The sequence below is a fragment of the Topomyia yanbarensis genome, chromosome 3 (genome assembly GCF_030247195.1).
Source record: "Topomyia yanbarensis strain Yona2022 chromosome 3, ASM3024719v1, whole genome shotgun sequence".
NCBI classification, from domain to species: Eukaryota; Metazoa; Arthropoda; class Insecta; order Diptera; family Culicidae; genus Topomyia; species Topomyia yanbarensis.
In genome coordinates, this window is record NC_080672.1 from 335,667,664 (window position 1) to 335,956,021 (window position 288,358).

The window sequence follows — 288,358 nt, forward strand, 5'->3', positions numbered from 1 at the left end:
CCTTATGTTTACATTTGGGAGTATCGCCCTTTTCACAAAAAAGCGTTGAAATGAAATCGCAGCTCCTGATATCACGCTATCTCTGAAGTGCATGCGTGCATAGTTCCAAATTTTACTTCGACATCGACTTTTTCTAAAGGTGACTTGCCAGTAGTATCCTTGATTTGAATTATTATCGCTAATCCTAATGCCAAAGAACAAATAAAAACCTCTCGAAAACGAACCGTTTGGGAAAATCATCATCATTACTGAAATTTTCATTTTCACGAAACTTTTCGATAACCTTCCGTCACTTGCGTTAATGCACTGGGTGCACAGTGCTCTGAAAATCTAGCAAAATCGTCTTAGGGCACCAGCGGCGAGTTAAATCTGTAAAGAACACTAAAAATTAATTTCTATTCCATAATTTTCAGTTCAGCAATTCGAGAGATCGTGCTCACCGCAAGCCATGAAAAATAGACTACGTTGTTAAGCGATGGTCACTATTTATTAAAAAATCACGGTTAAATAAAAAATTAAACTATTAAAATATTTCAGATAGTTTATAATTTTCACAAACTTAGGCCATTACAAATCTTTTTTAAAAATTATGTCCAAGTACAAATTTTTTTCTGAAGGGGGGGGGCAAACAAAAAATAAATATTTATTTTAATAAACACAATTTTTTTTCTTTTTACATTTTCTTTCGATTGTTCTCGTGGACGTTTCCGCAGGGTGATTTCGAGGTTGAGCTATTTGTTTTACTAGAAAAATTCAAGCAAACATTACTGAATCAATCAAAAGTTCACATAGGAAAGGGATGCTAAAGTTTTCGTTTTAAATAATTTTCCGAACAGTGCAATTTCTAAAATCCCAATAAAAGCTTGAAAGTTCTCTAAGAACTTAATGTAAACATTTAAGAGTACATTAAGGTATTAACTTTTGGTTGCTTGAATAGGTTTCGTTCCGTTGTGGCGGCACATGGACCGACTGTACACACAAGGTATGAAAATCGGTCAAAGGTGAACATGCTCGATAACAATGTACAGAAACAGGATTGCAACATTTCACTTTTGGAAAACATTCTGGAATGAATCCAAAGGTAAAGTGTGCGTCAATGTAATTATTCATCTCAGATATGGTTTTCTCTGATATTTTTTTCTATTGCGTATTTCGTATACAGTAGCCTGGCGAACGTACATCCTGTGCATACTATACTTTTTCGAACTCTAGTGGAAACATCAGCTTTGGTTTATCGCTTGTGCTTGAAGACTTGTAGATTTGTTTGCTTGGTACATGATAGTAATTCGGCTCGGTTCCGTGTACATCTTCGAAATCTTTGCATGTTTCTCCATCTTGTTGCGCAGTAGGTAGCCACATCAGAGAAACTCATTTGATAGTCGTACGGATTTATGAAATGTATAGCAATCATCAGTTCATTTTTTGCCTTTTTCATATAAGGAAGACTGTGCAATCACTCTGAAACTCGACTTTTTAAGCTACACCCGTCATATACCACTAGATTCAGTTCGTCGATATCTGAAAACGTCTGTATGTTTTATAATATGCTTAAATAGCTTCAAATCTGCATTGGCCCTAGGTGGGACTCACTTTTGTGCCTAACCACTACTAACAGTCCTCACTTTTATTCCTTCCTTTTGTTCCACGAGACTGCATCGAAGCGTTATATCGTAGGGAGGCTGATTCAGTCTTAAGACAAAATGATACATTAGAGCGGTTTAGCTCCGAACACATATCCAGCTAATCGCAGTGAACTTCCGTTAGCCATTTGGCTCCCGTTTCTGTGAACCATTTAGTTCCTGTTTTCGCGAGCCATCTCAATTCCTCGTCGGAAGTTCTCCCGATACCGATGCCTGTTGCGCGAGTCATTTAGCTCCCAGTTTTGTCGCAATCTACTCGCATAGTCCATAAATCCTACTCAAAGGGCCAACCAGTACTTGGCGAGGACAATTCGGCGATACCGGATGGAGCGTAGCTTCTGGTTCACTGCTTCCGGTTCGTTGAAAACTCGACGACCCACCGCTGGTGCTTCACTCGACCTACTCGATCTTGTTCCTGACGGTGAAACTAGTCTGCCCACATGCTTCGGTCCAGCGATTTCCGCTGGTTCGTGGTGCCCAGTACACTGGCGCCTCAAGCAAAGCTGTGGTTGCTCTCACAGCCTTCCCCTTACATAATCATCGTAACTTTAAAAGTTCAAATCGATGATATATTTTCCGACCGCGCTGTCTTTCGGCTGCTAGTCATCACCAACTCTGTTTTATGATGGGCAATCGTCTCCGTGTCGAGTGTCTCCTCTTCTAGCGATTGTCCGATTACTTGGAACACCACATCATCCGTGAAGCCGAAAATCGTTATGTCTCTGGGAAGGTTCAGCTTCAATACTCCATCGTACACTGCGTTCCACAGCGTCGAGTCGAGAAACGTCAGTTGTAGTTGTGATTCCCCCTTGTCTGTCTCGTAGATCAGTGTTCGGTACTGAAAGTAGCACTATAATATCCTGCAGAGTTACTCATGCTGTACAGCGAATGGGCGATTGCTTCCCAGCTAGTACTATTGAAGCATTCTTCACGCCTAAGGGAACCACCACGCCAAAACGATATCCTTATCTCTGCTGTCTCCACAGTCCCCACAACCGTTTGGATGGATTTCACTGTAGACCTGCCTATAAGGAAGCCGAATTACATGAGATGCCGTTCTCACGGTCCGCGTACTTCGTTAGCTTGTTCAGGATTACTTAATCTCTCTAACATTACCAGGGATATATTAACTACGCTGAAAGATTTCCATGTTGTCCCGGCATCGGAAGCAACATCAGCTTTAGTCGCTTCCAATTATCGGATCGTTTTGAACATATCCGGGCTCTCATGTATCGCTCCACTTTTATGGCTTTCGCCATCTCGATAAGCTGTTTGTTGGTAAATCGATCTTCATCTTTGTGATCATCCTCCTCACTGTACGGCGAAAATAGATTCATGTTGTGGGGAAAACCTTTCGACCTCCATCTTCTCCGGGCACCTTTCAGGTTGTCCTGAGCCTTTTATCTTTGTCATGCCAACTTTGTAGGTGTCTCCTAAGGAAATTTGCGTTGGCTTTGTGGCAAGGCTTTCTTGTTCAGCTTGACTGCTTTGTTGAGAGCGGTTCTTGCAGCTCGCTCCCCTCGAGCTTTCTGACTTCTTTTTAATTTTAAATATATTTGACACGGCTCAATGCGTTAGCACAACTGAGCCGTGGAGCGCACCTTGGGGGTCATTTGGTCCGTCTTCTCTTGCGTTTTCGTTTACGTCCATGTCATCATCGGTACTGCATTCATCTTGCTCATCGTCGGATGTTCTTATTTGTTGTTTGTGCTTACGGGTCGCTATTGTAAATCCTTCTTCATCGGTATTAGATTCCTTATTGGTGGTGTTGGTTGTTGGTTTAGAAACATTTACTGTAATCGTTGTTACTTCGATGTTGGTAATGGCAGTTAGTTTAGTGGTACTGGGACCGATCGTTGTTGAGCTGGTGGTTGTGAATGCCCGGTCTGCAGTCGTTGGTTTACCAACTGGTTGTGGTTTAACATACGATGATTGTATACCGGCTTTGGTCGTATCAGGTGGAATTTCTTTAGCAGTCTCTGCGCAAGGTTTCCCGTGGTGTAGCGGATGATCGCAACATTGACAGGTCCTGGGTGCGTGACTAGTGTTCGTTGAGAATATTCAACACCATGAGGTGATTTGCATGTGAAAGTCAAGTAAGAGGGAATAGGTTTTGTCGGACGCATTCTCACCACACGAACTCCGTTGCGGCGTCTTGGGAAGAAGTTCCTGCAACTATCTTCCTTAACACGTGGTGCCAGGTCATGTCAACATTTATATACGTTGGGATACTGTATAAAATGTCATTACATTCGATGACGTGTTTCTTGTTGTTCTGGGAAGCGAATGATTCTGCTTGACTAATATTTTTTAACATATTCAGTATGACGTAAATGGTGGAATTGCACCGCATAAAGTACCGCAAGCTACGTTGAACTTCAAGTTCACCTTCAACATTTGCTCCCCTTCATGAATTGATGGTATTACCGGATATTTCGTGTAGTCAACAGCAACACAGTTTGCCCGCATCGTAATATACTTTTGCTTGGCATTGTCACTCATTGTTTGTTCACGTATCCCACACTAGGCAGAAGGAATCAATTTTTTGCCAAGCGTCGCGCGGGTAAATGCGATTACTTGCCCTGCTATTGCAGCGGAGCGATTTCTAGCTTCTGAACTGAGCAAGATGAGAAACCGAAGTGATCTCCGACTTCTTCTCCAAGCTCGGAGGCAACTTATACGTAGATCGATAATCGTCGTATTGCACCCGGCGACCGTTTCTCAGTTTCCCATCCCTTGATATGGTCGCATTACACGCCTTTGTTAGTAGTGCCGTGAACTTGTTCGCATTTAGGTTGAAGAGGATACCCTCAAATTCAAGTTCTTCGACGGACACGTTCCTGTGAAAAATCGCTGTTTTCTATCTTCACTCGTTTATATATCTCCTACATATTCATATTCATGTGTAGTTCATAGTCCTGTTATCAATGCTGTACCAAATCGCTTGGTGGTCGCTGTGGATATATCCTCGCACACTTTTCAGTCCATCTTTCCGGTTACTCCAAGGCTACAAAAATTGACATCGATAATGGATTCCCGGTTCTTCCTGCGGTAAGTGTCGATGATACCATTATTTGTAAGATCTATATTTAGCTTTGCTAGAGCATTCTTGATCGCTGATGGCCAGACAAAGTTCTTTTGATTCCAGCGTCTATCTCGAAAATTTCGCATGTTTCTGGTTCTTGGAATATTTTAGAATTAATGTCTCTTCGGCTTCTTGGAAAACGGCTTAATCAATTTTCACAAGCTTAGCCTTAAATGGAAGGTTTGGTAGCAGATTTTGATCTGATCAAATTCATAAGAATCGCACATATGGCTGCGGAAATACGGTATGAATACTACGATCCCATGTGAAATCTTTAAATGCCAAAAACCTTTCGGTAAAGCTCATGTATATTGAATATTGAATCATATATAAATCTCCAGGAGTCTGATTTGAATTCAGATTGTTTCCTTATCGAAATTATTTTCGAATGCAACGATCGATTATGTCTCTCTCGACTGTTGCGTTTAAAATGGAATCGATTCAGAAGTCGGTCTGTATTAGCCTTTCCATGACATGTTTGTTTGATAATACACAGATGGGTCCTTCCTTCCGCGACCAGCAAACGTTTCATTTGATGATGGGATGGTAATTTCTAAAACTACCATAATAGTTTTCAGTTACGAAAAGCAAAACTCTATGGAAGTTATTGTTGTTATATAAAACGTGAAAATTTTTTGAATTTTGAATATTTTAAAAAAAATTATTTGCCCCCTGATTTTTTTCAGCGATTTTGAAGGGGGGGGGGGTGACATAATTTTTAAAAAATATTTGTAATGGCCTTATTAGGAAAAATTGTTTAATAAGCTTTCGTAATATTGTGTAGGAAAAAAGCTGAAAACTTCAGTATTTTTCTATCTGCAACATATAAACCCTTAAGTATACCAATTAATTGGTATACGAATTGGAATAGGTTCGCCAAATTTTGGAAGAAGTCTATAAAATAACCCCTTGACAGCTACCTAAAAATTGTTGTAGTTCGATGCAATAAAAAAATCATATTTGGCAATTCATATTTGGCTGATAAAATTGGGGTGTCAATGTATTATAATAGATATTCAGCATTCGAAGAAGTTTCTTTCGAGTGTAGAACGACTTTGTTTCTACTTACTTGAAGTCAGCGGCGTAGCCAGAAATTCGGTTTGGTGGGGGTTTGGTGAAAATCGATCTTACTGTCCAAACGGCATAATTCCGAAACCATAAATTTTAAAGTTTTAAAATTATGCAGAATTATTTTCCAGAAAATAGTAACAAGGTTCGTGTCTTTAGCGAATTTGTTGAGACTTTATTGTAGTCATGAATATTAACCTGAGAAAATTCACCATAAATACTTCTTGGACGATATACCGTCAAAATTATTTTATCAAATGATGCGCTGTTTAAAGTTTATAAAACTCATTGAAGATACTAAACCTCCGAAATTGGCGGTTTCAAAATGATGCTATCTTGACCTTAAATTACTGTTTATAAACATTTGACCTATGCATATAATTGGTCATACAACAAAAATCAAATGCTCATCAAAATTGATCAGAACCTGCTAGAGTCGAATGGAAATCGTCATTTTTCATAAATTTCTCTCTACATTCGGAAAGTGTTATCCTCGTTATTAATCATATTACGTTTTCGTCTCAACTCGACGCATTCCCAAAATATAAACATGTTTTAATCCACCTAGTGGTGCAATTGTGCTTTTCTCATTTGTCCAGACTACGATTCCATGGCTGGTTATCTTCATTACAATGGTGGAAATGAATATTACATGTTCAGTACGATTTGCACATACATACAATCGATCGACAGCCACGATCTTGAGATACTATGTGATATTGAAACATCGCTTGAAACCAGCGGCGGATCATGGAGAAAGATCCGGGAGGTCCAGGTCTTGCTGAAAATTTTCAACTTGTTAAGAAATTTGAAACTAGTTTTAATTTTAAAGTAGCAACCCCTCACTGCATACCCCCCCTCGGGCCGGTATAATTGAAGATTTTTAGAGTGATTGCATAACCTTTCTATATGAAAAAGGCAAAAATGTACCAAAGGCTTAAAAAGTCAATTTTTGTCAAACATCTCAATGTTTCATGCATTTTAAATTCATTTGGCATCAAAAATACAAATTTGATTTTGATATTTTTTCATTTCAGTTTATATGGGAATTTGCTGCGTGATTGCACTCTTCAACTCGTAACCCCGGAACCGGAAGTCCAATCAATAAAAAAAATTCAATTGCAGCCGATGGGAAGGTTGTACCTTTCATTTGAGACTAACTTTGTGCAAATCGGTCCAGCCATCTCTGAGAAACAGAGGTCACATTTTTTTCCACATACACACATAGACACACATACATACACACACACACAGACATTTTCCGATCTCGACGAACTTTAGAGTGAATGAGAAAGGCAAAAACATTTTTAGCAAATGTTGAAAGTTATGCATTTTTTTTGGTGAGCAGTTCTATGTTTCATTAAATCAATTTTAACTTCGCTTCCTATTAAATAAAGATCCATTACATCTCTACAAAAACGAGCTCAATTTGAAAATAAATCTGAGGATTATGATTGATTACAGAACTCTGGAATTTTCTATTGGAATGTTTTCAGGCAGGAATTTGATATTGATGCAATTGGACAACTGTGAAATCAAAACCAATAGATCAGTTACATATCAGGACCCCATTCCGACAATTTATCAAACGTCCTCATGATGTCTACAACAACAGGTTATCAATCTACGGATCAGGTAATTGTTATTGTAATATTGAATTAAATCAGTCAGAATCAATAGATTTTCAACTTCAATCCAATTTTTTTTGTTGGGTGTGGTGGAGGGGGGGGGGGGTGTTGTATGGTGGTAAACCCCAAAACCTTCTCGTGGCTACGCCGTTGCTTGTAGTTATTTATTTCGCTTTTCATTTTCCGATATTTTTCAGATCGATCCGATGGTTATAACTTAGAAAAATTGCAGTCAGAAGGTTCGTACAAATGAACATTTTTGCACTGATAAGTTATCAAGTTCCTTCCAGACAACTTGGAAGTGTTCGGTGATTATTTCTAGCGGTTGTAGATAGAAAAATGAAATACAAAATTCGTTTTATTGAAATAATGTTTGGCTTATTTCAATGGATTATTACAATATTGAACAATAAATAGGCGACAAAGAGTAATCCACAAACAACAAGCCATAACTTTTAAAGTATTCAAAATAGAAATTTGAAGTATTCAGTAAAGTTATTCGTAAAAGTAAGAGCTACACATTTGCTGAAGGCATCATTTCGATATACTCACTCCCAAGAAAATTTGTGAAAATATCTCACTCATAGGGGGATTAATCAGCAAAAGCACAATACCAAAAGAAAGGGCATATTGCCTCCATTAAATTCTCCGAAGATACTATTGACCTAAAATAAGCCGTTTTGGCGTTAAAAATAGATTACATGTTTTTTGTCATATTTCTGGCAATGGGAAATGATAAAAATCTTTCGTCCGCATTTAATGTTAAATATCTCTATTGATAATAGTCCGATTTCAACAATCTATAGCTTGTTCGAAAGGTATTCGTTAAAGCTGTCTAAAAATATATAAATTGTTAATCTATATTGTCAATTTCGGCAGATAATTCAAAAAAACTGCAAAAAACGCCATTTTAACACATTCAAACATTCATATCTTGGAAACTAAACATCAGAATCAAAAACAAATTAATAGCGTTCATACTGTTTTTTAGTTCTTTCATTTAAAATTGGTTTGGATAAGATCGGTTCAGCCATTGCTGAGAAACACGAATGAGAATTTATCCGTTATACACACACACACAGACACACACACACACAGACATTGTCCCAAATCGTCGAGTTGAGTCGATTGGTATATAAGACTCGGCCCTCCGGGCCTCGGAAAAAATCTTGAAAGTTTGAGCGAATTCTATACATTTCTTTTATAAGAAATGTAAAAATGTGGATCTGCGTAATGTCGAAACGTATGCTGAAAGCACTTTTCACGCTTTATCGAAAAATATTCGTTATTCGTGGAATAGGTAAAAATTCACCTTAAACAACACTAACCAACTAAGTTAAAACAAATTTCGGTTTCGCTGTGTCGGCTTAACAGAACTTCTGGTCTAACGGAACATCACGTTTAACCAGGCGTTTGATAGGAAACATAAGTAGTGTGTTGCCGTTTTGGGATTTAGCGTCAAGCCGGCCCTAATCTATTCCGGCAATAAGTTAGTGTCGGTTGCTGATGAGACGAAGTTGAAGCGCACCCATGGCATCATACCTTTTTGAGAGAAAAAATTAGGGAAAGTTTGATTTTGTTTAAAAGTATGTAGCAATGAATTTCTTACAACAAAGTTAGTTTTTTGATAGTACATTTTTCAGTGAAAAGGTTTGGAAAAAAATTGCAAATTGTTGGTTTTGCGTATTTTTTCCCGAAACACTTTTTTATTTAAGAGGCTTGCGGTGATCACGATAGATGTCCATCAGATCATCTAAAATACTAAAACTTCATAAATTTCATTAGTATAGGAGTATTCCTCGTACCTTAACGATTATAACGATTATTATAATTAGTTGAATAAATAATTTTTTTCTGCATACGGGAACCTTTTCCCAAAATATAAAAGTTTTGAGCACTAAAAGTAGTTACCTCATTTTTACCTCAAAATTAAAATGTATACATAAAAATGGAATCGTTAAGGTACGAGACAAATTTATTACGAGCAATTGAAAAAAATTAAGATGATCGATTTAGTAATTTTTCGGCAATCGTGATCACGGAAAAAACATTTTTTGGTCATTTCGAGATAATCGAGTCTAAAGTTTCAAGTCACCGCTGCTCTTGGTAGAAGAGGTGCACTTCGAAGCACTGTAATTTTATATCTATTGCTCGAATCTCTATGAAAATTTGAGAAAATATTCTCAAAGACTGCTTTAAAATAAAACTAAACAAATTTCGATTTTTGAAAAATACAAAGGTATGTAACCCTTTAAGTTGGGATTTGTGCCCTTCACGTAGAGTGGTTTCACGCCTTTGGGAGAAAGATGGGTGTTTACCAAATTTGTGCTCCTTATAATATAGAAATATAGCATAATAATAATATGTTTAAGTATAGTACCGACTGGAAATTAATTTTTTGTAAATATTTACGGCTTTGTCAGTCAATTTCACTACATTTGAAACCGCCAGGCAGTTTTATAAACAATTAATTTACTCAGGCCAAATTGACTGATATAGCCGTAAATATATACAAAAATATAATAAGTTTCATTTCTTTCCCCGAAAGTTTCAAAACAATCAGTTAAACGAGTAAAGTTTGATGAGCCTTTTCTTGTGGTGCAATTGAATGCCGTACACCCTTTTATGATATAATGTTGATTCGACCTCACGATCTGTTTTCACGTACACTAGATGACGATATTATCAAATTTATATCTCAACGTGGAAAAGTTTTCTTCGTCAAAAAGGAAAGGAAAACTTTTTCTCAGGCATTTGCGTATTCTCATACCACGATGTGCACTTATGACAAACAGTCTGTCATGTGTTAAAAGGTTCCAAGTTTGATGGAGCCGTAGATTCTCTTAATCCACAGTGAAGAAACAAAAAGCGGGTTGTTATTTGATTTCACATACACATTTTACAGTGCGTGCAACTATACGTCTTCTCAGAGTCACTTTTTCAGCATTATCTTAAGGGGGGTAAAGGTTAAATCACTTATTTTGCGAATTTTTTTAGAGCTTTGGGTAAAGTGAATTGACCAAAACTTTTGTGTATTATAAGGTATCATTTCAATAACATTCTGTAATTTTTTCATGCAAAAATATCCACAAGCGACTCGATGATGAAGCTTTTTGTAGAACATCTCTAGAAAAAATACAAGATGCGGTGTTACCTAAGGAATCCACGAAGCTCCGTCCTAAAATAAATAAAATCCTGACCGACCATCTTGGATTCCTATGAAACTTTACACATTTCATCGGCATGGAAGATTAAACATTTTCCACAATCAGCAAGATTATTTTGACACAAGAGCAATTTTTCATAAGGGCGTAAACATTTCTACGTGCATTAATTTCAATTTTTGCTTTTCTCATATAGAAAGGTTATGCAATCACTCTGAAAAACGTCAACCTAATCCCGGCCCGGAGGGCCGAGTGTCATATCCCATTCGACTCAGTTCGTCGAGATCGGAAAAAGTCTGTATGTGTGTGTGTCTGTGCGTGTGTATGTGCGTATGTGTCAAATAATGCCACTCATTTTTCTCAGAGATGGCTGGACCGATTTGCCCAAACTTAGTCTCAAATGAAAGGTGCAACCTTCCCATCGGCTGCTATTGAATTTTGGATCGATCGGAATTCTCGTTCCGGAATTACGGGTTTAAGAGTGCGGCCACACAGAAATTTCTCATATAAACTATAGGAAAAATTAAAAATAGAATTTTTATTTTTGATGCTAAATGTCTTCAAGGTGCATGAAACGTCGAGATTTGATGAAAACTCGCAAAAAAATTTGACGACGATTCATTTTTTTGGATTTTGGCACATTTTTGCCTTTCTCATACAGAAAGGTTACGCAATCACTCTGAAAAACGTCAACCTAATCCCGGCCAATTTTTTTTTGACTCGCATAAGGTTTCTGGATTTTAACAGGGGCGTAGTTGATGGTTTACGGAGAGGTGTTACATCCCCCCCCCTCTACTGTTCACTCCCCTCCCTTAAAAACCTCCTTAAATCACCCCTCAGGCCACCACCCCATCCAACCCTCATACCCCTCCCTATCAACCCCATCATCTTTAAACCACCACTATATCACAAAGCATACCAATTTAAGCTGGGGAGTCGTTCGTTCATGGGACTTTCGCCCTCCTCACACACCTACCCCCGCATGACAAAATGAGTTGGCAAGCAGATAACATTGATCTAATGCTGATTAGGCTAATGAAGTATGATATTTTTTTGTTTCAAGTGTTTCACCGTCGACACGTAGCTCATCAAGTTCGTGGCTGGCAAGCCATTGTGTATAAGTGCAAAGTGTACTAAGAATGTAATGGACATTTCCAAAATTATGTTGAACATAAACAGCCTCCGTGCCATAGTTTAGAGAAATGAGACAGGCACAATTGCACCGTTAGGTGGATTAAAACAGGTTTTTTGTTGTTCGATTACTGAATTTGATACAGCAAAACTTTTTGAGGGCGAGTTTGAGAGAATGAATATTTATGTGCGAAAAAAATATACACTGAAAAAAAATTTGTGTCATTTTTCACAAAAACAAAAATTTGTGTTAAAAATTTAAATTGCAAAGAAAACATTTTTTCTAATTTTTTTATATTTTTTCAAAAAAACCTCAAAAGAAAAGAAACATTTTGAATGTGATTGTATGATGGAGAACTTATCTGTAAAAAAGTTTTTCTAACAATGGACTTCTACATGTTTTTAAATTTCATGCTAATTGACATACAAAACTGTAATTTTATTACAGAATATAATTCTAACTATTATTTTAAATCAAAATGTATTTAAAAAAATTTTCCAAAATGCGATAGTTTTCGAGATATTTGGAATTTTGTTCCAACAAAAACAGTTAATTCTTGTAATTATGCCCTTTTTAAAAGTTCGTCGCGTTACCCAATTATAAAATGTCAAAAATCTAATGTTTATCGTTTTAAAGACGTAAAAGAAACTTTTTCATTGTATTTGGATCATGGAGAAGCTTTCAATAAAAAAAATTCCTAGCAACAACTTTTGACATATTTTTTATAATTCTTACTATTTGCAGTCAAAAATACAATTTTCTTTTTGAAAATGATTCTAAGCACTATTTTAAATTAAAATGCTAATGACAAAAATTTTCTGAAATGTTCTCGAGATATTTCAAATTTTGATTTAACAACATAATTCTTTTGTTTTATTACGACCTTTTCAGAAGTTATTCGCGTTTCTCCGTCAACAATAATAAATTTTTCAAAAGGCCCATAACATTTCCTGTAACTTTCTCTTTGACATCAAGGTGATATGGTAAACCATTTGAAAGCTATACAAAAACAATCAAAATACTATTCAACCATAGGGTCTTATGATTAAACTAAATAGTTCGATCATAAAAATATGTCAAAACTTGCTGTTATTAGGGAAACTTTTTTATTGAAAGCTTCTCCATGATCCAAATACACTGAAAAAGTGTCTTTTACGTCTTTAAAACGATACACATTAGATTTTTGACATTTTATGATGGGGTAACGCGAATAACTTTTAAAAAGGGCATAATCACACGAAATTTTTGGAACAAAATTCCAAATATCTCGAAAACTATTGCATTTTGGAAGATTTTTGTTAAATACATTTTGATTTAAAATAAGACTAAGAATTATATTCTGTAATAAAATTACAGTTTTGTATGTCAATTAGTATGAAATTTAAAAACATGTATAAAGTTATTGTTAGAAAAACATTTTTACAGATAAGTTCTCCATCATACAATCACATTCAAAATATTTCTCTTTAGTTTTTTGTTTCTAAAATATAAAAAATTAGAAAAAATGGGTTCTTTGCAATTTGAATTTTTAGCACAAATTTTTGTTTTTGTGTGACGGCGCCGGTGGTTGAGTGGTAAGCGTGACCGGCACTCATTCCAGTTGGCCTGGGTTCAATTTCAGCCGAGGTCGTTGAGATTTTTCTAAGGTGAAATAATCTGTGGTCACGTCTTCCTTCGGAAGGGAAGTAAAGCCGTTGGTCCCCGGTCCATGAAATTGGTGGATTGATATCTAGTCCAGGTAGTGGAATCACCTCTCTGGCGTCGGTAAAGAAGAAGTATATCCAACTTCTATACTCTACTAACAAAAATATCCTCCTCCCGTGATACTTGTGGAGTGCGCAGTAGTATATACGGCCTCTAGCAAAAGCATGTATCGGACTAACAATTCCTTCCCTTTCCTTCCGCGATCTACGTTCGGGCCTGGCCGGCGCCGGTATTGATCAGAAACGGTTTAGGATTACCAGGAGTTGCACATTGAAAGATGTTTCGCTAATCCCAAGCATAATTATCTACTGATTCCCTGTGCAACTTCAGCTAGTTCCGATCGATAACGGAGTAGCAGCCAGGGGTGGTCGCACAAGCTCAAGCAATTTTTGTTTTTGTGAAAAATGACACATTTTTTCAGTGTATATTTTTTTCGCACATAAATATTCATGTCCTGAAACTCGTTCTCAGAAAGTGTTGCTGTATAAAATATCTTGTATCAAAATATTTCAATTTTCAGAGAAAATATTGGAGATTCATAAACCAAACACAACTTCAAAGTTTCGTTCGAATCAACGATGGTCATATTTTGTGGTTGGTCGGTTTCTCATGGAATCCCTTACCTGCCATTTAAAAACTACTTAATCATTTTATTTCAAATTTTGTATACACATTCTATGTGAAAAACACCTAACCCCTACGTTGAGATTTTGAAATTGGGCCATAATCCATAAAGCCATAATCGAAAAATTATCTGAAAAACTTAACGTAGCGGTTAGGAATTTTTCACATAGAAGATGTATGCAAAATTTGAAATAAATCGGTTAAGTAGTTTTTGAATGGCAGCACCGCGAATCGGTAACACCGCAAATCGTGTTTTTTCCAGAGACGTTCTAAAAATAACTTTATCACCGAGTCGCTTGTAGATATGAAATGATACATTATAACACACAAAAGTTTTAGTCAATTCGCTTTACTCAAAGTTGTAAAAAAATCGCAAAAAAGTGATTTTTGTACCATCTAGAGTTGGTCAGTTTACTTTCTTTGTTGGTCAGTTTACTTTCTTCGAAGTTTTCATGAATGTTTTGGTTTTACGGTCATTCAATTTGGATGGTCATCATCTGTTGAACATTTGATGCTGTTTTCACAGTTGTTCCTGGTTGTTCAATACACAACGACAAGCTGACGATTAGGGCATTGATTATGTTGTCAGCTTTTAGAGTTATTTTCAAAAAACTACGAACTACGTTATTCGATTGCAATAAAAACTCGCGTCGTCAAAATGCTAACTATCCTATTCCATACGGGATTTCATTTCATTTCGCATCGTCTTTCCATGCTCAGAATGTCAAAAAAGTTACCTTGATGCTATTGCTAAATGATCAAAATAACTACAGTAAGTTCTCGCGACATTCGACCACTGGCAACCAAACCCCTCAAATCAGCTTCTTATCAGAGTGGTTGGTTGGATAATCTGAAAACAATTATCATTCGATATGAATGTTAAGGCACGGGTAGCTATGATTTCAGTTCCTTTGCAGTTACGAATCGGGCCAGTTGATATCGCTACGCAAACTGTTTTATATCCGAGGAAGTGTTAGATTTGCGTCTTCCGGTGTTAATAAAGATTACGATCTTCGTCAGTTATGCGTGAAGGTTAGCCGTCGTTAAATTTTGGCGTTGATTTAAAAAAGGACTTTTCACTAATTTCTCTTTAATTCACACTACTCGGTATCATCAGATACAGTACGTTCTTACGGGCCTCTTCAGCGTCTTATAAATAGTTATAACAGATTGTATGTAAATACCGTGAAGTGAAAATAATCGTGGGATTAAAAGAAAAGTCATCGTTCGGGATTACTAACATATCTATCATTCAGCGAATAGCGCAAAACATAAAACACGTGTTGCGTTGAATGTTTTTGTTTCAAATAGTGATTATTTGCAATTACAGATCTGGATTTGCCGGATCTTCCGGATCCCACTGTACTCATCAAGCTTCATGGGACGTTCATGGTTATTGCGTGGATTTTGTGTTCTTCGGTTGGAGGAGCGGTCGCAAGGTATATGAATTCTTTTAACAATCAAGCTATTGCCGGCTCTACTTAAATCAGTGCAATGACGATAAGCGAATCGATAAGTCGGCGGTGGGCGGTTGTGGCTACCATTGATTCACACATTGCATAAATTTAGCTATAGCCTAATATTATTTTTGGAAGGAACTAGTGACGTGCGCAATTAACTTGATGGCGTGATATCTTTGTCAAAATCTAAACGAATGAGCCCACGTTTGTTTACGGTATATCGTTGTTTGCAGGTATTTCAAGAAGACGTGGGTAACGCAGCAATATTTTGGTGGAGATGCCTGGTTTCTGGTGAGTGTTTGAGCTGTTTAGGTGAGATTTTTCCTTTTGTTTTCGAAATCAAAATTTGTGTCCATTCGCAGTATTCGGGATTAGTCTTTTTTGCATCTGATGCGGTTTGGAGTTTTTGTCGTTGTGATGATACACTACTCTATAACGAGTGATACGCAAATTACGTAGCTTTTATTTAGCGGGTTTTTAACACACTCTCGAAACATTTCGCCTTTTTCTTGCTTCCTCCCATCCTCTCTTCTTTCTGCAATTCCATTCCGATATTTTTTTAATATTATCTGTACGCTTCTCCTTTCATCAACATTTACTTTAGGGCTGCTAAAATATGTAGAAAAAATTGTCCTTTTCAGGCGAAAACAACGCGTTGAAAGAATTAGTTTTAAATTGTGTATTCAACAAGATTAGAAGAGATTGTCTACAGTCGCTGTAGTATTACTCCCTGCGATTCTTAAAAGCGTGCGTTCGTGAAAAATTGCCCCGTTTTATCCAGAGCAGAACATTTGAAAAATTGTAAATTGTTTTTGTGCAGTTTTTTTCTGTGCGGTAGAGCAAATTACTAAACCAAATCAGTTATCACTTGTTTATGTACAGTAGAGTCTAGTTATCCAAGCAATAGGAATAAATTTAAAATAGCATGATCAAAATCCATACAAGTTTCAAAACTCTGAAAAATTAATGTATGTGTGTGACTAACAAATGTACGCTTCATAAAATGTGTTCTTAATTGCTAGGATTTATAGCTTCAGGTCACTGATGCCCAATCAAACCCACATTGACCACTTTGGATACCTTCGGCGGAACAGGATGCTTCGGGAAAGTAGCTAAGTTGCTGAATTGAATTGACATCAGCTTCTCTCAGAAATGTCTGACTTGATTTTCTCAAATTTAGTCTAAAAAAAACCCATAGGAACTTAATTCTGATCCGACATCCGGTTCCGGAGTTACTGGTTGAGAAGTGTGGATATACACTAAATCCCCATACAAACTGGCCCCACCACGATATCTAAATGATGCAAAACTTATTAAAATGGGTGTTAAATTATTTAGCTTTGCAGCCCCTAGTCGCTTTGATCACATTGGCCACCTAGGACGGTATTGATGCCCCGGAGAACTTGCCAATGTTCAGTATTAATTTTACACTTATTCCTCAGAAAATTCTTGACCGATTAATTTGAAATGAATGATACATTGCTTCAATTGGCTGCTATTGAATTTCATCCCGATCTGACTTTCTGTTCCAGAGTTACAGGTTAGTTAGTGCGGTCACATAGAAATTTCTGTTATATCTGTACCATCATAATACTTAAAAAAATCAAAAACCACAAAATGTGATTATTGCAACCACGGCAAATAAATTTCACCGAAATTCTGGCAACATTGCCCACACCGACTGTTAACTGAACTTGTTGTTGTTTTGGTTTCGAGTTATTGGTGGATACGCGAAAGTAACTTGATATAGTAGGTCCATTGTGCTGGTATGATACGGAGCTGAATCCTTATGTATCTACAGGGCCGTCGAAAGCCGCTCTGGGCCACGGGACCTAAAATACTGACGAGCCCTACTAGAGATAACATCTTATTTGAATATCGATTTGAGTAATTGTACGGTTGCAACCTTTCAAATCAATCCATTGTTTATACAAATCGATTATTTGATACAGCTCAATGCGTTAGTGAAACTGAACCATGGATATTTTATAAATTTAAATGTTGGTAAAAATAAAGAATAAAGGGTGTGTAGATAATTATTGCGAAGGCTTGAAACTTGCGTAACTTCCTCATACTTGACAGAAATTAAACTAAATTTGCCCAGTTTCTCTTTAGAGTGTAATGGATAAATTTCGCCGCAATTTAAATCCTGAATTGTCACATCGCGTCTTAGGAAAACTGATGGATTTATATCATCCGGCCGTCTCAAAGGTCCCCCCTAGATTCCTGGAGCGGATGACAGTGGATGACAAGTCAGAAGTGTGACGATAACCAGGAAAAGCGCGTAAAAAATCGACACAAATTTAACCTGTACTGCATCTTAGTAACGAAGCAAAGATGATGATGCCTATTAAAACGCAATCCAGTCACTCTAAGTCGAGTTATCAACGAAATAGTGTGACATCCTGACTAATGAGATGAATAAGGGTTCGTCTACCCCAGTTGTTTTGGCATCATGCCACTAATCCAAAATCGTACAGGAGTGGTATATGAATAATTCGGTGGATTTTGTACCACGAACCTCCAAAACTGTTCTGAACTCCGCCCGATCGAAACCTATTGGCCGAGATGAAGCGCGAACTTCGAAAGACCAAAGGAATGGTGAAAGACGAAAAGGAAATGATGAAGTAGTGGAAAAAAACTGAGAAAAACGTACCGGAAACAACTGTACTCTGTTCAACCCCTTAAGTGTTAAGTTGTCTCGAACGCTCAACGTAGGGGTTAGGTATTTTTTGCAAAGAATGTGTATGCAAAGTTTGAAATAAATCGATTAAGCAGGTTTAAAATGGCAGGTCGTACTGCAAATCGTGTTTTTCCAGAGACATTCTACAAAAAGTTTTGTCACAGTCGCTTGTGGATACTTTTGCAATGTATCATTTCAATAACATTCTGATTTTTTTCTAAATCAGAATGTTATTGAAATGATACATTAAAATGTTTCTTTTTAAAAATATGTCCAAAAGTTTCTTTTAAAAAATATTCTCAAAAAAAAGTGCGATTTCACCAAAAAAAGTTTTTAACCACGGTTTTCTCGAAATCACATTTTTTAAGCTGGCCGGAAACGTAATTCGAATAAATGATTTTTGATTATTTATAAATTTTTACAGTAAATTCTAAATTGATTTTTTTTAATCAACAATTTTGTGTCGATTTTTATGACATTTTCAGCATTTTTTTATTAAAAAGAGCGCCATTTTGCGAAAAATCAAAAATATTTTTTGTGGTTCACAACTGGTAATTCCATTTGACAAGATCTCGATTCACCTCTATATTGTGACTATAGAAAATCCTGAAATATTCCTATTTTTTTTGTGTTCTACAGTGGTGTTACTCCAACAACAATGAACTATAACCAAAAGATGCATGAATAAAGAAGGGACTCTTGATTTTGTTACCAATTTTACGACAATAATCAAGCTATTTATGAAATATGGTTAACATACCAATAAAGTGCATGTACTACTCAAAAGTATATGAAGGCACTGAATAGAATGTGTTAATCTAATGAACATGATTTAATGAGTATGTGTGTGTTTTGTGTATGTGGTAAAAATGTCACTAATTTTTCTAAAGGATGGCTGGACCGATTTGCAAAAACTTAGTCTCAAATGAAAGGTCCAATTTTCCCATCGGCTGCTTTTTGTGCAGTTCGGAATTTCGGTTCCTGAGTTACGCATGCCCAAATTCCTTAGCAAGAAGACACCATTGAACCAATGCTGATTAAGCTTATTAAGTATGGTATATTTTTGGTTTCAAGTGTTTCAAATTCAGCGTTGTCACATAGCTCAACAAGTTCGTGGATGGCGAGCCATTGTATATAGGGGCAAGGTGTTCTAAGAAAGTAATAGACATTTTCACAATTATATTGACCATAACCAACCATGGAATCATATTGTAGAGAAATGAGAAAGGCACAACGGTACCACTAGGTGGATTAAAATTTATTGTTTAAGATTATATTGCCGAAAGATGTCACATTTTTACACATACAAACATGGTAGAATATGTAAAATCTCCCATATGGACAGTTTTGACTACTCAAATGCTGTTTTAAACCACTGCGCACTTTGGATTGAATTCAAATTATGGCACCCAGGAGCAAAAAATCGTTTAACACAGTTGGACAGATAATTATTACCTATAAATACTCAGTATGTAAATAGTTACTCGAATATATCAGTGGCGTAGCCAGGGGGGCTTTGGGGGTCAACCCCCCCCCCCTCCCAAACCAAAATTAATTGAATTAAAAAAAAAGATTGATGATGACCAATTTTACATAAAAAAAATATTTAAAGTAACAACGTTCACCTGCTAGAATACTTTTCTAAATTTCTCTGTTGGTGTCATTATTGGCGGTCATTAGTGAGCCCAAATACATGAGCTCAACCAGTAAACGAAATCGCGACTAGCCGGGTTAAAACATGCCGATGAATGGTAGGCTATTGAAACATTGTTCTAGGCTACCCGCTGTAACTCGCCAACAATCTGCCCTAATTGTGTGGGTATCAACCAACTCGATATCATCGTCATCGCCTCAACCGAGTCGGATGTACGTTTGCACCATCGTCTCAAGATTGTGTGGCACAATATTGACGTTACCGGCGAAGCTAAAAAGCTGAGCAGACTTTCGGAAAACCGTGTCAATCTTAGCTCTTATTATCACACCTTACCGCAGCCCTTTCCTAGTTTCAAAAGGACTCAAAAGTATTTCTAATACTCATCACATATCACTCGATCTATTTTCGCTGGTCCGGAAATCCGTATTTGGGCGTTATATGTTAGTTTTCTCAACGATCTCGCTTGCTAAAGGTGATTCAGCAATATGATTGCTCGATAACTATTTGCAGCAAACCCGCTTAACACCCTTTTTAAAGATGGGACATACTACTTCCTCCATCCAATCTTCCAGTAAAATCTGTTTCTCCCAGATCTTTAAAACCACCCAGTGGAGTTGCTCTACACAACGCCTCTCTTCCGTGGTTTAGCAGCTCACATGCCAGCGGCTTTATCAGTTCTCAACCCGCCGATCACCTCATGAATCTTCGGTAGATCTTGCACTGGAAATCTGTCGTCAGCTGTGCATGTCCCCAGACTGATTCTTGCGATACTCTCGTCGTCCACTGCTATTTCGATGTTCGTCATAATACACTTATCGATCAGCTCGCACTCGGTCGTGAGAGGTCTCCATTAGTATCTTTTCATATGTCAGTCTGTGGCACATAGCCTTCGCTTGAGCGATTTACCTACTCGTAGAATTTTCATAACTCTATACAGATGCTCCATCGCCTATCTTCCTGTAGGCGATTTCGAATCTATATTCGCACTGTAGAAGGTGCGCATTTGGTTCTAAATTTGTTAATCAGGTGATCTCAGGGGTGAGGTTCATGTCGCTGATGAGAAGCTTCACATTCTGCCGCGGGCTCCAAATGCGCGTAAAAAGTATCCTTCTCGTTCTCGGGTTACGCTTCGTGAGGGCAGTGCACATTACCGATGCTGTAGTTGTATAAAAGGCCTTTGATCCACACACCTCCTTTCTCTGATCGTCTGGTACTTGATTACGTGTTGGTGCATCTTGCCCAGCACTACAAAGCTGATTCCCAACTTGTTTGTTGTGCCGTCGCTCTAGTAGAATGTAACCGCGCGATGCCCGCTTTTCCACACGTTCTGTCCTGCCAAGCAAAGTTCCTACAATGCTACGTCTTTGAGGTTGCGAATTTTCAGCTCATTGTGTAGGATTCGTTCGAGCCCAGGTAAGCAAAAAGACTTACAGTTCGATGTGCCAAGTTTCCAATCGTAGTCCTTTTTTCGTTCGTGGGCTTGGATCGATTATTCCGATCCGCCATGTCCTCCTGATTCTTCGTAACGTGGTGTTTTCCGGGCGGCTTGTTGGGTTTGACACAACCTCCTGTCTCCTCGGACAGCCGCGCGGGGTTTTTTGTCACCTCAAGTATTCAGTTCTGTCTACGGTAGAGTTATAGCGCACATGGCCACTCGATGCCGGGATACAGATTAAATGTCATCAATAGACGCACAGGAAAGCATGAGATAGGAGCTTGTGAACACTGGGAAGTATTCACCATTTGATGACCAACCTTCGAAGTTGATGGTTTCGAAATTTTGTGATGTTGACCGTAAGATATAGTCCATTTTAAAACTCTATGAAGATATTGAAGGTACTCTTTATTTTTTTTATTTATAGAATGGAATGGTAACCGTTGAACTGTTTTTGTTTGTGAACTTTCAATATTTTATCAAATTTACATTATATTGAAGCATTTTCAAAAAATCTACGATTTTCGTCGAACCGCCCCCCTCCCCCCCCCCCCAACCAAATTTCTGGCTACGCCACTGGAATATGTTATTGACTCTTCTTTGCACTACATACCTAACTATAGTAACGCAGGTCAGAACGAGAGGAACTAGTCTTGAGTGGATTAATAAAATAGATTCCAATTAATACGTTTAGATTAACTCTTATGGGATGAAGTGTATCGTTCTGATGATTGATTTGTTCAACATTTTAAATCGATGTAGACTGTAGACGACACACATACCGTCAGCGTTTCAATCGATTTTATGATTATCAGGAGTGTCCAAGGGTTGAATTGGCAAAATTTTATATCTGTTAGATCGGTTCATGTTACAGCTGGAGTTCAAATTTTCAATTTGCATCGTTCATTAAAATACCCATACTATCACTCTAATGTACAACGTTAAATCATTATGATAATCGACGTGGCTCCCCTCGGACACCAGTTACCAGTTGAGCATAAAATGAATTTTATTGCCTGTTTTTATTTCTCCCAGTACCACCGGATGTATATGTTCTTCACTTGGCTGCTAACATGTTCCGGCTTTATCATCATCTTTATCGACATGGATGGATGGCAGGATAATGCCCATGCCGTGTTGGGTGTTACTACGTTCGTCCTGTGCTTTTTGCAGCCCATTTTGGGCGCCGCCAGTCCTCCGGGGCACACAAGACAAATCGCCCGCATTCTGCATATAGTATCCGGTAATGTGTCATACTATCTGGCAGGTAAGTGTTCCCATAGGAATGAAAATTGAATGGTAAACGTTATCCTACTCCACTTTTTATGCACCGTGAACAGTTGCCAACATGTTCCTGGCAGTCGGGCTCAAATCGGCCAACCTTCCGGAAGCGCTGTACGGTTGGCTTGCGGGAGGTCTAGCGCTACATCTGATAGCGCATGCAGCATTCAATGTGAGTCGTTTGTGTAACTATGCGAAGACCTACGGGAAACCTAATTTATTTTCCATCGTATAGGTACTGGATTATATGTCAAGGAAAAGAGCCGCCAGTCAACCTATCTTAGATCCAACGAAGGATGCTTCGGTATGAGGATCAGTTTGATTGTAAAAGTTGTGCCTTCTGATTGATTCGTTTTCGCAAACAGTATTCCAGGTGGCGAAAGGTTACCTTGATGGCGCAGATGATTGGACTACTTGCTTTCACAATTGTAATAGTTGTGCTGATATGGCGAACTTAAGTTCTAGACGAGCGGTGATGCACCGGGGGTTGTATGCACAAGGGTGGATGCTAAACTGTGATTATATGTACACCTACAATGTTCTCATTTTGGAAGTGACGTTTAGTAATATAAAGTCAGGTGCCACTTGAAACCAGATGTCTGAATAAATATGTGAAATAACGGAAAGTGGTTTTTGATTCTTTTTGTTTTAAAAAGATATGCAGTAGGGCATTGCAAAAAAAACTTTTTTTTTTAATTCTCAAAGGCCCCCCCTCCCATATTGTGACAAATGTCAAATTAAGCTTAGATGCCAAATTTCAGATCATTTGGACAATTCTAGACCCCAGCCCACTTCGCTTGAAATTTTTGAAATTGGTACTATGGGAAAATATGGAGGAAAAATATATTAAATGCTATAACTTTTGAAGTAGCTATCAGAAAATTAATATTGATACCTCTTTTTAAAGTAAATAACCTTAGTATTTGAAGGAAGACATTCCTGTTTCTAGACAAATAGGGGAAAGTGGGGTACTGGATCATTTTGGCCTCAAAATTCCCTATTTTTAATAATTTTTCTGCTCCGTGATGCAAACCATACATATGTTTTTCTAATGTAAAAAAATCTCAGAAATCGAACGGAACCTCTTTAACCTTTGTCCGAATATGGGAAGTTGGGGTTATAGGGCCTTTTGCCATTAATATTAAATTTTATCATTTTCTCGTGCATATATCTCTATTATTCTTCAATCAATTCTCATAAAATGTACCTTGTTAAACGTGAAAAATCCTTAGGAACACAATAAAAATAGATTCATTATCGGTAAAATTCAGAAACATCAAATTATCTTATATATAGTCTCGATTTCACATTTTTATCATAAAATTGCACATATCAACTCCATTTAACAACAAAATTCTTATTAAATTTACTACTTTTAGTGTAAAATACGGTTGAGGATCGCATGAGAAAAGTTTCCATCCTGGAAAAATAGGGGAAGTTGAGGTATTAGGACATCTAACGAAAAAAATGTGATTTGTAGAGTTAATGTCCAAAAATTTGATGTTTCTGAATTTTACCGCTAGCGAATTTATTTTTGTTGTATTCATAAGAATTTTCCGCGTTCAATAAGCTACATTTCATGAAAATTGATTGAAGAATAATAGAGATATATGCACGAGAAAATTATAAAATTTAATATTAATGACAAAAGGTCCTATAACCCCAACTTCCCGTATTCGGATAAGGGTCAAAAAGGTTTCGTTCGATTTCTGAGATTTGTTCACATTAGAAAAACTCCAAAAAATGTATGATTTGCATCACAAAGTAAAAAAATTATGAAAAATAGGGGATTTTGGAGCCAAAATGACCCAGTACTCCACTTTCCCCTATTTTTCTAGAAAGGGGAATATCTCCCTTCAAAGACTTATGGCGTTTCCTTTAAAAAGAGGTATAAATTGTAATTTTCGGATAGCTACTTCAAAAATTATAGCATTTAGTATATTTTTCCTCTATATTTTCCCATAGTACCAATTTCAAAAATTTCAAGCGAAGTGGGCGGGGGTCTAGAATTGTCCAAATGATCTGAAATTTGGCCTCTAAGCTTACTTTGACATTTGTCACAATATGAGAGGGGGGCCTTTGAGAATTAAAAAAAAAGTTTTTTTTTGCAATGCCCTAATATGCAGTCGTTTTTTCTTTAATAACAATTCAAGTGAAGAGGGGACGTCGTTCTCTTCATCAATTTTCTCAATTGTTCGTAATAAATGTACTCGATGCTATTTATGCATGCATTTTTATTTTGAGGATGAAATTTTGATGGCAGGTAAAATTTTCAGAGTTAAAAAATTATTTGTCTTAGAACATGTCGAGGTGGGCAGAAAGGAACTCAATATTTTTTTCAATAATCGTTCAAGTTCAAGATGTCGCTACACCAATATTTTTTGGTTCAAAAATTTAAGTTGACCCGTTGGACATCCACAATGATCAATGCAAGCTGAAGCAAAAGAGAATTGTTTTTTATTTCACAGAAAAGATGTATTGCTATTATAACGTTTATGTAATAAAATTATTACTGCTACTCCAAACTTTCGTCAGTTTTATGGCCAAAAGATAAAGGTACATTTTAATGAAGTAGTTATAAATTTTCAACTTCTCTCACAGGCTTGCCGGCCGAATATGTTTTAGCAGGTCCCTGTAGTGAAACATCATCTGAATGGCTGGCGTTCAAAAAAGGCTAACCCACATTTTGCATTTTTACAGGAAATGGAAATAACTTCCGCATTCCCAAATTAACAATGTTAATACAAGATTTTATTAGTAGTTCATTGACCCATGGGGGTAACCCACAATTCACACGTTCATTCATTATCATTCGTTTTAGAGTTACGGTGTCTTTGGCAAAGTTGATGCATGACATCTAGCGTTTTATTTGATCATTTCGTATTAGTTCGGAATTCAGTCGCTGACTTCTAATAGCAAAAAAATCTAAAAATCATTTTCGAATTTCTCAAATGACAGTCTACGTCGATTACTGCAAAAATGTCAATTTGGAAAGCCAGTCATTCAACTGTATTCTACACTAAAATAGATGCAATGTAGTGGAAATATAAAAATGCAATTCATTATACACAGCTTAAAAAAACCACACAAACAAAAGGCAACATCTAGCCAAAATATCCTCAATCAGTGGCCTTCCGCAATTATTGCATACAGGGGACATAATCATATCATAATTGTTATGAAAATCATGCATTAACATTTTCAATACTCCAACCCTCCTCTCTTCTTAATTGCTTGTTTAATTTGCTGTGGCAGCACTTTTCATGAATGATTTGGCATGCATGTCATTATGATGATTATATTATTGAAACCGATCAGAGTTCAACTGAGTGGGAGTGGAAAAGGTGGCAGGAAGCATGGTGTTAATCGAGTTGGATGCCAGTGTTGAGACCATATTTCAACGCTAAAGTGATGGCTTTGATTCCGTTCAAATATTGTAGGGATTGCAGATTAGTGCATGTTCCACCACTGCAGAGCACGAAACAAATTTGCGAAAAGCGTTCTAAACGCAATGAAGAGATGAATCGAGATACTTTAGAATGGGATTTATAATACTAAAAGTGATGATGTCAAAATAATAATTTATATGAAATTAATAAAATTATTGACTAAAAAGAGATAGTCAGAATATTAAATTGAAGAAACTGATAAAATGTATGAATTGCATAAAATGAAAGCAGTCAAAATGTAAGTCATTCATTTATGAATAATGAATAATATCTATGAAATGAATAAACTGAATAAAAACGACTAGAGTAAGGGGGTGGGGGCAAATCCAACCGTGTGGGTAAAGAGTACACACGAACCTTGGTCAAAGACGCATTTCTTTCAGCGGACCTAACCAGCTTTCTACTGATTTACAACAAATAACATGTCCTACTCGTTTCCAAGCAAAATTGAAACTAATTTTTAACCTTCTTTAGGTGTTAACTTTTTGTAACGAATAAGGTGTTAGCGAGTCATACTGACCCCGATTTTTAACTCAGTTTTAAGACACATTTTTAATCAAATCTTTATGAATTGATACCTAAACTGTTTGTTAGAGTGTAAATTTCCAGTTTCTAATAAATGTTAACATTTTTCACTTGTTTGTTCAATGAGAATCGGTGCCGAATGGGGCCATGTTTAGCCGATTCCGGCGGTATGCTATTGTACCCCCGGAGTCGGCATCGGACTCATAATCCGGGACAGCCAAGATCGGTCGTATTATGTACAAATTTAATATATGCATTCTCATTTTTGTTTTGTTTGTGTTTATTATTAATATTCTGCCAATAAACCTGTGATTTTTTGATGACAGTTCTGCATACATCTATGGATGACAAACATGACCCCATTCAACACCGATTCAAGTGAAAAACGATAATATCTACCAGAAACTGAAAATTGAAACTCTAACAAACAATTTAAGTACCAGTTCATATAGATGTGGTTGAAAATGGGTCTTAAAACGGAATTCGAAATCGGGGTCAATATGAACCGCTAATACCTTGTTCGTATTTTTTTTTGTGCAGCCCTTCAGGAATGAGCGAAAATTTTGAACTCTATTGAAAATCGTTGCTCTCCATGAAAGAGGAAAAGTCAAGAAAGGTTTAGGTGCAAAACTTAAAAAGTTATCGCATTTTGAAAATTCATTTGAGGCCATATTACCCCAATACCTAAAGAAGGTTAAAAATTGGTTTAAATTTTTCTTAATAAAAGAATTGATAAATGCATTAAATTATTATAAATTTCCTGCAAAGCTACGATGGGACCCTTAAAAGGAATTTTTTCCGCTGGGTACTCGCCGTAGTTACTTCTTGTAAAATTATGTGTTTTGTCGGTCTCGCATTGTTTTTTTTGTTCTCAGCGTTTCCGCGATTCGTAACTTTGTTTTGTTGTGCTGACCTTTTTTGCACACTGAGAAATGATGTGTCCACTACCAGGGGGCTCCGTTTGTGTGTTTTGGGTTGGGATAAGAGGCAGGCTTTTAATAAAAAAACAAAACCCGACCTCCCCCTGTTATCGAAAATCGGAAGCACTATGTAAACTAACATCAGTCTTGTCGTATAGAGAATTGAAAATAATCATAATGGTGGCATGACAGTATTCTATTTTTCTACATTTAGATGCTCAAACGACAAGTGTGTTTTTACAATTTTGGATTTAATTTTTGTGCATAATTGTCTACAGGATATTTCTTTTTGTCAAAGTGATTTTAATACATTTTTGTTATGAAATTGTTTATTTATCAAATTAAATTGCCAAACAGACGTTCAGCTCGAACCAAGCGCCAGCAAGCTATTTGAGCAGCGAACCAGATGACTATAATTAATTCTTTCACTACCACACTACCACCAATACGTTTGTGAAAAGTCTTACTCGGCAATAGTTTCAACATCAATGTACTCAAGTCTGTAGAGAGTAATTACGGATCCAGCATAAGGGCCCTCACCACCATTATTCAAAAAATATTATGTATAGGGCATAGGAACTTTTGTGGCAGAACTATAGTAGAATGCACTGAGTGCTGTAAATTCAAATATTTTTTTCATTTCAAAAAAGTCACGGTGAATTATTTTCCTTTTATTATCCGTGGGCCTCTGTCCGCACAGACGCTAGAGAAGCGATTCCTCAACTAGATATCGGTTCATCAACACATGGACCGGAACCAATGGCCTCACTTTTCTTCCGAAGCAAGTGGTAACAAAGAGTTTTCACCTCAGAAATTTTCAACGACCTCGACTGGGTCCCAGACTCACTGGGTTCAATCCCAGCCATGCTTACCACTCAACCATCAGCGCAGTCTATGATCAAAATTTGGTTACACTAGAATGCATGTAAATTGACTAATTTTTTTTATTAAAAAAGCATGTTTTCATAAGAATAAAATACAGGAAAAAAGTCAACTAAGCATTCGGTTGAGCGTCTTTTAACAACTGCGCCATCAAATTCTATATAATAACCTCTTTCTCTTTGCCACAGCCAGTTTACTTAAACAGTTTTGGGTTTTCTTCAGATTCCGCTTAACGATGGACTAATATTCCTTGATTGAGCCGTGCTGTAATGTGTATGGAGGGTTCCTGTCCTTGGACGCCACCTGAACGTTCTTGGCGACATACTACAACATGTCCTTTGTCCGTAATGGCAGAATTGCTTCATGAAAGGTAGCTGACATTTTTTCATGCATTGTTTCGCTTAAATTTCCTGGTTGAAGATCTCGTTTGCAAAGAAAATGCCACTTTTCAAACCACAGGTACAGAAAGCCTACCTAATCAGATATTTCTGGGTGCACTTCGACAGCTTCATATGCTTGAAAATATCGGCCGTTTTTCCCTTCCGGTAGTCATTATGCTGGTGACAGTTGATTTTGGCCATTTTTAAAGATTTCGCTAACTCGGCATGCAAGTAGTTCGGATTCAGGTGATACACGAGCTGAATTTCGCTGTGTTGCGCTGTTGCTGTTGCCGCGTTGGAAGAGGTAGAACAAAATCCATAGTGAATATTTTTTGTGGCGTGTGTCCTGTCGCCTCGTGTGCGTACAGCTTTACTCCAGTGAGCAAAGATTTCGAATCATAATCGCACTAGACGGGACAAAATAATGTGTTCCTTCAAACTACTATCGGGTGACCTTTGGCGGGAATTCTTTGCGTTTAATAACATCTTCTTAGACAAGTATCGTCTGCCTGTTCGGCTGTTTGTAACATTTCATTGTAACATTAGTGCTCCGTGTGACAATAGCGCAGGGAATCATGAGAATGACCCTTGCAATACGAATGCTGAAAAGTGTGCCCATTGTGGTGAGAGTCCACATGATCACTTACCGTGGGCTCGAAGAATCTGAAGCATTTCCTTAAAGACACTCTAAGCACTCTTTTGTGGAAACACTAAAAAATGATACACCACTCATCACGACAAGTAATTATACTCTCTTGGCTCAGGAAGAGTGTGACTTTGCCGATTCCCATGCGGGGACATCTATTACAGCTATAGGCAGATTAGATTCCTCTGACACAAAGCCGATACAAACAGCTCCTGGTCTTAGAAATTTAATATCAAACAAGAAGCTTCCATTCCTTCCAGGAACACATGTGACGTTTCAACCAGAGATTCAACATAGTGCAAGACTGGTTGAAGCAAGATTGGGCAACGGAAACTTTGTGGTATTGCAGAACCCTCGGCACCAAGAAGACTTAAATTCGCATTGTATCGTATGAGGTTGCCTTCTTGATGATCAATTGATCAAACTTATTCTTCGGTCTTTGCACCAGCTTTAAGGTGCTGAGCTACTTAACTGCCCTTACCACATGTCTGTTCCACATGTATTTCTATGAAGCTGTGAAAATAAGCCGCAAAACTTGCAATAATTTTCGCTAATATTTAATTTGAAGTGTTCGCAGATGAAATTTTGATCTCTTGCAATTTAAACAGGTCCGTAGCGCGGTTTTCTGGCTCCTTTAGAGGAGTTTCAGTTTCGTGCCGCTTTGGTATTTATATTGGCTTTCATTTTTGGATCAACTTTCGAACAATAACTTAGTGTGTACCAGAAAATTTCAGACTTATCCTGACTTATTTTATGATTTATCCTCACTTATTTTATATAGCAGATCAAGATTTCAGCAGCCCTTGGCGGGTACTAATCCGGCCAACCACAAGCTACGGGTATGGTCACATAACAAATATCCTGGACTAACCCTTCAAGATTAAACAGTTTCCTAATCTAAAATCCAAAATCTAGAAACGGAAGGAAGACTCAAACTCAAATGAAATCAGACGCCAACGATAAATTATGCGTTGAATTTTAAGCAGCTCGAAGCGAAACTTAAACAAAAATGACAAAAACTTAAATTGCCGACAAAATTAAAAAGCGTCATTTCCATCATTCACACAGCGTGTAATCTGAAGACTATTCTAGAAGGTTGCGAAATGCGAAAAAATCAAAATATCCGACAAATATCTCGTTTGGAAAGCAATTTGAAGTTGTAGATTAGAAACAAATCAGTTTTTGTTACTTATAAATTCATAAATCAATTTCTATCAAAACTAATTAAAAAGTAAATGTATTTGTCAAGTCTGATCTACACTGATAAGTCGTCAATAAAAGAACCAAAACATTCATACACATACAGAAGATGACTATGATCCTAAAACTAGATTCCAGACCAACGTTTTCAGTATTAAGATTGAGTGAAGAATACTGGTCGATTGTGAAGTACAATAACAGTAGACACCGAAAATAATTTTAAATGGGTATTAAATTAGGCTGCTAAAAATGTTGTAAGCAACTCCACACGAAGGATCATGGGCTGCGTACACGTGGAATTTTTAGTCACAGCCATCTGTTTATAAAAAAAAGTAATCCCAATATAAGGGGAACTTCTAGTCGAAACATAAATGTATTACTATCCAATTAATTTAACCTCCAGTAAGCTACAAGTTAGGATTCATATTCATATCAGTATATCCGAAGGAAACATACGGACAATAAGAACCTTCCTACACTGTGCTATTATCCCTTTCGAATGCAGAGTCGAGTAAGATGGTACTCACAAAGCAGTTTACGTTAGTTTCATACAGATACGGGTAGATTCCCATCATACCTCAGTTTTATGTATCGATGGTCATCACCATCCACTCACGTACTACAAAAAGCAGTAAACTATTTACATACAAAACATTAATTAAATGACTTCCGTTGGGTCTGCACTAACCATGATCATACCGTAAGAGCCAGCATTATCTCTGTAGTGTTGTGGGAAGAATCCTTTGGAGAAGTAATCGAATTGGATAATTCAAAATTCATTTCACACATAGCTTAGGATTTTCCATGATTATACTAAGTTTACTGCGAAATAACTTGTAGTAAAATAGCACACAAGTCCACCGAATTCACTCCCAAAATCAAAGCATTCCTGCACATGATACTTCCAAAAATCTCCCACTCATACTACAAAACTTCCTCTAATTGAAGCAAACGACAAACTGTTGATACCGATGAAACCCAGAAACGTTAACGGTAATTTCACTCTAGCAATGTTTTGCCTTGGCTATTATGCTCATCAGATCCGAAACCCAAACATATACTTCCGTTTTAGTGTATGATGCCCAGCCGGAAAATCACATCCCATCTTCAATAGATGCTGCGTCGCCAGGTTGATTTTATTATACCGTTCATTCTGGGCAGCCACCCAGTCGAGGGCCGAGTACTGCAATGGTCTTTCTCTCCGCCTCCCGGCTTATTCCGGTTGATTCCAAGATGGCAAAACTGGTGCAGAGCGGGAGGAATTAATGAACCATATTCTCATTGCACCTTTTATTGCCAAACCTTATGCGAAGGGGAAACAGAGCGTACCGGGAAATTGTTTCCTGTATGGTTTGGTGCATCTTATTCTCATTTACCTGAATTATCCCCCGAAGCGAACCACACCGCTCTTAATTCTCGTTTGTGCTGGTGTGTTGTACGATACAGGGGAGAGGTATTGTAGTCAAAGCTTTGCAGTCTAAAGAAATTAAATGGTTGAGGTTTCAGTATTATGTTTGTTGTTTCTACAAACATCTAACTTGATTGCAGTCAAAATTAATTGAACCTAATCTGCATATACTTTTGAAATTGCGTATTAGAAGGAATGAAAAGCTAAAAATAACCGTTGTGGTGCATTCGGTCCAGATTCAAAGCGAATATTTAAAATGCATCAATTGCACTTCACGTGATTCAATCTAGGTATGCACTTCAGCCTTTTTGTGAAAAATCTCCCACCGTATCCTACGTATAAGGCTTGCTCCAAATTACAGGCTTTAAAATGCCGTCTGCCAAACACGTATACAACTCCAACGTGATCTGAAACGATTTTCCTACGGGATAATACCCTCGCATACTGCGAGTTGAATTTTAATGCATTCAGGGATTTCCCCTTCGTCAAACCAGTCAAACCGGCTACATAACAGTAAAGAAGGTCTTTCGCCGTCTGCTTCCACATCAGTTATGGGAGGTAGGGTTTAGTCTATTTATGTATGTACCTTGGTTCCACTTGGTGGATTAGATGAACATTTAATTTACAGCTGCCTTGTAGTGCTCTTGAAAAACAATAATAATATTAGTTTTCTAAGACGACGAGTGACGCCTATTAATTTTGAAGCAACACCTAAGATCTGGTGCGAGGGAAGTCTACTAAGTCACCTGTTAAAATATGTTCAAACCAGAAAATATGACAATGCATCTGAGCGTTTCTCTCCATAGCTCATTTTTACTAATTTATGTTCATGTTTTTCGTCGAGCAATGCCACAAAATAACTTTGAATTGACAGTTCAATGTTAGGAGATTGCGGATCAAGAAAGTTGGCTTGACTGAGCCGCTGGGAGACTTTTGCTGCGTCGCCTGTTTCTGACTGTTTTTTTGTCGATCTATGTTTAATGGGTAGCGATCATCGATCCATCGTTAGTTTAGCTTTTTCATTGTCAGTATTCGCTGTTGGTTTTGAGGTACTGGGAGCGATTGTGATCGTTGGATGAGTCAGAATCTGTGGCTTAGCTAAAGATGTCTTTTCTTGGTAGTTTTAGCGAGGGTTTTCCGGTGTGTGTCAGCTTATGCAAAACTGTCACATTTTGATCTGACCCGGGTACGTGCGTAGCGTTTTTTGATTATGGATAATGCCATCAAGTATACCTGGGATATTCAAATAGAAAGCAATAGGCTTTTTTCCGGCCTCATTTTCTCAACACGAGCTCTGTTGAGAATACCTGGCAATAAATTTCCTAAATTATTATTTCAAATGGATACCACCTTTCCGGTTTTCGGTATGGAGGAGGTTATCGGAAGTTCATCGCGAGATTTGATTTTCAATAGGCTGATAATATATGCAACATTTTACAACTTAAGCGGTATAAATATCGCGTGAAGAAACCTATTAAAACTGTATTTGTTTGAAGAATTTTTTTTTATATTATTTTCTATTTGATTATATTATTTTGTTTGCATTACATTTCTAATTTAGTATATTGGGTGTTCAGCCACAAGTGGTGACTTTTCAACCCTATTGTGTACATGAATCAGTTAATTGAAGATTGCAACGATTTTTGTCCGAAGTTGCTTATAATACTGTTCGTCATAATTTCTAATGTTTCTATGTTTGCGTGCTAAAGCAGGGAGGACTCATTTGTGCTAAAGCAGGGAGGACGCTTCAAAATCATTTTCAGAATTTTATTCTGAATCCTTTGAAACGTTTTCTTCCTAGTAGCCCAACAACTTGCCCAGATTGGTACTGCATATAGCATTGCCGATCTGAATATTTGTTTATAAATTAATAGTTTTTGTTCTTAATGTAGAGCCTGAAATTCCTATTTATAAGAGGGTATAAACATTTTATATATTTGTTGCATTTTCTTTGGATTCCTTCAATGTGATCCTTAGAAGTGAGTTTTTTTTATCGTAAATCAAACCCAAGTATTTAGCTCGATCCGACCACGTTAAATTCAAACCATTAAATTTAATAATATGGTTATTATTTGGCTTAAGAGAAGAAGCTCTTGGCTTATGCGGAAACACAATCAATTGTGTTTTAACCGCATTAGTGGAAATTTTCCATTTTTTCAGGTAATCATTCAAGCTTCGTTGCAGTCGACTGCAGATAATACGAAGACTCCTACCAGTGGCTGAGATGCTAGTATCATCACAGAAAAGTGACTTTTTACAGCCTGTAGGTAGATTTGTAAGATCGGAGGTAAAAATATTTTATAGTATTGGTGCGACGCTTGATCCTTGAGGGACGCCTGCTTTAACGGGTAGCTTATTAGATTTACAATTCTGATAAGAAACCTGTAGGGTACGGTTAGTAAGATAATTTTTAATTATCTTTATTATGTAAATTGGAAAATTGCAATCCCACATTTTGGCAATTAATCCTTTGTGCCAAACACTGTCGAAAGCTTTTTCGATGTCTAGAAGAGCAACTCCAGTAGAATAGCCTTCTGAGATATTTGCCTTTATCATGTTAGTTACTCTCACAAGTTGATGAGTAGTTGAATGTCCAATACGAAATCCAAATTGCTCAGGATGAAAAATAGAATTCTCATTGATATATGACATCATTCTAGTGAGGATGATTTTTTCAAATAATTTACTAATAGAAGAGAGTAAACTAATTGGTCGATAGCTAGATGCTTCTGCTGGGTTTTTATCTGGCTTCAAAATAGGAATAACCTTGGCATTTTTCCATCTTTCAGGGAAGTATGCTAATTCAAAACATTTGTTGAATATTTTGACCAAGTATCTCATGGTGATTTCGGGAAGGTTTTTAAGAAGAATGTTGAGAATTCCATCAAAACCTGGAGCCTTCATATTTTTTTAACTATTTCATGATGCATTTGATCTCATATGCTTAATTTCTTTTTGTAGATCCTGATAGATACATTTCATAGCAGGATCACGAGAACGTTGATATTGACGCCTTCAAACATTCTTTAGGCGAATCAGAAGTTGAAGATCGTCGTCAATAATAGGAGTATTAAATTTTTTCTGTGTTGTTGGTACTGATAAATTTCTATAGAATCACTTAAATTTTGTTTTGCCGTATCAATGTCAGCTTTGTTTTGTAAATCAAGGTCATGATTAAAATTATTCTCAATATAAGTTTTTGTACCTTTCCCAATTCGCTTTGTGATAATTGAACACTGAGCTAATGGGATTGGAAACAGTTTCTTGAGAAAGTGAAAAAGTTACTGGAAGATGATCAGAATCAAAGTCAACATGTGTAATCGATTCGCTACAAATGTGACTTTGATCTGTCAAAACCAAATCAATTGTTGATGGATTCCTTACAGACGAATAGCACGTAGGACCATTCGGGAACAAAATTGAATAATAACCAGAAGAGCAATCATTAAAAAGTAGTTTGCCGTTGGAATTGCTTTGGGCATTATTCCAGGCTCGGTGTTTGGCATTAAAATCACCGATTATGAAGAATTTCGACCGATTTCTTGTGAGTTTTTGTAAGTCTTCTTTCAAGAAATTAATTTGCTCGCCAGTGCACTGAAAAGGCAAATAGGCTGCAGCAATAAAAATGATACTAAGATCAGCTTCAACTTCGATACCCAAACTCTCGATCACCTTGGTGTCAAGAGACGGCGTAACGGAATGTTTGATCCTGCGATTAACCGCTATTGCGATTCCTCAGCCGAATCCAACAATTCGATCAAATCGATGAATAACAAAATTAGAGTTACTCTTCAATTTAATATTTGGTTTTAAAAAGTTTCGGTCACAATGGCTATATGCACATTATGGATCCTCAAGAAGTTGAAAAATTCGTCTTCGCACGTTTTTAATAAATGAGCATTCCAATTTAATAAATTTAAATGATTATTTAAAGCCATTGTTAAACTTTAATTTCATTACAATTTTGTTGGCAAATTCCCACCCCGCTTGAAAAGCTTCAAACATGGAGGTAGAATTTAACATGGCAATCATCATAGGTAACATATGGTCTTGCAAGTATTCTAATTTTTCTTCCGTTACGCTACCTAGATCCATTGGAATAAAGGAAGCGTTAGGTGCAAACGAATTTGTAGGCGTGGTAACTGTAGCCGTTATTTTGGCCATGTTACCTGCCACTGAAGCATAAGATGACACACCATTGTAGGATGGTGTGACGGAGGTAGAAGAAGTTGTTAATCTATTTTGAATCGGATTAACATGTTTGGACGTGTTTTCTTGAAGTATACCTGAAGAAGTAGATACATTTTTACATTTCTTATAAAAGAAATGTATAGAATTCGCTCAAACTTTCAAGATTTTTTCCGAGGCCCGGAGGGCCGAGTCTTATATACCAATCGACTCAGCTCGACGATTTGGTACAATGTCTGTGTGTGTGTGTGTCTGTGTGTGTGTGTGTGTGTATGTAACGGACAAATTCTCATTCGTGTTTCTCAGCAATGGCTGAACCGATCTTATCCAAACCAATTTTAAATGAAAGAACTAAAAAACAGTATGAACGCTATTAATTTGTTTTTGATTCCGATGTTTAGTTTCCAAGATATGAATGTTTGAATGCGTAAAAATGGCGTTTTTTGCAGTTTTTTTGAATTATCTGCCGAAACTGACATGACAGAATAACAATTTATATGTTTTTAGACAGCTTCAACGAATACCTTTCGAACAAGCTATAGATTGTTGAAATCGGACTATTATCAAAAGAGATATTAAACATTAAATACGGACGAAAGATTTTTATCATTTCCCATTGCCAGAAATATGACCAAAAACATGTAATCTATTATTAACGCCAAAACGGTTTATTTTAAGTCAATAGTATCTTCGGAGAATTTAATGGAGGTAATATGCCCTTTCTTTTGGTATTGTGCTGTTGCTGATTAATCCCCCTATGAGTGAGATATTTTCACAAATTTTCTTGGAACTGATTATATCTAAATGATGCCTTCAGCAAATTTGTAGCTCTTACTTTTGTAGCATTTTTCTATCTACAACCGCTAGAAATAATCACCGAACACTTCCAAGTTGTCTGGAAGGAACTTGACAACTTATCAGTGTAAAAATGTTCATTTGTGCGAACCTTCTGACTGCAATTTTTCTAACTTATAACCATTGGATCGATCTGAAACATATCGAAAAAAGAAAACCGAAATAAATAACCCCAAGCAACGGCATAGCCAAGAGAAGGTTTTGGAGTTTAACACCATACAACCCCCCCCCCCCCCCCCACCACACCCAAAAAAAAAATGGATTGAAGTTGAAAATTTATTGATGCAGACTGATTTAATTCAATAATACAATAACAATTATCTGATCCGTAGATTGATAACCTGTTGTTGTAAACATCATGAGGACTTTTGATAAATTGTCGGAATGGGGTCCTGATATGTAACTGATCTATTGGTCTTGATTTCACAGTTGTCTAATAGCATCAATATCAAATTCCTGCCTGAAAACATTCCAATAGAAAATTCCAGAGTTCTGTAATCAATAATAATCCTCAGATTTCTTTTCAAATTGAGCTCGCTTTTGTAGAGATGTACTGTAATAAGGGTCTTTATTTAATAGAAAGCGAAGTTAAAATTTATTTAGTGTCTATGAAACATAGAACTGCTCACCAAAACATTGCATAACTTTCAACATTTGCTAAAAATGTTCTTGCCTTTCTCATTCACTCTAAAATTCGTCAATCTAATCCCGACCCGGAGGGCCGAGTGTCATATGCCAATCGACTCAGTTCGTCGAGATCGGAAAATGTCTGTGTGTATGTATATGTCTGTATGCGTGTATGTGTATACGTGGAAAAAAAAACTTGACCACTGTTTCTCAGAGATGGCTAGACCGATTTACACAAAGTTAGTCTCAAATGAAAGGTACAACCTTCCCATCGGCTGCTATTGAATTTTCTATTGATTGGACTTCCGGTTCCGGAGTTACGAGTTGAAGAGTGCAATCACAAAGCAAATTCCCATATAAATTGAAATGAAAATTTTTCAAAATCAAATTTGTATTTTGGATGCCAAATGACTTTAAAATGCATGAAACACTAAAATGCATGACAAAAATTGACTTTTTTGGACTTTGGTACATTTTTGCCTTTCTCATATAGAAAGGTTATGCAATCACTCTAAAAATCGTCAATGATACCGGCCCGGAGAGAATATGCAGTGAGGGGTTGCTACTTTAAAATTAAAACTAGTTTAAAATTTGTTAACAAGTTGAAAATTTTCGGCAGGGCCCGGATCTCCCGGATCTTTCTGCATAATCCGCCGCTGGTTTCAAGCGATGTTTCAATATCACATAGTATCCCAAGATCGTGGCTGTCGATCCGTTGTATGTATGTGCAAATCGTACTGAACATGTAATATTCATTTGCACCATTGTATTGAACATAACCAGCCATGGAATCGTAGTCTGGACAAATTAGACAAGCACAATTGCACCACTAGGTGGATTAAAACAGGTTTTTATTTTGGGAATGCGTCGAGTTGAGACGAAAACGTAATATGATTAATAACGAGGATAACACTTTCCGAATGTAGAGAGAAATTTATGAAAAATGACGATTTCCATTCGACTCTAGCAGGTCCTGATCGATTTTGATGGGCATTTGATTTTTGGTGTATGACCAATTATATGTATAGGTCAAATGTTCAAAAACAGTAATTTAAGGTCAAGATATCATCATTTTGAAACCGCCAATTTCGGAGGTTTAGTATCTTCAATGGGTTTTACAAATGTTAAACAGCGCATCATTTGATAAAATAATTTTGACGATATATCGTCCAAGAAGTATTTATGGTGAATTTTCTCGGGTTAATATTCATGACAAGTCTCAACAAATTCGCTAAAGACACGAACTCTGTTACTATTTTCTGAAAAATTAATTCTGCATAATTTTATAACTTCAAAAATTACGGTTTCGGAATTATGCCGTTTGGACAGTAAGATCGATTTTCACCAAACCCCCACCAAACCGAATTTCTGGCTACACCGCTGACTTCCAGTAAGTAAAAACAAAGTCGTTCTACACTCGTTCACAAGAAACGTCTTCGAATGCTGAATATCTATTAAAATACATTAAAACCCCGATTTTATCAGCCAAATATGAACATATGTTTGATGGGCTCTAGCAGACGAACAAGACAAAATTCGAGTAAATCCTTTCTTGAGCACGTTTTCCTTATCATGGAGATGGAAATATGTAAAGTAAAAAGTTCATCATAATCAGAAATAGTTATCAGACTACATCAAGGGACGGGAAGAATATTTTAACAGCTTCAGTTTATTATAAAGAAAAAAATTGCCCGATTTAGTCAATGTACCCATTTTGTCAGCCTAAAATACACCATGAGACTGATAAAAATGGGTCTTTATTGCATGTATTATTCACTGTGTTTCACATTAATAGGTATATTTCACTTTTGGGGGTTTTTTTTATTGCATCGAACTACAACAATTTTTAGGTAGTTTTCAAGGGGTTCTTCCAAAATTTGGCGAACCTATTCCAATTCGTATACCAATTAATCGGTATACTTAAGGGTTTATATGTTGCAGATAGAGAAAATACTGAAATTTTTTTTCCTACACAATATTACGAAAGCAATTTTTCTTAACCCTCAAAAAGGCAACCGGGTCTAAGAGGCCCGGCACGTTACAATTTTTTAGTTACAAAAAAATGTGTATGCAGTATAAGCTTGGGCATGGAAATTTTGATAAGTAGCTTTGAAATCTATAACAAAAATAAAGAATTGTGAAATTTTCATCTATGGAGTTTTGCGCAGCTATGTTTGAATTTTTTACATGCACAAAAAGGCAAGCCGGGTCTGGCAGGCCCGGTGTGCATGCAATACTAGGCTACTACTACTACTAGGAATACCACGGGTTTTATACATTTATATTTATCTGAAAAAAACATTTGGATGAGTTCATCGTCATATTAGCAGGAATTTTTTCATGTTTTGATTGATTTTATCTTTTTACCTTTTCTTTTAAGAAAAAAATCTTGAAAGTTTGAGCGAATTCTATACATTTCTTTTATAAGAAATGTAGAAATAGCATACGATAATGACGTGTGTCATATTTTTTTGGGTAAATACTTTTATTTCACTCACTGTGGTCTACTTGACAATTATTTGGATACAATATAACCTAACTCTGTCGTTATTGTCTATTTGTTGTCTATTCTTTCTGTTATAGTTTTCGTAATAATTCAAATTGTAGGATCTAAAAACAACAAAAAATTGAAATGGCTATAAGACGATATGCCCATGTTTTCAATCGTCTCAAAGAATCTGAAGTAATGGAAGAAATTTGAGCAAATTCAACAGCAGACGATTCCGAAACTGATTTGCAAAGCGAGGAAGAAGATGTGAATGATATTGCTTCCGATGATGAATTTGATGTAGAAAAATATGAATATGTACTCCGGTTATGCATCAGAAGAAATTGATAGCAACCCAGAAACATTTATTGGTCGTGTTCAAACGAAATGGAGCTTAGAACCAATCGACAGTCGACGTGATCTTCCGAGTACTACCCTTTTGGAAAAAAATTGAGCTTTTTACATTCATCGCCTTATACGCTGAAATCGGGATTTACTGCGTGTTCGTACTCATCATCCTGTAATTCCGGAACCGGAAGTCGGATCAATTAGAAATTCAACAGCAGCCAATGGGAATGCTGTACCTTTCATTTGAAACCAAGTTTGTAAAAATCGGAAAAGAATTCGCTGAGAGATAGGTATGACATTATCTTAGGAACTTGGTAAGTTCCCCCGGGGCATCAAGAACCGCCATAGCTGGCCAATGTGGTCGAAGTACCCTCGGTGGGTCATTAATGATCTAGACATGCAAAGCCAAGTAATGTTGCACATATTTTAATATATATTGCATCATTTGGACATCATGGTGGTATCAGTTTCTATGGAAATTTGCTGTGTGATTGTACTCTTCAACACCTAACTCCAGAACCAAAAGTCGGATCAATAAAAAAAATCAATAGCGACCGATGGGAAGGCTGCACCTTTCATTTGAGACTAAATTTGTACAAATCGGTCCAGCTACCTCAGAGAAAAATCGGTGAGATTGTTTGCCACATGCATACATCCATACATACATACACACACATACAGACATTTTACGATTTCGATGAACTGAGTCGAATGGTACAAGAGATTTGGCCCTGCGGGTCTCGGTTAAAAAGTCGAAATTTCGACCGATTGCATAACCTTTCTATATGAGAACGGCAAAAAAGGAGCTTGAATTTAGACGGGCCTTAGAGGCCCGGCTTGCCCTTTAATGTTAGGATTTTAGCTTGCCTTCACAAGGGTTAATAAGTTTGTGAAAATTATAAACTATTTGAAATTTTTTAATAGTTTTATTTTTTATTTAACCGTGATTTTTTAATAAATAGTGACCATCGCTTCACAACGTAGTCTATTTCTCATGGCTTACGGTGAGCACGATCTCTCGAATTGCTGAACTGAAAATTATGGAATAGAAATTAATTTTTAGTATTCTTTACAGATTTAACTCGCCGCGCAGATAGCTCTGAATTAGACCCGCTGGTGCCCTAAGACGATTTCGCTAGATTTTCAGAGCACTGTGCACCCAGTGCATTAACGCAAGTGACGGAAGGTTATCGAAAAGTTTCGCGAAAATGAAAATTTCAGTAATGATGATGATTTTCCCAAACGGTTCGTTTTCGAGAGGTTTTTATTTGTTCTTTGGCATTAGGATTAGCGATAATAATTCAAATCAAGGATACTACTGGGAAGTCACCTTTAGAAAAAGTCGATGTCGAAGTAAAATTTGGAACTATGCACGCATGCACTTCAGAGATAGCGTGATATCAGGAGCTGCGATTTCATTAAATTTTCTTAGTTCTCAGTCGCGTTGGAAATTTGAGTAAAGTATAAACTTCAAATCGATTCAAAAAAAAAATCGATTTTTTTGGCTCAGTACAATATATAAATTCAGTTTTCCCACCACAATTTAGATATTTAGATATTTTATGGGCCATTTTTTCGCTTTCCCATTGATTTGGTTTGAGATTTCTAGCACTGATGTTGTCCTATGCTGATTTGAGCGATTCTCTGAGTCCTGCCACTATCCCATGTAATATGTGTTATCAAAAACATCGCGAAGCATCACGTTCTAAATGTTCTCAAACGATATAATATCCGAAGAGAGTGATAAGAGTTTTAAGAAATGTCTCATCACACTGTTAGGTGGATTAAAAGCGTTTTTATTTGTTGTTTTTGTTGTCTAGAACGAGAATTTATAATTTTTTCTCGAACAGGACAACCCCAGAAATTCGATTTATGATTTTCGCTACAATTAGCGCATTTGAAACTTTTTGTGGCTTTTTTCACCGGACAAGTATTTTTCGTGTGCGATTTATCACCACAGATCATGCATTTGGAATCCAAATGACAATGTTTTGTGCCGTGCCCAAAGCCTTGGCATCTACGACACTAGGTCAGATTTTAAATTCAGTCCCCATGTCGTCTATAATGTTCCCACTTTACTCGCACGTGTAACATAAAACGTGCTTTTTCAAATACTCTCAAATTATTAACCTCATTACGGTTAAAATGAATTAAATAAAGCTCCTGGATAATTCCAAAGCGTACTGACGTGTTATCGCCGCTAGCCTTTCGCTTCATAAGAAAAACTTGTGAAGAAGAAAAGCCAAGTAAATTTTTCAATTCGTTGGATATTTCATGCAAACTTTGACCTTGTGGTAGCCCTTTCAAGACAGCCTTGAATGGTCTATCTGTCTTGAAATCATATGAATAAAATTCATATAACTTCTCCGTAAGATACTGGAGTAGTCGTTTGTGGCCAATCAATTCCTCCGATGTAATTCGACATACTCCTCTTTGGCCAATCTGAAAAGAAACTTTCACGTCCGGAAGGAACATCGAAAGCTCAGTTCAAAAGGCTTTGAAGTCGGAGATCATCTAAGGTATCAGATGTAAACATACAGTGTAAATCTTTCTAAACAAGAGAGTAATTTGTCAGCAGTTGACGTTTCTTTTCAAGCGGAAAGGAGATAGTTCGGTCGATTAATGTGTCGGAAAGAGTAGTGTTCCATAAAAAAAGACTTGGGAAAGTGTTAAACTGTCCTACATATCTACGCGGAATAAATACAAGTGTCGTTTCAATACGACTTAACAGAACTCGATCAAAAAAGAAGAAAAATGCTTAAAAATAATCCAGCAAGGTTAATGAGCTCAATGGCACGGAAAATCGAGTGTTCGGACTGCTCATTCTGAAAAGTAATGGCTCAAAACCTTGTAGGTCGAATGCGCTACGCACAGGCCAATTCATAAATGCTAATACGACGGTTCGAGAAAGCTAAAAAATCATGAATCAATGGAAGCATCCTCTTCATAAGAACTCTTTAATCATTTTCTCTGACGAAAAAACACTTTTACCAGGATCAAAAGGTGACTTGAAGGCTTCACAAGTTGCTTGCACCAGACCGAATTGGAACACTACTTCAGGATCCAGTTCCTTATGTCACATTACTTCATGTGAATATCCGATAGATTACAATACAACTATAATGCAAATAGAAATTACGAATGTTGTGATTAATTTCCTAAAATCATGAACAAGTCACATTAGTCAGAGTGAGAAATTCGAGGATAAGATCAAGTATAAAGTCTTACGATAACACACAAACGTATTACTAAAATCATAATTCTGCTTTTGAGATCGTGAACATGAATCATGTTACTTCGCGTGAAAATTCGGTTGTAATCTTAAGTATACAAGATCACGATTACGCACAAAGGAATTACCAAAATTCATGACTAAATCATGACTGAAATCCTTCAATTCTTCCCTCTTCTAGTAAGTAAATTATTCCTGTTTTCTTCTATGGTTCCTTCATTTTCACTACACAGTGGGAGTAACGATACTACAATAAAGCAATAGATCGAATTACTTTACTGGTAGCTATGGCGGAGCGATTTTTTGATTCTACTCTTGACGAGATGAAATGGAAAACTGCAACTAGAATTGTTTCATTTTTATTATGTTAAACGAAATATGTTCACATATCATCGGAAAACCGTTAAAATCAAAAGTTTTACAATAATGCAGAAAAAATGTAATAAAGAGGTAAAGTTTCAGCAAGACACCACTTCGAAATTAACGACCTGATAACGTAATTATTCAAACAAGTGTCTTTCGAAAAAAAATATTATTCTCAACGCAATCTGGATGGCAACGTTTATTTTTACTATCTTCATCGTGTACACAGTTTCCTCCGACTGATGGAATAGTATATACGGACATACAACTTGTTCTTTGATTAATCAGTAAGGTAGTCTGGCTGGGTTTCACTGACATACAAAAATATTTTAAAACATATAAATTGATACAAAAAATATCTATATCAAAAGGGGTCAGTAATGTCTCACCTTGCTTGTGAATAAATAAGTTCCAGGCTTTCCAGGAGCAACGAAATACATCAGCTTGTACAAGATGACACACTGTTATTCATACTCTAAACTTTGCTTAACATAAACTTTCATACTATACAATAGGGATTATGCGACACATTAAACGTTGTTTTTAACTCGCAACATGTGTTAATCTGTCGCTGGAATGGTTCTGACATTCGATACAATATAACTCATCTATACACACCTATCTACACGAGAATGCTGAATAAGAATTAGTAAGAATGTACAAGCGGAGCTTTCCGGAACAAGCGTAAAGCTTGTCTACTAAATACAATGTAACAATATCCGGGTTGAAACAAAATCGAATCCAGTGACAATCTGTGGTACTAAACCTAGCACGTTTGCAATAATACTCCTCAGTTCATAATCTGTTTCTTAATACTCTCGACGGCGTCCTCAATCGGGGCCAGCACGGCAATGACCACCAGTGCGATCACGAACGCCGCTATGATGAGAATATAGAAGAATAGCATCACCTTGCGGAAGCCGGAGAACTAAAAAAATGGAAAAATGAACAGCAAATTAAACCTCAAATAATCCTTTATTCTCAAATGATGGTGCACTTACGGCCGCGTCCTGTTTGCGATCTCCCGAGCTCATCGATGTTCGGGATGGAGTCATATCTGCCATCGGGAAGGAGGTCACACGCTGGGCGTTACGTCGTTCGCTGACGCATCCACCGATCTGCATCCAAGAGAGAACCTAATTAGGGCGGTTGGAAATTATCTGCTCTAATCCTAGGAACTACGGCAGGGTTAGTATGGAAGAGGAAGTTTGTGAACTGTCGGTTAGGTGTTGATTTATTTGTACATGGTAGAGTGTCATCCACTGCCCGGTGCGCCGAATATACACAAAACGACGAGACATAAGCTCCAGATCGGGTTAATTATACGGTATTGGTACGGGAGGTTTTCACGAAACCGAATGTTCATGGCCAGGATATGCAAGTATTTTTATCGCAACCAAGAAATGAATAGGTCAATGTGTTTTGATATAGCCAACTAATTTTGACCAAATACGTTCCTAACAAATAATTAATTTTTGGAAGAGTATATGTAATATTTAATTGAATGTAATGTGATAGATATAATCCTAATAGTTTCGTGAAAACCCTTACCGAATTCTTCGTTTGATATAATTAGTAGGAGAGGCACACAGGTCAATATTATTCAAAGATATTTCTACTACTATAATAACATAATAGTTTCAACTGAGATTGAAGTCAGATTCGTTTAGAATTTTACTGCGTCTTTTGAATTTCTCTAGCGCTTATAGTTGTCGTAACCTTTTAATTCAGAAGCATTGTTTTGGTTAAAACTTCACCAAGATTCACAAATATATTCTAAATATATCGAACATAAAGTGCGAGGACGTTGAAATCTTAAAGGTTTTAAAATTTCCAAACAAGTTTCTGTGTTTTATAACGGATTTTTACTTTACTAAATGGAAAGGGGACAATTCCAACAATTTCAATTTTTTTCCAGATGAATTCGCGCGCAAGTCGACGATTTGTTGAGGCATTTGTAGATGTGAAAGGAAAACAGAGGTTTCCATCACAGGTGCGATTAGGAATGAATATGTTTATAAGGAGCTCCGTTTGCTATTGAAAAGTACGAGTCATTTCTCAGCGGTATAAAACATTCCTTGTAGTTTGATTGTATTAAACTCCCATTTGCTGACCTAACAAAGACCTTTCTGTTCGCAGCGCAGGTACTATTTACATAAGAAATTATATCTCCACTTCCTGTCTGCGCAAAATTTATAATACATTCCTTGCATTGGCAGTATATCCAGGTCCACATATACCAGAACTGCCCAAACCACTCTACTTACGGAGAAGATCAAATGCATAAACACGTGGAACGCCACGAACGCAACCAGAATGAAATCCAGCCACTCTGGCAGCTCTGCCTTCTGCAGCTTAACCGCAAAGAATATGGCAACAATTCCGACAATGTGAGCCACATTGCCTCCCAGCCAGTGGAGCCAGTTGAACAGCGGTCTCCGCTTGGTACCGGGATGGGGTCGGAAGTAAGCACCGATTGGCTGCAGGAAGCACAGAACTGTGGTAACTGTGCCAAGAATAGCGTGAGGATTTTGCGCCTGCGACCAACCTCCGATTTCAACGAAGATTATGACGAAACCAGCCATTGTCAGCACCCAGGTGAGAACCATCAAGAATCTGTGCCACTAGAACGAAAAAAATTATTCATCAATCAAATTCTGAATCTGACATCAATTCACTTACTGCAAACCACTGATCCTTTCCGCAAAGTTGACTGCCTACCCAGGTCTGGCGGAAATATCTAGCCAATAAAATTCCAAGCGAGGCTGTTCCGATCCAAGCAGTCAACATGAACGCTCCGTGTAATCGCAGCAGAAGTTTCGAAGTTCCCTTTACTGGACCAACTTCAGCCAGAGCTAGTGGAACACCCGACACATGGCGACCAATGTCGTGATAGGACACATGAGTTGCTGCAAAATGTTGAATTGTTAGCCACGTTTCTTTTATGAAATGTGAATGTGAATATTACAGTCAGCAGAGCTTCCAGTTGCCAGCAACAGGTGGTATTTTCCGTTGATCAAATCAAACCTCTGTCCTTTCACAGTGGTCATGGCATCACGCTCAACCTGGCAGTAGATCACACCATCCTCAAAGGACGAACGTTTAAGTTGAATGAAGTTTTGAGCAATTCCCTGCCGAGAAACGCCATACGGGCCAGCAAATGTCCACGAGGCGTAAGCCTTAACTGTGCCTTGTTCTGGAACGCACTCAATGACCGAATCGTCACCCATCCTGGCATCATTCGATAGGCCGACAGCAATGTACGCTGGTCGATCTGTAAAGGATTTGAAATTTTGGTTTCATTAAGAATAGAATCATTTAGATGATAGCAACTCTTACTATAGCCAGATTTCATTTCAAAAATGTAGCGTTCACCCAGAACTATAGTAGCAACCACGGCACGGCAATTACGGGTTTCAATGCATCCATCGGGGAATCCGAAGCATCCTTTGTTAGTTCCACATCCTTCGTAAATGGGATCCACAGTTTCGACCTGGAATAAAATTCTTCGTTAAGGTTTTTTTTAACAGCTAAGTGCGAAACCCTTACCCTAGCACTAGTGGGCGCAAGGTACGACGGTGCCATGGTAGTCGACGGTGGCCTTCTTGTGGTAGATATTCCTACCACTGACGTTGGACTCTGTCCGCTTTCAACTACTTTAACCGGCGTGGACTCCAGGCCAACCCAGAACTTATCGTAGTCTTGCGCGATCGTTCCATTGAACACAATTTCTCCCTTGAAGTCGGTAGGAGCGATCCACTCCAACGTGAGGTCCTTCTTTGGTTGAGTATTGGTGTGGGTAGCAGTTGTACTCTCTCCGCCACAGTTGATCAACTTAATGGCACTCTCATCAGTCAGCTCGAAATGACCGACGACCTGATTCGGTGGGAATCGGTTGCGGGCTTGCAGCATGAAACCCTTGAACACAACATTTCCTGGGAATGATTCGATGTCGATATTTAGCACCTGGCCGCCACCGACAACCGATGTCACCGGTGTTATCCGGAAGGGCGAAGTGGTCGTCAGTGGAGGGATGCCACCACCGTGAAACGGAAGCATCGTATTGCATACACTCTCCGGGGCACCATTTGGCAGTGTGATGGAAGGACTAATCAGTAGGCTGAGCACTAGGACTAGGCTCAGCAGAGACCACATGTTGAGCCTGAAAGAAGAAGGGAAAACAAAGGGGAAGTTAGAAAACGTAACAGTAATACTTTATGTAAACATCAATCGGGATAAATTCGGCAATCAACTGATTCAGGACCAGAAAATGAAATATTTCCTAGTCTGTGGGGCATTATTGCTAAGCAAACTATCTTGGCTTTGTCACTAGTAAAACAGTATTGTATTATATCGCTTAATTTAGTAGTTGGTAGAATTCATGACTACTAAAATATAGAGTAGGGAAACATGAGGAAACTTGACCAGGTTTTCAGTTTAACCTACGAAAATCTCTAAAAAAGTTTTCAATCCTTCAAAAGTCAAAAAAATACAATGTGCAAAGATAAAGGGTGTCCCGCATCAAACTGCCTCACGGAAACAAAAGCTGTAGAAAATTACCTGGTAGACCGATCCTTTTCGAACTTTCAGACAATCAAATATAACCCATTACAGGTATACCTCGATTTAACATACTCACGATTTAACATACCCTCGATTTAACATATTTCGATTTAACGTAATTTTTGCCTCGATTTAACATACATGCAAATTTTTTTAATTTTTTTTTCATTATCAATGTTACTAAAACGAAATGTTAAGAATCAATTTCAATTTTTATACTATGATCCGCTTCCAATGCTTAAAGAAACATAATTTATTTTCGTTTTTTCGCTAGATTATGTTTAAGATTCTGAGATACAAAAACATTCTTATTTTGATACCGCACAACAAAATGAATACACGAATTTGTGGTTCAAGTTATTTCCTGATAATAGTTTTATGGGTTTTTATGTGTAAGATAGATAACTGGAAAGATAGTTGATGGAATGAAAAGGCGGTGATGAGATATTGGCGGACGGTGAGTCCCACTAATAGGTATTGGGGCTGTAGCGGTTATTACGAAACTGTTGGAAATTTGCAATGAAATCATTACAGTTCCTCGATGGTGGAGTGGTTAACGCACCCAACTAGAGCTTGAAAGGACATAAGCTCGATTCCTGCTTAAGATAATATCTTTTCTCAGGCTGTATTGAACAGGTGAATTTCTCAGTGCATGTGGACATTTTTCAAAAAAAACTTCGTTATGGATCGACTCCTCTTGTAAAAAAAATGCAAAAGACTATAATGAGGAAGATTCAATGTAGGACTCCTGGTAAGCTCACGGTGTTTATTTATCAATACCGGTGCTGGTCATTACTTAATGTAAACAGAGGAAGCCCACAAAAGCAATGTTATTCCGACACTGATTGTGATTATATTCTTTTTATATTACTGCGTATTCTGTATATCTGTATATATCACTCTCAACAACTGCAACGGGTAGAGAATGGTCGTTAGTAAAGATTGGGATTCGAATAAACTGTACTGGCATTTGCGTACGATTCAAGATGATCGAAGACTCTGGATACATGGTCCCCAGGAGTACCATAATAAAGGTTCACGTTCAAATAGAAATCTAGGAGATGGATCCAATAAATGAAAAAGGAGATAGATCTAATAAAATGAAAAGAAGATTTCCGTCTTTTTCGCCTTTTACAACGTGGGAGCAGGAAACAAGTGGATCAATTCTTGGCTTTAGCCATTACATGCTACGCGGCTACTTTGGAGATCGATAATAGTGACATCAACATTCTAGCGAATTTCACCTCCATATACATAAGGGCTAAACAAAATTTTTTAAATATTTTTTGTATTGTAATTAAAATGTATCTGTCGTGTACAAAATGATTTAATCAAACTTTTTCTTTAAGGAGAACTAGAGCGCTACAATGGCTTGTTTTGGTTGTTTTTTCAGCAAGTAGAACTCCTGTGCTTACAAAACTTCATGACTATTCGTTTGCTCGTGAACTCAAGTAGTGTACTCTTTTTGCATTCTGCGATTATCTGACGCACAGGTTAGTCTAACAAGATAAAGATGAGACAAAATAGAAACACAAATTTTCTTACTTACTAAAGTTAGGCATTGTGCTCTTCATGCACACAATGGTTAATCACTTTGTTGATGTTAAAAAGAATCTAATGAAAAAAATTTAACTAATACTGTACTGCTAATAACACTATTCTTATAAGTTATCCTGAATTCTGAGAAAATTTTGCGACGAACTTTATGATATGAATATCTGTTAGAATTGGCGAATACTTGGCAAGGTTAAGATAAATATGTTGTTTATGTTCAGAAGAGCAATCTAATTGTTTAATTGTGAATGTGACTTCTATATCACTGTTAGGTGGATAAAATCAGTAATATCCTCGTAAATATTTCGTACGGTGAACAAAAAAAATTCTATTCGAAAACTAATATTTCTTTTGTGTTTCGATTTAACATAAAATTCGATTTAACGTACATGATTGAATCGGAAAATGTATGTTAAATCGAGGTATACCTGTAGTAAGCTTTTAGCACATTAATTTCATTCAACTTTAATACCGTAAACGTACGCTTGCTAATTTCCATTTTTCCATTTCGAAAAACTGAAAGCGATAAAATACAGTGTAAACAATACAATCTAAACTACTTATACCCTAATTTTAAAGGGAAAATACCCATTGGATTATTTTCTACAGCGTTTCTTCGCGATGAAATTTTATGTGAGACACCCTATATTGTCCATATTCATGATTTTTTGCACAATTTTTAATTAAATTTTTCAAAAGGTATAACAGGTTTTCTGTAATCGCTTTTTTTGGTTATGTCTCCCCACTGCGGGGAGACTTGACCAAGGTGTGAGGAGACTTGACCAAAGGAATTTTGAAAAATCAGAACAAAAAATTAAACATTAAACATGCTGGACTCGTTTTTTTTTTCAATAAGGTCTTTGAGTACCAGTAGAAAATACAAAAGTTGCGCTTCAAAAATTTTGTTTTTTTATGCATTCTTTTTTAAGGATTAACTGCACTGCTTAAATTGCATGTTTGTTTACTAGTATTATAGTAATATGGTGTATCAGGTGGTGACGTGATTAAATTAAACAGCAGGTGCCACAGAATAGTAAATATTAGGAATTTTGTACCTTTCTTCAGTTTCTTGCCACTTGGTTTAGTGTCCCCATAAAATCATGGCCAAAACACCCCAACATTAGCTCTTGTGTTCAATGTCATGTATAACATGATATATGTACCATCCGTACGGTGAAGCGATCAGTCAATCTTTCCAGTCCGTGCGGTGTATAGCGACAAGCTTATTTTGTGCAACTGGACTGGTATACGCGGATATAGTGCTGGGTGTTGACATTTTGCTTTGTAAATATGTTCTCGCATGTCACTCGCTCTCGCCACAGAGACATGGTGTATGGTGTCGCGCGTCGGTGCTCGTTGATTGCCAAAAAAGACCGAACTTTCTCCATAAAATAACCGGAACATGGTGGGGTGCCCATGCAAGAGACCTGATAAGGCTGTAGCAAACAACGATATTGTCGGTGATGCAATACGGAGATTTGTGTCTCCGCTCCACTAGGAACATACATTTCGTCAAACTGGTTGTTTGCATATTACTTTGAGTTGCATGCAATCGACTCATATGATGAGTCTAGAAGTTCTGGCGTGTTTTCGCTGACAAATCGATTTTAGGACCTCTCATATAGATTGCTCATCCGATGCGATATCTTGAACCCGTTATTAATTGCAAATTTCGAGAGGATTGTCGAGCTCAACTCCCGTACTCGATTTAAGTCCTTGTATTTCGATTTCATGGCACAAAACATCAATTCTTGTTCGTATTATCAATCTCTCCCATGCTTCTGATTCAACTGTATTATTCAACACATCCATGCAAGAAGAGATTCGTGGAATCCCGGATCACATACGTCCGCAAGTAATCCCAAGCATCTTTCATAGTAAATTTTGAGAAGTCGACTGCAACAAGATGTTTTACACCGATGGATCAAGCTTCAACGGTTCCACTGGCTTCGGTATATTCAATGAAAACCTCACCACCTCCTGCTGATCCTGCTTCACTTTACGTCGCAGAACTTGCTGCTATTCAGTATCCTCTTGTAACTATTGATACTTTTCCCACCGATCATTACCTTATTGTTTCGGACAGCCTCAGCTCAATAGAAGCTCTCCGTTTGATGAATTCTAGAAAGCACATTCCATATTTTATGGGGAAATATGGGAGCTCCTGCGTGCTTTGTCTGTAAAATCGTATTGGATTACCTTAGTTTGGGTTTCCTCGCATTGCTCCATCCCAGGTAATAATGAAGCGAACTCTTTAGCTAAGACGACATCTATGAAAGACCAATCTGCTTCAATAAATTTTCCAATACCTCGTCATAGGATGCTAGAAAGCAATTAAGAGTTAGGATGGCGGCTGCATTCTATTATTCCGAAGGTATAATAAACCTTGGTTCAGTGGAATGGATGCGGGTCGAAATTTCACTCGAGTGATGTCTCGGGTCATGTTCAATCACTACACTTTAAACCTCCGACGTATTGGGCTCGCGAATAGCGGTATGTGCGTTTGTGGTGACGGTTACCACAATATCGAACATATTGTCTGGGCATGCGTCCATTACTGTTGTGTCAGAGCTCAACTATTGGACTCCCTTCGGGCCCGAGGAAGATCACTCTATATCCCGGTTCGAGATATACTGCCAAGCCGCAATCTCCTCTATATGCCCCTCATATACACCTTCTTAAAATTCGTCAATATACGGATTTAATTGCCCCCATTATTTTTCGTATCATTCTCAGAAGTACCTTTGTCCGCCTGTACCGTACACCAACGATGGTTAGATACAACTTCAAGCTGACACAAACATCTCTGAGCCAACAATCACGGAACCTACAGCAACAAACATCGCACGCGCAACGCGTTGTGTTGTCGATCGGCATCTGCCGTACTACGAAATCGTCTAGAGGATCTTCTACCGGCTCGAGGAGGCACGGTGTCTTTGTCGAACAACTTTATTCAAAAAAAATCGGCATCCATAAAACTTCGGGATATGAAAGAATGGACTTTTCCCTTTCATTTGAAAATAAAATTAAAATATTCTATCGGGGGGTCTAGAACATTTTTTTATTTTAAAGTTTTTTGATTGAAAACTTAAGTTTTTTTAATGAAATTATTTTCGCATTTGCTACTAATTGGTACTATATACATTCAAAAAATAGAAAAATTGAGAATCTGATGAACAATCCTACTGTCTACAACTTCGTATGCTATAAATCGATATAAAATCACCCGAGAAAGCTATTAAAATTTTATCAGTTTTTAGGTGTGCGCGGGGCCTATGGATTAAGAAGTCGATCAATAAGGACTTACAAAAAAATGTTGGGTTTAAATGAACAGTAAATTCAGATAAATTTCAATGTATTCAAAGTTCCATTCTAAGCAGAAAAAATATATTTTAAGATTTCTCCGGGTCTTGGGCGCAAATGACACTTTATGAACAAGGAGGTGTTGAAATGTGTTGACCAAATTTATTCGATAATCTTATACCTTTTCAAGATGTTGATTAATGTAGTAACGGATTTTATCATGCCTTTTTCATTTCTTTTCTCGCTCTAGAGGATAGCTAATGTAAACTAGAATGACCCTTCTTCCTGATCCTATCCTGCCTGGTAAAATACAATTGGCTTAAATTCAAAGCTTTATATTTGAATGAACTAAAGTAGACAGTTCGAGTCATTGTAATAAACGACATATTTTATTGCAATTTTGGGTTGAGAATCCTGTTTGTCTTTATCAATATTAAAATAAAGATGATTGAAAAAGAAAAAAAAGCTCTTCGAGTTTTGGATCCATGTTCGCTTTCTTTTGGGGTAGATTCATTTCATCAGAATTTAAAGATGCAGATTTTTGCTTGTCCTCAAATTTTATTTTCAAATCTAACACACTTCACATAATCTTAGAAAAAAGAACAAAACCAAGTTTCATAATTTCCTTTAAGAAGAAATTCCGGAGTCGTCACTCGTTGTACACGGATCACAACAGAAAACGCACAAGAAAATATCAGGCTGGACCATACATTCAGTAAATTCTCAAAGTAATACAAGTCTGTTTATTAAAGATCTCCCTCATAATATGGGATAAGAGCAAAGACAACATATCAAGAAGACAGAGTTGCCAGTTCAGTTCTGAATCTGGAGACATTAACAGCAATACGTCTTTCGGGTAAAGGTGATACTTTCTATATCTACTTTTATATTGAGATCGCTATCTTCGTACAATAGACAAAACCTTTATTTCTCATTTACTATTGCGATTTCTGTTCAATGTACAGCGACTCCCAAAAGTTAACAAACTTGAACATAAATCTCATCGAATTATTTTTCTATCCTTCATGAAACTGTCAATCAGGATTCTCAATTGAAATAAAATGAAATGACTGAACACCTAATCGAGTTTGATCAAATATAAAGTTAAAATTTAGGCCAAATATATCCAACAAGATGCTAAGAGCAAAAAGGTTGATTCAAGATTACATCAAGCATACTCCAGAATGAGTGAAGAAAAAAAGAATAAACAAATATATCTGTGACAGAAAAAAAATGTTTCATTTTGCTGCATTACCCAGCATCTTTCAAAAGAGTCTTAATTTTGTTCAAATTTTATCTACTCTTCTCTATATCTCCATGCTCCTAAAATATCATTGGTGCGCAAAAAACGGTGGAATATGGAATTATGTTTTTTACGCTTAAAGGTGGGACTTTGCTAGTATTCAGGTTCCTCTGAGTACACTGTTAAAATAAGTCAATCCATTTTTACAAATAAAAACGGCTTTGGAATAAAGCTTTTTAACCAATAGGCCCTGTGCGAATCTAGAAACTTTGATAAAAATTAAATAGTTTTCTCTGGCGATTTTAGATCGTAATGTAGTTTTCTACAAAGTTGTACACAATGAAATTGTCCATCAGATTCTCACTTTTGGTAATATTTGAATGTCTAAAGTACTACCTAGGGGCAAAAATGTGAACCAGTTCCATTGAAAAACCTAAATTTTCAAACAAAAAAACTTTAAAATAAAAAGTTGTTCTGGAGCCCCCGACAGAATATTTTAATTTTACTTTCAAATGAAAGGGAAAAGCCCATTCTATCACATGCTGAAGTTTTAGCGATGCCGATTTTTTTCGAATAAAATTGTTCTACCAACCACACCGTGGAGGACCACCCGGCGACCGAATACGTGGTGCTTCCTGATGAAGACCATCCGAGTCTGTAATACTTGTCGTTGATTTCCAAAAAGTTACTATCTTTCTCGTCCTGTCTGTCCCCTGTTGTCCACCCTATCTCCCCTGGCTCTGATACCCAGATGTAGGAATTAACCCCCCCCCCCCACCTAATATCTTTCCCCCTGTCTTTTCTAATTCTAGTTGTTAAATATTAAGCAATGGCCAACAATACTAATACTTATAAAAGTAACCCTATTTAACACCCCCTCATCTTAATAAAATTGAATCATTCCCTCAAGTTATTCCTAGTTTTTAAAATGGTTGTAAAATGTACTGCTTAGTTAATAATTAATTTCTCCAATAATCTCCCTGCTAAAATTCCTAAAGTGTATTACTGCGTGAAAACACTAAATGATCCTCAATCACGAATCTCACGAATATTATATGAAGCCCTCTTGTATATGTACAAGACAGATGTAAAATTTCTATAGTTTCACTATAAAAACAATAATAATAATAATCAAATGTGTAATCCCCTAGTTTTAAGAGTTTCAAAATGTTTGTTTTACAAAAATAGCACCTTTAAGCTAACTCAAACGTACCTTATAAAATAAACTAATTGAATAAAAAACATAACTAGCAGTGGCTTCCCACTGGAATTTTTCGGGTGCCAGCACGGTGTCACAGGATAATTTGCAAAGTCGGGGTGGTTTTGGATTGAGCTCAATACTGCAGGGTGCGACATGTGTGTGCTGCTTGAGAGTTTGCGTTTAAAAAAAAAAAATATTTTTTGCTTGTGTGTGCGTTACATCAATCCATGTTTTCGGCAGTTTGTAGATACGTAGGGTAATGAGCTTATTAGCACGCATGTTTCATATTTCGGATATATATGATACGGTTTTTATCACTAAGGCATCGGACAACATGCTTCCGCAGTTATTTCTAAAGCACGGGCGGACTCAACTCGATTTACGAACAGTTTCACTTTTGATTTGTTTTCAAAAGGTTACGAGATAACCTATAGTTATTCTTGGTACAACCCAAAAGTACTGCCATCTGACTAAGAGAATGCTCTGATTGGTTTTCATCCCAGGTTTGCACCATTATTTTATATAGATCGAATTCCTTAGGGCAGCGTAGTATTATATTGGTAGTTTCAAAGTGGATTTTACATAGAAACAATAACATTCCCAGCAGATCTTTTTGATTAATTCGACCAGTTTTGTATCGAACTATATAACTGATATAAGCTGTCGTTCTCTATGTTGCTTCATTTGAAATACATTTGGAACAGTTTTGAAAATATAAAGGGTATTCAACACATACACTCAGGTTCGAGGCAATTAACGACCTAAGGACACGTTTGGGAGCGGTTCAGTTCTAAAAACTGTTTTTTTTTTTAACTAGAACTTAATCTCTCAGTAGCAATTTGAGCAGTTGGAACACCCTTTAAGTTTTCTTTATTTTCTGGATAGACCAGCCTATTTTTGCTAGATGGGTTAGCTAAATAATGCCAATCAGCGAATGAGATAACTGATTGACTGAAATAAGTTGAAAAGTATAACAGAGAACATGGTATTGTACTTGGTTTTAGAATTTTGTTAAAGTTCATTGACTCTAATAAAATAGGTTTTAATGGGGTTGGTGTATAGAAAATTGTAACATATGGAAGCAGAAGAGTAAACTAGTATATGAGTAAATAGTTGTGATAGATTAAAATTCATTTGCGAATTATATTGCACGCTCTTGAAAAAAGATACATTTTTATGCCACCGTGGTCATGTCCTGTTCACAACCCTTCAATTTTTTTTCAAAGATCAGCAAAATATTCTATTTGCCTATATTACTTTTCGAATAATCCCTGCGCAGTGCGTTGTTATGCACAAAAATTTCCTCGGCTGCGACCAAAAATGTACACATAACACTGTTAATCACAATTTTTCTGGAACTTTGAAAGCATATCCATCAGTTCATACAAGTTCCACAGATTGATGACATATCAAAATTGTATAACAATCACATATTTAAACCACCCAACCTTCTCGCGATTCACGAAACTCTGTTGCTCACAAATCACTAACACTGGGTATCCGGCAGAATAAATCAACAAAACGATTCTTTACTTACTGTAGCTCTACAACAAAATTCAACACAACCCACTGATTGGCAGCTTAAATCAAATGAAAAACCACAATAAAAGCATCAAGTATTTAGGCACAAATGCCTCTGCAACCACAAGCTGCACTATAACTGAACTAGCGGTATAATATTTTTGGTGAACTGGCCATCTTGATGTTAAGCTACGACTAGAAAGGTGTTCCAAAAAGGAATCGGTCAAGTGGATTAATGCAACATTATTCTTCTCCATATCAACACAGCAAATTGCCACCATTCGCGACCGACGCCTTGAAGCCATTCGGTTCCCATTCACTCACTGTCTCGCGCTTTGTCGAGAACGGATATCACGTGCTGACCAGAGTAATGGTAGAGGAAGAGTGCCACCAGCACCGTAAATATCCGACTAAATTATATCTGGAGCACTGACCACCAACCGGAAAAAATCGGGCCAAGGATTTTGGAATAGTTTAGTGAATTCTTGATGTAAATAAGTGGAACGTTGCTGTTACCTGAAGGTTGAGTGAAGGCGGACGTAGTGACGAGTTGAATTCTGACTATTGAGTCATTTTATTAATACAAAACGACCTTAGCTACAATTTAGATAATTTTTGCAAATATCATATTGAGAGAGTAATAAAATACCGTGTTACATTCACCATTCGACTCAAGTCGATGAATTGTATGATTTCCTACGTTAAATGCTTTGTTTTAATATTTTCTGCGCATATCGACTATCACGGCCATAACACGATAATTCCCTAGTCGTAGAACCGTAATTGCATAATTTTTCTTATAATGACTCATTCAAGTAATGATTACAACACCGTAATCGCTTAACTATTTGTTACAGGCTTGAAAATCAACAAGTTTAACTATAATGGAATTTTTGGCACAGAAACCTCGTTCAGCTATGTTTACAGAATTAGTGTTCCATGTCAATTTAAACAAGCTCGTAAAATATACCTACCACATTAAGACAGTTTAGAAGGAGCGAACAAAAAGTAAAATCTGGATAGTGTGCAACGAAAGTAGAGTACAAAATAACGCATTTTACCAGTATGCTGCCCATGATCGCATATCAGTCCCATAAAGATAGGAAATCCTATAGAAAACGGGACAACTATGCGATCATGGGTAGTATGGATCCAGCAAAGTAAAAGTTCACCTTCCCTACAGGTGCTTAGTTTTGAGCAACTCACTCGCAGTTCCAGAAGCGCATCCGTCCGGGAAGCAAAATTAATGATACTACTACACACATACTTTCGAGCATCAGCGGTATCGACGTGAATACAGGAAGACAACTGTGCTTCAGCGAACATGAAGTTCAGTCGTAGATCTATTATCTAGAATTTTATACCATACACAGTGTACGTAAAATAATGTGGAATAATAAATCTTGCATGAAGCGAACATAACAATCAACCTACAGACACATGCACGCCCTACCCGAAGGTTCAAAATTGGAGCAACGAACCTTTCCAACAGCGCCGGTCGAGGCGCACCGCCTCGTCACAGGTACCTATAATGTGGTTCGCTCGTGAAATAATGGTTCATAAGTGCACCGACCCCGCTAAAACTGACCCTTTTATGCTTCTTCCTTTTCAGCTAAACTACTCCATCGGGCTCCATCAGCGTCGTCTATTGTGTGTTCCCTTCCAACCGCTAGCGCTCTATTATCTTGCAATAATTTGATTGACTACCTGGCGGAAAATAGCTCTCCGAGAAGCTCACGTGACTGAGCATACCTGGTGCGGTGCGGTAGGTCTGACAGCGAACTGCAATGCTGTCATCATTTCATGACTTGTTTGCCTTCAATTTATTTGCTCCACAAACACATCACGGGGTGCACTGATGGTCACCTGTCGAACGTTGTAATATTACTGAATCAATGTGATTAGTGGGATTTCTTGATGACTGAAAGACAACGTTATTTCTGGTATCACCTATTGGGCTAATTTTCAATACTAAGAATTAAAGAAAATGCAGAATGATTATACACAATAAGTTTCACGAAACATTATTATTAAGCATATTTTCTTGGAATTTTAACAGGCTACTATACAGCTGGTATAAGAATTTTTACACATCATTATATCATCCTCATTATTTTATTAATATAGTCGTTATATGATAGGATTTATTGAAACTTTTTCAAACTCAAACACTTTCAGTTTTGTAATTTTTACATTCTCGTCACATGTATGTGAACGTTACAATCATAATCGAGACACATGAAAACGGTAATGGTATTAGTCATGAGATATTTATCTTTTACATTTCACACCGTGGATGGAAAAGCCTTTTGAGAGATTCTATGAGAAGCCGGCCGACCGCAAAATATGACCCTCGCCGATTCGAATGAAACTTTGCAGTTGCTGTTGTTCAATTGGTGTAGAAACATTTATTCCATTTCTCTTTTAAACATGACCTGTTCGTTCGAGCTAACGTAGGTTTCACATTTATAAGCCAAACGCCACAGTAAATAGGAACGTTTGCCCAAAATGGTCTTTTGAACGAAAACCATTGAGTAAAATGCAGTTGGATGAAAAAATCACTGAATACTGTCCGGTTAAATGTCAGATAACCGAATGCTTTTTAGCCTAATGCCATTTGGCCGAATGGCTATAGTAAGATGTGGGTTCGCAAAACAACCAAATTCGTGATAAAAGATTTTTAGATTTTAGATTTTTATATCTAAATTTCTACTCCTTTGTAACAAGCTACACTTTTCATAGTGCTTGATTATAGAAGTTTTAAACTCAGGATCATTCGCTTCTTTTTCGTTTTAAATTAATCTCTGGCTTTATAAGCGGGTATGGGAATCGAACCCAGATGAACTACGTACTAGGCAATCGATTTACCAATTATGCCATGCTCCCAGCACCATGGTTTTACATTAAATGAACTAGTTAATATATGGTAACTGAATCCTGGGGGCCTTTCATGTATCTCCCGTTGTCGTAATCATTCTGAACAAAGTCGAAAATCAAAATTACAACAAGTAAAATGCATATTGCGATCTCAACATCAAATAAAAATCTTATTCTGATCTCAGATATAATTGTCAAATCAATATTATTTCTTCAAAAGGGCTAAAGATTTTTGAAAACCAACTTGTTTCGCTCCCTATTCCACGGTAGAGTGGAAAATCACGAAAAATACATGTTAATTCACATATTCACCCGGTAAACCAGGTTCACTTCGAACATCGGGGTGACTTTGATAACTCAAAACATTTTTCGTAGATGGCTTATTTAGCCTGAATATCCTAGCGAATTATTTATATTTCAAATAATTTTTTCTCTAAACTGTTAAGATACTGATTTGTTATTATATTCGTGTACAAAAACTTCGAAAAGCGAAATTTTACTATACCTTATTTTTCTGAAGGTTCCTAAAATATTTATTTATTTATTTATTTGGGCGTTTATTTTCGTCAAGCATATGTAGACAACATAGAATGGTATCACAATATTTGCTTATATACTATACATTATTTCTAGGATTAAGTTCAAATTTAATTTGTTTTCTGGACATGGAAAGGTCGATTATTACACAATTTGCATTATAATGACGCATCATTCTATTGATGGGGCTATTTTTAGCACAGTTTGTCCTAAAAGATTGTTCTTGGAATAAAGTACGAGTTCTTAGTTGACGGCTAGGTACATAAAATTTTATTTGCGAAAGTAATGAGGCGGATTGTACACGTTGAGAAATAATGTCGTTGATAAAGCAAAGTATGGCAAATTCGCAGCGTTCTTTGAGTGTTTCTATGTTGATGAGCATGCAACGTGCTTTATACGATGGAAGAGCAAATGTCGTCCAGTTTAGTTTACGAAGTGCGTACAAAATAAATTGTTTTTGGACTGATTCGATGCGTTCTTCGTACAGGACAGTGTATGGCTTCCATACTATGCTGCAATATTCCAAAATTGGCCTGACATATGTATTGTATGATTTTATTGTGTAAGGGTGTTCAAAATTATAGCTGAAACGTTTAATAAAGCCCAGAATACTATTTGCTTTATTTATTATTGTATCATAATGTTCCACAAATGTGAGCTTGGAGTCTAAGATTACGCCCAAATCTCGTACAATTTTGCATTTTTCTACTAGTTGGTTGCCAAAGTGTATGTCTATGGGAACATTTAAAATTTTTCTGCTGAAGGTTATTGTGTTACATTTCTTTACGTTAAGTTGGAGTAGACTTTTGCTACACCACGTGTGGAATAGATTGATTTCGTTTTGGAATATTCCAGTGTATTTGACATTTCTTATTTCCATGAAAAGTTTCATGTCATCTGCATATATAAGCACTTTTAGATATTTGAGTATAAAGATAATGTCATTTACGCACAAAATTAAAAGAAGAGGGCCTAAGTACGAACCCTTTGGTACGCCAGAGGTGACACGAATTGGTTCAGAGAGTATATTCTCAAAGCGAACTGTTTGTTCGCGTTGCGTTAAATATGATTCGAACCGTTTCAAGAGTTTATTTTCCATACCATATTTTTGCAGTTTGAAGAGTAATAAAAATATGTCAATACGGTCAAAGACTTTACTAAAGTCTGTGTAGAGAGTTTCCACATGCTTGCCATTGTCCATTGCATTTACAGTTAATGTTACGAATTCTAAAAGGTTTGATGTTGTTGAGCGGACTTTATAAAAGCCATGCTGTTTGCTTGTTATTTGATTTTTGATTTGCTGGAATATTTTGTCATTTACTAGTTTTTCGAATAATTTTGGAATGCATGAGATAATGGCAATCCCTCGATGGTTTCGAATGTCCGATTTAGTGCCTGATTTAAAAATTGGCACTAAAAAGGATGATTTCCATATTTCTGCAAATGTTCCATTTTTCAGTGACATGTTGAAAATATGTAGTAATGGTAGAGTAAGTTCTTCTGCTAGATTTTTTTAAAATATTGGACAATTCCGTCAGGTCGAAGTCCTTTTGATGCGTCTAGGTTTTTTTTAGTGCAGTGGTAATTTCGTGTTCAGATAGTTCGTGGACGGAAATGTCATTTGAAAATACAGGTATAAATGAAAAGTAGTCGCGGTCTGTTTTGGAATATGAAGTATACACTTCTTGAAAGAATTTTCCAAATAAATTGCAAATTTCAATACTTAGATTTGAATTAACAGTCAAGTACCATCACGACATTCCGGTTATATCGCGGACACTACTCACCCATTTGCAACGCGAGTAAAACAAAGATGCTTTTATGGTTAAGGTTTCTACACATACTTCGAAGGACGTCTGTTGCATTCAGTCATACATCAAGTGAAGATAGCTGATCACATTTTCGCCTTATTATCGACGAACTTATCTTTCAATTTATTATGTTTTCCGTAAATTCTGTCTCTTCCTCCGTATTCTTAAAAAAATCACTTTACGCCGGGTTCCAGGCTCGCACATAAATATACTCTTCTGAAAAACCTAACTGATGGTCGTCCTCAAAGACTCCAACATCCTCTTTTTAAACATACACATTTAACTCGGTCGGAGCAAGCAAATTGTGTTACTAATGACATGCCTTTTATGAAGTACTACCGCGTCTACATACCTGCTCATAAAGTTGAGATCAACGGAGTAATCACTGATTCGAGTTTGCAGTGCGTGGATCTACTGAAGCACAGAACGGGACAAAATGGTGTGTCGCTTCACAAATGCGATAGAGAACGTGCCTACTGTGGGGAGAGTTCATCATGCCCAGCGTACAAACACCACCCGGGATTCAGTGGACTTACAACCACCAAAGACACTGGTCACGAAACTCTGTTGCTGTCTGATCCAGCGCAAAACGAACCACAATACAGTACTTCTTTTCTTGTGTACATTGTCTTAAGAACAAAGGAAACCGTTCGATCTACTTTTTTCCTCTGCCAAGTTATAGCAACAAAGAGCAAAGTGAACGACAGTTAGTGTATCTAGAACAAAGGAAACATTGCATCATGAGCGAATTTGATGAAAAAGCGCTACTTCAACCCAACACAGCGGTTGTTGACTTAAGATTTTGTTCTACGCGACCGAGTCTTCGTAAGTTGGAACATTTTCTGAAGGTGAACATGAAGCTTAGGCTTAAGGATGTCATATATCTTCAGTATCACCACTTGCGCAGTGCGGTATTGATATCATTCAACACGCTAGACCAAGCAAAACGATTCACTTTACAGCACAACCTAAAATACGTGTTTGAAAGTGACAGTGTGAAGATACCAGTATATATAGAAAACAATTATATAGATGTAAGGCTACATGATTTGTCACCGCGTACGCCCCATGAATCAATTACAAAATACATGTCGCAATCCGGAGAAGTGGAATCAGTCACACCTGATACTTGGAGAAACTTTTTCCAAAGTATTCCCAACGGTATTCTTGTGGTGAGGATGCGGGTCGTAAGACCTATTCCCTCCCACTTGACTATAGAATTCAAATATAAAGAAACTAACATCAAACAAACCACGCTATGCACCCACGAAGGGCAGACTCCTACGTGCAAGTACTGCAACCAGACGGTACATCATGGAACACCTTGTGTGGAAAATGTTGAGGAGAATGCTTCACAACAAATTGCCCACACATCTTCGGCAAACCAATCCGAAACACAGTCTTCAATAACATCACCAAAACCACAAACGGTTGCCAATTTTGTGGCAGCTGTTCAAGCCATAATAACAACTGTAAAATCAGCATACAATACTTCAGAATCAACTGCTAGCACCATCGGCGAGGAAGCAAATAACAACGACATCGGCTTTACGCTCGTGACCCGTAAGGGCCGTGGGAAAGGAGGAACATCTGATCGTGAACATCAAGGCGATGATGACATTGACGGCAACGATGAAAACTCAATCGACCCACACCCCTTTCCCGCCGCGAAAGAAAGTCTCCCCCCGCAATATAAAGTAGCGTGGATGAGATCCAAAGGACGCTCAATAATTTTTGTTTTTATACATTTTTATATTATAATTATTTAAGAGACCCACGGCTCCGTTAAGCTACCGCAATGAGCCGTGTCGAATAAACAAATTTGAAAGAAAAAAAACACCACTCGGGGAATCTGATGCGTACTCTTAAATGACACTTTTTGCAGAAATACTAAAAAAGCTGCGCCATTCACCACCAGCCGAAACTATGAATATTATACGTATAAGTTTGGTCACTCGAATTATAAAGTATAATGAATTTGACCCCAGAATATCTTTTTATTTCGATTATAGAGGTTTTAACCTTAAAGTCACTCGCCTCTTCAGGTTAGAAAAATCTCTTATGACAAATTTCTGACCCTATGTGCAGGGTCGGGACTCGAACCCAGGTGCGCTGCGTACAAGGCAATCGATTTACCAACTACGCTACGCCCACCCCGACCCCAGTATAACAAAGAGTATCTTTTCAGAATAGGTTTAAACAAACAATTGAATGGAAAACGTTGATATCAAGAACTTAAAATGTTCACTTAAAGGTATCCAGGTTATCAAAATCATCCCGGAATTCTGAGAAAACAATCCAACCTTGTGCTTCGTACATCGATTCACGATTTAAAAATATTAAACTTGGGGAAAATGTGTTGCATCTAAAAACAAAGTAATCAAAGTCACTCCGTTTACGGTAGCAGTTGCAAAAGTTTTCTCTGGTGGAATTATAGCTAAGTGAGAGAAATCAACAAAACAAAAGTTTGTTTACAAACTATTTTCAACAGTTAGCATGGAAATAGTAAATTTTCATATCATTTTCCTGTTTCTGTATTTCATAGATTTTTTGGAAATAGCAAAATATCACGACCGACCAAAACGAGAACAGTATGAGCTATCATTATCTGCAATATCACAACATCAAGTTTGGTTTTCTATTTCCTATCAAACTTTAATCGGGATCTGTGCCGTCAGCGCGGTTACTGCCTTTATGTTCGCGGTCATTGCTTCTTGCCCTTACGGGTCACTAACATGAACCATCCATTATTGACAGTAGTTTCCTCACTGATGGTGTTGGCTGTTGACTTTAAGGTACTTGACGCAAGTTTTACAGTCGCTATTATGGTCTGAACAGCAGCCACCATATATGTTTCAGGCAGGGATAGTAAGGGACCATTCATAAATTACGTAACGCGTTTAGGGGCGACAATTTGTGACATATTGTGACAAATGGGGGAGGGGAAGTAAGCTAGAACGTTACGTAACATGTTTTCACACTAGAAAAAAATTTTCAAAGGATTTGTTACGTAATAGGGGAGGGGGTAAATAAGTTTGTGACAATTTGTTACATGGGGAGAGGGGGAGTCAATTTTGGGCAACTTTTGCGTTACGTAATTTATGAATGGTCCCAGTAGAGGCTGCGTGTTGAAATTTTTCCGTAAATGAGCTTTCCTCAGCGGTTTCGGAGCTGAATTGTTCATAACGTACCGTCTGTTTGCAGAGCTGGAACGTATTTCATTGTTCTTAATATGTACAAAGACTCCTCTGTATAATGATACTACCTTATTGTAAGTTGTACTAGAGGGTCCGGTAAGATGGAATGGGTCGGTCCACTCGCACTCTCCCCACAATAACACACGGAAAGCAAGAAATCAGCTCTAGTGCTAAATCCAATTTCTGTTTTCGATTTAGTTGAATTTAACAGCAAAACCGCAAAAACAACTAACTGTCTAGTTAAAATTCAGCTTATATTTTTCTAAAAAAGTTTGTTGTTTTCAAGAGAAGGTTTTAGCTGAATAAAATCCTGGACACAATCCTGCAAAATAAAAACTAAAAATAAAATTGTCAATTTCAACTTCGTTTGCAGTTGAATTCAGGAATTAGAACAATTATTTTATATCTGAGCTGTTTAGATTTGCTGTCGGAATTCAGCATGATGAATAACAAGAGCCTTTATTGAATTTATCAACTAGAAACATTTTTAAAATTGAGACAAGCTTTCGCTTATGTCAAGTTCAGTTGAAAATGAGTAGTTGTCGTGGAAGATTTACTCACGAAGTGTTCATGAAAAAAAATTGGTTGCGGTGCTAAAAACATATTAAAAATAACTGATAGAACATTGCTTTTTTAAGGAAAAGTATATCTTATGTTTTCCTTTATATTGAAAATCATGGTAAGTTTTGATTTCTCTTTTGATGGGGGAAAACAATAATGAATGTAAAACATATCAAAACAGCAACAAGCTATAGGCACTTTGTGAAAAATTTATTGTTCACTTAAGGTTGCAAAGCCAATATGTGTGCAGAATCAATGGGTCGTGAATTGGCCATCGTTGACTCGTGGTTTGAAGTGGCAAAAATTCTTGAACATAAAAAATCGATTCGTTTCTAGTATATTCAGCGACGCCTAACAATTCTTGGGGACCAGATATATCATCAATATTGAGATTCTCAGCCGATCTATAAAAATCCGCCACATGTAGTCAGCATTGTTCGTATGAATCCGGTTAACATTTTGAAAGTAGGTTGTGTCTGAATTTTGATCTCTTATTGATATACCTAGTCTGATTGTTTGCCCTCCGCGCCTGGCAATAAACTATTGTACGCGTCCGAAATATGTTCATAGCGACAAAGACAATCACGGCTGGCAAATTGGTTATATCGTGTAATAGACACTTTCGTGATCTTTATATACCACCGTTATTCGCATAATTGTCCCATGTTCTATGGGATTCCCTGTATACGTTGGACAATTATTCGTAGAACGGCAGTATAGCAATAAACCAAGTACTTGCAGCAGTTAAGATCTGTTGCAATTGAATTCTGCTAGTAAGTAGTAAAATTAAGCCACCACCCTTGTTTGACGTGGCGTGTGACTTGAGACAAATCATTTCACATTACTGCACAAAACGTGCTCCATACCGTTTTAATCAATTTCACGAAGCGCACATCAAGTCTTCATTTGATGCAGTTTCGTTCTGTAGATGCAAAATAAGCTCCCATTCATAAATCACGTAGAATCAAAGTGAGACGGGAGGTCTACGTTTGTCTGCGAAGGGAATGAGGGGGCGGGGGGTTCTATCCCAAAAGCCTACGTAGTTCTTGGTCTTGGGGGGGGGGGGTCGATTATTGTCCAGCTTACAACGGAATCGTCTTACTTCGTCTCGATACCAGCAAATGTTCTAAGAAGGCGCATTGGATATAGATGACATTACAGCTGGAGTGAAATGCTTTGCCATTTGATTTTATTATACTGTTTGGCGATTGTGTTGAAGGCCGAAAGCCCTTATCTTCCTATATCCAGATCATAGCAAAAGTCTTTATCAAGGGATAATGACCCATATCCTGGTTTCATTTTTCTGTGTAAGAAACATTAACCAGTCTTTTTGCAGCCCTTTTCTACAAAAATGTGTTTTACTTGGTGCGTTTTCACTGGGATGAGCAGTTTGTAATCCACCACATCTATGCTCTTAAGCAACTACACTGTAGTAAAGCTAAAGATTGCTGCGACCATTCTTCATTTCAGATACTCCTGGAAGTGACACTTGCTTTACGCCAAGAGTTTGTTTCAATTTGTCGAAGAACGTATCCAACTGCATAAGCATATTCGAAATGTTCTCCAATAATCATTTTATTCCGACTGGCTAGCTGGTAAGTCGAGGCACTTAAAGAGGATGCAATCAGAACAGCCGATGCACTACCCGTGAAGAATTAACGATTACTATCCAGATAAATTTGTCAGACAATGTATAATTTGGGTATTATATGTTACTTACGGTAGGTCGCCTACTTCTCTGTATCGACTTGGACTTCCATTCGGATAATTTTTTACAAATGACGAATCTTTATTTCGCCTTAGTTTACTGGGGAGCAACGTCCGACAAAATCGTCGATTCAATCAAATATTAATCGAACCACATAAACGAAAGATGTTCGTCAGACAGGTTGTATATCCGCATGAGCAGAGCAAAACAAACTTGTTAGCATATCCAGGTCTAACCTATCTACAATCGTCTTGTGAATAATGTGAATTATTACTAAATTAGTTAGGCACCTAACCAGGGTTGCCACATTTTTCAAAGAATATCTAGCAGATCAACTAAAAATATCTGGAACAATCTGTCGCTTGACAGCGACCTCAAAGTCATCGAAACTCATCAATCGATTTTTGTTAAATTTGGGAAAATATTCCCCAAATTTCAAAAATGTGTGTGCAAACACTTCTATAATTTAAAAATTTGTCAGAATGAGAGATTTGTCTTTTTGTCTGGAAGCTGCAAAAAACTCCAGTTGTGCCAGATAAATCTGGCATAATGGCATCCCTGTATCTAACAGTTAATATTACAAAAATAAATAAAACCTCCCAAGTCCACTTTTCTTCCGTTCCACAAAGAGATGCCAGGTACGTAGCAAAAATCTGAAAAGATTGTAAATAGTAAGCAAATATCTTCATGCTAGGTATTTGAAACAAAAAAAAACGTTGTTGCTGGGAGAATGCCATGAAATAAATGCACGGTATAAGAACCTGCTTGCATTTCACAATTATTTGCCATAAAAATTGTTTATATAGAATACTATTGATGCTAAATATCCGAATAGCTGTAAAATATGCAATTACCACATATCTGCAGATTTGGCACTACTTTTTGGCAGGGAATGAAGCCTCTAGAGGATAGAGAAGACCTTGAAGTTGAAGACGAACAATAGGTTTGTTCCAGTACACGGAAGTTACTCCCTGTTGCTCCGGAGCAAAAAATTCTTGCTCCTTTTCACTCCGGTTTGCTACCAAAAGAAGAAAAAGGGAAGAAGATAATACAGGAACGTTTTTCTCCCTGTTTGCTCCGGAGTACTTCCAGTTTCTCCTGGTACTGGAACAAACCTAATATTATAAAAAATCAGCTGGGTGTACATTTAAAAGACATTTATTGTGCCTTGCAGAATAATCACTCGATATGCGATTATATGAAAGCTCAATTGAGATAGGCGCGTGACAGCCGCCTATATAAATTTATAGGCAGCTTTTTCCTTGAAGCTTTCGAAAAGCACACAGCTGGCAGAAAAATAAAGCTCCACTGAATCTGCTTGCGGAGCAACTGCGGCTATATTTGATGCGCCTTTCAGACGCCCGCAATGTGAGATTTTATTATAAGCGCGACAATATTGATGGAAGTTTTAACGTAAGCGCAGGGATGCCATTATGACATTTATCTGGCACAGCAAGAGTTATTGCAGCTTCCAGACAAAAAGACAAACCTCTCATTCTGCCTGATTTTTAAATTGAAGAAGTGTTTGCACTCACATTTTGGAAATTTGGGGCATATTTTCCAAAATTTATAAAAAATCGATTGATAAATATTGATGACTTTGAGGTCGCTTTTAAGTGACAGATTTTGCCAGACATTTTTAGTTGATCTACCAGATATTCTTTGAAAAATAGTAGCAACCCTGCGTTGGCATTGAGTTCTTGTCGGTCGGTTTCACCAACACTAATACAGTTTCTTGGTTGAAAACAATCCCATTTGCCTTTGCCGTTCATTATTTGCCACCTGTTAGTGATGTAGTATTAGTGTCATGTGACGTGTACGTACGTAAGCCGTAGAAAAGTCTATTTAGTGGAGCACTCTAGGTAGAGTGTGGCCATGAAGCCATGACGTACCCAAACGAACATGAAATTTCATGTATTCACAATAGGAATACGTCAGATTTCTGCTCGTTTGGATACGTCTTGGCTATACTCTAACTAGAATGTTCTACTATTTAGAGGCAAAATAAGTGTGCTACAGTGATTTTGTTTTTTTTTCAAGTAACCTAGTATAAGTTGTAGATCTCATCAAATGCAACACAAAATAATATATGATAAATATTGTATACCTCTAAAATATAGATTTATAGCAAAATCCAATTTTTTGGGACTTTCGGCACTAAATAATTTGCTACGTAGTCATTTTTTAACCGATTTTGCATTCATAAAATGAATTTTCCATTTGCTATTTTTGTCCATTTGTTTAATAAATAGTCGGTTTTGTGCCAATAATATGAAAACAATTTTTTTATGATTTTTTCATAAAAGTTATGAAATTTGCTCGACAGTTTTGCAAAAAAGCGTCTTTGTTTTATTGAAAATTTAGAGACTATTTAGTTCCGAATCTATCGGCCTGAATATTACCAAATTGGTTGAGAAATGACAGTTATTTTTTCATACCCCACTCATGTAAAATTCATCTTACGAATACCAAAGTATCATGCCCCACCTGTACATAATGCATTGTTCTGTTATGTTGTGTATTAGGAGCTTAATAATTCCTTTTCCGCTTTGTTCCATTCGTGAAAATTTTGTTGACGAATTGACAGTTTGCTGAAGTAATCAAAACTAAAGACGCTGAATCCCTCTGGATAAAGACTCGACACGTCAATCGTTTGTTTGCCAGATTGCTTTCAACTTATGGTACGTAGGTTTTATGATCTCTTATCCGTCGTCACTTAAGTGAAAGTGATTATCAATGTTTTCATTAGTTAAAGTAATAAAGCAAAATACGCTGTGTTACGTAGCGTTATTTTCAAGCATCAGTTCGGCCGAAATGACATTTATTTTTCGAAGATTCTCTAAACAGTTGATCAGCAGCAATAAACAAAGAGCGCACAAACGTCATTCCGGTCAAACTGCGGCTCGAAATGTAACGCTATGTAACGCAGTGTATTTTGCTTCGTTGTAACCAATCTGATGTGAAAGTGCAAATCAATTCTTATGAATTGAGTGAAAAGAGATTATAACTACTAGAGGAAGCAAAGCGCTACTGTCTCCATGTATTCACGAGCTGAAACATGGGGTCTCGCTCTAGCATATTGTATCCCATTACTTTGACATGTTTGTAGCGACCTCTAGTAGTTATAATCTCTTTTATTGAGTGGAGCGAAAATTCAAATTGCTTCGCTTATTTAAATATGTGAACGGAAGTTATTTCGGGACCGTCTCACCTGCAGCACTGGATTTCTCTGTATAGTATATGGTAAGTGGCAAATTGGGTCATGAAAAAATTGCATACCAGTGTTGCCACATTCACAAATATTTCTAAAATATTGCATATTTATAAATTTTTAGATTTTTTTAAAGCTTCACAAATTTTATTCTAGTTGAAGCATCAAATATAACAAATGATTTTTTTGGACTGGAACACAAGTAGCAGTATGGTACAACTGGTACAAATGATAATCCTCAGTATTTCTACAAGTTTCTCGGTGGTAAAATGTTCAATTTATTTTATATTATTTATTTCAATAATGTGTATTACAGTTATATATAAGCCGCAATGTCCAAGAGAGTTTTGGTGTTGTCAGATAAGTATTTGAACATATATGTGAAAAAATGTTCCCTTTGTTGTATCTATTCTTTTTCTAGCATTGATGACTATGCAGAGTATAGCCACCTAGCCACCTACACTTTGGACATGTGAAGAGCAGTTGTTATATGAGTTCGAGACTTTGGAATACAACATTTCTTGAGTGTAAAGTGAAGTGCTTGCAAAGAAGAACTAACGCCCATTGATTGAAATGGATTAAGTGTTGTCATTCCGACCAATTGGAATCTCGGATTGAGTAATAACAATATGCCTATTCATGTGTATTTTTGAACTCTTTCAAACGAACAAATAGCCAATAGAATAGACGGCTAGGTAGTATGAAGGCTAAAGTTGTGTATAGACGTTGAGGATAGCATCTCGTTCACTCATTAGGTATTATAATAAGTACCCCGTTGTTTTTTGTTTTTGTTCAATTGAGCTATTTTATTTTCGATCGTCGACTCCAAAAAGATTATATTTTGTAAGAAGTTCTAACTCTGCTATTATCCTGTGCGTTGCAAATCGATTGCAACCGATACTATATGACAAGTTTTATCAAATAACTATTAGATATGTGAAAAATAAAGAGAAATAAATTGATTTGCATAGATAGCAATAAAGTCGAAATGGTATTATTAAACGAAATGCCGTGTCCAAAAAATGGTGGATTTTACCAAAAAAAATGCTAAATTCAGAAAAATGTTTTTTTGAAATCAACAAAAAAAATATTGAATCTAATAAAGATTTGGTACAAACAACTAAACACATTAGTTCAAAACAGGAAAGACTTTTGTTGAATTGTCTAAAAAATACTGAAATCAGAAATTAATATTGGGTAAAATCAACAAAAACTAGAACTGAATTCAATAAGCATTGTTGTTGAATTTAGCAATGTATGTTAGTTGCAATCAACAATAATTATTGCTGAACTCTCTGAAAAAGTGGTTGAATATAAAAGGAGTGTGTCTGTGCTAAAAGTGACAGCACATTTTTTCCTCCAATTCAAGAAGAAAAACAGCAATCCCAACTAACATTTTAGATATATTTAGAGGGTTCAAAGACAACTAATTCAAATTAGCAAAATCAAATTTCTCTTAGTTGTCTCAAATTATAACTAATAAAAAACAGAAATTTAACTACGATTTTAGCTGCTGAGCCTAATTTTCGTTCTCCGTGCACATTTAAAATACCTGTCAAGTAGTTCCTTCGTGTATCCTCTGCTATAGATTCCATTTCTCCGAATTGCGACATGAATCTATCAATGGCTACTTTGCAAGTAAGTGGTGCCGAACCCTGTAGACTAACTTGAATTTTTCCGTTATATTATGATCGTGATTTAAGCGTTGTCATACAAAACCACATGTTTTAAGTTGTTATGCAAAGTCTTTCTGCCTGGGCAAATTTGTTGTTGTTGTCAAATCATCAACACACAATGCCTTGCGTGGTTGAACAGGATAAAGGCGACTTTCAAAAGTTTATGTTTCATCTTCACCTTCAGCAAATGTTCCTTGTCACAAACGCTCGATCTAATACGAAAAGACCAGAAGTCAATGGTCACCGTATTTTGCCTAAGCACCACGTTTTGCTGCTGAGACTCACTAATCTCGATAGATGAACACGACAAAAATAAAAGCGGTGCATTCCTGTGTTCTTTATATAATTCATAATCATTAAGCATCGTTACCGTTGTCTTTGGTGGATAAAAAAAAACTAATTTACGCTTGTGAAGATATACCGAACAAATTTATGGAACTCTGCAACACAATGAGAGCGTTCAAAAGATTCTAACGTGTCAGGTTGGATACTCCTATTTAACAAGTAATGGGTGTACTAAGTTTTACTAGCCATTGTACAACCGTTGCAAAAATGGAGTCCAAAGAACATCAGCGATGTTAACAAGTTTTACACACGTACCTAGTATTTTCCAGGATCTCCTTCGCAGTACCACTAGAAAGAAGCTGGTAAAGGACGTAAAAAAATGGATATCCGTATAGTGCGAAGGATCACAAGCGGATAGCAGTAGCTTTCAAGAGAAATCCAAATAGTTGAGTGAGAGAACGTGGTGACATAAACTCCATTTAAGCAAAACGTTCGTGCAAGATACATGAAACTTGAAAAAACTCCACATGTATAAATCGCGAAAACGACAGAATGCAGTGGGGATATTATGTGCGCTGAAACTCCACACTCAACTCTTGACGAAACCGCATTGTCTTTCATGGATGACTAGACGTATGCGAAATCTGATTTACGTCAGCTTATTGGGCTCCTTTTCATCACTGTTCGTCATAAACTCTACGTCCCTGAGGAAGTTAGAAAGCAGAAGATGTCTACATGCCCAAAATACATGGTTTGACAGGCAATTTGCTCGTGTGGAAAACGTAACACTCCTTTCGTGGCAATTGGAACGATAAAAGGCCGTAGTTTACATATTAAACTCATTTGTCTATTTTTGGTTGAATTTACCGAAACCAACATTCAGTTTCAATGCCTCGCTCATTCATTCACTTCCCAACTTACTGAAATTTCATGCAGTATCGAATGTTTGAGTACAGAGGCAATATAAGTTCATTCGTCAACCAAAACATTCATTTGTTATTATGTGGACAGTTTGAAGGCAAAAGATGGCATATTTTACGTCTTTTATGCCAAAAGATCATAATCCTCCGAACGCACCGGATACGCGGCAAATCGAGAAATACTGGGCCACATCGAATCAGGCACTTCGGAAACATCCTAAAAAAGTGAAATTGGATGCAGAAATACGGAAAAATGGAATTCCACGCAGAACAAGTTGGCCCAAGCGTTGTATAAGACTGTATGAGCAGTGTTAAGAGAAAGGTACATGCATATAAAAATAGGACTATGAAATTGAAAAGTTTAATAATATGTGTTATTTTATTCCCTGATAGTTTGAAAACGATCGGTTGAATAGTTGACTTTTGACGAACTTTCCTTGTGATGCCATTTGATTACAAACGTCTTTTATTTTTTCTCTGATTAACAGATTAAGAAAATAGCCAGGAATAAAAAAAATATTCAGAAATGTTTACCTCAACATGCCCCAGTTCCCCCAAATGCATAGGAACGATTAATCTTATACTTCCTACATTCTCCCGGCGGCCATGAAATCGCGAGATCAACAATACATATTTCGCATCATTAGCATTCAATCAGAATGGGACTCGAGACGCATGCAGTACATTTAGCAGAAGTTACCAGACCATACCGGCAGGAAATCCACTATAGAATCGTTCATCGTTTGCTGACACCTACCAATCAAACACCTATCCTTCAACACAAACAACCGCTTCGCCACTTCCGCCAATCTATTTCTCGCCTCATCGACTCAAAATACCGCGCCGAACGACGACGACGACGGCGACGGCAACGACAACAACGCTTGAAGTGTATCGTATGTACACGCTTCCCTTCACTTGCACACTCTCCAACGCAAAGCCGGCCGGCATGCTGCATCGATCCAGGGGCATTTCCCAGAGCAATCAAAGCTACATACTCACAACATCTGAAATCACTTTCAAGTTCTGTGAGGTTTCATTGTTCCTCCATGCTCGCAAGTACCGCTTAAATTCTAGTGTAGCAAATTTAGCTTTCAAGAAAATGGTTGTGTACGTCTATCGGATAGCTTTCCATTCTTCTTACAGGCACCAATCACGGCCATCGCACCGACGCCACCTTGAACTTATTTTGAAATCTTAGCGTCTTTAAAAGCCCCGATTGGTTTGATAACAGTTAACCGCGTAGAAACAAAAGCATCCGCATTATTAGGCTTACTCATTTCTCAAGCTGTTTTCAGACGAAGGATCGTTCAAAGCACGGAACAATATTGAGTGGCTCTTTAGCTTTATAGTTAAGCGAACCATTCCGATTTTGTTTTGCTACATTTATAATGGTTCGCTTTTCCGACAAAAAAAACCATTACCACCCCAATGAGAAAATTGAAATATTCAAACGGTTCGGGTCACTAGTGGAGTAGCGGTTCTTTGGCTGAAGCGCCACATTCCAGTCCACGTCGCGGATATCATGGTCGGCAGCGTTTAAATTTGGATGGTTCGATTATGATATTGTTCTGAGATATGACTTGTTATTCAGCTGCTACTAAAATAGGCAAACAAAGGCATACTAGACGAAGAACGAGGCATTTGCAATGAAGTGAAAATTAAATTTGCCTACCTGCCCCGAATCGTTCCAGTAGAGGAAACCATTGAAATTCTTTCCGTTCCTTCTGAAGCACACTCGCTCACTCACTGGAATCTCCGATATAGCTAAAAGTTGCGTTTAAAAATTTGGTCACGTTTGCTAAGCCGCGATAATTTCGAATGGCGTAAGGCGTAAATTAATTTCACGCTTAGACGCAACGTTGTTAAATTAGTAGGTATGTATATAGCGGTCGGATTTTCTTCTGCTGGACTGGATGAGATTGGTTTTGTTCAATAACAGACACTACACTAATTTGGGTGAATTAGCATTCTGAAGTGAGTTTTCAAGGAGCAGCACATGGCAATATGAAATAAGTTTTAGGCAGAATCTTCAAATCAAGATGATGTATATAGCATCGGATTTAAAACCGAACAGCGATTCACTGCACCATTGTAAAATAAGGTTTAATCAATTTTTTTGTAAGTTAGGTGATGGGCGATATGAAAATACTTGATATTGCCTTCAAATATATCGCCAGTTATTTAAAACGATAAGAATCATTTCAATAAATAGGTTTGTATAATCTCAGCAGCTAGTTCCATAGTTTCTAGTAGAGACAGCGTTTAAAAGTGAAAGGAAATCTAGATTACGCACGCTCAGCGGTAACAGAGCATCAGCACAATAAAGACTCGTGGTGCTCGCAGAACGGGATAAGCACAACAAAATTAACACGTTCCTTCCAATTCGGTTTTTGAAATTGATGAACGTAGCCTAGAAAAAAGATTTAAGTATATGCTATGATTTACGACTGTGTATTGTTTGAGAAACTTAAACATTGGTGAATTATTTCTTATCTATTTTTATCTCAAACTCATCAAAATTTCTGCTTCTAACTAGATTTTTCAAAACCACAATAAGAATACTTCTCCAAGGAAAGTATTCACAGTACCACCTATATGAAACCTTATAATTCTCTACCAGATTAGGTCAAGGACAATGATACATCATTCATTCGTACCGTGACTCTTAGACAGTTCGGGTGTTTTGTAATCTCGGTGCGGCGTGCGATTAGGCGCTTTGTCTCGGTTTCGGTTTGTATTTTTCAAGACCACATTCCTAAACCTTTTGTTTGTGCAGAAAGGATTACACAATAGCTATCTGTTTAAGCTGGATCGGTGCATCATGGGAAACCAATTTAAAGATAATGTCGGACGTTATGACGCACAATCGATTTCGGATCTTATATCAGTCGATATCCTTGACACTATGACGCACTTGTAGGTTCGGATATTGTGACGCATAAGAACCGCTTCATAATGTCGCAGGTCATATCGTCCCAAAATAATGTACGTCGTAACGTCCGGGACATTAGGACATAAGGTCCAGAAATAACCAGAAATTCACTCAACCCAGGTCTAGATTAATTTGAATATCTGGTTGAGATGTGGAACTCCTTTTTGGTCTACCTGATGGCACTGGGAACTCCTCGTTTGATCTCAACTTACTAAGATCAGAGGCTGTATACTTAGCGCTTCCTTGAGCTGTTGCATTTGGTGGTCTCATAAAAGAAAATTTTTAGCCTTTCCAAGGGTTTGCGTTTTTGGTGCAGTAAAAGACGCACGAGGATGTCAGAGTCGCACTTTTCCAGCGCCAAGAGAGCATAATATTTTGTCGCGGCGAATGATGTAGCTTTCTTCAGTTTTTCTGCAAAAGTGTGCTTAAAGCGTCTTTCAAGGGAACGCTTCAAATCCTCCGGCCACTGTTTGTATGCAGGGCATCGAAACAATAGGTATGCTTTTCAGCATCCCTAATGTAAGAATCATCATAAAGATTCTCTGCGCACATACTACATTGAGCCTCTGCCATTGAAAAACTTTGCTTAGTTGAGTAAGGGGTTCTAAAAACAGCTAACTCCCTGCTTGAATAGATCTACGCCAGACAAACTCGAACCGATGAGCACGCCGTCGATCTCAACTTTCTAAGCGGTCATGTGGACGCAGAAGCCCTTTGCAACATACTTGACGCCAGTAATGTTATTTGCTTGCTTTAGATAGGATATCACAATGCTGAGCTTAGCAGAGTGAGCTTTCGAGATATCTTCCACAGCAGAATATTTCTGCATTCGAAATGTTTAGAATATTTAGCGGATTATCTTTGATCCGAAAGAAGGTCAGATAAGGTTCGACAGAGTTCAATGTGTATAATTTTCAACAGGAATTCTTCAATGACGAATCTTGTTCGACATCCACTTTACAATCAGCTGAATAACAGGAGAATCCATTTAGCCACGGGCCTAGAGCTTAAAGCACTATTTACACCTATTCGATCCGATTAAATGACGGTTCAGTAACGTGTATGGACACCAATATTCATGTACAGAAAATGCGAGCCTTCACACTTCGGTGTAAATTTAGCTTAAGAGTGCGACGAAATTGAAACAGAAATCAGATGATGGTAAAGGAAGAATGTGGTCGCCTTATGAAGTATACCTGGATGCTATCGATTGCAAACGGCAAATAGAATGTAAAAGAACCTTTTACAACTGAATGGTTGGCGTCCAACCCACATTTTTTTCCAAAATTGACAACCCCAGTATTAGCTGACGTCCCACATTGTGTTTTATGGGAATTTGAGTTTTATCGTTCGTTTTCCGAGGTTTCAAGAAAAGTGGTCGATCGATTCGCCATTAGTAAGTGTTATGTTATAGCTCACATATCGGTGAACTCAATATAATACTGTTTTTAATTGGATTGCATTGAACGTTGACGTTTCGGCCGTTCCTGAAGGTGAGTGTCGTTCACATACTTGCAAAGTATGGTTTTTTTCTATCTAATATATATTTCTTGCACGATTACAATTTTAAATTAGACCGAGCTTAAAGGGATCAAGAGAAAAATGGTATATTGTGGTCGAAAAATTAAAAAAAAAAGCGGAATCAGTTATTATCTTTCGTTATGGAGTTATGGTGTCTTCGGAAAAGTTGCTGTATGGCACCTAGCGTTTGATTTGGTTGAAGCGTACCATCCAAGTAACTGATAAGCATTACAACGTAGCCTAATATTAGCTTTACATCTACATATATGGCAGTCTTAAAGAGCCGTGAAGCCCTACATACTGATATAATGCTGGTATTATGCCAGAAAAGGCGAAATATAGTGCTGTTACTGTGCAAAGATTGACAGGTCGTTTTTGCAGTACTAATGCTATTATATAGCACCAACATACAAATGTCAAATTTGAAAGCCTAATATTGGCACTACTAATGCCATTAGAAAGCTTTAGCTGGCTATCATTGTCCGCCATAGTTTTATAACCATTTCTTATGTTTCCATTTGGTATGATGAGCAAAAAGGAAAAATTTTAAGATAAAATGTTCTGTTTAAAACCGTAATTGACTCTCTTCTACTGTATTGTAATGAATATCCTTAATGGATTTTCGTTCTTACATGATATGAATGTTTTACGAAAATTACCTTTAGTAAGTCTCGAACTGAAGTACCTTGCCTCGAGCTTCACGGTAAGTACGCTGCGTTTGAAATGCAATATGCCGAATATAATCTTCAAGAAGGGTCGCAAAACGAATAAACCCACAGCATTACAATAGAATTATATCGGTTTTCTACTTGCTCTATAATGGCACTAAATGCACATATAAAGCTTACATGCTTAGATCCTTGAAGCATTCACGCGTTATATCAGCTTTATATACGCATATAGAGCAAGCGATAATGCTATATTTCGGCTGTGCATTTATGCATTATTTATGCTTATATAGAGCTTTATTTCATTGTTTATGCTGTAATGGAGTTTCAATGGAACATTAGTGCAAATGTATAGCCGCAAGTGCAATGGTTTAATGCTTATGGTTACTTGGATGGTTCGGAGTTCAGTCGCTAGGGCGACGCTGTTATCAACTTTTTAGTAAAGCTAGATAGAGATGTGGTGTCTACGAGAAAGTTGTAGGTTTTATCATTTTTTATAAATATATCTTCTGAAGATGCAAACTTTGTAGGTCCTGTACGTTTCGAGTTTTTTTTATTGGTTAAAAATTTCACTTACAGATTATGTTTCCAAAAATGCGCCATATTTCAAAACTTGTAGGACCTACAAAGTTAGTATTTTCAGAAGATATACTTATAATTACCTGACATACAACTTTGTCGTAGAGATCATCTTTCTATCTCGTTCCATTAAAAAAATTGATAACAGCACCTCTCTAGCAACTGAATTCCGAACTAATATGAAATTATCAAATAAAGCGCTCGATGTCATGAAACAACTCTGCTTGTTTTTTCTGTTTTTTTCCATTTCCAACTTGTACGCAGCGCACCTAGGTTAGAGTCCCGACTCCGTACATAGGGTTAGCAATTTTTCATAAGAGATTTTTCTAACCCGAAGAGGCGAATGACCTTAAGGTCAAAACCTCTATAATCGAAATAAAAAATAATAAAATGTGGGTTAGCCTCTCTTGGACGCCAGCCATTCAACTACAGATCATAAAAGCATTTTTTACCAACTTGTGCAAAACGATTGTCGCGATGACATTTGGACCGATAATTCAAATCTAATTACGTGCACCATAATCAACAACCCATCAACCAGATCAACCTAGCGTCAACTGCTTTTTTGAAACTACAGCCACAGATTTGCGGCTGGAATGTACATGAAATGTGTGATAGTCAAAGTGTCTTTAAGAAATCAGAATTTTTGGTGTTTTTGCAAGTTTCCAACCATCAGAAATAAATAAAACGTTCACAGAGGGAACAAATATTCAAATAAATTTTTGCGAATTTTCCTATGTCAAATGTTTACTGTCAAATAAATCAATTCGAAAAAATCATCAATGTTCAATGGCCCTTTGAAGAACTTTGAAAGGCAGTCTCAAGAAATTTTCGAATCGTTTATTTAACACGAGGTTAGATGTAAGTTTTGCGAAGCCGAAGATCTTTTACATTAATAGTGAATAAAGGAAGGAAAACTTAATCTGGATTATTAAATTTAGCGTGCACAGTTTTACAGTACGCACGGAGATTCCTCCTTTCGGCGTTGAATCATTGTCCAATAGCAGTCCAAAAGAGTTCGTCAGTTTACTTTCATCAATGCATTAGTTTGGTAAGTAGTTTTTTCTTGTTGTTTGCAATTTCGGGACATGTAGATTTATAAATTCTGGGTCATCGATTGTTGAACATATGATGCTGCTAATAGGTTTGGTAGCTCAATAAACTGTGATTAACTGAAGTGTGGAAATCTGAATATTGATTTTAATTGCAATTAAAATTAGATTCAAGTTTAGATTAGAAATTCTTGAGGGGATGAAGAATGGCGATACTTTTCCTAATTTGTTGCTCAACATAGCACTCGAAGGTGTGATACGAAATTTTTTTGTAAACCTAAAATTTAACTACAATTTCAATAAAAATAATCTTAGTTTAGACTAAAGCTAATTAAAATGTGATTGACTGCTTTTTGTAAACAAATTTGATAAACTTCAAAAGGATCCGCTCCACAATGTGATGATTTTCGATTGTTTCGTTATATTTGCGTATCTTTCTTTATTTAAATAAATCGGTATACTAACACATTCCAATGTGACTAAAACCATCTAATTCTATTTTTTAATAACATTGCTAAGTTTATATAATCATATTCATATTCATCGTCATATTATCATATTTTTATTAGCCAAACAAGATGAAAGCTTTTATTTACGTTTGCAGTCTGAAAAAATAAAAACTTGCAAAATCATCACAAACAAAGACAATAAACGTAAAACTTTACAAGATGGATTTGCTCTCAAAGTAAATATGAGCATTTATACGATCGCCCTATGCCCCATCATCATGTACTGTACAGATCTTACAAGCTATTATTGCAATGTTCATGGTCGCTAGCATACACAAATAGACGTAACAAGTCGTTTCTTTAGTTCATATTTAGACACTGTTTCAACACCTTCTGATTTTGTTGCTGCTTAATGATACGATCGGACTTGATTACGTACACTATTCGACTTAAAAGTTTTGTTAATTATTCTATAATTATTTCTATAATTATTTCTATTAACCGTTGTGTGTCCGACGCGGTACCCGGGTACTTTTTTAAGTTTCAATTAATTAAATTCCTATGTTTTATCTTTAGCTGGAAATTTAAACTTTGTGACATCTTAGAATATCACTATGTCAAGCTTTTGGGCTAATAATATTGTTGATATAGTAAGGGTGGGAGTAAGGAGGGGCTCCTGAATTTTTTTACTACGTAACAGGCCGACGTGGGTACCCGGGTACCCACAAAACTAAAATGCCCATAACTAAGGTAACATCCAACCGATTTCGATACTTTTGACCGTTTGAATTCAGGAACTTATCCACTTTTGGACTTGTTTAAAAATAAATCGGGTTACTTCATTCGGTTCCCGGGAATCCGGGTTTCTGGAAGCAGGTTCCAGTGCTGGGGTACTATTTGCGAACTTCAATGGAATACTAGCAATATGGGTATCAAAATTCTTGGAATTGCATCAGTAGGCTGTATCTCGTGGTTTTGGAACCATTTGTTGATTTGACCCCGGAACGGACATTCCGGAGCAGGTTCCCGTGGGGCCGTGAGTGGCCATTCCATTCCAATTTCATTTTTCAAATTGCCATAGGGTCCCGTAACAATAAATAACAGACTTCCGAGACAATTTGATGAGTTTTGATGCTCATATTGCTAGGACACTTTTAAAATTTAGAAATCATATCCTAGTACTGGAACATTACTCCGGAAAATCCGGATTACCAAAAACCGGATCCATTGTTCCGGTTCTATTGTACAGAATCAAAAAGTGGACGAGTTCCTGAATCCAAAACATCTAAAAGTATCCAAATCGGTTAACGGAAGCCATAGTTATGAGCATTTCAATTTGTGGGTACCCGGGTACCCTCGTTGGCCTGTTAAAGGTGTTTTTGTAATTGGACACATAACTGTTAAATGAGTTTTGTTAGATCGATTTTAGGCTTCAATATTTCCATGATTGTATCCTAGTTAAACTTTGTTAAATACATTCCCAAATTCTTATTTGGATCCTCAAAGCATAATTACATGGACCTACTTTAAAAAATAGCTAGACAAAAAAACCTCACGAGTCCGGACAATCCGGATTGGGTTTCTGTTTTTGCAATGCAACGGGAAAGGCATTTTCACTCGGAATTAGAAATACTTTGATACTAGACTCCCTCACGAGTGCTATGTCAAATTTTACAGTTTCTTGCCACATCGGGTGAAAAAATCTGAAATATTCCAACGATATTTCATAATAATAAACATCACACTCAACGATGTTGATGAAGGAGGGATGGTTAGATCGAAACATTCCCCCATCAGGACATAATCATGTTTCCGAGATAACATCAGGCACACGCATTCAGCAACCTACAAATCCGCTTCGCTGTTTTATGTGCACTACGTGAACTTATCTGCAGCAGTCGTCGTCCTCTGTCACTCTGTCCGATGCCACCGGCTGCGGCATCGTTTCAACGCACAACCTTAGACAACTGTGCCAAGATACCGTCCCGCCAGCTTTGATGGAAAGATGGCACAGTTTGCAAGAGAGCTTACATCGACCGGCATCCTACCATTAACACAGCGGTGCAAGCATACTTATGCCATGCAAAGACAAAACTCTAAAAACATACTCCCTAGGTAAGGCACACCGACGCGGCGACAACTTGCGGAGCGAAAGGTTGCTGAAATTAGCGGCTGTCCGGCGGCTTCATCAACAGCACCGGCAGGACACGATCATAATCTTTGCAGGTACGGGCGATTTTTACGCTTGAGCAACACCGCATAGCTAATAGTCTATACACCCAGCGATCGGCCAACCGTAAAAGCGAATCAGTTACTGCCAGGAAGCAAAACTAGCCCCAATCGATGTGCGACAGCGATTATTGCAGTATTATTGATGATAACTATTCACAGCACAGCAACTACTGGGAGCTTTGGTCTATGAACTTTTGGAGGTCGAAAGATTGGTATGCATTACCTTGTCGTGGTCAGATGCTATTTTTTTCGTAGATCCAAATGCCGGAATCAAACTCAGAGGCTACACAGCACACAATTAGGGACGGTACAAACCTGTAATCAAACGAGAAACAAAATGTATTATTGGTATGTACTGGATCAGAAGCTAGCGTAAACACTAATCACTGCAGATAATTGATATCGTTTCATCATGTTCGCTTTGATAAGCATTTTTAAGGTACATAAATAATTGACCCGATGGGAAATGAACTGAACTGGAGTCGTAGTTGCAAATGGAGCAGGGGGGGGGAGGGGGTCCCGTTATCATGTTTCCATCAAACGGTGCTCTATATTTGCAAATCTGTATTTAATTATGTTTCAATCATTGATGTTTGATTATTGATTTGTATAGTTCGGTAGCTGGAGTTAATTGAAAATTGGCCTACATGCGTCATTTAAACTAATTGGGTCAATGTGTAAAACTGTTAAAACTGTTTTTATTAACGGTCCATTCCTAAATGTAAACGTATGCGCTTTGTAGCGAAAACAAGAGGTATTAATTATAGCATGAATATGTAGAATGGCAAGATCATTGACTTGCACGTTTCGCACCTAGCCGCAAAATGTAGACCACGCATTTGAGACTACCCGTATCACGAGATGTTTCGAGGTGCTAAAGGAAGTAACGACAACGCTACCAATCAATGGCGCTGTGATCTTGAAACATGGTTTAGCTAAATGTGTGCGAATGATTGAACAAAAAACCAACCCGCTTTAAACGATGAATTCTGCTGATTCAGTGAAGCAGTTCAGCATCGAGTAACATACTTCGTTGGAGGGGCGCGTACCGAACACGTTTGAAATTCAATACCTACTTCTCACAGGTGGCTCAGATTAACCACACAGATCTAAGGCGCAGTAGATTGTTTTGCCCTGCTGTTCTACGTATTCAGAAAAGCCAGTAGATGGCAACGTTAAACGCACCGCAGCAGTTAGCTAAGCTAAAGTTATTTGCGTATACCGCATTCTAGTGATGCATCGATGAATGTTCTGTGAGAGATTAGATTCAAAACACGATATGACAAGCGGTAAAGGTCACTCGGTTGATTCTTATGATAATAAAATTAATGAGCCGCGCTTTTTTGACGTTATAGTCAGATCAGGGCCGTCGACAGCCGCGACGGGCCCCAGGACTTACATCAATCAAAGGCGCCTCTGAAAAGATTCTTATTGGAATCATGATCAAGGGAATTATATGCATTGAACTGATTGAATCAATCCGATTTGTGTCTGTTACTGTTGATGTTCATCAAATTCTTAGTGTGCTAGTATATAATGCTTGTTGGCACCAAGTGCAGTACGTCGATAATTTTTTTAAACCAAAGCCCCCTAAAACTAAGTATTTCAAATAACAAGTCGAGAGTCTAGAAGTCCAAAATAAAAGAAAAAATGCGAGAAGGAAAAAAATTGCAACCGTGAGACTCGCCAGTTTTTTTTAAGCACAAGTACTGTTTTTTGATATTATATGCTCCGAAACATCGCTACTCCAAAACCATTCCCACTCGTGTATCGTGAAATTGGCGTCAACCCCGCAAAATTGATTTTGCTCGTATTGGCAACTACGAAGGCCGAATCGTATTTATGAAGATGTCTAATGGGGAGCACGCCACAAAACCTTTAAACAAGATCCTAGCATGCGTCAAAACTGTTAGTGGTAGTGAACTTAGACAGCCTATAAAACATGGTATTGATGACTTAGACGCTACCATTTGCCGTAGAAACTGTCACGCTTGTAAGGACTATGTAAGAACTTCGGCTACAAATAATCGTAAATACTATAGGAATTGGGACTGAAAATTACTAAAAATAAAAATGTTTAGTCAATGTCAATATACGTGGTGAATATTTGAGTGCTGAATTGAACGGCGTAATTAGATTTTGTATAGGTCTCGTTTTCAAGGTATGCACTTTTAAAGTCAAGTGAACTGAAATCAACAATCAAAAACGACTTTCATGACCGTTTCACATTATTCCGGAGGATTAGTGCCTTTGAGGTTTTATAAAATATAACAGTGCATCTTTTGATGAAATAAATTTATTGGTGAATCCCCCTAATTATTATATAATTATTATTGAAAGTTTACTCTTCCAAACATATAGAGGTTTTAACCTTAGGGTCATTTGACTCTTTTTTGGGTTAGAATAATCTATTTGGAAAAATCTCTAAACCCTGTGTGCTGGGTTGGGAATCGAACTCAGCATACACGGCAATCGATTTACCAACTGCGCTATGACCGAAAAATTTCTTTGCTGCGAACGGTGAAAAAAAAAATTCTATTTGTTGGCCAAACTATTTCGTTTAAAACAAAAACAATTAACTGCCATAGGCGGAAAGTTGGCCATTTACCACACCTTTCAAACGGTATATAGAGCGTAGCATTCAAATGATCGAATCGGGTCTTATGGAACAAACCACGGTCCACAACCGAGAACACTCCATTATATTGCACAGTGGTTTTAACGTAGAGCTTACGGCTTTCTTGACTATATTAGGTGTCATTTCAATATATTCAAAACGAAAGCGTTACGTACACTTTAAACCTTAATAACTTTCTCCTTACTAAACAAATTGCTAATCTTGTTTCACAAATCGAAAGTAAAATGTTCAATGCTTGCTACCAATACCTTGTTTGCTATGTAAAACTTGTTTAAATTGTTCAAAAACTTTTAATGCAAATTAACATAAATGCATAAATATATGTGCCACAGTCAGACGTGTCTTCAGTGGTGGATGCTGGGGAAGGGTCCTAGGGGTCCAGACACCTCCCGAAAATTTTCAACTTGATGTCAGTTTGAATTTTATATTAGTTTCAAACTCAAAATCTTTTCAAATCAAATTAGACCGCCAATACTGATTTAAGTGAGGTTTTTCGTATGACGTATTATACAATGTTTATTTTAAACTCGAAATTTCGAGCCCCTTCCGATTTTTTTTTCTGGATCCGCCACTGCGTGTGTAAGACACAGAGCAGGACATAAGAGCATGTTGGTAGTGCCGCTCATTGAGAAGCTGCTTCGGAATAATTTGTATGTTCCGTGCGAGCTAGTAGCGAATGCTGTTGCGGAATCATTTACTTGTGCCGTGCTAGATAACAAATTTACCTATTCTGAAAGTTTAGCGGAGGCGAATTTGAATATTTTTGAATATTTTCCGTTGCCAACAGCAACAGTGACATTCAATCGCAAAATTTTGAACTGTAGACCACCAATCAAATCACATCTAATGGCCTCTTATACTAAATAATTTTTATGTTATCATGTTTTAATTTCCGCAAGATTCTACTGTATCGATTTTGTTGGCTATTTTCGGCAAATTTAAGACTAAGAGAAATGAAGACGGATAGGTATTCTGGAGCGAATCAGTTATAAAGTCAGAACAGAAAATTAGGACTAGGTAGGCTCATATGGACATGATCGAAACGAAATGTGAAGAATCCTTTGCGTTCCACCCAAATATACCGCATAGCCGTTGATTGAACATAACTCATCATCATGTTTTACCTCCGACGCCGTGCCGGCCCAACTCCTACCAGCAGAAGGCAAAGGATTCTTCACATTTCCTTTCGATCATGTCCATATGAGCCTGCCTAGTTCTAGTTTTCCGTTCTAAGTTTATTACTGATTCACTCTAGAATACCAATCCTTCTTTCAATTTCATTCTTTTCGTTTCTCTTAGTCTTAAATTTGCCGATAATTATATTTATGAAATTCATTATGTCTTCTGTGCACACTATGTATCTATTTTGATTATTTCATTTTTATTTGCAATTTTACACTATAATTATTATTACATTTATTTTCAATTTATTAGTTTATTCTACTCTCCATTACCATGCTACGTTTATTAAATGAAGGGTCGTTCAAAGTCGTATAACCGCCAATTTTTTAAAATTCGTTTTACTTATTTTTGACGCTTGGCCTTTGGCCTATATTTTGGCGAAAAGAGCAAGTCAAAATTTTCAATATTTATATTGCGAATGTTTTTCAAAATTTGCAATCCTAACCTTTTTAACAACATTTCTGTCATGGTAAATATTCCGTCTTGTTTTTGACGTATAAAATAGTAAAGTAATTGAATGTTGAAAATCGCCAAACATTTTGTAGGTCCTATATTTCCGGAGAACATCGTTAATCGTGGTTAATCGCGTGGCGAAAGTGATTCCCAAAGGCCTAAGCCGTCTTCTGTGGTATTTAACGTTATTAATAATTAAAACCGATTTAATCCACCTATCAGTGAGATGAGACATTTCTTACACATATCACTGTTGTATTATCCATTAGCTTGCCGATCACACGCTAAATTTACAAGCAACTAGATCTGAGATGTGCACGAATAACGCTTCGAATTAACTGAATAAATTAAAGAAAAATAATAAAACAAAACAAAATTTAAAATAAAAAAGTTATTCATAAAATGGATAGAATGATTAACATAAATCAAATTAAAAAAATAAATAAATCAAATTAGCTCAAATTAAAATTAGACGATATTAAAACGTAATGAAATTAAAAGAGTAAATTAAATTGTTTCAGGATAACAAGTTATCATACAATAACATAAAGGACTGGCTGAACCGAATTGATAAAATTAAGAAACTGAATAAAATAAGAGAACTGGGAAGAACTAACCATTTAATAAAATGATTGAAATAAATGATATGAATAAAACCATAAAAAATTGGAATAATAAAATAAATAGGGTAAGGTGTGGCAAATCCGACCTACTAAATGGTTTTGGCTGTAAAATACTCATTTTACATCGGATCAAGTCGTTTTATATACCAAATTAAAGGTTAGACTTCTGGACAACTTTCAATGTATAGTATTTTATTCCTATCTTGGGAAAACTTTGAGATACAAGTGCTTTACGAAAACGTTCATTTTTGCTGTTTTCAAAAATGGTGGGGTAAACCCGACCGCCTATGTTTTTGGTTGATTTAGTATAGATACTACCCAAATTATATGGATTTATCATTGAAAATAAATCAATGAATGTTATGTTATTGAATTGTAGCATGAAGAAAATGGAATTCAATGTCAATCTTGGAATGTCAAAATCACGAGCAGTAGTACGTAAAGATATTCCCATTTTTCTCGGAGCAATTACTGGACGAATCATCACGTTTTTCTATCTTTGATTGTAATTATGAACCATTGTGAAAAAATAATAAAAATAACAATAAAAATATATTCCAATTTTATAAATAATCATTTTCTTAGCAAAAAAGCGGTCGGATTTACCCTACTATTTAGAGATCGGATTTGCCACACCGCGTCATTTTTCATTACGATGCAATTAAAAAAATGAATGAAATGATGAAAAAGTTGGACTAAATTCATGTATGCACTTTGTAGGTCTTTTATCAAAGAATTTAAATCCACTTACACTTTTTATGCTTTCACTTTAACAATAAGAAATATCCTGTAGTCAATGATACACAAAAATCAAATCAAAAGTTGTAAAAACAATAATAAGGTTTGATCATCTCAATGTAGACTAATAAAATGCTGTCATACCACCATTATAATTATTTTCGATGCTCTACACGACAACATTGATATTAGTTCGCTTAGTGCTTTCGATTTTCGATAACAGAGGGGGGTCGGGTTTACCCAACGGTCGGATTTGCCCCACCTTACCCTAATATGAATAATATGGATTAAATTAACTCTTTCATACCTAATTATTTTGTCGCATATATAGGGTTCCGAAACCGTTTTTCTTAAAAGTGTTAGAGTAAAGAAACACGAAAAACCTGTTTTGATCAAGATAGATGCTTCTCTAGCAGAGTTAGAAGCTGCTGAATTTTTACATACTAATCCTTAATACACATCTCCTGCAAAGTTTTCAATAGTTTGGGCAGAAAAGGTAGCAAAAAGCAGTCCAAATTAATAAGATTTGTCAGTTTTCAAAAATATTTGAAGAAAACGAAGATATATCAAAATATAATTTTTCACCGATAACTGAAAACGTCTCTGGCAGCACTGCTCTAGTGAAATCCAATCAAAGCAATTGCAATAACTTGAGTTCTACGGATCTTACTTTAACTATTAGCGCTCAAATAAGCGGTGATTGTCACAATTATTAGTTTTACTTTTTTGTGAAGAAAGCTTGTCCAAGCCCAAAGTTATACTGCCCATGAACGCATATTTGTCCCGTTTTCTATCTTTATGGGACTGATTTGCGAGTATGGGCAGTAAAGCTATTTGAAAATGTTGTTCATAAATAACAGGATAAACAGAGAGTTAATGAAATCAATAAAATGAATGGAATGAATAATATAAACAAAATAAAGAATTTTTATCACAATAAAAATGTTTTCTGTCTTTTTATCATTTTTTTTTCATTTTGTTTGTTTTTAAGCAGTTAAATTATTAAAATGAAAAAATCAGCGATATTAAAAAGTAATAGAATTAATAGAAGAAATTATATTGTATCTAACTAATGTTCTAGATGAAATGAATAAAGTGAATGACTGAACAAAATTAGTCAGATTATTAAAATGAATAAAAGTGTGAACCGGAAAAATATCAGAATATTAGAAAAAAGTGTATATAATAAATTAAATGAATAATTCGAATAAGATACATAAGATAATGAACTGATCGGAATGCATACAAAGAATTAAATGAATACAATAGATAAAATTAGGTAACAAAAACAAAATAAATAAAAACAATGCTAAATGAAAAATATCTTTAAAATGAAATGATCATATATTTATTATTAGTCAAATATTTAAAATGCAAAAAATAAACCAAACGAATATAATACATTAAAGGAATGAGCTGGAAAAATGAGAATATATAATAATATTTTAAGAAAGTTGTTGAAATGAAGTAAATGAATAAAATGAATTTCACGAATTCCAAAATCATTGTTTCAGAATATTCTGAAATGTTTGTAAAAATCCCATTGCAAAGAGCACGTTTTCATTCTTCTTTTCTTGGCGGAATTTTTAGGATTATCTGGTGTTTCTACTTTATTGTTGGTCCTTAATTAGTCATCAGAAAATCTAGAAATCAGGAATTTGTTTTGGAATTAAAAGATATCTTTTTGGTTACAGACATCTGAAAAATGATTTTGTATAGAATGGAATTTTCAGGTCCAGTATTTTAACGCGTAATTAGAAATAGTAAACTGAGAAAAGGCCACCCGTAAATAGTATTCATTCGCATTGAAATATCTAGAAAAGAGTGTCAAGTGTCCAGGCTATGTTGGCAATTATATTATTGTCGATAGCATAAAACTCGTACATGCAGTCGATTACAATGCAGTCTTTTTCCACCCATCCTTATTACTTGCGAATTGTTTCGTTCGGAACTCTCGTTCTGGAGATATGGGTTAATGAGTCCTATACAAAGCAATACCATTGCAAAGAAATGGTTCAAACTACCAGAAAAAGTACTTAAATTCATCGAAAAGCCACTTAGTATTGAAAGTGCCTCTGGACTGCTTTGAGACACGAACATTCTTGAAATTACATGTCGTATTTTTTCGCAAATAAATATGCTTTTAGTCACATTGATCATGAAAAATGTATATTGGGGTTTTCAGTACAACTCAGTGTCAGTTGTGAGGAATGGTAAATGATGGTTAGAGCTGTGACATTATTTTTGTTTATAGTGCGAAATTTTGATTCCTTAAATCTTTATTTTCAATAATGCAACTGATAAATTTTCACTACAATTTTGTTATTCAAAAATACAGTTGCTCTTGGTGATGCTACGAGTATAATATGAATATGAATTATATTAGAAATCTATTTTCTCACTACTAGGAGGATTACTTGATGTATTCATATACCATCCAACGTTTATCTCACGAGTGAACGCATTGCTCAATCCACGGGTAAATTCATCAACTCTGGACAATGAGGGTGGATGTAGCGTATATGGTAAATGGATTGCCTTGTACACAGCGCACCTCGGTTCGAGTCCCGACCCCGCACATAGGGTTAGAAATTTTTCATAAGAGATTTTTCTAACCCGAAGAGGCGAATGACCTTAACGTTAAAACCTCTATAATCGAAATTAAAAAACTCTGGACAAATTTGCACATTGAAGTGAATTTACACATTATTTTGTCTTTGAAATGAACTTGCTTATTAATTTTTGAGAAATAGGTAATTGATTATTAAGTAAATTCACAAAATGTTTTCGGAATCAAAATCCTTGAATCACGTATACCACCTTTGCATACCCGAATATTCAAAATCGGTTTAGTTTTGACCCTAAAAAACCAGTAAAGCAATACTCTGTATGGAACGGTCTCATTTTTAGATAGTGGAAATTGGTAAGCGAAGAATGAAAATACAAAATGTTTAATATCTCCGCTGCTCGTTAACGGATTTTGACAATCTATAGCTTGTTCGAAAGGTATTTTCATAAGCTTTTTGTTTCTGTTTATTTCACGCGATATAGTTGCCTTGTTCGAAAGTTATTCACTTCAAACCAGCCCTGTTTTGACAAAATTACCCATATCTCAGAAAGTAAACAACATATCAAAAAACAAAAATAATAGTGTCAAATGGGAGCGTTAGGCCTTTCATTTGAAACTAGTTTCATTAAGATCGGTTCAGCCATTGCTGAGATAATTACATGACATTTTGTACATACATACATACACACATACACACATACACACACACATACAGACATTGTCTCAATTTGTCGAGCTGAGTCGATTGGTATATGAAACTCGGCCCTCCGGGCCTCGGAAAAAGTTTTCAAAGTTTGAGTGAATCCTATACATTTCTTTTGTAAGAAATGTAAAAAGGTTTGTCCAAAGAAATAATGCATACACACTCGAATCTCGTCTTATCGGAAAAGTAGTACCAAGATTATTGACAATCAAGAAATATCGACCAACGTGAAAATAAATAAATATCTGTGTATGCTTTATTTTATTTATTATGTGAGCATTTATTGAAGTACCTTGATTATAGAATTGCCAAAAATTATCTAAAAACTTCGCGAAGCTTATTTCCATAAACTTCCACTTCGTGACGCTAATAGTTAATATACGACTTTGAACTACCAGACCATCTCGACTTATACGTGTTCTAATTTCAAGTGGGCGTATTTTCCTCAATTTAAATCGAAATCATTTCGAACTTTAATAAGTGTCTTATTACATTTTAATAAACAAACACTTGTGAGTTTTTATTTTTAATAATAAAAAAGGAAAATATGCGAGCGTTTTTCTGTCCTCCTGTAAAAAATTGGAAACTGTGGTTATACGACTTTGAATATCCACCGTTCAAATGCACTATATTCATTATAATTGTTTTATTTTCAAACTAAATAAGTGCATACTGCAATTTCGTCGTTATTTTTTCCATTTATTTTATATTCATTATGCGTATGATATTCATCATTTCTATTATATATAAAAATTAAGCACCATTGGGTTGGGGGGGGGGGCGTATCAGCGTATCATTCAAGTTCCAACTTAGTATAGATGCCGTGGGTCACCAACTTCTAGTCACAAGAGAAGAATACTCTCATTTATTGCATAATTCTACGGGGTAATGCTGTTATTGTTGACGTTCTTATCTGACAAGCGGTATATCTTTGCTACGCGTCAATTTTATGCACTTCTCACACAAACAATCAGGCGGTGCCTTAACATGTAATAGAATTTGCGTTATTTGGATGGTGCGATTTTATTACTGGAAGGGGATTCTCAGCCCCTGTGGATTACGCACAAATGTCTCTGTATATGGATACACTCCCTTTTGAGTCTTTATACAATAATGTGTCCTTGATTTGTCCTTGCTAATAAAAGCATCATGCTCAGAGCTCGGCAATAAAATTGTTTTCCTGAACTTATTGCCGAACGGGATACTACTCAAATTCCCGGAGTTACAAGCAGAATTTTAATAATATGATACGCCAACGAATAGTCCTACGTCAACACCGCGGTTATGTCCCGGATATTATTCAATATTATTATTAATTTTTTTATTTGCAAAAATCGTGCGACTTATTATTCAAGCCTAAATCGTTAAATTTGGGTCAACGACGTCTTTGGAGAAATTTGTGGACATTATAAGCCCTTTCATATGGTATTAAGATTTTAATAATTATCAAAATTAAAAGTGAGAATATTTAACAACTTTCTTGCAAGTACAAAATTAATATTATGTCTTTGACAAAGTTTTAGAGCAAGTTTTGGCCAACAATTTTGCTAATAACACAAAGTCCTTCAAATTGATTGGGTACTTACGTTGAAACGGCTGGGTCAATAGTTTCTTCGAAATACTTATCAATAATCTGTCTGTCATTTACTACTATGGGTTTCCTGATTAATCCTCTTAAATGTGAGATTTTTCAATTTGTTTGTAGACGACGTCTTTGACAAAGTTGTGGAGATTGCTTTCGCAAATATCTTTACTAAATACACCATATCTCTCCTTTAAATACTTAAGGTATAACACGAATATTTGGATGACACCCAAATATATTTTGTTAGAATATTTTTTCAAGTATTACTCCCACGAGTTTCTATTAAGTTATTCCAATCGTTAAAATACACAATTTTCCTTAGTGCATTTTATCTAGAGTATTTTCGAAGATATTAGACATTTTTTGAAAAATAATATTTTTATCAAATCATCTATAACCCTACTGGAGACGAATGACTAGTGAAATTCATTTAGTATTATAGAGTTGGTGTAGCACTTCCAATTGTAACTAGAGCCGGCTCAAACATTCTCTAATTTCATCAAAAATTAACCAAAAACTTCTGAATCGCAAGAGTTACAGGGCCGATGATCTCTTCTAGAAATACATATATCTTGGCAAGACGAACAAATTAATGGAACATGCTGATGCTCTATCTACCACATTTACGAAGTTATGTTAAAAAAAGTTTTCAAGGGGTCATTGATGATGATGATGATGGTCCCACCTCATACCTCCACAAAGGTGTGACCTGAACGATTTATCTATAAGATAATTAATATTTTGATCCATAACAAAACCAGTTAACAAAAAGAAACGGACTGGTTCAATTTGCAGACATAGCCTTTCCTTCAAAAGAACGTAACCAGATACATTTCGAATATTCCGCCAACAACCAGGGTCCATCAAGAAAATTTCCATTCCGGGAAGATACTTGATAGAATCGGGAATTGAACCCAATAGCTTCCATTTCCGATAATTCTCTGTAAGACTCCTCCCGCCTGACCAAGACATCGGTACTACCACCTGCTAAGGTGAGAAGTGACGAGCCTAGTGGCAGTGCAGAGTCCGGTTGAGTAACATCATCCACATCAGACCCCTTTATTGAAAGTTTCCTACCATTAACCCAAGGCAATCAAGGGATATTCCTATCCGAGAACATCCTTGATTGATCAGGAACTGAAGCCGATATCTAGTTGGTTATCAGAAGGAGTCATCAAGCCCCATACTCAACGAGCTAACTCCGTTATTACCACTATCGCAGCAATAACCGAGATTACCTCTATTGTCGAGCAAAGTCAACACAACTCCATCATCAAATCAGACCCTGATCACAACAAAAGTCTAAAAGCTTCGATTCAACCCGATAAGCTTTTAGTGCTGGTCACCATCAACGTTCTACTATGTCATTCATTCATGAACAACGGTCTATAACTTCGAATGTACTATAAATAGAGAATTTTGGTCGTTGGTAAAGATATTCGCAAAAACAAGCTCTTCAAGCTGAAAACTTCATCTTATTTTTCACACTTTCAAATTTGTAGCAAATACCTCACTTCAGGGAGGATTAATCTCTATACCAAAATGCCGTTTTCGGGTAAATAAATTATCGCGCGTTTTTTGGCGAAAAAAACAACTGTGTATTTATGAGATTCCTTGGAAAACTTATTTTAATCAGACGATTAGATTAATAAAAAACTAAATTCGTGAAAAGCCCACGAAAGTCAATTCGGTTTATTTTCGAGAAAATCGCCATTAAAACATTCTCTAGCATTCCATAAAACCATATTTTTTGGAAACTTTGCGCAGTGCAATAACCACTATTTTCTCCCTAAGACAAGAATCATTTAAATTAAAATCATTTTAATATTGCAGGGAATCTTCAATTCGAAGTTCATCAATTCGTTCGCAAAACAAAATAGATTCATCGTAACTCATAATCAATATAGGTAGAAATAGAACATTTGAAGAAGTCCCTATGAATCTTAAATTATACATAATATTCTTATATACACACTCAATTCGGCTCGGCAATTTCCCAACAACTGTGAAATCAGCAACATTAGAAACTAATATCTGAGTAAAGTTACATTTGTTAGCTGATTTTCGGTGAAATATTTTCCGAGTATCAGCTGTGAAACGTCACTTTTACTGATATCTCAGCCAAAACATGGTTTACTGAGATCTCAGCTGTTAAGATTTCGGTAAAAGATGCGAAAAAACTGAGATTCGGCAGAAAGAATTAAGTGTGTAACACAAACTTATTGGACGAAACCTGTTCATAACAAAATAATGAAAATATAAACGGAAAGTTCTTAAAATTTAAGAAAGGTAAAAGTGTAATTCCTCTATGGTTTTAGTTAATCCATAAACTATTTATTAAAATTAAAAGAAGTGTCAAATTTGTCATATTTTTTAAGCAAATACCTGATATTATTCACTGAATGTTAATATTTCTGTGTACTAGAAGAATCGGTGGCTTTGCTTGAGTTCATGCTCGACTGCTGAAAGAAGATTTAAATAATTTACGATAATTTAAGTTAATTAACAAAACAAGAGCATTACAAAACCCAAGGATTCTTTGAACTCATACCCATACCAGAAATGTATTCGTTTACATTAAGTCACAAGTCCCAAAATCTTTAAAGCTAGTCAGTTCAAAATAGTCTCCACTGCTATCAATGCACTTCTGCGCTTCCGAATAAATCAACATGGTCCACAAGCATAATAATTTTATATGAGATAGCCATTGCCTATCACTAGCCTGACCACCTGTGGAGTCACCTCACAACATCAACACCAGCCTCATCCCATACTCTCATTCATTAGATGATAGCGATGCTATGCGAGCATTGGGGTTTGTTTGTTGAAGCCACTACCATCAAGGGTGAGAGCCATCCAAATACGTTTTGCTATGGTCTGTAATTGCATAGTCGTATACAGTTGCCTTATCATGTGCCTTTCGGATTTATCTATGATTGAGGGGCGTTCTGTGGTATGTAGGCACATAATTGTGTTGTACCTTTATGCATTGAGCTGTTGGGGCGACAAACCGCTAACACTGACAAACCTGCGGGTCATGCTTTTGACATTCCGTTGGCCTTGATGGGAAGAAAATAAATAGGTAAACTTTGCAGCGATCTGTGTTGCAATATGGTGGACAGAGTGCGTATGTAGTGTAGTGGGGAGAACGCAGCATTAGTTGATTAAATATCATTTCGCAATTAGCGTTTAGCTGCCACCGGTAGACATGCGAGACCACCGACTACCGACGGACAGAAGCGGTCGCTACAGCGAAACAATTCAATTAATAATTGATTCGACATTTAACTGTGAAGGCTCAGATGGTAGCGGAGGGTGGTTGAAGAATTTTAAGTGCTAATGTACTACTAGGTTACCATGCATTCCAAGCACCACGTGGTGTTTCATCGGTGTAGGGTAACTAATTATAGTGTTCAAAGAAACTAAAAGCCATTGCGATATATTTAAATTTAAATGTTATTTGGTAAATGAAAATTAATAGCGTTCAACACCCATCTTCAGTCCTGATCACCAGATCATGTATACAACATCACATCCAAACTGTCGCTTGGTAAGTCGTAACACACAGACGATAATATAACATTGCATAAGCCTGAACTCATTTCCTCACACATTTCACAGAAGAACGGTGCCGCGAAAAAAATGCTACCAGATCGAATTCAATCTACTGACCAAGGCCACTGCGGTAATTGACGATTTCGGAACAATTTTCTGTGAATGCATTCAGCTAATTGTCTGCCAGCAAGTATCACCCCTTTCCGGCGAAACAACTGTTTCGTTGCCATTCACTTGCCAAACAGCTGTGCTTGTGCATCCACAGGTACATTGAATTGATGGTGAAAGCATTTTCGCTTATGGGGTAGTTTCGTCGAAGTTGATCGAAATAATTGACTGATTTATTTTAGGATCGTTTCACAAATATGTATTACTATTTTAGTTTCAGGATTCTACAAAATTTAATTAAGGTAACGGTGATAAATACAAAAAAATCCAACCGAACTTTTGAAAAACTTTTGAGCAATTCATGTAAAACTGCTGGAAACAGATGAATAATTATAAACACATATGAAAAACTGAAAGAACAACCGAATGCGAGCAATCAACAACACCCTTAGCCAGCTGCTAGCTCTCCCACCATTTCCCACAACAGCACCCCGCGTAGAGTGTTGAATTTTATTTTCTACATGATTAATTGTGTTAATAATAAAAATCGTGTAGCCCACGCATTAATCATTCAAAGTTAACGTAAAGCAGATGCAGATATTGTGTGCGTATGTGCTGTTGTTTATCCATGCATATAAGCCGACTTCATTCCCTCGACAGTTTCGGTCATAAATTGTGTAGGTAGCTTCCTCGGCCAGTGCCGCCCGGATGGGTGGATCTTACACGAACACGAACCGGGCATGTACCTTAATCGGGCGGTTTGTTTTAAAGCTTGTGAAAAATTAATTCCCACTTACGCGCACTAACGTTTGCTGATATTTAAAATTTATTGGCAAAAAATGTCATTAATTATTGGAAATATTTTCCCTTTTCGGGCGTACTGTATTGGTTGGAAATGGTGGAAAACTTTCGCTAAAGCTTGAATCGTTCGATTCATTGTCTTACGGAGAACATTGTCTCCCAGGGTTGATTTCAACATTTCAAGTTGTAGGATTCTGGATAACGCTTCAGTTATATTTAGCTATACCATCCGGAACCATATTGTATATATTTGAGTTTTTTTTTGTAAAAAATTCAAACAAATTAGTAAATATCGAAATAAGTGAATAAGTACAAAATTCACTAAGGAAATACATGATTTCCAAAAATGTATAAGTACATAAATACATGGATAAATAAATAAATAAAGAAATAAATCAATTAAGCAATTAATTTTTTTAATTAATCAATTAATTAATTAATTATTTAATTAATGAAATAATTAATTAATAACTAAATAAATAAAAAAATAAATAAATAAAAAAGAAACGAACAAGTAAATAAATCAATAAATGCGATGCGGATTATGCGAACACACTTTACAACCCATATATACGGAACAAGGACTCCAATCGGGAAAAAATATTGAATTATCAGTGTAACTTGGAATAACCATTTCTGAGAAGGTGCCGTGACCTTTATAGGGTATATGCTCCCTAATTTCTCTCAGACCCTCTATTCATCTTATTCCCTGACTCATATTTAAACGGAAAATACAACAACACGACTTTACAGAATTAACCTTTTAAAATGCAAAAAATAGAGTTTAACTAATATTTTAGCATTTATCACTCCCTTAAAATGTGCGCTGTAAACTTATAATAATACCATTATTTTTTCCGATGTTCTACCTTGAAATTGGCGATGAGACAAATTTCTTCATCTAGTAGCGCTAAATCTTTGCAATACACACATACCTCTTTCACCTAATTGCACACTTCACGTTTTGATCACTTATACTGTCCCAGAGAACGATTCACTATATCTACGTTTTATGATGGACGGTACTTCATTTGGCTTACATTGGAGTGAATTAATGATAAACTCTCGACATTTAGGTATAAAAGCCAGCTGTCGTAATCCACATTAAAGGAACAATTCCAAAGAAACCGTTCTTGCTCTTGGTTAAGCGGCGTTCAGTTTACTTTTCAATTATATATAAACAATAAATTATTTTTACTGTATGAACAACTGTTGAACGTTATGGTTTTTACTGTTTCCACATCTTTCTTTTAGTTCAATACTAGGGTGACCATATCAAGCGAGTAAAAACCCAAAACCTTCCTTTGAGCTTAGGGGGGTTTCAAAATCACCAGTTTTCAATTTCTTTTAAAATAGTTATTCCACGATAGTTATTTTTAGCACGATAGTCACAATTTAAAAACATTTTTAGTGAAATTGGTGTCGAAGTTTATGTTTCTAAGCTTCGCGAGTATCTATATTTAGCAAGCTATGTTTGCCTAAAACTTTTATTAGTGGTTAAATATTTAGCGGAATAATCAAACTTTTCTGCAAACTTGCTTCTAATGAGATGAATAAGGGAGCGTCTATTCTATATTAAACATAATATTATGTATTAAGTAAAATAAACTTTGTGAAAAAACAATATATTTTTTTTTAAACCTCGGCGACGCAAGCTTCAACCAACAATGGGCCGAAGCGAAAAATCAGTGTTAATTTTATTTCGGATTTCCAGCATACCTTCAATCAAGAAAATATCCACACTCACTTCAATATTCATCCATACCTATGTATCAATCGAAGCAGTGAACGAACCAGTTCGAGCTTGCTGAGAAATTGAATCGGTTTAATTGATAGTTATATCTACATCAGCAAATCAGTCGCCAAGCAGCAGACAAGAGAATGCTACGAGCGCAAACCTGTTACGCGCGGATTTTTAACCTTGAAAATGCATTCAAAGACAAAATAAGCGAAATGAAAGGAAAACTGTTTAATGATGTCATATTCTTTCAGTTTTCTTTGTCTCTACTATACATTTACATTTCATTATATTGCTAGGTTAATTGTATGTTGTTTTCAAAACCAGATATAAATCGTGGTTAAACTTTTAGCTGTAAGATAATCAAACTCTAAAAGTAAAGCTGTACAATTTTGACTGTGAAAGTTTAGTCTTCTGTCGCCACAGACTTTATAGCTGATTCTCAGTGTACAGGACAGGCACAGGTCTAATGCTACGATAGTTTACAATGAAAAAAAATGAAAAACCATCACTTTATTTGCAAGATCAAAACGTAAGAATCCTGGTTTTAAATTATTCTCCTTCTTGATTCAATGCTGGAAAATCACACTTCGTCTACACACGCGGATTATTCATACCGACTACAAATCAGTTCATGACATGTACCCAGTTGCGACTTCGACACTCCAACAAACCAGCCGCTATTTGTTAGTAGATCGGTTTCGCTCCAGCCACAGCTTGAAATGCTGAGCCACAGCTACCTACCTACTAACAAGCAAACGAGCGTGAAAAGATGAATAGTGATGCTTGCGAACCTGATTAGCTCATTAATTCTCAGCAAAGCAGCGCGAATATATATGTAGGTACCTGCCGTGTTCGCTGTGTCACCAGATTGTGCAGCGCTCCTTGGTATTCCGACCAGCTTGAGGGTTGCTTCAGTTCAGATAATGCACTGGCAGCTCAAGTTGGCGGTGTTGGTAAATGCACTAAAAGGAACTAAATACCTGAATGAATGGGGCATCGTGCGATTGAATTAATTTAAGCCCTGCAACTAATGACAGTTTGTGGGCCGGTGGCGATGCTGCCTTGGGTTATAATGTAGATACGAATCAATTGTTTGACATGATTTAGTGTATTGCTAACGATTTGTTTGGTTAAACGGAAGGATTGCAGTTACAGTTAACTAATATAATTCGGATTAGCCATTAATAGCTCGACGTTTGATTAAAATTTCAATTTGTGGGATTCCTTCAGACGATTCATTGAGATAAATTGTATTAGTTATGTCACGAGGTCGCACGGAACCGAGTTTATTAAATAATAAACTCACATTGTTCATAAAAAGGTTCTGAAGTCTAAAACAAATTGAGAAAAAGCAGCAATATAGAAAGCCTGCGTTATGAAAACAGTACAGTTCATACAACTTCCAAGCTTATTTGAACAACCATGCTATTTATATGCCGTAATTTACTGGCTCTAAAAAATTTCATGATGGCAAAATTAGCGGTTGACTTGATAGCAGGATGCGAATAATGCACATGCTAAATATGAAGCTACAACAATTGTTTCCCGCCCCGTTCATCATTTGCATACTGACGCACATTCATGACGCTATATTTGAAGAAAAGTTCTTTGAATACCATCACGCACTTCGCTGATCTACGCCCAGCAGAACAAATCCGTTTCGCAGCTAGAAACGTTGCGAGTTCAATATTCGTCGAACAAGTTTCGATCGTACAATGAAAAATCAATTTATTATAGCTTTTTCATTATGTAGGTATAATATTATTTTCCGTGGAGACTTGATACGTAATTCCTACTTCAAGTTCCTGTCAAAATCAGTTAATGGATTTCGTTAATGTCAAGTCGATCAATTGATGGAAAAGCCGCTTCCGCCTAGACACAAGAACGACAGTTCGGCGTTCCTTATTGAAGTTAAGATTTGTTCAAGCAAGAAAATGAAACAAAGAAACGACACAAAACTAGATAATTGATAGTTACGGCACGAAGCATGGACGGTTGAACCAAACTTTTCAAGGTTACAAATAATGGTTCATATTTGATCACCATCAGTCATCGGTGAATGGCTGAAAGACGGCACCGAAAGAAAAGTTCCTGTACTATTCGAGATGCAACGCAGTTGGTTTCAGGTGGACAGAAATAAACTAGATCTTGATTCAATTAAGTTTTGTAAGATTAACATCGGTAGTTGTTGCTACAGATTGCATACGATCGATCATAAATTCCTAATTTTTGTTTTATATTTCACGATTTGATGACGAAAATTACGATTATCGTGAACTATTCATCAATGTACACATTTTTTGTCCGGTAAAACGGAAAATGATTGCTTTATTGTACATTCAGCGACCTATTTCAAGTATTCCCGTTTCATTGTTTAAGAATGAAACGTGTCACTGCCAATAACGAGAAATCTAAACGCTGCACAGAGGAGTAACTGGGGTCGAATCCTGGCCAAAACTATTTATTGCGGCTATTGCTGTTATTATGCCTTAATATGAACTAAAAATAGAAAATAACTGGTTTTAGGGAATATTTGGCATCTATCCACCTACCAATGCAGGGGTCAATTTTCTTGATCCCTCCGAATACTAGTATTTTCGAGATGATCTTTGTGAATACATTTGTTTTTCCTGTTGCATGAACAGTTGATCAGTGGAAAAGGAAGAAGAAAAGGGATACCTGTGCACATATTCATAAAGATTCATTTTGCCAAATATAGTATTTGACAGCATTTTGGCGAACCACAAATTAGTGATAATATCAATATTTTCAAATCGTTTGGAATTTGTGGATCGGAAGAGATTGTATGTTTTTTGGATAGCCGGAATCTTGTTTTGTAATGCTGTCAGCAACTTTGCCGTATAATGTAACTTTTTTATCATTCAAATTTGGAATAAATTGTTTAAAAAATGTGTTTTTAAAGCTGGTCCAATACAAAGCAACGCTACTATTTTCGGTTATTTTTAAGCTGAAGTTATACAAATAGTTGTGTTCAATTACGTTTGTTATAATATTGTCTTATTTAATACAGTCATTATCATTTGAAAGCGATTTTGCTGGATATTTAATAAAAAAAATGATTAAAAACCCTTAAAATACCACCATTTTGCATCCATGCAAAAATTCTTTAGCAATTTTTGGCACACTCTTTATTTTTTCACAATATGCAGTATGCTTTTAGGTATCTAAAAAAAATTTAACTAAATAAAAAATCGAAAAATTTTTTTTTGGCTGTTGGCCAAGAATTTATTCTAGTTACTCCTCTGTGCGCGCTGGGGGGTTGAACTCATATTAACCATTCGAACTCCGTTGCCCAGGCCTGCTAAGACCTTTATTGCTTGAAGTAGTTCAATTTTCACATTTTAAATTTTATAGAATGTGAGCAGTACTTCGTTCCTAATGTGATAAAACCGGAAACACAGTCGACTTCCTTCTTCCGAAAAACCCTCTCGCATTCAACCAATATCTTACTTAGCTATTAGATCAGTGTTTTTCAACCGGGGGTGAATTCACCTCCAGGGGTACATCAGATTATGAATTATTCCGGGTAAATTTCGACTTATTATCCTAATATTTCCATCGAATATATTATAGAGTCAATAATTCGATGGAAATAATAGGATAACAAGTTGAAATTTACCCGGAATAATTCATAATCTGACGTACCCTTGGAAGTGAATTCACCCCCGGTTGAAAAACATTGCATTAGATGGTCGAATCATGCAAATCTTGAAATTATTCGGTTTTCTGTTGATTCTGAGCAGGCGAATTCCCTTTAAACACATTCATTTTCTATCTGTAAAAATAGAAATAATTTGCGTCTCTTAACTTCGAACCTATTTTATGCCTTAAAACATCAAATTTCGCTGACAGATAGACGAACATCACTATCAGTAAAGTATAACACTCTTTAATCCACACAATGCGGATAAAATATAGAAACGACGATTTCGTTGTTTGTTTATTTGTTTATTTGTTTATTTGTTTATTTGTTTATTTGTTTATTTGTTTATTTGTTTATTTGTTTATTTGTTTATTTGTTTATTTGTTTATTTGTTTATTTGTTTATTTGTTTATTTGTTTATTTGTTTATTTGTTTGTTTGTTTATTTGTTTATTTGTTTATTTGTTTATTTGTTTATTTGTTTATTTGTTTATTTGTTTATTTGTTTATTTGTTTATTTGTTTATTTGATTATTTGTTTATTTGTTTATTTGTTTATTTGTTTATTTGTTTATTTGTTTATTTGTTTATTTGTTTATTTGATTATTTGTTTATTTGTTTATTTGTTTATTTGTTTATTTGTTTATTTGTTTATTTGTTTATTTGTTTATTTGTTTATTTGTTTATTTGTTTATTTGTTTATTTGTTTATTTGTTTATTTGTTTATTTGTTTATTTGTTTATTTGTTTATTTGTTTATTTGTTTATTTGTTTATTTGTTTATTTGTTTATTTGTTTATTTGTTTATTTGTTTATTTGTTTATTTGTTTATTTGTTTATTTGTTTATTTGTTTATTTGTTTATTTGTTTATTTGTTTATTTGTTTATTTGTTTATTTGTTTATTTGTTTATTTGTTTATTTGTTTATTTGTTTATTTGTTTATTTGTTTATTTGTTTATTTGTTTATTTGTTTATTTGTTTATTTGTTTATTTGTTTATTTGTTTATTTGTTTATTTGTTTATTTGTTTATTTGTTTATTTGTTTATTTGTTTATTTGTTTATTTATTTGTTCATTTGTATATTTGTTTATTTGTTTATTTGTTTATTTATTTGTTCATTTGTATATTTGTTTATTTGTTTATTTGTTTATTTGTTTATTTGTTTATTTATTTATTTGTTTATTTGTTTATTTGTTTATTTATTTATTTATTTATTTATTTATTTATTTATTTATTTATTTGTTTATTTGTTTATTTGTTTATTTGTTTATTTGTTTATTTGTTTATTTGTTTATTTGTTTATTTGTTTATTTGTTTATTTGTTTATTTGTTTATTTGTTTATTTGTTTATTTGTTTATTTGTTTATTTGTTTATTTGTTTATTTGTTTATTTGTTTATTTGTTTATTTGTTTATTTGTTTATTTTTTTATTTGCTTATTTGTTTTTTTGTTTATTTGTTTATTTATTTATTTGCTTATTTGTTTATTTTTTTACTTGTTCATGTATTTGTTCATTTGTTTATTTGTTTGTTTATTTGTTTCTTATTATGTGTATTTGTCGTGGGGCAACCTGGATTCTGTCAACTTCTTTCTGGTAGTATGGATTTCAAACAGTAAGGCAATGTTCTGATGTTGAGTGAACCAAAGCGCAATGAAGCGATTCAAAACAGTACGCGTCATTAAAAGTATTCATCCGTTAAATTACTGCAATTTAAACTGCAGTCTACTTTCTCACCTTTTCAGATCAGAAGCTAAAACCGCGCTGCACACTAACAGTGCAATGTAGCAAACGAACAAGTCGTTTCTACCTACACGTTGCAAAGAATGTTAGAATAAATACACTCGTTTATATGGGCGAAGACAAGATTTATTTGCGTCTACACGATCAATTGCTACATACTAGCAATAAGTTCATTCCCAATAGCGTTCATCTCGTGAAAACGTAAGTGACGAAACCTATTCCTTCTTATGTGAATTTTCAATAGAAGATATATGACTTTATCAATTCCCAAATCACGTTGTGCACATATGACGAACAAACCCTTACGTGCCAAGAAATCGCACTACGGAAAACCATGTACAAAAACCTCTCCACACCACTCTCATCAACATCAACTAAATCACAAACAACAGGAGTCACAGCTCAGGCCACACCGAATACTGGAACAACAGAACCTACACACCTACTACCTGTAAATCAACAACCAGTATCGTCAATAAATAAATAAATTACAAGAACACTGACGTACGATCGTAAATTATGCGCCCCACAAACATTCCCAACCAGGTAATCGTGAAAACCTGTTCAGCTTTTTGTTGGTGGCTGTGTTTCCCACTTTGGCATGCCGTCCGTCCAGTGCCAATTTTGACAAATCATCGGTCGAGTCAATTTTGAGAAGCCATCAGTGTCACTTTTGACAATCCATCAGTTCAGTTTAGAGAAAGCAAAATAAGTTAAACCCTAGCAACAGCAGGAGACGCACCTAATGGGTCACAAACAAAAAAAGAAGATCTTCACGCGAAGTAACAAATCGCGTACACAAGTATCGATGAGTGTATAATTAAATTCGATGTACAGTAAGATTCCGTTTTTGGCATGCTCTCATTTTGGCACACTCCGATTTTGGCAACAAATGGGTTCCGTTTTTGGCAACATTCTTGTTGTTCATAATAAGTCTTTTAAAACTGTGCAATAAATATTTTTTATATCAATTGACATCACATTTGACTTTATTTCCAAACATGGAAGTCATATTAACCCTCAAAGGGGCAAATCATTTTTTTTTCAATTTTATTAAAATTGTCTCATAGTTTCAATTCATTACTGTGATAATTTTGAGATGTTTTTCGCAATGTTGATTTGAAACAGTGTTATACATTTAAGGGTTAACTATATTGTACACTATGCGTGTTGTGTTTAATGATCACAATAAGTAAAGAAATGTATTATTTATGTATAATATAACTGGTAACAGTGTAACTAGTGTCTGACGGAATCAATTTTTATAGTAAGACCCAGAGCACTTCAAGAGTCAAGTGAAGAGGAATGCGCTACACTGCATAATAAGACTAGTTCGGGAGAAAATTTTCAATAGAACCTTAGTAACATTGCGAGCCTCTTTCTCTTTGGATTATTACGACGTCAATACAAAACTTGGCACTAAATTTTCAATACATATCGAAATCTGACCATGATGCGTCCCAAAGCCGTATTTGAGAATACAAAACTGATGGCCCCCAAATAGTTTGGTTTAGCTTTGGAACATTTGTTAGTTTGTTTTTGCGATTTTTTTCAAATGAATGGAATTAGGGTGGTCCTTGTGGTTGAGGTGTTCAAAGTATCGACTGTTTAGATGTGTGAATTTTACCTGCGAAATGCCCTACAATATGATAACACAAATGAATTGAAGCAAGTTTGCTGAATAAACAAGGCTATCTATAATGGTTAATCTGTTATCATTTTTTTAAAGATTTAAGGTAGGGTGGCTCTTGAAAAATAGGGTTGCTTATATTATCTTTTGATGTGTTAATTTCTCGCAAATTCATTGTTCTAGAGATTTTTGAAAAAAAATTTTGGAGCGCATTTTCACAGTAGCACTGATGTTTGAATCCCTTTTGTTACATCGCACAAACTATACCGATTGGCTTTATTTGGTTGAACTGGCCACAACGATTTAAATTAATTCCAATTTCCTGCATCGTTTCCGAATCCCTATACACATGAACATGAAGACTCAGAGCTTACACTTAAGCCTTTGAAGCTCAGGTTTTTCTATTATACAGTACAACTGAATAGGTATCGAGATGGTCAGTGCTTCACCCAATTCTGCTGCTATTCATCGAGCTGGGTGATGCTAGAAAAAAATTTGCACCCAATGTTCCGTTCATCGACCAACAAACACTAGCCTACGCTAGAGGACCGCCGAAGCTTAACAGCTCGTAACGAATCATCAAATCACACTCTAGACCGAAACCAATCGAGCGGCACATTTCGCCTAATTCGCCACTAAGGTTGAATAATGGCTCAAAAGTGTATTATCTAATTAATGCCTCTAATTCTCCATTCCACTCGATTGGTCCGAAGCTGAACTACGGCTCGTTTTAGCCAAGATAGACCTAGATTGAAAGTGAAAAGTGCACAACGAAATATCGGCCGTTTTTTGCCTTCAGAAAGGTTTGAAAGAAGGGCACAAAAACGCTACCGGAGAAAGCGTAGAACATGTAAGAAAAAATCGCCACATTCGACTGATAGTTAGTCGAGTCGAGATGGGAGCTATCATCAACCCGACTACCACCGCACCAATTGAGAGTTGATCAGAAAGGAAAAAATCAATTACTTTCTGGTTCGTTGGTTCGATTTTGCTATGTACAGCTTCGCTACGGCTGTCCTATTTACTCGGCGCGCTGATTGATCGGCGAGCTTAACCGATATTTCCAAATAAATGCGGACTTGCTTAAGAAAACTAATGGTTTATGTGTTTTGTCAATATCAAACGATTCTGTTTATTAAAAATGACAAAAAATCGTAAGAAACATCTAGAGACCGAACTTGAACCTGCATCGTATCACGCACAACATTCTAAAGTGTTGATCCTTTCGATTCGTACCTAAAGAAAAACTTACGAACCCGGTGAGCTGTTAACCTTGATCCAACTTTATGGATTCGTTCAAATCCCCCGCCCGAGTCGACAAGGTAAACAAAAGTTTTCCACGAACATCCGCAAAGCACCCGTGTGATATATTACAAGGTTGAAATTCCAACCACCTTTTTAACCATAATCCACGTGTGGGTTGGTGAAGATACCGCCGGTCGGCACAGTATTTCAAGTAGCCCAAATCATCAACAACCGGCGGCGGCGTGGCGTGAGGCGGTCCTGCGGCAGATGGGGTAGAAGAGCACAATGAAATGTGCGTGTATCATGTGAACCGTACCATATAAATAAAATCCTAAACTTGAAAGCTTACAGCATCAAATGTGCACAAGTTCAACGAGCTGGATGGTGATGAGTGTGTTGTCGGATCGTCACGATTGATGCCAGTCAGTGACGCGACGCCGACCGGTTGGAAGAAGCAAAAGGGCGAGCTTTAAAATAATACCACCCCTGCTGCCTAATTTAGAGATCTCTTGCTGTAACCGGGGGAGGACGCGGCATCTCGTGTGAGAACTTGGAACCGTACATCGAGTCAGTGCAATCGTGTTATTATTGAGTCGAGGGCCTACTTCACGACTGCTGGCTGGTAGATTTCGAGAGCACTCAATGTAGCCTTTATAGCTTTCAATTTTTATGTTGATTCCCACGCATGAATTTTCCAGTTTTGCTTTTATTTTAGCAAGGCGAACGAGGGAGAGCACTTTTATTCGCGCATTCGAGCTTCTGCGTTGAGAAATCATTGAGAATATAAGTTCATCCGGAGCAAAGTATTATGGGACTTTTGAGCTCATAGGCCCTTGACGACGAGCGTAGAATGTTTGTGTTCATTGCGAGCAACATAAATTACCCCGGGTGCATACCGGCTCGTTAAAGTTAAACACTTCTGGGAAAGTCTTGGAAGATTGGATATAACCAATTTTGATATCTTGATTTTAAATTATTTCCGTTTTTACCCAGAAATAATTCTTTGCAAGTGACACAAGATGCAAGTCTAGCACCTTACCTGATTTTATTTTACATTGCATTAGCATGTCATGCTAGATATACATTCTTAAAATTTGTAATATTTGGCCGAAGGCTATTTGACCGAATGCCATTCGACTGAATACAACTAGTTTCAATTCCAATAGACCAAATGGGCCAATTAGACGAATTGGATCTTTCTGATCAATTAACCGAAAGCCATTTGAACGAAAGCTGTGCCCTTTAGCCGAGCGGATCATTAGGCCGAATGCTAAAGGAATGGATTATTTGGCCAAAAGCTATTAGCTCTATAGGGCCGTACGGTTGAATACCATGTGACAGATTACCATTTGCCCGAGTGCTATTTATTTGATCGACCGATATTCGTCCAAATTACTGTCAGCCGAATGCAATTTAATCGTGTTCCAAAATTTATGCAATTTTTCACTTATTTTATATGCTCTATGCTATAGATGTTCATATAGACCAGCAGTTCTCAACCTTCTTCGAATCACGGACCTCCTTCGAAATCACCCTGGATTGTTGCGGAACCCCACACCTACCCAAAGTTACTACGAACAGTAGGTTCTTGTAAATGTAGTTGGCTGTTGCGTGTTGAGAACCCCTTTCTTCGCGCTAATGCATTAGCTGTGTTATCCACAACTTGGGAATCAACCGCTCGCACTCATATCTTGACCGGTACAGCTCTCAAGATGTTCGAAGTTCTTAATTGTTTCTTGCTCTTACGGGTCGCTGTCGTAAATCCATGTTTATCGACATTTATTGTGCTGGTTGTTGGTTTGAAGAAACTAGAGCAGTCGATATTATTTCGTTGTCGGCACAGGAAGTTAGTTTCGGTATACGAAGCGCACCAGTAATTTATTGACCAATTGATGGTGTTTATGTTGAAAACTGTTTTTTGGTGTTGGTTGTAGTAGGTTGATTTTTCTTAGCGATTTCGAAGCATAGTTTCCGTAATGTGTCGTATTTTGTAACGAATTCCACTTCTCAGTATTTTGACGTAAATCATCTAATGTGATCTGGTCTAAGGCGCGTCGCTAAGTCGTGTAGGGGCGCACCTCAATTTTATCGTCGTCCATATATTCAGGATCTTTTTTTAACGTTGTCATATTTGATACCGGGTTGCATATTGCTCTTTGCAATGAAATTTGCCTGGACTAAACTTTTAAACGTTATCTATACACATTTTCTCATGTGGTGTAACTGTATATATGTCACTTCATTGAGATTAAGATCCGTTTTCCCTTTTAATAACAATTCAGCTGTACATGACTGGAGGTAAAAGAAATTTTTTGTAAGTCAATAGAAATTTTATTTTCCCGCTTTACATACACTTTTGTGGTTGGTTCATTTATTCGATAAAATACTGTTTGTGAAAATTGATTTTTTATAGCAATATACTAATTTCTGTTTATTGCAAGAAACTTTTAAATTTCAATATCCAACCAGAAATGGTAGCCATCTTCGAGGAACCCATAAACCTTTTCAAGGCCCACAAGGTTGAGAATCACTGATATTGACAATCGATAATATTATTATGAAATCATAAGTATCAATACACGTTTTACAATAGTTTAAAAACTGTTCATCTTAACAAAAACCCTCTAGGAATACAATATTTAATAATATTCGGCGAAGATAATAGATATAATAATCTCATAAATTAACGGGTTCTCGAAAAAATAATCAAAAATTATGGTTGAAGGAAAACAATTGTAAAATGGTTGTTCAAAATTCATTTATTCCGTTACTTGACCTATCTAGACCAACTTTGTAGCCGATTCTCAGTACCCTAGAAGTTCCATTTACAAACCGGGGCTTCGTAATTTTAATTAGTTTCCTAACCTAACCCTAACAATATAAGTATTTTTGGAACAGGCTTGATAAGTAGATGGTGAAAATGAATGTTTTGCGCTATTTGTAAATTCATGATTACGACTTCCGGTTGAGCGATATGTTCGATAACCCCGATAATATAGATATTTTTGGAACATTGTAGACAGGGGGTGGGCGTAGTGTAGTTGGTAAATCGATTGCCTTGTACGCAGCGCACCTGGGTTCAAGTCCCCGAATGAGCTTAAGGTTAAAACCTCTATAATCGAAATAAAAAAAAACAGTGTAGACAAGAAAATGATAAAAATGATGGATTTTTTTTTTCATTTCGTTTATTTGATAGGCACAAATGCGTTAGCTTGGCGGTGCCGAATTCTTTTGTTTTTACATTTTGAATATCTTAAAACTAGGAGGTTACAATGTTGAAATATTTTTTTTATAAAAGAGAAAAAATTTACAGCTATCTTAAGACTAGAAAAAAAAATTCTATATATAAGAGAGGGGGCAAAAGATTTTTTTTATGAAAAATTTTAAAACAAGGAATTCAATAGTAATAGTTTTTTAGGAAATATTTACAGTTATCTTAAAACTAACAATATAGTTTGGTACACAAAAGGGGGAACAAATATTTATGAAAAATTTCACAGATGTTCTAAAACTAGGGATACAATTCTATTTACAAGATGGGGGACAATAGTTTTAACAAAGAGTAGAAATTACAACTATCTTAAAACTAGGAATACGGAATACAAATTTGATTTTTTATCGGATACTTATGCTTGGTCATTTCCAAAATCGATGTAGAAGTAGTTGTATCAAGGACAGGGGAGAGAAGGCGTAGATGGTGACCGGTAGAGAAGAGCAAAACTTGCAACTTTCGGGCAAACGGGAGATCAGCGAAACAAATTTGCGCCTCAGTCTAGTAGGTCGGATTGGCGGATGGTATTCTTCGGACCCGCGGGGAATCCTTCAAAGGGAATCCTTCGGACCTCGAGTCGCTCTCGCTTCAGATTCCGTAGTGATAAGGGCGACGGCGGTTACATAGTGGCAGTCTGAAGCATATCGGTTCCACACGGCAAGAGGAAACTTCTAAAAACGAGAAATAAAAAGAGAGGGGCTAAATTGGGATATTTATCGTTTTTATGAAAGTATAAATAAGGGACATATAGGGGAAATCACGATTTGCCAGCATATCTCGGACTGGGACATTGGGTGGTCTACCTCGGGCCCGAAGGGAATCTTTTAACTGAGACCTGGCGTCCAAATACCCGGCGCATACCCAGACAACGTGCTCGATGTCATGATAGCCCTCGTCACAAGCGCACAGACTACTCTCCGCAAGTCCAATACGCCGCAAATGTGCATCTAAGGTGTAGTGGTTGGACATAAGTCGGGACATTACACGAATAAAATCCAGACCCACATCCATCCCCCTGAACCAAGGTTTCGTTGATACCTTTGGGATAATCGAATGTAGCCATCGTCCAAGTTCACCATTGCTCCACGAGGTTTGCCAACTGTTGAGTGTCCTCTGACGACAAATACTAAAAAAATCGTTGAAGCAGATTGGTCTTTCGTATATGTCACCATTTAATGCGCCCACCTTTGCTAATGAGTCGGCCTTTTCATTGCCCGGGATAGAACAATGAGAGGGGACCGAAACAAAGGTAATCTGATAAGATTTTTCAGATAACGTACACAAGGACTCCTGTATCTTCCCCAGAAAATACGGGAATTGCTTTTTAGGCTTCACCGCACAAAGAGCCTCGATAGAGCTGAGGCTGTCCGAAATGATGAAGTAGTGATCTGTGGGCAGAGTGTCTATGATCCCAAGGGTGTACTGAATTGCAGCTAACTCTGCGACGTAAACTGAAGCAGGATCATTGAGCTTGAATGAAGCGGTGATAGTATTGTTGAAGATACCGAAGCCAGTGGACCCATCGAGATTTGATCCGTCAGTGTAGAACATTTTGTCACAGTCGACTTCTCGGAATTTATTATAAAATATATTGGGGATCACTTGAGGGCGTATATGGTCCGGGATTCCACGAATCTCTTCCTTCATGGATGTGTCGAAGAATACAGTAGAATCAGAAGTATCTAGGAAACGAACACGGTTGGGAGTATACGTAGAAGGATTAATGCGCTGTGCCATGTAGTCGAAGTACAAGGACATAAATCGGGTTTGAGAATTAAGCTCGACGAGCCTCTCGAAGTTTTCAATCACCAACGGGTTCAGAATGTCGCATCGGATGAGCAATCGATATGAGAGTTCCCAAAATCGATTTTTTAGCGGAAGAACACCCGCCAGCACTTCGAGACTCATCGTATGGGTCGAATGCATGCAACCCAAGGCAATGCGCAAGCAACGATACTGGATTCTCTCCAGTTTGATGAAGTGTATGTTCGCAGCGGAGCGGAAACAGAAACACCCGTACTCCATCACCGACAATATCGTTGTTTTGTACAACCTGATCAGGTCTCCTGGGTGAGCACCGCACCGTGTTCCAGTTATTGTTCGGAGAAAATTGATCTTTTGTTGGCATTTCTGTTTCAGATACCTAATGTGACATCCCCAGGTACCTTTAGAGTCGAACCAGACCCCGAGATATTTAAATGTGAAAACCTGGTTCATCGTTGCACCCATTAATAGAAGCTGGAGTTGCGCCGGCTCACGCTTCCTAGAAAAAACAACCAACTCAGTTTTCTCCGTGGAGAACTCAATACCCAGCTGAAGAGCCCAAGCAGACAAATTGTCCAAGGTATTTTGTAATGGTCCTTGCAAGTCGGCAGCTTTGGGCCCTGTAACAGAGACCACCACGTCGTCTGCAAGTTGCCTTAGCGTGCATGAATTGGCAAGACAATCGTCAATGTCATTCACGTAAAAATTGTAGAGCAGGGGACTTAGACATGAGCCCTGGGGAAGACCCATGTAGCTAAATCGCGATGTTGTTAAATCGCCATGCGAAAAGTGCATATGCTTTTCAGACAACAGGTTTAGCAAAAAGTTATTTAAAATTGGTGAAAGACCATGCTGGTGCAGCTTCTCTGACAGAATGTGATAGAAACTGAGTCAAAAGCCCCCTTAATATCCAAGAAGACTGATGCCATCTGCTCTTTGTTAGCATAGGCCGTTTGGATTTCTGTAGAAAGCAACGCAAGGCAATCGTTCGTCCCTTTGCCTTTGCGGAAGCCAAATTGTGTATCTGACAGTAAGCCATTTGCTTCAACCCAATTGTCGAGGCGAAACAAGATCATTTTCTCGAACAACTTCCGAATACAGGACAGCATTGCAATCGGCCGATACGAGTTGTGGTCGGAGGCTGGTTTTCCTGGTTTTTGAATGGCGATGACCTTCACTTGCCTCCAGTCATGAGGGACAATGTTACCCTCAAGAAACTTGTTAAATAAGTTCAGCAAGCGCCTTTTTGCAGTGTCAGGCAGATTCTTCAGCAAGTTGAATTTGATTCTGTCTAACCCTGGGGCGTTATTGTTGCATGATAAGAGAGCAAGTGAAAACTCCACCATCGAAAACGGTGTTTCGTTCGCGGTATCGGGAGGAGACGCGGCGCGGCACGTTTTCTGTACCGGGACAGAGTCCGGACAGATCTTCTTGGCGAAAGCGAATATCCAACGGTTTGAATATTCCACGTTCTCGTTGGTACTATTACGGTTACGCATACGTCGAGCCGTACCCCAAAGAGTGCTCATCGCTGTTTCTCTCGTTAACCCGTCGACGAACCGGCGCCAATAACTGCGTTTTTTTGGCTTTCATTAAACTCTTCATTCGCCTTTCTAGCGACGCGTACTGTTGATAGCTAGCGGGTAACCCGTCTTCCCGGAAGGCCTTATATGCAGTGGACTTCTCCGCGTACAGCTCTGAGCACTCTTTATCCCACCACAGGGTGGGAGACCGTCCATGGATATTCGCGCGGTCGCGTAACTCTTCCAATCAATGTTTCGTGTGAGGTCATACGAGGCATTGATTGTTTTCGATGGTCTTGAACCGTTAGCAATTGAAATCACGATAGGCAAATGATCGCTACCGTGAGGATCAGGGATCACCTTCCACATGCAATCTAACTGTAGCGATGTCGAGCAAAGCGATAAATCCAACGCGCTTGCACGTGCTGGTGGTGTAGGAATCCGCGTCATTTCTCCCGTGTTTAAGATGGTCATGTTGAAATTGTCGCAAAGATCTTGGATTAATGTTGATCTATTATCATCATGAAGACAACCCCATACCGTATCGTGCGAGTTAAAGTCTCCCAGAACTAGCCGCGGTGCCGGTAAGGATTCCGTGATATTACAAAGCGTTCGGTGCCCTACCGAGGCTCTAGGAGGAATGTAGATGGAAGCAATGCAAAGGTCTTTACCTTTGATTAAAACTTGACAAGCGACAATTTCAATGCCTGGTGTCGAAGGGAGGTTAATTCGGTTGAAAGAATAGCACTTTTTGATCTCCAAAAGTACTCCTCCATAGGGGTTTTCTCGATCCAGACGAATTATATTAAAGTCGTGGAAGTTGAGATTTATATCGGAAGTTAACCAAGTTTCACATAATGCGAAAGCATCACATTTTAAACTATTTAGTAAAAATTTAAAGGAATCGATTTTCGGGAGGATACTTCTGCTGTTCCACTGTAGAACAGTGATCGAATCGGTGACCTCGTTCGATGACTTAGCCATCGAAGGATACGATCGCTGCAAGGAGGAGCCATTTAGTAGTCAACTGCTTCAAAAATGTTTGCACTATAGGGAGAAAACGTATCAGAAGGCTTTTAAGAGGATCAGTAAAAAATGATGGATGTTTGGCGCCGATGGGAACTTCCGGTTGAGCAATATTCTCGATAACCCCAACAATATGGGAATTTTTGGAACGGGCTTAACGAGAAGATGATGAAAACAGATGCTTAAAATCATTTTGAAATTCAAGATGGCTACTTCTAGTTGAACAATATTCTCACTAACCCTAACAATTGGAACGGGCTTGACGAGTAGATGATGAAAATGGCACATTGAGGCAATTTTACAATTCATGGTGGCGACTTCAAGTCGAGCGACATTTGTTATAACCCTAACCATAACGATATTTTAAAATGGGCTTGACGAGTAAATGACGGAAATCGATGAGTGACGCTTGAAGCAAAAGATAGCATCTTCTAGTTGAAACAAATTTTCTTTAGTCGCATCATCACTAATCACTGCGTCATGCACTCGCCAAACCCATTCCGAAAACACCCAACTTCAAATAGTAACAATGTTATGTTAATTTGTATATAACATCATACTGTACTGTACATCTTTTAGAACTTGATTTGTAAAACAAGAGTTCGTTATTTCGAATTTGGTTCGTTATTACGAATGCAGTTCGTATAAATATCAAATATCATATAAAAAGAGTTAAATAAAGGATGTAACTATAAGAAATGTAACAATCAACATATGATCAAATAAGAATGCGTGCAGATTGATTTTTTTAACTTTAAAGGTCAATTTGTGTAAAATGCAAAAAAAACATTCAGCTAAATTTCAAGCCAATTGAATCCGAATTGTAGGACCCCATCCAATCTGTTTTCTCCAGAATGTCACTTTACCTAAACTGCTTTTCTCCTCCAACAGTTTTTTTCACTGTTCGTCGAGACAACATAAAAAAGAAAAATTTACTCACTCTTAGTCGTTAATATAAAAGGAAAAAAAACAAAATAAACAATAGGGCACATTGATACATCTACAAAACCAGGAACGCTCGGGATTTTTTACATACACAATTAAAAGAAATGCGTCAAATTTTGGTCAACCATATTTTATATGACAACTTCGGGTCAGTGCAACGATGCTAGTACCCCTTCTTAGATTGGACTCTGATTTCAAGCCTTTTTTCAAGTTTACCGCGACATTCTTTAATGATTGCATGCTTCTCTCCCTCAAACTGTCGCTGCTTTTTCTCATATTCACGCACCAGTCTTTCGCTGTACGGGAAACTGTATACTTAATGTAGGAAATCGTCCAACTTTTGCACAATCTGACAGGGAAGAGGTGCTAGATGTAACTCTCTGCTCACACAGTATTCCGCATGGGTTTGGCAAACTGGCTCATACCCAAAGAGCTCAAACCATCGTTAACTAATCATAAGTACATCGTCTTTGATCATTTAAATGTCTCGCTAGATATCGCCACATATCGTAATCCCAAATCTACAAACTGAGACCTCCACCAAGAGGGCTTGTTGACTAAGTTTCATGGGTATTTTCCAACGATTAAACCTTCAAGTGACATGAGGTCGGAGATAACACAAACTCTAACTATCGAACTTATTCGATTCAAAAAGTTTAGTAGAAGAGCTTGGAATCGCAGACACATGGACCGGTCGGAGGCATTTAAGTTGACTCGCGAAGCATACAGAAATACCCTTCGATCCTCTGAGCGAAGTGGTTGGAAAAGTCTCAGAACAAATGTCCCCAGTCTCAATGAGACTAGTAGATTAAATAGGTTGCTTTCGAAATCGAAAAACTTTCTTGTCAGTTCGATTAGAACTGCTAATGGTGAATACTTATCTGACGAAGATGTAGTACTCAACTGTTTTTAGACACACACTTTCCAAGCCGTACGGAGCCATCATCGATAGCTGCTCCTAAGTTTTTTTCAGGTAGTTCTGATTCTTATGCATTTGCTCGTAGAATTATGACAACCGAATCGATTAAGTAGGCGATTGAAAAATAGAATCATTCCAATTCAACTCAAAAAGGATATGAACATTTCAAGCGTGGTGCTGTTGTTTGAATATAACGAATTTTCAAAAAATTACTTGAAATATGTATTAACATTATTAAGTTCTGTTGAGAAATAGTGCAATAAAATGTCAGAAATAAAGCGAAGATATTTCTTTGCATGAGTATATTTATATGCGCAGGGACTGAAGAACTATCTAGCAATCGAAAGAAGGACGTAGCTTATTTCCACTATTTGTACTTATCGTAAACACTTCTAAATTTAACACAATATTTGTGTAAAATTTCTCGGGTGAATAGCGAAAAAACTAAGTCAATCTATTCAGTACAAGGGGTTAATTATTTTCAACTTCTTATATTAACAAACTGGGCGCCGTATGGAAATGGATCTCCAATATTGAAAGCATAAATCAACGAAAAAAGATGGATGGGTAATGTCAGAGTTATAACCGCAATGAAGTAGAGTACACTTAAATTTTTCCCTTCTAACTTGTGCCGTAAATTGCCATTAGAAGTTCCAAGTAAATCGTTTGGGATGATAGTTTTTTTCAAATTTGATAAATAACAATCTCAGTCGCTATTCATCAAATTCAAAAAAAAATACTGTAGAATTCAGCGTTCTGGAAGATACAAGCACTTTAAAACAATGAACATTTTCTCAATGGCGACCATTATGACCAACTTTAATTATTTACTACAAATAATCTGAACTGAACAACTACTGAACGTGTCGTTCGAATCTAAGTGTAGCATAAAAATAACTCAAAAGAAGCACACACAATCCAAACCCATTCTCTTTGCAAATCTTTGCGTGTACACGAATCGATCCATATTATAGCATTTCTATACTCGTTCGTTTCATATCAGATGCACATACTTTGCACACAGCAAACAAAAGCATGCAATATCTAACACGGTTAGCGGTATTTAACCGCTTAAGTTACTAAAATCATTTTTGGTCTTCAGAAAAATTTCTTTGAATTTTACCGGTTACTTCCAAGTTAGTAATATTTCTCTGATACTTGTGAGACACCGTACATAAAGCATGCAAAAGTTTTTGGTCAAACTTTCATAATTTTGTGAAGTTAACTGTGAATTTTAGAAATTTACTTGAGGTTCGTTGTAATTTATTTGTTTGAAGTAATATTACAAAACTTGAAGACACCCCTTGATGTTTGAATTTTTTCCATAAATCCTTTAAATACTCTTGAAATTTCGTAAACTTTCCAGAAGTTTTAAAGATTTCGATCAAGATCGTAAATTTTTTTGAAGTTCGCTGAATTACCCCGAGTTTGGTAAAAGATGAGTGAATATCGTGAGCACTCTGCTGTCTATGTAAAATGTTTAGGTGCATGAAAATTCTCTGAAGTTTGAAGTATTTTCCTAAATTTTATACAACCGGCGAATTGTCATCCTTAAAGCTCATTGAGATTCTCTGATGTTTGACAAAAAAACTATGAATGATAGGAATATCGTACAAATTGTCTGTAGTTCTAAGGATTTCCTTGTAAATTAGCAAGCTCCCAAAAATTTATAAGAGTTTCAAGATATTTGTAGGACGTCCCTAAAGCTCGCAGGATTTTTTTCATACTAGGTAGAATTTCATGATGCATTTATGGTTTACTTAAACTTTGGAATACTTTGCTGGAGTTTGCAAAACTACTCTGAGTAGCACAGAACCCTTGACATAACCTTTCTAAAGTATACAGAAATAGCATGGAACTCGTGAAACTTCTATAAAATGTGTCGCATTTTGTTGAAGTTTACAAAATCAAACAAAAAAAAATTGTTGGTAGGTGTACGTACTATCGAGGCAAAATGTACGTACTATCGAGGGTACGTACAAACGAGGCTATGTCGTCGCTGTTGTGCTATCTTATGACAAGCGCCATTTTGCACATTTCGAGAAAAACGATTTTTAAAGTTTAAGATTGAATATCATGAAACTTATAAATAATAGAAACAATTCAGAGAAGACAATTGATGCTTGTACCTATTCTGTACTAATCTCTCAAATATTACGAAAATCGGTTGACTATGTTGCGAGTTTTCACTAAAAATGTAAACAAAAGTCGCACTCACACGTGTCATAGGTGTGTATTGATGAAAAAATTTGTATGACGTGTCATAATCGTGCATGAAAAATTTTCCATAGAAAAAAATCACCAATTATAAACTTTTATTCATATCTTTGGCTTCATTTGTCCTATAAACAATCGGTTAGATGCATTTTGAAGGAAATAAGTCAGGGAATCTAGAAAAAATAGTTATTTTTAGTTACAGTGTTGCCAAATAGGCAATATTTCCAGTTTAAAGATAAAACTGCGTTTTTCTCCCAATACATGCATTTTTCTTTTGAAAATTATTATGCCATTGTGTTCTGATGACATTTTTACACATAAAAGCAACTAAAACTTTATTATAACTTGAACCAATCCTAAGATATTATGATTTGAAGCAAAAAACTCACAATTTCTTATCACTTTTCTCGCTTTATTTCAGTAACCAAGCAAAATTTCAAAATTCTGGAAACGCCATCTTGTAGAGATTCGTTAGACGAGTAATGTGGCATATCTAACTCAGTTTACCCCAAAATGGCGTTTGTCATAAGATAGCACAACAGCGACGATGTACTATCGAGGTATACCTGTAATGGTTCACTAGTTTCTGACAATTTATTATTTGAAATTTGAAAGATTTCAAGCTCCATATGTGCTTGATATTTCAAAAACCGATTTAATCCACCTATCAGTGAGATGAGACATTTCTTACACATATCACTGTTGTATTATTCATTAGCTTGCCGATCACACGCTAAATTTACAAGCAACTAGATGTGAGATGTGCACGAATAACGCTTCGAATAAACTGAATAAATTAAAGAAAAATAATATAACAAAACAAAATTTAAAATAAAAAAGTTATTCATAAAATGGATAGAATGATTAACATAAATCAAATTAATAAAATAAATAAATCAAATTAGCTCAAATTAAAATTAGACGATATTAAAACGTAATGAAATTAAGAGAGAAAATTAAATTGTTTCAGGATAACAAGCTATCATACAATAGCATAAAGGATTGGCAAAACCGAATTGATAAAATTAAGAAACTGAATAAAATATGTGAACTGGGAAAAACTAACCATTTGATAAAATGATTGAAATAAATTATATGAATAGAACCATATAAAAATTGGAATTAAAAAAAAAATAGGGTAAAGTGGGGCAAATCCGACCTAGTAAATGGTTTTGGCTGTAAAATGCTCATTTTACATCGGATCAAGTCATTTTATATACCAAATTAAAGTTAAACTTCTGGACAACGTTCAATGTATAATATTTTATTCCCATCTTGGGAAAACTTTGAGATACCAGTGTTTTACGAAAACGTTCATTCTTGCTGTTTTCAAAAATGGTGGGGTAAACCCGACCGCTTATGTTTTTGGTTGATTTAGTATAGATTCTACCCAAATTATATAGATTTATCATTGAAAATAAATCAATGAATGTTATGTTATTGAATTGTAGCATGAAGAAAATGGAATTCAATGTCAATCTTGGAATGTCCAAATCACGAGCAGTAGTACGTAAAGATATTCCCTTTTTTCTCGGAGCAATTACTAGACGAATACTATATTCATCACGTTTTTGTATCTTTCGTTTGTAATTATGAAGCATTGTGAAAAAATAATAAAAAATAACAATAAAAATATATTCCAATTTTATAAATAATCATTTTCTTAGCAAAAAAGCGGTCGGATTTACCCTACTATTTAGAGATCGGATTTGCCACACCGCGTCATTTTTCATTACGATGCAATTAAAAAAATGATGAAAAAGTTGGACTAAATTCATCTATGCACTTTGTAGGCCTTTAATCAAAGAATTTAAATCCACTTACACTTTTTATGCTTTCACTTTAAAAATAAGAAATATCCTGTAGTCAATGATACACAAAAATCAAATCAAAAGTTGTAAAAACAACAATAAGGTTTGAGCATCTCAATGTAGACTAGTAAAATTCTGTCATACCACCATTATAATTATTTTCGATGCTGTACACGACAACATTGATATTAGTTCGCTTAGTGCTTTCGATTTTCGATAACAGAGGGGGTCGGGTTTACCCAACGGTCGGATTTGCCCCACCTTACACTAATATGAATAATATGGACTAAATTAACTCTTTCATACCGAATTATTTTGTCGCATATATAGGGTACCAAAGCCGATTTTCTTAAAAGCGTTAGAGTAAAGAAACACGAAAAACCTGTTTTGATCAAGATAGATACTTCTCTAGCAGTGTTAGAAGCTGCTGATTTTTACATACTAATCCTTAATACACATCTCCTGCAAAGTTTTGAATAGTTTGGGCAGAAAAGGTAGCCGAAAGCAGTCCAAATTAATAAGATTTATCAGTTTTCAAAAATATTTGAAGAAAACGAAGATATATCAAAATATAATTTTTCACCGATAACTGAAAATGTCTCTGGCAGCACTGCTCTAGTGAAATCCAATCAAAACAATTGCAATAACTTGAGTTCTACGGATCTTTCTTGCAACTATTAGCGCTCAAATAAACGGTGATTGTCACAATTATTAGTTTTACTTTTTTGTGAAGAAACGTTGTCCAAGCCCAAAGTTATACTGCCCATGAACGCATATTTGTCCCGTTTTATATCTTTATGGGACTGATTTGCGAGCATGGGCAGTAAAGCGATTTGAAAACGTTGTTCATAAATAACAGGATAAACAGAGAGTTAATAAAATCAATAAAATGAATGGAATGAATAATATAAACAAAATAAAGAATTTTTATCACAATAAAAATTTCTATCTTTTTATCATTTTGTTTGTTTTTAAGCAGTTAAATTATTTAAATGAAAAAATCAGCGATATTAAAAAGTAATAGAATTAATAGAAGAAATCATATTGTATCTAATTAATGTTCTAGATGAAATGAATAAAGTGAATGACTGAACAAAATTAGTCAGATTATTAAAATGAATAAAAGTGTGTCTAGAAATCAGGAATTTGGAATCAGGAATTAAAAGATATCTTTTTGGTTACAGGCATCTGAAAAATGATTTTGTATAGAATGGAATTTTCAGGTCCAGTATTTTAACGCGTAATTAGAAATAGTAAACTGAGAAAAGGCCACCTGTAAATAGTATTCATTCGCATTGAAATATCTAGAAAAGAGTGTCAAGTGTCCAGGCTTTGTTGGCAATTATATTATTGTCGATAGCATAAAACTCATACATGCAGTCGATTACAATGCAGTCTTTTTCCGCCCATCCTTATTACTTGCGAATTGTTTCGTTCGGAACTCTCGTTCTGGAGATATGGGTTAATGAGTCCTATACAAAGCAATACCATTGCAAAGAAATGGTTCAAACTACCAGAATAAGTACTTAAATTCATCGAAAAGCCAGTTAGTATTGAAAGTGCCCCTGGACTGCTTTGAGACACGAACATTCTTGAAATTACATGTCGTATTTTTTCGCAAATAAATATGCTTTTAGTCACATTGATCATGAAAACTGTATATTGGGGTTTTCAGTACAACTCAGTGTCAGTTGTGAGGAATGGTAAATGATGGTTAGAGCTGTGACATTATTTTTGTTTATAGTGCGAAATTTTGATTCTTTAAATCTTTATTTTCAATAATGCAACTGATAAATTTTCACTACAATTTCAAAAATACAGTTGCTCTTGGTGATGCTACGAGTCTAATATGAATATGAATTATATTAGAAATCTATTTTCTCACTACTAGGAGGATTACTTGATGTATTCATATACCATCCAACGTTTATCTCACGAGTGAACGCATTGCTCAATCCAACGGGTAAATTCATCAACTCTGGACAATGAGGGTGGATGTAGCGTAGTTGGTAAATCGATTGCCTTGTACGCAGTGCACCTGGGTTCGAGTCCCGACCCCGCACATAGGGTTAGAAATTTTTCATAAGAGATTTTTCTAACCCGAAGAATGACCTTAAGGTTAAAACCTCTATAATCGAAATTAAAAAACTCTGGACAAATTTGCACATTGAAGTGAATTTACACATTATTTTGTCTTTGAAATGAACTTGCTTATTAATTTTTGAGAAATAGGTAATTGATTATTAAGTAAATTCACTAAATGTTTTCGGAATCAAAATCCTTGAATCGCGCAGATGTGTTTGCATACCCGGATATTCAAAATCGGTTTAGTTTTGACCCTAAAAAACCAGTAAAGCAATACTCTGTATGGAACGGTCTTGGCTTTAGTTAGGGGAAATTGGTAAGCGAAGAATGAAAATACAAAATGTTTAATATCTCCTCCGCTCGTGAACGGATTTTGACAATCTATAACTTGTTAGAAAGGTATTTTCATAAGCTTTTTGTTTCTGTTTGTTTCACGCGATATAGTTGCCTTGTTTGAATGTTATTCGCTTCAAACCAGCCCTGTTTTGACAAAATTACCCATATCTCAGAAAGTAAACAACATATCGAAAAACAAAAATAATAGTGTCAAATGGGAGCGTTAGGCCTTTCATTTGAAACTAGTTTCATTAAGATCGGTTCAGCCATTGCTGAGATAATTACATGACATTTTGTACATACATACATACACACATACACACATACACACACACATACAGACATTGTCTCAATTTGTCGAGCTGAGTCGATTGGTATATCAAACTCGGCGCTCCGGGCCTCGGAAAAAGTTTTCAAAGTTTGAGCGAATCCTATACATTTCTTTTGTAAGAAATGTAAAACCATCTACATCGCAAGCTTAAAGTATAAGTAATTGATTTCTTATCCGATAATCAGAAAATTGTTAGAAAAATTCAGTCAAACTAGCAGATACAATAAATATACACAAGAGAACAAAGGCTTTGACACATGTCTTACCACTGTACACGGTGCACCGTCGCGGAAGTCCCAGACGGAAGTAATAAAATTGATTTTACTTCCCTTACCTACAGCCGCTAATTTGGTCTATACCGCGTGAAGGCAGGCGAATTACGTCAATGAGGGCGTTTCTAATTTTACTTGATTCTTAAATTAAACTTGCGGAGTACTTGCTTTAAAAGGATAACATCGATTGGGAAACTGTCGTAAGTTACTTTTGAGATCAAAAATGCAACTCCTTCTATTACCATTAAATTTTCATGAAAAGAAATCAACATTGTATTAACTAATTTAGCAAAAGATTGCAAAAAAACTTATAATCTTCTGAAATGGTTGATTCTGGTGAATTTCTTAGTAGTCCCTTAAGATTTTTCTGTATGTGTACCATCTTTATGAACTAACGTACAAATCTTGGATCAACCAAAGCACCAAAACGAGCGACACCCTAGCCGCTCCAGTGCAAAAAAGCTCCTCTGTGCAGTAGATTGCCGTAGCAGTTTTGGGCTATTGTAAATCGTTGTTCAAGCGTAAATTTTACCGAAACGTGCCACAACAGTCCTACGCCTACCGACTACTGCTAAACCTGAAAGAACTAGATTCGCAGGTTGACGAATTTTAACCACTCACAAAGCACCGTCACGCTAACCTGTGTGTAATCCGCTTCACCACCTCAATATACAACTGCTAGCTATGTGCTTCAACAGCGAAAACCAAGAACCGAAAACTCCCTCCATCGATGATTTGGGTTTGAAAGTTTTGCCATTCATACTCTACGGAATCTGGCTGTTGCTGATGCCCGATAAAATCGATTACTCATTCTTCTACGGTGGTCGCTACGAAGAACTGTTTCCGTCGGGTGCTTCTGGTACACTGCGAAAAGCGGAAAATGGGACCGCTGTTAATTTACTCAATGGCATCAGACGTGCTGTGAGCAATGAACAATAACAACCGATTGCGGTAGCATCAGGGAAATCTGGCTCAACCAAAAAACACAAAACAAAACATTTTGATGAACTTTTATAAGAAACCTATCAATTTTATTCCATTTTGAAGTGGTTCCATTTTTCGCAATCGATAACATCTGTTTTCGATTAACAAAAGACACGTTTATTAAATGTTTTTGCAGATACCCAGAAAATATACACTAATTTCCACGACAAACTATCGAAATTAATCTCCCAAAAATCTGCACTGTTTGTCCGCAGTCAAATTGATTGCACCAATGCGTTGGCAGTGTAAAACTGGCTAAGTTAAATGAAACTTTTCGCCTTTTCGCAAATACACGCACTGCGAACGGCGTCGTCGTCGTCGTCGTCGTCGTTGCCGTCGTCGACGACGGTGCCAAATTGCCATCTCTCGTAAGAGTCATTAAAGTTTCAATGAACAACTCTGCGCTCAACCACCGCATCGTTGTCGTTGTCGTCATCGTCGTTTGCATTTACAGTTCGAAACGCAAAATATACAGAGAAGTGTATGGATTGTCGTTGCGGTACATCTACTTCTGAACGGCGGCGCGACCTGGCTCCTAAAGATCATTATGCAATGCAAATTAACTTTGGCACTTGTAAAATCTACATGCATAGTTTTTGCTTGCTGTGAACCGCCAAACAGACTAGTGCAATAAGTCTAATGCAGTTAGCTGTTGTTGACTGTGGATTTTTTTCTTGTTCTTTTTTTTGTGGAAATGCAAACGAACCTAATCGGCTTACTTGTGAGAAGATCCACGATAAATATTCTCCTGAAGAGGAAACGATTTTGGTTGTGCGGAGGGTATAGAATAGACAAGGCGAGATCCGAGTGGGAATGTTAGAGCTATAAAAACTATATACAACTGTACCTAAATATTCTTCACATTAATCTTTTGAAGCGTGAACCAAAAAAAAAATCAGCGACAGAGGAATGCGGTGAAATTTAGGGGCTCTAACAACACAATAATTGAACGTAGGGGAGTGTCCCCAATTGTGGGCCATCTACCATTTTTGTTATGTGCTAGCGCTGCTTAACTTGCATAGCGTCACATCTTAACATTAACTAAATTCTGAGTGTACTTAGAAAATTGTCTATTTGCCTTTTCCGTGCTGGCATAGTGTTAAAAATCCGCCGTAAAGGGATTTTCAAAATGTCGTGTTTGACCAGAATAAAAACATAACAAATACATTCAAAAATTTCGACTCATATTAAATTGATCCCAATGCAAACTCACGTATCCACACCATTACCAGCTGAACTCAATCCAAACCAAAACCAACCAAGCTCATCACAAATCATTGTGTCTACATCGCCTGTGCGACGTTCACATCTCCATCACATTTGCAGCACACTCGTTCGTGTATGCACAGCAATACAGCAGGGGAAGAACGCACGCCAAAATCTTCACACCAATTTTTTTTGGAATCCAAAAAAAATTGCACACGGGTCAAACTGCCAACACTGCCTAAAATCTATAGCATCTTTTTCATATTGCACCCTCTACATCTCCGCGCCCACCAAAATCTGCAACTAATTTCCTGTTTTCAAATCGCAAATCCAGATGAGCTCGCCCGTGCTTCAAAAATACCTACAGAAGCATGTTATCAGATGCTGTAGTGATGAAGAAAACGCATTACATATTTCCAAAATATGAAACGTATCTGCCAGTAAAACACCTAAAAACCGCCCGAGAACATTTTAAAATGAGAATTCAACCCGTCTTGTCAACCCAACGCACACACAAGCAGTTGAACGAAATTTCAAAATCAGTCGACAATTTCTGGTTGAATTTACCGAAACCAACGTTCAGTTTCAACGCCTCTTTCATTCATTAACTTCCCAACTGACTAAAATTTCATGCAGAGTCGAATGCTTTAGTGCAGAGAAAAAATTTAAATTCATTCGCCAACCAAAGCATTCATTTGTTATTATGTGGACAGTTTGCCGGTAAAAGTTGGCATAGGTTACATTTTCAAGCATAAGTTAACTACGTAATCTACATCTGGTGCTTTGGTCGATAATCCCTCTCAGAGCTAACATAGAAACAAAATTTTGTTTGCCTCTGAAACCGAACATATGCGAACGTGAATTCGCAGTATCGAAAGAACGAATGACGAGGAAAATGAACCAAACGGTTCATTCATCGCAACGAGAATCATTTGAATTTCATTTCAAGCTCACGCAGGGATCTCAATTTTTTAAGCTCTGCACACAAACAAAGCAATTGATCCTAACGCAAACTCACAAGCAACACAAAGGTTTAAAAAGAAAATGCCCTGCAAGACCCAATCGTTTCAATAGCATTTCTATAGTTGTATAATGCTTAGCAGTGGCTTTCAACCGTTTTGGTCCATGTACCCCTTTCCGAATATTAATCCCCATGATGTACTCTTTTCTGAAAATTGATTACCTTTATTATACTGTCAGAAAAAATAATTTTCAACCGGATGAAAACCATAGTTTGCCAACCTGTTCCCGAACACTCTCAGTAAGCAACAATATGTAAAGACAAATATCCGACGGGCATGTTAGGATCAAAGCTCAAATTTACCCGCATAATTCCCCCCAACAATAGTCTAATGTATCCCTGGTGGGGAATTCACCTCCGGTTGAAAACCACTGGATTAGAATATTAAACACTAATACATTGTGATAGTATAAGAAAACTATTTATTTTATTTTCAGTTATTTATGTTTATGTTTTCAGGATCTTTATGATATTTTAGTCATGAGATTCATGACTAAAATATCATAAAGATCCTCAAATCATAAAATCACTAAAAATAAAGTAAATAATTTTAAGAGCGCTGTCACGATTTTCGTAATTCATAAGCACGTTATCGTGATATTTTATTCTCGAGCTCACTTTAGACTGTAACACTAGGAGTAATGTGACTCTTGATCATGACTCATATCTGCAGATTTATAACGATATTGGAAATTTCTCTTCGACTTATTGTGATAGTTTAACTTTTGGTTACTATCGGATTTTTTACTCCAAGCAACGTTACAATACGAACTGGATCATAGAAGTGAACCTGGCAGAATCGCGGTATATTGTTTTGTGAACTATATCACGAAATCGATTTGTGAGTCTATAATGTATTTTTAGTGCTCAGCGCATTTTTTGTTTTCTGTCCGGACGTCACACTGAGCCTTATCAAATGAATAACAATGTTCGAGGTTCAAATAGTTTTCTTACATCTGCTGCTCGCATTTATTACTGCTCGCTAGCAGTTGTTAATTAAACGATATTTCATGAAAAATCCAAATTTTGTCAAATCGCCAGATCGTGACTCATGTTTCGTAAAATATTCCTGTTTCGTGAACCAGTTCACGAATACAGGAATATTTTACGATTTCATTAACTATTTCACGAGCACGAATTAGCAGTCATGACTATTATACTAGGTATTATGAACCAGTTCACGTTCCCATGAATAATATTTCACAGTTTTGTGAACTGTTTCACGAGCACGAATAGTAAGTTGTGACTGATAGAGAGTAAAGTGCCTATTTTCACCCTATTAGAGGGTGCCTTTCATTACTCTGCATACCATCGATGGAATGCGTACAAATTGGCATCAACACATTTGCTTCGTTATTAAGAACCAAGATAATAACACAAATGCCCTGAAGACGGTAAAATACTCGTGTTTGAGCGCGATGAAAATTCGATTCAAGTGCCCCCTACTGTTGCCATACCATTTGATTCAAAGCGTTAAACAAAGATGGCTGACGCTGCTCCAACCAACGGCTTCAAGTGGGTAGAGTGTTAATAGAAACATGGCGAAAATAGGCTCATTACCCTTCCAAGATACGAATACATAATTTTTCATGTTCAGTCGTGACTATTATACTAGATATCATGAACCAGTTCACGAATACATGAATAATATTTTATGATTTTGTCGACTATTTCACGAGCACGAATGATCAGCTGTGAAGAACCATTATTGATTTCACGATCGCATGAATAATATTTTTTATTTTTTTAACTATCTCGCGGTGATGTATAGTCAGGCGTGACTATTGTGCATGAACCAGTTCAGGTTTCCATTAATAAAATAGTAGAAATCGTGATGTACATAAATACGAATAATATTTTATGATTTTCACGAGCACGGATATAGAGTCGAAAACCATATCATGTTCAAGATGTAATAAATCATGAATCAGCTCACGTCGTTATGAATAAAATCATGAGTCTACCTTTGGCTTTATGAATAATCTTCATAAATTTGTGAACTATTTCACGTATAGAGAGTCGATTGGTTATAACATGGCGGAAGCCGTGACTAAGGTTCACAAAAGAAAAACAAATATTTCTCCTTATAAAAGCGTTATACAGATGTTACTGAAGGGAAATTGAACAAAATTAAAAAAAATGCATGATTTTAGCTTACGATCCTGTTTTCGTAACGTAAAACCGTATTTGTTTCAGAATCCATGGCACTTTATTTATTGTTTTGAGAACATTTTTTTCCGTGTGTTTAATCAATCGCCTGCATCAATAACGAAGAAGCAATAGCAAAAGAAGACAGATCTGAAACTGTAATCTGTAACACAAAACAAGAAAAACTCCCCACCGCTGAAATGGATCTCCCCGCGTAGGACCCAAAGTGCACCCTATGACTATAATTTAGGATGCACAATGTTTTTTTTTCATCATTGAGAATCTAAATATGGTTGGCGTTGGACTGTATGATTATGTGTTATTTTTTATAAACTAACTGAAATATTTCCGCGAGCATGCCGTAATTACGCAACGGCTTATGAATATCATATGGTGACAATCCAACAACCAATCGGGAATGGATAGTTAGTCACTTATCGGAACTAACAGAACTTTTGCATAACATTTTTGGCAAATATATACTTATCGTGAAAACCTTTGTGAAATAGGGAAATCTGAAAGAACTACGCCCATTTTTGTTCTCTCAAAGCAAATATCCATGTAAAATAGAATTAAAGAAAAATTCTCCAACGTGCTGGAAACACATTTTAATTGCTATATATACATTTTATTTCGAAGTAACAAAATCTTATAAATACCTTGTTATTGTACCTAGTTCATTAATTGAAACTGTATTCGAAGGAAGGAATTGCACAAAACTAAACCAGTTTCCTATTCTGTTTTATATCGTACCTGTAAGAAAGAGAAACATTTAAAATGCATTAGCTTTTCAATAACATCGATAAAACATGACGCATGAAACATATCATCGTCAAAAATGTTTTCCCCGGTGACTACCGGACTTGTATCCCATAACGGGAAATGTTATGCTTAGCACCAATTCACAAATGAGTGGTCACCGCCAGTGCAGACACGCATGATTAATCAATTCCCGAGTAAAGCCACAACATCAAACCTTCATTACGAACATAGACCTCAAATGATGATTCAAGCAATCCTACATCAGTCTCTGTACACTGTTTCGGGAACGCATAGGCTACAAACGCAACCGCAAAGACCATGACAGGGCGAATTGCTTTCAAGCTCAGTAGGTACAGCACACATCTATAGATGCATATACAAATGCGGTGGGCGAGGTGGGTGCCTAACTAGCCGGGGTTATACACAAGTAGGTACATCAACCTCCACCCGCAAAACGATGCAATCCAGCTGGAGAAAACGCGTGCATTGTGTGTTCCACTTATGTGTGCACTGAGGATAGTGAATCTACGAGATGATGGGTAAAGTGGGTTTTCCCAACGGCTTTATGGGGATTTCCATCCAGGGAGGAGAGGTACCGATGATTCACAATCATCTTCGAATGTTGTATGTTGTATGGCCGCCGATGGGATTAGTCTTGATATGACGGCGTAGCATATGTTGTTGTGATGTCGGTATCTTTACTTGTAGCTGAAGTGATTTGCGTAGCATATTGACGATAAGAGAATAAAAATAATTTTAACGTTTCAAATAATTAACAAATAAACAATCTCCATATGCACAACCGATTCTCAAAGTTAATTAGTTTTAGATACGCAACCCACTATTTAAGATAACTCAACAAAGTTGTATAATTTATAGCAACCGTCTTCATGCATATAATCGAAGCACACCCACCGCAGCACATACCAGAGAATCTGCAATCCCATGCCATTTACGCCAACTGTTACCGCACATTACTGCTATTGGAAAATTGCTATCACAGATCACGTACGATTGTCATGTTTTCAAGGTTAAAATGGCCTTTTTCCTTCGGTCACACTGCCACCTTCTATTTTGCAGTATGTACATCGCTGCCGGCTTCTGCCGCCGCTGCGATTCAACTTGAGCGTAAATTGTATACGCGCTGTAACAAAACCATCACACAGAACCAATTTACATTCCAAACAGCAAAAACCGGTTTGGCAAACAAATCCCGACCCGTGCCAGTTACGGTGCCAAGCCACACCACAAACGGATTGTCTGACTTCACTCCCTGTTATAATACGGCACAAGTTTTTCGCATTTGAATTTCAGTTCATCTGCCAAACGATGATGGAAGTAGGTGGAATGGTGTGGGGTTGGCGTTGTTCCCGCTGGAGAAGTTTTGTTGTAAATTGATAAATCATATTTTCATTTCTATTTAATTACGCCATATGCTACAGGGGAAATTTACCATACATATAGAATCATTTGGCGAAACTGAAACGGAACGGATTTTAGACAAACTATCAAAGCTAAGCACACCGAAACTGCGTCACAAGTATTTTCGCTTTCATTCACACTTAGCACAAAAACTAAACATACTTTCTGGTTTGAATGTTACAATATTTTCATTATTTCGAGGAATTTTGGTATCAGTTTGGATCGATTGGTGTATGACATTGTTATATCATCGCTTGGAATTCATACAATGTTATTTTCGAATATTTTTTTTATTTCTACATTTTATACACTTTTCAAAATAACTTTAGGCAATCTATCTATCTATCTATCTATCTATCTATCTATCTATCTATCTATCTATCTATCTATCTATCTATATAAAAGTCAATGTTTGTATGTATATGATTTATAGACTCCCAAACGGCTTAACCAATTGCCGTCAAAATTTATACATAGTAGGCATTTGTTATGGAACGTGTTTGTGTGCTATTGGTTGAGGATTATTTGCCCGCCAGATGGCGTTTCGGAACAAATTGTATTTTACTCCTATTTCGTTGAAAGTCGCAGCAACGCGCGATGGGTATTAGCTAGTCTATATATATGAAAGTCAATGTTTGTATGTATATGATTTATGGACTCGCAAACGGCTTAATGGATTGCCGTCAAAATTTATACATGGTAGGCATTCGTTCTGGAGCGTGTTTGTGTGCTATTGGTTTGGATTTATCTACCAGCCAGATGGCGCGCCTCGGAACAAATTGTCTTTTCCTCCTATTTCGTTGAAAGTCGCAGCAACGCGCGATGGGTGTTAGCTAGTTATCCACATTTTCAAGTCTTCATTATAAAAATAATGAATGTAAACTTTCTTATGCTTAGAAATGTTTTGAAAACAGGTAACTGAAAGCTACAATATTGTCGATCAAAGTAGTAATCACAAAACTTTTTACGCGATTTTCATCAATGACCTATCGTAAAAGCAAGATCCGGTATAATAAATTAAGTTTGCATTACGCATTTCCAAGTGCAAGTTGCTATCCTATTCCTACTGACATCAGTGGCAAGGATTGAAAAAACCGTGTTTGATTGAAACCGTGTGTTTCAGTTCAATACTGATATATTTAGTCAATCATACTTTCTTCAATTCCAGTGGAGTTTCGACTAATTTTCGTGTGCTACTTTCAAGATATATGTACTATAAAATTCATATCTTCAGTATTTGGCCCAGATAGACACAACTTGTGTTCGCAAGCAACTAGTCCTAAATGAGATCTCGGAAACACGAAAATTCGAATGAACTGAAACATGAAACAACATCACATTACGAAAATCACTGCTTGAGAAAATGTATTTTTTACATTATGATTATAGAAGTGGGGAGGGGTTAGAATCATCTTGAAATCTATATACGGGTTAAGCAATCGCACCCCGATTGGCTGCTTACAATGTAAAAAGAATTAACAACTACATCAACAAATGTCTTGCTAGGCTGGAAGTTTTTTCTTGCACTTTATTATTGTCCAGTGGTTCTGTTCGTCTTCAACACCCCCAATAAACCCAAATTAATTGGATTGAAGAAAAAACTTATTGATGCTGACTAAATAAATTAAATTTTACAATAATAATTGTCTGATCAATTCTCAATATATTTCTTCTTTTAAGCATCATGGAAACTTTTATAGAATTGGGCGAATGGGATCTTGTAACTGATCCCATAGTCGTCAAATCTTATCAATATGATATAAAATATCTGCATGAGATGACTCCAATAGAAACTGATTCCAGTGTTTAGAAACTAAAGGGCGAACACGAAATTATTGCGAAACATTCAACAGGGCATAACTTTTTTACCATTGGGTAAAAATCAACCAAATTTTGCACACTTTCTCATTGATGTGTATTGTTTACATGCTGTCAAACTCGAAGTCGTGTTTTTGATTCAACGAAAATAGAGGTGAACCAACGCGAATCGAGAGAACAAATTCTTTCCAAACACCTGGAATTTCCTGACCTGTCGCACCGGCAGTTGGGAAAAATGTTGAACATTCACCATTCAATCGTCTCCAGAGTGTTGAAGCGGTTCCAGGAACGGTTGACGTTGGACCACGGCAAAGGAGCTGGAAGAAAACCGGGACCGGAGAACAAAAAGACGTTGGGAAAGGTGAAGCGGATGATTAAAGCAAATCCCAACGTCTCAAGCCGTGATTTGGCTAAAAAGATCGGCATGTCGCAGAGCTACGTCCAGAATGCAAAGAAGAGAGCTGGACTACATACATACAAGGTACAGAACTTCCCAAACCGCGATGAGCGGCAACAATCGACGGCTTAAACTCGGGCACGGAAGCTCTACGAGAAGATGCTGACAAAATATGGCTGCTGTGTGATGGACGACGAAACGTATATAAAAGCCGATTTTAAACAAATTCCGGGGTTGGAGTTTTTCACCGGCAAGAGCAAGTTCTATGTGGACGACAAATTTAAGAAGAAGAAAATGTCGAAGTTCGCCTCCAAATATCTCATTTGGCAGGCCATCTGCTCTTGCGGACTGAGAAGTGAGCCTTTCGTGACAAAAGGCATAGTAAATGGCGAGATCTACAAATCTGAGTGCCTCGAGAAGCGCCTTTTGCCGTTCTTGCAGCAGCACGACGAAGCTCCGCTATTTTGGCCAGATTTGGCATCATGCCACTATTCTAAAAGTGTCCTGGAGTGGTATGAGGCCAATTCTGTCCATTTTGTTCCAAAGGACATGAATCCGCCAAACTGTCCGGAGCTGCGGCCGGTGGAGCAGTACTGGGCAATGATGCAAAGCGGGAACTTCGGAAAAGCAAGAAGACAGTCAAAGACGAGGAGGACATCTTAAGAAAATGGAAAAAAAAACTGAGAAACTGGTACCGGATGACACTGTAAAGACTTTGATGGAGGGCATCAAGCGAAAATGCGTTCAATTTTACACTCAAGGCTCCATCGATTAACTTTTCTTTTGATTTTGTATATATTTTGTAAATATATGTATAAAACTACCCTACAATTTTGGTTTGATTTTAAACATTATAAGAAAATTGGCATGACATTTTCGGTGTCGCAATAATTTCGTGTTCGCCCTTTAATCACAACCGAGAGATTTCCAATCATGAAATATGGACAAGTGACATTTTTTCGAATGGAAAACGAAGTTGAAATAGGTTGAATGCGCATGAAATTTTAACAATTGCTAAAAATGCTATTTTCAGGGGTGGGTAGCGTTAATATGATAAATAACGAAAAAACACTTTCTGAAATGAAATTTTAAAAAAATAGCGTTTTCCGTTTGTCTTTAGTATGTCAGGATTAATGTTTATGATCATTTGATTTATGTTATATTATCAATGATAAGAGTATTTAAGGTCAAGACTACATCGTTTCGAAATCGTCAGCTTTGAAGGTTGAGCATTTTCGAAAAATTTTATAACGTGAAATATCACATCTTCTGCTAAAAAAAATGCACCACCTACACCTTCAGATGATCTGCCCTCAAAAGTCAAGTAAGAAGGCATAAGTTGGATCAGCAGCATTCGTACCACCCATTATTAAGAATGTCAGGGATTCCATTTATCCATACCTCGTCATGAATCTTCTAGTACATGATACCGAATAATGAAGGCGAATTCCCGCAAAATTGTCGGGGAGTTTTGACGGTTCTGTATTTGACGTTGTATTGTATTATTCGCTACGAAGCTTTCTGCTTCGGCTAAGGAGTTAAACGTTATTAGTACTACATACCTCGTATGATGTAGCTGTATATGTGACACTTCTGTAAGCACAAGTTCTGTTTTCAGCTCGATTAACTGTTTCACCTCGTGCACTGTAGGTCTACGACGGGTCGGAGTAATATCAATCGCGATTGTGTTCTCACGTAATGGGCGAAATTTATTTTGTAATTTACTCATTTCTCTCGTAGTTGGGGACAACGGGACTTTGCTGTATCTATGAGTTACGCGTACGCGCTAGAGCGGAGCGGCGCGGGTAATATTGTTTTGTTTGCATACTGTTCACAAGCGAAGTGCTTTTTACAATGGAGGAGATTCTTAGGTGTACGGACCCCCTCCGTATTTTTTTGCTTGTTAAGAAATTTTAAATTAGTTTATATAAGTTTCAAACTCAAAATCATTCCAAACTAAATTTGAGAAACAAAACTTATATTCATTAAATAAGATTATTACGTATTACGAATTGCATAATGTTCATTTTAAAATTGAAATTTTAGACCCCTCCCGAAAAAGATTTCTGGATCCATCCATGGCTTTTTGTCTTCTGATATGTACGAGAAGAGGAAGCAGACTAAGCGATTTTATGTATATCTCAACGTAAATGACAATGCAACAAGATTGTCATACTGCTTAATGTTTTGAATTAGCATTTTGCTTTCAGGTCCGGTTTTCGTATTTTGGAGTCCAGTGCGATTTATAGTTTTTTCATAAAAAAAAATGAAGTATAAGAATAAGACATTTTGCCTTCATACTTTAACATAATTTTCCTAATCTATTTATGAGTAATGATTTTGTTTATAATTACGTTTATTTGACAAGGTTAGGGGCCGTTATCTTCAATAAACAGAATAGTAGAGGGTGTCCGTCGAATGTTGCGCATGTTCTGTGAATATCCTTTTCGCGACGGAAAAAGATGTGCTGTCTTGCCACCGGCAGCTTGGGTGTCTTCAGTTTGTCGTTTCATTATCGTACAGATCTAAGCAGACAACACTACTGATCACGGTTAGATTTTCTCATTTGATTTTTATGCTTACCAGTTATGACTCTGTACCATGTTTGGTGTTTGATTATTCACTGATGGTGCCGGCTGGTGGTTTGGAGGTACTCGGTGCAGTCGCTTTTGAGTGAACATTCATTGCTACCAGAACAACAGTTACTAGTTATGGTTGCATGGGCATTCTTATGTTTGCCACTCAACTTGAATAGGCTAGATAAATACGCAGATTTTCTATATGTATCGTAAAATGCTTACAAAGTTTTATAGCAGCGCCTTCATTTCAAACCAGAATGGAAACATAAAATAAGATATAAACTTTATAAATGCCAAACTAAAATTTTCAATGATCAATAAAATCTGCAATATTTCTTCAACAATTCTACCCAAAAATATCAACTAGAATCAACGTACCCGCAATGAGGTACGCTATCCCAATGCCAGTGCAGCATAAAAACCCCCAACGCTGCATTTAGCACCCCCATCGATGAGTTCGTTCAGTCATCAGTAGCTGTCACCAAAGCACAACAGACCAACTGGCTAACTGACTGACTGACTGACTAGCTGACTAACTGAAGGAATGACCGAGCGGCATCAGCTTGGTGGAATGGAACGTACATACATCCAATTCCATGGCACCCATCTCCGGCCGTTGGTTGGTGTGTTGCTCTGAAGTTATGAAATAATAGCCCAATCGGTTCGCGCCGCAAGCACTTCGCTTACCTCGGACGCCGGACGAACAATAGTTCACAAATAGCAATAATAGTTACGACCAATCAACTGATGATACTGATGCGCCCGTTTTCTGATGGCCATTCATCCCGGACCGGTTAGTCGGAGTTGGTTTCGCTGTTTGGAAGTGACTAGATATGGCTTTGTTTACACCACTCATGGTCGTCGTCGTCGTCGTCATCACCATCAGCAGCATCATCGTTAAATATTGAAATGCCACAAAAGCAGCCGAGGCGGGACATTTTCCATTTTGGTGCCCCCTTTTGTGCCATAATTGAAATTAGCACCTGAGGTGCTCAGACGTAGTTGACACCGTTGGAAGATTGAAGGATTGCTTGCTTTGTCGCGATTGGAATGTGCGGAATAATTTTGAATCAACTCACGGAACGGGGTGGTAAATATTTTTTAAGAGTTCAAATTCCTCTGACACATGAACTTTAAATTCATCTCAAAGTACTGAAATTTACATAGTCTTTACGTAATTGAGTTAGCTGGTTATAGTTTGCTAATATATTTATTGCTACAGTAGTAAGTGCGAAATTTCATTCAAGAGCTACACAACTTCCTGAGTTGCAAAAGTACGAATTCACAAATTTACTATGAAGGAACAAAAAGCTCTCAATATTGATGCAACAAACCTCAAACCACTAAAACCATAGCCAGATTTTTCAATCAAGCAATACTCAAAAACCGATATCCACTTGAAGCAACACCGATGGCGAGATGTCAATCAAGTTAAATTAGTTTGACACCGGCAGAACCCACCGACTGCTGAATGGGCATCAACAAGGCAACGAGGGTAAGGATATCAATAAGTAGGTACATACCGAACTAACCGGAGGAGTGTCATTCATTATATTGGCTTCTACTACACCACTTTGCGTGACACTCTTGAGTAATCACCATTCATTATGTCGCACGCGGTGTTGTTGCCCAAGAGCTCCCTGCGTACAGTATAAAGCCACTTGAGTTAAAGATCGTGGTTTGAATAGCAGTCACCAATGATCGAGTTGCTGCATGTCAATAAAGAAATATATTTAACTTCGCAAACGGAGCCGAATCTGCAAACGATAACAATAACAAGGGCATCGATTGGTTTTTGAAAAGCAAGTGTTTTGGGATCAGTATTTGAAGTTGTACTTGGACTGGCAAAAAAGACGATTCATGCACGAAGTTTTATTAATATTGGAAACTATTTTTTACATACGAAAATGTTAATTTTAAATGAAGTCTTGCTACTGGATTCTGTAACGCTGACCTCCTGTTTTTGCAGGAACCACTAACAATAACAGGTTTCACCATTTCGTGAACAATTGCTCTCAAATCAATTTAATTGTTTCCAGTGTAGTATAGAGCTGAACTGGAAGCTGAACAATACTGTTTCATTCGATCAGTGGCGAAGTAAGAAGATTTGACAGTAAAACCTTCTTCAAATTTCTCCATTTATTGTCATTAAACAACAATAGCGTCTTACGAAAATTATATTACCCCCTTGTGTATATGTATAGCTATAAATTCGCCTTAGTTTAATTTCAAAAATCAATATGTAATCCCCTAGTTTTAAGAAATTTAAAATGTAAAACAAAACAAAATTGGCACCTTTAAGCTAACGCAAACCTGCCTTATCAAATAAACGAATTGAATAAAAAAACAATTGCGTCAACGGATGTGAGCCAGATCGTTGCAGTCTTACCTCTCCAGTATACACAAGAATCTTATCATACTCTCAAACAATGGTTTCATTTTTACCATTGAATTCTGTCAGTACAACATTCCTTATAACATTAAACTGAATATGATGAATTTTCGTTTCATCGATAGATATTCTACTCGCCAACAAGCGATCCCTTTATCAAAGGGGAGGAGGAGAATTATTTTACAACCCACAATGCCTATTTTGATACGCCGAGAAAGTTCACCACAATCACCCAAGATAATTTTGATAGAAATTCTTATGACATAAATGTGAATATTGGGCACATGATTACAATGCCTAGCTTGATCTTTTGCTTCAACAGACTTTGCATCCTATTCCTTGTGTACAAGACCTAAAGCTTCGATTTTGCTGTTCACTAGGCTCTTTCCTGACTGAGACTCCAACATACGATAAGTGGACTCTGAAGAAAACCTACCTAATATATCTAATAGTTTACAATTACAGGAGTGTTTAAATGCGTGCTGATTTAAACGTATGCCAAAATCGTCTACCAGACCATAAATTTCGACATTTTCTTCCAAATAAAATTAAATAACTCGCTGAAGATTTGAAAATTATTTCAGATTATTACATGGAATTTGACAAAATATCTGCATCCCGGTAGATCCTGCACCTATTTTTTCCCTCTTTCATCTCCTGTACTCTAATTTATCCTATTATACCCACGAGAGAACAAAACGATAACGATGCATACATATTGAACATAAGTTAGTATAAGTTTAACATAATGCTCAATGTGCAATGAATTGATTGATTGAATCAACTAATTCATAGAATTTTTAAAAAGAGTTAAAGGTTAGTTTCCGAAATCTTGTACAAAATGTAAATGGTTAATTTGTCCAAAATTTGAATTTCACTCGAAACATAAAAATCACTCGAATCTATAAATATGCGTAGGAGTACCCATGCATCAGTTGATTTCGACACAAAGACACATATCAAGTAACAAACAAGGCAACAGCCTTTGAACATTATACTAAAATTGCGGTTGCGGTTTTATGGACCGTGTGCTGGTTTTAACGGTAGTTCACTGCCATTCTACGCAAAATTCTCCCATGTTTATAGGGAATCCCAAGGAACATGGGACAAATATGCTTATAAAGGCAGTTCATGTGCACGGTAACTTGAAGCCGTCACACTCGACGAAATGCAGTCGATCACACTTAATTTAGCTATCTTCACCAGACAAACTCTTCTTTTTCTGTGCTGCATTCCCTATATGACGTAATTAAACAAAGTTCTTTTCTGTGACCTTGAGCCTCATTTGTACTTTCAAATAATGTTCCAACTAGCAGACAGATTGACGAACACGACATTACTTAAAATCAATTGCTACGACATTCGTTACTACTCGCTGATTTTGATTCGATTCGATTCCCTAAATTAGGAATAACCATATTAAAACCTCAACAGCATGATTGCCACAATTGGCGGCGCCCTTCATTTCCATTATTCACGGGAAACGTCAAAGAAAAAGGTGGACGGGTGGACTGGATGCTTTACCTACTTAACGAAAGGTAGACGACTCATCAGACTCTTCCATAGTCGTCGCGGAGTTGGAGGCTTAGAAGGATATATAGCCTAGGATTTGCTCCAAGCAAGCGATGCGACTTGTAAAGCATAGTTCGTTGTATAGTTGTTTAGTTAGTCTTCGAGTACACGGTGACTCAAAAAAGAAAAGATCTTGTTTAGTTATTAAGTTTTTCTTTAAATCTGGGAATCCGGCTACCGAGAGGAACCAATATTCCTTATACAAAGGAAGTTTGAACTCCGAAAAACAGGCCGTGGGATTTATATGACCAAGAAAAGCTAATATTATCGGGTGCGCGATGTTTGGCATAAATACGTTAGGCATAAGTACATTAGGCATAATGAACGTTAGGCATAATGGACAATTGGCATAATATACGTTAGGCATAACAGACGGTTGGCATAAATACGTTAGGCATAAGTACATTAGGCATAATGAACGTTAGGCATAATGGACAATTGGCATAATATACGTTAGGCATAACAGACGGTTGGCATAGTGTACGTTAGGCATAATAGACGTTAGGCATAATTCGCAAAAATATAAAAGTAATTGTAAGGCTTTCGTTATTATAGAGATATCAATTCTACAATTGTTTTTTCGGGTTTAACGAGAGACTCCAAAATGAAAAATACCATGCGACATATTTATCACTTGTAAGAGCAGGTTTTTTTTCTATTTTTTCCGTGGACGAGATGAAGAAAGTATCTCCTTGATTTAACCCTAGAACGTTGCACTTGGGTACAAATGTACCCCACGCCTTCTTTGGAGCCGTGTGAAAACGAGAATTCAGTATTTACCGACATGGGACCCTAACTATAATTCAATTTAGAGTTTCTAGTAAAAGTAGGAAAAGATAGTATAGCCAGTTTGCTTATAGCCTTCGTGGAACCAGGTATCAAAGTTGGCGTGGGGTACATTTGTACCCCAGTGTACGGTTGCCGTTAGTGTTTCGTCAGGTTTCGTGCTGTCACTGAAAATGTGATTCGTGACAATACCAGTTTAAATACTGGTTGTTTTACTACATATGTACCAATTAGTATTATATAATAGTTTTAATTATTTATTTAATTTTATTTAATTTTGAAGCGGAACAAAAAATCGTTTTCATTTTTGTTGATTGTTATTGTTTTATTGTTTATTTTTTATAGTTTTTCATGGCAATGGCTCGCAAGTATAATTTGCGCACAATAACTGCTGTAACAGTAGCATTGCGTGTTACCAATGTATTGCTGGTCAGAAATATTTTTTTCATTTCAATTTCCAACCCATTTCCTGATATTTTTCAAAGCCCAATTTTTAAACTTTCACTCTTCAAAATAATTGCACGTTTCAAAAATATGTAAATTCCATTTTATACCCTTTCAAGACCATTCTTTCAACTTTTAGAATCATTTGATTTTTTTTCAAATCGGTTGAAAATTCACAAAGTTTTAGTATTTTTTGTGAAAAAAGTCAAAACAGCGATTTTTTTCACTTTTTATTTTGTTCAAACCGATTTATGTATCATTGATTCAATAAATTCCGTACTTTCACTTACACAGCTGTTTTCGCAATTAAAAAACGAAGAGAATGATGTATTATAAATTTCTTTTGTTTGCATTTTTACCTGCAAAAATTGCGATCTAACGCGTGGGGTACATATGTACCCCAGTGCAGCGTTCTAGGAAAACGCAAGTGCAACGTTCTAGGGTTAAGTTAACAGTTTGGTACAAGCACCGATACCTTTTTAGTTTCGGTACCTCGTCACAGTAAACAAATAAACTCTCCCTCGTATCAGACAGTTTCCGTAGTTCTATTTTGTTGGCTTCTAGACTATAATAATTTAACTTAATAATATAGGAGATAATCGATATAGAAGCAGCAATATTCTTATATTCGTTGAATAAATTATGAATTGCATCATTCTTTCTTTCATGAGCTGTTCTTCAAGAGCACATATTTTCTTCTTGGACAATTGCACCATACATGTATGTAAGAGCTAATCCAAGTTGATGAGCGTTATTCATACATGAGGAGGTTATATACAAAGTTGTGGCGATAAAATGAGCTAAGTTCGTGATTTTTAGAGCGTTTTCTGCAAATTTTATTTGAAAATGCAAAGGAAGTTCGTTAGGAGTACTATCAAAGATAGAAAAAAACAAGATGAATTACAATTTTTGTTACAAAATTCAAAACTTTTTGAGCGACTTGGCGGAATGTCACAATTAATCTTCTTAAGACAGATGTCTTCCGTTTAATTTCACTATATTAATAGTAATGAAAATCAATTTCTTTTCAATATCAATCAAATACTAGTATTTCAACTATTACTTGTAGTCTTCTTCAGTGTTCACATCAGTCCAAAGAAAATTTCTATTTTAGTCATTTGCAAATTATAGGTTTTACGTAAAGAAATTAACGCAAGCTGAATTCCCGCATACCACGCAATTGGTCGCTTCTTTGATTTGAATTCAAATTTATTCGAGTATATACAGTAGAATAAAATGTTGATCGAGTTTGATAAGCTACAAGAGTAATTCTACCACATCTGCAAAGTTCAAAAATTTACGCTCTTTTCGATCTAGGCCGTCACCGCCAAAGATTTATTTTCTGGAAGTGATAATTTATGCCTAACTTCCATTATGCCAATCGTCCATTATGCCAATCGTCCATTATGCCTAACGTCCATTATGCCTAACGTATATTATGCCTAACGTCCATTATGCCTAACATATTTATGCCTAACGTCCATTATGCCTATCGTACGTATGCCAAACGTCCGTATGCCTAACGTATTTATACCTAATGGGGTACACCCAATATTATCTGTACAATTGACCGGATCACTATTTATTGCAGAAGTACCGAGTTATTACACTCAATATAGACAAATAATATACACACGAACGGAGACAAATAGTCATGATGGCGCAAAATGTTATAAATCATGGAAAATATTTTGTATTTTTCATTCCGGATTGCTTAGCGTATACGAGCGATAAAAAATACCATTGAAGGGAATTACAAAGTATAGATAACCTAATGCACGGATCCGTTAACAATAACGGAACTTAAAATTAGATTCATCAATGCAGGTGCGAAGAATTTTCATTACGTAGATACTGACCCGTAATCATCAATACTATTCAGATTAAAATAGTATTGAAACTAATCTCCGATCAACTATTCATTTTTACGGTAGTTTCACATAGAGTTCTTTTCCCCATACTCGTCAGTAACCCAGAGTTTCTGTGTTTGGCTAACCGAGGCATCACTCGGTACCAGCCACCTGCTCTAGGTATTCACATATACTGTGTGAACTATTTCGACTTAGTGTCCAACTAGCGCCAATTTGGGGTTAGTTTGGATATATAGTCTGACTGACAGTAAGTTGGTATCAGTTACTGACGAGGGGAACACGAAATATTAAAATCGAACTTTTCTAAATTAGGTGTTGAGCCCTCATGCGCAAATTGGTTCATCCAATTTTTTCTTGAAAAAAAAAAGTTTGTTGCATACAATATTTTCACGCCCAAATGCAATCGCGCCCTCCCTCTGAGCTATCTAATCGGAAAAAATTGAAAAGGTTATTCAAAAAAAATTCTTTTTGTATAGGAACTAACGGATATAAAAAGGAACAATTGGTAAAATTATATTCAGAATGATCGGTAAATTGGTTCTTGAGACATCGTGGTCGCCGCAAAGCAAACTTGGTGGCTTCAACAGATTTATATGAAATAATGTATAATAAGGGATCCATAAATGTCGTAGCATTTTTGAGTGATTTTTAACACCCCCCTCCCCCATCGTAGCATTTCGTCACAAACTTGTAAATACCCCCTGGTAATTACGTAGTTTGACGGTAATTCTCCCCCCCCCTTGTACCCGTAAAATTAAAAAAAAATAAAAAACGATGTTAGTTATCCCCCTTTAAAAAAGCTACGTAGCATGACATGACCCCCTACCCCCCTGTCGTCACACATCACCACAAAATACAAAACTCCCCCTCTTCCATATAATGCTACGTCATTTATGGATGATTCCTAAACACGATGGCATTGGAATTTGTTAAATTTGAATATATGTTCGCATCAAAAAAAATAATATCTGAGATAAAAGGGCAAATAAACAAAATAGTCTTCGTCAAGATGAGGAATGGTTGGATGGTTCTATGTTATAACTGATTTTCTTAACTTTGTTAAGAATATATTTGAAATTATTTATGTACCCAATTTGCTTGAATGATAATGAGTTAATATTCTCACTTAAGAAAAAACAATATTTTTAGTATCTGGCTAATAGCTATAAGCAAATATATTGTTTTACAATATATTAAATACCGAAGAGATCAATAATAAATATTCACTAAAGACTATTTAACCTTCCGGCTGTCGCGCTAGTGCACTGGGTACACGCTGCTCTGAAAATCTAGCAAAATCGTCTTAGGGCACCAGCGGCTGCTCGTTTCGTGGGCCATAAGCGCGACTTCCGGAGGGTTAATAGTCATACAATACAATGTTGTTTAATTGATAGAACATTTTTTATTAAATGCTATTAAAACACAAATATTCCGATTTTCAAACTCGAATACATCATCTTCCTCTTGGATCACGACTTTTCGAGTCAACCTTGACTTTGAACGAGCACTCAACCAGTCAAAAACCTCGATTCAACTTCCCTTAGCCTCTACTCATTGAATCTTGAGAATGCCTAGTGTCACGATAGTCAGCACGATTCTCTTCAATAGCGGCAGCTTCAACCATTCTACAATTTTGTTATGACGCCATTTTTTCCCAAACACGTTTCTGTCAGCCTGGTAAATGAACGAACGAAGCATCTAGCCGATCATCGCCATACAGCTGGGGTGCGCACCTTTATTTCGTGGGAGTGCCGTAATGGACTTCGCTCTCTGCGCGTACAAAAACCGGAACCGGAAAATCGCCATACTCGAGCACGTGGTGACATTGAAATTATACCGCAAGTGGTATTTGACGAATGGAATTAATCCTTTCTGTCGACCCTTCACCGCACCATAACTTTCACAAGCCGTTGGAATTTATCGACTGTTACAAATGTTGAAGGTTTAATTGTCGGTATGTTCGTCTGTTTCCTTATTGCGTTTCAACTTCTTATCAATAATCAACAAACACTCGAATAACCTGTTCGGTGATTTTGAAATAAGAATAAACTATTAATAATGAAAAATTGCACCACCAGCTACAGAACTCAAAATAAACATTTAAACTTCGACAACTTGTAATATGCAAATTTAAATCCATCAACTTAGAGTTTGCTAATTCTGTCTCCATCCTGTTGTGTACGCAGTACAAACAAACGACCCTGACTGTGTTAAATTAAGTGCCTTCCAGAAGGCGTACCTGCGGTCTAGCGCCCTAAAGCGTTTGAAATGATTAGCATTATGCTGAAAACCAGTTTCACGATTATACGACTTTACACAAATGCCGCAATACTCTCTGGCAGGTCTTTTCAGTCTACCTAGTTTGGGCCACAAAACACCTGCAGCTGCACGGTTTACCTCTTTTCGTTCAGTCAGTCAGTATATATACTAAAATATCACCCAAGTGCTAACTTTGATGTAAAATAGCGGTCTCGCGTAGACTCGGGGCCAACCACATGCCGAAGATCAATCGAAACTTGCTGAACCATGCCAGATTTAATAACGGGGACAAAGTAAAACTCCCCGACAAGAGAAACCCCACGAAGAGATTGAACGCAGACAATGGCCTCCCCTCGGGTTTACCCAGTTCAGCTGTATGTATGGTGGGGCTACCTGCAGCGAACACTGTGACCATCGATCTATGGAATTCCATCCAAGCAGCATCGGCAACAGTAGTCAACACAGTGCTGGTGTATAGGTAATGGGGACCCCACCGAACCGATGGCTGCTGGCGATGCGATGGTGGTGGACAATGATCGCACAAAAAAAGACTCACAAGTCATTGATGGGAATGAAAAACATTCTGCACGGGGAGACGAGTGAGGAGGCGATGTTAATCGTGTCCCAGTATGAAGTAATAATCGCTTTATTAAAACTTTATGCATGCAGGAAGCAATGGAAATATAAAAAAGTTTGCAGCTCAGTAAACGAACAGCAAACGGTGAATCTGAAATAATGTTCATTAAACGTTAACTGCGTTTTTGTTAGAGATACTGTTGAACATCGTCGTCACCGTCGGTATTCAATTCGATTATTTTTAATAATCTTACAATAATAATTAGACCTAATTAGGTTTTACATCAAGCTACCATAATATCATGGATTGAGCCGGATAAACTTCGTTTGATATTTCCCGGTGATTTGTTTTCATAGGAGTTATGTGAGTTCGAATGCAAAAAATGAACATCCGTTGCATTCGAACTCAAGTACCGAATAAAGTAAACCAAGAATTGTCAAACATGAACTTCATTCATCAACGTCTCATTCATATCGTCATCTTGTCAACTCAATACAAAAAATAACAAAACGTTTCATTGATGGCATTAATTAATTACAGATTGCTGCTCATTTGTCACTATTTTATTATCAGCATTTAAAAAGCGATCGTTAACGTCTAGTAGGGGAACATGGGGAGACTTGGCCAAGCGCAAGATTCTATTTTTGGCTATGACGTCTTTTTTCAAAAATATTGTTATACATGTTTCGATCCCTTAAGGTAATTTTAAAAGTTTGGAATGAAAAATTCTTTCCTTATAGAAAATATTCCGTAATTAATAAATTTGCATTAAATGATGTAATTTTTTATCAAACTTTGTATGGACATATCTACTCGACCACTAATTACTACTAAAGTACTCATATATCATCTTATTCCTTATAAAGCAGTGAACTGATTTTACATAAATCGGAACATTGGAATAGTTGTTACTAAAATTTGCACGACATTGAACGCAATAGCTAATGTTAGGGAGACTTGACCAAGATTTTATGCGGAGACTTGACCAAGATTTTATGGGGAGACTTGACCAAGTGGCAATAAGCTGAAGAAAGATGAAAAATTCCTGATATTTATCATGCTTTGGTATCTACTGTTAATGTTAATCACGCCACAAAAAAATCCCACCTCAAACATCAGTCTATACATTTTAGTATTAGTTAACAAAGGTAGCAATAATATGACTGATTTCTTGACGTTTGAACATGCGATGTAAGCAGTTCAGTTAATCCTTAAAGAGAAATGCATTTAAAAAATCGAAATTTACGAAATGCTACCCTTCTATATTTTTTACTGCTACCTAAGGATCTCGACAATATGGAAAAAAATAATTATCGTATGTTCTAAGCAATTATTTTTTGTTATGATTTTTCAAAATTCTCTTGGTCAAGTCTCCCCAGACCATGGTCAAGTCTCCCCGCAGTGGAGAGACTTGACCAAAAAAAAACGATTACGAAAAAACTTATAACTTTTGAAAAATTAAATTAAAAATTCTGTAAAAAATCATGAGCACGCACAATAACTTTGCACATTATACCACAATGACTTTTGAGGGATTGAAGGGTTTTTTAGAGATATGCAGGTTTAGCTGAAAACCTGGTCAAGTCTCCCCATGTTCTCCTACACATCATACTTATGAATTTTTTAATCTTCTGCTAATCTCATTTTGATGGACCTGGTAACATGTGCCCCTTTCCCACCATTCATAAGAAAGATCACCACTAGTCAGACCTATCCAACGATACCAATCGTACAACCTTCGTTCCTTCTGGTGGTGCACTAATAGGCCAACGCTTATTACGGGTTCATGCTTCACAGTTTTTGGGGTCATAATTATGTTATTGGAGATGTGCATTGAATATTGCACTAATGAAAGCTTTATAACTGTAAAAGCTGTTTGGTCGTTTTTATTCAGAAACGTTTGAAAAAGAGGGAAGCTGCTGTTTATTTTCTCCCTACATTGCACAGTGGTCCAGAATGCAAATTTAGCAGGAATTTTAAGATTTCTTTAAAGCTAAACCACTTTGCCATAGTATGTATTTGAAAAAGTTTTCGTAGTTTGTGAGCCTATTCTTTGTTTCAAAACAACAGGGTGGTTCTAATTTTACCAAGATCAAAAAATTAACTTTTCAATCATTCTAGATGTAGCTATACGACCTTCTGTGAAGTTTTAGAGCGAGAAGTTTTAGAAAAGTTTACTGAAGACATGAAAGCTCTATCCAAATATAAATCAAAAGTTAGGGTGTTTCTTATGTCGTTTTTCATTGAAAAACACCGGGACAGTAGATTGCTTTGCACTTTCTAGCAGAAGTGGGAATGAAACACGTCTAGTGGCCTGCTCTTCTGATAGAAATTGCAACACCAGTGCAATCCACTCCCCCGGGGGTTTTCAATGAAAAACCACATTAGTGTTTCTTAGAAAAACTGTTTTCTTTTAATAACTTTCGCGGTATTGATTCAAAACTAAAGTAGTCTTCAGACAACTTTAAGATTGTTTAAGGCGAATAATTTGTGTCATGACACCACATATTTAACTATTATCATTGAAAAGTTATAAGCGCTTTTTCTCCCACTTACTTGGGAATACCAATATCACTCATTGGGGCAAACAAAAGATAATTACTTGTCAACTACATATAAGGTCATGACTCGAGGTATAGTTGAGCAAAAAATCGCGAGCGAGATATTTTTTAAAAATTTCACAAAATCGATTCCATTAAAGCAATTTTAGATATTATAAGTACTTATTTGGGTATTGCAAATAACACTCATATTTAAAAACTCAAAGGCGCTCTCTTCATATTGTGACAAATGTCAAAGCAAGCTAAGATGCCAAATTTCACATCATTTGGACAATTTTAGACTCCCGTCCACTTCGCTTGAAGTTTTTGACATTGATACTATGGGAAAATATGACAAAAAATATACTATAAAAGCTATAATTTTTGAAGTAGTACTCGAAAAATAACAGTTTATACCTTTGTTCAAAGGAAACATTCTTACCATTTTAATAATATTTCCGTTAAACGAAAAAAAAGAGAAGTTGTAGTTTTTGGACAATATGTCCGAAAACCCCCTATTTCTAATAACCATTGTGCTCTATGCTGCAAATCATGCATATTTTGCAGTTTTCTACTATGAAAAAATCTCAAAAATCGAACGAAGCCTTTGCGAGTTTGTCAGAATACGAGAACTTGGGGTTCTAGGTCATTTTGTCATTAATATTAAATTTTTAAATTTTTCTTGCAGATAGATATGTGCTTTTAATGCGTGTTGCAGTAAGTCAAGGTTCCATAGTAAAGGTTACAGGACGCCACTTAATATCTTTGTCTCTGCCTATCTTAGTGGCGAGCAAACAATGCGATTACTAAGCATTGCGTTTATCCAATTAGAGATGCATGCAGATACCCCATGACAGCGCGTCGCTTCCAGAATAGACTGGAAAGACACATTGTCAAAAGCAGCTTCAATATCTAGGAATACACCCAAGCTAGATTGCTTTAGCGAGAAAACCTTTTCAATGTTGTAAACAACATCGTGAAGCAGCGTGATCGTGGATTTTTCTACACTGATATGCATGTTGCATTTTGTGCAGTGGATATTCAACTAAACTGACGTTCCTGGTGTGATGATCGATTATTAGTTCCGACGCTTTTAGAAGAAAGAACCTAAGCTGTTAGGCCTAAAACTCTTGGGCTCTTCATAACTTGAGCGCCTGTCTTTGGGAATAAATCAAACAGATTAGGCCCGTAGACAGAATTTTGTGAAGGTGCAGCTTCGGTTTTCGGAAGTCACCTGCATACAGCTTGAGCACGTCAGGCATGCGGTGCTGATAACCTTCAACAAATTCGCCTAGGCGAAAAGATTCGTTTCACAGAACAACTTAAAACATGTGCTTGTTTGTGACAACGCTGAAATCAAGATCCCTATATACATGGATAATGGGAATATTGAAGTTAAATAATATGATTTATCTCCACTTACTTGCAAAGCGGCAATTAAAAGATTCATGTCGCATTTCGGAGCAGTGGAATCTATTACGGAGGACACATGGAGAAACTACTTCCCAATAATTTCAAATGGTGTCTTTGTGGTGAGAATGCGGGTAGACCAACCCATTCCCTCCTACCTTACCCTGCAGTATAACACAGAAGGGGGTGATACCATTACACAGCGAACTCTTTGTACATATCAAGGACAAATTAACAAGTACCAGTTCTGTGAACAAACGGCACTTTATGGACAACCCTGCCCAGAGACAGCTGAGAAAAGTTCATCTCCTAAAAGATATGCCAACACACAGGCTCCAATATCGTTACCTGAACCACAAACGGTTGCCAAATTTGTGGCTGCACTTAAGGAAATAATGACAACTGCAAAAGTTTCAAACTTAACAACTAATACCACCAGTGAAGAAGCTACCACCAAGGATGGAGTATTCACATTCGTGACCAGCAAGGGCAAGAAGCCAGGAAGAACATGGCAGTAATTAAGATAATGATACGGACGTAAATAACAACGAAACAGATATGAATAACCCCGAAGTTGGCGAAAGAAGGAACATCTTCCTGACACGAAAAAAGATCTCCGCTCGCAATAGAAAGTTGCGCGCACTAGATTTTACAGGCTCAAAATAAATTTTTTGGTTATTTTTATTTTTTACTTCATATAAATATATAAAAGACCCATGGCTCGTCTAAGCTAACGCATTGAGCTGTGTCAATTAAAAAAACAACGGATATTGAAGAGTTCAAAGTATTTATATGCTAACAGAATATGACAATCCTTAACGGAGCTAGGAAGTGCAAGGTATCCCAAACTACACGTTGGCAAGGTGTAGAAGACAATAAATCGAAATGAGTGGAAAAATATTGTTAGAATATTCGAACGAAGAGAATGACGAAATTTGCACTAAAGCTTTTGATTTAGCAGGCGATTTGTAGATGCGCAGAAGCGGTTCAACTTCCATTTTCTTGATCTGGCGTCTTACCATTATTACTAGTTCTATGGCACCACGCTAACACAATTTTTTGATTCTATTTAAATAAAACTATTTTCAAGGCTAACCCTGGCCTCGCAAATCAGGGCCCTGGTCAATAAAGATTCTTGGTAATCAATGGGATTAAAATATATTTCAATGATTTAATCAACTAAAGAAAACTGCCCATAATCACTTAACACAGATTACTACTATCTTCTAGTTTAGGAAACATTTCTTAAATGTATCAAGAATGACACCATCAAAGTAACTAGCAACTACTAATATAAGCTCAATAATTTCAGCATCTCCTGCTTCCGACACATGGAAGGGAATACATCACACTTACTTCCCGTTTCCGAAAGAGTAAGTAAGGTGTAAGGCCAACTTTATGTGACGATTTCGATTACACTTTCTAAATCAATTCGTCACCTCGTTAAACAAATATATTGACACTAATCTGCTCAGTGATTAGTTTGTTTTTTTTTTTTTGAATAAAAGAAATTTGCTGTAATTGTTTTTCCACAATTACCACAAAGATTGCAAGATGTTCGACTACTTGAACTGTTTGATTACAGATTAATTTTACCACAACTTGACAAACAGTTTCAATTAAAGCTGTTGCACCTAACGCATTAAAGTCGTACGGATAACGAAGACGTAAGCGTCTTTCGAAAATGAGAGGATCAGAGCGCAATCCCGAAAGCACTCTAGTTGAGTTCATAGAAAAGATAGATTTTCTGTCTTTTTCCGTGATTTTTGATGATCTCTCTCATTTCATTCCTTAGCGAACAAAAATAAAACGAAATACTATCACATACTGAAAAAATGAAATCGAAACAATAATACCAACTAATTGACTTATAGATTCAACCAGTTACAACATTTTAGTCGCTCTCCATGATAGCCTACTGATGTCTGTTCATTGCATCATCACGTCGTTTTCAAACCTACATAGGCATTAATTGGAAACTGTCGAAAGCGACTATAATGCTGCTGCTGGTTGCAACATTAAGTTCATTATGATTGATTGACTTATACGTGGAGTAGCATCAACTGACATTCGATGGAAAGTAAAGATAAAAACACGACAGTTAGTCTTTCGCCTACTGTGTACGTTTCTGCATATCTGCGAGGTTAGTACTATACGAGAAAATATAATTCGTGGGTATATGAACACCTCAGTACAGCCTCTGTTCTACCACTTTTGACCTGTTTACTTTTAAATGTTTTTCTTGCTTATTGTTCGATTGTTAAAAATATCACGGTTTTCCGGATTAACAGTGTTCTTAGTGCGGAACGCATTCCCTGCATAAACATGAAATTGAATGTCAATAGAAATTCTATCGCATTAAAATGGCACGAAACAAAAACTACCTTCTTGGCTATATTGTTATCAGCAAATTGCAGTGGCGAATCCTGGGGGAGGGTCATGGGGGTCCGGACCCCTTCCGAAAATTTTCAACTTGTTGAGAAATTTTAAATTAGTTTGAATTTTATATTAGTTTCAAACTCAAAATTTTTGACCACCAGTACTAATTTTCATTGAATGAGGTTTTTACGTATTACGTTTTTTGCAATGCTCATTTTAGAATCGAAATTTCGAACCCCTTCCGAAATTTTAATCCCGGATCCGCCCCTGACAAATTGAAATGTTTCTTGCCTAGCACGCTTGAGTGAGCTGCCTTGTGTTTATACTTTTACAGACATTAAATTTGCGCATATTTTAACTAACTTTATTCTGGCCAATATCTAGCATCTGAGTTTTGTTAAGGTTCAAAGAACTTTGGGTGAGTGTCTAAAAGAAGTGAACGCTTGATAGTATGTGTTGGAAAAAATGTGTTCAGCTTTGCCATCAGAGTATACATATAAAACCTTTTCAAAACTCTAAAAGAAGAAAATCAGTCGATTTATTAGATCATCATGATTCAAATCTCACCACAGAACCACTATTTGAAATACGAGGAATTACTTCCTAGATTTATAATGAATTCCATTTCCTCCAAATGTGATATGAATCTTTAAATGATTCAGGCGCAAGTAAGTGGTATTAGTTCATGAAGCCGAGCATTGATTTTCTCGTCGTCCAAATATATGAGGATCTTAATTATAGAAGGTCACAAAAACCACGTACTACAAGCTTCTTCAACTCGCTCATCTCGACAGATCACCGCAGTAAGAATGAAAGTTACAGTTACATTTGTCGTTCCGACGAGACACACAATATGAAACGAACTGTTTTTGTTACACTCAGCATACTGAGTAGGTATCGTAACTTGTGTCTTTGGTGGTTCGAAATGGCAATCTTCCTCAACATTGTCTTAATTTGCTTAAACCATACAAGATACGAATTTGTGAAGAGTCACCGAAAAACATGTTTCTTTTACTTATTTTTGAAAAATTTCGGGTGGTGGTGGATTTTTCCCCCTAGCCTCTTTTCTATGATTGTATAGCTTTTCTAAGTATTCAGACATTTGTTGTGAACATAGTTTCAGAACACTATTTAAAGGATTTAAAAAAATAATAAAGGGATAAATATACAAATAAAAGAAATGCATAAACGAACAAAAAAATTGAATTAATGAAAAAGAAAATAAATTAATGCATATATAAATAAATAAATTAATACATCAATTAATTAAGGGGGCGCATTCATAATTCCGAAGATTCCTTGTCCTAGCTCAGTATGAACAATAAACATTTAAAAAGACGGTACGGATCATATTCCCTCACAAATCAGCATACCACTTTTACTTTGTTTTCCATTCTGGGGCAACGCTTCACTTCGTTTCTCCTACCGATATTGCATCCGATTGCAACCAATTCTGGTTCGTGACACTTTCTTCCGCTAAATTTGCATAATTAGTATGCAGGAGAACGATTATATTTTGCAGAACGCCTCATTTTTATGAGTCGTTCACACCATCGCTATCGAGACACGCATGACTTGCAAGCCCAACACTTTCGCTCGTGACGTCGAACATAGCTACACATATCCAGCGGTAAGTAAACTGTCATAATTGGTTCCGAACCATTCAAGAGTGTAAATATGTACATGTGGGTTATTTAGAGAAAAAAAACTTGATTTCTACAGTAACTATGAGTTACTCGTATACCTGCGTTGTCGCTAGCAACGATCATGGTCATGTGACAATTTTTTCACATTCCACTTTGCTCTACAAACCACCAAACCAAGCCACTCGGAAAACACTTGTAATTATTGCTAGCAACATTTGCTTGTTTATGAGTCTTGACAATGACAAATCATTATTCACCGATATTAATTAGTTTATTATGCAGTTTTGCGGCAGTCGGCGGTACATTGGAATTAGAAGAAAAAGTCGACCTTCCGTACACCACAGTGCAGATAATATCAAATTTTTAAATTGTATTTTTTAGACCCCCCGCACTCTATCTACAGAATCAGATTGCTCACAGCCGAAATTTATGACATCTCACTTCTATAAATTCGAACAAACAATGACTATTGTTACGTATTCTCCCCTCCGTCTTCTCCTCCACTCCAACCGCCCGACCAAAATTAAGCGTACACGATTATGATGAAACTTCTCTGAGCTGCCCTCTGGCAAGAAGTGAAACCGAAAACATGTTTGTCTGGGGAGACCAGGTTGAACTCAGTACGCTTTGTACTTCACGGCAGCCGGCTCATATTCGTACGGATGGGTCCAGACCAGACAATCACTCCAGTCAGATTATAGCCGTTGGGGACGAAGCGCACGGTTACCGTCGGTGTATCATGTCTTGGAGCGCTCTAGAAATAGACTGTTTCAAATTTATATGGAGGCTCCACTGATTTCTTTCAGAGTTCTCAGTAACTGTACAAATATAGTTGGTAACGATCAGTTGTGACTACAGATTCTTCAAACTGTTCAAAATTAATATGTTATTTAGTACGAAATCCCAATCAGAATGAAATAACAAGATTATAACAGAACACAATTTTTGTAACATATTGTGTTATAAATTAGGTCTCGTTAGTAGTTAAGATAACAGAAATTTATAACAACTAGCAATGCGAGATATAGTTTTGAAATATTTCTGCTGTGTGTTTCTGATCGGGATATATGGACAAGTTTAAAGAATTAAAAAATCGTTGTCTTTTCTTGTACAATCATACGGGGACGAATACCATGCACAATGCACATCCTAGAAACTAATGATATTTGGTAAAACCTAAATTTTAAAAAAAAAAAAAAGTAACTCTAAATCGGACGAAACCCAGTACCATGACGGTACACTAAATTGTCAGAGTCTCGGCGGTAAGATAGACGCGGTCGCAACAGGTTTTTTTACCTTCCATTTTAGTTTCCCGCCGACCAACCAGTTGTTGCTCGACCTGTGGCTGTTCGGATCATCGGAATGTGGTTGGGGTCTAATGCAGTAACTATATATGTAGTAGATTTTTAAATGAACGAACTAGTCATGTGCCTTGAAGCAAGAAGCGAAAATGGGAATCAAAATGCGAAATTGCCGCTTAGTTTTCGCTTTCTATGGTACGCGCCAAGATTCTTGTTTTTTCCCCCGGACAGGTTTTTTTTTTGATATTGGCTTGTGCGATCTAATTGCCAGACCAGGGTGCCAGGTGCTCTCTTGTGACACCGTTCTGCGGTGAAGAATTGGAGTACATATGGCTACAGATATGGTGTTATTGTCACTAATTATATCAACGTGTTGAAACCAATGTTGAAATTATATTTTGGTTGGACTGTTTTTGCGCACCACCTGTTAACGAACAAGTAAGCTCAAGATAGCTTTAAAAATTACTTTAACATCACGGACTTTTAAATATTAAGAATGATGTCTGTTAAAATGAAAGATTCTGTGGCTCAAAGGCTTCTATTTTCAAGTCTCCGAAAAACGTCGATATTCACCGAATTTTTGGGGACCGAGTGCACCAAGAGTGCATCAAATCGATTTGAACAGCCCATCTTAGTCAAGAGCGAGAAAATCTCATCTTCTGCCGTCATCGATTGTGAGAGATTCCATCTCCCGTAGTATTTCGTCGGATCGTGCCTTGGAGTACGTTTATAATTGATTGCCACATTTATCCCTTGGCAATGTTGATTTGCCAGGATCAACAGAGGAGCAAGAGAGAATTGACAAAAGGATTGTACGTGTAATGGAAAAAAGTTTTATTGACGATGTGGATTTCAAATGGGATATTCATATATTTCAATATTGCAACAATATCGTCAATCCTGGTATTGACAAAAATATTGAACGTGTAAGGGCCGCTAAAGTTGCACCGGGCTGTCGTGTTGGTTTTTCCCGAACTTTTGCATAAAAATGTCATTTGCATTGACTTCTTCCAGCCTTTTATCGGATCTTTCTAAGGTAGATTAGAACAAAACGTAATAAACATCTTCGAACGCGCTCCAACCAGTTGTTTTGAACGGCGTTACATGGGTCCATACTTGTACCGCATACTCCAAGATGCTCCGGACCAGTGCGCAGTTATTGATTTGAGCGCGTAGATATCCACAAAGACAACAGTGTTCCGTTTGAAAAAGCCCAATGTTGTTAAAGTCTTTGCCGTTTCGGCGGTGGTGTGGACGGCTTAACAAAGTTTTCAGTCGAATATCACGCCCAAATCACGGATAGAACCAACCCTCTCGGTGACACAGGCTTAAAGAGTGTATTGTCCTAGAACTGTCGAGCGTCGAAAACTTGTCACCTCACATTTATCGACGTTGATCTGCATGCAATTCAGCGAGCACCACTCCTCAATATTGACTCTATACTCTTGGAGCACAGCTGAATCGAGCCCCGAAGCAATTGAACGAAAGATTTTTAGACCATCAGCGTAGAGAAGTGTTCCAGACTTGATGCGAGTACAGGGATCGTTAATGAATAAGATAAAGATAAGTGGCCCTAGGTGACTTGCTTGAGGGACACCGGTTGGCGTTTCAAAGACGCTTGAGCTTGTGGTGCCAATTCTAACAAAAGCTGATCGTTCAGCAAGGAACGATTGAAACCACCTGATTACTCACGGAGGAAATCCTAGTCGTTGCAGTTTCATAACAGCAATGTTATGCGGCACAACTTGCTGACACATCTCGACAGCTGGAACTAAAAAACTTGTGTACGTAATCAATCTAGAAGGGGTCAGACGTTTTTTTTACAAATCGTACTCATGTTCATGAATTATGTTGGAAGATGCAGTGTACATCGCATTGTTAACAAACTTTTCCAAAACTTTGGCCAGACAATTAAGAAGCGAGATCCCTCTGTAGTTTTCTATATTATGAGCATTTCCTTATGGATAGAGACAATAGCAACTTCTTTTCATAAGCTTGGAAAAACATTTTCCGTGATTGAACGCTTGAAAATAATGCTTACTGGTACAGATGCGCTCGGGCCCAATGTTTTAAGAACACCGGACCTGGCCCTTTCAACGGGTTAACGCTGGACGAAGCACTCAAAGCATCGTCAGCGTTTACATTTTGGTGGGGGAGGTTGACAATGTTTCAGAGTAGACTTGCGACGAGTGGACAAGAGGGCTGGTAAATATACTTCAAAAGTGATCTGCAAAAAGATCCAACGACTCGGCTGCGAACTATGAGCATTTGTCTCGAAGATAAACATTTTCTAGGAACCCCCGGAATTTCTTTTGCTATTTATAAACTTCCAGAATGTCGGCGGATTACTTCGCAGGCCTCGTAGAACGCCGCCACTGCCTGATCTAAATCGTTTCCATCCAATTGCCTGCAATGGCTGCTGAGATTTCATCGAGGTTGCATCGAGTTAAATCAAAGGCAAAGTTCGTCATTATTTGTATCAGAAATGTCTCCGTCGCCAGAACGCGTGTCAGATCTTAAAACGAAGGGCTTATAGTGAGTGTCTACCTTGAGCATAGATGTCGGAGGCTCAATCAGTGTCATTGATGATGATGGTCGTCTTTTGCTCCGACGTCACATTTTTAGGGATGTAGTACTTAAGATCGTCATCGAAAGACCACCGGAGATGAAAGAGATTGCAATCACCTACAATAAGTACATTATCTCGCCTGCTGGCTTTGTCAAGAATACTCTGGACCGCAGAGGAGCGAACGTTGTACAAGTCAGCATCATTATTTGACCTTAGATAAATGCAGCAAACATATAAAGATCGACCTGGCAGTGAAACGCGCACGACATCTTGTTCCAAACATTGACATGTAGGCATTTTTAGTACAGTCCCAGTTAGATGCTTCTTTATCGCAATAAGAACACTACCTCTACGCCCTAGATCACTGACAGAAGAGTTGCGATCGCATTTATAAATTGCGTAGTTCTTCGTAAGCTCGGAGTTTAATATATCATCACGTGGCTAAGTTTCGGTGAGAACAATACTGTCGTAATCGCAGGAGGTGAGTGCAAGCAAGAAGGTCTGAGTTATCGTTCTCATACCATGGACGTTCTGGTAGTAGACGGGCAAGCAATCATGTGTTGTACTCGGTAACAAGCTGCAAACCACAACCTGGTTACTGACTGGTAGCGCACACAGCCGCGCGGAGCGCTCGGGGGCTTGTGTAATACTGTATAACGGGCGTCCCGGTGATAGCAGTGCTGGATGGATTGGGGACCATTCATGTATTACGTAACGCAAAAATTGCCCAAAAGTTACTACCCCGGGAAGTGCACCAAAATAAAAACTGCGCGGTACCCGGAAGATGCGTTACAACTGTGCATAAAACGAATACGCAATGGCATGACAAGCTATGCCGCATGTAAGGAATACGACGTCCCGTTGCTACGGGGTCCGGTACCGTTTCAGTGGCCACTGGCAGTGGCAGAATAAAAAGACTTCTGTGCTAATGATGGAGGAGGAGGAGGGGAAAATAGTTAAGTAATTGACGGACAAGGGTTATAAGACTCGCCTAAGAAGGGAATTGGAAGATCCCCTAACCAACAAAATTGCAAAATGCAACTGATGAAAGCATTAATTATTGTCTGTCCGATTGTTAAAGTTAATTGGAGACTTTTAACTGTTTCATTGTCCAACTAGCGTAGGTTTAATTAAAGGCAGTCCAGTTAATACACCAGTTTGACTGTCGATATGAAAAAGTAACCAAAATAGATCTCCTTATAGTGTGAAGAATCCCAAGGACCGTTTCGGTGACTCTCGGACCAACCGGTCGATCTTTCTTTCAGTTGCAACGTAATGGGGCCAGATAGAACAAGCAGATACCAAACTCTTTGCAACTCCAATCACTTCAACCACCGAGGAAAGTTTGGGTCCATCGGCCCTCATTTCAGTTAACCAAGAACATCTAACCTCGTGCCATATGAATTCTGCAGCAACAGCTAAAGACACATCTGTATCTTTTCCGTCAGGTAAACCTTATGAGGTTATATGTTCTACCGAAGCTGTAATACTGAGCACCCACAGAGGTTTCGCTGAATTTATTGCTGAAAGCTGACATCAAGCAGAAAACCTTGATATCATCTATTCTGCTCCTTCACCTGTTAATTACAAAGAATGTATATGTTCTTCCAAAGTAGGGCATCCGGATGCTGCCGTCAATGAAAATCAGGTGAATGGTAATGCAGCTATCAGCCGTTTGTTTGATATCCCGCCATCAGAAGGCCACCCACATCATCAGTTTCAAATATATTATCAGAATGTTAGCGAACTGCGCTCAAAAATCGGTGAGTTCTTCATCGGGATTTCGATTGCTGAACATGATGTTAGTGTTCTGACAGAAACCTGGTTGAATGGCGAAATCAACTCGCTCCAGCTGTTCGGCCCAGGGTACAGTCGGATCTACTACTACGCGAATAACTGGGGTAAAGTTCAGCCGGAAATGAACTGGAATTCTGGCTGGTTCCAGTTCGGATTCCGGCTCCAGTGACACAACCGATTCTAACTAGAATCGGTTGTGTCACTGGAGCCGGAGTATAAGCTGGAACCAGCCGGCAATCCGGTTCATTTCGGGCTGAGCTTAACTGGGTAGATGAGAACTGTGCCGCTAGGGGTGCTTGAAAAAGAGTAAATAAGTCGAACCTCCCGTCGTGAATGTGAAAATTATTGAATTGTTTTTTTACATAAAATATATCGAAACACTGATTATTTTGAAAGATGATGTCTTCGGAAGATTTTGTCGGTGTTAAGTCAAACCGGACTAAGTCTCAAAACATCAAAAAATGACATATTGATAACACTGCACACCAAAAAAATCTGAATTTTATCGTTGACGTAATTGCAAACATGACACAATTCAACAAACCGTAATTTACGAAATGACGGAACATTACCGTGTTCCGTTCAATTTTACACGAAACATACGCTTTACATGCTCAATGACGTAAACTTACACTTCCTACCACTCAGAACAAACGCTGTATGAGGAGTAAAATTACATGATTTACGAAATTCAACGTCATGTAAAATTAAAATCAAACGTAAAACTAAGTCATTTTTGATGCTCGTATATGTCAGGGTCAGGAGACGTAAATTTACACTATTTTTTCTAGGTGTGTGGATAAAGAATTTCTTCAGCTACATTTGACTTTTGCAATATTTTAAATATGTAACAATAAACAAGAATGATTACAAAAATTATTTTCCAATTATAATGTAAAGGATGCTGCGATTTAAACTTTAAACTCGTTTTTCTCGAAATCAATATATTGTCACTTAGTTCGGTCTGACTTAACACCGACCATTTGTCCAGAAAGTCATCAGGCGGCACTAGTGCGAATGCAAATGTTCAATTAATGTTCGAATCATTGTTTATCTCAATAACGAAATTATTTAGAGAGGTACGGTATTCAATAAAGTTGCTCGAGAAATCAAAGACTACCAGATGGTGACCGATTAGTTTGTGATACTCTCATTATGTGGCACTAGTGAGCTAGCTTACAGCACAATATAAAATATGATTCATCTCAAAAGTCTAATAACTTAGAAAGATGGTGTTAGCAGCAAAGTTCTAGAAGAGGTCAAGAGCTACTCGTTTATGGACAAATCAAATTGAAATAGATCCACCAAGCGGCGCTAGTGGGCATGTACTATTTTTAGTTCTATATCTCAAGATCATGATAATTGAGAAGTGTGGTGTTTTCAGAGATATTCATCAGCGAGTCAAGTGCTGCCCGACAGCGAATTTCAAAACCCACTACCACTAGGCGGAACTAGGGAGAATACAACTCGAAAATTTAATATTTTAGGAAAAGGATGTTTTCTGTAAAACCGTTTGATAATGTAATGATTATATTGGATATCACACGCTAGGCGGCTCTAGTGAGCATACATTTTTTAGTATTTTAAAATTATGGCAATTTAGAAGGATGACGTCATCAACAAAATTGTTAGGGAGACAGTGGTGATTTGGATCTGTGGTTGAATTTGATAACTGAACAGGTGATCACGGCATGATTTCATCTACAGTTCATTTCGGAAAAAATAAGTCAAAATTATCTACCATGATAGCGATGTGATTTTTTGTTGTTGTATCAATGATATGTACAACACTCCATTTTTTACAGTGTGGAAGAGTATTTAACGCTGAATTCTTCTCTCAAACACACCAAGCACTAGATAGTCCTTTTTAATTCAACGCCCATGCCTCATGATCATACACTGCAACAGGGAGTATCAGCGATTTGTATAGAGCTTTAAGTGCGTTTGTAGGCAACGGGACTTTAGCTGACTACGCAAACCATAGAAAGTTCAATTAGCATCCACAACAAGCCGTTTATCCTTGCGGCTAACATCTTTATCACATGTCACTAAAGTTTCAAGTTTTTTGAATTCGTCTACTCTACGCCATGGGTTTCCCACTCAGAACCAACATCGCTTCGCTCTCTACCAGCTATCATGTACTTTGACTTGTCGGATGCCTCTACGGCTATTTTGACGCTTGATTTTGACCCATCCAGCGTCATATTAATCAGCTTAATCAGTTTTGTCGGAAAGTTATGTTCAAGCATTATTTGCCACAATTCGTTTCGTTTCTCTGAATCATACGCTGCTTCGAAATCTACGGGTGAGTCCGCTGCTTGTATTCTAGGAATTAAACCATAATTTGTAATCATTTGATCCATCGCTGATCGCCTTTCTCGAAAATCACTTCGGTTTTCGTTGAAAAATATATTACAACCAACGAGCGCTATCTACTAAACAGAACATTGTAAGTGACATTGGGTATCGCTATACCTCAATAGATATTATATTCGGGTTTGTGAGGCCATCCGACCAATTCGAAGGTATTTCTTCTTCCACCCAGATCATCCTGATCATGGAGTGGATTGCTTCATGGATTGCCAATCACTCAGGCCTCATCCTACATGGCATCCACTGCTGAGCTACCTGTTAAAAGATTTCCATCCCATGTAGACGCCGACTGATATGTGGTCGCCCCAAGCATTCTGCTTCTGAGCTGGTTTATCTCGTCCGTCGCTTATTGGCTAACAGCATGAAACCAACCGATCCGCTGGTTTCACGCATGGTACCCAACACTTCTGTTGCTCTTATATTGACCACCGCATGGACATGTTGCTACGCTGTGTTCAGGTTATATTTCGTTAGCCTATCTTCGATTTGTTCATCGAACTTTCAGGCATAATCCTCGAAAACAATCTTCAGACGTCCAAAGAACCGGTTTTCAAAAAAAAGTTGCCGTGACCTTTACCTAATATTCCATTCTGTATTTGTTGTTACATTTTTCGAGGTTGTGCTATTCATTTTGCCAGGGCTGCGAGACCTAGCCTGGTGATGAGACTGCCATCTTAGATAAAGTTGACGAGGCACCACATTTCTTCTCCAGCCGCCCAGTCCGGGACATAAACTGTTTAGCGCTGCTCCTAATATCGAAAACAGACGCTCTTCATTTCACCCTTCTCTATCAACATATGACCAATGATCTCGCTGGGGTTGGTTACTAGAGTGGGGCATGGTTATATGAAAAAACTAAAATTTCGCTCCGAGTAACTTTTTGAGTCCCATTTAGCTCCCAGAACAACTATGCAAATTTTTAGTTCGATCGGTGATACTATATTTTTGCGCCAACAGTTTAAAGTTTACATGGGATTTCGTATGGGGAATACGTCTTTTGGAAATTAATTCTTCCAAGAGTCGCCCGTTACCTCCCAAAAATAAATAGATGTCTGATTTTTATAGGAAATTTGTCAAGGAAACAAAGTCTAGAAGACCACGAAACGATCTGATGCTTGTGGAAAAAGTTATTAAGCAAAAACCGACTGATGCCTTGAAGATTAATGAAAAGTTTACTTTTCATAGCATCACTGCTGCTGACGGTCGAATTATTAACAAAATCTTTAATTTTTTCTTATTATTTACAAAAGAAGATTTATCATTATTCAATTTATCCCTCAAAGCTCTTGCGAAGTGATCAAACAGTATAGATAAATGATTTAGACACATTAAGAGAAGATCAAAACAAAACTGCATACCCACAACCAACAACAGTGGTGCTAGAAAAAATGAATATTTTATCAACTATCAGAGCATCAATTGGTTTCAGCTTAATAACTTTTTTCTCAAGCGTCAGATCGTTTCGTAGTTCTCGAGACTTTTCTTTGTAAAATTTCCTACGGTTTATTTTTAGGAAGCAATGGGCGACTCCTGGAGGAATTATTTCGTGAAAGTTAATTTTCCCATGCAAAATCCCATGTAAACTTTAAACAGTGGGCGCAAAAATATAGTTTCAGGGATCAAGCTAAGAATTTGCACAGATGTTCTAGGACCCAAATGGTACCCAAAAAGTTATTCAGAGCTGGAATCTATTTTTTGTCCCACCCTATTGGTTACCTCATCTTTACTTAAGTTACTCATACTTCAGCTAGCGACACGTGTAGGCAGTGATAAGGGTGATGCACAAAATACAGCTTCGCCAACCGGATACGGTACATAGTACGTAGTTAAATTCAAAATATCGGGGAATTGAGGCTGAAAAGTAATGACAAGGGTCGATTGATGTATAGATTCCAACACGATCTATGTAGCCTGCTGAAGTATTTTTTTTCCTGGTGTACCGTGGAAGCGGTTTCAGGTCGCAGGATTTTCGCGTAACATATTTATACTTATGAAAATGGAGACAATTCATCAAATAATTTGAGATAAGGCCAACAGTCTGCCCTTTTGCACAACGTATTCTATTTTCAGTTTACTTCCTACTTCTGCCTGAGTCAGACCTACAATCGAGCCAAGTGTACAACAATTAGCAAATGGAAGTCGCCTGTTTTCAGTATCATCATCTCCGCAATGCAGTATTGATATCAACACGTTAGTCCAAGCCGGACGTTTCGATTTACAGGACAACTTAAAGCACATATTTGAAAGTGACAACGATAGAATTATGGTTTCCGTTTACTGCCGCTATAAGCATAGCTGACCCTTGTGCTATGGGATTTCCTATACCCATGGGACAGTTATGCGTATAGCGGCAGTGTATATAGATAAAGACTATATAGAGGCAAGGCTACATGATCTATCACCGCGTATTTCTCTTGAGCTTATTGTACAATGTATGGCGTAATACGGAGAAGTAGAATCCGTCACACCTGACACGAGAAAAAATTTCTTCCATGGTACACCTAACGGTGTTCTTGTTGATGCGGTTCGAATGACCTATTCCATCCTACATGACTATAAACTACGGAGCTACTATTAACCAAACTACGCTATGCACCCTTAAGAGTAAACTTCTACGTGCAAGTACTGTAATCAAACAGTACACTAAGGACAACCTTGCACGGACGATACAGAGGAGAAAGCATCTCAACCGATTGCCAACGTATCTTCGGCAAATCAACCCAAAAATGAGTTTTCAATACCAATACCTGAACCACAAATGTTTATCAAATTTATGGCAGCTGTTCAGGCCATAATTATAACTGAAACAGCAACATCCAGCACCTCAAAATCAACTGAAAGCAACATTGGCGAAGAAATCAATTAAAAATGACAACAGCTTTGCACTGGTTACCCATAAGTGCAAGAAGCAGGGAAGAACATCTGATCGCGAGCACCATGACAACTTTGACAATGATGACCTTGATGTGAATGAAAGGAGAGATTTTTGTGTTTCGAATGCATCTCATCAGTAACTAGCACCTACTGGGTGTCTAGTTAGACGATGTATCTAAACTACTATTTTAATTAGCACTAGTTAACCACAAACAAATCCAAACAGTTCACAAATGTGAACACCTAAAGCAACTGGCTTGTCTCGAGCGATGTCCCGGGAAGCGAATACAGAAGCTCTCGTTTGCTGACGAGAAAGCGGAAACGAACTCCTGGTTTTTGATTGAAGAACCAAATGCTTGGCATTATACAATAAATTCCCAATAGGGAAAATTTAATTAAAATATATTGCACATTAAGGGCACAAAACCTAACTTAGATTAAGTTTGATTTTTGTGTTTCAGATACATCTCGTCAGTAACTAGCACCAACTGGGTGAATAAAGGAATTAAAAAAGCGTGTTCTATTTTGCACGATCTACCTACCCAATATAAGAAATGCAAAAAGATTAAAAGTAATCGATAACAGTGTTAACTACTCTCGTGCTCCTCTAAGCGAAGGAATAACGTTCCTTTGTTATATTCTCTATTTTTTAAGAATTGTTGTTGTGGAAGGTTCATTGTAGCATATATCGGCGAACGTTTTTTACACGCGCTCTTTAATAAGCTCACGAAGAGACAGGAAGCGAACTGAGCTCAACTAATTGAGCTCATTCGGTTTCAATATAAGAAAAATCGGTGAATGCCACGTCTGCGAAGCTCCAATAGCAAAGTCAACAATAATCATTTTGTATTCCAAAAAAATGAACCACATGACGTTTGGAACAGCTGACTTAAATGCATGAGCGCTGGTTTGCCTGTAATATCGATGAACAAGTTAAACCACCTCCTACGAGCGCAACCGTTCAAAGTAGCACCAGGTTTTTACTTACGGAATGTGCAACCGATGAAGTGTGAAGCTTGAAGTTCAAGCTTTCAGTACCGATAATGTAAGTATGATGTTTGCCAAACGATTACAACAGATTTTGGTCGTAGGTAGACAACTGACTGATTCTGAAAATAAGTGATCTCACACTCAATATCGCTGCAAGGTCAAATATTAAAATAAAAGTTTCTTTTAATTATTTTACAAAAATTGAAAAGTAAATCAACTAAACTTGCTTTGTTACTAAAAAGCAAAATTGCTACTTCTGATAGAATGTTGAATTTTCTCTGATTGATAGTAGGAATAATTAACCGTTTGAAGACATAGGACAATTGGTTCACATTTGATAGTTTACCCGCTAAAAGGATAGTCTAGGGTGTAGAGCCAACATTTACCCAATTCCTTATCGAAGCTTAGTTGGTTAGAGTCTGTCATCGATCCGAGTTTTCATTTTGCTCAAGCGCGATTATTTCACAATATTTGCTTTTATTCTGTTTCTTAGAATCGAAGTAACCTTTTTATATGCATTTCATAGATTGTAGAACGAGCAATAATCGAAATAGTGACACATACCATTAATAGTAGCAAATAGGCGATCACCCTATAAAATTATATAATCTAATCATAATATCAAGTTTAGTTTTCAATTTGATCATAGACACTGAGTTATCCGTAAATTTTAATTAAAATAATGAGGATCTTACTTCTATATGCTTTGTTGCGATCCAGAGTAAACTACGCTATTATACACACGCGAATAAAAACTTACTTTAAAAACCTATGACGAAAATAAACATTAACGAAACGGAAAACCCACCTTGTTTATATTCAGCAACTATTCGGCAGCATGTTGTGATGACGACGCAGGAAAATTCGCATGACAGCGGGTTAAAGAAAAGAGAACAATAAAACAAAAGTCGAAATTGATTAGCCACGGTTGTAACCCAGTGCAGAAAGGCGAACACCGTGTTCAATGATAGTAAGCCCAAGTGGTATCGGTGAAGCAATATGTGGATGTATTTTAAGAGAATATTGTATGTCAAAATCTATAACAATTTGATGAATCGGGTAGATTGATGTGTTTATATATTCGTAAAAAACTATTACTTATGCTCTAATAATTTGAGAAACCGTATCACATATAGCGTAGGTAATATTCTATACAAACCAAACATCAATCAAAAATGTTATAATCGTACGCAGAAGATCTAAATTTTATTACAGATAAACTATTGCTCATGGTATTATTGAAAATTAATCAAAAATCAGCATTAGCTTCAAATTATTTCAAGTTAAAAAAATAATTCCAAAACATCCATATCATCCAACGCCGTTCCAGTTGGGCTTCCTAAACGTCTCCGGTAGCAGTGAGCTTTTGCACTGTATCAACAATTCACTTTTCACCCTGATATGTCACGACCACCGGCGCACTTTTACTAGCGTTTTCTGTTGGTTTATCACCTAAAGTAACGTCAACTGCTCAAAACGATTCACACGACTTGTATTGTTGTTGGACCCAAATTTTAATATTTCATTACACTTTAGCACACAATAGGTCGTAAGCAAAGACGCAACCAACAAAGTCAACTATCACTTTCTATCCATGTTTGGCTGCAGGGACAGGTTCATCATGCTTTGAGCTCGAGAAATGGACACCCTAGTAATGTATGGAACTATCCGAACACAGACTGCATTCTTCTTTTCCATGGCAACATCACCGTATCAGCTAACGTCGTAAAATATGAACAAATCGCTGTATACGTATCGATGTTAGCAGACACAATGATTTCCTTGATCCTCCACTGCTTCAAGTGAGGAATTTTGTGGTGACATGGTCGATCCACCATCATTGTCTATTTGATTAACCAGTGACCACAATCCCTCAGTATCTTTCACTGTTATGCATAAAAATGCAAATGGGCGCAACTGTATTGAATAGCTTTCTTGTAACTGCTTCGAAAATTGTTTAGCGGATTCCACAGGAAACAATCGAACTTATCTTCGACAAGTGGCCAATCTCTCGTAAAACCTTGAAACAGTAGCAGGCCGCATTCGAAAGAAGCCTAATCAATCTCTATTATTTTGCAAATTTACAGTTCACATGAACAAAAAACGAAATTCTACTAACCGTAGCGTACAATAACCACAACGAAAAGCAATTAAAAACCTGAATGTTATTGAAGCTGAAGCACTACACAGAAACAGACTACTGCGATGATCTGAAACGCGCCCGCTGAAGATCCAAGCAGGGAAGATCAGTATCGAACACGCGTGAATTCAAACCAACCACTCTCGCCGAAACTACTTCCACGACTGCAGAAGTTGTTGATCGCAACGCTGCTGCCGACCAGCAACATCAACTCCATTTGCGCTCCCCGCATGGGTGTGTGTGTGTGTGTTTGTGGTAAAACCAGTTCTTCATCCCCACGGAACTCAGGAACTGAGTTGAGTGTAGCAGGTTTCATATGGATTGCTATGTAGGTGGTACCCAACTGGTGAATGAGTCAAGTGCTGTTGGAGGTGACCGGATGGAACTCACCACTTGTAGCGGATGGGAACGATCACGCAGCTACGCGCCATTAGGGTGGTTGTGTATGCACTAACATTGCTCTAGTCTAGTGTCGTTCTGGCTTGACCATGAAGCGGTGCTGTCAAACTCTAACTGCTATCAAATCAAATATTTTAACAATAGTTAGGATTATAACCTGAGCTTCGTTTCAAAAAAACAATCACATAAATTATAACAACTGCTCGAGTTACGTCGCATTTCAGTTTATCTCCAAAACTGGTGCTGTATCTAAATGATATAAAAACTCAGTCCAAGTTCAGTTCAGTGAATAAAAACTAAGTAAATATAGTAGATAACTCAGATTTTCAACATGAAATGGCCACGTAAATCTTTCCAGAATAACATTACTATGAACCTTCAATAGTACTATCCAAAGTCCTTACAATTAGCTTTATTAAAAAACTTATTATTTTTTCATAAGTTACATGTGGAAAACTGACAAAACCTAACGAAAATTTTTAGTCAAAATATAAATAATCAGACAGCTGTTTCAAAATGTTCAAAAAATGCAAATCGCTCGAATAAGGGTCTGGCAAATACAACCATCACGCATGCTGCAAAATAGTATGATCGCAAACGAAACTTGATTTTCCCCTTCTTCTACTTCGCCAAACGACAAGATTCGTCAATGGAATTGCAATAATAATGTCTAGTTGCAATAATTTTACTACCAATCTGTCGGCCATTCCCACACAAATCATTCGAACAACGTGAAACTGAGAGCCTTGCGAAGTAACCGGCCGCAACCTGTTTGGATTTCGCGCTTGCTATGGCAACCGAAGTGTGTTGAGTGGCCTGAAGCTGTTTGTAGCCATTTTCGAGTTGGAACGCTCACGTAAAAGGGTGACCGCGATCTCGTGCAAGTGGACTCTGATGGTTGGAAATGATTCTCTTTATCCGCTCTAGCGATACCTACATGTGAGAATTGTAAACTGAAATTACTTGCGGTCGCAGCTTGATGTATTTTCAACCAGTGCACGAATTTTATAGTGAAGAGGTATTGATAGCCTCAACTAAATTAGTAATAGAATAGAAAAAAGAACCATAAGCGAATGAATCACGAAAAGAGAGCAAAACGGTTTTTATTCGATTGAACATTCAATTTACGTTATTAATTGTCACACAAACATATTTCGAAGGCTAAAAATCATATGGGAAGACTGTCGGAGAATCTTGTCCAAATTTCTTAACAAAATTGTAATCCAACGCTTTGATATTGGTAACATTTCTCATGTATAACCAAAATGGATTCTTAGTGTCAAATAAGATCGTAGCAGTAGCCTTGGTGTTGTCAAGAAAGTTTGAATTTTCGTAAAGGAATAAAGTAATTATTTCATTACATCAAACTTGTAATATTTTGGTGGTACTGTAGTATTTTGGTAGTACTTCACTTCACACTGAAATAAATAAGCATAAAAATGTATTGATAATTGGCGGAGTTATGGCATTTCCCCCGAAACCCTTTTTTAATTAAGAGGTTTGCGGTGATCACAATTGAAGACCAATAGATCAACTAAAATCCCAAAACTCAAAAAATTCCATTAGTATATGAGTATTCTTCGTATCTTAACGATTAGTTGAATAAATAATATTTTTTTCCTGCATTCGGGAACGTTGTTCCTAAAAATCGCTCTAAAAATTGTGTTAAAAAATTATCATCCACAAAACAAAAATTTATGTATGAAAAAGGAATGGTTAAGGTAGGAGAAAAATTAATAACGATCAATTGAAAAACAAATTGAAGAAAATCGATTGAGTGATTTTTCGGCAATCGTGATCACGGAAAACCCATTTTTTGGAAAACGGATTTTCGAAATAATCGAGTTTAAAATTTCATGGTACCACTGCTCTTGGTAAACGAAGCACGCTTGTAAGCGCTGTAACTTTCAATCTATTTCTCGGACTTCTATAAAAATTTGAGGAAAAATTCTCAAGGAGTTGAACTTTCAGATAAAGTAATAAAAAATCCGATTTATTTCAAAATGAAAAGGTATGCTACCCCTTAAACACATTGAAGAAGGTAAGGTGTAAGCGTAAAAACACTTTCAATTCACCTAACAGTGTGAGGAGACATTTCTTACAACTCTTATCACTTTCTTCGGATATTATATCGATTGAGAACATTTCCATATCAACTTTTGAATAGGGCTAATAAAATTTGTAAACAAACCTTTGTTTTGCTAATTTCTCTTAAATTGTTATAATTTCAATCCAGAAAACATTTTAAGGGGTAAAGATGTTGATTCATGGGTATTTTCCATGTAATTCAACTCGGCAGCGGAATAATTAGCGAAACAAGCTTGTTTACAAAAATCTCCTTAGCTCTTTTGAAGAATTAATATTGATTTAGTACATGATTTCTCGCGATGTTTTTGATAACACATACTACATGGGACAGTGACAAGACTCAAAGAAACGCTCAAATCAGCATAGGACAACATCAGTGCGAGACATATCAATGGTAGATGGACAAAAGAATTGTTACGAATGTTTTGGTAATAACATATTTAATTTCTTCAATCAATACATTATGTAAGGAAAACTGAATTTTCCTAAAAGGTGTTGTGCTGAGCCAACATTTACCGAATCAATTTGATTACATCTACTAAAACATATTACGTTACGTTCTAGCCAATCCCCTCTTTCCATATGTCACAAAATTCCATTTTAAAGTGCACAATATTTTATGAAAGGTCCCCTATACTATAATCCATACAAGATTTTACTCAACAACTGAGTAAATTTTTCACAGTATGTTTTTAAACATACAGATTATTTAATCTACGTGGTCGTCAGAAAATTGCTAATTGGTTTTATCGATTTATGTGAAACAACAATAAAACAATAACACTACCAGACAGAAAATATAGGAATTGAGCGGTTGACATAAGAAAAAAATGGTTAAGTGTTTTGAGCATATGTAGTACATATGAATTTATTTCAACAATCTAGTAGGCTACTTTAATGACAAAGTTTTAATCGTAGTAGATGGCGTAGATCGTTGCAACGGCAAACAGGCTCGGGGAGGAATCATAAATGCAGGACACATAGTTATCCTTTTCTGAATCCCAAAGAAATTGAGCAATTAGCTTAAGTCCTTGCATGTATCGTTCACCCATGGTTACAGTTACTACAATTTTGTACCTGAAAAAATAAATATAGTATGATATAAGTTTTTACGAGCTAAAAGAAGTAATTTATGGATTTAGAGCCGATTTCTTTACTTACGCTTAGCTTTTAAACCAGGTTTTCCAGTGTGTTAAACATGTTTTAAAGACAAGCCTGGGTGAAGAAATCGTCTCCTATACAGATCATATTGTATTGTTGAGCAAGTTCAGTTGTGTCAACGGACAACTGATATCCTCTCGTGACCGACTACTATCTTTTTAGCCCAAGAATAGACCTTGATCATCGTATTTAGAGAGACCAACTACTAAACGACTGGCGTAACGTAGAAGGCGCTCGACAAGCTAAGAAATTCATACATATCCAGATACAACGAGAGCCAAAAAACTAATGGATCTAAAACGTAAAGACTTACGTATAATCACATTTACATTAATATTATTTACGGGACATTGTCCTGCTAAGTATCATCTGAAAAAATTGGCAAAAGTCAAGATGACATTTGTCGATTTTGTAACTACGAGCCCGAGAACTCGGAACATATTCTCTGCCTGTGTGCAGTACTATTTCTTCGAAGGGAGCGATACTTCGGAAGGCATCTTATGACGCCTCACGAGATATGGCATACCTGTCCCAAACGGATCCTCAGCTACATTAATAATGTACTACCCGGTTGGGACGACACATGTGGACAAACAAACAACTCGCTTCCAATTACATTGGATTCGGGCAATTTGTAATATGTAGAGCAAACAGGGGTAGCCACAAAAGATAACCTGAATAGTGGTCGCAGTGGCAAAGCTTCCCCTAACAAAAAATATCGTCTTTAGATAACATTCCCAAATTTGATTTCAATGAATATCTATCCAACAGCACAAAAAACATTTTTTGCCTTTCTCCTATAGAAAGGTTATGCAATCACTCTGAACATCGTCAACTTAATCCCGGCCAATTTTTTTTTTTTAGATTTGCATAGGTTTTCTATATTTTAACAGGGGCGTAATTAAGGGAATACGGTGAGGAGTACACCCTCTCCCCCGCCCTAAACCTCACCACCTAAACCGCCCTTCCCTCATCATCCCTACCCGAATAAAATTTTCTAGTTACTCCAGAATAAATTTTCCTAGTGGGTCGGAAAATCCAGTGAAAAATTTGGTTTAAAATGATTTTGAGTTGAGAAACTAATTTAAAATTTCTTAACAAGTTGAAAATTTTTGGTGGGCTTCAGCGTCGACACATAGCAACTCAAGTTCGAAGCTGTAAACTCATTGTACGTATGTGTAAATCGCACTGAATATGTAATAGACATTTCCACCATTATATTAAACATACCCAGCCATGGAATCGTAGTTTGGATAAATGAGAAAGGCACAATTGCACCACCAGGTGGATTTAAACGGGTTTTTTTTTTGTTTTCAAGGGCAACCACATGCTACAGACATGCATACAAAAAGTCTCAGGATAGGTAAAACGCAGAATTTCTCCGGATAAATAAATCTGCCGGAGAATGAGTTAATGAATGACCTCTTTTGTGCTCGCTACCTTACAGGTGCCCATTATAAACACGAGAAAACAAGTATACTCTACTTCGTTTCCGATTTTTTGCTAATAGGGTGAATATTTTGATGCTTGTGTTTATTTCCACGAAAATTTACAGTTTATTGGATGTGAACATCAATTATCGTGCCTTTTGTGAAGACAAATAAATATGTGTCTGGTTTGTCATCGGAAAAGGTTGTTCTCACGTGATTCTGATTTTTTCAGCGCATTCAACGGAACTTACGAGATTAGAACAACACATGTGGAGTGGTGCACGATGGAAGTTTGTGTTTGTGCTGCTCGTAGGGCAGAACAAACGCAACGAAACGACTCTTTTCTTTAAATCTGGGAAACGCAATTGAATAAAATCTATTAAACAAGATTTCATGATTTAATGTTTATGCTGAGGCGTTTAAAAAGCCATTCTAAATATACGGAATATGAATCTAGTGTTCTTAGCTTTGAAATGGGCATAAAAGAACGGCAATACTAAGTATATTTTTTAATCAGAAATATTTAAAAATAAACAAACTATTTACAGAAGCAAACTGAGTTAGATATGCTACGTTACATGTCGGAATCTCTACGAAGTGGTGTTTATGGAATTTTGAAATTCGGCGATATAGCGAAAAACGTTATGAAAAATTGTGAGTCTTTTGCTTCAAATCGCTGTATCTTGGGATTGATTAATTAGATGTTTTTCTGTTTAAAAATATCTGACGAACACAATAGCATAAATATTTTTAAAATAAAAATATGAGTATTGCGATAAAAATGCAGTTTTTGTTTAAAACTGAAAATATTGCATATTTGGCAACCAAAAATTACTATCTTTTTCTAGATTCCTTGGCCAATTTCCTTCAAAATGCATCTCACTGATTGTTTAGAGGTCAAATTAATCCGAAGATATGAATAAGATGTAATAATCGATGTATTACATGTATGAAAAATTTTCCATGCTCGGTTATGACACGCTGTACAAATTTTGTCATCTATACACACTGATGACATATGTGAATGCCACTTTTGTTTACATTTTTAAGCAAAACCTATCACCATAGTCAAACGATTTTCGCAATAATTGAGATATAATACAGAACAAGTAGAAGCATCAATTGTCTTCAACGAATTATTTCAAGATTTTAAATATCAAACTTTAAAAATTGTTTTCCTCGAAATGTGCTAAATGGCGCTGGCCGTAAAATAGTAAATATGAACCTATATCACCACTCGAGAGGTTCTTAACCATGAAATAAACACCCCGGTTGGCGAATAATTTTTTTTTTTTTTCAAAATAATACTGGTATACATGTAATACGCCCATTTGAAAAATTGCACTTATGTCAAAATGTTCTTATTGTCAGCAGAAAACATTTAGATCCATAAACCGAACACAGCTGCAAAGTTTCGGTCGAATCGAACCGCTGGCCAGCCGCTGTTTCATCGACTCCTTCAAATGTTAAAATAGCACCATCTACAACAATTGATTTTGTAGCTATAGCTAGTAAGGGCAACGAGAAAACATGCTTCTTGCATTTACAGGGCACGAATGCGAATTTGTTTTTTTTTGTCAGTTGCTTCTTCGATGATGATGCTGGTTATTATTTTGGAGGTACTGGATGCAGTTTTTGCTGGGAGTAGAATACACCACAAGAACTGGGCCTAATACACATCGAACAAGCAATTTCTTCTCATGCAATTTTGTTTAATCCAGCGACGTTACAAAGATGTGTGATTCAATTACCTAAGAGTGTGTAGGCGAACTCTTTTGTATCACTTAAATGTATATATTATCCTATCGGCACAATAGTAGTTTGATATAGTAAAATTAATGCCTGCACATAGGTTGATTCCAGAAGATTTCAGACTTGAACTCCAACAAAGCTATTTAATGACAGATCTTCTTTAATAAACGATCTTAGTGACAACATCAACATTCTGAATAAAGGTTCCATAACACAAATTCCGCGAGGCACAACTATTTGTGATGATTTTTTTTTGGTCGAGCCCGCTGAGGTTCAATAGCCCTTGGACTGGAGTCCTTAGTCCGCCATAGTTTCATTTGACACGTATGGATTTCGATTCATTCATGCAAAAATGGGTGGATACCGAATTTCATTCGTACACGGCAGGTCGCCGACCGCCTTTGAAGCGTCAACCGGTTTTAGGATAATAGTTTATCCGTAACCCGCATTCTTAATGGTGCTATTTCATTCTTGCCACCGAATTAACTGCAATTTCCTACTATGGTATCTTCACGATCTTCGTTCATTGAATTTAAATTGACGCTTCTCGAATTCTATAAAACTCCCTAAAATGTTTGTTAGTCACTAATTCCACCTTGCAGTTATTTTTAGATGAAGTCGAATGGTACTTCTAACTCAGTTTGCTCTTAAATGGCGTTTGTCATCAAGTTTTGCGGAATACTCTTTCTATATGAGAAAGACAAAAACAATCACTACTGTATCTGGATACCGAATCTCTTTCGTACACGCCAGTTCGCCGATCGCCGTTGAAGCGTCCACCGGTTTGAGGATATAAATTTATCCCTGACTCATAATCTTAATGGTCCTGTTTCGTTTTTTCCTCAGAATTAACTGCAATTTAGTATGCCCTTGGGATCATTGACAATTTCCTTACCATGGTATCTTCACGGTCTTCGTTCATTGAACTTAGATTGACACTTCTCGAATTCTATAAAACTCCTTAAAATGTTTGTGAGTCGTTAGCTATCTATGGAACGCCAAAATCCACTAATTCCCCCTTGCAGTTGTTTTTAGATCGAGTCAAATAGTACTTCTAACTCAGTTTGCTCTTAAATGGCGTTTGTCATCCAATTTCGCGGAATACTCTTTCTATATGAGAAAGACAAAAACAATCACTACTGTATCAACTTGCTGAACCACAATGTCAACCACTCATTGTAACGACCACTTTAACCAAGAAATACTCAAAATCCCATTCAAAAAAACTAAAGTGATTTTCATTTGTATCAAATATCACTAAAAACCATTCTTTTAGTTGTGCAATTTCAACAACATAAAAACGTCCACCTCCAAACCCCAAATCTATCCCATCCTCCATCACACAACTCACCGATCGAAATTTAGCTCCTTCACTTTTGCCTTCACGTCCTCGCAGATCTGCTGACAAAGCGAGGGCGCGAAATACGAACTGTACTCAACGCCCTGTAGTGATTTATCCAACGATTCCCGTAGAATGACTTCACATGCCTCGCGACTGAACGGATTCTTCGACTCCAGTTGATACGAGGCCTGATACTTCAGCAGAGGGGGCGTATCGGATGACACCATGGCACAGAGTGGCGGTGGTAACGGCTCGTTGTTGATGACCTTCAGATTCGTTATGGCCAAACTAACCTTGCCCAAGTTACTGCTGTTAGCTCGATAGCGGTTGGCAATGTTGAAAGCGGAACCGAAAAAGCGCCCGACTTTCGGAGCGGTTGCTGCGGTCACATTCGGTGCCGGTTTTCTTAGCGCCAGGCTGATGGTTCCTGTCAGGGCAACCGCCGGGACAGTTGTGACCGCCGATGTTGCTTGATTCTGCCTTGGAAATAATTACGGCGCATGTTGCGTTGAAACGAAGACGACAAGCGAAATGACGACAATGACGGTGAAATATAGGGCAAGATTAAGGATAAAAGTTTTAATCGGCAAAATTATTAAGAATAGAGAAACGAACAAATTACCTCCATTACTGCAACGTAACGTCCTGTTGTTGGTAGCTATTCAACAGTATTACTGCCTGTTCAGTCGAGTTCCACGTGGAATCACAGAAGACACTGTAATAAATAGTTCTTTGTCGTGACCGTTTTCTCTGCTCCATCATGCAAGGAAAAATTGGAGGGAGAGATAACTTTCGCTGAACATTCTTATTCACTCGCAAGAGACACGAAATCAAAGGTTTTCCCTTATCTTTGAGGAGTGCCTGACTGTGGCACATGCTACAGTCAACCTTTCGTTTATCTGTTGCCTGTACAGACCCGTAGTGTTCAAAAAATTTTCCTCGGATAATCGAATCCAAAAATGGGGTGGTCATATAGGGCATTCTTAAAAAGCCATAATCCATATATTCTGTTATAATGCTGGTTGATATTATGCTATAAAAGACGAAATATTGTGCTATTAGGGGAGACTGAGGAGACTTGATCCCCTTTTTTATTTTTCAGTCCAACTCCGTGGAATGATAAAAAACTATGTATTTTTTTTGTAGTTTTATATTGTTTCTAGGGATGACTAATAATCATAAAAAAATTACATGGAAATATTACACTGGACATGAGCTATTAGCATTTGTGGAAAACAACAAAAAATGGAAAATTCTTAGATTAGTGGAGACTCGATCCCTAATTTGGGGACACTTGATTCCTTTATGAAAACGTGTTTAAAAGAACATGTAGGGTAATAAGCCTATTTTTGCCCTGTTTCTACTATCATCCTACTAGGGTTGCCACCCCTCCGGGTTTGACCCGGAGACTCCGGTGTTCGGGAGCGATCTCCGGGTCTCCGGGTTTTACATCAATTTCTCCGGGTTTGGTGGGAAGAAGCATAGGTTAAATTTTTTTGGAATTCCCATTCTTTACAAAATATTTAAAAAGTCTAAATTAACTATTACTCTGGTTCAGATTTATTTTTCCCGACTAACCCTTCGTTTCAAGGTGGCGAAGAGTTCACCAAATATTGCTAATTTCTTTCACAAAGCAATGAAAATGAAAAACAAATAAAATTTACTACAAATTAACCTTTCGGAAGTCACGCTAGTGCACTGAGTGCACGCTGCTCTGAAAATCTAGCGAAATCGCCTTCGGGGACCAGCGGCTGCTCGTTCGGTAAGCCATATGCGCGACTTCCGGAGGGTTAAGAAAAGTAATATTTCGCTATGTGCTACAATTGAAATGTTGCATTCCACTAAGTCGCTCAAAATGGTGTATTTTACTGCAATTTTACCAAATCATTTCACTATTAGTGGTGCTTATCGCCAGCTGCACTAAGGTCTGGCAGATTTGTTCTAATCCAACTGACTAGGTCAACATCAAACGAGTTCTTGCGGTGTTGTTGCTACTCCAGCAGCGATCCTTATCTGGGCTAGGGAGTTTTGTCCCTCTGTTGCGAAATTAAAATTTGTTGGTGACGAATAACCGACACCACATAGTGTGATGTCGCAGCTCTGCCTCCTTTGCTCTTCTTCTCCTGTTAGTTGTGGAGGAGAGAAATGCTCGACCTCCACAGTGAGAGTAGCTAGTGCTTTTGTATTCTTGGCACTTAGTCGGGGAAGTGAAATACTACACCACATTAAAGCGATAAAACCGTTCTCAAGCGTGAAAAATTTACAGTTTTACCACAGATAACAGACGTTTAGGCTCGATTTGAATCGTGTGTAAATACCCGCTACTGAGATTCCGAATAAATCAGACGTCTGAAACACGTTTGGCAAACGTTTGTAGATGGCGCAATGATCGATGCAATGCAGTTAGAGTGCAGCTGTCAAACACGTATAGTAAACAGTTGCGCAGATGGCAATAGTGAAACACGGATTTCTAACGTTTATCAATTTGAAAGTTTACACAGGTTTTTGAAGAAATTTTGTTCTAGCCTAAACGTCTGTTATCTGTGGTTTTACTTTAACGTGGTAATAAAAAGCGATTAAAGTGCTCTAAAATGCCTAGCAATCGCTTTGATTCCAATTTCTGTCTCGTTCCACTCAAAATCCACCACTCCCCAGATCGGTGAAAATCTCCGGGTCAAAGCCTCTCCAGAGGTGGCAACCCTACATCCTACCCATCTGAAGCCTTTGGTTAGAGCAGCGTCTGCCATCTTTGCTCAACGCATTGACTCAAATGGTATTGCGATAATGGGGGTACTCGATTAGAGATTTTGCTGCGCTCAAACAGAAGATTTTCACCATTCTCAAGACAATTTTGTTATTATATTGGCTCTTAATAAGAGGCGAATGACCTTAACGTTAAAACCTCTATAATCGAAATAAAAAAATTGACCTTAATAACAAATCAAAGAAGCTGAAATAATAAAATTATGTGGTACCCTTCTTAATAGGGCAAAAACGGGTACATTACCCCATTCAATTTTATAAGTGGATTGTAGTATTGATTAAATTGTTATGATTAGATATTGTTATTTTTGTTACTACATATTACGCATCTCTCACCTGATTTTTTACGAATTCCCCGAATCTCCGTGCAATTATTTGAAAGCTGTCTTTATTATGGTTGAGGAACGTCAAATGTGGGATGAATGGTTGCTACGTATACTGTAGTAAACAATTACAGTTATGTTTCTTTACGATGAAGCGTTCATTTTTGACATTTTTATGACAACAATGACTTCAATTGTTCTGGTGTGAATTTGGTTATTTTCAGTGGTGTGTATGAAGTATGGCGAAGGGGATCAATTCTCCACGAATTTGAAGGGATCAAGTGAACCCATAGCATCTATTTCAGCAAACTTTAGTAAAAATATAGTTGAACAAAAGAATCAGCTCAATCTTAACGTATTCATATAATTGACATTCTCCTGTAATTCTTTATGCAAAAGTAGAGTATGTAGTGGGTGATTTTATCAATTTTATAAAAGTTTGAAAATTTCAAAAATAAATCTTCTTCAGTTCTTCTGAGACTTTTTTTTAAATCGGTAAAAATTCGGTTACACAAAAGTCCAATTTCTTTTTTCTGTGTTAATGAAATTTATGTTTAGATAAAACTAAGCAACTTTATAGTATATTCGATTAATGTATTCTGATCCGCCTTTGAGTTACAATGATGGGATCAAGTCTCCCCGGGGATCAAGTCTCCTCAGTCTCCCCTACTGTGCATAGAAAAAAGGGAAAAAATTAAAATAGTGTTGAGAACCGTAATTGATTCCCTTATAATTTATTATAGTGAATATCCTGAACAGAATTTCGTTCTCACATGGTATGAATGTTTTATGATGCAAGTCTCGAATAGAAGCACCTTGGCTCGTCCTTCACGGGAAGTGCGCTGCTTCCTAGACTATATTACATATCTTCGAATGATATTAAAAATAATTTTCAAGATGAGTTGCATAATGAATAAACCCATAGCATTACGCTACCATTAAAGAGGCCGTACGCTAATTACGTAAGGTATTTTTGGAACTTTTCGACCTCCCCCTCCCTCGCAGATAAGATCTTACAAACAAAGCATATTGTTAATTCATTAGAAAATAAGATAACAAAACCAAGTGCAGTCTTTTATAAACATTACAAGAAATTTTATGAGCATAAGGAACTGTTTTCATCTGTTGTAATATTATTTATATATGTTAATTTCGCACAGTGCTACTTCAGGATTATTGTTGGGATACATTTAGAAACTTTTGTCTACAGTGGAACAGCAGGAACTATGAAACAATCGCAATAAAATCGTAATGCATGAACAGAATCGTCTCATTTCCTCATATTTTATGACTTTTAATTCCTTACACGCCAAATTTTAAAAGATTTCCGATAACTCTATCTCTTTTTAAGGATATTTGTTTGTTTTGTAACAGAGTAAATTTGGAATGAGAAACATTATTCCATTTTTATGAGGTACCGTTTATTGGATAAATGTAGCTATTTATAGAAAATGTTATATTCAACATTTGCCACGAACAAAGTTTGTTGGTAACTGGTCAAGGTTCTGTGTAATTTCACAATTTTCATAAATAGACCCAACCAATGGGTAACCTTGAAACGGTGACGCATGGGGTACAGTGAAAAGTCCTTGTTTTTGTGATCTATCTTAAAATGTGAATGGGCTCCGATTTTCCACAGTAAAAAAACTCATTTAACACAAAATTTGTTAATTTGGTCAAGTTTTGTAGAAATTATATCTTCTTTTAGGATTGCAGGTTATATCCATCTATGCGGCACACTGCTACATCTTACTACGGACTGTTTATTGTCCAAAAAAGTTATTTCCCGTGAATTTTACCAGCTGGAAAAATATATGTATTAGTTAATAACATAGTGAAACTACGTATCACTTTTGGCTACACAAATAATATGCATTATCATCAAAATTAAATATCATTGTTCTTATATTGTTTGATAAACAAAACGTTCATGGCACAAATAACAATTATTTCACTTTTATTACGAAGGAATAATTTAATACATGATTTTATTTTTCATACCTGTTGTATGGTATTAGGTAAGAGAGAACAGACACTCCCTCCCCCAGATAATATTTTGTAAGATTTTTTGAAACTTCCCCTTCCCCATGTTCTCTTACGCATTTAGTGCACGGCCCCATATATATTTGCCCTATAATGGTACCAAATTAGCGTCATATAATATAGGATATTTTTCGAAATTATTGGGCGCGGTTGTTCTAGAAACGCCATTGTTTGGCGACATGTTTGTAGATTTCGCCAATAATTGCGATGTTCGGACAAAGCCCAGGACAGTATTTTTTTCTCTTATCCAACTTGTTAAAATTGGCAGGGCGGGCTCAGAACCAATGAAATCATAACTGTATAGTAGCACTATACACCTACAATATGCGAGAAAATGAAGAACACGTAGCCTACGTCACGTAGAAAATCGCATAGCGAGATAGTGACGGAAACGGCGGTAGCAGGTATAAATGACGAGCCGCGAGAATAGCGAACTCGAAAACGAATCTAATTTATTTGTCACAATCAATTCATGCAGCCTATATCGAACAGTTGTTGTTTGCTGGGAAAACGCAAATCACAGCCATAATTCCGTCCGAGCTTGGCAATGAATATTGCGGTAAAATTTATGACATACTTATATAAATAATAATTGCACCCTTTCAAGCGCTTTCCCATAAACAAGAAATATAAATAATAGATTAGGAATACGGTATATTTCGTCTGTTGCAGCTTCAGTTGAATTCATTTTGCCAACTACATTTCTTTAGGACTGGAGTTACACATGGTATGATAAATCATGAGCCTTTTGATGTAGAATACTTTTCCCGTTTTAAAATGTATTGAATTATATAATTTGTCGCACAATTGTGTCAAAAGTAGATACAGTAATATTGTACATATTATATTTCAACGAGAGAAATGTTCCATACGCGTAGGAACACTTGTCGCACCAGGGGTTGGAAGATCATTCTGAGATTTCAGAAATTAGTTTAGTGGTTTGGGCTAATAACTGGCTTCCAGAATCAAAACAGAGAAGTATTCATTTTCTCCGTTTACTACTGACAATTTTAACAGTATTTGGTAAATTATCGCTACCGTGGGGATCAGGAAAATTTTTCCATGTGAAATATAAACGAAGCGAGGTCGAATTGAGAGATAAATCTAATCAGCTTGAATCCAGAAGTGATCTGGCAAACCATGTCATATCGCCTGTATTGAAAACTGTTGTGCTAATAAAGTTATATTTTTAAAAATTGTTATATAAAATTTTTCGAGTTATTATTGACGAGCGAAACTCCAGAAGTATAAATCTCCTGAAACCAACCACAGAGCAAGCAGAAGTTTTACCATATCAATAAGCATTTGTTGTCCATATTGAGTCTTGGGAAGAATGTATACAGAAGTGGCAGAATGGTAATAACTTCTATGCCAAAAGTCGAAGAGAGATTAATTATAGAGAAAGAATAGTCTTGATTATCTTCTAAAACCATTCCTCCACATAGGGTGTCTTGATCGAGGCGAATTATGTTGAAAACACTTGAAGTTAGATTAATGTTTGAAGTAAGTAATGTTTCGCATAAGACTATCGCATTTTTAATTCTATGGCAAAAATTTGAAGGATCAGTGCTACTGTAAAGCAGAAATGAATACGTGCCAAGGAACCATTAAGTTTCCACGAACGACCAATTACCTACGCACCCATCTGCTGTTTACCTAGCTGAGCATAGAAGTTGTCTATCTAGCATTAGTACAGGTAAAAGTTCTGTTCAGTAGTTTAAGAAAAAACACGATTACGCAAAGTCAACCATTTCCGAAAATCGTAACTTCTGAAGCATTACAATACAAGATCGTATTGACTTTCGAAATTATGAAATATAAACATCATATCCACTAACCTATTTGTATTGAAATACATAGCGCTACACTCGAATGTTTGGTTGGGTTACTGACATGGCCATCTTAAGACCACTCGGGGCCCCCGAGCACTATCGAACGAAGGGTCCCGTATAATTGAACAAACGTAAGCAAATTAAGAGTAACATTCGATAAATCACATCACAGAGATGAAATCAGCATATCGTATTTTACTTCAAAGATTCCAAAATGGGACATTTTATAATGGCAATTGAAAAGATAAGAACATAATTAAAGCTTAGAAATATCCATTGCGTTTCCTTGAATAGCATCCGCGTAATGGAATACTTAGTTAGCACTATACAGAATTAACAATAGTAATTTGACCTCCCTAGTTACATTACGGATGAAATGTTTCTTAGACAAAAAGGAGAAGTAGGGCAGATTTACCGTGACTTCTCTACTCGGACTCCCTTATCCGGGCCAACGAAGAATTCTTCGTACTTCGTGATGCGCTTAACCCTCCAGAAGGCGCGCTTATGGTCCACTGAAGGAGCAGCCGCTGATGCCCTAAGACGATTTTGCTAGATTTTCAGAGCAGCGTGCAGTCAGTGCACTAGCGCAACTTCCGGAAGGTTAAGGCTGTTTTCGCAAACAATGCCCTCGGCTGTGTATAACTACGAAAATATTGCAATATTTATAATATACGCATGTGAATAGATGAAAATGTTCATTGATAGACGGGTGAGCAGTACTTGTTTAGAAATTTATCGCTAAAGTCAATCACACTTTAGATACAATAATTGCGGACAAAATACGAGAACAACCCATAATTGTCTATTTTGATTTTTATTGGTTCAAGCTTTCAGTAGTTCTTTTGAGCATCTCACTCTCAATGCTACCCACGAAGAAAATTCTGCAAACGACGCAGAATAACCATATTTCGTTGAAATGAGGTTTAACGTGTAATGGTCATAGTTTGTAAATTTCAGATATCAGATATCTTTCTATTAACATAACCAGACAATTTAACCATGTATCGTAAGAAAGTTCAGCTCGCACATCATTCTAAATCATCCCATCGCAAACTTAGAAACGACTCAGGACAGTGAACGCCACAGCTTCGAGAGTGCCTGATATTTAGATTTATTATAGCTGAAAAATACAAACTGCCAAGCAAACTGCAGTTGCGGTAAACGAGGTCAGATTAATGGCACAACCGGGATTATGAATCAGGAAAGGGAACTTACCACAAAGAGTGCCTTTCAAAACGTCGAATACCTCTTTTACACAAGACTGTGTCTTTAGCCCAAAGACTGCAATACGCCAACTGCCCGGAACATCCGTAAATTAAAAGATACTGGGCAATTACAAAGCAGCAGCCAAAAAATTAGATTTTGTAAAAAATGCAAGAAAAATGTAACGAAAATAGAAGATAGCTGGGAGAAAAGTTATATATACTACAAAGTAAAAAAATTATGAGTGCCATTCAAAACTGTCTTTAAATATTACATATCACAATCTTAATGTTTTCTTATTTTGGATAACGAATTAATTTTTGGCCACACTTTCTACGTAGTGCAATAATTTTGTGGACAACCTTTAGTTGTAAAACTATAGAGTTTGATGTGTTTTACTTCGGACTGAGCTAATTGAAATCACTACGTACTTATGCGACAAACTGTAATTTGAAAAATAAAGCCTAAAACATAAAAAAGTGCGTAGAAATATTCTTCCAGGTCCATTGTACCTTACTCGTACGTAGGTAATCAAAATCTAGGCATTCATGCACTACATAAAAATTAATCAACCTTCCCAAATAGATCTACAATATATTACACAACCGAAAATCAGAGATCTGTTTGGTCGATATAATTCCCCAAAGACTGTAGAAAATCAAGCGCTGCATGCCAAACCACAGAGATAGTACTGTGTGTACCGCGTAAATTCCATTCACGAAGCGGTTGGACATATAACCGTTCAAATTCACACAGTGGAGGAAGCGAAGTCAATGCAAAATCGGTCCAATGGTCTTGCATTCCCAATAACAATCTTGATTGCAGGTGGCACCTTCAAACGAAACCTAATCCAACTGACAAGCGAAGACACAAAAATTCGAACACGTCTATGGATTTTTTGTAAATCGTTATGTATGTTTTAGGTACATTTACGATCAGGCTTTGCAATAAATATACCCGTGTGATTCCAAATTGAACAAACGCACAGATTTTTTAATTTCAACAAAATTCTGTATTGAAATCAACTAATGAATTATCGTTGCACGGTTAACGATAAATATCGTTGACATCAAATGTTTGTAGCATCCGTTCACGTTTTTTTACGTTTTAAGTAGTATCAGCGGACACTTGTTTCATCACAATCTGATCGACAAATGTTTCCAGCGAACTTAACTCTTTTTAACTTTTGATTCTCCACAAAAAGGTTGTCACTTTCCAGGCGACGCAAAACTTATTCAAATATAATTATATTTTTGAAACCAATACATCGAATGGTTGAGTTCAAACGTTATGTTTTAAATTCATCTTCACGAAATGTGCTCATCATCCAAAACAGTTCAACCTAGTGGCATTATACTCTCAATATTTAAAAAATGAAAATAATATTCAACTTTTAATCTTATCTTTGCTCCTTGTTATACCTACCTGTATATACGTTGCGTAAAGGTCGCCCGAGCATAATGACTATTATTGAGTTTTCACCCTTCCAAATGAACCGTTTTTCTTTTATACCGCATTTCAAACCCTAATTTCCAAATGATAACAACATTTCCGACAGCGCCTCCGCAGGGAACTGGTGAAATACAATTATGAAACATCAAAAACTGGCTATTTTATGACACTGCTTGTTACCGAAAATCAATGTATAAACCCATCAGCTCCATTATAACGCTCCCTTCCATTTCAAGTTTTGGGTGGCAATTTCCTGGCAATTATGATACAAGCTATGGATTTTATCGTGTGCTTCATGCATTTATTGGTATATTCGTGGTAATCATTATTCCTATCAGAAAGGCTGAGGAAACCAAATCGGATTTTGATTTTTGAACTGCCGGCTAAAAATTGATTGCGAATTATATAGGAATAGGTCTAATTCTAAACAGCATATAGTACCAACTCTTGTAACGAAAGTGTAACTAAAAGAAATACAGTATAATAAGACGGCACTACAAAATTGAACGTACTTTTAAAGTGGTCTGTAAAAGGTCGTAGATCTGGTCAAAGACAAAAAAACATTTGGTCAATTTAATATACCCTTAAAATCTTGGTTTATAGCAAAAAAAATATGTTGAGGATTTTCAGCATCAAAAATTTTTCTACGCGGTCATTTTTCAACCGATTTTCAATTCTCTAAGTGAAGAAAAAGAAGGCCTATGTTACGTTCCTTTGTAAAAGTACTATACGGTTTTAGGACAACAATATTAAAGTAACCATTATTTTGCGATTTTTTCATTAAAAGTATGAAAATTGCTCAACATTTGTATTAGGAAACCGCTTTATTTTAATAGAACGGTCCCAAATTTTTTTTCAAAGAATAGATTTTTTTGCTCGATTGCGTATACATTCAAAAGTATTGGTGTGTAATTTGATCCTGAAATTGAAAAAAAAATAACGGAAGATATAATTTTATATAATTATAGACAACACTATTTTCATATTTTTCAATGCAACACATAAATAACACCTTTTGTACATTATATTTATGTAATTAAATGGTAAGGGTTTTCTTCAAAATCGCGACACGTATTAGCGATCTAAATAGTCAAGGGCCAAACAAGGATTCACGCTTGAAGTCTGGTAGAAAAGATACATTAGATAGATAGATTAGCGCCGACTATTCCGACAATGTGTTAGTGTCGGTTTCTGATGAGGCGAAGCCGAAACGCAACATAGTATGAAATAAGGATTTGTGCCCTCCTGTACAAAGACTGGTTTTTACCAACAAATTTTCACCCTAGTGAGAAATTTTGGTTTTTACCAATTTTTCCTCCTTAGGGTGAAATATAGCATAGTGCTTTCGCATAGGCCTGCTAAGCCAAGACAAGTTTCGGCTTCACTTGTGTCTCATCGGCATAAACAGAACTTCTGCTCGAACGGGACATCACGTTTGATCAGTCGTTTGATTGAAACACATAGTGTGTTTTAGTTTTAAGGGATTTGCGTCAAGCCGGCGCTAATCTATTCCGACAATGTGTTAGTGTCGGTTTCTGATGAGGCGAAGCCGAAACGCAACATAGTATGAAACCTAAGGGTGTTTGCTGGTAGCCTTATGAAACGTGTCATAAAACTTCAAATCGCCATATCTGGATCATTTTGAAATTCACTGAGAAGATGCTTGGATACTATATCTTGCCGTATACCGAATTTATGGCAATTTTTTCGTTAATAACAGTTTTAGGCACACCATGTTTAAAAATCGCAATAGAAGTGTTTTTTTTCTTGCTGAAACCCTTACCCCTCCCCCTCTTATCAACCTGAATAATGTCTAACGTAAAGATAAACTATGAATCACGGTGACACATACTCGAACAACCAACCGTTATTCCTTTTCCTGCAGCAGTAAACGCGAGACTTAAACAAGAATTACCATGATGCTAAATCTTTTGCAAAGGGATTCGTCGATACAGTATTGATTGAATTCAAAGCCATCTGTTCGCAAAAAAGGAATGTTTATTGTAAAACAAAATAGAGCCTTCTCAGGCCACATTATATCCAGTTTCATCACATAAGGAACGTTGTACTGCTATTGTTCAATATGTTAAGAATAACTCTTTTGTAGGACCCGTAGTTTAAAAATAGGGCTTGAAAAACTCGTTTAAAGACATCTTCGTGTTGATATCATAATCAGTGCATAATTTTAACAGTTGAGTTTTATTGGCATATTGTTACTTGATTTTTGTAGATTGTCATCATGTTATATCAGCCCTATTGTAATGCATGGTCAAACGAAACAGACAAACAAATTTTTGGAACATACACTTCTGATTTCAGTTAGCTTAGTGAAACGCGTCAAACTTAGTGGTATTAATGTACACAATAGTATCTGTAACTTCTTTCTCAACTATCTTCTACTTTGATTTTCAGATTTTTAGCTGCTGCTTCGTGATTACCCGGTATCTTTCGACAGTTTAGCGTATTGTAGTCTTTGGGCATAAAATTTGTTTTGATGACTCAATACAATGCTACAATTGATTTAGCATAACGGCACGATGTCAAGTCAGGCCAAAATGTCGGAGAAGCAGTCTTGTCAAAAAGAGGTAATCGACGTTTGTAAAGGCACTCTTTGTGGTAAGTCTTGCCCTGGTTCATAATACCGGCTGTGACAAAAATCTAACCGTCTTACCAGACCAAAAAAATCCTAACGGATTTCGAATTATTCTTTGTATTTTTCTATGATATTAAATCTATCTCTGCCGGCAAATATCAGGAACTCTCGAAACTGTGACGTTCACTGTCTGGATTCGTTTGGTGTATTTGCGATGGGGTCACTTAGAATTCATGCGATGTGTGAGCTAATTTTTCTAAAGTTTGTTTGGCTAAATTTTCTGGTTGTGTTAATGTATAGAAAGGAAATTTCTAATTTCTCAAATTGTACAATCATGTCCTGAGAAGTACTTGTAGTGCAATGTTTTCGAGGATAGTGTTAAAAATCTGAAGATAACGGCAACGGTTAACATTTAAAGATAAATCACCGTGTATTAAGGTTCTTTAGTACCCTTCACCACAGACGTTTTGGCGATGCAAAGAGTATTACAATATGCATTCAATTACCATATAATAGTACAACATCTGAATAATATTTTCTCAAATTTCATTTGCAAAATAATGAACATTGAGCGAGTTACAGGGCTTCTCCGGTGGCACCTCGAAAAACTAGTTTTGCGGAGGACATCATAACTCAAAACCTACTGAACCAACCGTTTTAAAATTTTGCACAGTATTTGTCCACCTAGCTGACCCGGTAAATAAGTCAGCTCTTCTTTTTTTCAATTTTTAATTTTTTGAGGCCTAAAAAATCGGATAACATGCAATAGATTTTTTTTGTGAATGCGCATGATTACGTACGTTATGTACTCCGGAGATTTACTAATTGATTTTAAACATTTGTAAATAAAAAAATTAAACAAATGTTCTGATATTATGCCGTTATATGTAAATTAAATAACTAGGGGGGCCTGGGTCAGCTCGGACCCGATTTGCAAATAATTCCAAGTTTTATTTTTTCTAATGAGACTTTTTCCGATCTTTTACCGTTTTGTGTATAACAGTTTCTGCGCAAAACTACATCACCCACTTTTTATCGCTTTTTCGCAATAAAAGTGAAGCCCTTATTTTGGGTTAAGTTATTCCTATTTGTTATTTACTTAATGTTGATTTGTGACATGTCCGCTTTGATATGTAAAGCTTTATAGTAAATATACAAAAAGAAGTACGACCCGACCAAAGCAATTTTAGTTTTTATCACCTATTTTTGTAAGGTGATTCATCAACAGTGCTATCTTAGAAAATGAACCACTTCGGTTATGCAACTAATATTTTGTGATCTTATTTATTTGCAAATAACTAAGTTGTCTTCATTTTATTGTAATCACAATTGCACATATTTTGTCGTATGTATTTTTAAGTGTTCTTTGATTTGATGACATTGTAAGGGAACGCGTATCCGCCGGATAATGCCAATCGAGCTGACATTTCTTTGGACTGAGCAAACTATATTCTTTGCTTGTTTAGTGTTTATTTGGCCAGCAAACGAGGTAATCTACGGGAATGTAGTCTGCGTGGGGAATACGCATGGTGTTGTCTGAGTGGAATGATGACTGTTGAACTATGTATGACGGTTGGGAATTGAATTTACAACAAAAATCGAAAACCAGTTACCAATTAGCACGAAGAATAATACTGTTTTGTTGTAATATTCATAGGTTTGCTATTAGTCAATTAAGTCATCTATCAATAATTGCATTCATCGTGTTGAGTACCTCCATATACTTTCGAGTAGTTCATGCACTGTATTCTTGAGTGTCATGTTAACCATATTTTCCTGAGCTTGTCTATTAACGTAGAAGATGACAAAACCAGGAGCCGCTTCTTTATTGCATCTGCTACAATTTCTGGGCACATTGTTGTTTTAAATTAATTTCGTTTCTTTGCGTTATTATTGCCTCAAATCTAGTTCTAGTACTTAGCATAAAAACCCCACGCGCATGTCATCGATTATATATTCGACATGCAAAGTTGGTCGTTCCAGGTTGTGTCAACAGCGCTTTTTTAATGTGCTTCAGTTAGCATAATAACGCGCGTAAGTAATGATAACATAAAAATCGGCATTTCATTCATTCGCGGAGAAAGAAACCAATACATGACTGTCATTTCATTTATTTTAATAATACCAAAGTTTATATACGATAAATAATACTTGTATTACGAAATCTTCCATTGTATAGGGGTCATTCCACGTCAGATTTACAACCAAAATTTTAATTCCTTTTTTTCGTACTTTCTTTAGCTAAAAGTAGTTGACACGTATTTTTTGTTTTGGCTGAATATGATATTTTTTCAAGTTATTAGTTTTTGAACTTTTGAACATTGTAAAATTGAACATTTTTCAATCACTGATAACTCAGAAACGAATGGAAAAAAATACTAACTAAAAAAACGTTGCGTTTTCAAATGAGCTTACCGAAAAAAAAATTCTTATATAACTTATGAAATCTACAATTATTAGAAACAAATTGAACTTTTTTAAAGCTGGACCATTTTTTTTCACTTATTATTTTCTTTAAATATTAAGAATCAGGTTGAAAAGATTGTGTAAAAATTTGGAGGCGGATATCAAAATATTTAACGAGATATTACAATTACAATTATTATAATTGAAACATCTAGTAAAATACGTCGAGTTCCATTCTGAAATGTTTACCCAATCTTCTCAAGATTATTATTTTGAGAAGATTGGGTAAAAATTTCAGAAGTTCGTAATGCTTATTATTATTTTAATATTAGGTAAGATGTGTTATCTTAGGATGTCATTTATATAGCTATAAGTAATTATATATCATTTGGATTATGTCATATCTGTTGGTACGAAAAGACGAGGAGATGTTGCGTCCATTTGAGGAAGAGTAGATATATTTTGTCATCTCGAGAGGGTTTTTACCTGCTCCAACAAAGAAAGAATAAAGAAAAAATGAGAAAATTATTAATTTGTATTTGTATTTAAAATTTGTGTTCATCTGACACTAAGTCTTAATGAACTAAACTAAAAATAATTAACCTAATGTAACAGCAAACGGTGACGAAATTGTGATGAATTATAATTGAGGTCAAAGTGCTCGGCAAGCTCGTTGAAGCGACAAATCATCGCTAAAATCGGACTATTAGCAGCGTAGTTGGTGTTTCGCATTTCGATGTGTAGTAATGTCCGAGGGCGAAGAACACGGGTTGGGGCGTAGAGGATTCAGACACGTTGTCACCAATTTGCACGACGCACTCGCGGTGAACAAGGTAGGATCGAAGCCAGTGGCAGAATCTCGAGGTACATCCTAGTTTATCAAGCTTTGCAAGCAGTATCTCATGGTTAACTGTGTCGAAAGCGGCCTTAAGATCTGTGTAGACCGTGTCCACCTGGAGTTTCCTGGATATGTTTTCAATGCAAAACGATGTGAAGCTAACTAAATTCGTCTCTACCGATCGACCAGGGAAGAATCCGTGCTGAAAAGGGCAAAAAACAGCATCTCGTTGATAAGCGCTTCGAAGATTTTTGACTCAACTCTCAGCGAAGGGATTCCCCGGTAGTTCACGATGTTGCTTTTGTCATTTTGCTTGTGTACCGGAAACATGACTGAAAACTTCCTATCATCGGGAAATTTTTGCTGCTGAAGCGACACATTGAAAAGGTACGTCAGTGGGATCGCTAAGATATCGGAACATTTTTCAGAACAGCAGACGGCATAGCACTTTGTCCTGGAGCATAAGACGATTTTGTTTTCCGTATTGCAGAGAGAACCGATTGTACTGAAATAGTGAATACATTCATATCCACTGTACCAATGGGAACATCACGGGTCGCGTTTTCGACCTCGATGGCAGATGGCACATCAGTCGTGAAGACACTTGAGAAGTAGCTGGCAAATAGGGAGCATTTTTCCGCCGTTGTAGTCGCTACTTCGCCATTGTAGACCATCCTAGACGGAAGACCCGTTTCCTTTCTCTTCGTTTTAACAAAAGCCCAGAATCCCTTCGGATTTCGTCGTAAGTTTTGTTGGATGCGGTTCACATATCCTTTGTACAGCAATTTATTGTAACAGCGGTACTCATTACTGGCGAGTGCGAAAAAGCGCTTGAGAATAGGGCATCGACGATTTGTGTACGCACGTAGGGCTTTGGCACGGATGCGTTTCAGATTTCGAAGCATGACGTTAGACCATGGAGGCTTCTTGGGAGGTTGATATTCTGGCACGGATTTTTCAACACAGTCAATGAGTAATCGGTTATAGAGATCGACTGCAGCATTTACATCAACTTGATCAAGTAGTACACTCCAGTCAATCAGCGACAAGGTGCGACGTAGTGCTACTAAATCAGTTTTGCGAAAATTACGACGATTCACAGCTAAAGCTTCTTCATATTGTGGTGAACTAATGATGGAGATGGATATTTCTAAATGCGGGATGATAGTTATCCAAAGAAACGATCACACTGGAAGCTTCACTCACAGAACACTCAGGCAAAGCATTCTCACTGACGAACACAAGGTAAAGAAAACGGGATTGATGGTTGAACATCGTGCTTACTTGATTCAGTCCGTGAAAAGCCATCCCGTCCAGAAGTAAGCGGCTGGCAGGATTTGTTGTCGATGATAACGAGTTAGGGTAAGCGTATCCACGTCCAAAAGAAACCCACATCAGTCCTGGTTGGTTGAAATCACCAAAAAATATTATCACATCGTTTGCATCTGCTTGAGAAGAAGCGTGTTCTATAGAGCCTGGATGGAGCTGCATAATAGTGCAGTCAAGTCGCTTTTCTGGAGGAATGTAAACAGCTCCAATAAAGTAGTTCTTCGTCTGCGTAGTTATCTTCTTTTTTTTTTTTTTTATTTCGATTATAGAGGTTTTAACCTTAAGGTCATTCGCCTCTTCGGGTTAGAAAAATCTCTTAGGAAAAATTTCTAATCCTATGTGCGGGGTCGGGACTCGAACCCAGGTACGCTGCATACAAGGCAATCGATTTACCAACTACGCTACGCCCACCCCTAACGTAGTTATCTTCGTCCAAACAGCTTCAATGCTTGATGAACTATCCACAAAAAAAAATCACAGGAGGCTAGTGCGGAAGAAACAGCAATCAAAACTCCTCCGCCGCGACCATGAACACTGTTATGTGCGCTTCGATCCGCACGATAAACCGCATAAGAATCCCCGAAGATCATCAAGCCAAGTTTCCGTCAGCACATAAATCTAGTAGTCGCCGTCAAGAGCAGCCAAGTACAAGTCCTCGATATTCGTCCTTAGCCCTCTGACGTTTTGGTAGTATAGCCGCAAATCGTCAGCGCCACGTGGCAATCGTGCCGACATGCTGAAGGGACGTGATGTACCCGATGACATGCTAGAAACCAAAAGGTTTTCAGGAAGCGGATCGTCATTTAAAGCAAAATACTCGCCTGAGAAGTGAGTTCGGAAGACCCCCTCACGACCTCCGAACGCAGGGCCGGGACGACTGAGCTGGAGAGGAGTTAAGAGATTATCTACGAACAAAGCGAGATACGGAGAATCTTTATTTGAAAAATTAAGAAATTTTCTTTCATAAAATCAAAATCGTGTCATTTCTATCCAATATGACAAATATACTTCACTTTTTGGTTTTTATTTAGCTCATTCAATTTTGCTGTTCATATTTATGATGATTTTGTTGCTCACCAAGTCTATTTTTGATGACAGCTTTGTAATTTTCCGATTCATATCCCTAGACTATCAATTGCGCTGCTCTTCAGAGGATCCAACATAATCAGCGAAATTCCGCATTTCGACAGGTTGATCTCTCGAACAAAACAATCAGATTCGTTTATAAAACAAATCGTTGAAATGCAGTATAAGGCCGAAAATTAAAATTGCTTCTTTCTGAATTTCATCGATCGATCCTCCGTCGCCGCATGATTAGAACGTGACTGGTTTGCAACATATTCCGATCGTTTCATCATAATAAAAAAAACATCGATTGCGTCGATTATAATGGGCTGATACTTTTGCTGCGTGGTTTGTTACTATCGAAAACTATAACAATTTACAATGAAATGTGACTCGATAGAAATTACCCTATTTTCAAACTTTTACCACAGATACATTCGGATCGTATGTCGGTAAGATTGTATAACATTTCATCGGAAAATATTTCGTTGATGATCTTTTCCCGAATAAAAGAATTAGAAAAAGAGAGTGAAGCTAACCTAGCTGAACTTCAAATGTTTGCTCATAGGTGGAAGAAGCTATCACAGGACAGTAGGAATTTAACTTTGTTACCCAAAATAAAATAGTTTTCGATGAAATCTTACACAACCGGCCCGTGAAATGAGTCTAATTTATGCATCATGTATTTTATTTTAATTATTTCTGAAAGGGACTTTTATGTTTTGAATAGTACATACCAAATTTAATAGCTTCTATAAATTGGTTTATCTTTATCAAAAGGTAGTTGTATTTACTGTTTAACTTTCGCTACATTTATCTGCTGCCACATAAATATGAATAGTTTTTTTTGTTGTGTTGCTATCGAATGCTATATTATACTGGTTGGTATCGCTTGGGTTTGTATAATTCTGTTATAAAATGGGACAATATCAGGATACAAATTTGTTCACGTAAATCACAATAATATTTTATTCATATTTCAAGAGATGGTGATACGTTTGCTGTTTGTAATAAATATTTGGTGGTACAAGATGTGATTCGGTTTCACTGCGTCATGTGTCTGCAGTATTAGTTATCTCAACCTTTTTCTAACGCCAGGAAACCCATCTCTTGCGCGGAGCATACCTTGACGTTTTTACGCACTATTTAAACGACACTTTGTATGGCACTTAACATGAACAACATAAATAATGAGAATATTTGAAAGATTAACAGGGGGCAATTTAAACATTGGAATGTAGTTCGATTAATAGTTTCGCTATTCGTGCATTTTCTCAGACTGAATAACTAAGCTGCTTAGTTACAGGACACATATTAAATGTATGGTACACTATAAACATTCAGGAGTTTGCAAAACAGTTTAATTTCGTTCATAAGATCCTTTCAATTTTCCACTTTTTATTCTAACTAAATCGATAGATCTTCAAATAAAGACCTACAACAAATCACAAATATATCTATAAAGAAATTTGCCGAACAATCGTTCAAAATCTGAAAATTTTTAGCAGAAGCATTAAACACTGGAACACATGAACTGTGGGATATACAATAACAACATCTATTTTTTCTATTGTGTACGTGTTCCTTTGATCTTGTTATATAATTTAGTTTAAAGCCATAGAAGCACAGGGAACTGTTTAGCTTCTTTATTTACATTAATATCTCAACCATACTTAACTATCTGATTTGCCCACAGCAGGAGTTTCTAATCTTTCAAAAAAAATCGTCAGTTTACTGATTTACTTTGAACGATCTGAATTACACATAATTTACTGACAATAATCTCATATTTCTTTGTAACTCCCTACCTGCGTGACTTTGAAAACAATACAAATTTCAACAGGTTTGGAAAACAATACAAACAAACTAAAGGTCCATTGAAACTATCGTTTAAATACACCAAACATGCTTTCAAGTAAGACAAAAAAATTGACGATAGCTCAAATTTCAAGTCCTAACGAATTTGTAGCTAGAACAAACAATATTAGAACAACAATTGAATAGTTTGTAGCTAAGGTGCAATAGTGTAGCTATGTTTGGTTACTCTAGATCGTACCTTTTCTACTGAAAGATCCCCCAAGAATGTCGCTATAGCCTGTCGCACTGACGATGATAAATTCCAGTTGAACTCTTTGATATCTACAAGTGTTCTATTAGTTTTAGGTTTTCTAAAATTGTCTCTAGAGTATGAATAAATTGGTCCAAAACACTTCCTTCTGTTTGATACTTTGTGAGTACGTTAGTACTGTTGATATTTGTATGCATATTTGTTCGAGAGGTCGTAGTACGTACTACGAATCGGCTCGATTACTAGAGGCAAATGGTCAGATTCTGTACTGTTTTGATTAAATCGATCGATCCAAGCTGATCCAGATAACAAAAAAAAGTCCGAGTGCCTTACCTCACTTCTCGTTGATGTTTATTCTTTTTAGACCGTTTCTGTTGAAGTTACAAATCGAGTCCAGTAAAGCACTACGATTTTCACTGGAACCATCGTCCGCAGAAATTGACTTGCTCCGTAGTCTACCTTCACTGCTCGAGGAGCTAGGACCAGCCATTTGCTGATCGAACAGTGCCAACGAGGACGGTGGTCCGATCGGTGGAGCGGATGGTGGCGGGCGCAGAGGAGACGTAGTACCACCACCACCGCCGTCCGTTGCTTGCGGTGGAGGGGACATCAGAGCCGCCTCATTCGGTGAGGTAATACTATTCACACTGTCCGATTTAATCAACACGGCACCCGCCGATCCGGAGCTGGTGCTAATTGTAACCGTTTGCGGAGGACCGTTGTTCAGTTGCAGTGAGTTCTGGGCGCGCAGTTTTGCTTGCCGATGTTCCTGCTTCTGAAAGGAGGGAAAACGAAAGGATGTGCTTAAAATAGTGATCGCATCACAAATGATCTACGTTTCGCTTTATTGGAATGTTCAATAGGCGAGGAGGGGCGGGTGTTTATCCCGCCGTAAAAGCAAAATATTTTAGTACCTACGAAGAATATCTGTTGCTGACAGCTATTTCTTGATTGTCTTTCCCAGCAATCTATTATAATATTGATCCGGATTGAGAAAGTATTTTTTTCAATATTGTAAGCATAACTGAGTCGTGGTTCTTTTTAAATTTTTCAAATTAAAAATTACAATTAACTTTCAAAATACCGGTCCCTCGGGTCTTGTTGACGCAACTTTCTGCTGCGTTTTGAGATCCTCTTCCTTGGCGGTGAAACATTAGCTGCGTTTTCTGTCGCACTTTGGAGGTCATTCGGTCCGCCTTCTCTCGCGTTTTCGATCACGTCCATGTCGTCATCGGTACTGTATTCATGATGCTCACGGTCGGGTACCCCTTATTTGTTTCTTGTACTTGCGGGTTCCTTCTTCACCGGCATTTGATTCTTTTTCTTTATTTATGGTGTTGGTTGTTGGTTTGTAGGCATTTGATGTAATATTTCGTTGTTGATAATGGCAATTGGTATCGTAGGACTGGGCACAATCGTTGTTGAGCTGGTGTTTGTTACCTCCCGGTCCGCAGTCGTTGTTTTAACAACCGGTTCTGGTTTACCATACGACTGTATACTGGCTTTTGTCAGATCTGCACAAGGTTTTCCGTGGTGTAGCGACAGGTCACAGTATTGGCACGTAGGAATCTGTCCTGGGTATGTGACCAGTGTTCCTTGAAAATATGCAATACTGCAGTGCAACAGATTTGTATGGGACGGTGAGGTAAGAGAGAAAAAGGTTTTGTTGGGCGTATTCTCACCAAACGAAAGCTGTTGCGAAGTCCTGAGAAGAAGTTCCGCCAAGCATCTCTCTTAACACTATCTACTTCTCCGTGTTTTAATATGAGTTGTTTGATAGCGGAGGAGCTAGTACGTGATGCCAGGTCTTCTAGCTACAATATTGTCATTATCTTTATATGTTGGAATGTTGTATAATACGTCATTACAGTGGGGTTCTATCACATTCGCCCGAATGACATTCGCCCGAAAGTCATTTACCCGAATGACGTTCGCCCGAAAACCATTTACCAAAAAGGACCATTTACCCGAATGTCATTAACCCGAATGGACCATTTACCCGAATGCCATCAACCCGAATGGACCAGTCGCCCGAATGTCATTAACCCGAATACCACATTCACTCAAGCATAATATAAAATCGGTAATTGTCTAGTTTAGTGACTTTAGTGATAGAAGTCCGATTTTAATGCGGTTTTTTGCCAAAAGGATGTATTTTAACCTAAATAAACCAAATCCGAGAGGGAAATGTGAAATCTTTAACCAAAGTTTGATAAACTGAACAATAACAAGTGAGCTTATACAGTGGAGCTAGTGTGATGCGGCTTGGCCGCCTCTCCGAGGCCAAGGATCCGAAGCGGCGCAAAACCGCTGAGGTTCCGTTGGACGAGGCGTTTATCTACCCATCGCCGGAGTTATAAGCAAACATGTGATTCTCTTGTTTGCCCGGTTTACTCAAACATAGGGGTTATAGCTAGTTAAAAGCCGACTGAGCGGCAGCGAAGTCGGACAGTGCACCAGAAAGCGATGTGGCATAGCCACATTAGTCAACCGTACACTGACCAATGTGGCTATGCGACATCGCTTTTAGGTGTACTATCCGGCGTCACTGAGTTTCTGTTGCCAACGCCACAAATGCTCTTCAGGTGCAAACTGATGCATGTAGGACGTAGTTCTCAGCTCGAGCGGTGAAATCTTGTGATAAACCGGACAAAATAATAAGAAATCTTTCGGAAACACCATCGATCGTGGTAAATATATATTAAGATGTTCCGTTAACGAATTGAATAAATTAAATTAGTAATTATATCTTGCATGGTGGAAGTCCATTTGGCACAACACCGTTAGTAAATAGTAGCTCATAAATGTTATGTGGCGAAGCTAGTGTGATGCGGCCTTGCCACAATTACCGAGGTCGAGGAACCTAAGCGGAGGTCCCTACTCGGCAAACCTGTGATCCATTCGTATGCTTGGTTTACTGAAACATAGGGGTTGATTCCTTCTTTAAATATGAGCAGTTCTTTGAATTTGTATACCAAATAGCCCTCGCAATCAAACCGGTGATCCACTCGTTTGCCCGGTTTACTCACACTTAGGGATTGATTCCTTCTTTTAAACATGAGCAGCTCTTTTCCCACAATTAGGGGTTGATTGCTTCTTTCAAACATGACAAATCCTTGGATCTACATGCCAAATAAGATTGCAAAGAAACTGTTGATCCACTCGTCTGCCCGGTATACTCAAACATAAGGGTTGATTCCTTCTTTCAAAACAAGAGCAATTTCTTTAATCTATATACCAAATAGCTCTCTACGTAATATTGGATTTCGAGACAGGATGATTCTTCCACCTAATGCACGGATGAATCTTCCATCTAAACCAAAGTTTTTTCAGAAAAATAAAACAACTTGGTCATCAGACAAAATATTCGGAAGATCACCGAATACAACTAATTTACAAACAAGTTGTTGCCTTGGCTTTCTTTCCCCATCAAGGTATTCCAATGGCACTCGAAGAATTGAGGAAAAGTTGTCCAAAGGCTCTCGATGAGTTTTTGGATTACATTAGTAAAAATTGTATTTTTGGTAGGAAGGAAACTAATCAAAAAGTTTCTCGATAACCGTTCTTTGTCCCCCGCTTCTTGGTCAGTTTTCGAAAATGAATCGACAAAGATTCCTAGAACCACCAATAATGTCGAAGACTAGCACAATAAATGGAACGGTTTGTTAAGCCGTGGAAATTCTATGGTGTGTTGAAGCAGTTGCAGCTTGAAGAGAAAAACCCTAGTACGTATGTTTTACGTATACTACAAGCGGTACCAACAGCTAAAAAGTCTAAAAAGAACTCACGAAAGGACCCAAAACTGGAAACCCTAGTTAAATCATACAAACCATTAACTATTTGACTGGTATAGCTTTAGTGTTAATTTCTTCGTAGCATCAAATGTAATAAAATTTGTATTTCATCTTAATAAATTAAATTTTTTCGATTGACATTTCGATGTTTTTCGGGTATATGGAATTCGGGCGAATGGCATTCGGGTTTATGTTGTATTCGGGCAAATGTCCTTCGGGTAAATGGCTTTCGGGTGAATGTCATTCGGGCGAACGTGACAGAATCTACATTGGACGACGTGTTCCAAGTTGTTCTGCGAAGCAAATGATTCTCCTTGATTGAAGCTTTTGAACCTAATCAGAACCTCATGACGTAGATGATGGAATTGCACAGCATTAATTTCTGTTATGTTGAGCTTTTTGTTCACCTTCAACAATTGCTCTACTTCGCGAATCGATGGTCTTACCAGACATTTCGAAAACGGGGTATAAATTTGCTTTGGATTGTCACTCATTGTTTGTTCACGTTTCACACTCTAGGTAGAAGGAATCAATTTGTGCTTTTGCAAATAGGCAAAGCGGGTAAATTTGATTACATGCCCGGCTACAGCAGAAGAGCGATTTCTAGCTTCGGAACTGAGCAAGATGAGAAACTGAACTGACAGAAAGTAGTTAAAATTACTTATGAGATAAAATTTGAGCTAACTCGAAGAAAATGTTTGAATAATCCATAGTTGTTGTGCTGTTGTCGCTGTTTAACAAAACTTTTCATCAGATGGGTGCATTCGTGTCTGAATTGAAATTAGTTTCAAAAGTCGCATTCAACACTAAAATAACAATTCACAATTCAGCTTGTACAAATTTGTTTATACAAACTTAGTCTTAGCAGCTTTTCTTCGTTGTCTCCGTCCTTGCATAAAACCACTCGCAGACTCCTCGACCCAATGTCGTGCTTTTTCCTAGCTTAGTCGTACTTCCTGCAATAGAGTATCACGTGATAGACACCGCCAACTGGCGGGGCTTCTTTCTTCGACAGGAGCTCGAGCGGATTAGCACTCGCTAGCTGGCCGAAGTCTCACGGTCAGTACACTTCATCGTGTCGAATTTCACTTTGCGCAGCTTTACCTCAGTGGACACTGACCACCGATGAAACCATTGACTTCGGGAAGCAATTTCTATTCGACTAACGGAGTTCGCCTCCGGAACAGATATATCCAATACAGCAATGTCCCTGGTTTCTCCTGCGAGACGGCCTACGGTGCTCCGGATGCGAATCTTATCATCCAGTTGTCCTTTTCTGCTTACAAGCTTCATGCCGTAAAGCAGTCGGGAGGTTACAATTGCTGATCCGATATGTAGTAGAGAGGCACGATGACCCCGTGGGAGTCTGACCACAACCATTTTCAGATGCTGGATTTCGTTGTAGATATCGTAAATCCAACACTCATCGACGGCTTTTACTGTGGCTTGAAGTTTTCGATGGAGCGACTGGTCTTTCTTCCCCCATACTAGAAACAGAATATCGTCGGCGTACAGCAAAATCTGTACGAAATTCTGAACCACGCAGAAGATGGGTTAAATAGTTATGGGAAATAGCATAACCAAGAGCACTGAGACCTGCGGCACACCGTTTTCCAGCGGATGCGCTGGCGCAAATGCCGCTCTACGTAACCTGGAACGTTCTTTCCCAAAAAAACCTTTCAGGGCGTTTATCATTCTTCCACGTATCAGCCATTTCTGTAGTAAACCTTGGACAAACCAAGCGAAACTAACAGACATTGGGCATCACGGTCGGGTATTGACCTCTCAAACTCCGCAAAGTATGCTATATTACTCCCTAAGGATTGGTTTAAAACCGTCTTTATGCATGAAGGTTTTGCGGGGTTTTTTAATTAGTCCAGGTGTTTGCGTTTCGACTTCGTCTCTTCAGAACCACGGCTCTTGACTAATGCACCGGGCTGACGCAAAGTACAAAATTGGAAACACTACTTGTGAACACACTAAACGACTTCTAACTTGCGGTGTCCCGTAAGTGTAGAGGTTCTGTTTGCTACTGAACCCACTGAAATCGAACCTTGTTTGCAGTTACTCATCAGCGAACAGAACCTCTTCACTTACGGGACATCGTAAGTTAGAAGTCGATTAGTGTGTTCACAAGTAGTGTTTCCAATTTTGTACTTTGCGTCAGCCCAGTGCATTAGTCAAGTGCCGTGGTTCTGAACAGACGAAGTCGAAACCTGGACTGATTCCGCAAAGTATGTGTCAGTGCCTCGCCCAGACCTAAAGGCATGTTGTCGTTTGTCGAGATGCCGTTCGGTGGTCAAGCCTCCGTTCGAACTATTCGCTCAAAAACCTTCGCCATACAGGTCGTTAAGGTAATCTGACGAAATGGATCCGCGTGACCTGAGTTTGGCTTTGGAATTGAAACGATGGTTCCAATTGGCCGGCAAGGTGGGAAAACGCTACTGCGCCATATTCTGTTGAAGAGTTCCATCATGGCAGTTTGCACCAACAATGACAGTCGCTGAAGCATTGGATAACCGATGCAGTTCGGTCCTGAAGAACCACATCGTTCTCTATCGAATGCCCACAGAAACTAATTCAGCGTAAAGTTGGAATTATAAATATCATCGGTATCTGGCGAGAAGTTTATGCGCATTCGTTCGACCTTTTCTTTCTCCCTTTGGAATAAGGCGAGTGGCTGGAAGTTGCGGACCTTTCGCTGTAGTGTTGTACCAGTTCTTCAGCTATTTCTTCTGGTTTATCCGTGTTGCCAATAGTTGGATTAATCCGGGAGTGCGATCCATCGTTGAGAATGAGTAGTTTTTCCGATAGTGTTCTCTCAGCGATTAAGTGACCTAGTGCGGTAGATTTCGTGGAATCCCAGCAATTATGGTTGTACCTTGAAGTCGCCTAGTACAAGAACTGGACGTGGAAGCTGTTCGAGGAAATGACCCAGCTGTTGAGACGGTTGTGTAATGGAGGTAGATCGACACCACCGTAATTTTTTGTGGCAGTTGGATCCGAACTGCGATTACTTGTACGCTGACATCGACCTCGATTCGCTCAAATGGTAAACCATCCTGATTGACAAGACCTACTCCGTGTTGCCAGTATCGACTACTACCAACCATCAGCAGCAGAGTTTAGTTGTTGCCGATTAAATCTGCTGGAACTACTCGGTTGTCCACTTTTGTTTCCTGTAGCGTTATCAGCTTCTGTCCGTACTCACAAATCAGCTGTTCAGTTCGCTGATATTGGTTCACAGACTTCTAGTGTTCCGCTGGAGTGCGAAGTATCTACTATCTTGACTGACATACGTCGCTGACAAAGACAATGTTGATGGCGAGTGTGCTCTGCGATCCGTTGGTTGTTGCTGACTCCAACGGAGAAATCGGTGGTGTGAAACTGCTGTTGTTGCGATGTACCTTCACCGGTAGAACGCCAGGAGAGGTGTATCGCTTACTTATCCGGAAGTTAGGGACAATCCTCTTCCCACGATCTATCTTGAGGAAGCTACTTTCTTCTCTTCATCCCCAAACCGGTTACTCGTACGGGGTTAAGGGGTCACATTTGTAAAGGTAGAAGCCGCAACAAAACACCCTCGAAGATAAGGTGAAATAAGACTGACCTGTGGATCGACTGGCTCTACAGTGCCAACTGCTGTGGAAACTTTTATATGATATGACTTTGTGTAGTTATCGTTGTGCTGCTTCGTGGCTGAAGTTTTGGTGATGATTGTGTAGTTTCGATGCGGGTCTTCTCCGACTGAAAGCAAACTTTTTCGCCAAGAAAACGTCGATTGCGATTATCTGACTATTCTTGCTGATTCGATGATTCCCAATGGAAAATCGGTACTACTGCGGTTGTTGCGGTGTATCTTCGCCTGCGGAAAGCCAGGAGGAGAATCGCGAGAACTGTATATCCGGGAGGTCCTCTTCAATTCGGTCGATCCCTTCATTGTGAAGTGGGGAAGCTGCTTTCTTCTCTTCTTCCCTAAACCGGTTACTTGTTCGATGCGTGCTAGTCAGAACTATAAATGGGGGAACGTTCAGCAGAAACCGTTCGAAGAAAAATTGCCAACCGCTGTCGAAACTACTTCACTATTACTTCCAGAACAACGACCGGCACTGGAGAAAGACTGTGTAATTTTCTTTGTTTCTTCCTTTGAAGCTAGGGTTGTGATAGTAGCTGTACTGTCTCGATGCAAATCTCTCGTAGGTTCTTCTCCAGGTGAAGGCAGAAGAGTATGTGAAGAAAGGATATGTTCTACGTTGCCAGTCAAACCTGTGAAAATGTTAATCGCAGCAGTATCTGTGAGATGATTGATGGTTCTGGAACTGACCTACGGAAGGTCCAGCTTCATAGTGCCAACCGCTGTCGCATAAACTACGCTATTTCAAAAATACCGACAGCAGTCGGCACTCGAGAACGGCTTCGTGTAATTTTGTTGATCTCCTTCTGTTTGTTGTTCGGGTTCTGCTGGTTTGGTGAATTGCTAGATTAAGTGGTTATATCGGTGTTCCTATTGGCCACAGAGGTGAATTCACTATCAACGAGTTGGAGTAAGACGGCCCAGATAGTTCATGTACTTGTATTGGAAACAGTGCTACACTTTCCTGACTTCCTAACCGACTTATCTCGTGGCCCGTGTTCGTACGTGGGTTGTTTTCGTTATCCAAACGATGATGAAAAAGAGAGTTATTGAATAGGCTGGCAGGAGCTGTCTCGCTAATCTATTTCATCGTCTGAATGTATGTGATTTCGTTGGTGGTGGTGGTTGCGCTTTTTTTGGTGAGCTCGAGTTATCCGGTGAGGTTGTCACGGGTTTGCCGGAAGAAATTTGTTTCGATCTTCCTCGTTTCGAGTCCATATTAACAGCTGTCGAGTTGTTTCTAGATCTCGCTACTGGTTCGATTGACTGTTTCTGTTCTTCGCAGAGCTGCGATTTTTTAGCTGCCGAACTGTTGTTTCATCTGATGGATGTAGGCGAACATTTGCTCGATTTTCTCGTCCTTGCATTGGTCTCCGCAAGTAGCTTTGCCTTCTTCTCCCTTCTCAGTTCCAACTCTTTCAGTTTATTTATGATTTCATTCGGTTATGCTGCTAGCTAGACGTAACTTTATTTATTTTTCTGTTCAGCACGTCTGTGCGCATCCGAGAATGTAAGAATAACTTTAATTTCGATAACTTCTTTTTTGTAGATCGGGATCGGGCATTGATGGCTTATTTGATAGTGATCGCCTTTACAATTCCGGCAATATGCTGTTTCTTCACACTCTTCTTCGCTGTGTTGTTCTCCAGCCAAGTAAAAGTATCGCTGTAGACTGGGACATTGAATGCGTGTATGGCCATAATTGAAGCAACCGTAACAGGGCATCGGGTTCGGAAAGTATGAGCGAGTATGACCTTGACGTATGCTAACCTACATGTATTCCTTAGAACATCCTTCTTTCCATTTGAATCAGATCGTAGCAGGAAATTACGCATATGCTTTCGTTCAGATCCGGATAGGTTTCGAACACTACTTCAGCGTCATCAATGAACTGGGTCATTTCCAGAAGTTTGGCAACTTGGATAAGGTCCCGAACTCGAAGGGTATACCGTATCCCATGAGCCGCAGTATTCACACCTTCAATTGGACCACCAGCGACAACCTCCACCAATTTATCAACAATTACCGGGATTTTCAGCAATGATTCGCCATCTTTACCTGTCAGCTGCAGGAATGTCAATTCACTGAATTTCTTCGTCGGCTCCATATTGTCTGGATGTCTTATTTTATTTGACCCTACCGGGTCACCGCTACTAGCAGCCGTCATCTTGGATTGTACCAACAGACGTTGGGAACTACTCTATGACAAGGTCACTCTGTATCAAACTCAAATGGACACCAATTTTATACCGGGAAGAACGGTGCTTCGAACTTCAAAACAAACCATGCCAGAAAGTTCATTCACAAATCTCCCAAAATCCCCAATTGATCGCTCCGACCCACTTACCGCTTTGTGCTTAATTTTCTTTTTCTCCTCCTCCGAGGTCATCATCTCCTGCACTCTGACTAGACGTTTCTGGTTTTTCACCGATTTCTGCTCATCTCGGACACGGTTTTCAGTCTTCTGTAACGCTATCTTCAGCTGTTCTTTGGCATTGGATGAAAATTTCAAATATGGCTTCTGAGTACCGGCTGCCATTGCATACTGATCGTTGAAGCACGCTGCGTATTCACTGAAAAATGGATGTGCCGCTAGCTGGTCCAGTGTCGGTAAAGCCGATTTGCATGCGTCCTTCGAAAGAATCGATTCCAGTAGTCCTCCTGCAAGAGAGCATCGTTAATACTGAGCAAAATCTATCTTCAGGCACTAAACTAACTTAAACTATCTGGACAGTCAATGATTTGCCGGGCGTAGGAATCCTGCAGTGGGTAGCCCATACACATTTCGTACAACAGGTGTCCAAAACCGTACACATCAATCGACTCGCAATTATTTATCTTGCTGTGCTGCACAAAAAACGGCCGGTAGAATGAGGGAACACCGAAAATAAAATTTTCAGCGTCCATTAGGCGAGCAACTCCATCTACAATCAACACGTTGCCGCAGTGCACATGACCACATGCCATTCCCTTGGAATGCAGAAATCGAATCGCTTCCAGAATTTGTCGCGCATAAAGTGCTAGTTCTTTCAAAGGCAACGGAGCTCGGCCCTTCGGACTGCCATATTTCGACAGAAACGGATTACATGGAGAAGCTGCACATAGAACATCCTTCAGGCTACCTTGTTTGTAGAACTTGCGAATTACCAGCGCCCCATTGTCGTTCGATGCAATATACTCTATCGGCACGATGTACGGATGTTGAAGGCCACCAAAGTTCTTCAACACATTATGTATCTCTTTCTCATCAATGTACCTATCCGGTCCAAACTCGGTCCAGCTGAGTATTAAATCGTCTTTGCCGCTACCCTCTTTTGAGTTGTTGTAATCCTTCTCCGTTGAAGTTGTCACGCAAACTTGCGTAGTATGCTGCTTACCGTGTGACTGTGAACTTGACTTTATCAGATGATGTTTCGTGGTCGAGTTACCCGGCGAATTTTTGGTACCCTGGGGTTTGTGAACCACCCTAAAATAATGCTTTCGCAAACGCCAACCGATCGGCCCTAGCGACTGTCCGAGAGTGTAGACGCCTTCGGCGCGGAGACACATAGACGCATACTGAAGGGCTAGATCTGGAAGCGTAGAAAAAAAAAAATAAACAGTATTGGTATATAATAGAATCTGAACAAAAAAAACTTACCATGGAACGGAGTTGAGTAACTGTCCGGATCGATGAACTTTTTGGTTGGTAGCGATGATGCCAAAATTGGATTCATTAGTACTTGATTTATATACTCTTGTAATGCAAATAACCGCTCAGCTATGAACTCAGGGCGCATGTTACCTGTAAGAATATGATATGAAGTAATGCTTTAAAAAACGATCGACATGCTGAATCTGCAGAAAGAACACAATATATCCTTGAGTAGTTCAAAATCTCCAGTTGCGACCATTGATTTCGTGTTTCATTCTTCAAGCCTTCACAAGTCAAATGTTTATACAACACATATTAATATAAACAAACTGAAGTAGCTCTTTGTTTGTGATCAAAATCAGCAACGTCAGTATTTAAGACTCTGAGGCGAACAAATATCCACTGTAAAACAACGCAAAGAAAACTCACCAATAAACTTCTTTCCGGGAAACGACAAATCGATCCCTGATATTTGCAAGCATTTGTTAAGGGAAGCAAAATCATTGTAACGTCTTAAAATGCGCCAGCTGTTTTCAGGATATGGCCCACGCTGCACTCTTAGCACATATTCCTGGCGGAGAAAGAATACAAATTTTTGTTAAGCAATCAGAAAAATGATGAATAAAACTGCAACTGAAGCATATTCCTATACGCGAGCTAAGTAATACTGTATCATCAAGGTGTTTGAGAAAAGCAGATACTTATTATAACAATTATGCTATGTTAATGTTGCGGTCGGAGTTTTAAAACATCATACTCACCGTATGCCCTTCGATATTTTGCGCTGTTTCGATAGTGCATGCAATTGCTTCCGTATCATCTAGGACGACCTTCTGTTGGAGCCGTCTTTCAAATATAGCCATTTGTTGTCAGTGTTATAGTGGGAATATTTATCGGACATTTTTCCCGATGCCATATCCCACTGAACAGTTTAATTCAAAATGCAAATGCGACCCGAAAAAACTGATCAATTCGAACTAAAAATTAATAGCATAGACTTTTGTACCCTTTAACTCCGATGATTTTTCTCGTTTTTTTTGTGCGAAGAAACTTGTCGCCAGCAACTACCAGGGCACGTCGAAAGGGGGATGAGGGTCCCCACCCACAATGACAATCAGTAAGGGAGCGCCCCTTTATCGACAGAAAATCACGACTGCCACTTTTTTACAATCTAGACGTTTTGTACATACTCTCTTAAGCGTCTTTCCATGTTTAATTAAGTTTATCCTTGGAATTTAACAAAGCGGAATCGCATTTTTCTGAAAAACAACTCAAACTTCAACTTCGGCCAATAGCACTTGTCTGCTGGAAGTACACTTTCCACTATTTTTCAAACCCCACACAGATGGAATGGTCGCTCAAATATCGTTTGGGTTGGATGGAAGATTTTCAGTCACAGAACGGAATTGTGTAGCGATTTTTACGGATAACGGTTATTTTTAGGACGATTTGATGGAAAGCGATGATAAATTTTCTTTCCTGCAAAAATTTTTGCACTCAGCTGAATGATGACACATACGCAAATTTTATTGTGAAGAATGTTATGACGTTTCGTTTTCGAATCTTTTTTCGCTTTCGTACGAGGGGTGACTCAATGTGCTTGTAGGATTTTTGGCTAAAATGCCCAACGGTGTTGGGACTAGAAGAGTAATTACCCTGTAAAAAAATGCAGACGAACATGCGCGGATAGAATTTTACAACAGCATTTACCCTACAAACAATCATAAAACAATAAATATTATTACTGTTTCAACATTGTTCGATGCAAAGTTTTCACAGCAGATTTACAATAAAATTTTATGTAACAATAAATTTTACTGTTAAGCAAAAAACTGATACGGTAAATTCACATTGAATTTTACTCTTCTCGAGAAAAAAATGTATGGAGAAAAATCGATTTTTTTTACTGTAAAGATACATAACCACCATTCATTTTAAAAAGAAGCATTGTTGAAACAAAATAAAATTTGTTAGATCGAAATGATCCCTTGGTTGCAAAGGAACAGAATCTATGTTTAATTTCAACTAAATTTGAGTTGTTCTCTTATTGGGTTATTATTAAAGTTTTTTTTTTGTTTCTTCGAACTTGATTGTTCGGTTAAATTTATCATAATTTTGTTGTTTCAAACGAAATATTAGTTGAAACTATTGAAAAGCCAACAAATGAATTTGTTGGTAATTTCAAGCAATAGTATTGATTGAATTAAACTTGAATCTTGTTTGTCACTATATCAAACAGGAAAATTGTTGATTAAAACCAAATTTTGTTTATTCTTACTGATTTTCTTTCTGCGTGTGGGAGACGGGTTTTTGATTTTCCGTGACGGAAAAAAGTATACACGGAAAAATCAACATTCCCGAAGTGTAAACCCAATTCTGGAAAATGTAACGGGTTTTTAAAATCCTTTACTCCAAAAATCCGGGCCGAAACAATTCAACTTGAATTGTTTCCGCCGGGAAAAATGATCTTTTTATTACGTTTAAAAATCTGTGCTGTTCTGAAACAAGTGGTATTTTTTAGAAGCAGCAGAAGTTTTATTTTGACAATCCAGCACATTATCCCGGCCCAAATCCCACGATCATATTCCTGAGGTGTACAGTAGCCACAGACAGATCATAGTACATTCAATTTATAGAGCCACCCTTAAACGTGTTTCTGTTGTCCGCTTTATTCGGAATTTCAGATGCGAGTGTTTCACACATTTTGAGTCGAGTCCCAGGGGCAGATCACTCCAAGAAGCATGTATAACTACCGACTCGCCTATGCAATCGTATAATAGGGATCTTTATGGGTGTGCGGGTTAAGGCATATTCTGATGCAGATTAGTACCGTGAGTTAATATCTCAGTCCTTTTTCATTTTTTTTGGCTCGAAACTATTGAAAAAAACATTTTTTAGTTTGTTTCCTTTTAGGACAATAACACATCCAAACCCATGCGACTTGCACGACCCAATAGGTTGCCTTATCAGATCTACCATAGTTTGCAGATGAAACTTGGGATGGCAGGTTGCTAGCGGATTGACAAAGTACCAGATCATGCTGTGTGGGGTGCTGTCCCGGTTAACAATGAGGCGAACGAGATATTTGCAAATACGTCATTTAGTAGGACAACTGTCAGTTTGCTGGTTGAATTTAATTTGGTTTTTTAATTTAAAAATCATAAAAGAATAATTAAGGTTTAAGAATAATATGAGTGTACTCGTAAGGACACCCGCTACCAATACATATGAAAAACTGGTACAATTTTTCCAAATTAAAGATCCCTATTGTGAATCGTTTTCGAAGACATTTTTACAACAGTTTAATAATTTGAAGCAATTAAAGATGAACTAACAATGTTCAGACTTAAAAACAACAATGTAAACTAAAGAAATATATAAAGCATTCAAATCTTTATATAAACGTTTGTTGCACTACATATACCAGACATTTTAGCTTGAACAAAATTTTCTAGAAAAACTGCGTAAATTTTCAAGTAGATAAACGTAATCAGTACATATTTCACTATTGCCATCTAAGACACTGTTTGCTACACGTGCTTGACAGTAACACGTAGTTATCCACAGTCCAGCTACATTGAATCGTGTTTCAGGTGTCTGATTTCTTCATAATTCCAGTAGCAGCCTTAAACGTCCGTTATATGTTGCACTTCAGTCACAGATACACTACACCTTGAGAAAATGCCTTTCAAAACTATTGGCGATTCTACGTTGAAACAGCTCACAGATAGCGCAGGAAGCAAAGTGTTGCTGATTTCATTCTGTTCAGTCATAGTGCATATATTTTCTTTAAACATTGGTAAAAAATAACTTTTAAACACCAAATCACCGAACAATTTGTTGATAATTGTTTATGAAAATGAAGGAAAACCATCATTTTATAAGATGAAGAGTAAACATCTTGCGAAAAGAGTGTAAAACATGGTGATTTCTAATATTATTCACAAAGCTATATGTGTGCTGTTCCGAAATGTAATTTGTTGAGCACCGTAGCCGCCCCAACATCATTTCCCGTTCCTCTTAAGTTAAGCTAAACCTTTATGAGATGGTGTAAATTCATGAAACTCTCCAGATCACGCGAGGAAAAATATATCCGGCTAATAGGAGCTTTGTATCATACACAGCCGATCCTTCTCTCTGATAGTCTTCACTGAATCTCCTACGTAGTCCAAAATATGAAGGAGTTTGGCATTGGAACTGATTGGGTCTCGGTTTCGAGTTGGAACTCTATTTACAGAACGATTTTTTATAACCACAATAATACCCCGATTACATTTCGAAGAAATGTATGAACCAAATAGTCGCAAATGGCTGTTATTTCAGAATAGTTGCAAATAAAACTAAATTTCTTACTCGTTTCATTCATATTTTGGCAGGGGTAAACTTTTTTCAAAAAGAAAATGAAGTTTTAGTAGTAAGCTACGACTCACTTGCGGGTGAAAAAAAGCAAACTGTATCACTTTGCCAGTTCATGAGCTGAATCATAGGTGTCGCATGACTAATTTTGGTTTTGCCGCAAATCGCCAATCAGCCTATTTTACCAGAACTACCTTATAGAAAATTTGACAGTTACGAAATTTCCCAATCAACCGACGAAATCGAGTGCTTCGAGGTCGACCGATTGTTTATTCACCAAATTTGGTTTCGACGGTGAGCAATTTTAGATTTTAATTTAATTTGTGAATCACGCATTATTAGTTTCGTTTCACTGAATCGTACGCTGTATTGAAATCCGTCCGCACACTGATGAGGTATCGCAAATTTCTTCCCGAAGTTTATCCAAAAATCAAGTAAATCAAACTAAAAGTTTGTGTTAGCTGTGTTAGCTAATAGTAAAATTCTCGACAAACATATGATTACGGCCTAAAAGCCAACTGTCAAAATCCACTTTGAATGGAAATTCCGGACAAACCGTTACTAGCCGAACACAGTTCACAACAGCTTATGAAAGAGAAAACTTTTCTCTTTCGGTTACTATAAACATCTGTGATTGGCGCGTGGCAGTTTGTCCGGAATTTCCATTCAAATGGATTTTGACAGTTGTTTTTTAGGCCGTAATCATATGTTCATCGAGAATTATTTTATTATTTTCCTGAGTGCATATAAGGAGAGTGACGACACTGTCAAAATTGGAACAATGATTACTTGTCAGTGTCATTCCAAACGAGTCAAATCCATGTATTTTGAGAGGTCGTTTGTTCGTTTGGAATATTACTGACAGATAATCATGACAGGTGTCTTCACTCTCCTTACATACACTCTGTTATTTTCCTCTGTGAATGTCAGAATATTTTCATGATAAAAAATATAGGTGGGTATGCCACAGATGCAAGCGAGGTGAAGTAGAAAACCCTTATGCGGTTAATTCGTATGCTGCAATTTTTACAATTTTCTGCATGGTTGCATTAAAATGTTATTTCGGTATTTCTGATAAAAATCACGATATAACGGTACACGTTTATTCTGAAATAAAAAAATATTCAAACATCTGTTCTTTAAGATTATAGAATGAATCTATATATTTTTAGAAGTAGGACAGTTTAAAGCGTGACATGCACTAATAAAGCAAATTAAGGGCAAAGTCGGAAAACAAATACTTTTTGGAGCAACTGTAAGTTAAACTCACTCCACACCAGTTAAACGCCAGTAGAAGGGTATTTTTGTGTGGGCTATCAGCATTAGAGAGCTAAGGTGAAGGCGCTATAAATTAGAATATTTTCAAACCTTATCCAAGCATTTTCTTAGTGTGGAATTGTCGCAATAACCCTGCAATTGTTACGTATGATAACCGACAATGAATGTAGTACCAGGATACTCCAGTACGCACTCCAATGTACACTCAAGTGTATGCAGCACAGTGCACTCTGGAGCATGGTGAATTTATCTGAACACGCCACAGAGAATTTGAAAAGCAAAAGAGTGGGGTTCAATACCACCAAACAACCCCATCGCCAACGCACACTTGAAATCTGTTTGTTCAGCTAGGGAAAAGCGTTCTGCTCTTTCTGTGGTGTGTGATCATTAAATCGTCTGTGTAAGTATGAAACTGGCACTCAAAGTAAGGAAATGCTATCATGTGCCGCCAGTCACAGAATATATGCGGACCAATCATGGCGCAGAAAATTGCTGCATTCAGTACAACGGCATATATTCACGTTTAAAAAACCGGGTAAAATTCCGGTCAAAAATTGTGAAACGTGGACCCCGAAACGAGCGAGAAACGTTGACTATTTTCGCTATTTAAAGACCGCGATTCAAATTGTAACATTTTTACTAGATACTAAACAAAATTTAGCTTGCTATGAACTGGAAAAGATAGCCTTTCAATTCCCTGTTCTACCTAGTTGATCAACGACTAAGTACCCAACTCTCACAGTCACGTTACCTAGTGACGGTAATGAAAATGTCGTAAATTTACTAGGGCTACTGACTATGCGGGATAGGGAAACGTTTATACATTTTAGAGTTAAATGTCATACCGCAAAAGTAACGTAAAAATGATATTTTTATTTCCAAATAAATGCACACCAAAAACGCCTTTCTAGTGGCGCGGAACCTGGCTAGGATGACTGATAGTACCACGCTTGTAATATTTCGCCGTAGCATTCACAATGCTGCTACAAATATTTAACGATGGTGCAATTGAATTTTCCTGAGCCGATTGTGTGTTTTCCGCCTTGAGGACAGCTGCACAACGCCAGTTCTTCAAATAGTTCACTAAAATTAGTCGAAAAATATTAAAAACAGTTTTTTGAGCTTGCGGATAATTTGTATACTTTTCCACATTCGAACGCAACCATCATCGCCGGTTGAGGCTAGCATTGTACCGGTGATGTTCCATGTAACGCGCCAAACGGTACAATAATGATCTCCAAACTGTGCTACGGACTGAATATCCAAACGTGAATTTGATGTGGGTTCTCTATAAATTTGATTGTTATGTATCTAATTAAAGGAGTATGACGAGAGAAAACTTACAGCATTGGTTTCAAATTGAAAATCTGAACATCCTTGCTGGCTACTGCCAGGATATGGTAGCTCCTTCCTACGTTCGGTGCAAAAGCAATATCGTGAACCGGGTCTGTTATGGAATTGATGGTTTCCGTTTTTGTCCAACGACGTGAGTTTTCACTGTACTCAAAAATAAACACTTTTCCGCCCGAACTTTGTGATGAATCGTCACTGCCGGCCGCTATCATCGGGGCGTGAAGTCGGAACATGGACTGATTCCAGGAAAGACAGCTCAAAGGAATTTTCACTGCGATCTCATGAGACAATGTCCACTGGGACAGGTTCATTATATCCGGTGCTTCGTATAGACGAATTATACCATCGGCGGAAGATGTTGCTAACACTAGACCTTGTGATTTCGGTGCGAATTTTACATCCGTAACGCTGGTTCTCGAATCAACCAGGTTCGTACGACGAACCCAGCGTTTCACGGGCGACATAGCCGGGGATGTTTTTTCACCAACGGTTTCCTCCCAAACGGAAACGGTTCTGTCGAATGAGCATGTAGCAAGAACCTGTCCGAATTCGGGATGTGCCCACGAAAGCCGCCAAACAGAGCCTGGGTGTGCCTTCCAGCTGGCCGTAACACTCCACGCTCCATTTTCGTTTTGATCCCAAACCTAAAGCGATAATTGAGATTCATGAACCGGGTGTTTGAGTAAACTCGATGAATCTTAAAAAAAATTTAAACATTTTCGATGAAACATGTCAAGCTACTAACCTTCACGTGCTGATCACTTGAGCAAGTGGCCATTCGTTGTCCGTAGTAATCGTACGCTACATCATGAATTACGTCTTTGTGCTCCGTATGAATTGCCTGATTTTCGAACATTGTATTCTGTTTCAAGGGTATGGATTATACTCTTCTACAAAAAAAATCTTTTTCACAACAACCGCCGAAATCACGAAAGCAAGTTTTTTTGACGTTTCTTCGAGTATACACCGTAAACACGCCGGCTTATCTAGATAAGAAATATTCATGTAAAACCCCACTGGGCACACGTGAATGTCATCTTCTCTCTGTTTCATCCATCTTTTCGTATATTTTAAAAACAAACTGCGGTGACAATCGATCCTGTTAAAAATTTGTCTGCTGATGGTTTCACTTGTGCGGTTTGTTTTTTGTCTGGCTAACGGCATAGTGCAAAATGCTACCGTAATTTCGCGTTCAAGCGAATAAGACGAGTTCGACAACGGCGTAATTCGGTGTGCGAATATAGGAAAAAACACCAACGTGGTTGAATTTCCGTATGTGGGAGTTTTTTCTGTACTCAAAACAGTTTGCAAGTGAAAAGAAAAATCGATCAGTGGAAAGTGTAACTTTGCCTAGAGGCGCCAGCGAAAAATATGGATAAGTGTATGTTGAATTCTTCCTTTTATTTTAATTGAGTCAACAATAGTAAAATCAATAATTGCTTCACGTTACCGATTTGCAAATCGCCTAATGAATCAAATACTGGCTAATTGACAACGCACAGCGATAAATTCCACTCAGTGACGGCATTGTTGTCAAATTATTATGGGCTCAGCTTTTTCAACCAATCAGAAGCGATGGTGTGATTCTCGTCATCGTCATCATCAGCAGATGAGACGCGTTTGCGCTGGTGTGTGTGCCTTTTTTCCCGTTGTGGCATGTGCTCTTCTCCCGTGTACCGTTTCAATCAACCTGTTATTTTTTCCATTCGGCAGCAACCACAACACATAAGTTACTAACAATGCTCGTAGAAGACGTAAAAGGGAATCATTAAAACCGGCGTTCGCCCGTTTCCAATGTACCTACTTTGTGATCATTATCGAAATATGATTTTTGTCTATCATTCAAGAAACTGCTGATTGATGACGTTTCGGTTGTAGTTATGTTTACGACACTTGAACAGTATATGTATGCATACACGGAAAACTTTATTAGTTAAATTTTTGGCATCGATTGTGTAGATAGAAAAAGATATGCCTCTTTCCTTTTGCTGTAAATTTTATGCATTGAACATATTGAATGTGTATTCAAAGTTTATGCCTGAAATGCATAAAAATCACAGGAATAAAACAGGCGGTCATAGGAAACATTCAAACTTAGCATATTTTAATATTCCTTTCAATGTGTTTTCCTGAATTTGCTTTTTTTTAATTTCAAGGTCAATCATGTTATCGCAACTACAGTTTTTTTCTTCTTTTTCTTTCTTCTTTTTTACAAGATTTGTGCACATAATTTTTTCTGAGTAAAATTGAGTCGGGACAATAGGGCTAAAATTCATATGACCGAATTCAAAAGTAAAACCTTTTAAAAATCGATTCTTTTTTCTCTTTTTTCTAACTTTATTTGTATCTTATGTATCTATCGTTATCCAAGTAACTTCCTTGACCCGATTTAAAGTCTACCCTCACAGGTTATTGTGCTAAATAAAATTACAAATTAAAAAAATCAAAATAAATATTTCTTCAATGAAGACCAGCTTTCTTCAGACTGGTAGCCCAGCGAATGCGCATTATTTTTATAGAGCAAAAGGCTGTCAAAATCCGAAGACAAACGAGCATGACATCACAATATACACAAGAAGAACAAGTATTACAATTTATTGAAAAAACTGTATGTTTAAATTCTTAATATGCACCGATTTATTCGTTTTGTTCTCTGGATACATTTAATCATTTTTTTTAATTTTTTATTTTTTGAAAGTGGTGCAGGCAAACCATACGCATTGTGGATGAATTGCTCTTGAGTCAAAATGGTGAAAAACAGGGAGATTCGTGAACCGAACACAACTGCAACAATTTCGTTGAGGAGAATATCCGTAGAAACCGTTATTACCCAAGTACAGTGCACATCTGTCACTCAAAAGAGAAAACGTTTCTCCTTTTGGTAAACAACAGGTAGCGGTTCAACTGGAATTTCCTCTCCAAGTGAATTTCAACAGTTGGATTTTACTTCCAAATCAGGAGTTTTTCGAGGAATATAATATTCAGTTCAACCTTTTTTTGTAATGCCCCAGTGTAAAACATTCAGATCTCACTTCATTAAAACTTTAATAACTTCTCCTGAGAAAGCTGGATTGATTTTTAGTCTACGATAAAGTTGCCAGCAATAAAATTATCTTTTTATTCTAATTAGCACTGCTAATCTGATGCGTATAGTGCAACCTGGTGCTAAAAACTCGGACTAGTGAGTTTACACCATCTAAATTTTCAAAAAGTTCCATATCAAATTCATGAGCATTGGTCTGATAGCAAGACTTGTCCGATTTGGCTCATATTTGAAGTAAACGCTTTTCGTGGGACTAAGGACCAACTGAGGGTTGGACACAACGAGTTTCCAAAAAAGTTATGATATGGGAGAAAGTTTAGTTATAACGCCTTTGCGTTTTATAGGTTGTTAAGTGTATTTCCCACCCTATTTCCATTATCACCCAACCTATTTAACACAGGCAGCGTCTGCCATCGTTGTTCAACACATTGGCTCAAATAGTAGCGAACGAGCTCGGCATACGATTCGAGTTTTATAGCGTTTTTGTTTTGATATGGTTTAGGTTAAAAAGAGATTGTTTAATCACATCCAAGTTTGAATCGGTGCAGCATCCGCTACACCGGTGTAGTGTAGTATTAAAAACTAAAATATCAGTAACTTCGCTCAAATATGAAATTTCACAATATTCAGGCAATTTCCGCTATTATGCTGTTTCTTAAGAACGAAGCAAAGAGATTGACACTAATTTTTTATATCTCATCGAGTGTAGGGGTAATAGGGTCGACATAGGATCATTACCATATACACTTTCCTTTATTCGAGTTTCACACGTACTGAACGATCATCCTTCTTGGCTAGTCGTCACTTGCGCTTGTTCGGTATAGGTTCTTTTCTTTGCTATCTATTCCCGAAAAGATTTCAAGTTTTCAGAGTGATCAATTTCTAGTTGGTAGCCAAAAAGGTATGATAATCTGATAAAATGTATTGCACCTACCTCCCTAGTGTCTTAGGTTAAGGATCAATAAACTTATCCAGTGGTGATATCGTGTGCATTGTATTTACGCGAGTGTACATAGTTGGTCGATGAATTATTGATGAGCTCCGTTCTGTGAATCGACAAATGTGTCTCGCAAGTAAAGGGTCATAGCTGTAACCTGATTGAAAGACGAAGAAACACATTAGCTATACTGCATTGTCGCGCCAAAATATCGATTCACGCATACCTACCTTAGCCTGCAAATATTTTCTATTTTGTTGCTAAACAGAATCAACCCGGATAACTCGCCCCCGCTTTGATTAGATACTAGTTGTGTCCTGCCATTTCATGTGTTTCGTTCACATGCTTGCAAGTTGATAAAAAATGGATTTGTGCTGTGATAAGAATTAAATTTCTTTCGATTATAACCCCGTATCTGTTCACGTGCTTGGTAAATAATAAATAAACAGGAGACATGGAAAGCCGGTTGACGAGTATTCGCGAACTCGCAATTTTTGTAATAATTTTTTTCGCTAGAATTAACAGTTTGCGAATACTCCAATTCTTTTTCACTGCCTGTTTCCTTTTCGAAGTGAGTCGACGTAATTGATATCAATTTATATACAATGATTCGGCAACATTTTTGGAGATACAAATGTTATATAAAAATCTTCTCTAGAGTAGCGTTTCGCTGATTCACAGTCTGTAGTAGTTTAAGGTTAATGCATGAGACGTATTCTTCTCAAAATCAAGCCATTTGCTTGAGTGTTATCAAAATTAATGTCATTTTCGTTTTTATCGTTGTATTACACCATTGCAATACCGACTCGACTCGCTCAATTAAAGGTGTAACAATTCTACCTCTTCCTTACGCTACACCAGTGCCAACCAATATACAAACGAAAGCGCTATAAAATGCAATCTATCTCCTACTTCGAATGTTTATCGCCAGACAACATGAGTACTTTGACTTATGCGTTCCTTCGAAGGTTATTATCAAGCACCACCGCTAACGTGAACTGCTGATGCTGTCATTGGTTGCCGTTGCTGATAGCACTTGCACCAATTGGCAGATGATCAGCGGAAAAGGTCATGCTCATCACATGGCATGTTCTATTGGCGCTGATTGTAGGGGAAGTGCGCCAAAGACGGACACCCCGAAAAAGATGGAAACCCTTGGAGATTTAGTATAAAACATGTTTTTAAATAATTTTGCCGAAAATTGCTATGGCGTAATCTAGGTGTGTTATCTACTATGACATATCACTATTGATGAGTGATCATTGAGTAAACAGTATTTCACTTTCAGATTCGCAGATGCGGCATGTATCGTTTGTAAGCTTACCAATTTTCTTAAGATGACAGTGACCGGTAAATAGTCCTGTCATGATGCACAGCTCTTTTTGATTAGTCTGAATAACTTCAGGCTTTTTCTGAGTGGGTCAGATATTTTCTTTGATTGTCGTAGTCCAGTCATGGTACTACAATTGTTATTTATAGTTGTGATTTCCCACTTTTTCAGTTATTTATAGTTGTGATTTCCCACTTTTTTTTCTCGATGAGACTCCACAGAATGGTACTTGACCGATAAAATTAGTTGAAGACCCTCTTTTTGCCAAGTCATCGGCCTTTTTATTCCCTGCAACTATACAATTTTTCTCTGTCAATTCTCGGAGTGCAAGTATGCACTCCCATACTAGTTTCGGGCGACATGTAAGAACCCTTAATGCATTAAGCGCAGCATGAGTTTCTGAGAAAATGTAGATATTTGCATAGCGGTATTTTCTTTTCAAACATACGTAAGTGCATTGTAGAATTGCATATATTTTTGCTTGTTGACCAGTACCCCTTGGGATACTAGCGTTTATGTCTGGTTCTGTAATGCCACACTCTGTCAAATGGTTTGGAAAATAGCAAGATATCCTGTTAAATCTGCAGATATTAATTGTTCATGACAATTTATTTCCAATGCACTTTTTTCCGCCTCAAGTTGTATCACGTGATATAGCGGAAGGAGTTGCAACATTGCATCTAATGCTTTCGATGGAGTACTTCGCATGGCACCGTTTATCGCTCCACAAGCAAGCTTTTGCGGTTTACCTAGCTACCTCTTTTGTTTTAGGCCACCAAACTGGCGAGGCATATGTTATTCTTGGTTTGTCTGTTGTAGAGTATAACCATACTTGGTCTGAGACCTCAGTTCTTACCAATTGTTCTACGGCACACCCAAAAAGCACTAGTTGCCTTGTTTATAGCCTGTTAAATATGTCCATTCCAGCTTAGGTTTTTTTTATCTAGCATCAATCCCAGATACTTTACCTCAGAGGAAATTTCAATTACTATTCCGTTGAGCAAAAGTGTTGATATGGAATATTTCGTTTTTAGAGTAAATGGGATTATGATTGTTTTGGAGGGATTTATGTTCAGACCCTCCTTTTTATACTACTTTGAAGTGAAGTTCAATGCAGATTGCACGAGGTTTACAACTTCATCTGTAAATCCAATCACTTCATATCCCATTTCAGGTAATGTTTTCAATAGCTCGTTTACAACTAATAACCACAATAAGAGCAAGAGACATCCGCCTCGAGGACACCCCTTATTTGTTTTCATTGTCAGTGTCGTGTTTCCAAGCGTGCCACAGGTATTTCACAGTTTATAAGCATTGAGTTGATTCTATTTATTGTGTAAATATCAAACCCATGTTTTCTCCCCTCTCGCTGGTTGATGGGAGCCACAATAGATTCAATAGAGTATTTTAATATAAGAACCTTCGCTCTTTTTAGTTTCTATTTGCACCACGTTCTACTAATAGAGGTTGATTAGTTTTCATGTTAATAATCCAAGCATTATGACTACTCAGGATTTGATTTATATAAGAAGCCCGCTTCAAGATGTAGATTACAATACGTCTCGATAGTGGTGTATCGAGGAGGCCGGGAGAGGTGATATGAGCCTTTTTCTGTTCTATACTTTTCCACTCTTTACCAGCTCACAACCAACAATCAACCAATAACAAATAGATAATTGAGGAAGGATGTGTTATGTGTGGTGGTTGGCTATTCAAGTATTAGTAGTGTTTGAAGTGCTAATGTATATTTGTCATGTGATGATCATAACTTCAGCTGTATCTTGTACCTGTCTACTCTATTTCATCTCTCATCTCATCTCATATCTTTTATCTCTTCTTTTCGATTCATATACTGCCATTCTACACCCGCCTTCCGCTGGGTCAGTCAAAGAAGACGCTCATATCCACCAGATAACACGTTCCATGGCGACATGACCGGGAACCACAGTTGATACGAGAGAACTTCTAATATCTGACCCCACACTGAAATTTAGTATCAGATTCACGGTTCGCGCGATCATTCAGGACCACACTCAAATATGTGAATGGTACCACGGTCGCAGAATCGAGGGTATACACGCGAAGTCACATACACGCTAGCACACGCGAAAAACGCGTTAACATACAAACACTTGGGCTCTTCGCGACCACCCACGCACATCTACCCCGTGATCTCGCAAACATAGTAAACGTCTTAACACTCACACATTCTCATACGCGGTCTCAAGCGGGAACCTACGAAAATGCTCTCGCGCACGCGATTACTGTGGTTGATCCTAGAAGCATAAGTCCATGCGTTCAGCTGGACCAATTATGAAAATACGCTCATACCTATTAGACAACACGTCTCATAGCGACATGACCGGGAACCCTAGCGATATAAGGGAACCGACTCTCTGCCAAAATCTGAACCACACACCGAAAATTTAATATCAGACTCACGGTTCGCGCCACCATTCAAGAATACTCGCAAATATGTCACAAAATTACGTCAGTATACAAACGTTTGAGCCCCTCGCGATTATCCAAGCAGCCTACGCCTACGATCTCGCAAACATGATAACACCCCGGCGTTAAAGTGAACGTCTCAGCACTCATAAACTTACAAACGCGATCTTAAGCGTCAAATTCGGGAATCGGGAGCGTCCGGAAGTATCTATCCTCGGTACCAACAGTCTAGGTCCATGTCAATTAATAAAGAAAAGAAACAAAAAAATATATTGAAAAATTAAGAAAAAATATCTCCCATATCTACTAGACAACACGTTCCATGGCGACATGACCGGGAACTCTAGTGATATGGGGTAACTCACTCCCTTTCAGAATGTAATCCGTACACCGAAAACTAAACATCAGAATGACAGTCCGCGTGGCCATCCAAGAACACATGCGAATAGGTGAATGGCCACAGGGTTACAAAATCGAATTTATACACGCGAGCACACGCGGTAAACACGTTCATATACGAAGGCTTAAGCCCTTCGCGATCATCTACGCACACCTATGCCCGCGATCGCGCAAACTTTATCACTCCGGTAACAAAGTGAACGTTCTAGCACTTACGAAGTTACAAACGCAGTCTTAAACGCGAACCCGCAAACGCGCGCGATCATGAATCGGTTACGTTCGAACATCTTTACCCTTCATTCTAGCACCTTAGGTCCATACATTCAGTTATACCAATAAAAAATAAAGCTCATATCCATTATACATTACGTTCCATAGCGACATGACTGGAAACACTAGTGCTATGAATGAACCCATTTTCTTCTAGAATCTGAACCGCACACGAAAAATTAAGTATCAGATTCACGGTCCGCGCGCGATAATTCTAGAACACACGCGAATATGCGAAAGGCACACGCGAAGGTACATACACGTTAGCACACGCGACATATAAACGCACATGCGATCGAGCACGTTAACGTACAAATGCTCGAGTCCTTCGCGATGATACACGCGATCGCGAAGTCCTTGCGCCCGCACATATCTGAACCGTACAACAAATATCACATTCAGAATCCCGGCCTGCTACAATTGGCCTAAAGCAGTGTTTTAGTGCGGTGGGCGGCATGGCCTGTCTCGTCCGCAATTGTAGTGTGTGATTCTGATGGGAGCCCTTCCGAGATCCTAGCTTTACAGGTCCAGTAGGAAGACACTCGAAAAAAAAACTACCCCAGGAAACTTACAGTACTCGGTCGTCGAGGCAAACTTGAAAAACGTTTGACATATCATCGTATATGATACTATAGATGCAGTTTTACATCCGTAGAATCGGATTAATTGTATAATAAGTGTATGTATGGCGGAATTTGTACTTGCACATAAGACCGGTTTCTTGTATGGGGCGACCAAATGACTCATTGTTCATTTTACTTATTTTGTCTGCGATTTTCGCGGCTCATTAAGATAAATGCTCCATTAACGATACTGCCAATTGGGAGAATTTAATTAATGATATCATTTAACCAATTTTTACCCCTGTAATCGCAATCATAACACTTTGCAAAATATTCATAACCATGAAAAATATGCAATGGTTAAAAATCTTCATAAATTACTCTTTGAATACTAGGCGAGGCAAAATGCACTTGTGCGGAGGTAAAATGCACCACAACAAGAGGGTTTAATTCACCACAACAACGGGCAGAGTATACCGCAATACCGGGGCAGAATGCTCGTTGGATAAACACGCAATTTTGTTTTCAGTCAAGATTTTGACAAAAGTGTAGCATTAAATCGCCTTATGCTCTGCAATTATCAGGTTTTCAGAACAATTTTTCTGTTTTCGATTGCAAAATCAGCAAGATCTATGACGAGGGCATTTGGACCCCGATAGAGTAAAGATATAATTCTAACAAAAAGGGAATTATTTAGTATATTTGTCATACATAGTGTGACAGAATAACGAATATCGGTAAAAATAGCACAGAAATGCACTGATATAAATGTAAAACAGCATTTATTTGAGATGAACGTCTTTATTACACGAACCACAATCGACTATTAAGTAAATCAGAGAGCGCTGTAAACCGTAATGTCCACGAATACTAAATTCCGTCCAGCTGTTCTACCAGTTATTCTTACGGTTCTAGTGTCTATTAATGATAGTTTAAATGAGTGTTATGCATCAGATTGAACTATCATGTTGTAACAACACTATGCTTGTTTAATATAGTGGAAAAATAACTGTGCTGTTTCATCTCTATCTTATAACAGAATTCGAATATCCCTGTTCTAGTCAATATAAGTATTCATTACATTATGGACCGGGCAAATCCTCTTTTTTCTATTATCATTAGGGGAGACCGGGGCTAGTTGGCGGTGTTTTCAGTTTTCATTTTTTACCGCTTTGATTTTTGTAGTCTGTGACGCGAAAAAGCCGCCAACCTACCCCAGCCCCGGGGTAAGTTGGCGGTATGTATGAGATAAGTTGGCGGAATGCCAGAAAATAAGTAATCAAATGGAAATTCGATTACATCAGTGGTCCTTATGAAATGTGGCGATTGTAAATAAAACTGTATATTATTTGACACTTTTGACGTAGGACTACGTCTTTGTTTTCGGTATGGGGGTGCACTCTGCAAATTCTACAAAAATGGTATGTAACGAAAAGTGGTCCAATTTTAAACGCATATAATTCAGCCATCTCACGATAAATTTTCAAATTTTTTGCGCAAATCGCCCCGAAATACTTCTAAGAATAGATTCCAATAGATAAACCCAAAGATTTTTGATATCATAGCATTAAAAAATTAAATAATATGCAACTTTGTCAAAATATCGCGCATTTACACACAGAAGATAGCACTTCCCAAGCCCTGTACGACGGATTGGTGTACCTAGCGCGCAACGCTTCTATGAATGACGTCATCATTGACTATTTAAAGAACGGACTTGGCCAGACACGCTCAGTTCCCTGTTGAACGGCTGGCGAAGCAGATCACTGCGCTGTGTTTTTTACAGCCAGTGTAGCTGAGCTAGAAGTCCGTTACACTGGCTATGGAGGGACGCTATCCTGTGTCGTCCAACAGGCGACCGCTCCAACTGCTTCCTAAATGCCGCTGTAATGTTGCCAGTAAATTTTTGGTTTAACTAGCACATGTATTTGCTATTTGCGCTTGAAATTAAGTATTGTAGTGGTAGTAATAAGCTTCCCATTTTGGTTTAATCGCAAGGACAATTTTTAAAACATGATTTGATTAATTAGTTTAGCTCATCTAAGCAATTTTATCAATTCTGTAATTTAAAAGGAATTTTACGGAACTTGGTGAATTTGGCCCCACTTGCAAGTGGTATAATCAACCTGCACAAAGTGTTGCATAACGCAGGGCTCTTTTTTTGGAACAAAATCGTTCAGCCCTTCGCTATGCAAAATCACGATATTATGACAGATGGGCTAAGCGCGGCCGTTCCTTTCAATCGGGAAAGGCTGCGTGGAATTTCGGTGAAACGCGCTAATAGTGACGTGGTGGTACTAGTTGTCTCTTTCGCTCCACCCATCATGATCAGCGTTGACTCATTTTGCATTGTACGCTTGGGTTCAATGTTTGTGGCGAATGTGTTGGTAGGAGGAAAACTGGCAGTAAAATGAACACGTTAAGCAAAGTCATTATTTTCTAACTAATAAGTGAATGAGATATTACAATCACCTTATGTTTCTTGTTAGACATGTTTTGTACATATCTGGTAAAAATACTGCGCCATAAACACATTTTTTCAAACATGATTCTTGATTTCTAAAAATGTCCAAAAATGAGACATGTTTATAGCGAGTGGGTAAAATGAACATGTGGCGGTGGTAAAATGAACAGCTTCTGGTGACCTGCAAAATGTTCTGTATGTATGCAATGCGCAGCGTTGGATAGCATTTTCCGATCAATGCTAATATCCCAACAAATCATGAGCATTGCATACACACAGGGTATCCTGCAGGCAAAAAAAATTGTCACGGAAGAATTGAATTTTCATGACGTAATATTAACCATTTTACAATCCTGTGGCATCGAAACACATCTACAAACTTGGGGTTATCCATGGGTGTTTGAACTTTTAGGATCTGTTTGAGAGCAACTAGAAAGCTTGTTCTATACATGAGATGTGATTATATTGTCTAAAATTTGAGTTTTCTTCACCGGTCCGGGTGTTTTTTCCCACACACTAAGTACTAAGAAAATAAATATTTTACATTAAGTAGTATAGTCCTACGTCTACAGTTCGTGCAACCCCATAGGGCTGCCCCTTGTAGTTTTTATTATATTTGAGTCTCAATACCCCTTCATTTTAACTTCGACGCGTGCTCCATATTCAAAAGCAAATTTTCGAAGTTATGTAGGCGATTGTCTGAAATAACTGTCCCCTGCATTGACGAGAGACATAAGAAAAAGTTTCTCTTACTTTGGAGCGCGTTCCAGAAATTAAAATATTTGATGACTATTTTTGCACTGTAAATAGTACCGCCAACTTGCTCCGTGTGCGTCACCACCAACTTACCCCAACAGCATATTCTATGAAAAAGAATTAAAAAATTAATTTTGTGTACAGATAGGTGTAATAACTACACGGATACTGGAAGCTTTTTTCACGCGCTATCGAAAAATATAATCATTCGGGGAATAGATTGAAAACCACCTTAAATAACACAAAATGTTTAAAATTAAGAAAATTTACGAAGTATGCTCAAAAACACAATATCGCCCACAGCTTCTATTAAACAAAATGTTTTGCAACAAAAACACATTGGATAATGCGTTTCACATTACTTGAGGTTCACAACGAGAGACAGCGCTTTATGTCTTTTAGAAAGAGGGAAAAGGGGACTTACCGCCAACTTACTCAAACCGCCAACTAGCCCCGGGCTCCCCTATGCTGAGTAGCTAAACGAGTGAAGGTATTTTAAGGTTTCACAAAAAGAAGGACATAAGAAATATTTATCCACTATTCCCCATAAAGTTTGCTCGAACCGATTGTCCGCCTGGTTCGAATCGAACAGACCACCCTGGCCCGAAAGGGCTGCTTAACATTTCTGAGAACAGGTGTGCTTGGTCGATAATTTATCAAGTCCTGAATAATTAACTATCTCTTAGGTGCCAGTCCTTTCCTGAACTAGCCTCATATCCAAGGTCAACAGAGTCTACAACTAGCAGGGTCAACATGTCCCCCACTCAAGCGAATTGATCAACTTGAAAGTAGGAGCACATATCTACCAACCAGCCAAGAAGGCTTCCGAACAAATGAAAAAGGGACCATGCCAGTCGCAGGCCACAGGCCCAGTGGCAACTCGTACAGTTCCTGAAATTAGATGTTTGTTACTGCTATTTACAGAGTTTATTTCAATGGTAGTAAGAAGTGTCTCATTCCCTCTTGTAAAATTCGTTTATTGCTGCTCATCTCTTCCGGCATTTTGACACCGTCGGTCGACCGTCTCATAGAAGAGATCTCTTTCATCGAATCCTCAATTTCCGTCGGAACTAGTATATAAGACGCTTAAGGAGTTCTACTGGCTCGAATATCAACTATTTTAAACGAAGAAGACATTATTTACCACATTAAACATATTTCCTAAACCTATAATCAACTAAGGCTGTCTGCCGATTCTAATGCAGAAACGCTAATGATGTGACCATCAAGACTACGTCAGACAACCTTAACAACCAGTCTGGCCTTATCAAGTCGAAACGCGGGGCGACATGAAAACTGCCGAATAGTGGTTGAGAATAGCTTGAAGCAACATCTGATGTTGCTCCAAATGTATATGACTTTCAAGACTGACTTTGATAGTTCCATCGAGCCTAGTTTGCATACCTTACATAACTAGACTAACTGTTCTCCATTCACCCACTGACTAGAACTTATGCTAGATTCATCCTATAATCTTAAAGGTACAGATGTTTGAACATTTTCTATTCAAATGTACGTATACCATTATATCGGGATTTCCACCAGAAATACCGAAATAGCTGATTGTAACACAACCATGCAGAAGACAGTAAAAATACAGCAATCGAGTTAACAGACTAGTTATATTCTACTTCACTTAGGTTATGTCTGTGACATTGCCTACTCATTTTTTTATTAAATTCCCTAATAACCCAACTTTCTGTATCTTTGCTGAAATAAAACTTCTACCATGTGATTCCTGAGCGTTTTTCACAATAGGAATAGTTTATTTAATAATTATTTATAACTGAAAAGAGTTAAAATGTGTTATTTGATCAATAAATGTGATATCGAGACTAATTGTCAAGAAATCCAATATTTCGGAATTTCATCTATAACGAATCTACTTCCGTTCTGTTCCTGAGGTTTTTTCCAGTTTAACGAGGTACACTTGCCTATGATTGCATATCAGTCCCATGAAGCTAGGAAAACCCATAGAAAACGAGACAACTATGCGGTCATTGGTAGTAGGGGAGACCGGGGCTGGTTGGCCGAGTTTTGCTTGCGGAATTTCTGTACTCATTCTGGTTAGACTTTTTGAAAACCGGTTCGCGCTGTCATGAAGATACAACCCTTTTTTCATTCATGAAAAAAAAATCAGGGAAAAAACAATAGCAAACAAATGCGGAAAGAAAAATCGGCCAACCAACCCCAGGGCTGGGGTACACAAAGTTGGCCGAGTTTGGTAAAATAAGTTAAACACGTCAAATGTATCAGTGGAAAACTTTTAATTAAAAAAAAACACCGTGTTTCCGTATATAGTTAAGGAAAATAAAATCCACTTTTTAGTCTTTTTAACCTTTTTGGGCTTAGTTTTGGCAGCTTTAGTGAACTTTTTATCAGCTCTTGCTGATTTTTTCCTCCGCCCGCGTACGCTAACGTTTGATTTCATTTTTCTGCGCCTCCAATGCCACTTCTTTGAATCAGATCGTGCACTCGCCTTGGGAAGAGGTCTGACGTCTTCAGAGAGCCTTACATCTGCAGCAGATTCTATGCTAATGGACGAGTTTTGTTCATGGTTGGGTCGATCTGTGACAAATCCTGCCAGAAACTCATCAGGAGGAAAAATTTCTGGATTGAAGGGGCCCATGCCAAAGAATCTGAAACCAGCTTGGCATTTAATTCATAAAATATCGGAATCAACTTTTTTTTTATAAACAATTTCCGACTTTTAATGATTCTAATATCTTATTTCTATTTGGTAATAATTTTATATTATTTTTATTACTTATTTTTCGTGTATATTTTTCCTTATAATCATCAATATTCATAACATCAAATCTTGGTTTGAAAAAGGTTAGCATTTCACAAATATCAAAGTGCACATTACTCTACACTAAATTTACAACTCGGCCAATCAGCCCCGCACAGAACTCGGCCAACCTACCCCAATGTATATTTTCGAGAACAATCACGATTTACACAAACAAATATAAGGTTACATTGATAACCGTTACACCATTTTGTTGGGTTTTGAATACTCTTTCTAGCAGTACCAAGTTATTGGAAACCGGATGTAAATTGATTCGCGTTACACATATTATTTTTCAGAAACAGAAATTTAATCATCAGTGCTGAAAAAAGAATAAACGTGCTCCTGTACAAACGACACCACCAAAGCACATTAAATTACGTCAGTACATTGGTGACCTAACACCCCACCAAAATCACTATAGATGTCGCTATTGTGCATAATAGCCTTTTCATAAAAGGCACTCGGCCAACCTGCCCCTTCGGCCAACCAGCCCCGGTCACCCCCACATTTTTATAGATATTTATTGAAGAATAATTGAGATATATGCATAGTATAATATTTCCCTAGAGCCCCAACTTCTCGTATTCTGACTAAGATTGCGAAGTATTTGTTTTATTCCTGAGATTTCTTCACATAAATCAAACTGCAAAAATGCATAATTTGCAGCGTAGAGCAGAAGTGTTATTAAAAAATCGCGGAAGGCCGCTTCTTTTTTGCCTTAAGTTTATATACTTGACAATCAATTAGCCTTGTTGTGCTTAGTTTACATCAAACAGTTATTATTCACCCGATTTTTTTTATTTAAGCCTTATCATAATGATCTTATCATATTCCTCTACACATGTAGATTACATAATAAAATGTTTACATATCCCCCCAAACACCACAGGTATCTTCGCTTGAAAACGGTACCCTAGCCTCTCTGCAGTGTATGTGTCAAACAGTTTCGAGTCGATTACATTCTATTATCTATACATTTTCGCCGTCCTGTGCCTGGTTGACCCACTGGTAACCTTGATTTGTCCGGAATGGCTCGACTTTTTCCCTCTACAAACAAACTGTGATTACATATTCTACATCTCGGCACGTCAGGTTTCACTTGATCTTGTCAGTGTTTTTTGTCTTCTTCGTCTCTACTGCCGATTAAAGTCGTTCAAGTAGCGTTTATGAACGTCAACTGTTACTATCAGTGCACCTTTCAGTTTTCATTTCATCCCGCTGATGACTTCTTACTAACAGCTGACATTGCAGTGTATCGATCGGGACACGGAACAAACCTGTAAATCGCTCCAAGATTAAACACTGCAGTTGATAACGTTTGGCTTGTGCCTTAGTAAAGACTTACTCTACCCACATACACCACAAACTTTCATTCGTCCGATGGAACGACCTATATCACTGTAAATAAGGTTGAATTAAAATTATTCAGTGAACTTAGCTCATTTGATTTTGAACCGTCGATGAAGTTGTGTCGTACTGTCGAGTGTTGGTGTTCTAAGAACAGAAGTGTTTCGAAATAACTTAGTGAAATCGTGCAGTAAGTTTTATGTTTTAATAGCGAATATAGTATGACTTTTAGTTGAAAATCTGGTGATGTTCATGATTCTCGTTTCAACTCCGCTCGCGCAATGTATCGTACAATCAACTCCTTTAAACAACATTGCGATATGTAACTTCCACGAGTTACGCAAAGTTTAAATACTTGGAATAGTCCAGTTGGTCATAAATTCTAATCAATATTTCACACTCCCCCGTAAGCATCACAGGTTAATTCTCACTTTCTTTTCATTTCTATCAGGATATTCCAAACTCTAACGATGCGATAAAAAGTGCATTAAAAAAAACGTCCCAATGATTAGCCTGATGCTTACCGGTGTAGTGTTGTTTGCCTACTTGTTTCTGCAAAAGTGGTGGTCCAGACTGCGCAGTAGTGCGATGGACGATCGTTCCCTGGAAGCAACAGCACCACCCAATTTCGCCACTAACAGAATCGACAATAGTACGTAGTTGTCATTTCACTTGCCTCGTCTGTTTTCATTGTTGCTTGTATTGAACAGTTTTTTGCAATCCGTTAATTTATTTTTTTTCAAATCCTAATCCTAATACACAATTCAAATGAAATTGTTTAATTTCAAAATGTTTCCTTTCTTTCAACAACGCAGGTGATACAGCAGGCGATAGCCGCGACACAGAACCGCCCGTTCCCAGTAAGAACGTCCTCACCAACGGAAACGTTGCGGAAACCGAGGTCGCAATCGATGTCGTTGCACAGCAGATAAAACGAGTGTCATTCTCTAATGCGAATCACATTTACGAAGACAAAGATTCGTGCCCCAACAAGTTGAATTCCAGTGCAAACCATAGTGATCCGTGTTTGGACTCAGTGAACGAAAATACTATCAGTGAGAACGGTATGGAGTCCGGTGAGGGTGGTTCCGGTGGGGACAGACCTAGTTTTATCGTCGGCGAAGATGGCCACGACGAGATGGAGGCAAAAGATGAATTCCCGCAGACCATGGAGAATGGTATGCCTCATCACGCCGGGTACGAAGTGAGCCTCAACGAGAAACGACGGCGGCTGAGGTAGGTTGAGTTTTTTTTCTGGTTCTTCATAGTTGGTGTTTTTTCTTATATTTGCTATGGGCTGTGGGAATTAGCGATTAACTGGATTTAGGAAAAAACAGTAAAGTCACGCTGTTTTTGCACTGTATGTAATGATTGCGTTATTAGTTGAAAAACGAAACCTGTTTGAACAATTCTTCCCGAGTTTTTTGAAGTCTTATTACTTACTTGTGATGACGTAAATAATGATAATCGGATTGTTAGAGAGAAATCATCCCGGTGAAATAGCACCAATATTGCAGAACATTGTTGGTATAACGTGACTATATCTATCCATATGCTATTGGAACAGCGAAAAATAAATGCAAAAGGCCAAATTTTTTGTGCGGTATGGTTTTTTGTTTTAGTTTTTCTTCTCGTTAGTAACTAGCACCAACTCGGTGTCTAATTAGACTATGTATCTAAACTAGTACCCAAATTACCACTAGTTAGACACTAAAATACAAAAGGTCACAAGTCTTGCGTGAACACTAAACAACTGGCTTATACCAAGTCATGTCAACCAGGCGTTTGGTTCTTATACCAAAAGACAGTTTCGGTTCATATTACTTGTCGGCAAACAGAACCTCTGTGCTTACTATCGAGACATCGCTCGGTATAAGCCAGTGGTTCAGTGTTCACGCAAGACGTGTGATTTTTTGGATTTCTAACTAGTCTAACTAAAGTGAAGACCCGAATTTATCAACCCCCAATTTTATCCACCCCCGATTTTATCACCTTTTTGACCCGATTTATCAGCTTCATATTGGTAGTTTGATGGGCTCTAGCAGACGAAACAAGTTGAATTGGAGTAAATCCTTTCTTGAGCATATTTTTCTTATATTAGAAATCCGAAATGCGCAAAAAAAATTAATTTTGCACTGTCAGACCACCTTAAGGGAAATTTAAGTTAAATAATTAGGAAAGGTTATGAGGCTATATCTATGGACTAAAGAAGAATATTTTAAGAGCTTCGGTTTCTTAAAAAGAAAGAAAAATATATGTCCCGATTTTATCAATGTCCCCGTTTTATCAACCTAAAATTCACCAAGGGGCCGATAAAAATAGGTCTTAGCTTACTGTAGTGCTAATTTGGGTACTAGTTTAGATACATCGTCTAACTAGACACCCAGTTGGTGCTAGTTACTGAGGAGGGGAATACGAAATACTAAAGCAGAAAAATAAATGCTCTCAAACATTAAAACAATCGGTCGCGCGAAAGACCAACTACGAAAAAGATTAAAATTAATTAATAGACGTGTTAACCCTCAAAAAGGCAAGCTAAAATTGTAACTGCAAGAAGCATCACTCCTACGACCCAATGAAATCAAAATCCTCTTTTTTGGCGTTTTATGAGAAAGAGAATCGAAAGTCCGAAAACGCTTGATCATTCGTATTACATGTTCATTGAAACTAGAAAACTCTGAGACCCGTTGCCTTTTTGAGGGTTAAACATCGTTAATCAGGCAAGCTCTGCTTACTGATTCTTGCATTGTTGCGAAACAGTTGGATGGGTTTTACTTGGCGTACAATTTTTTGATTTCTTTGTCCGCGGTGTTACACAATTCGATCACTTGATGGGCATGTGCCGATCTATCTGTTGCCGAGATAATAGCAGCAGTCTAAGGACAAAATATGTCAAAATGTTCTCGAAAGAGCTGCAATTTATGCTACAGTTATAACAATTGGTACAACTGCTCTTTAGATCAAAGCAATTGGCCTGTAGCCTAATAAAATGTGTCCCAGAGAATCTTGAAAAACATTGGTCGGAAGAAAAATGGAAAGCTGATCCGACTTCTTTCGCAATGTCAAAGTTCAAAAATGCAAGTTCCCAAGTACTAAAATTATGACAGCAGTCAAAGGTCAGAGTTTACTGTAAATCTTGGAACAATTGTATTTTACCCAAAGTTGAGACATGAGAAGCTCAGATTGTTCCAAACATTTTGCGAATTAGTTCAAGCTATTTAATATTTTGTCGATCATGTGTGCTGCAATCTGGTTTGTGATACATTCTCATCCACCCACAGTACAGTATTTATACAATAAGGTAAAATCTGCATTCAGATTCATATTTCGCTCGTTTATGCAGAAATTTTAAAGTCTGTTGAATAAATTATTTTACGCCATTAATTTGGTATAAGCTGTTGGATACGTTGGATATAAGTAAATATACAGAACAGTGGAAGTGAATCAGTCGAGGAATTTGCATTTCGACGAGGACTATTCAGAATAACACTTGCCTTATGCATAGACATTAGGCTGTCCAAAAAAGCGATGTTTGAAAATGCATGGTGCTCAACCCTAGAGTGAAAGTTTTGCATATGAGGAATTTCACGAATATCCGTACGAAACTCTTAAAAATATTGATCGCCAATCTTAGATTCAGATGAAATCTTACGCGTTTCACCGCCATCGAAAACAAAACATTTTTCAGTCAGTAAGATTATTTTGGTTCAAGAAGATTTTTTAAAAAGTGCGTGAAAGTTTCTCCATGTAGTATTTTCGAAAAAGATTTGTTACTGTACAAAAATTTATGCACTGAAAAAAATTGTCATTTTTCACAAAAACAATAATTTATGTTAAACACTTAAATTGCAAAAAAACCTTTTTTTTTAATATTTTATATTTTTCAACAAAAACCTAAAAAGAAAAGAAACACTTTAAATGTGATCATACGATGGAGAACTTATTGGTAGAAATTTTTTTTCTAAAGATAACTTTAATCATGTTTTTAAATTTTATACTAATTGACATTCAAAGCTGTAATTTTATTACAGAATATGATTCGTAGTATCATTTCAAATCAAAAGGCATTTTGAAAAAATCTTCCAAAATGCGATAACTGTCGAGGTATTCAGAATTTTGCTTCAATAAAAACAATTAATTTGTGTAATTATGCCCTTTTTAAAAGTTATTCGCGTGTCCCCGTTATAAAACGTCAACAATCCAATGTTTATCGTTTTAAAGACGTAAAAAAAGCTTTTTCAGTGTATTTGGATCATGGAGAAGCTTTCAATAAAAAAGTTTTCCTAACAACAATTTTTGATATATTTTTATTTTTCATATTATTTGATGTCAAAAATACAACTTTCTTTTTGAATATGCTTTTAAGTGCCATTTCAAATCAAAATGCTCATAACAATAATTTTCTCGAGATATTATAAATTTTGTTTTAGCAACACAATTGTTTTGTTTTATTACCTTTTCATAAGTTATTCGCGTTTCTTCATTAACAACAAATAGGTTTTTCAAAAGGCGCATGCAATTTCCTCTTTGGCATCAAGCTGATATTGTAAATTATTTGAAAGCTACACGAAAGCAATTTAAATATTATTTAATCATATGGTCTGATGATTAACCTATATGGTTGAATCATAAACCAAACACAACTGTAAAGTTTCGTTCGACTCAGCGATGGTCATATTTTGCGGTCTTCCGATTTCTCACGGAATCCCTCATATTTGAAGCAGTTTTGTAGTACAAATCATTAATTTTTTTAAAAATCATTTAGAAGTTCCGCAAGAGGCGTTTTATGAAAATGACCATTTTTGAAAACAATTGTCATATCAAAGCTTACAGCTTACTCAAGCTCCAATTATTCTTTTGTATTTTTCTGTGAACCGTAGTTCCCTAGTCCCATTGAAATTTTTTTTGGGAAGTGTTAATAGGTATAATTTATAGAGCTTACTAAACATAGCAATCATTTAAAAAAAAACCGCGGAACAAATATAAATAACTAGCTAATACCCATCGCGCGTTGCTGCGAACGAAATAGGAAGAAAACACAGTTTGTTCCGAGGCGCCATCTGGCGGGCAGATAATCTTCAACCAATAGCACACAAACACGCTCCAGAACAAATGCCTACTATGTATAAATTTTGACGGCAATCGGTTAAGCCGTATGGGAGTCCATAAATCATATTCATACAAACATTGACTTTTATATATGTAGAAGAATTAAAATTTAATTAAAAAGAATGGAAAATTTCGTTAAAGATGGTGATATATAGCATTTTTGGTAAAGACTTTCTACCTGGAAAATTTGCCTACGCTTTTGTTATTGATAGATATTATTGATCAACCACAACTTCACCAGCAAAGGCATTCTTGGTGTGAAATAAAACAACTTTATCTTACAAAACTTTTTCGTATTTGAAATTTACCGTCATATTCTGAGGTAGTTATTGAAACATTTATGTTACTGTGTATAATAAACTGTCAATGAGATATGAAAACAGAAATTAGGCTATATCCGGTATAACATTCTCGATGATTTAATTTAAAAGTATGATAAGTCTTCTAAAAAACAATTAAATTGGAAACTTTTTATGTATTGTTGAATAAAATATGGCATGACAGAAGATTTAAAAGAGTTATTAGTACCCTTCTTGTTTTGGCGGCTGTCAGTAATTTCTTTTTATCAGTGTCATCCTAAGGATACTATAAAATTTTTATTCAATATGATTTTTTGAAATACTATTCGAGCAAGCTGTAACATGCATGAAACGCTCTTTGGTTGATCATTGCTAAAAATATATATTCAGCAGTATAGAATATTGGAGTAAATTGTGCGTAACATAATGTGGTAGCATTGGTTCAAACTGTATTGTTCTGATCAGATGTTCATGATAAAATTAGTCCTGTAATGGTTGAAGATTTCGAAAAGAGAAGTTCTGATCCGAGCAAAACAGTTCAAATCTCTGTACGTTACCACATTAAGTTGACCAAAATTACTTCAATATTTCGAGATTCTGCAGGTTAACATTAAATTACTCTCCAACACGTATTAATCTGCATGAGATACTAACAACCGTTCTCGGTATGCTCGAAAATCCTAGGGATAACTGAAAGTGATTGTTGTATAATAAGACTTATCATACTTTAACATTATTTCATAAATATATTCAATCAAGAATGTTATATCGGATATAACATCATTTCTGTTTTCAATTTCTCATTTGTAGTTGATCTTACATAATTCCATAAATGTCTCAATAACTTACTCAGAATATCATGATAAATTTCAAATACGAACAAGTTTGTAAGATAAAGAAAAAAGTTGCCATATTTCACATCAAGATCTGGTTTATTCGGTTGATAACTTCAAACATGAATCTCGGATTAAGATCCTCTAACGTAAAAATGGCCTAACAAGTTCTCTTTCAAAAATAGACGACCTTGATGAATTTGAAGTGTAAAAAGCGTTTAAAGATTAATGATTTTTTATTGAAATATATTTCCAAGAGTTGAAACATTTTAAGCGAATTTTTCGAAGCATAATCTGTCCGTCCAATTTTTATTACCGGTCGCTAAAATATCTACATTTACAGTCAAATTATGATGCGAGGTACAATCATACTCTTTTAAGATGACAAACATGAGTACTAGGGTAACAGTGCTCTAATTCATCTTACCACCTCTATTCATCCCACCCATTTGAACACATTATTGAGAACAGTATCTGGTATCTCTATTCAACGCATTAGCTTAAATGGTAGGATGGATAAGGGTGCGTTGTGCTCGACTTTTCACTTCGCTTAAATGCGAGTGTTTTTGTAATTTCCAGGCCAGATTTTTTATTGTAGACGGTGCCCGTGGTTGAGTGGTAAACGTGACCGCCACTCATTCCAGTTGGCCTGGGTTCAACTCCAGCCGAGGTCGTTGAGATTTTTCTAAGGTGAAAAAATCTGTAGTCACATCTTCCTTCGGAAGATAAGTAAAACTGTTGGTCCCCGGTCCATGAGTTGATGGATCGATATCTAGTCCAGATGGAGTGGAGTCACCTCTCTGGCGTCGGTAAAGAAGAAGTAGAATCCAACTACTATACTTACTAATAAATATCCTCCTCCCGTGATACTTGTGGAGTGCGCAGTAGTATATACGGCCTCTAGCAAAAAGCAAGTATCGGACTAACCATTCCTTCCCTTTCCTGCCGCGATCTACGTTCGGGCCTGGCCGGCGCCGGTATTGATCCAACTTTAGGATTACCAGGAGTTGCACATTGAAAGATTTTTTATTTATTTTTTTATTTTTTTTTTTTTTATTTCAATTATAGAGGTTTTAACCTTAAGGTCATTCGCCTCTTCGGGTTAGAAAAATCTCTTAGGAAAAATTTCTAACCCTATGTGCGGGGTCGGGACTCGAACCCAGGTGCGCTGCGTACAAGGCAATCGATTTACCAATACGCTACGCCCACTCCCCGACATTGAAAGATGTTTCGCTACTCCCAAGCATAATTATCTACTTATTCCCTGTGCAACTTCAGCTAGTCCAGATCGGAGTAACGGAGTAGCAGCCCAGGGGTGGTCGCACAAGCTCAAGCTCCAGGCCAGATTTTTTATTGCATTACCCTAGCAACAATTGTGGTTTTATGATAGTTTTATAGCCATTGATAAAACTTAGATTGCACTTGTAGCGTGCTATAAAACTTCAATTGTTAATTGGGTACTTCTTAGGAACGAAGCAAATATGCTGAAACCTATTTAAGCGCGATCCAGTGACATTTAACCGGATTTCTCAACGAAATAGTATGATATCCTGACTATAAGATGAATACGGGCTCGTCTATCCTACATGCAACACAATACAATATTGTGTCAATAGATTCAGCGTTTTTTCAAAGAACTCCTTGTCGATTTGTAATGTACTACAATTCTGGTCTGTTTTCGCTATTAAGGCCAATTTATGGGTTACGGTTACTGGTTATTGAGTATAATTACCCAGAAAATTCCCACATTACCAGCTACTACCATGATATTAAGATGATGCAAAACTGAGTGTAAATAATCTGAATTTGCAAATCTAGATCACTAATGAACAATCAAATTCGCTTTGACCACACAGGCCATCTACGATTGTTCTTGATGTCCCATAGATAGTTGCATTAATGTCACACCGATTTCTTACAGAATTATTGCCTGATTTTCACAAGCTTGGTTTCAAATAAAAGCTACTACACTACTGTTGACTGAAATTGAATTTCATTCCGTTCTGAATTTATTTATTTTTTCGAGTTACAGTTTGCGTAACGCGGTCATATATCCCATATGAACCGGTATCATCGTAATACCTAAAAAGGTATTAAAATTGACAACGAATTAGTAAGATGTAATTTAGATATATTACCCATAAACAACAATTTCGGAGGTGGGGGGCAGTCATAGCGTAGTTGGTAAATCGATTGCCTTGTACGTAGCTCACCTGCGTTCAAATCCCAACCCGCACATAGGGTTAGAGATTTTTCTTAAGAGATTTTTTAACCTGAAGAGGCGAATGACAGTAAACCTCTATAATCAAAATAAAAAAAATATTTCGGAGGTCCCAGGGGAAATGGACATGTTCCCATTCCTAGGAGATGGCTGAGCCGAATGGCATAAATTTAGTTCCAAACTTTCAAGCGAAAGAGATACTATCTTCATAGACTATTGTCGAATAGCTCACGTCGAATTTGTGGTTCAGGAAATATAGGCTGATTTGCTTAATCGCATATAAAATTCCCATATAAGCCGGTACTTATTTTTTTCAAAAGCCTCAACAAGCCATTGGTGACAAGGTACCATAAAAGTGGGGACAGCACACCATCCTGAGGACATTCATAGATACTCAGTTTCCTAATCTCTATTGGTCTTGACAATGAGCAGAGATTTCGGTTGCTAAGCATTGCGGATATTCAGTTGGAATGGATTCGAAAGACACATTATCAAAAGTCCCTTCAAGGTTAAGGAAAATTCCTAAATTTGATTGCTTTTGCGAAAAAGATTTTTCGGTACTGTAGACATAACTGTGTAACAGGATGATAGTAGACTTCCACCGCTATAATGCATGTTCCATTGTATGAAGCGGGTGCTCACCTAAGTTAACATCCCGAATATAGGAAGGAGGTCAGACTGGTCGGTCTAAATCTCTTTGCTCTCTCATAAGTAACGCGGCCACCTTTGGGAATGAATTTTACAATTATTTTCCGACAATCCAAGGAATGTATTCTATTGCAAAGCTACAAGTAAGCACATTTTTTAAAAAATGTTTGAAATGTTCACGCAGTGGCGTCATTCAGAGGATGGAAGGGTATTTCTGTAAGCTTTGCGGGTCACTTAAGTACCTGGGATCCGTGTCACCGTCCATGATTCAAAGCTCTTCTACACAAGTTTTTGAGTCTAGCAAGTTTGTCATTCTATCACGGGGTTCCTCTAGAAGCACACATAACTCGAAGACTCTTAGTATGCTTTTACTATAAGTGAGTTTGTTTTATCCACGGCCTCATTCAAGTCACTTCGAGATTCAATCGTTGCAGAATAGTTATGGAACCTAGCTGACAGGGCCTCTTCGTAGAGGTCCCTGTTTAATGATTTGGGATTACGACGCGCTAGTTATATGATCTGTTCAGATAAAGTAAAGTAAAAATGCTTTACACACTGATCAAGTTGTTCTTAATTTCCACTGAAGTCATGAAATCTGTTAGTTTTGGTCCTCTGGACTCACGTCTGACTTACTTTTTGCATAAATTGTCTCAATAATGAAGTAGCCGGCTGTGACAACACATGTTACTTCCTACTACAATGGATTCGGGAAATTGATAACATATATAGTTAATAGGGAGAGTCAGTGAGCTTACCTGGATAATGGTCGCAGTGTCAAAGTTTCCTCTACCAGCAAATCGAAACGAATATGGCTTCCCGACAGAATTATTATTCATTAGACGAAAGTAACAGAACAAATATGTAAATGTAACATAAATTGTGGAATAACATCACAGGTTTTATAAATAAACATAATAAAGTTTTTAAATCCAAGCAAATTGTTTTAATAAAACTCATTAGCTAGCTGAACGCGCAATGTAAATAAAATATATAAGGGCTTTGTTTTGTATAGAGATATTACAACACACGTGTTTGCTCAACCTCGAATAAGCATACATGTTTCTCACATATCTCAGATTTGCTCAAGTGTTTGGGGTTCTCTCTTAGTTTTCAAATCGTATTCCAGTTTCTAGGGGACGTAGATCGCATGACTTGACTCGATAGTGTCGCTAGTGTGCTACCTTGTCCCATAACTAGGAAATATTCAACTGTAAACCATATATAACTCAATGGAATTGAACAAGATACTACTACTGAAACCGCAGTGGATACAAAACAAGCGAACAGGTTTCTCTCCAAGGCACCTCCGATCATTGCGCGGGGTCTGCTGAGCGAAAAGAAGGCGCAAAAGCTTGCCCTGCCTGATTTGTATTGGTTGTTTCGTACCCATCTTGGTCAGTTTCAATTGATACGTGGCGGACTTCGGTAGTGCGATTGTTCGTAGTGGAAGTTATAACAATGGTGCTAAATAAGTGCCCGTGGTACGTTTAGTAAAACATCACCAAAATCATTCACTTTATGTTATAACGGACAGCATCCTGTTTGAAGGAACGCGAGGATCAATTCCGTAATTGAAGAAATGTGCGCTTTATTTGTTAAGTGTGTTAATTTGTGGAATCTGACCAATAGTCGTCAAGTGCAAGACCGAATGTGGCGTGTTGATCTGTGATCATAACTAGTGAACAGATATATGGAGTTACAGAGTCTGTTATATAAGCCACTTTTAGTTCAGTTAGCGAATCCGCGAGGTACGATACGTAACAAACTTGTTCACTGATTTAAATCCCACATCGAAAGTGCGCAAAACCATCCATCGAATCAACCTGTGAGAATGGTTATTCGACTCTGTAATGCCCATAATTGCAAGAGAAAGTGTCTTTCCTTTTCATATTAAACCAGTTTTATGTGCTTGCTGCCAGCTACCGTGCGTGTGTTTGATCGAAATGGATGCACTAAACCAAGGGTGCAAAGTTCGGAACTTTGCTTATTGTGCATTTTCAGGGCCACCCATATATACCAAACATCGACAAAACTGGTCACAAGAAAGTTGTCAATTGGACTGGTTTGGGTCGTATAACCACTTGTTGCGGCAGGTGGAGGTCGTTGGCGGATATCAAACGTGTTTTGGATGTTTTGTGTGCTATTTAAATGTTTATATTGGTCATTGATGAATCAGAGGCGACATTGAAATTCCACGATGGTTGACACACTGTCGTCAAATTCCGTGATTATCATACTAGTTTTGCTTGGGATTCATCTTTGGTAGCATTCACTGACATTCTTAATCTTTAAGTTGGTGAAAATAATGTTGGTAGTTGCATGTTTCTAATACGAAATTTTCGCCAAAAAAAGTTGAAAGTCTTAACATAGTACACGAAAGTAGATTACTCTGAACATTTGATTCTTTATCCAACGTTCACGTCAATTTACAATCGAAAAATCTTAAAAAAATATATAGGATCAACTAGGAATTAGATTGGGCAAATTTTTACGAACATAGTTCATTTTTTGAAAGGAATATTTTCAAATACATATACCAATATTTGAGTTCAGTGTCTTATAACAGCTAGACCAGAGTGCATTGCTATCGTTTTATTTTTATTTGTGTAATTTTATGATTACACGTGTAGGCGGAGTACAAAACTGTGAGGTATACCTTAACTGACCAACTCACACGTTTTTGTTTTCGTACACCAAGTTCAGGTATACATACTGCATAGTGTTCAGAAAAATCTCCATATTTAATCGTATTAGAAAATTTAACCAATGGCCAGTTCTCTCTTTATTCCATTCCATTTGTTGGTTTATATCCAAATTTGGTCACCTATCTAAAAGCGAACATAAACACTTTTTCTTACCACCATTGATACCTAGACCTTTTATTAGCACATAATCATACTGAATTTCTGTTCCTTTCTTAGACTGTTATCCTAAAAGATAAAAAGGAATTGAACCGACCATTATCAAAGATCGCAAATGATTTACACTTGAATAATAATCTCTGATATTAACCTTCACGGTGTTGTTGAAATACCTACGTTGAAAAAAACGCTATTTACTTAGTGAAGCTATTGTAACTACTATGGCTAATTGACATATTTTCGATCCAATAGAATCTATCTGCACCTTATGAACTATTGGCTATGCTTATTTCATATATCGCATAATTTTTAAATTATCTGCAAAACCTGTGCTATGTCGATATAGCAATTTATGCGCCCATTAAGTAATTTGCTACAAACAAGCTTCTGTTAGCTCATCACTGCTGATACTTCAGAAAACTTATTGTCATCATTAAATTTTGTTAACTGTCAGCAATACATGATGACTCGAAACACCAACACCAGCTTCCAACTGAATGACGATGCAAATAGTGTGGTTCAACCGCAAGCATACAGCATGAATTCAATTATACTGTGATTACGATGACGGAGCTAGTTTGCTGGCGTCATAAAACAGTATCCCCTCTCCCTCTGGCCGTCCGCAGCTCCAATGAACAACATTCATTGAGCACACGAGTACCATCATGGTCATCAACAATGACTGAGCGGGTCTCGCAATCATGAGCCGGGCTCTACAGACGAGCAAAAAACCTTCGGGATCATCCGATTCGCATACGTGTGGAACAACAAACACGTACACGTGTACTCTGACTGGCGTCGCGGCGGCTATACGCGTGTTCGCTTATCGGCATGCCATGTGCTTCCATTCGCAACTAGCGAATGCTTGGCGAACGAGAGAAACTTGCCTCCACCGAACGATGACCAATGCTGGGGTTCTCTCTGCTCAGCGAGTATGATACCAGCTTATTATCTCCGCCAATGATTACGATATTTGCGATGATGACTGTTGCACATTCAGGTTTTCTCAGTGCGAATTGGATATCACGATTCAATTGTAGTTTTGCCATCAACCGAACCGGAGTTGCTTATCAGAATTGAGTTGCTATTCGATAGGACGGTTTCATATGAATCCGGCCATTTGTATTCGTTTTAATGATTTGGATAAAAATAGTGATTCATCCTTGCACATCTGGTGGAAAAAGTGCTAGCGAAAAATAATTTCGAGTGCTAAACAAACAAAAAGCGAAAAAAGAAGCAAAATCGGCTGACAGTGAGAATTGCATTCCTCAGTGTATGTCTCAGTGGTCTTCGGTGAAGACAGAATTACGACTAAACGGTAGTGTGTAGTGCTCCAAAATCGTTGTGATAGAGTTGCTCCTGCTTGGTGCCTGCGTGCTGGTAGTGCTAGTAGTATCTAGAAGCATGCTAAAAAGACGCGCAAGTAAGAGGTTTGTTTTGGCCGAAAGTGGAGAAGAATCCTGCTGGGACACTACTATGGACAATGACGGCACAGGCGGGCCGACTCTGCCGCCACCGGTCATTAATCTAGAAACGGCGGTGCCTAGCGAAAGCACCAGCGCTAGCAGTAGTGTCAGTGAGGATTGTCCAGCACCCGGCAGTATCAATGGCAGCGAAACCGGTACTACTGCTAGTAATGCCGCGCTGAAGGTGCCCGCGCTTGCCTACGTGAAGATTACGGAAAGCGGACGATTGAAGTAAGGATATGACTTTGAATGGGGTTTGTTGTACGTAGAATGAAAACTAGTTTGTTGGAAATCATTCATTTATGTAAAAATATTTATGCGGTTGGTGGTAGAACCGTAACCGCCATTTGTATATTTGATGTATACTCAACGTTTGTGTTTCAGTGCGTTCTAATTTTACATTTTAGTATTATCGAATTATTCGAATAAACAAAGAAAGAGTAGGTCAACAGTAGGGTGGCAATTTCTTTGAGATGTTGGAATTTCGTCGGTCATAAAATCAATCAAGAAATAAGTGCATTTTTTCGTATGTCATTTTCCAATAAAGGAATATTATAACTTTTCAAAATAATCGTGAAGTTTTGAAACCGGTGAAGCTTGAGCACATGATGAAAGGTTCAAAAAATTAAGTCTAACGTTTGAAGAAAGCTATTTAAAAACAAATCTGCGCACTATTTTTTTTAATTAAAAAACTTTGCACCATGTGCTCAAACTCCGCCAAGTTTAAAAAAAATTCGGGCTTTTTGAAAAGTTTTGAAAAAGAAAAAAATGCATACGTTTATTTTACTAAAAACATAAAAAATACACCATATTCTTTAAATTCCCAAATTTCAATTTAGATTACCCCAATTCAGCGTAAATCTTAAGCAAAACTGATAAACTGATAAACTACTTTTCAAATCACCTAGTATAGATTGTCTCAACAAATTCAATACAAAATACTGTATGAAAAGTGTTGTGTACCCTCAAAATCTTGATTTATAGCAAAGAAAACTATTTTTCGAAACTTTCGCCACTAAATTTCTACGCAGTCATTTTTCAACTGATTTTAAATTTTTTGAAAGTTCTGGGAAGAAGAAGAAATGATCTTTTCAACGGTATGCTATGTTATGTTTTTTTTGTTTAAATTACTTTGCGGTTTATGGGTAATAATACAGTGGAGACCCTTTTTATCAGCCCCTTAGTGAATTTTAGACTGATACAACGGGGCCACTAACAAAATCGGGACATATATTTTTCTCTTCATAAACAGAATCTCTTATAATATTCTTGCGTAGTCCCTAGATATAGCTTCATAACCCTGTCTGATTATTTAGTTTAAATTTCCCTTAAGGCGTCTGACAGCAAAATCCAAAAAATTAAATATTATTTTTGCATATTTTTTTTTAAGCTGAAAAAAATCGGGGGCTGATAAAATAGGGGCTTATAAAATTGGGGGCTGATAAAATAGGGTCTTCACTGTATGTCAGTTTCTAATTGGGAAAGAAAATAATAATTATGACAATTTTCGACTGATTTTGATAACAAATAACTTTTCGGATGCGGATTTCAATGTTTTCTTAGAATTTTCATTAGAACAAAGATACTTCTTAATAAAAATGTTGAGCATTTTTCATATTTTTCATATAAGGGTTATTTTCATATTGTTGCCCCAAATTAAATCGCTAAGTATTTTTAATAAAAGAATATAATAGCATATGGTTGAAAAGGTTATTTTCTTCTTTTTTCCAGAATACTCAAACAAATAAAAATTGATGAAAAATGACCCGCGTAGAAAAATTTTTAGTGCCGAATGTCCCAAAAAATTGTTTTTTTTTGTTGCTTTCGAGGGTATAATAAATAGATCAAACGTGATTTTGTGTTGTATTCGACCAGACTTACAACCTCAAACAGATCCCTTGAAAAGTACATTTATTTTTTTTATTTTGTAGCATCACGTTGGTTGAAGTGGGAAAGTTCTTTCTTTCAGATCGTAAACTTTTAGAGATACCGAATTTATTTTGAATTATTTGTCGAAAAAGGTCATTACCAAATCACAGTACAATGAAAACCCGAGTTTATCAGCCCTCATCCTGTCCTCGATTTCGTCTACCTAAGATTTTGTCAGCTTTTTGATTCGATTTTATCAGCGATTGTTTGAAAATCTGTCTGATAACCTCCAGCAGACGAACCAAAACAAATTTGGGTAAATCTTTTCTAACGCATATTTTTCCTAGCTTATAGATGCAAACATAATCTATACTAAAATACTAAATAATAAGAAAGGGTTATGCAGTTGGAAGAATATAATAACAGCTTCGGTTTATGAACGAGAAAAAAAACTATGTCCCAAATTTGTCAGTGTCTCCATTTTGTCAGCCAAATATACACCATAGGGCTGATAAACGGGGCATCACACAAACGAAAGTGATATATTATTTTCCAATATCTAGTAATAAGACTGATTCACAGTATGTTTCTGTCAAAAATAAGCGATTACTTGTTTTACGACAGTTGTTCTTCTGCAGCTTTGGAGATAGGTTCTCGGAAGGGCTTCCCGTCAGAATCGCACACTACAATTGCAGACGAGACAAGCAATGGCGGCCACTAAAACACTGCTTTAGGCCAATTGCAGCCGGCTGTAATTTTGAATGTGATATTCATTGTATACGTGATCGCGTGTGCGTTTATATGCCGCGTGTACTACCTAATCCTAGCAGATTATATTTTATGGCCGTGTGCCTTTCGCATATTCGCGTGAGTTCTTGGATGTTCGCGCGAGGACCGTGAATCTGATATTGAATTTTCAGTGTACGGTTCAGATGATAGAAGGAAGTGAGTTCTTCCGTATCACCAGAGTTCCCGGTCATGTCGCCATTGAACGTATTTTCTAGTGGGTATGAGCGTTATTTTTTAATTGGTCCAACTGAATGTATGGACCTATGTTGCTAGGATGGAGGGTAATGATTTCCGGACGTGACCGATTCATGATCGCGCGAACACGGACATTTGCAGGTCGCGTTTGAGACCGCGTTTAAAACTTCGTAAGTACTAAAACGTTCACCACATTACCGGAGTTTGCGCGATCGCGAACGTAGTTGTGCGTGGTTGATCGTGAAGGGCTTAAGCGTTCGTATGCTAACGTGTTTGTCACGTGTGCTCGTATGACTTCGCGTGTATAAATTCGATTTGTAATTGTGTGGCCATTCACATATTCGCGTGCATTCTTGGATGTTCACGCGGACCGTCATTTTGATATTTAGTTTTCGGCTGTGTGAACTGTATTCAGACTTTAACAGGAAGTGAGTTACCCCATGTCACTTGAGTTCCCGGTCATGTCACCATATAACGTATTGTCCAGTGGATATGAGAGCTTTATTTTTTAATTGGTCCAATCGAAGGCATGCACCCAGACTGCTGGTACCGAGATTTCCGGAAAAGACGGATTCATGATCGCGTGAACACAGGAGTCTGTAGGTTCACGCTTGAGACCACATTTGAAAATTTGTAAGTGCTGAGACCTTTACCTTACCACCGGGATGTTATCATGTTTGCGAGATCGCGGGTGTGGGTTGCGTGGATGATCGCAAAGGGCTCAAACATTTGTATGTTAACGTGTTTGCGGCGTGTATGTGACGACCGTATGCCCATATGCGCTATTCGCGTGTTTTTAGATGATTGTGAATTTGATACTTAATTTTCAGTGTACGGGTTCAGATGCTAGAACAGAGTGAGTTCTCCCATATCACTAGAGTTCCCGGTCATGTCGCTAAGAAACGCGTTGCTTAGTTGATATGAGCGTCATTTTTTGTTTGGTCCACCTGAAGGCATTGGACCTATGCTACTAGGGCCGAGCCGCGAGGACCGTGAATCTAATACCTGATTTTTAGGGTACGGCTCAGATGCTAGAAGAGCTTGAGTTCTCCCATTTCACTAGAGTTTCCGGTCATGTCGCCATGTGTTGTCTAGTTTATATGAGCGTCATTTTTTTATTGGTCCAATAGAAGGCATGAGACTATGCTGCTAGGATCGAGGGTAGAAGCTTTCGGATTAGACCGATTTATGATCGCGCGATCGGTGGGTTAACGCTTGAGACCGCTTTCACAAATTTATATGTGTTAAGACATTCACTTAATTACCGGAGTGTTTTAATGTTGGCAAGATCGCGGACGTAAGTATGTGTGGATGATTACAATTGCATGTTTGCGTTTGTGGCTTGTGTTATCGCGAACGTCACGAGCGTACGTTTGGAATGGGAGAGTTTGTGAATGTATATGAGAGAATATGTAATGTATTGTGTTAGTGAGTATTAGTATGAATCTGATTTAAGTTATAGTCATAAAAGGAAAAATAAGTCAAACAAAGATAGATGGAGGTAGAACACAAATATAGATTATTTTAGTATACATGAATAATGTTAAGTCAGAGTAAATTAATCTATAAAATAGCGAATATAGATTATCTATACTATTGAGCAAATTGAAATATATTAGCTACAGAAAGAAACAGATATTACATGCATCTAAACAACTTTTAGGTGTTTGGTGATGCGGTTCGCGCGGATAAAATTTCTTAAAAAACTAATTGTTTCAGTTTATTATGTTGAGCGACTTGAGCATTAACTAGTGACTAAACAGTGTGTTCAAGAAAGAGGTTCCATCCATAAGAGATTGTCGTCCCTGTTTCTGAAAACAGCGAATCCGATTCGTTATAGACGAGTGTTACCATCTTCACAAGCCAGAGCGACAGTTCGAGCGAGTTCAGAGATAAAAACACCCATCTTCAGTCTAATCATCTCTTATAGATGACAGTCCATTAATCTGAATTGAATGAATCGATCACTATGCCCAAGATCAACAGCTGAACCAATATTCCCATTCGAAAGTAGAAACATCCATATTAGCTGTCCGTCCAAAAACTCGATCTAATGATGGCTCATAGTCATGAGATTCAAAGACCAAAGAACCAGCACTCGCTTGGATCTCCCACTCTTATCTTCCACCCAAGAGTACGTGCCCTTAGGCTCATCACCGAAGCCCAGGGTGGCCCTAAACCCACATTGTACATTATTGCGACCGTGGCATAAGTGGGTAATAAAGGCCGCCAAGTTAAGTACTAAATTTGTACACAATGTAGAACAAAATAATCGTATCCCAAGTTTCCATGCGATATAAACACTGTAATATTGTTTTGATGGAAAAGCTCCCGGTCTACATCAAGGTACAGTATCATGCCGAGAAGGGATGCATGAAGCACAGCACGAGAGCCTAACACGACCTGAGCGGCCGCTTTGAACGAACCAAAAGCAAGCATTTTCACTCACACTAACGCGTTGTATGTTTTCTACTTTGGTATAGCTGAGCTATAGCTCGGTGCAGCTATATCGCTCATCAGTGCTCGTGCTACTTGCTAGCTCAATGAATTTAGCTCTGACACATTATGAGCCAGTGCATAGGAATAGCAGACGGTGCAGCACAGTTCTTGTACATGCCTGATGCCAAGGACAGTTCGTCAACGCATCACACAGTGTTGACATGACTTAGTTCTAAGATTTGGGTTCGGCACACGATCACTAGCTTGAATCATGATTTGTCCGAGCTGAGTGTAGCCTGACTATCGGAGCCGAAATTTATAACTTGGAATACAGTACAGTATCTATCTAGCGAGTGAGACTGTTCCAGTCTTATTTCACGACAGTAGACACTAGCACCAGCACGTTCCTCCATCAGAGAGCCGTCGGTGTAACAAGTCACTTGCGTTTGTTGTTGTCTCTCCATTTAGCCTCCACCACTCCTCTCTAGAGGGAATCTTCACATGGATTATTCCGTAACAAATTGTGAGCACAGTTGTGTATGACTGGTAGCAAGATCAATAAGATTACTGTTCCAAGGACCAGTAATCTGCAGTATGTATTCACACTATAGTACTTCTTGTTTAAGGTGTATGTGTAATGGTTTGATATTTAGAAGGGCCTCAAAGGCAGCAGTCGGAATTGTGGCGCCATTCTTTGCAGATGTTTTAGCTTTGACTGGACCGTCAACACATCTCCCCTCTGTCACCACACAAGACATTCGTATGACAGTATTGGACGAATAATTCTCGTGTAAATTCAATAGATGTATTTGGGTTTAAGACTCCAGGTCTTTCCAAAAGTTCGTCTGTTCTGCTCGAAGGCCATACACGCTTTCTTGACTCTGAAGTCAATTTTAGGAGTTTGGAATCCAATATAACACCAACGTATTTGACTGAATCTGCACAGTAGCACAAAATCAAAAAATTGTAAGGGACGACTTGTCGACACCACTGTTCGCCAGCTCTTAATGCTTGTTGCATTAAACCAAATATTGTTTTGAAGCAAAGTCCAGTACACTCAGGTTTTTTTTACGCGGGGGATACAGACCGCGTAAATGAAAACCGCGTACATTTCAAAATCCGCGTAAATGAAAACCGCGTAAATTTCAAAATCCGCGTAAATGAAAACCGCGTAAATGAAAACCGCGTAAATTTCAAAATCCGCGTAAATGAAAATCGCGTAAATTCAAAAATCCGCGTGAAAAACCGCGCAAAAAAAACCGCGTAAAAAAAACTGAGTGTACTTAGTATTTGGTAATCGTCAGAAAACCCATAGGTTGGACATCCCAGCTCATTGAGTTTCCTCAACAAGTCGGCAACCAGATTCCATAACCACCCTGAGGACATCTCTGCCTGTCTCAGTGACAAGCAAAGAATGCGATTACTAAGCATTGCGTTTATCCAACCGAGATACTGGCAGATACTCAATGATCGCGCGTCGCTTCCAGATTAGACTGAAAGGACACATTTCCAAAAGTACCCTCAGTATCTAAGAATACACACTTCAGCCGTCTCCATAGCTTGAGTGCTCCCCTTTGCGAATAAATCTAACAGTTATTTCTCGCCATGCTTTTACGTATGGAGTTCACAATATGAAATTATAACTGCTAGATTTGAATGATTCTTGAAGGTGAAACACACTTAACGCTCTAAGTGCATGTATGGATAAACTTAAATTTTGAAGGAAATATGCTGTCTATAAATGGTTATAATCCATCATTTGTGGATAAACGGTTCCAGAACATTCTGCATTGGCTTGATTAGTTGAAAAGAAGGCTCGATTTCAGTATATCTCTCATCAAATAAAATTTCATCGCTTACGGTACACACAAATAGTGTTTAAAATTTTGAACTAGCATAAGCCTGGTTCCTTTGTTAAGCACAATAGTTCTAAAGATACGAAGGCGAAACGCAAAATTAGGTATTGTTATATTTTGTGCCATTCTAGCATGTAGTGGTTTTAAAGTATTTTTTTTATTATAGAGCAATTTAGCATGAAAATATACCCTCGGGCCATATGCCAAAAAGACCAATACAAAAAGCTTTACAGAATAAAAAGACAGAACAGATCCTCAATAGTTTTCACGTATCTAGATTAAAACGGAAGTTGTCAACAAATGCTCAATTTTAGATACTTTGCCAATGTTCCCAAACCTCCAAGAGCGCCACAAGTTTTGATAGTCGAAAGTAATATCCTGTCCCACTATGCATGGCCCAGTATGTAAAAAATAATCTCAAAATTTGAAAGCAATCTATAAAGATTTGTAGTCGCTGCCTGCTCCTCACCCGATTTACGAACAGGTGTCCTGCGAAAAACACATTTCAAGTATTCAGTATCGAGTGACCGGGTGTAAACGACTGGAACGTGATTGTTTCTGACCACGATACCTTTTTCTTATTCTGGCGGTTCTGAGAAGCGTTATAAACCGACAAAAGAAATTTTTTTTTTTTTAAGTTGTGTATGTTTGCCTTACCCCTCATCACAGTGTAGTGTGAATTACAAGTAAAATACTATAACGAGTAAATATGTTAAAGTAATCACACGAATGTAACTGCTGTGAGTCATATGTGTAGGAATAAAGGTCGGCTGTCAAGTTCAACTACGTGATTTGTTTGGGGTATGAACATTACCATGATAGTTAACAGAGGTGTTTCACAAATATCAACTTCTAATTGCTATTCCAATATTCAATATCGTTTGTTTAATTCAAGCAATGCAAGTCGCCTGTAATTAACGAGTGTTGAGACAAGCTGTAATCATGCATATTTCTTTCAAGCCGTACTACATATATAGCTTTTAGACTAGAAAAACAAGATTAATAATTGTTTGTACCTAATGCGTTAAATCGAATTGTTTGTTTTCGCAAAATACATCTTCACCCAGCCTAAAATTTCTACTATGTAACATCTTAGAACATTACCAGACACAGCTTTTGGAAGGATAAAATTGGTGATGCAGTAAGGGAAGCGATTTCCGGATTGTTTACCCCTTAAAAGGTCGTCAGGGTACCCGGCTACCTACAAAACTAAAATATTCATAGTTGGGGCATGTTTGACCCAATTTGGATGTTCTGGATTCAGGAACTCATCCATTTTGGAGTTTGTGAAAACTAGGGTATTTCAAGATGCGTCCGTTGTTTTACTACTGATGCTCGTCATTTTAGTTTTAATCCTTGACATAGTTCAAAATCTTACTGATCAAGTTTATTCTTAAAGAAGAAATTTTTTCAATCGAGGATTTCATTGGTCACATTTAGAGCATACCCTCCGCGATTCATTGCACTTCAAAAGTTGTTTTACTCAAAAATGAGTAAATATTTCAGCACATTTGGTAACTCTAGTTAAAACGAACCATATAAATTGATCTGCTTTTTGCAAATGCAAAGCCGTGAATCCTACTACTTAGGAATTTCAATGAAATCTGTGGTACCAACTGATTGTACTAAATATTTGCAATAAAAAATCAAGGTTTTTTTGTTTTTATGCATCTGAATGCTATTGTTATTAGTGCCAATTAACTTCACCTTTCCCAACCTCGTACTTTAAGATTCGGGGTAACTGAAAGCCACCATTTTCACGAAAACAACAATTCTAGAGCTTTTATTCAAAACGACATATCTACAATGAGTGACTCTCTTTGTTTAGCTTCTCTTTCGATTTTCACGGCGTCACTATAGTACTTTTCACTTATTTTACAGTATAGATCGAAATATGGTGGTTTTGACTAGCATATTATGCAAAAGGTTAAGCGAAAAATGTTAAAGCGATCGAATTTTTAACAGAAGAGAAAGTAAACAATGAGAGTCACTCATTGTAGATATGTCGTTTTGAAAAAAGCCTCAAAAATTGACTTTATTGAAGGTGAGACCAAAGAGAAATGTGTGAATATGTGAGCGAAGAAGAGCAAATGAGTTATCAAATATTATTCATAAATTAATTTAAAATCACAAACAACCTTGTATTTCTAAAAAAACTTCAAACCACCTTGAATGATCTAACGCCTCTGTGCTCACACCAGACTTGCGTCACTTTTTTCATTAATTGTTCATAACTTTTTCGTGTGAACAACAGGGACTAATTGAGGGACAAAACAGCAACCGTTCCACCTGACCACATTTCCGAACCATCTCCAGCGCGGATTCGATGCCATCTCCACCGATCCACAGTGGCGTCAATCGTTGGCTGCAGTCGACTGAATCGCGATATTTTGCAGTCGGATGGTGAAACGTAAATACATGTATAAAAACCGATGGGTTTCACTGCAAGCAATTAAACAAAAAATATGGTTCATATGATGGGGTTCGCTGCCATATCTTCATGCAGAAACCGAAGGCATGCCGACACCAGATCTGCGATTCTTCGCGTAACGTACCATTTCGGTTGGCAGTGTTATGAACAAACTCGAACCATTAGCTTCGAATTGCTGCGGATTGGCTGGTTGGCCGCTTGTGTATAGTTCGTTTCCCCGGTGAGGTTCATGCAAAGTGAACGTCGGAAACATTGCATCAATTCAGTCAAGTGATTAGGGATAACGCCATTTGTTCGAATGAAGGACAAAATTGAAAAAAGTCGTAGGACTGGGTTCAAAGTTATAGACGCATTACTGTGCCGGAGTGGACCAAGACAAATTTTGATTACGGAAAAAGTCGAAAATTCAGTAGTTAATGCTGATAGCAGGTCCGATGCTGCAACACAGACGAGGTGGATTGAATTATCAGTTTGTGAAATATTTTCCATATCCATTGATAAAGTTTAAACATATGATTTTTGTGAGATTTTTAATAGATTTTATTTTCTGTGCGATTTCAGACCTAGTATGTCCCATGGCACCGGCCTTGGACTGGATAGAGGACACGAGCGTGACTTTGTACTGTCTACCACTGAAGAATTTGTGAAGAAATTCAACGGAACACGGGTGATCACCAAGGTGAGTCAACAATTAGTCGGATCTTAAATCGCTTTTTACGGAATTGCGTTCGTCGGCGTACCGTGAGGTCTTGGTTCCTTAAATTTGTTAATATTGGAAAACGTGTTGTGACTACAGTATGTGTGTTGATAATCGTTGTGTCAGGATAATAAACAACCGATCGTAATGATATGTGTTGCAGGAATCGTTTTATTTAGCAGTAACTTTTGTAAAATTTTTGGAGGATTTCTTCTCTACTTAACGCCGATTTGTAAAGTGATGAAGAAAATAACGGAAAATGGATCACCTTGAACAGTTGTTATAGTTCACATCCAATCAAGGTAGTTTCTTCGGTATAATGCGGTATAAATTGTGGAGCAAGTGTTCAGCGCCAATTACCACCGCAATAGAAACATGTGCACTCGCATGGCTCACAAATGTGCGAAGAAAAATAAAAATATGTCTGCTTCAAGGTCCAGAAAGATATATGTGCGATGTTTGGGTGGGAAGTGGTATGGAACAAATCTATTATCGATATTTGTGATGAGGTCTTTGAACAACTGCGCATTATTTATTTAACTTAATTCAAAAGCCAGCAAATAACTTGGTTACTATAATAGTTAGGAATTTTGCGTTTCGACATGGTACATTTTTTATTATTTTGATAAAATACTATGTAAAAGTGCATTTCAATAATATACACATCACGCAACGGTAGACAGGACACAGCATTTTTGTTCTTACAAAGACCTCTTATCCATCGGTTTCTAGCTCGATGTTGCCCATCTCCAGGATGATGTCCGACTGATTACTTAAGTAGCCCACTAACACTTGCATACCGCGTGTCGAGAAGAGATGTAAAAAAATACTGAATTTTCAGTTTTGCCAAGTAGGAGAGGGGCGACGATGTTAGCGCATCGTCGTCGTTCATTAAAGGATGTTCGGCATGCGATATGTGCGTAGGTTCCCTTGCGTTCAGGTGTGAAATTTTCCTTACGCTTTTCATGATTTTAGTGCTATCCCAGTCTATGGTGTGAATGTGGGCTGTACTATCACACTGGAGTTTTTGGCTCTTTCGTTATCTACAGCATATGTGTGCACCCAAACTTTCAATTTTCGACGGATTTCGCCAATAGGCCCAGCGTGACAGTCTTTACAAGGGATATGGTAAATTCCCGATTTTTGATCGACCGGAATCATGTTCTTGAGGTTACACAAAGGGTCTTTGAATCAAAATATCAACAACAAAAATCCTACGTACGTCGCTTGCTATTGAAATAAGGAATCTGGAAAACCTTAGTTTTTGGCTCTAGGCCAAAGATTACGAGAGATAGATTTCTTGAGAAAATTAATTTGTGTTTTTAAATAAATAAATCCCATTTAACAAGATCTCAATTCACCTCTTTATTGCGTCAAGAAAAATTCTCGTAATATGCCTATTTTTGTGCTCTATAGTGGTGTAACCCCTTAACCCATTCCCCGCGAATGATGCCATATTACATCACCAGACATGACTTGTAGAATTTTATCGTAATGGCTTCCTTGAACATATTCGTACTGATTCTTGTACTTAATGAATAGAGCATAGATCAAACTGTTTTTTGACGTATAATACACCACAGTTCGATCAATTATCATGTCGTAATCACAAAAGTGCTGATAAAAAAAAAACTAAGCTTTTTTCGTTTGTCTCTCGCGATGAATGTGTTAAGAATTTCTTATGTATATTGTTAACAGAAACATTAATATAAACAAATTATTTAAAGATCTGGCTAAAATGGGATAATATCCTGTTTTCGATACATAGGTAAACACCGTTTTCGGGTGCATTCGTTTCGGTAATCCATCAATGTTTATTGCGAAGAACGATAAATTTTTAATGCCACATGAACGTATCGCTTGCCATACCAACACTTGTTTTTTATCGAACTGACATTAAATTTAACACAGGTCTCATCGTTCATTAGAATGCATTGCTTCCGATCTCAGACATGTATACTGTACAAAGATAGGAACCATTTTTTCATGAAATCTTCTGTTTTTCTGTTCTTTTTGCGCGCTTTGTTTCCTGTAGGTCTTGATGTTGATCCTCATTTTAATATTTTGTACTGTCCCTCCTTGACTACAATTTTTAGCAATATTGCGAACAGAGCGCGTTTTGTTTGACTTCAGGAGGCTGCATTTTTCTTTTTACTGTGAATGGTACTATTTCTTTGTCGGGAGTTTGACAAACCCTCAAGAGTGTAGGTTTCCTCTAACTTCCTTTTTATGGTGTGCTCCGCTGACTTCGACCATTTCGACACATCGATAAGTTCTCTGTGCAGCTCTTATGCAGAATTAAACTACAAATCGGATCAGTAACTCTGTCCATGCTTACAATACGATCAATTTTTTTACAGTTAACATGAAAAATCTCATAATTGGTATCATCATTTTTTCTAGACTCCTTGAATAATTTCTTTCAAAAACATCTTGCAGTTTGATTCTAGAGTAAATAGAACCAGAATCAAAAGAAAATCAATGGTTTTGGCAATTTGTCAAACGGGTCTTGCTCTCATGGCGAGGGATGGTTCAATTGGCACAAAAATTTCAACTTTTATATATTGGTCCTAGATGAATAATTCTTACAAAATTGGTTGAAATTTGTGAAGGTCGATTACACGTGCCTTGATCACATCGCGCGAAATGACATATGTACAATTTCATATGGTGCATACCTTGCGCTCGAAGGCAGGGAATTTGTTTCGTTCTGTTGTCTGTGGCTTTGTGGGTAACTAGTCAAAGATTTGTTAGCGACTTCTATGAATACCTGCCTTCAATAAAATTTTATTTTTTAATACTTATTAATGTTTCTACGTTTATCTGAGAACTGGTGAAAACAGATCCTCAAAAACTTTTCATATATGTTCGCGTTTGAAATCATATTATGCTACATATCGCGGCAAAGCTCCCAAGTAATCATAAGTATTGAGTCAGTTCACTGTATTGGCTATAAATTAGCACTAACATTGTATAAAAGCCCTATTTCAGCATTTACAATGCAATCAAACTTTAAATTAGCGTAGTGAATGCATAACAGTATAGGGAAATGTAGCATAATTGACAGCTCTATATACTTTCGTGAATAACCATGAATAATGTAACCTTAAAGCTGTACGCACACGATGCGACAAGACACATGCCACAAAAAATATTCGCCATGGAATTTGTTCTACTTATTCCAAAGCGGCAACAGCAACAGCGTTGGAATAGGTAGAACAAAATCTCAAATTGCGCGTTCCCCTTATTGATTGGAGATTTGTGCCGTGATTTGTCTTTTCATCGTTTTCCTGATGGGAAGAACTGGGAAAGTGGTAAGGTTAGGTATAAGGAAAATAACGACACAGAGAAATAGACTATATGGAAGTATTCTTCACTCCTAAGAGAATAAAAAAACACTTGTGGATGAGCGGATATATCAACACTCCCGAGAGAATATTGTTTTAACAGATAACACCCCCGAAGAGATATTCTCATTCACATTCGGCCTAAACCGATATAGGTTTATAAACTTTCACCAAGACTTTTTGGAAGCCACACGGTTCAGTTTATTACCATTCTCGCTAGTAATTCCAAAGATCGGTCGTTGATACTGCAAAAATTCTGGTGTATTTTCTCTGTAATTGACTTGGTTCCCAGAACTTTCCAGCAAACTGCCTGCGAACAAGATTTATGGAAATCTAGCCTCATCAAAACATTTGAACTCGTCAAACATTCCTTGGGATTTCACGGAATGTAAAGGAATACCTTATTCTGGTGAAGGCAATATGGTTTAACAATAAAACGAAATTCACCTGCCCTCCTACTTATCTCCTTCAATTTTTGTTTCAACTACTGCGCTGTTCGTTATCTGGAGAGAACCAATCAATACCACATTTTAAGCCAAACCCATTGAACCTGAGGATAGAAGAGTTAGCAGGGATTGAAAAGAGACGCCCGTGATGATCTTTTAACAGATCACCCTTCAGAGAAATCGAAAATAGACCTTTCTCTAACCTTCCCTGCACTCGATAAGTTTTGAGGCTCGAAATCCCTATACAATGAGCTTCTCGCAACTGCCAATATTCACATCTGACGCGGGAAGTTACTCAACTTTCGATTTACTAAAAATCCGAAAGGAGTGGAGATGTATGAATCAACGGTTTGATCTAAAAGAGTGGTAATATATATTCTAGCCAAGTCCACACAAATCCAATGTTGTATCACGACTTATTTAAAATTGAATTATTACACGATAGAACCACAAGAGGGTGTTGCATCTAGACGTTTAAATGATCAAAGACGATGTACTCATGATCAGACAACGGCGGTACGAGCTCGATGGGTACGAGCTAGATCGCCAACTACTGCGTAATACCGTCAGAGTAGAGAACTACATCTAACACCTCTTCCCTGCCAGAGCGTGCAAATGTTGGACGATTCCCTACATCAGGTATATGCTGTGCTACTTAAGTATTCCATCAATTCGATACCTCTCAAATTGTTATCTGGAGTTGTCTCAAATTTTGCGGTAGGTATTTGCATCCCTACCGATTTTGAGAGGAAACCCATTTCTGCCGCAGTATGATAAAACTCTTTTGAAATCATCAGAAGGTGATAGATCATTATGTGGCAAATTTGCCTATACACGTATTTCATGTTGATGTTATCAACAGTCAAATTGATTGTGACAGTACAGATATCGCGAGTTGTAAAGTCGAATATAATACATGCGGCAATAGCACGATCCGCAAGTATATATGCACAATGCAATTTACGTGGATTTGTCATTTCATTTTTGCTGAAAGCCACAAAGACGGAGTTAAGTAGCTTTCTAACATAGAGGTTTCTTTTGTGAAAATACGGTTTGTGAACCAAAGCTGTGGAAACCAGTGGATCAATTCTTGGTTGGATTCCACGCGGCCTCTATGCTGGTTTTGCCCGGAGAAATATAATTGACTGTTATCAACCTCCTAGGGGACCACAGTAACATCTGTTGTTAGTCTCTTATAAGACATGGGAAAAGAAACCCAGTGGGTCAATTCTTTGCTAAAATTCTTCGATTGATTTCATCACGCCGGATACCACACGGCTTTCAGGATTGTTGCTTGAAAATTCGGCATGTCGTCTTACCAGCGCATAGTGGCGGATCTTGGAACAATTGTCAGACAAACCCAAAAATGTTGCCAGATTTGACTGAGAGTTCGTATTTGAAATCAAAAGTAATTAAATAATAGATTCATTTTTCCATATAGTGTCTTCGAACCTTTTATATGACTATGATCGCATTTTTTATGATAAATTTTCCTTTACTATATCACCAATACCATCAAAAATGAAGAACACTATTTTAAATACATTGTATAATGTTTTGGTTTACTTTAGATTTTCTAATTAATCTAATTCTAATTATCAGTAACAAAAATTTAAAATCTCCTTAAGCCCGTCGGCGGACGAAGGCGCTAAATGAGACAATAATATTCGAAAACTAGAGGTAATTTTCCACAGAATGTATAATAATTGACCGTTTCTAACTTTTTCGCCTGATTGTACCTAAGAGGTAATTAAATTCCAAACTTAGCAAACTTAGCGAATATTATTATCGCAAACCAAGTTCTTTCGTTTCACTACAAAATGAAACTAGCTGTGCTGAAATCGGACTAAAAAGGTCAACATGCATTTGAAGTGAATATAGAAATTTTGGTTTCGAATTGATCATAAAATTTTGAAAATGTATCATTCAATATACGAGGAAGTTTAGGCAATATGTAAAATGTCTATAATTAAAACATAAATTGTTGAGGTTTTGTCCAGCCTCTGGTAACCTAAAATACACAAAATTAATGTCGCGGATGAGAGCACCATTTGGACTAATGAGCAGGATGATACAGCCCAAGTATCCAATAAACATTATCACGGAGCATTCTATCTTCTTTCGATCTCCATATAGGGCCGTCTTCAAGAGGCGCTAAGCCCTGTATACCGATTTATTTATGATATAATGTTAGAAAGTGCTAAATATTGTGCAATTACGGCACATACTGAAGAACTTTGCATCGTCATTCACGGCAAGTACGCTCGTTTTACTGCTTAGGCTGAATGCAATGAAACGTCAGATATTTCGGTAGATGCGTTTGGAAATAACGTTTAGTTGTTTTGTGCGATTTCGTATTTGTTTATTTTTAGTAGATTTCATGTGTCTCAAAATGCTGAAGTGATCGTCCTCTGATGCAGAGATAGAGGAATTAATCAGTGCTGTTTCAGTGAGATTAGTGGTAAGATCTCCCAAATAACTGCGAACCCCCCGTGAGCGAGATACCTCATTGTCATTGCCAAACGAATTCCTGGACTTAAAGTCCTCAAACTTTCCTTGGCAAGCTTTGGACGGATGAGTTTCAATAACTTCGTATAATCTTCTGGGGTCATTCTGAAATATTTGAAAAACAATTCTGGATCCCGTTTGAGCTTCATCTTGCAGGTACTGTTAGGACCATATCTATTTCAAAGACGCCAGGTATCTCGTATCCAGAAACGTTTTTTGTATACGTCCTATAATTAAAATTCATTTAGTAGGATAAACCTTAGTATGTTATGAAACTAAAAACAAAAATACTAATATACTTAAGCTATTGTGGCAAAAGGTCATTTTCCTTTTGTTTACTCTGTACTATAGCGACATAATATAGTAGAGGTGTCGCGGTTAATTATTATTTCTTTATTATTGTCAGTTTCATAGAAAAAATACAAATTCATTCACACAATTCGCATTCGTTTTTGACTCGGTTGTACACAAATGTAGTGTTTTACGAGTGTAGTGCTACTGAAAAAAACGCTGGTAGGGAAAATGTGAACACCGGCACTGTACCCATCTTGGTTCGGCTAAATTTTGTTTCACTGCAATGAATAGCGGGGAGTGAACGAGTATCGTGTAATGTCATGTAATCAAGTGTGCTACAAAAAGGCGAGACACAACATTAAACGCAGGAACACTTTTTAAAATGCTGGAAGCATGGAATAAAACGTTATGAAAATCCAGCCTTTGGTACATTATGACCTGGGACGTTATGGCGCAGTGATTTATGCTAAAATCCATGAGTGATTTATTCTCTGAAAATACGCCATCATCTATATTCAAATGCCATCTTTGGATGGATTCAATCTTTTTTCTCCATCAAGTTTCTTGCTAGATCATCATCATCATCATCCATTCCTTCACGAAGACGTAAATTACACCTCGGAAAACACACATACTGTCCACTAATGACATAGCAAACATTATTCACAGATTGTCCAAGCAAATCGAGCAAATAACATTTCTCAAGTAGCGCAAATAATAGTACTCATACTCTGTATATCTTCTCTCTCTCTATCTCTATCCCGCAGGTGCTGATCGCGAACAATGGCATCGCAGCGGTCAAATGCATGCGTTCGATTCGACGCTGGTCATACGAGATGTTTAAGAATGAACGAGCGGTACGTTTCGTTGTTATGGTTACCCCGGAGGACCTCAAAGCCAACGCGGAGTATATCAAGATGGCCGATCACTATGTTCCGGTACCGGGTGGATCCAACAACAACAATTACGCCAACGTCGAACTCATTGTAGACATTGCACTGCGGACACAGGTACAAGCCGTGTGGGCCGGTTGGGGACATGCTTCCGAGAACCCGAAGCTGCCCGAGTTGCTGCACAAGAAGGGGTTGGTATTTTTGGGACCACCCGATCGTGCCATGTGGGCTCTTGGCGATAAGGTAGCCTCATCGATTGTTGCACAAACTGCAGACATTCCAACATTACCGTGGTCCGGATCGGAGCTAAAGGCGCAGTACAGTGGGAAGAAGATAAAAATTTCCAGTGAGCTGTTTGCTCGGGGCTGCGTAACGACTTCGGAGCAGGGTTTGATAGCGGCCGGCAAAATTGGCTTCCCGGTCATGATCAAGGCATCGGAAGGTGGTGGCGGAAAAGGTATTCGTCGGGTCGATATACCCGATGAATTTCCAGCACTGTTTCGTCAAGTGCAAGCTGAAGTTCCAGGATCGCCTATCTTCGTAATGAAACTTGCACGGGGAGCTAGACATTTGGAGGTTCAACTGCTGGCTGATCAGTACGGAAATGCTATAAGCTTGTTCGGGCGAGATTGTTCAATCCAGCGGCGGCACCAGAAGATTATCGAAGAGGCACCGGCCATTATTGCCGAACCGGAGGTGTTTGAGGATATGGAGAAGGCAGCTGTGCGATTAGCCAAAATGGTTGGCTATGTGAGTGCGGGAACTGTTGAGTACCTGTACGATGCGGAGGGAAAGTACTTCTTCCTAGAGCTAAATCCACGCTTGCAGGTGGAGCATCCTTGCACGGAAATGATCGCAGAAGTGAATCTTCCCGCATGCCAGTTGCAGATTGGAATGGGTATTCCTCTCTATCGTATAAAGGATATCCGACTGTTGTACGGGGAACATCCGTGGGATTCTACTGTGATTGATTTTGATAACCCAAATACGAAACCGCGACCACGGGGACATGTGATTGCAGCTCGTATCACTTCGGAAAATCCAGATGAGGGTTTCAAACCTAGCTCGGGAACGGTACAGGAGTTGAATTTCCGTTCTAGCCAAAACGTGTGGGGCTACTTTAGTGTGGCTGCTTCCGGAGGGCTCCATGAATTTGCCGATTCTCAATTCGGACATTGTTTCTCCTGGGGCGAGAACCGACAGCAGGCGAGAGAAAATTTGGTAATTGCGCTGAAAGAGTTGTCAATCCGAGGTGATTTCCGCACAACGGTAGAATATTTGATTACCCTACTGGAAACGAATAGTTTCTTGGAAAACACAATCGATACGGCTTGGTTGGATGCTCTCATAGCTGAACGCGTTCAGTCAGATAAACCAGATATCATTCTTGGTGTCATCTGTGGTGCTTTGCATATTTCCGATCGAAAGATCACGGAATCGTTTACCAGTTTTAAAACTTCTATGGAGAAGGGACAAATACAGGCAGCGAACACGTTAACCAACGTTATCGACGTTGAGTTGATTAATGAAGGCATTCGATATAAGGTACAGGCGGCCAAAAGCGGACAAAATACATACTTCTTAGTAATGAATGGATCGTTCAAAGAAGTTGAACTTCACCGACTGTCCGATGGCGGAATACTGTTATCGTTGGATGGTTCAAGTTGTACCACTTATATGAAAGAGGAAGTGGATCGATACAGAATTGTGATTGGAAACCAAACGTGCGTGTTTGACAAAGAAAATGATCCATCGTTGCTGCGAAGTCCTTCTGCCGGTAAACTGATCAATTTGCTGGTCGAAGATGGAGCACATGTTAACAAAGGTCAACCATACGCCGAAATCGAGGTAATGAAAATGGTTATGACCCTAACGGCCGGGGAAACAGGTACGGTGTCATTTGTGCGACGTCCAGGAGCAGTGTTAGATGCTGGTTCTTTACTAGGACATCTCGAGTTGGACGATCCTTCGTTAGTTACAAAAGCGCAACCCTACAAAAATCCGTGGCCACTATTGACGGGAGACACCGTTCCAGTACCAGAAAAGTTGAACCGAGTTCATTTTACGTACAAATCCATTCTAGAAAACACGCTTTCCGGATACTGTTTACCAGATCCGTACAACGCCCCCAGATTGCGGGAGATTATTGAGAAATTCATGCAGAGCTTGCGCGATCCTTCTCTTCCTTTATTAGAACTACAAGAGGTCATTGCATCAATTTCTGGTCGTATTCCGATTTCGGTGGAGAAGAAAATTCGCAAATTAATGCAGCTCTATGAACGCAACATTACCAGTGTGCTTGCTCAATTCCCGTCGCAGCAGATTGCTTCCGTAATCGATATGCACGCGGCTACGCTACAGAAGCGAACGGATCGTGATGTTTTCTTCCTAACTACCCAAGGGATAGTTCAGCTTGTGCAGCGTTATCGAAACGGAATCCGTGGTCGCATGAAAGCAGCCGTCCATGAACTACTTCGGCAGTACTATGCAGTGGAATGCCAGTTCCAACATGGTCACTATGACAAATGCGTCGGTGCTATCCGGGATAAGCACAAAGATAACATGGACACCGTTGTCAGCACCATTTTCTCGCATAGTCAGGTGGCAAAGAAAAATCTGCTGGTGACCTTGCTAATAGATCATCTATGGGCCAATGAACCGGGGCTTACGGATGAGCTGGCAGCTACGTTAAGTGAACTGACTTCTTTGAATCGGGCGGAACACTCTCGGGTCGCTCTGCGAGCTCGTCAGGTTCTGATCGCAGCTCATCAACCGGCTTACGAACTTCGCCACAATCAAATGGAATCAATTTTCCTCTCCGCAGTCGATATGTACGGACACGATTTCCACCCGGAGAATTTGCAACGTTTGATACTTTCCGAAACTTCGATTTTCGATATTTTGCATGATTTCTTCTATCACTCGAATCGAGCCGTTTGCAATGCCGCGCTGGAAGTGTACGTTCGTCGTGCGTACACATCGTACGACTTAACGTGTCTGCAGCATCTGGAGTTGTCCGGGGAGGTACCCCTTGTACACTTCCAATTTCTGCTGCCCACAGCTCATCCGAATCGATATAGGTAATTATAGTATAGTTATGGGTGACGCCTGATTGGTAAAAAGCGTGAAAAACTCACTTATTTTAGAACAATTCTGAATAGTTAAAGCGATGTTTACCCAAACGATATCCAGTCTAGACTCGTTTTTAGAAGGTAATAAATATTTTATTTTAGACAACTGGCAGATGGAACCGAATGTGATACCATTGCCGATTCATTTATGCGTACCGGTTGCATGGCTGCATTCGACTCGTTTGAACACTTTGGACAGTACTCGGACGAAATTCTCGATTTGCTAGAGGACTTTGCTTCGCCTGCGTTTGTAAATCCCAAGGTTCTGGATGCGGTGGACGGCGGAGATTCAGATCGACGGATGAGTACCTCGATTAACGTTTCGATTTCGGATCCAATAGCCCGTGCTGAGGGAACAGACGGGACTGTCGGTATGTGATCATATGTGGACACTAGCTGAGCATCGGGGCTCAAGTTATGTTTTCATTTGTGTATTACAGCTAGTCCTACAGAAGCAATTCACATCCTGAGCATTGCCGTTCGAGACATGGGCGACATGGATGATTTACAAATGGAGCAAGTGTTTGGCTCATTCTGTGCTCAGCATCGCGAAGAGCTGATAAGTCGCCGCGTTAGAAGAATCACCTTCGCTGCGCTGAAAAAGTGAGTATCCCTTTATTATGTTGTGGCTGGCTAATTGGAATATTCGTAACACCGTACTTTCTAGATGTGGTACGGAATATGTAGATATTTGTCTCAGGTCTTTTAGTACAAATCCCAAATGTGAAAAAGGGAAATTTTCCACAGCTGTATTATCCACTAATCTATCCATGTAGAAAAAAGTGGGCTACGTTGCAGACCCGTCCAAAAACATTTCTAATGTGTTGCTTCCTACAGTCCAAGTGATTCTCCCGGTCATACCTTGGATAACGTAATGATGTCGTATTACTAACTAAATTGGCTTTCTTTCGCAGGCGCCAGTTCCCCAAGTTCTTCACCTATCGGTCTCGGGACAACTTCGAAGAGGATCGCATCTACCGTCATCTGGAACCGGCATGTGCGTTCCAACTGGAGCTGAACCGAATGCGCACGTACGACCTGGAAGCCCTACCTACGGCCAACCAAAAGATGCATTTGTATCTAGGTCGCGCCAAGGTACCAAAGGGTCAGGAGGTGACCGATTTCCGTTTCTTCATACGTTCCATCATTCGCCACTCAGATCTGATCACAAAAGAAGCCTCATTCGAGTATCTGCAGAATGAGGGCGAACGCGTCTTGCTGGAATCGATGGACGAGCTAGAAGTGGCATTTTCGCATCCTCAGGCAAAACGAACGGATTGTAATCACATCTTTTTGAACTTTGTTCCGACGGTCATAATGGACCCAGCAAAGATCGAAGAATCCGTTACAAAAATGGTTATGCGGTACGGTCCTCGGTTATGGAAGCTTCGAGTGCTACAAGCAGAACTGAAGATGGTCATCCGTCAGACAACTCAATCCCCAACTACCTCAGTGCGCCTTTGCATTGCGAACGATTCAGGGTACTTTTTAGATATAGCGATGTACACCGAAGTGACTGATCCGGAAACACACGTCATCAAGTTTATGGCGTACGGCAATCGTCAAGGACCTCTGCATGGGTTGCCGATTTCTTCTCCTTACATGACCAAAGATTACCTGCAACAGAAGCGCTTCCAGGCGCAGTCAAATGGAACGACATACGTGTACGATATTCCGGACATGTTCCGGCAGATGACCGAACGTCTCTGGAAAGAATTTTCAAAGGCCCGACCAACCGAGGATATAAGGATACCGGAGAAGATCCTCTTAGTGTGCAACGAGCTGGTGATGAAAGGCGATACGATGGAGGAGATCCAGCGACTTCCCGGTGAAAATAATGTAGGAATGGTGGCATGGCGGATCGTTCTTGCTACTCCCGAATTTCCCAATGGTCGTGAAATTGTTGTGATTGCCAATGACCTGACCTATTTCATTGGCTCTTTTGGACCGCAGGAGGATGTGCTGTTTTGCAAAGCTTCAGAGCTGTCAAGACAACGGAAGTGTCCAAGAATTTACATTTCTGTCAACAGCGGGGCCCGAATAGGTTTGGCTGAAGAGGTAAAGTCACTATTTAAGGTTGCCTGGGAAGATCCCGATGAACCGGAAAAGGGATTTAAATATCTTTATCTGACGACGGACGATTACAGTAAGATCGCGAATACGAATTCGGTGCGTGCCATTCTGATTGAGGACGAAGGTGAACCGCGGTATAAAATCACGGATATTATCGGTAAAACCGACGGATTGGGTGTTGAAAATCTGCGTAACGCTGGTATGATAGCCGGTGAAACCTCACGGGCGTACGAAGATGTAGTCACTATTTCGATGGTAACATGCCGAACGATCGGTATCGGTTCATATCTGGTACGCTTGGGGCAACGTGTCATTCAGATTGAAAATTCTCATATCATTCTTACGGGATTTGCCGCTTTGAACAAATTGCTTGGCAGAAAGGTTTACGCTTCCAACAACCAGTTAGGAGGCATCCAAATCATGCACAACAATGGAGTCACGCACAAAACAGAGGCACTAGATTTGGATGGTGTTTACACGATACTCTATTGGCTCTCCTACATTCCAGACATTCGGGGAGGAACTCTACCGATTGTGTCAGCTAGTGATTCTATTGACCGACCGATCGATTTCATGCCCACCAAAGCACCATACGATCCACGATGGATGCTTGCCGGTCGTGTGAACCCGTCCAATCCATCCGAGTGGGAGACTGGCTTTTTCGACCGTGGGACCTGGGCGGAAATTATGGAACCTTGGGCTCAAACGGTAGTTGTTGGACGAGCTAAGCTGGGTGGTATCCCAGTTGGGGTGATAGCTGTGGAAACAAGAACGGTAGAGCTAACAATCCCGGCAGATCCGGCCAATTTGGATTCGGAAGCGAAAACATTCCAACAGGCAGGTCAAGTTTGGTTCCCAGATTCGTCGTACAAAACGGCGCAAGCTATCAAAGACTTTGGTCGTGAGGAACTGCCGTTGATAATCTTAGCTAATTGGAGAGGATTCTCCGGTGGGCAGAAAGGTAAACACAACTGATGTTGCTATGATTGACATCAGCCAACTGGTCATTTTTCGTTTCAGATATGTACGAGCAGGTTGTGAAGTTTGGCGCATACATCGTAGATGGACTGCGGGAGTACAAACAGCCTGTTATCATCTACCTGCCACCGAATGCTGAACTTCGCGGTGGTGCTTGGGCCGTATTGGATCCAACAATAAATCCGCGATACATGGAAACCTATGCTGATCCGGAATCTCGCGCTGGAGTCCTGGAGCCGGAAGGCATCGTTGAGGTGAAATTCAAGGAAAAAGATCTCATCAAAAGTATTCAGCGGCTGGATCCGGTGGTACTAGAGGTAAACATCCAATTAAAGTTTATTTTTGTTCAGTTTGCATATTGACGGAATACTTTCAGTTGAAGCGGAAATCCGCCGAAGCTGCTGGCAATAAGGACGCGCTAAACGAACTGGAAAATCAAATCAAAGCACGGATCAACTCCCTGCTACACGTGTACCACACCGTTGCGGTACACTTTGCTGACCTACACGATACTCCCGAGCGTATGCTGGAGAAGGGTTGCATCAGCGAAATCGTGCCCTGGCGCAGCTCACGGACCTACATGTACTGGCGACTCAGACGACTACTCCTGGAGGAGTACTTTATCAAGCAGATACTGGACGCCCAGGACAGCCTGTCAGTTGGACAAGCAAAATCTATGCTACGTCGGTGGTTTGTGGAAGACAAAGGGGCCACAGAGGTAAGTTCGATAATTTCCTGTCGTTCTATTATGTGTTGTTTTGGCGAATACCATCTCATATTTTGATGATCAACCATATCTTAAATTATAAACTATCAAGATTGATGTTGATCTATATTTACTTCTAGGCTTACTTATGGGAGAACAATGAACCAGTTGTTGAATGGTTGGAAAACCAGAAAAAATGTGATTCGACCGTCTGTAGGAATATCTACGCTGTGAAGAAGGACGCAATAATTTCACAGATTCAAGTAGCTCTTGAGGTAAAATCTGAGGCCCATCCTGATTCAAGACGATAACATAATCTTTAAAACTATCTACCATTCTAGGAATGTCCTGAAGCAGCACTGGATGCCGTCGTTGGCCTTTGTCAGGCTTTATCGCCAGCCCAGCGTGGCGAAGTGGTGAAAACACTATCACAACTGGAGTTCGCCGAAAAGGAGCACGCTAACTTAGGATGACCGATACCAGGTCCAAAGTAACCGTGTCCCGGTGGCAGCAACAGCAGATGCTGCGTCAAACGGACTAAGCGAAGGAAATAGACACTCCTCTGGAATTCCTGAGCAATACTTTCTCACCATTTCGCTTCTCTTCATGATCAACTTTACATGAACCAACACTATAGCTATCCGTTCCATTTTGAATCAGTTGGTTTAGTTGTCGACCGATCGGAAGTATTTATTTTTTTCGTTTGTAAATTTAACAAAAAACACGTTCACATTTCAAAATTAAAATTGATGTAAATTAAAACAAAAATAAAAACGTGTTCTAATGGTGACTGTCATTAACGAGTTATAAATAGTTGTAACAGAAACGGATATCCGTTTATCATTTGACAATGACACGGACTAGTCAATCTGATATTGCAACGAAGTGGTTCATAGTGCTATCACAATTTATTGTTAAGTGGGATATAACAGTTCGGGATGTTTTCTCAAAAGAAAACATGTTAGTAAATAAAAGGCTTTGAGGTTTTTACGAATCATCAAATGAACAAACAAATCAATTGCCTATTCTACTAGTTTTACCTCATTTTCCTCCCTTTTTGGCTAGGTTAAAATTTACAGCTTGAGAAATAATACCAAGGATACCGGGTAACATTTTTAATATTTAGTTTGGTTAACTCTTGTGAAGGGTTAGCGTGTAGATATATGTATGACAATGCTACAGATCAAAGTTAAGATAATTTAACACAATAGAAAAAAGGGAATATCACGTATAGCATTAGCTGCATTTAGTGTATACTGCTAAAACAGTATCATAATCAAAGTGCCCGATAATAAAAGCAACAGCTAGTGTAACGCATCACTCAATCCTCTGTTATTGTACAAAATAAATGGAAACATGGAAGTAAAACGGAATCATACAGAGTTTTTTTTTATTTATACTTGACATATTGAAATATAAGCTATTCTTTGGTTCTTCGAAAAAAAACTTTGAAATGCTGTTTCAAGAGAACTTTCATCATGATCAACATCATCGTGGTCGAACGATCCGGGAACTACGCATCACGATCGAATGGCTGCTAAATCAATATCTATGCATCCGACATGTACAAATATTTACTCAACAACAATCGTGCCCAATGTCTCCAAGCCAACCAGCAATAGCAATAAGAACAAAACGCAAACATGAACTTTTGTCCGTGAACAGCTAAAAGCAGTACCGATGATGGATGATATGTATGTGGGTGATGACGCGAAAGAAGGCAGACTGATTGATCTCCATAGCAGTGCAGCGAACAACGCAGCTTCACCGTCAAGAAAGATCTCAAAGTACAGTAGTAAACTACGACAATAAACGGTACCGAGATGTGATTTTTGTTTTCATTATTTATTTTGTAAAAGCATATAGGATCTACGCTGCCCATAAAGCCATATGGATTTTTGTCGAAATTGAGTTATCTTTTGGATTGTGTGGGTGAATGGAGAACAGTGAGTCTAGTTATGTAAGGTATGTAAACTAGGCTGGATGGAACTATCCAAGTCAGTCTTGGATATCACATACATTTGGAACAGCATCAGATGTTGCTTCAAGCTGTTCTCAACTCCTATTCGGCAGTTTTCACGCCGCCACCCGCGTTACGGCTTGGTAAAGCCAAATTGGTGTCAAAGGGGGTCAATTAAGGTTGCCTGATGTATTCTTGATGGTCACATCATTAGCGTTTCTGCGCTAGAATCGACAAACAGCCTTAGTTGATTATAAGATTAGGGACTTACAGTGACTCAAAAAAAGTCTTCATACAGCTGTCAATTCCATCTTATAGCGGACCCTACACGAACACAAATATTGACAACAAATCATGTATTGATCAATATATTGATGGTGTAAGGTCATCTTGAAAATATTGATTCTGTAGGATTTAAATGGGATTGATGGATTGAAGCAGTCTTGTCAATATATTTATTGACAATATTTCTGTCTCGTGTAGGGTCCGCTTATCATACGATTTAACTAGAGCAAACCAACTGAAACTATCACATGGTGTTACAATTCGATAAAAAACAAAAAAAAACATGAGAATTTTTTTTTGAAATCTGCAGCTCTTTTAATAAAAAAATTAGCATAAACCATACTCAAAAAAGTCTTCATACCCTTACCTGTATACGAAACTAATTGGGTTTTTGAAGACAAAAAATTCAACTGAAACATATAATTTCTTTTGGCAATACTGTGTGAGATCCGTCAACACATCCGTGTATGTTTACAATTTGGTTATAGTGCTCAGGTGAAAAAAACTGCAATACCAATGGACAACCAAAAGAAACGCAAGGAAACTTCGGTGGAAGTACGCGAAATAATTTTAAAACTTCGCCGAGAAAAGAAGAGTTATGCAGAAATAGCAGCTACCGAGTGTTACGGTGCAATCAATCGTAAAATATTGTTCGGAGCGTGACTCTGCGGAAAATGCGCCTAGAAGTGGACGTCCGAGGAAGCTGTCAAGTAGAGACAGACGCCAGATACTGCAAGAAATTGAGCAGATTCCGAGAACAATTGCTGTGGAACTTGCTGAAATGGTACACGATACTTCCGGTACACAAGTAAATCCACAAACTGTTCGAAAAGTTCGCCTGACTTTCTATGATGACTTGTCGTACTGGGAACGCGTCATTTTCACGGACGAAAGCAAGTTTAATTTGTTTGGGTCCGATGGAAAAGTGAAAGTTTGGAGAAAAAACGGCACAGCCATGGAACCCAAGAATTTGTTGCCAACCGTAAAACATGGTGGTGGGTCCGTAATGGTCTGGGGCTGTATGTCGGCGGCAGGAGTAGGAAATTTGGTGTTCATTGATGGCGATTCAAACATTTAGACATATTGCGCACTAATTTGAAGCAATCTGCTAAAAAAATTGGCTTTGCGCGTGATTGGATCTTCCAACAAGACAATAACCCCAAGCATACAGCCAATATTGTCAAGGAGTGTTGTTTAACACCCCAAAACAACTTCATTCTCCGCCACAGTCGCCTGACCTAAATCCTATCGAACATCAAGGGGATGAATTATATAGACGGCTCCAAAACCAAAAGTTTTCCAGTTCCGGAGCCTTGAAAGCTGCTCTTCAAGAACCGTGAATAAATATACCAGTGGAAACTACGCGTAAATTGGTTCACTCCATGCCCAACCGCTTGAGGGCATGTGTTGAAGCCCGCGGAGGTCCTACAACATACTAATTTATTTTTGTACAACTTATTTCACTGTATGAAGACTTATTTGGATTGGATAATTGAATTTTGATTTTTTAATAAATGTTGAACAAAACAAGAAACAATTATTTGTGTGTTTTTAAAGTAATTTATCACGACTAATTTTTATGCATCATAGGATTGAGCCTAAACTATAGCTGAAAAGAAATATCTCCAAATTTGATGGTGGATGAAGACTTTTTTGACCCACTGTATATTTAATGTGGTAAATAATGTCTTTTTCGCTTCAGATAGTTGATATTCGAGCCAGTAGTCCTTGAGCGTCTGACATACGAGTTCCGACGGAAATTGAGGATCCGATAGAGATCCTTTCTATAAGATTATCGACCGACTACGAGATGGCGATGGGCCTGAGGCCTTCGACTGGCATGGTTCATTCTCATTGATTCGGAAGTCTTGACTGGTTGGTAGGTATGTGCTCCTACTTGCAAGTTGATCAATTCGCTTGGGTGGGGGACATGTGGATCCTACTAGTTATCGACTCTTTTGATCGTGAATATGAGGCTAGTTCAGGAAAGAAGTGCAGGACTGGCACCTAAGAGATAGATATTATTCAGGACTTGTTCTTATGATTATTAAACTCGACCAAGCACACCGGCTATCAGAAATGATAAGCAACTGTTTTGGGTCGGTATGGTCTATTCGAGTCGAACCAGGCGGACATTCGGTTTGAGCAAACTGGTCCAAAATATAATGAATACGTATATTGACTAGAGCAGGGATAATCGAATTATGTTATAAGATAGAGATGAAACAGCACAGTTGTAGGAAAAGTATTCACGAGTACGGACTAATACTGCTAGTATGTTTACCGTTTCAATTAATAGTCGATTGATCCGCTCCGGACCTTGGAGACAAAAAGGAGATTAGGAAGAGACAGAAGCGGATTCAATGCGAAATTTGCCAATATGACGTTGACCCAAGGCGATGCATAGTGGCGTAACTAGACCAAGTTCCTGGCCAAAATTATTTTGCACGGTTTTAACCCTTATTATATCTCAAAGAGCAGTAAAAAGTGATTTCTTACAGTTTTGGACAATTAGGTTTTACACCAAGCGAAATAACCCCACAAAATGAGCCGGATTAACTTCGTTTGACTATTCTCGGTGGTTTGTTTACATTGGAGTTACGTGAGTTCGAATGAAACAGATGAGCACCCGTTGCACTCGCACTCACGCACCTGACAAAGTAAACAAACCACCGAGAATTGTCAAACATGAACTTCATTCATCATGAGTTCATTCGTGTCGTCTTCTTGTAGAACTCAATATAGGAATAAATAATTACCGCATCAATCCTCCTAGCAGTGTAGTGAAAAAAAGTAAATTACACTTCAATGTTGATTTCTTCAAATTTAACGATGTTATTGGCGATGCCGGGTGTCAATTAGAAGGTTTCGCACTTAAAGGTTTTGATTTTATGAACGTAACCCCACAAATTAAAATATATTTTTGCTCATAACATTTCAAAATTTGCGATAAAATTGAGCTACTGCAATAAAGTTCGTCCGCCAGCTCATCTTCTAAATTACTAAACTTATCTTAGATAAATATAGCAGGAAATTGTTTCAGAATTTGAGAACGATATTTTCTCATAAGCCTTTTGATGCTTCTATCGGTATCTAGAAAATAACCTCGTGGATGGTTCACAAATAGGATACTTATATAAATCAATTTTTTTTTAATATGCCAATAATGCACAATGAAATAAAAAGATTCAAATTTTAAACAAAATTCCTAATACCATTAGTCAGATGCTTGTCAGTAATCTATATGAAAATCAGAGTGAACTTTCTAATTAATAGACTATGTACGAAAAAAGCATTAATATACAGTATTAAAATTCATAACAGATACAACCTGAACAAAATTTGTATGTTCATTTAATGACGATCTACCAACGTTTAGAAAGCAACTTGTGTGCGTGACTATTCATATAGTAAGATTCGGGTTAGTTATATTTCACATTCTACAATAAGCAGAACGTGCATGCGATTGTAAATATAATTGTCATAATGGATTGCATAGATTAATGAACAAAAGATCTAATTAATCTTTAATTATCTCGATTTAAAAAATATCCACATCACAATAGAATTGAAGAAACTTGCGGAGACACTGAGTAAATCATTGTATACCTTCATACATAATCTAATCTAATCAAATTGAGATGTTTAGTACAGCCTCAATAAAGGCTTTGTTGCTTATTTTGCCCATATTTTGGCATAAACATGCCATTTTCAAACTGCTGTAAAAGCGGCAATAGGATTAATTGGGAATGCTTTTTTTTCGTGAAACGGAGAGAAGAGAGCCCAAATAACCGTGTCTTTTAAACGGATCTGCCCGACAATACCCGACAAGATACTTTTTCCACTACCGAATTTTTAATAATATTGATAAAATTTGCGCATTTTGAACCCAAATCAAAAGAGGAAAAAATGTAACAAAAATAGATGTTCTTTGGTCAAACTTGTTGGTGTTTGTTATGAAAATCACGATTTTATACCAGATATTGACTTTGTATACTTAGTTTTTGGGCGATATAAAAAATTGTGAAACAATGTAATTTAAAGTTAGAAAATCCGTTAGAAATTCACCATTTTCAAATACTCACATACAAAAACTATCAATCGAAAAACCTATTTTTTTGTTGTCATTCTTTGGAGTGTGGTTTGAAAAACTATTTTGTCGAAAAAATAGGAAAGAACACCAAAAATTATGTTCTGCTATTTTGGCCAGGATTTGGTAGTAGTTACGCCACTGTGCGATGGTAGGATTATTTTCCATACGATGACAGATTAGATGACACGACGTTACACGCTCTAGACTTGTGCCAAATAGTTTGTATGAATGTATGTATGAATTTAAGCCCGAAATGTATGCCTGTATGCAGGAGCAATGTTTCCCTGAGCAACACGGAAGGACAGCCTCTGAGCCGCCAAAACGCTCATGGGAAGCCGGGTGCGCGGTCGTAGGTGTGACCATAAAGCACTGCACACACTGTCAAGTGCAACGGTGAGACGGTAGGTGTGCAGTTAATGCACATAGGTTGCAGAAATAGGTTGTTGAGACAGCCCGATTGCACACTGGACACTGATAAATAACAATAACAATTGAGTTATCTGTTGGACTATGTTCTGTATCACCACTTAATCACAATGCACTAATGTTACCAGGTTTTCTCGGCTTGCTGTTTTTCCATATGGGACTCTTGCTTTTATGGGCAGTACGGCTCAGTTATGCAAACGCATTGAACCGTGTGAAAACATCGGAAATCAAAAACCTTTCACACCGAGAAGCTTTCAAAATCTAGTAGCCTTTGGTTGTGCTTCTGACATTCATTTAATAAATTTGTCCTTAACATCATTTCTAACAACAACTGGATAACCGGAACATCGAGCAATTAATAGTTTAAAAGCAATGTCAGAAAAAGAAGTTGAAATGGCCGCGGAGCCAGAGATTCAGGTTTACATAAATTATTTAAAAAAAAACCACATGTGAATGCAAATGTAAAAAAATATTTTTTCAGGGGGAAAGCCCGAAAAAAACAACCAAGAAAAGGATTGCTATCATGGAACCCCATGAACAGTTCGGTACTGAAAAGCGCAAAGAAGGGAAAAAATATGTATGGTCATTCATGTACTCTAATTCTGCTTTCCCCTAATATTTCGTCCTTGTTCAGCGCAAATCAATTTTTCCTGGCTTACGCGAAAGTATAATGATGGACAGACGTAGATCGACGGTTGGCGTCGGTGAAGTGCGTTTCGCTTTAATATTTTTCTCACTAAAGAAATGGGAAGCTAACAAATGTTTTTCTAGCATCACCGGCAATCGTCAGCTCAACTGTTCAGCCGAATGATGGACAATGCCTTCCCACCAATGGAATCCCGTGTGTGGACCAGCCGAAGAAGTACCATGGTAATTACTTCTAGTACAATCTTATTTCGCCTCACACGTTAGTTTGAAATGATTTTCTAGTACCATACACCTCGCTTCCAAAACAACTATCGGATGGAATCTCGGCACCCGTTCAATCGTGACAGTGTTGATACCCTCATCAGTCGATTCTTGACGATATTTTTGAACGAACAGGCATATAATCCTAGGCGAGCCAAACGACTGGCAGAACATCTGAGCGTAGAGCTGAAGGACCTCATCAAATACTGCAAGTACGATAGGTATCGCATCATCGCGCTCGTAACAGTGGGAGACAAATCTTCGCAGGATTTCAAGTCCGTTATGCGATTTTTGTGGGACTCCGAAAAGGACAGCTATACTAATTTTGCTTTTGAGACATCCACATACTTTGTGACAGCTACGATCTTTGCAGTGTACTACGAATAACTTTCAATTGACTCTTTTACCAGGTGTCATAATTTTGTGACTCGAAGACTTTGCTACTTACAAAATTCAGCAGTTCATTTGTTATTTATTTATTAATAAAACTGTACTCGAAAATAAATAAAAGCTAACTCAATTTCATAAAACAAACCTAAAACTATACCTGAAAACCTGGGCCATTATTTCCCGACACATGACATATCGCTGAGAATGCTGGCTATGAGTTGCTTATCGTTAAGAACATTGTGCACCTCATCTTCATCCCATTGTAGCAGGACCCGATTCATGCGTGCTTCCTTCTTGCCAACCATGCGCAAAACTCCACGTGTCTCAACAAGCGAGCAGAGGTTTGTAAATTCCGTCTGATCAACCGACTGTAGATTTTGCTTCGCGCACACAGCCTTGTACACTTGATGCAGTTTTCCTACGGTCACGTCCTTACTTTTGCCCGCTTTCAGTACAAGCAATAGCGAACAAATTAGAAGTTTTTGTTGCAATGGAAAAGCTGCGTCTTCATCCATGTTTTGCGTCGACCCGTAAACTTGATTTAGTGTACTCACAACCTGTTTAATTTGAACAACTTTCGGGGGAGATGTTGGTTTTGTTTCAACTTTTGATTGTCCCACAGCCTTTGCAGCAGATTTTCGCTCTTGACGTTGATCTTTGTCGGCTGATTCCACCAAACTCTTGGTAAGCAATAGAGCACGTCTGGCATCACCAGATGTGGATGCAACCTTAGCTGCCAATAAATGCAGCGCCGCGTCATTGAACAGTTCGCAAGTATTGTTCTGTCGTAGACTATTCTTCAGGATGTTAACCAATTGGGGTTTTGTGTACGGCAAGAATTGTATTAAATGAGGTCGTAGTTCGCATCTGGCTTGAAGTCTGGACAAAAGACGATCCGTCAAATCGAGTGCGTTGGCAACTCCTACGAGAATGAGCTTAGAATCCCGCTTGGCTGGCCACTCGAAAATATTGTAGAGAATAGTCTGCTTACTACTGGCAAGTTGATCAATTTCATCCAGTACCATCATAATAGTCTTGTGTTTTTTCTTTAGATACTCTTCGATAGCACTAAGGTAAAATTTCTCCGTTGTGCCTGCCGATGAAAGTTGCAGTTCTTCGCATATTTTCTTATAGATGCTTCCTGCACTACTCATAGAGGTACAATTTACGTATACCATTTTAATCTTGCTGGCTAACTTACGATCGCTTATTATTCTCGTGAGCGTGGCTGTTTTACCCGTTCCTGGTGGGCCACTAAAATAATAATTATTAAGTTGTAAAGAAATTTAAATAAAAAAAATCATATTTTACCTTATGTACAAACTCCCGGATCCATTCTCCGCTAAAACGTCTTCAATGTACTTCGCCAATTCTTCAGTTTCGCGTTCCCGTTCCGGTAAACTACCCACAGCACTGACGCTAATATTCTCCTGCTTAGCAGGGCTTACTTTGGTACGTTTTTTGGGGGATACTTCAGCATCTTCCTCTGGTATGAAGTCGTTCTTTTTTTGTCGACCTCTACGTCGAGGTGTTGAATTTTCCTTGGTTTCTTCTAGCTCTAACTCTTGCAGAACCTCACTTGATCGACCTCTGATGCTACGACGGGTGCTTCTCGACATTTTAATGTCCGATTATTACAACAATTTCTATTGAAAAATTCACCTGCAAAAATTTTACCGCACGTCAAATACGCGCCGAATTCAACGTCTGCCAGCTGATTGATTTCAATAAAGCCTGAAGCCGCGCATCAAACGAAGATAGATACGGAAGGATCTGTCAAAACGAAGGACTCTCACTGGATGACGTCTGAAAAGCGTCCAGTATGTGACCCATGTTGGACGGTTCAGATACACTTTACTCGGCTTCTCATTTGATTATTTAGATTTGATTACAGCGGCGTAAGTGGGTAAGTGGGTTGAAACTCTCGTTTCATTGGAAACGCGCCTTTTAATGTGACAAACTAAATTGGGGGGTTCGTTTATAAATCCTAAGAAATATAGAAAAATATTTATTACCAGTTTATTGTGTGCTTAGTTGGCTACGTTAACTGTAATTGTTATTCAAACAGACTACTGATTCTTTAAAAAAAATTATAGGTATGCTGTGTAGGGAGTTTCAATGAAAAACAACCCAGTAAAGTGGAGCCGGAAATGAACTGGAATTCTGGCTGGTTCCAGTTCGTATTCTGGCTCCAGTGAGACAACCGATTCTAACAAGAATCGGTTGTGTCACTGTAGCCGGAATACGAGCTGGAGCCAGCCAACATTCCGGTTCATTTCCGGCTGAGCTTAACTGGGAAATTGAATGCTTTAATTTTTTTTACAGCGGTACACTGGACATGAAAAAACAAAACCACATCTAGTAACGAATGGCTGTACTAAAACGCACTACAGACTACAGACACTTTATATAACAGACTAGCGGAGAGAAAAACAGTAAAGCTAGCAACCATGGATGTAAACTGGCATCACGGAAGCTCCCATAACCCGGTCAAACCATTCGGAATTTGATTTGGAATCCTGAATGGAGTCATTATGGATTCCAAATCAAATGCAACAACCGATTCTGAGTCGGAATCGGTTGTTGCATTTGATTTGGAATCCATAATGACTCCATTCAGAAATCCGAACCGGTTCCGGAATGAGTTTAACTGGGAAGCTTTGCATGGGCTTCCTCTTGCACTTCCCCTCTCAAAACCATCATGCTCGTTTAGCTGCACTTTTTGACAGTCCGTTTGGCTGCAATTTTTGACACTTCGCTAGTCTGTGTATAAACCCACTGAGACGTTCAAAAAATTGTTTCAAAATCGTTCAACACGGGTCCAACTATGGACGTTTGTTGAACGGTTATTTGGACGTTGTCCAAATTGGTCCAACGAACGTCCTTCATTGGACAATTTTGAAACCAACCGTTCTTAGAGGGAAGTATCTGTACTACAGACTAAAGTATGAAGTGCCATTTACACGATCCGTTATCACTTGCGTTAACTCCGAAGCACTGGGAGCAAGAAGCGTGTACTGAAAAAAACTTCGAATAAAAATCATTATATAGATGATAAATGTAAACTGTGTAGTTATACACCGTCTGGATAGGAGTGCACGAGCCCATTCTGATTGATTGCATTTCTTTCTAGGTGCGCGAAGCAGTAAAACAATTCGGTAGCAGTTCTAAAATATTTTTACTAAGTCTTCGCAGTTTTGATGAGTCTTAAGAGTTCTGTTTGATTTCTGATGAAAGGTTTTCAACCTGTTGCACTACTTTTGTTTGGACTCTTGTCTGTCAGGTAAAATAGTCACAGGTAATGGTTTCCTAAGATTAATTGCAAATTTAGTATCTCACATATTTTAACGCACAACTTCATACTTCTATTTTTGTTTTTGGTTTTTAGTCCATTAGTCATTTACTAATTCAAAACAGTTTTGTTGGATTATTAAAATAGTTAACTAAATCTTACTATTCCTTCGTATTGACTGAGCAGTTACAGAAACTTGATATCCTCCTTCGTGGGGAAAATTTAGCGTGCTACTCGTTTTTTTGCTTAAAAATACTGATTGCATCAGTAGAACTAAATTTTGGGACTAGAGCTGTAAATTTACCGATAGAGGTAAGCTGTACCAATTTAAACTACAGATATTTCGAACGGAAATTTTTCCTAAAATTGCTTAAAACGTTCGCTGCCGTTATAACTGTCATATGTATATAGAAAAATCTATAGAATATGATACAGATATACGGATAATGGCAGTTTAGTTGTGTCAAATTAAGTTTAAATAAAATACTAGTATCAATAAATAAATAACAAGGACAAGATCAAACGATTAATAATGTGAATCGTCATGAGCGTTTTTGTTTGGTGTCAGACTTAGGTTAAGATTCGATCTACGATGAGCAGTAGAGGAAGTCAAAGGTCTTGAATCAACTCGTGCTCGGCATGTCCCTTCATGTGTCGAGATTCCATTCACAGAACGTCGGTTTTCGATTTTTAGATTAGGTTTTCGTGCAATCAACGTACTACGGCCAAGCTTCATATCATCAGTTAGTACATGAAATGCCTCTTGCCTAACACTGGAATTAGTAGGTGTAGTCGCTACAGCACAATCCTCCTCTCCATCCAGTACTACCAGATCACTCCGTTCGATATTTTGGGTGGGAAGATCATTTCTTAAATCAGGTGAATGGCCTCCTGGGATCGGCGTCTTACTGGGAGATTCCACCTGCGTTAACTGATTGAACTGCTGCTCGTCTATCAACGAAATCGGTTCGTGACTTCCATGATCCGGTACAATGTCCGTCTTGCGAAACTTCTCCGTAATCAGTTCTGTCACTTCGTATTCATAATCATCGCAGTCTTCGTAGCAGAACTTACGTTTGAGCGAATTTTGATGGCTGATCATTGTGTCCCAGTTTTCATCTGATGCCATTAGTTCATCCTCAATTTCGGAAGTTGGATTGCGATACTCCAGGAAGGTGCGACATTTTTCCGTCACTGTGGTTTGCTGTACAATGGCTGGCGTATCCGGCCGAGGATCTGAGGAATTAAAATGGTACATATTAGGCTTGGTCAGTAAGCCTACAGCAAATCATAACCATAGCTGCTAATTTTCGACAGGTTTGTTTGAACTTAAAGGAGGAAGAAATCTCAAATCATGTCCTACTATGTTGAAACCGCAGTTGCTAGTTGTATCATTCATTTGGGCTTTACGATTGATGTGCACCGGTGTTGTGGAGTGTTGAGCGGAAGCGTCAATGTAACATACTCTAAAGCGCAAAAAAGTTCAAAACCAGTGCAGTGCACTACACCGGTGCACTTTAATCGAAAAGCTCATAGGCTTTTGATGCAAAACTCTAATGGACTTATCGATTAATGTGCACCGGTGTAGTGCATTGGTATTGCACTTTTGAGCAGAAGTTCAAATAACTGGGTATGTTTCATTGACACTACTGTTCGAAAGTGGAAAACCAGTGCACTCCACTACCCCGGTGCACTGCCATCGAAAACGGAAATAGCAAAATGTACATACCATGTGGTCTATCAATTGTCATAATTGTATGACCTGTATCTTCATATCCGCTGCCACTGCTCAACTCTTTGGTGTCGTTTTCCTCAATCGTCCTTTCCTCTCCGCTTCCAGCTTTTCCAGTAGGGTTTACGGTCTGTCCCTTGCTCGCTAAATACTCCCTGAAATCTCGAGTGGTGCCATCTGCGTTGTTGTTATTGTTTTGCATGTCGTTGATAATGTCATTCCAGTCGTCAAGCTTATCAAAATTGGTGCATTCTGATTCACGATCATCCTCGTACGAACAAGGCGAATCGTATCGTTTCGAAAGTCCTTTGTCGGTACTTTGCGAGTATTGCGAAAAATTCTCTTGAGCATGTGAGATCGACAGTGAGTACGATAAGGACAAAGATCTTGAGTGCTGTTGCTCATCGGAACTACCGCCGTCGGCGGCATCGCCACTATCGTCGAACTCCTCTCCCGTCAGTTCTAACGGATCATCATCATTGTCCAGTGTAGTTTCCAATGACTCGTGCGATTCTCTATCTATTGAAAAGGCACTGTCGTTCAGTACGCATCCTAAAAAGTAAACATTAATTATAGCTTGACTAATTAAGCTTAATGAAACATACCCGATTCCTCACGATCTGGTTCAAAGCAATCATTGTTCAACACAGGGATAGCTAACATCCCAACGTTATTCTCTTCATCTAAATCATAATTGGACATCAACATTTGCATCGTACCTTCAAACTCTTGCGACAATCGTGAATCCGATAGACAGCAGTTACGGTTGCTGTTGTTACCATTTTTTGCAAAATCAACTAGAGGGCTTTGGTTCAGTTCCAGGACGAATGTGGAAAAATCCATCGTCGAGGGTACGGGAGAATCCATTTTTTGGGTTTTCACTAGCGAACAGCTGAATTGGCTATTTTTATCCGTCGGTCATTCTGCATAGCAAACCGCGAACTAGAACGTAATACAATAATACTGTTTATTCATTAGTATTTTTTATGCAAATTTCAGAAAGGAGCCAAATGCAGCATACATTCGAAAGTTTTTGTTTATTATATACCATTTTGACATTTATTTGAATATCGCGTACTCGATTTGCGCATGATGCAGCCAGAGTGGCCAGATTCTTTATAATCGGTTCTCACGAAAAGTTTCTCAATAAATTTTGATTCTGAACTTTTTGTGTTGATATAACTTTGAAGAATACTGAATTACGGAATGATACATTGAGTTAATTTAAAAATTACCTTTAATTATTCAAGCACCCATTGAATTTCTGACCTGAATGAGAAATGTATGATGGTGAATAGGTAGTGCACAAAAATAATAAAGGTTTGTAGTTTTCAGTAGGAATAATGAAATATCGGTAATTTTATCCAACTCATCAGTGAATCCGTAGAAAACCCTAAAATTGGTAGAAATAGCGATAAATCGCTAAGTCTAGCGACCCTGGTTCCCTTTGAAAGAATGTCGGAGTCGTGTCGGACCAATGTGTTGGATTCCGAGATGGATTCTACATGTAGAAAAAATCAGTAAATATAACGATATTTTCGTTTTAAACAACAATTACGAAATGCCCAATAAATACTAATTACAGGAATTTGTCACAAAAAAGGAAAAACTTTTTTTTTTGACTCAATGCAACAAGCATTAACCTTTCGACAGTCGCGCTAGTGCACTTAGTGCACGCAGCTCTGAAAATCTAGCGTAATTGTCTTAGGGCACCAGTGGGTGCTCGTTCAGTGAGCCATTTGCGCGACTTTCGGAGGGTTAAGAGTTGTCGAACAGTCACCGACAAACTGACATGACACTGTATTTTCAAATTTGGCAAGATATTAGAGTCGACGCAAAATTTTGTAACTGGTACTGCCAAACGGACGTTCGTTTGACAGTACGAGTTACGAAATTTTTAGTCAACTCTCTAATAATCATCGAAGCTACTCTATTGGGGTTTTCAATTGATTGACACCGCCCACTGAGACGTCCAAAAAATTGTTTCAAAATCGTTCAACACGGGTCCAACGATGGACGTTCGTTGAACGGTTATTTGGACGATGTCAAAATTGGTCCAACGAATGTCCTTCATTGGACGATTTTGAAACCAACCGTTCTTAGAGGGCGGTGTAGTGGAGTGCACTGAAACTGCACCGTTTTTGCACTTTCTAGCAGAAGTGCAGAAAACTGGGTATGTTCCATTGACACTTCTGCTAGAAAGTGCAAAACCAGTGCACTCCACTACACCGGTGTCAATCAATCGAAAATCCCAAAAATATGTTTTTTGTTGAACATTAAATTTTGACAAATAGCTGACTAAATTTTATAAACATTTACCGATATTTGACTAAATACACGGTAATTCAGGGCAAATGGCATACACTGCATTTTCGACGAAAGATCTACGATCCGATCGTAAATCGTTTCATTTTCGGAAATGGAGTAGTTTATTAGTCAATGTGATAATAAATCCCGAAGTTGTTGTAACGGAATTTAATTAGCAAGGGACTGGAAGGTTAAGTATATTTTTCAATATTAAGAGCCATAGTATTCATGGGAGAGCAAGAACTTGAGGAAGAAAGTTTAGAAAAGCGTGGAATAGGGTCATTTGAGCCAGCTTCCCGGCGACTTATCCTTTTGCCTGCTACCGCAGGAGTTAGGATCTTTTGGCATTAGAATGCAAATCACATGAGTCTGCGGCATGTCCGGACGAGCGTAAAGTAACTTTGTACTTCATCCTGTCGGAACCGACTTGAAGTTGATTCAATTTTTTCGATTCACTTTTCATGGAGTTCAAAGCCAGTCAATACCACAATACTTTCTACTTAAAAAGTTAATATACAATGCTCCGCTCATTTGATTTCGAAAAACTTCTGCTTGTTTGAATATGTCTTGTCCAGACATTTACTAGAGGACATTAGTATTCTTTAACGAGAGACACGTTAAGTAATGATGTGTAACTCATTATACAGATGGAGCTACTGTTCCGAGTTTAAATTATTTGCCAAACATTTTCACCGAAATCGTTCTTGTTGTCATGTCAGTGGCCGGACAAAACCTATGTTTCAAATATTGATTTCTTATGTATGACACATTCTCCAAATTTTGTGACAACCGATTAAGATTTTTAATAGCAATTTAAACATAGCTGTGTCAGATAATTCTAATGAAATTCATTTTCGAAATCACAGTACCTACACTCTTAGAAAAAATGAAAACTACATTTGACGTAAATAACGTAGCTACGTATTTTTCTGTATGATAATAGGATTTTACATGTTCTGATATGTAAAATTCAATTTTGTGACTCTTTTAATTTTAAACTCAGACTGAATGAACTAGCAAGAGCCGAAAAACTCACATTTTTACATGTTATTGAATGTAAATTTGTGTGAATTGGGACGCTCCTTTTATGTGCATCTGGCAAGACGTAAAGTTACAAGATTTTTTTTACCGTGTATCCTCACTTCCAAAACATGTTGCTCTTTCAATTTTAATCCGATTTGAGCACAACTAGTTTCATTTAAAGGGAATTTAAAGAACTTTGTTGATCATTTCAACATGTTCGCCAAATTTGATTCGAACTATGTAATATTACTACAAATGTATCTTAAGTGGGTTGATAGCAAATTTTATTTTTCACAAATGTGTTCCGTACAATCATGCGAAATCATCTCTATTTTTCGAATATCAAGGTCTCGTTTCGCGCATTTTTGCTCGAAGGAGTGTAAAATCATCATTTTTGAACGTTTGCCAACATGGAGGAGCGTGGTGATTAGTGCGAAATAACTACTGAATAAACCGTAAATAAACACTTTTTGAAGAAATTGAAAGTAGTTTTATCAAATTATTATGTTGTTATATCAAGTTTCAGTTATATCTGATCAGTAAAAAAAAGATTTATAATAAAAATGGGATTTTGCTTGTAAGAAAGGTTCGATAACACTGTATAAGAAAATGTATCTTATCTTTTATAATTTTTGACATTAAAAATGAGCTCAGCACCCCAAAATTACCTTAACATGTAATTTTTAGGCAGATTGGGCAACATTTTTGGTTTTGTCCGACTTTTGTTCGAAGACCCTCCACTGTGAGTGTTGTCGACAAGTTAAACAATTAGTTAGTCCAAACAAAACCTCAAAGGTTCTTTTCACGATGAAGCGAATCACAACCGGGGTTCGTCCTTTGCAGTTCTTTGACTCTGAGCTACTGTGTGCGGACCAAGTTAAGTATGTTGGAATTATTTTGGATCCCCAACTGAACTGGTCTGCTCACATTGAATCTAGAGTTAAGAAAGCAGACTGCGATGTGCAGATCACCCGCACAAAGAGAAATTTGAAAATGACAAAGAGAAAGAACTGTGCACCAAGAGATGTGCAATGTCGCACAGGAGTCACATTGAAGAGCCACTTTTTTGTGCCTCCCCTCATAGGCAAACAGAGAGGCAGGCCAACCAAAGTATAATTCAGATAAAGCTAATCGAAAAACTGTTTCTAATGTTTTTTGGTTGCCTTCCCTGCTTCCGTACACGTGGGACCAAGATGCTCACTAAAGAGCCTCTTTATTTCTACTCTTTTGTACGTGCAGCCGTACATGGAAGCAACACACTTCGGAGCGAAGAGGTTTATTCTAAAAGAGAAGAGCGGTTGTTTCGTATAAAAAGTGCAAAGAGCGCTTTTATTCATCTCTTTATTTGCTCTGAGGTGCATTCCATCTCTGCCTGAAATCTTCGTGATTATTTTTAATTTTCATATTAGGCAATTAAGGGCGATTAAATGGCGCGTTCCGTGGGCGATTTGGGACGATTCAAGGGCGGGTTGGGCGGCAAAAAATGACGGCGGCAAATCGCCAAAATGTTGCATTTGAAATAGCCCCCTAATTGCCAGCAACTTGCTGGCAAATTGAAGGGCAATTAGCGCATCCGAGTTGGCAAATAGCCCCCCGTTAGCCAGCAACTTGCCCTTCTTGACTGGGCGTCCTATTAAATATCAACGACTGAACTTTCTTAATATTTTGATAGACCCAAATATGAATGATACTACAATCTTTGTTGTGGGAAATAACATTTACAATTTTGATTGAGGCAAAAACTAATTCAGTTCTCGACAAACATATGATTACGGCCTAAAAGCCAACTGTCAAAATCCACTTTGAATGGAAATTCCGGACAAACCGTTACACGCCAATCACAGATGTTGATAATAAACGAAAGAGAAAAGTTTTCTCTTTCATAAACTGTTGTGAACTGTGTTCGACTAGTAACGGTTTGTCTGGAATTTCCATTCAAAGTGGATTTTGACAGTTGGCTT

General features: G+C 37.6%; 9 protein-coding genes across 19 annotated transcripts; 3 read left to right on the forward strand and 6 right to left on the reverse strand.

Annotated features, from left to right (window-relative positions):
- Positions 1-14,961: 14,961 nt before the first annotated feature.
- LOC131691983 (putative ferric-chelate reductase 1 homolog) lies at positions 14,962-23,142 on the forward strand. The gene is made up of 7 exons (XM_058978800.1): positions 14,962-15,077; positions 15,376-15,484; positions 15,739-15,796; positions 22,313-22,544; positions 22,618-22,730; positions 22,794-22,862; positions 22,924-23,142. Exons 1-7 carry the CDS (start codon positions 15,068-15,070, stop codon positions 23,014-23,016), a joined length of 684 nt encoding a protein of 227 aa, XP_058834783.1. The 5' UTR covers positions 14,962-15,067; the 3' UTR covers positions 23,017-23,142.
- A 21,110-nt stretch (positions 23,143-44,252) lies between these two features.
- On the reverse strand, positions 44,253-169,577 carry LOC131691974 (putative ferric-chelate reductase 1 homolog). 4 transcript variants are annotated; one of them, XM_058978789.1, is made up of 9 exons: positions 169,423-169,577; positions 168,073-168,090; positions 47,619-48,231; positions 47,409-47,562; positions 47,038-47,343; positions 46,752-46,978; positions 46,337-46,693; positions 45,071-45,205; positions 44,253-44,997 (listed from the first exon to the last, which is right to left on the reverse strand). In XM_058978789.1, exons 3-9 carry the CDS (start codon positions 48,222-48,224, stop codon positions 44,860-44,862), a joined length of 1,923 nt encoding a protein of 640 aa, XP_058834772.1. In that variant the 5' UTR covers positions 48,225-48,231; positions 168,073-168,090; positions 169,423-169,577; the 3' UTR covers positions 44,253-44,859. The 4 variants fall into 4 exon arrangements, with proteins under 4 accessions (XP_058834772.1, XP_058834775.1, XP_058834771.1 ...); XM_058978792.1 differs by having other exon boundaries at positions 45,071-45,187; positions 169,384-169,577; XM_058978788.1 differs by having other exon boundaries at positions 169,384-169,577.
- A 3,148-nt stretch (positions 169,578-172,725) lies between these two features.
- Positions 172,726-178,307, reverse strand: LOC131691984 (dynein light chain Tctex-type 5-like). Its single transcript, XM_058978802.1, has 3 exons — positions 178,199-178,307; positions 177,586-178,052; positions 172,726-172,968 (listed from the first exon to the last, which is right to left on the reverse strand). Exons 1-3 carry the CDS (start codon positions 178,202-178,204, stop codon positions 172,800-172,802), a joined length of 642 nt encoding a protein of 213 aa, XP_058834785.1. The 5' UTR covers positions 178,205-178,307; the 3' UTR covers positions 172,726-172,799.
- A 17,031-nt stretch (positions 178,308-195,338) lies between these two features.
- On the reverse strand, positions 195,339-210,095 carry LOC131691973 (PX domain-containing protein kinase-like protein). Of its 2 annotated transcripts, none has more exons than XM_058978787.1 (6): positions 209,315-210,095; positions 208,983-209,124; positions 208,560-208,703; positions 207,637-208,491; positions 207,267-207,580; positions 195,339-198,263 (listed from the first exon to the last, which is right to left on the reverse strand). In XM_058978787.1, exons 1-6 carry the CDS (start codon positions 209,414-209,416, stop codon positions 197,826-197,828), a joined length of 1,995 nt encoding a protein of 664 aa, XP_058834770.1. In that variant the 5' UTR covers positions 209,417-210,095; the 3' UTR covers positions 195,339-197,825. The 2 variants fall into 2 exon arrangements, with proteins under 2 accessions (XP_058834770.1, XP_058834769.1); XM_058978786.1 differs by having other exon boundaries at positions 195,340-198,266; positions 209,315-210,094.
- Positions 210,096-215,040: 4,945 nt separating this feature from the next.
- LOC131691978 (nucleoporin seh1) lies at positions 215,041-216,517 on the reverse strand. The gene is made up of 4 exons (XM_058978795.1): positions 216,286-216,517; positions 215,532-216,184; positions 215,330-215,475; positions 215,041-215,270 (listed from the first exon to the last, which is right to left on the reverse strand). The coding sequence occupies exons 1-4, from the start codon at positions 216,394-216,396 to the stop codon at positions 215,095-215,097; spliced, it is 1,086 nt and encodes a 361-aa protein (XP_058834778.1). The 5' UTR covers positions 216,397-216,517; the 3' UTR covers positions 215,041-215,094.
- A 125-nt stretch (positions 216,518-216,642) lies between these two features.
- Positions 216,643-271,353, forward strand: LOC131691970 (acetyl-CoA carboxylase). 6 transcript variants are annotated; one of them, XM_058978777.1, is made up of 11 exons: positions 216,643-216,921; positions 232,707-233,127; positions 255,469-255,586; positions 262,967-266,172; positions 266,326-266,594; positions 266,664-266,826; positions 267,138-269,257; positions 269,317-269,591; positions 269,651-269,992; positions 270,121-270,255; positions 270,322-271,353. In XM_058978777.1, exons 1-11 carry the CDS (start codon positions 216,912-216,914, stop codon positions 270,451-270,453), a joined length of 7,191 nt encoding a protein of 2,396 aa, XP_058834760.1. In that variant the 5' UTR covers positions 216,643-216,911; the 3' UTR covers positions 270,454-271,353. The 6 variants fall into 6 exon arrangements, with proteins under 6 accessions (XP_058834760.1, XP_058834759.1, XP_058834763.1 ...); XM_058978776.1 differs by lacking the exon at positions 216,643-216,921 and adding an exon at positions 217,069-217,168; XM_058978780.1 differs by lacking the exon at positions 216,643-216,921 and adding an exon at positions 219,397-219,484.
- Positions 271,354-277,226: 5,873 nt separating this feature from the next.
- On the forward strand, positions 277,227-278,138 carry LOC131691986 (dynein light chain Tctex-type 5-B). 2 transcript variants are annotated; one of them, XM_058978804.1, is made up of 4 exons: positions 277,227-277,321; positions 277,379-277,453; positions 277,516-277,614; positions 277,675-278,138. In XM_058978804.1, the coding sequence occupies exons 1-4, from the start codon at positions 277,268-277,270 to the stop codon at positions 278,038-278,040; spliced, it is 594 nt and encodes a 197-aa protein (XP_058834787.1). In that variant the 5' UTR covers positions 277,227-277,267; the 3' UTR covers positions 278,041-278,138. The 2 variants fall into 2 exon arrangements, with proteins under 2 accessions (XP_058834787.1, XP_058834788.1); XM_058978805.1 differs by having other exon boundaries at positions 277,263-277,289.
- On the reverse strand, positions 278,103-279,791 carry LOC131691977 (cell division control protein 6 homolog). Its single transcript, XM_058978794.1, has 2 exons — positions 279,355-279,791; positions 278,103-279,297 (listed from the first exon to the last, which is right to left on the reverse strand). The coding sequence occupies exons 1-2, from the start codon at positions 279,660-279,662 to the stop codon at positions 278,217-278,219; spliced, it is 1,389 nt and encodes a 462-aa protein (XP_058834777.1). The 5' UTR covers positions 279,663-279,791; the 3' UTR covers positions 278,103-278,216.
- A 1,411-nt stretch (positions 279,792-281,202) lies between these two features.
- Positions 281,203-284,113, reverse strand: LOC131691976 (uncharacterized). The gene is made up of 3 exons (XM_058978793.1): positions 283,673-284,113; positions 283,065-283,619; positions 281,203-282,571 (listed from the first exon to the last, which is right to left on the reverse strand). Exons 1-3 carry the CDS (start codon positions 283,932-283,934, stop codon positions 281,862-281,864), a joined length of 1,527 nt encoding a protein of 508 aa, XP_058834776.1. The 5' UTR covers positions 283,935-284,113; the 3' UTR covers positions 281,203-281,861.
- Between the last annotated feature and the right edge of the window lie 4,245 nt (positions 284,114-288,358).

What these genes read in the sequence shown, in the direction of transcription:
- LOC131691983 (XM_058978800.1), top strand. An exon ending in TAGCGCATGCAGCATTCAAT is followed by an intron (nt 22,731 to 22,793) that starts GTGAGTCGTTTG and finishes TCCATCGTATAG; the next exon opens with GTACTGGATTATATGTCAAG. An exon ending in ATCCAACGAAGGATGCTTCG is followed by an intron (nt 22,863 to 22,923) that starts GTATGAGGATCA and finishes TTTCGCAAACAG; the next exon opens with TATTCCAGGTGGCGAAAGGT.
- LOC131691974 (XM_058978789.1), bottom strand. Translation starts at nt 48,224, where the DNA reads ATGTGGTCTCTGCTGAGCCTAGTCCTAGTGCTCAGCCTACTGATTAGT. An exon ending in TTGCGCCCACTAGTGCTAGG is followed by an intron (nt 47,563 to 47,618) that starts GTAAGGGTTTCG and finishes ATTTTATTCCAG; the next exon opens with GTCGAAACTGTGGATCCCAT. An exon ending in TGAAATGAAATCTGGCTATA is followed by an intron (nt 47,344 to 47,408) that starts GTAAGAGTTGCT and finishes AATCCTTTACAG; the next exon opens with ATCGACCAGCGTACATTGCT.
- LOC131691984 (XM_058978802.1), bottom strand. An exon ending in AAGGAGCTAAATTTCGATCG is followed by an intron (nt 172,969 to 177,585) that starts GTGAGTTGTGTG and finishes TTATTTTTTCAG; the next exon opens with GTACAAAATTGTAGTAACTG.
- LOC131691973 (XM_058978786.1), bottom strand. Translation starts at nt 209,416, where the DNA reads ATGGCTATATTTGAAAGACGGCTCCAACAGAAGGTCGTCCTAGATGAT. An exon ending in TGACTGTCCAGATAGTTTAA is followed by an intron (nt 207,581 to 207,636) that starts GTTAGTTTAGTG and finishes GCTCTCTTGCAG; the next exon opens with GAGGACTACTGGAATCGATT. An exon ending in AGAAAATTAAGCACAAAGCG is followed by an intron (nt 198,267 to 207,266) that starts GTAAGTGGGTCG and finishes CCCTCCTTTCAG; the next exon opens with AAGCAGGAACATCGGCAAGC.
- LOC131691978 (XM_058978795.1), bottom strand. Translation starts at nt 216,396, where the DNA reads ATGTTCGAAAATCAGGCAATTCATACGGAGCACAAAGACGTAATTCAT. An exon ending in CAAGTGATCAGCACGTGAAG is followed by an intron (nt 216,185 to 216,285) that starts GTTAGTAGCTTG and finishes TTATCGCTTTAG; the next exon opens with GTTTGGGATCAAAACGAAAA. An exon ending in TTCAATTTGAAACCAATGCT is followed by an intron (nt 215,476 to 215,531) that starts GTAAGTTTTCTC and finishes TCAAATTTATAG; the next exon opens with AGAACCCACATCAAATTCAC.
- LOC131691970 (XM_058978775.1), top strand. Translation starts at nt 232,396, where the DNA reads ATGATTAGCCTGATGCTTACCGGTGTAGTGTTGTTTGCCTACTTGTTT. An exon ending in CACTAACAGAATCGACAATA is followed by an intron (nt 232,544 to 232,706) that starts GTACGTAGTTGT and finishes TCAACAACGCAG; the next exon opens with GTGATACAGCAGGCGATAGC. An exon ending in ACCTTCGCTGCGCTGAAAAA is followed by an intron (nt 266,827 to 267,137) that starts GTGAGTATCCCT and finishes TTTCTTTCGCAG; the next exon opens with GCGCCAGTTCCCCAAGTTCT.
- LOC131691986 (XM_058978804.1), top strand. Translation starts at nt 277,268, where the DNA reads ATGGAACCCCATGAACAGTTCGGTACTGAAAAGCGCAAAGAAGGGAAA. An exon ending in CGACGGTTGGCGTCGGTGAA is followed by an intron (nt 277,454 to 277,515) that starts GTGCGTTTCGCT and finishes ATGTTTTTCTAG; the next exon opens with CATCACCGGCAATCGTCAGC. An exon ending in CCAGCCGAAGAAGTACCATG is followed by an intron (nt 277,615 to 277,674) that starts GTAATTACTTCT and finishes ATGATTTTCTAG; the next exon opens with TACCATACACCTCGCTTCCA.
- LOC131691977 (XM_058978794.1), bottom strand. Translation starts at nt 279,662, where the DNA reads ATGTCGAGAAGCACCCGTCGTAGCATCAGAGGTCGATCAAGTGAGGTT. An exon ending in TCCGGGAGTTTGTACATAAG is followed by an intron (nt 279,298 to 279,354) that starts GTAAAATATGAT and finishes TTATTATTTTAG; the next exon opens with TGGCCCACCAGGAACGGGTA.
- LOC131691976 (XM_058978793.1), bottom strand. Translation starts at nt 283,934, where the DNA reads ATGGATTCTCCCGTACCCTCGACGATGGATTTTTCCACATTCGTCCTG. An exon ending in ACCAGATCGTGAGGAATCGG is followed by an intron (nt 283,620 to 283,672) that starts GTATGTTTCATT and finishes TTTACTTTTTAG; the next exon opens with GATGCGTACTGAACGACAGT. An exon ending in GACAATTGATAGACCACATG is followed by an intron (nt 282,572 to 283,064) that starts GTATGTACATTT and finishes TTAATTCCTCAG; the next exon opens with ATCCTCGGCCGGATACGCCA.